The 215175-nt window shown below is 63.5% G+C and overlaps 16 protein-coding genes and 1 long non-coding RNA gene across 46 annotated transcripts; 7 read left to right on the top strand and 10 right to left on the bottom strand.

The window, feature by feature from the left end:
* Window positions 1–20761: 20761 nt before the first annotated feature.
* Window positions 20762–23749, bottom strand: HRAS (HRas proto-oncogene, GTPase). Of its 3 annotated transcripts, XM_072759219.1 has the most exons (6): window positions 23595–23749; window positions 22471–22631; window positions 22114–22292; window positions 21831–21990; window positions 21654–21735; window positions 20762–21194 (listed from the first exon to the last, which is right to left on the bottom strand). In XM_072759219.1, exons 2-5 carry the CDS (start codon window positions 22579–22581, stop codon window positions 21673–21675), a joined length of 513 nt encoding a protein of 170 aa, XP_072615320.1. In that variant the 5' UTR covers window positions 22582–22631; window positions 23595–23749; the 3' UTR covers window positions 20762–21194; window positions 21654–21672. The 3 variants fall into 3 exon arrangements, with proteins under 3 accessions (XP_072615320.1, XP_072615319.1, XP_025847287.1); XM_072759218.1 differs by lacking the exon at window positions 21654–21735 and having other exon boundaries at window positions 23595–23748; XM_025991502.2 differs by lacking the exons at window positions 21654–21735; window positions 23595–23749 and having other exon boundaries at window positions 22471–22634.
* Window positions 23750–24007: 258 nt separating this feature from the next.
* Window positions 24008–40693, top strand: LRRC56 (leucine rich repeat containing 56). 8 transcript variants are annotated; one of them, XM_025991509.2, is made up of 13 exons: window positions 24008–25086; window positions 27174–27412; window positions 27801–27988; window positions 29523–29610; window positions 30583–30643; window positions 36238–36334; window positions 36407–36607; window positions 37295–37478; window positions 37847–38023; window positions 38104–38168; window positions 38374–38519; window positions 38686–38819; window positions 39874–40693. In XM_025991509.2, exons 3-13 carry the CDS (start codon window positions 27812–27814, stop codon window positions 40209–40211), a joined length of 1668 nt encoding a protein of 555 aa, XP_025847294.2. In that variant the 5' UTR covers window positions 24008–25086; window positions 27174–27412; window positions 27801–27811; the 3' UTR covers window positions 40212–40693. The 8 variants fall into 8 exon arrangements, with proteins under 8 accessions (XP_025847294.2, XP_025847295.2, XP_025847292.2 ...); XM_025991510.2 differs by having other exon boundaries at window positions 27788–27988; XM_025991507.2 differs by having other exon boundaries at window positions 24008–25581.
* Window positions 40694–40708: 15 nt separating this feature from the next.
* LMNTD2 (lamin tail domain containing 2) lies at window positions 40709–46873 on the bottom strand. 2 transcript variants are annotated; one of them, XM_072759212.1, is made up of 16 exons: window positions 46184–46873; window positions 45630–45697; window positions 45051–45258; window positions 44820–44972; window positions 44322–44409; window positions 44032–44187; window positions 43703–43774; window positions 43506–43594; window positions 42942–43237; window positions 42435–42546; window positions 42131–42320; window positions 41941–42045; window positions 41651–41853; window positions 41334–41503; window positions 41183–41235; window positions 40709–40935 (listed from the first exon to the last, which is right to left on the bottom strand). In XM_072759212.1, the coding sequence occupies exons 3-16, from the start codon at window positions 45236–45238 to the stop codon at window positions 40804–40806; spliced, it is 2007 nt and encodes a 668-aa protein (XP_072615313.1). In that variant the 5' UTR covers window positions 45239–45258; window positions 45630–45697; window positions 46184–46873; the 3' UTR covers window positions 40709–40803. The 2 variants fall into 2 exon arrangements, with proteins under 2 accessions (XP_072615313.1, XP_072615312.1); XM_072759211.1 differs by having other exon boundaries at window positions 42131–42284; window positions 45051–46873.
* Window positions 46874–46952: 79 nt separating this feature from the next.
* Window positions 46953–49557, top strand: RASSF7 (Ras association domain family member 7). The gene is given in 7 exon segments (XM_072759217.1): window positions 46953–47078; window positions 47602–47727; window positions 47915–48624; window positions 48705–48833; window positions 48909–48948; window positions 48951–48990; window positions 49073–49557. Coding segments are annotated over 6 exon segments (1230 nt in total). The 5' UTR covers window positions 46953–47078; window positions 47602–47603; the 3' UTR covers window positions 49260–49557.
* Window positions 49558–56737: 7180 nt separating this feature from the next.
* On the top strand, window positions 56738–85259 carry PHRF1 (PHD and ring finger domains 1). 2 transcript variants are annotated; one of them, XM_025991519.2, is made up of 19 exons: window positions 56738–56843; window positions 57140–57248; window positions 59874–59992; window positions 60586–60672; window positions 65025–65248; window positions 67835–67918; window positions 69460–69578; window positions 72778–72875; window positions 72993–73168; window positions 73790–73916; window positions 76883–77010; window positions 78435–78616; window positions 79065–79181; window positions 79702–79856; window positions 80838–83432; window positions 83677–83834; window positions 83988–84248; window positions 84338–84466; window positions 84875–85259. In XM_025991519.2, exons 3-19 carry the CDS (start codon window positions 59896–59898, stop codon window positions 85016–85018), a joined length of 4881 nt encoding a protein of 1626 aa, XP_025847304.1. In that variant the 5' UTR covers window positions 56738–56843; window positions 57140–57248; window positions 59874–59895; the 3' UTR covers window positions 85019–85259. The 2 variants fall into 2 exon arrangements, with proteins under 2 accessions (XP_025847304.1, XP_025847303.1); XM_025991518.2 differs by having other exon boundaries at window positions 79062–79181.
* Window positions 85260–85744: 485 nt separating this feature from the next.
* Window positions 85745–88654, bottom strand: IRF7 (interferon regulatory factor 7). 3 transcript variants are annotated; one of them, XM_072759202.1, is made up of 9 exons: window positions 88214–88654; window positions 87976–88138; window positions 87694–87901; window positions 87359–87435; window positions 87052–87259; window positions 86804–86899; window positions 86225–86725; window positions 86021–86139; window positions 85745–85943 (listed from the first exon to the last, which is right to left on the bottom strand). In XM_072759202.1, exons 1-9 carry the CDS (start codon window positions 88231–88233, stop codon window positions 85788–85790), a joined length of 1548 nt encoding a protein of 515 aa, XP_072615303.1. In that variant the 5' UTR covers window positions 88234–88654; the 3' UTR covers window positions 85745–85787. The 3 variants fall into 3 exon arrangements, with proteins under 3 accessions (XP_072615303.1, XP_072615301.1, XP_072615302.1); XM_072759200.1 differs by having other exon boundaries at window positions 87359–87414; window positions 88214–88367; XM_072759201.1 differs by lacking the exon at window positions 86804–86899 and having other exon boundaries at window positions 88214–88367.
* A 634-nt stretch (window positions 88655–89288) lies between these two features.
* Window positions 89289–95913, bottom strand: CDHR5 (cadherin related family member 5). Of its 7 annotated transcripts, none has more exons than XM_072759194.1 (15): window positions 95812–95913; window positions 95548–95723; window positions 95198–95248; window positions 93945–94037; window positions 93731–93832; window positions 93517–93621; window positions 93268–93438; window positions 92826–92916; window positions 92596–92693; window positions 92318–92518; window positions 92130–92243; window positions 91969–92056; window positions 91547–91873; window positions 90878–91044; window positions 89289–90627 (listed from the first exon to the last, which is right to left on the bottom strand). In XM_072759194.1, the coding sequence occupies exons 1-15, from the start codon at window positions 95864–95866 to the stop codon at window positions 90208–90210; spliced, it is 2259 nt and encodes a 752-aa protein (XP_072615295.1). In that variant the 5' UTR covers window positions 95867–95913; the 3' UTR covers window positions 89289–90207. The 7 variants fall into 7 exon arrangements, with proteins under 7 accessions (XP_072615295.1, XP_072615293.1, XP_072615294.1 ...); XM_072759192.1 differs by having other exon boundaries at window positions 89290–90627; window positions 93511–93621; XM_072759193.1 differs by having other exon boundaries at window positions 89291–90627; window positions 90878–91041; window positions 93511–93621.
* Window positions 95914–97062: 1149 nt separating this feature from the next.
* Window positions 97063–98171, bottom strand: SCT (secretin). Its single transcript, XM_072757384.1, has 4 exons — window positions 97988–98171; window positions 97607–97708; window positions 97411–97503; window positions 97063–97286 (listed from the first exon to the last, which is right to left on the bottom strand). The coding sequence occupies exons 1-4, from the start codon at window positions 98071–98073 to the stop codon at window positions 97163–97165; spliced, it is 405 nt and encodes a 134-aa protein (XP_072613485.1). The 5' UTR covers window positions 98074–98171; the 3' UTR covers window positions 97063–97162.
* A 9786-nt stretch (window positions 98172–107957) lies between these two features.
* On the top strand, window positions 107958–111195 carry DRD4 (dopamine receptor D4). Its single transcript, XM_072759210.1, has 5 exons — window positions 107958–108233; window positions 109445–109557; window positions 109669–110066; window positions 110202–110528; window positions 110607–111195. Exons 1-5 carry the CDS (start codon window positions 107958–107960, stop codon window positions 110807–110809), a joined length of 1317 nt encoding a protein of 438 aa, XP_072615311.1. The 3' UTR covers window positions 110810–111195.
* Window positions 111196–112213: 1018 nt separating this feature from the next.
* On the bottom strand, window positions 112214–143518 carry DEAF1 (DEAF1 transcription factor). Of its 3 annotated transcripts, none has more exons than XM_025991520.2 (12): window positions 133118–133519; window positions 131002–131099; window positions 129384–129513; window positions 128807–128953; window positions 128332–128471; window positions 127792–127857; window positions 124843–124969; window positions 123800–123928; window positions 123402–123530; window positions 122972–123219; window positions 116977–117066; window positions 112214–113834 (listed from the first exon to the last, which is right to left on the bottom strand). In XM_025991520.2, exons 1-12 carry the CDS (start codon window positions 133404–133406, stop codon window positions 113730–113732), a joined length of 1698 nt encoding a protein of 565 aa, XP_025847305.2. In that variant the 5' UTR covers window positions 133407–133519; the 3' UTR covers window positions 112214–113729. The 3 variants fall into 3 exon arrangements, with proteins under 3 accessions (XP_025847305.2, XP_025847306.2, XP_072615300.1); XM_025991521.2 differs by having other exon boundaries at window positions 116977–117063; XM_072759199.1 differs by lacking the exons at window positions 129384–129513; window positions 131002–131099; window positions 133118–133519 and adding an exon at window positions 143514–143518.
* TMEM80 (transmembrane protein 80) lies at window positions 133829–139804 on the top strand. Of its 2 annotated transcripts, XM_072759209.1 has the most exons (6): window positions 134256–134287; window positions 134717–134816; window positions 136547–136566; window positions 137194–137287; window positions 137384–137476; window positions 139115–139804. In XM_072759209.1, exons 4-6 carry the CDS (start codon window positions 137215–137217, stop codon window positions 139318–139320), a joined length of 372 nt encoding a protein of 123 aa, XP_072615310.1. In that variant the 5' UTR covers window positions 134256–134287; window positions 134717–134816; window positions 136547–136566; window positions 137194–137214; the 3' UTR covers window positions 139321–139804. The 2 variants fall into 2 exon arrangements, with proteins under 2 accessions (XP_072615309.1, XP_072615310.1); XM_072759208.1 differs by lacking the exon at window positions 134717–134816 and having other exon boundaries at window positions 133829–134287.
* EPS8L2 (EPS8 signaling adaptor L2) lies at window positions 141297–165306 on the top strand. Of its 3 annotated transcripts, XR_012001747.1 has the most exons (22): window positions 141314–141447; window positions 143729–143846; window positions 143930–143985; window positions 144702–144766; window positions 151159–151320; window positions 151770–151919; window positions 151991–152070; window positions 152157–152299; window positions 152388–152458; window positions 152622–152748; window positions 152934–153022; window positions 153206–153280; window positions 153464–153612; window positions 153702–153822; window positions 153937–154055; window positions 155059–155164; window positions 155844–155957; window positions 156165–156237; window positions 156350–156530; window positions 157017–157149; window positions 164908–165066; window positions 165170–165306. XR_012001747.1 is itself a non-coding variant. In XM_025991523.2 (21 exons), the coding sequence occupies exons 2-21, from the start codon at window positions 143803–143805 to the stop codon at window positions 157315–157317; spliced, it is 2142 nt and encodes a 713-aa protein (XP_025847308.1). In that variant the 5' UTR covers window positions 141297–141447; window positions 143729–143802; the 3' UTR covers window positions 157318–158171. The 3 variants fall into 3 exon arrangements, 2 of the variants coding, with proteins under 2 accessions (XP_025847308.1, XP_025847310.1); XM_025991523.2 differs by lacking the exons at window positions 164908–165066; window positions 165170–165306 and adding an exon at window positions 157234–158171 and having other exon boundaries at window positions 141297–141447; XM_025991525.2 differs by lacking the exons at window positions 164908–165066; window positions 165170–165306 and adding an exon at window positions 157234–158171 and having other exon boundaries at window positions 141310–141447; window positions 144707–144766.
* Window positions 161522–163155, bottom strand: LOC140599065 (uncharacterized). The gene is made up of 4 exons (XR_012001749.1): window positions 163041–163155; window positions 161993–162160; window positions 161827–161909; window positions 161522–161714 (listed from the first exon to the last, which is right to left on the bottom strand). It is a non-coding gene; the product is annotated as an uncharacterized lncRNA (long non-coding RNA).
* A 675-nt stretch (window positions 165307–165981) lies between the features above and the next one.
* TALDO1 (transaldolase 1) lies at window positions 165982–173706 on the top strand. 2 transcript variants are annotated; one of them, XM_072759204.1, is made up of 9 exons: window positions 166460–166547; window positions 167926–168099; window positions 169291–169414; window positions 170650–170757; window positions 170902–171033; window positions 172657–172832; window positions 172934–173131; window positions 173236–173381; window positions 173518–173706. In XM_072759204.1, exons 3-9 carry the CDS (start codon window positions 169356–169358, stop codon window positions 173548–173550), a joined length of 852 nt encoding a protein of 283 aa, XP_072615305.1. In that variant the 5' UTR covers window positions 166460–166547; window positions 167926–168099; window positions 169291–169355; the 3' UTR covers window positions 173551–173706. The 2 variants fall into 2 exon arrangements, with proteins under 2 accessions (XP_072615304.1, XP_072615305.1); XM_072759203.1 differs by lacking the exons at window positions 166460–166547; window positions 167926–168099 and adding an exon at window positions 165982–166143.
* Window positions 173707–174531: 825 nt separating this feature from the next.
* On the bottom strand, window positions 174532–179000 carry GATD1 (glutamine amidotransferase class 1 domain containing 1). Of its 3 annotated transcripts, XR_012001748.1 has the most exons (9): window positions 178889–179000; window positions 177780–177856; window positions 177254–177359; window positions 176853–176960; window positions 176290–176384; window positions 175774–175867; window positions 175571–175682; window positions 175201–175476; window positions 174532–174768 (listed from the first exon to the last, which is right to left on the bottom strand). XR_012001748.1 is itself a non-coding variant. In XM_072759205.1 (8 exons), the coding sequence occupies exons 1-8, from the start codon at window positions 178950–178952 to the stop codon at window positions 175470–175472; spliced, it is 663 nt and encodes a 220-aa protein (XP_072615306.1). In that variant the 5' UTR covers window positions 178953–179000; the 3' UTR covers window positions 174532–175469. The 3 variants fall into 3 exon arrangements, 2 of the variants coding, with proteins under 2 accessions (XP_072615306.1, XP_072615307.1); XM_072759205.1 differs by having other exon boundaries at window positions 174532–175476; XM_072759206.1 differs by lacking the exons at window positions 174532–174768; window positions 175201–175476 and having other exon boundaries at window positions 175567–175682.
* A 4804-nt stretch (window positions 179001–183804) lies between these two features.
* CEND1 (cell cycle exit and neuronal differentiation 1) lies at window positions 183805–186194 on the bottom strand. 2 transcript variants are annotated; one of them, XM_025991531.2, is made up of 2 exons: window positions 186053–186194; window positions 183805–184791 (listed from the first exon to the last, which is right to left on the bottom strand). In XM_025991531.2, the coding sequence occupies exon 2, from the start codon at window positions 184696–184698 to the stop codon at window positions 184249–184251; it is 450 nt and encodes a 149-aa protein (XP_025847316.1). In that variant the 5' UTR covers window positions 184699–184791; window positions 186053–186194; the 3' UTR covers window positions 183805–184248. The 2 variants fall into 2 exon arrangements, with proteins under 2 accessions (XP_025847316.1, XP_072615308.1); XM_072759207.1 differs by lacking the exon at window positions 186053–186194 and adding an exon at window positions 185706–186048.
* A 321-nt stretch (window positions 186195–186515) lies between these two features.
* Window positions 186516–192039, bottom strand: SLC25A22 (solute carrier family 25 member 22). 2 transcript variants are annotated; one of them, XM_072759190.1, is made up of 10 exons: window positions 191890–192039; window positions 190761–190873; window positions 190537–190662; window positions 190278–190333; window positions 189531–189621; window positions 188920–189038; window positions 188644–188809; window positions 188394–188548; window positions 188226–188301; window positions 186516–188145 (listed from the first exon to the last, which is right to left on the bottom strand). In XM_072759190.1, exons 2-10 carry the CDS (start codon window positions 190778–190780, stop codon window positions 187992–187994), a joined length of 963 nt encoding a protein of 320 aa, XP_072615291.1. In that variant the 5' UTR covers window positions 190781–190873; window positions 191890–192039; the 3' UTR covers window positions 186516–187991. The 2 variants fall into 2 exon arrangements, with proteins under 2 accessions (XP_072615291.1, XP_072615290.1); XM_072759189.1 differs by lacking the exon at window positions 191890–192039 and adding an exon at window positions 191723–191809.
* Between the last annotated feature and the right edge of the window lie 23136 nt (window positions 192040–215175).

The following is a 215175-nucleotide window of genomic DNA, read 5'->3' as shown; positions in this document are numbered from 1 at the left end:
CACAAGCTGTGACGCAGCTGCGTGGAGGCCCCACAGACACAGGGTGGTGCTCCCAAGTGCCCCAAGCACAGGAGGACACCTGACAAACCGGCCACAAACTCGCAGGCTTTGACCATTGCACTCCCGGGGAAGCTGGGAGGACGGTCGCCCCCCGGCAGCAGCATGAAGGATTCCGTGGGCCCCGCTGGAGGAGGGACAGGACGGGCAGCCCACTCAGCACCCAGCAGCCTTCCCCACCCGCCCGTCCCCAGCAGCAGAGCCAGTGCCCTGCGTGACCGTCCCGGTGCGGGGTCACATCACCCTCCCGTGAAATGGTTGGACGGGGACTTCGTCACCGTCGCACCCTGGGGATGTGAGTGCCGAGGGCAGCTGAAGCAGCAGGCGGTCGGCCCGGCCGGCTGCGCTCCTGGGCATGGGTGGGTGGTCCTGGCGGCCCAGCAGCTGTGCAGGAGGACGGCGAGACTCTCCTTGGTGGGGGTGCCCACGCACGCACAACATGGTGTAGGACCCTTTCCTCACCCTGCGGGGCGCGACCTTGGGTAAGAGGGGTCAGGACACGAGGCCGTCCCCAGCCCTGGAAGCGCACGGTAGAGGCTGTGGGCACTGGGGCCGGGACCCCTGAGGGCTCCTCCGGCACCAGTACCCCGCCCCCCAGCTGCAGGACTCGCCAGCTCCGTCTTCTGCTCTCAGGCTGGCGGCCTCCTTGTGGACAGGAGCCGGGGGGCAGAGGCTGGGGTGCAACCCGTGTGCCCAACATCAGCAAGTCCCAGGACCCAGCCCCAGGAGCTCAGGACTGCGCGGGACATTGCCCCAAGCTCACCCGATCCTGGAAACAGCAGGAACCACAATGACACCATGTGTCCCACCACCTAACGGGCCATGGCCTGGGTGGGAAGGGGAGCTTTAGTGACCTGGCCGAGCTAGGGCCTCGTCCCGGGTGATGACTTGAGTCCGGGTGCTGGTGTGAGAGGAGTGCTGGACACCTGCAGCGGCAATGCCTGCTCGGCCGACCCTCCAGAAGCCACAGTACGTCACTCAAGGAGGCACACACTAGGGCCAACCCGTAGGCAACATCTACACACAACAGAAGGAAACGACCCGCAATCCAAGGCTCAGGCAGCACGCCCCTAAGGCCTGATGTTTCCATACGTCCGTGGAATACAGACGGACATACGTGGAACGCGGACGTGCAGACATGCTTTGTGATCGAGGCTTTTGTTCAGATCCACAGTGATTTTCAGACAATGAACACCCAGGACCGACTCCCACCTCAGAAAACGATGGGAGCCCCCGGGAGACCTGGCCAGTCCCACCAGCTGGGACCGCGGAGGTAGCTTCCAGCCTGATCCGCGTCTGTTACCCCCACGTGGACCTTCAGTCACACACGTCCGCGTTCCCGAGGACACAGAGCCACTCGCGGTATGTTGTGAACTGGGTAGAAACGGTCCCCGGTGCTCGTCCTTCCCCACATTGCTTTTTATCAGCACATTGATTAACCTCCAGCAAGACAGAGAGAATCAAAGAAAGACCTAATTTCCCAACATTAGGAAGGAGAGGATATGAATACAACCCAGGAGAACATGGAAAGGGTAAGAAGGGAAACACACAGACAGCGCTACGCACTGAAGTTCGACAACCCAGACGAGGTGGAACAACTCTCAAAACCACACTGTAGATGAACTAGAGAACTGGAGTAGTCCCTGCAGTGTGTGCGTGCGCGTGTCTCCGCATCAGTGAGGAATTAACCCAGTTCTCACACACTGACTGGTGTCCCAGCAGGTGAACCCCATTCCGGTCTAGAGAGCACCGCGGGTGAGGGACGCACTCCCACAAGACAGCCCCCAGTTCAGACACCAACCAGCTTGTCTCCTGTGCTTCCGACTGACCGGCTATGGAGCCGGGTCCTCAGGGTCATCTCTGGTTTCGTTCATTTGCTGGAGCAGCTCACAGACCTCGGGAGACCAACTGACCAAGTGGATTGCAGTTTTATTGACTGAATGAGAGGCCAGGTGGAGTGATACATGGGGTGAGGTCTGCAGGGGTCCCTGGTCGCTTCTGCCTCCTGGAGTTTGGGGCCCAGGGGCCTGGGCAGGTGGTTCACTGACCTGGAAGCCCTCTGACCCCTCCCCCCCCCGAGTTTTGATGGAGGCTCCAACCCTCCAATCACAGTTGGTTGGCCCTGGCCCCCAGCCCCCATCCTTAGGACCTTCCCAAAGTCCCCTCATGAACATACACCCAGCTGGGGTGCATAGGGGCTGGGTACATAAGATGGGACGCCCACCTTACCTCCACAGCTCTGGGGGATCTCCGCAACTGAGGACAAGAGATCAGCCATGGTCACAAGAGATGTGCCCTTTCCTCTTCGAAATTCCGAGGGTTTGGGGATGAAGATCAAAAACGTATTTATTATAAATCACAATATCACAGCCCTATAACAATTTTTAAGAATTGAATTTGTGGGCAGCCCAGGTGGCTCAGCGGTTTAGTGCCACCTTCAGCCCAGGGCCTGATCCTGGAGACCCAGGATCGAGTCCCACATCGGGCTCCCTGCATGGAGCCTGCTTCTCCCTCTGCCTGTGTCTCTGCCTCTCTCTCTCTCTCTCTCTCTCTGTGTGTGTCTCATGAATAAATAAAGAAAATCTTAAAAAAAAAAAAAAAGAATTGAATTTGTAGTTACCCCCAGTGAAAAATCTCCAGGCCTCCAGATGATTTCAATGACAAATATTGCCAGACATTTAAAGAAGAAAGAACACCAATCATATGCAGTCTTTTCCAGAAAAATAGAACAGAAGAGAATATGTCCCAAATTATGTTAAGGATGGCATTTCCCTGGTACCCTGACTTAAGAGTATAAAAGAAAGAAAAAAGAATAAAGGGAGGGAGGGAAGGAAGGAAAGAAATAAAGGGCAAACACGGTCAAATATCCCTATGAGCTGCATGAAAATCTTCAATAAAAATATAGTGGATTCAAATGCTGTAATATATAAAAACAATAATGCAGCACAACCAAGTGGCATTTATCCTGAAAATACAAAATCGGTTCATCAGCTGAGAATGTATTATTATAATCTGTCAGATTAATGATCTAAAGACAAAAGATCACACATCCTATCAGTTGATACAGAAAGCATTATTTTTTTTATACAGAAAGCATTTAACAAAACCCAATACCTATTCATGATTTAAAAAAAACTTCCAACAAAATAGGAAGAGAGGGGAACTTCCTCAACCAGTATGTGGCATCTACAGAAACATAGAGCAACTTACGTGACACGTAATGGTGAAGCACTAGATGCTCTCGCTGAAACCAGGAATAAGACAAAGAAATCTACTCTTATGAGTCTCATTCACCATCATACTAAGAGTCAAGGCACTCCAATGAAAAATTAATAAATGTACACAACGTGAGAAAGAAGGAAATGAAACTGTGTATTCACAGATGACACGGTTAGAAAATCCCAAAGAATCTATGAGAAAAACTTGGAGAACCAATACATAACTTTGGTGAGGTCTTGGGATGCAAGATCACAACAGAAAAACCACATTTAGACAGCAGAAATTAAAAATTAAAAATTTTGGGATCCCTGGGTGGCGCAGCGGTTTGGCGCCTTCCTTTGGCCCGGGGCGCAATCCTGGAGACCCGGGATCGAATCCCACATCTGACTCCCGGTGCACGGAGCCTGCTTCTCCCTCTGCCTGTGTCTCTGCCTCTCCCTCTCTCTCTGTGACTATCATAAATAGATAAATAAAAAATTTTTTAAAAAAATTAAAAATTTTAATTTTAATTTTAAAAGACAGCTATCTACAATAGCTCCAAAATAGATCAAATACTCAGGTAGATATCTACAGAAAACCTGCACTGGATCTATATGTTGAAAACTGCAAAATTTTGAAGACACGTTAAATGACTTAAATAAATGGGGAGACATACCATGTTCAGGGATTGAGAGATTTGACATAGTAAAGACATCAGTTCTCTTTAAATGATGTGTAGATTAACCACAGTCCCACTCGAAACCCAGCAAGACTTCCTGTAGATACAGGTAAGCTATTCTCAAACTTAGGCACAAAGATGGAAAATCTGGAACAGATTAAAGAATTTTGAAGAAGAGTGAAGGTGTGAGCATCACATTACCTTATTTTATTTTTTTTATTTTTTTAAAGATTTTATTCATGATAGACATAGCGAGAGAGAGAGAGAGAGAGAGAGAGAGAGAGAGAGAGACAGGCAGAGGGAGAAGCAGGCTCCATGCCAGGAGCCCGACGCGGGACTCGATCCCAGGACTCCAGGACCATGCCCGGGGCCAAGGGCAGGCACTGAACCGCTGAGCCACCCGGGGATCCCACATTACCTTATTTTAAAACTGACTCTGAAGTGGTAGCGATGGAGCCAGTGTGGCGTAGGTGAAGGAGAGACACCTAGACCCATTGGACAGAGCCCAGAGGCCAGAATAAACCAAGAGCAATAAGGGTAACTCCATTTTTTTTTTTTTTTACAAAGGGAGAAAGACCATTCACTAGAGAAAGGATAGTGTTTTCAACAAATAGTATTGGAGCAAATGGGTATTTTCTTGCAAAAACAAAAACAAAAACAAAAAAAACACCAAAGAATCTTGGTCTGAATTGCATAATTTCTGCAAAGATTAACTCAAAATGAATCATAGGTCTAAATATAAAACTTTTAAACAGGGACACCTGCATGGCTCAATGGTCGGGCATCTGCCTTTGGCCGGGGTCCCGGGATCGAATCCTGCGTCGGGCTCCCTGCATGGAGCCTGCTTCTCCCTCTGCCTGTGTCTCTGCCTCTCTCTCTGTCTCTCATGAATAAATAAATAAAATCTTGAAAAAAAGGAAATGGATGTATTCCAAGAAATATATAAACCACCAAAACTGAAACAGGAAGAAGTAAAAAAACCTGAATAGACCCATAACCAGCAAGGAAATTGAAGCAGTCAGTCATCAAAAATCTCCCAACAAACAAGAGCCCAGGGCGGGACGGCTTCCCAGGGCAATTCTACCAGACATTTTTTTTAATTTTTTTTTAATTTTTATTTATTTATGATAGTCAAAGAGAGAGAGAGAGAGGCAGAGACACAGGCAGAGGGAGAAGCAGGCTCCATGCACCGGGAGCCCGATGTGGGATTCGATCCCGGGTCTCCAGGATCGCGCCCTGGGCCAAAGGCAGGCCCCAAACCGCTGCGCCACCCAGGGATCCCTCTACCAGACATTTAAAGAAGAATTAATACCTATTCTTCAGAAGCTCTTTCAAGAAATACAAATGGAAGAAAAACTTCCAAACTTTCTATGAGGCCAGCAATAATATGATCCTCAAACCAAAGACTCCACCAAAAAGGAGAATTACAGACCAATATCCCTGATGAGCACGGATGCAAAAATACTCACCAAGATACGTATCCAACAATACGGTAAAAGGGTTACTCACCACGGCCAAATGGGATTTATTCCTGGGCTGTGAGGGCGGTTCAACATTTCAAATCGATTAGCATGAAACACCACATAAATAAAAGAAAGGACGAGAGCAAAATGATCCTCTCAATTGACACAGAAATTACATTTGACAAATATAGCATCCTTTCTTGATTAAATCTCTCCACAATGGAGGGATAGAAGGAACATTCCTCAACATCTTAAAAGCCATCTACGAAAAGCCCACAGAAAATATCCTTCTCAATGGGGAAACACTGGGAGCCTTTCCCCTAAGATCAGGACCACGACAGGGATGTCCACTCTCACCACTGCTAGTCAACATAATCCTAGAAGTCCTAGCCTCAGCAATCGGGCAACACAAAGAAATAAAAGGCATTCAATTGTCAAAAAAGAAATCAAACTCTCCCTCTTCGCAGATGACATGATGCTGTCATAGGAAACCCAAAAGACTCCACCCCAAGATTGCTAGACCTCACGCAGCCATTCGGCAGTGTGGCAGGAGGCACCATCAATGCCCAGAAGTCTGTGGCATCTCTATACACTAACAACGAGACTGAAAAAGAGGGATTAAGGCGTCAATCCCATTTACGGTTGCACCAAAAGCCATGAGACGCCTAGGAGTAAACCTAACCAGAGAGGCGAAGGATTAGTACTTTGAACACTATACAACATTCATGAAAGAAATGGAGGAAGACACAGAGAAATGGGAAAATGTTCCGTGATCATGGACTGGAAGAACAAATATTGTGAAAATGTCTACCCTCCCCAGGGCGCCCCTGAGTGCAATCCCTGCCAAGATGCCATCAACATTTTTCACCACGCTGGAACAAACAGTCCTAAGATTGGCGTGGAGCCAGAAGAGACCCTGCAACAACGGCAGGAGAAACAGGGGCAAAAATGAACTATTGGAGCTTCATCGTGACAAAAAGCTTCTGCAGCAAAGGAAACACTCAACAGAACCAAAAGGCAACCAAGAAAATGGGAGAAGATGTTTGCAAGTGTCTTACCACGCAGAGGGCTATCCAAGGTCTGTAAGGAACTTCTCAAACTCAACACCCAGAGAAGAAATAATCAAGTCAAGAAATGGGCAGAAGGCACGCACAGACATTTCACCGAAGAGGACATACAAATGGTCAACAGACCCAGGAAAAGATGCTCCTCCTCCCTCGGCCTCAACACGGGGCAGATCGACACAGGGTCAGCACATCACACCTCCAGGATGGGCTGACATGAACGGGACAGGAGGCAGCAGGTGTAGGAGAGGATGAGGAGGAAGGGGAGCCCTGCCCTGCGGGCAGGAACGTGGGCTGGCGGGCGCCCCGGAGAGCGCTGCGGAGGGTCCTCAAGGAGTGACAAACAGCTGCCCCCCGAGCGGCAATGGCACTGCTGGGCATTTACCCCAAAGACACGGATGCCTCCGGAGGGGCACCTGCCCCCCAGTGTCCATGGCAGCCGGGTCCACAGTAGCCACGCTGCGGGAGGAGCCTCGGTGCCCTTGGGCAGATGATGGATAAAGAGGATGGAGATGGATGATAAATTATAGATGGACGGATGGACGGAGAGATCGATCGGAATGTCACTCAGCTAACAAAGAGAAGGAAACCTTACCATTTGCAATGACGCGGACAGAACTAGAGGGATCGTGTTAAGTGAAATAAGTCAGTCGGGAAAGAGAATGACCGTGTGGTGTCACTCATATGTGGAACTGAAGCAAAAGAGAAGAACATCTGAGAACGGAGGGAAAAATAAATAACGTGGAAACAGAGATGGAGGAAAAAGAGACTCAATCATAGGAAACAAACTGAGGGTCGCTGGAGGGGAGGGGAGCCGGGGGACAGGTAACAAGGCACGTGATGTCACGAGCACTGGTGTTCTCTCCAACTGAATCCCTCAATTCCACCTCTGAAACTAATATTACACTCTACGTCAATTAATTGGATTTAAATTAAGTTAAATTTTTAAAAAAGATCACTGACCACATCAGAGCGCATTCCCTCCGGGCTCTGGATCCTGCTCCTTCAGCTGATGCCGGAACCACCCCCCATGGGTCTGGTTTGTTTAAGTAGGCGCCACGCCTCGTCCACGGCCCAGCCCAGGGCTAGAACTCATGATCCCGAGATCAGGACCGGGGGCGAGGTCAGGAGTCGGGTGCTTCACCCACAGAGCCAGCCGGGGCCGAGAACCACGCTGGTTCATCCTGCATCTCTGACATCGTTTGAAATAGGAAAGTGCTGCGTCCTGCTCTGTCCTGCTTCTCCAATACTGACGTGCTGTCCGGGGTCATTCATGGGGGCGGACGGATGTTAGTAGGTTAGGTTTTTTTTTATTTTTATTTCTAAGATCTGCCACCATGACTTTGATAGGAGTGACATTGAGACTGAGGGTGGCTTCAGGAACTGCGGACATTTTCACAAGCTGAGGCCCCCGCCCCACAAGCCCAGGACAGCCTCCCAGAGCCTGGAGGGTCTCAGCGCACGAGTCTCGCGCTCCCTCGGTTCAGTCTAACTACTTTGTCCTCTGTGATGCTCCCGAGAAGGGAGTCACATCCTTAATTTCCTTCCTGAGGCTCATTGTCGGGACACAGCGAGGCTACTGAGCTCTGTAGGGTCGTTCTGTGTCCCTGAACGCTCCTGAACTCACACCTTAGTTCTAACAGGTTTTGGTGGAGGCTCTCGGGTTTCCGGTTTCTAGTGCCGGTCTTCAGCAAATAGGGACAGTGTGACATCCCCCTCCCAGGTGTGGAACCTCTGCTGTTTCCTGTCTGTTGACTACATTAGGACTTCCAGCGCTGAGAGGGGACCTTCTTGGCTTGTTCCTGCTCAGGGGAGACGATTTCAGGTTTTCACCCTTGAGGATGACGTCAGCTGCCGGCCTTCCTAGCGGCCTTTATTCTGTTGATAGACATTTCCTCAAAACCTACTGTGCTTTTTATGTTGTATTCTGTCAAATGCTTTTCCTGCAACTCTTGAGGGGATCATGTGGTTTCTGTCCTTTCTCTGGTTAATGGGATGGATCGTGCTGACTGATGGCCAGAGGGGCCGCGGGGGGCAGGTGGGCAACATGGATGAACAATAGGAAAAGCTACAAGCGTCTGGTTCTAAATAAAGAAATCCCAGAAATTTAGGGATCCCTGGGTGGCGCAGCGGTTTGGCGCCTGCCTTTGGCCCAGGGCGCGATCCTGGAGACCCGGGATCGAATCCCACATCAGGCTCCCGGTGCATGGAGCCTGCTTCTCCCTCTGCCTGTGTCTCTGCCTCTCTCTCTCTGTGACTATCATAAAGAAAGAAAGAAAGAAAGAAAGAAAGAAAGAAAGAAAGAAAGAAAGAAAGAAAGAAAGAAAGAAAGAAAGAAAGAAAGAAAGAAAGAAAGAAATCCCAGAAATTTAGGAAGTACAGCCTGGCAATAGAGTCAGTACTGTTGGGACAACTTTGTACGGGGACAGATGGTGACGCTGCTTCTTGTGGGGAGAGCTGAGTGAGGCACAGAATTGTCAAGTCACTAGTTGTAGCCCTGAAACTACTGTCACGTTGTGTGTTGACTGTACTTCAATAAATATCAAGGAAAAGGGGTTTCTGGTAGGACTCCCGGTTGGTCCGTGAAAGGCATTTACACGGTCGTTACACACACGAAGGCACCTCTGCCGAGGGGATCAAGATGCTCACGTGTCTTCATGTTAATTTTTAGAAGATTTACTTGAGAGAGGGTGCAGTGAAGGGGGGGCGGAGGGAGAGGGGGAACCTGGAGTGGACTCCTCACCCACCGGAGTCCGAGCCCCACGTGAGGCTCCACGCCACAACCTCGAGATCCTGACTTGAGCCAAACTCAAGAGTCGACGTGGAACCGACGGAACCACCCAGGAGCCCCTCAAATGTTCCTAACTGCAACTCCATGCTGTGAACCCTGGGGGGCAGGGGGGCATCGTGACCCCCAGTCTGCCTTGAAGGGCGGGAGGCCTGCAGGGCCCGAGAATGGGAACTGAGGATGTGGGAGGGTGCCTGCATCCCCTTCCTGCCCGGCGTGGGGACAGGACCCTCGGCCTTCAGGGTGAAGGGCTAAGTGCTGATTGGACCCCGCCTGCCCACAGTGATGATGCGGGACCCCACTCTGGGCGGAACTGTGGTGCCCCCAGGTTCCACCGCTGCCTGGTGCCCACTCTGTGTCCACAGACCTTCGGAGGCACTCGTGCTCCGGATCTGGCTCGCAGTGACCCGACTCTCCTGCTCTCCCCAGTAGCCCAGTACTCCTCTCTCCTCAGTACCCCAACTCTCCCACTCTCCCCAGTACCAGTACCCCGGTACTCCCACTCTCCCCAGTACCCCAACCCTCCCACTCTCCCCAATACCCCAACCCTCCACTCTCCCCAGTACCCCAACCTGCCCACTCTCCCCAGTACCCCAACCCGCCCACTCTCCCCAGTACCCCAGTGCATAAAGAGGAGGCGCTCACACGGTGACAGGTCACAGGTGAGTGGCAGCTGATTCCTGCTCCCCGTGGGCCACTGTGGGGCCTGTGGGGCCGGGTGGGGGCACTGGCCTCCCGGGCTGGGGTCCACAACACCCCGACCCCCATGCGATGACTGTGAGCAGCTCCTGCAGCGCTTTCACAGCCCCACGGGGTGAGAGCGGCCCCCTGTTGCCCTTCCGTCTAGGAAGGAGGCTGGGGTTGGAGCTGGGCAGCTCCCCCAGGTCCTCCACTCCCCTGTAAGCCCTGTGCTGTGCAGAGACCCAAGTCATGACCTTTCCAGCCCATCCTAGATGCATGGACCCCGACAGGGCTGACACCCCCCCACCCTGCCCTGTGGTCAGGGGAGGACAGTCAGGGCCCGCTGGGTCCCCCTGGCCCGTGAGCAGGCTTGCTCTTCACGCACTGGAACGTGGAGTCCCTCGTGCTCCCCCAGGCCCCCCTCAGGCTATTCACACATCGCCGCCCACCGCCGGGTGGGGAGTTTGGTCGCACTCTTGCTGGCATCAGGTTTTAATTTTGATAAAGGCCAGTCCGTAGCTTTCTCCCCTTCCCTTGGTCGTGTGCTTGTGGAATCTAAGAGAAACCTTCCATCCCCGCCCCCCCGCCAAGCCCGCAGGGACACTCACTGGCTGGCCCACCCGCCACCATCTCTGCGCCGCCCCGGGCTGGGAGACGTCACCCCCGAGCATCAGGTGGGCAGTTCCCCGGAGCCCCTGGGTCCCCCGCCCGTGTGCTCCTGATATCAGGGTGGGAGCGCTCTGTGACCCCAGTGTGACGGCGTGTCCTGGGACAGTGGCTGGGAAGGTGGACTGTAGGTGGGCGAGGGACAGACAGGCAGCGAGGGCCTGTGTGTGATGCCTGTGCCCCTCGGGGCTATGGGGTTGTCTCCGGCTCTGGTCAGAGGGGCACCTGCCCACGGGGAGCACCCAGATGCATGTGTCCTTGGAAGGTTCTCACGCGCCGACATTCTTGGATGTGTTTGGATTGCAGCACGATGCAGGAGGACCCGGAGACCCTGCTGGCCTTATAAAGGGCCAATATCGTGGCCCAGTACCATCAGGTGAGGCCCAGAAGGGACCACAGACACTACACACCCACGACAGGGGGGACCATACCTGCAAGAGCAGGTGAGGTTCAAGAGGGGATCAGAGCAAAGGATGAGCCAGGTCAGCCCAGACAAGGACCGTAGTCACCAGGAACAAGTGAGACCCTGGGGATGGTCCCAGTGTCAGTAGCAACTAAGGGTCCATCCTGGATCCTAGTCATTGGTAGCTGAGAAGCCCAGTCACCAGGTTCAGGTGAGGCCCAGGTGGGGACCAGTCACCAGGTCCAGGTGAGCCCAGGTGGAGACCAGAGTCACCAGCTCCAGGTAAGGCTCAGGTGAGGACCACAGTCACCAGGTCAGGTCAGGCCCAGGTGGGGATCGTCACTGATAGACAGAAGCAGGTGAGGCTGTCAGGCTGCACCCACCGGGCAGACAGGCCCTTCCTCTGGTGCCCGGCCAATCTCAGAGGGTCGGCTCTCCCTCAGGATTCAGGGGAGGGAGGAGCCCTTCTGCTCCCTCCTGTCCCCATTTCCCTGCTCTGATCGGTCCCCACCATGGAGCCCCCTCTGTTGCAGGCGCACCAAGCAGGGTCTCCGCAGGACCTGTCACTGTGCAAGATCACTGACCACCAGGGCTTTCTGCAGTGAGTCCCCTGGACACCCCTCATCCATCTCAGGGGGGGTGACATTTGCAGGAACACCTCTCTGGAGGCTGACCCCCCCAGGTCAGGACCTCGTACCCTGGAGCCCTCTGAGGGCCATGTCTGCGCTGGGCTGCAGCTGAGACACCCCAGAGGATGACCCAGGGCGTGGGCAGGAAGGGAGCTGGGCCCGGGGGAGGCCCCCAGACACTCAGAGGAGGGGCCTCCACGCCTGCTTCGGGCAGGCCCAGGTGTCTGCCTCCTGCATCCGGGGAGGGGGGGGTGTCCAGTCCCTTCAGCAGGGGATCCCTCAGGTGAGGGGCTCTGGGGCCGGGGCGTGCTCTCCGTAGGGGGACAGCCTGGTCTGGGGGGAGTCCGCAGGGGTGCTCTCACCCACACCCGAAGGCTTCTGCGGGGCTGCAGGTAGATGCCAGGGACCAGGCCAGGGCAGGGAGGTGGGGGTCCACAGAGAGAGGGCCCGACCAGCTTGGGCAGGAGGAGGGAAGAGGAGGAGGGGGCTGCCCTGGGTGGGAACGAGGGAGGGGACAGCCCAGTGGTCTAGGTCGCAGGGGACGAGGCTGATGGGTCAACAGCCCCACGAGAACCTGGCGGAGGCTGGAGACCCCAGGTGGGGCCCCCTCAGCCCTGCTCACGGCCCAGTGGCTGCTGGGCTGGCTCAGGGGTGTTTGTGCTCAGGGGCTCCGACAGGACAGGAGGTGAAATGGGCCAGAGGCAGAGGTGACAGCAGAGAGGGGAGTCAGGGGACAGCAGGGGGATGGCCAGGGGGCAGCGGGAGGCTGGCTGGACACTGGGCAGTCAGGCCCTGGGGAGGCAGGGGGACCTCAGCGGGACGGTCACGGGGTACCCGGGGCCACGCTGACAGCTCTCGGGCTGGTCCATCGAGGAGGGGGGCAGGTCACTCCCTGGGGGCGCCGAGGGGTCCCCGCCCAGCCCACCCCCAGCAAACACCCTTCTCAGACCCCCCAGATGCCACCCCCGCCCGCCCTCAGGCCGCTGGCAGCCCCTGCCCTCCCTGGAGGAGCCCTGCCCTCCCCAGGCCCCTGGGTGCAGACGGGGGCGGGGGGGGGGGGGGTGGCTGTGGGGCCGGGGCCTCAGGGCTCTGCGTCTCTTGCCTTCCAGGGACAAGGAGCTGCCTGGCCCCAGCCCCCACGAGGCCAAGGTGAGAGCCCATCCTGGGCCCAGGGCAGGACGGGGGGGGGGGGGGGGGGGGCTGGGGCCAGCTGTCCGCACCCCGTCCCCCAGGACATCCCCGGGCGTCTCCCCAGTCCCCCGTCCCAGCATGGCACGGGCTGCTGGGAACGCACCCCAGACGCGGAGCCGCGGTCCGCGGGGGGCCCTGTGCCTTCCTGGCTCCTCCGGGTCCCGCGGGGGACTGGACGCGTCCCGAGCGCCCACCTCCCGCGCTGGAGCCTCACCTGCGGCCCCCGCTTGTCCTGTTCCAGAAACTCCGCCAGGAGACCCAGCGCGCCGACAAATGGATAAAAATGCTCAAGCAATGGGACCACTACCTCCCCAGCGAGAAGGTGGGGCGCTGGGTACCCCCAAGGGCTCTCCGTCCTGACGGGGCTGGGGGGCCGCCCTCAGTGTCCTCCTGCCCCATCCTCGGGGGAGCCCCCTGCCTGGGGAGAGTCCGCTGGGAACCCGAGCCTCCCCAGGCCCCGGGACGGCGGTGGGGGAGCGTCAGGTCAGGGCCACGGTCCCTGCTCCTCGTGGGGGACAGGGCCCAGCTCCAGGGAGACCCAGCCTCTCTGCAGACACCCTGGAGCCGAAGCCGGAACCTTCTAGATGCCTTGCGCTCCCTGGGCTCCAAGGGGCCGCCCTGGGCCCCTCTCAGGAGCACCGCCTTCCTCCCCACAGCTGCGGTGGTACAAGGTCTACAAGAGGGTCCCGCCCCAGGTGCGGCTGCGATTGCTGAATGTCGACCAGGTTAAGGCCAGGAATGCCTGGAAATACCAGGTGGGATCCGTCCACTCCCCGTGGACCCTCAGTCCCCTCCCTCCCCAGGGCTGACCCCCTGTCCCCTCCCCACCAGGGCTGACCCCCCATGTCTCCTCCCCACCCGGGTTGATCCTCCATGTCCCCTCCCTGTCCAGGGCTGACCCCCTGTCCCCTCCCCTCCAGGCTGAACCCCCATGTCCCCTCCCCACCCAGGCTGAACCCCCGTTCCATGTCCCCTCCCTGTCCAGGGCTGACCCTCAATCCCCTCCCCACCTGGGCTGACCCTCAGTCCCCTCCCTGCCCACGACAGCTGGGCACAGGCCCTCACGCAGGCCCCGCGGGCACAGTGGGCACTTCCGCCGTCCCCAGCCTCCCACGGGAAGGAAGGAGGTTCCTGCAGGACACACTCCCATGGTGGCCCCAGGGCTCCCTGCCCAGGATGGCAGCTGCTGACAGGTCGGGGTCTGTGTCCCTGACGCCGGCTCCTCCTCCCGGGGTCTCCCTGCAGGAAATAAAGGAGGTGGCCCTGGTCTCCTCCCAGGACATCATGCAGATTGACCTGGACATCAACCGGATGTTCCGCAGTCACACCATTTTCTGGGACTGCTACGGGGTCGGGTGAGGCTGCTGGGCCTGCGGGGTTCAGGGGCCCGGGAGAGGCCCGGGGGCTTCTGTGCAGGGGACACAGGGTCTCCGAGGCCAGGGGGAGCGACGGCAGCAAACAACACACTGTCATATGGTAGGGTGCTGAGGATGACCCCCGTGCCCCCACCCCCAGGGTCTTGGGGATGGGGAGGCCCCAGGACAGGGCCTCCAGGGGTCACCGTCTGAGCTAAACCCCAAGGGGGTGAGGGGCGGCCCCATGAAGAGCAGGGGGCCGGGGTGGGGGCGTGGGGGGCAGTAAGGGGACCTGGGGGCCAGGGTGCATGGCCGCGGCTGGACCAGGACACATGGACCCGACGAGGGTCTGACAGGTCAGGGTGCTTTACGTACTTCTGAATTCTGGGCATTTTATTCTAGACAATTTGCAGTTGGTGAGCACACATAGCATGACGACCCCCAGATGCCGCCCCAGTCCAGGCAGGCCCTGTGCTGAGCACACGGGGCCCCAGGGGCAGGGGCAGGGGTCACAGCAAACCCCAGACTGGGGTTGCCTTTATCTGTAGACATCTCCGTGTGCACCTTAGAGAAGGGGGTGCCCTGTGTCCACAGCCCCTCACGCCATCCCCCTACATCACCCCCCACATCATCCCCCACACCCCCAGACCCCCCACCCCTACACTATCGGTCCCACCCCCCACACACAAGGACGCAGTGCAGCTGCCCCCTGTGGGACATGCTCAGCCTCCCCGGCCACCTTGGGGTTCTCTGGACGGCCTGCTCCCGTCAGAAGCCAGGGTGTCCCATAGAGTCCCCAGGGGCTGCGGGGAGGTGGGGAAGGCAAGTAGCCCCCGACAGGGGGGTGCAGATGGGTGGAGCAGAGGGTGTAGCTCCCTCTGTGTGCAGCGGGCGGGGTGTGTGGGAGCCCGGGACCCCAGGGGTGACCTGCAGGGGTGCCAGGGGCGGAGCTGGAGAGCCGCCAGGCAAGGGTGGCTGGGCTTCCCAGGGGGCCGCTCGGACCGTCTCCCCACGAGAGCTCAGTGCTCCTCCCTGCAGGGAACCTGCTGCCCCCCGGGGCCCCCGCGGCCCTCAGAGTGCGGCCGGGTCAGGCTGACCTGTGACCCCTGGCCCAGGGGGAGCCGGCCCCCAGCAGCCCGGGCCCAGGGGCCACGGAGCCAGGGTGCAGATGCAGGCCGCCGTGCGGGGGGCACCGGGAGGCTCCTGGCAGCGCTGAGGGGGCCGCACCCCGTACCCCCCTGTGCTCAGATAGTGATTCCAGGGGTTTGCAGCCTGTTTCGCGGTCACACCTGCACGACGTTCCCTGCTCTCCTCACGGTGGCTCAGACATGGAGCCCCGAGATGCTCTGGGATGGGTGGGCCCGGGGTCCCCCCCACAGAGTCCAGCCCAGGGACACCTGGGAAGGCCTGGGGGTGCACTCAGGGCCACGGACGCCCCAGCTGCGTGGGCTCAGGGCAGGGGCCACGTGGGGCTGGTGGTGTTCCCGGGACACAGGGCCAGGCCAGGCCAGGGCAAGGGAGGAGAGGCGTCAGGGGCTGCGGGGACCGGGGCAGGGGAAGCGCTGGCTCCCAGGGGGTGTGCAGGGGGGCGCCGCTCCAGGGCTGGAGGGGGCACTGGCGGCGCTGGGGGAGCCCGGAGCTGCACACCCCACGGCGGGAGCTGCTCGGAGGCGTCGGACACCCCAGGGTGCACTTAACCCCTGGCACGCTACACGTGTGAGGTCGCCGCCTGTCCCCGTGTGCAGACCTGACCCCAGAGATTGGCCCCCACAGAGGGGCCCTGCGGGCCGCGGGGCCTGTGGGGCGGGTGTCGGCACCTCAGTGGCCTCGCTGGGCAGGGGCTGACTGAGCAGAGCCGCCCGCTGTCCCTCCTCCTAGGCAGTGAGCCCTGTTCCATGTGCTGGCGGCCTACTCGCCATGAGTATCCCTGCCCCCGCTCCCTGCCCCGCGGGTGGCCTTGTCTTGAGTGCTGGTGACCAGCGGGACTCACAGTTAGGGCCCCAGCTCCACGGCTGCGAGATGCTGGGGAGGGTCTCTCTCCTCCAGGATGGGCAGGGGGCGGGGTGCAGACCTCCCAGGGGAGGCAGGGCCTGCCTGCCGGAGGGCCAGGGCTGCCCGGGGCCCCCCGCGTGCACCTCGGCCGTCCTAGAGCTCGGGTCTGGACCCTGACAGATGGCACTACTGACGAGAACCCGGGCGGGGAAGGTTCCCACTCCCCTGAAGGGCACGAGGCCGAGGCGCCCAGGAGGCCGCCCCCTTCCACGGAGCATTACAGAAGGGTCCCCGAGGACCCCAGCTCACACACTCCCCAGCCCCGCTGGGTGTCCTGGCCCAGCTCCCCTCGTGGGACCTGCCAGGGGCCACAGTCAGGACCCCGACCTGCCCTCCGGGGGGTCTCCACAGCCTGGCACAGCTCACAGAGGCCCCTCCTGCTGGTCTGAGGACAGGGGCCCTGGCACGGAGGCCGCAGGGCTCGGTAGCAGGGCCCAGGGTGCTGGCGCCCAAGCTGGTCCGGGTGGCCCTCACCTGCCCCCTCCCTGCCCTCTAGGAGCCCCCTCCGGGAGCCCAGGCTCTGAGAGAGCCGGGGAAGCCTGATGCCCGCGGGGAAAGCTCAGAGGGGGCCTCGGGGCGCACGCCCTCCATGGGGCTCTGGCTCTTGCAGGAGGTGGGCTACTGCCGGGGCATGAGCGAGGTCGCAGCTGTCCTCCTCACGTTCCTGCTTGAGGAGGACGCCTTCTGGGCGCTGGCTCAGCTGATGATGGAGGACAGGCACGCCATGCACGGTAGGGGGCCGCCGGGCAGGAGGGGAGCTCAGGAGGGCCTCCCTGAAGGCTGCTGCACCAGGGGGCAGGCGGGGACCCCCCAGCCCGCCCCCCCTTGGGCAAGGGCCCCGCCTCCCCGGTGGCCTTGGGGTCCCGGAGCCACGGCCACCCGCCCCGCCATCTGCAGGCCGGGCTCGCACTCCCGCTGCTCCCCCAGCCTCCCGCCCGGCTGCCTGCTTGCCCCCCAGACCCCCCTGCCAGCCCACGGCCACATGGGGCCCAGGGGGCAGCATCTCCCCCTCCCGGGGGCCCCCAGCCTCACTCCCAAGCCCCACAGAAGGCCGTGCACACCCATCACCCTCCCCGTGGCCTGCACCTGCTGCCCCTCGGGGCTGGGGACCCACCTATCCCCACGGCGGCCCCTGCAGGAGAGAGGGTGCTGGGTCAGCCGGGCCTGGTCCTCAGCCCCCAGCCCACGCCTCGTGGGGCCTCTGTGAGGACAAGGGTTCCCGGGCCCCGCACCCCCGGCCTGGGAGGCAGCCCTGCCCTCTGGGAAGAGCAGGTCCAGTCAGGGCTCTGAGGACTGTGGGCACACAGGGGTCAGGGCGTGGCGGGAGGCCCCTGCTCCGACACCCGCCCCCTGCCTGGTACAGGAGGAAACCCTGATCGTGGGGGCCTGGGGTCTTCTCAGGTTTCTTCGTCCCGGGCTCCCCGAAGCTCCTCAGGTTCCAGGCTCATCACGAGCGCGTCCTCCAAAGAGCTCTCCCCGACCTGAGGAAGCACATGGCAAGCGGGAGCTCCTAAGGCTCCGTCCCCGGGGCCTGGGGCAGGAGGTGGAGGGCACGGCCCTCCGAGCTGCCCAGAGTTGGGGCCACGTTCCTCCCCCTGGGGCCCGGGGGCGCCCTCGGGGCTGGGCTGGGCCATGGGGAGCGCGTCCACCAGGCTCCAGGGGCCTCGGCGTGGGGCCTGAGCACCTCCTGCCCTCCCGCCAGGACGAGGAGCAGATGTCCACCAGCATCTATACCCCAAAGTGGTTCCTGCAGTGCTTCCTCGGCCGGGTGAGGCCCCCTCGAGACCCCCACTCCCGGACCTGCCCCTGGGGAGGGCCCAGCTCAGCCCCACCCTCCAGACAAGCCAGGCCCGACCCCGGGGCCCTGAGGCTGAGGCTTGCAGCCCAGCCCGTCCTGGAAAAGCCCAGAGGGTCCCTGGACGAGGTTCCGGGGGGTGAGCCGTCTCTGCTTCAGCTCCCCCGGGGGAGGCCGGGTCAGCCCGGGGTGTGGACAGGCCCTCGGCCCATCGGGCAGCCAGCCTGGGGTCCTCTCGAGGCGTGGTGTCGTCAAGTGCGGGCAGAGTCTGTGCCCCCAGGTGTACGGGAGGTGCTGGCCGGAATCGGAACCCAGAGCGGCCGGGAGCCCTGATCTCCCTGGGAGGAGGGCACGCACCGGGGGGCTGTGCGGCCTCGTCGGAGGCAGCCGGGGGGCAGATGGCAGGCCTAGCCTAGCCCCAGCCGAGCCCCCCAGGGGCCCTTCTCAGGCCGCTCCTCCCACCCCGCTGTCCCCTAGACCCCTTTCTCGCTCACCCTGAAGGGCCATGACCTACACCACCCTCAAGGTGCACAGGAGTAAGTGAGCCCCTGGGAGCCCAGGTGTGCTGGGGGCGGGGGGCAGGGGCAGTGACCCTGTGCTCTGAGCAGCACCCAGACCCGGGGCGGGGGGACGGCGGGGCAGGCGGGTGCAGCGGGACTCCCTGAGAGGAGCAGCGGGCAGGGGTCACCCCGGCCAGCGCACTGCCCACGGCGCTCCTGGGCACAGCGGGACGCCAGCCGCTGGCCTGGGGGCACCGGGGGCCCCAGGGCGGGGCCCTCTGGGTTTGACAATTCGCACACGGCCCAGAGCGCCTCCTGAAGCTGCCCCTGGAAGGGCTCCGGGAGTTCCTCCAGGACTCTCTGGCCCAGCCTTGGGCCCTGGAGGACGAGGCGGTGCTCAGACACCTTCGGGCCTCCATGACCCAGCTCCGGAGGATGTGGTGCGACCTGCCCCCCCCCAGGTGGGCTCAGGGCCCCGGCCCCTCCAGACTCGGCCTGCTGGGGCCGCCCACAGAGGACAGAGCCCCCGGGGTCCCCGTCCTCATCTCTGGGGCTCTCCTCTTCTGCTCCAGCCTCAGGGACCCCAGGCCAGGGCTGGGCGTGCGGGCACCCACTGCAGGGCCCGAGCACCAGTGTGGGGGGCTGAGCACAGGGTCAGGCCGGGGGGCCACGCGAGAGCCATGAGGACCCCTGGGGTCCCCAGCGGGGGACACACAGCCTGCTGGAGACGCTGACCCCGTTGGCCTCTTTCCAGCGGGACCTGAGGAGTTCCCCACGAGGCCCCTGGGCCTGGAACGAGTGTCCCCGGCGCCTGGGCCTCTCCTCCCTTCTCCGGCCTCTGAGCCACCGCCCAGGGTGGAGGAGCCGGCCTCCGCGGGCCCAGCCACCCAGCCTGAGCAGCCCGGACCCCCTCCTAGCCAGGCCATCGTCCAACTTCCCCCCCAGCGATGGAACTCCCTCCCCACCCTCCCAGTCCAACAAGATGGTGCAGGCAGGCAGCCCCCGGACATGGTGGCCTTCAAGACAAAAAACGGGGTCCCCTTCCCTTCGGCACCTGCCTGGGCCACTCCAGAGGCCCCACGACGGACCAGGCCCTGGAGCACCCCCGGGACTCCCATCACGGGGTCCCCCCAGCCCCCTAGGGATGACACTGTCGGGCCCAGGACACCCTTCCTGCCCCGCGGCCATGCTGGGCAGTGACGGGCGCAGCCAGGGCAGAGCCAGGGCGGCGCTAAGCCCGCTGCCCCGAGGCCCTGCACAGGCCCGGGACCCTCTGCCCTCCTTGTTCACGGGGCAGCTCGATGCTCGCGGGCCTCGGGGGCAGAGCGTGGCGGGGGCAGGGCAGAGGCTCTGGCCCACCGTCACCATGCCCTGCCTTGTCTTGCTGTCCCTCTCGGAGGGCGGCACCCCCCGCACAGGACACCAGCCCCTGACCCAGAGGGACCTGTGCTGGCCTGGCCCCGGGCTCTGTGGGGGCAGGGGCAACTCGAGCCCCCCCCAGGCCCAGCACTAATGGGATCCAGCGCCCCGGGGCCCTGGCCAGGCATGCGTTCTGGCCCCCCGCTGAGCGAGCCCTCTTACAGCCAGATGTGGCCTCCTGGGTCCTGGGTGTGCCCCACAGATCCAGGTCGCTGACCTAGGGGAGCCCTGGGGATCCCGGGACACCCCAGCACAGGGCAGCAGGGGAAGGCCCGTGGGCCCCACCCGCACCCACACCGGGCGGCAGGCTCCTCCACATGCTGGGGCTCCAGCAGTCAGTCACCCAGCCCCAGGGGGCCCGAGGCCGGGGTCCAGCTGCCCTGCGGGGACCTAGCACAGGAGCCCATGGGCCGCAGGTCCAGACCAGCCCTGCTCTCCCCAGAACCGCCTCTCAACGCCCCAACCTCAGGACACGCGCCCCCACCCGGAGTCCGCACAGGCTCCCAGGTGGGCGACTCCAGCACCCACACCCCTGTGGGATTCCCGCTTTCCTCTAAGGACAGGAAGGTCTCCCGGGGAAGGCGCGCACCCTCGGCTCTGAGCCCATTTGCGGTTGCAAGTTCAATAAAGTGTTGTTGTGTGAAAATGCACGGCCGGCTCGTTTCTGCATCTCCAGGAGCTCTGTGCACAGGGTGCGGAGACACCCCCAGAGAGGAGGGGGGGGACTGCCCGGCCCCGACCAGCCCCTGCAGGGGTGCTGCCAGGCACACACAGCTGACGTCCCCATGTGCCTTGCAGGGGCGGCCAGACGCCAGCCAGGGTCAAGACCATCAAATAATTTACTGCGACTCAGCCTGTGCCCCGCGGGCCAGGACGGGGCTAGGGGAGAGTGACAGCCGGGGGGACCCGTGGCCTCAGTTCACGACAGTCTGTGCAAAGCGCCCTGGGAGGTCCGTGCTCCCCCTGTCCAGGGGGCCTGGGCTGGCCGGGCCCCGGGGGCGCTTCCTTCCTTCCTCGCCCTCCTCCTTCCTCCGTCTGCGCCTCCTCCCAGCTTCCGGCACCTCCTCGCCCCGAGCCTGTGCGCCTGGGGCACAGAGGGCCAGCGGGGCTGCCAGCGTGGCCCTGAAGGAGACGTCAGGACAGCAGGCACTTGCAGCTCATGCAGCCTGGGCCTCCCTCGTCGGGCGGACTCAGCTTGCGCACCTTGTGCTGTCGAATCTCTCGCACCAGCGTATAGAAGGCATCCTCCACACCCTGGGAAGATGGGGCTGGGTGAGCGTGCGGCTCGGCCCGGGAGCCTGGCAGCGCAGGGGACCGAGGGACCCCAGCGTCAAACTCATGCATCATCCCAGCCCCTCCCCGGCCCCTCCCCACCCCGCCCCCACACAGGCAGCCCCAGGGCTCCCCCCATCAGGCGGCTTGGCCCTCAGGAGCTCCCCCACAGGGCAGCCCGGAGGTCTGGCTCCCAGCTCTAACATCCAGGGTCCCGCTCCTATCTGACATACCACCCTGGTCCCCCAAAGCCTATTAAGAGGGCAGGGCCCACACAGGCCCATGGGGCTTTCTGCGGGCAGGGGGTCAGGGCCCCAGGGTCACCACTCGGCCTGGCTCAGGGCAGCTCTCTCTGGGGACCTCTGCCTCTCCCTGGAGCTGTGTCAGCCCAAACCCTGGGCCCCGGCCTCCCTCGCTGCCCTGCCGTCCGGGGACACTTACAGCGCTAGGGGCCGCTGGGTCACGGGGGTCCCGGAGGGTCCCAGAGGGTCCCGGAGCTGGAGCCAGAGCCAGACCGGCTGCCCTGTGTTGGGGGAGAGGGGGCAATAAGCACTGCTCCCTGGCAGGGGCGGGGCGGGGCGGGTCCCCAGCTAGCTGCACGGTGGGGAGCCAGCTCACCTGGCGCGTCTTGGCTGACGTCTCGATGTAGGGGATGCCGTAGCTGCGGGCGAGGTCCTGCGCCTGCCGGGACTCCACGGTGCGAGCAGCCAGGTCACACTTGTTCCCCACCAGCACCATGGGCACGTCGTCGGAGTCCTTCACTCGCTTGATCTGCTCCCTACAAGGAGGAAGGTGGGAGCTGGTCGGTAGGCTGCAGGCACAGCTGCATCCGAGACCCTGACAAAGAAACGCGAGAAGAGGCAGAGGAACAGATGGCTCTGAGGGCCAGCCGGAGGCTCACCTGTACTGGTGGATGTCCTCAAAGGACTTGGTGTTGTTGATGGCAAACACACAGAGGAAGCCCTCCCCCGTGCGCATGTACTGGTCCCGCATGGCGCTGTACTCCTCCTGGCCTGCTGTGTCCAGGATGTCCAGCAGGCACGTCTCCCCGTCGATGACCACTTGCTTCCGATAGGAGTCCTGCGGCAGGCCAGTGCTTCAGGACACCCCGCCCCATGCCTCCGAGGACGGGGCCACCCAGCCACCAGCCCCTCCTAGGTCCCCAGGTGCCAACCCCAGGTCCCACGAGCAGGGGCCGCCCTCCTGCGGAGCCCACAGCAGACACACCCACGGCAGGCTCAGGGCTGGGCGCACTCACCTCGATGGTGGGGTCGTACTCATCCACGAAGTGGTTCTGGATGAGCTGGATGGTCAGGGCACTCTTGCCCACGCCTCCAGCACCCACCACCACCAGTTTATACTCCGTCATGGCTCCTCACGGGACACAGCACAGGGCACTGACGAGGTCTCCTGTCCCACCTGCTAAGGAAGCTGCTCTCAGCCCTGAGCCAGCCCCGAGGGGCAGACCGCCCCGGCCCCGACCTGGTCCCGGTCCCCAGGCCCCGCACAACCAGGGACGGGGGGCAGCCGCCCACCTGTGGCACCTCCAGCCGGGGGGTGGGAGGGCCCCCACCTCGCCGGCGCTCATGGCTGCGGGAGAGCAGGGAGCCGGCCCCCCAAAGGGAGAGCTGACAGCTGAGAGCATCTCCCAACCACGCACCCAAATTAGAAGTTGCTGGGTAGGCAGAAAGCGTGCACTGAAGGGACCCGGAGGCCCTGCAGGCTGAGATTACCGCCCCTCCCCGCAGGAACAGGTCCTGCCACAGCAGAGCGCAGCAGCGTGCCCGGGCAGGCCAGAGCCCCGCCGCGCCTCGCTGCACGGGACTAGCATCTGCGGAGCGCCCGCGGCCGCCAGCTGCTGCTCCGGGGGCGAGGCCCGGGCCCTCCTGTCCCGGGGGGAAGCCTCAGGCCCGCGGCCGCTCGAGCGTCGCAGGAGAGCAGCGGTGGGCTGCGGGGACGGCGGCCCCGGGAGCAGGCCGGCGGGGTAGGCGCGGGGACGGCGCTGGGCCGCGGCCTCCGGCCCGGCTCCCGGTCTGGGAGGTTTCGGGACGCGGTGCCCGGGGCTCCGGTCCGCACGCCAGGCTCGCCCAATGTGCATCGCGGAGGCCGCCCGCCGCCCGGGCCTCGGGGGCGCGCCTGGCGACCTGGGGGCCCCGCACGCGGCCCGCGGAGGGGAGGGCGCGGACGCCGCCGCCCGGGGCGCCCCTGCACCCCGCACCCGCCGTCCGCCGCAGCGCCCGCCCGCCCGCGGCTCACCTGCGCCCCCGCGCGCCCCGCCGCCGCCGCCGCCTCCACCTCCACCTCCACCGCCCCGCGCCGCAGCCCCGGCCGCCCCCGCCCCGCCGTCCGCCGCCCGCCGCCCGCCGTCCCCGCCGCACTCACCGCTCACTGGCGCGACTGCCCCCGGGGCCGGGGCCGGGGCCGGGGCGGGGGCGGGGAAGGGGGCCGGGGCCGGGGCGCGCGGCTCGCCCAGCGCATGGGCTCCGTCCGCGGAGGGTGCGGCTCGGGCTGCGGGCGGCGGGCGCGGGCGGGCGGACACTCGGGGGGAGGGCGCGCACGCTCCGCCCCGCGCCCGTCCGTCACGCAGGCGCGGCTCGCCATTGGCCGCGGGCGCCGGGCCCCGCCCTCGGCCCGCCCCGCCCCGCCCCGCCCCGCGCCGGTTGGCCTGCCCGCCCGCCCGTCACGGGCCGCGGCCGGGCGGGGCTTCCGGGAAGCGGCGCGGAGGGCGGTGCCCGGCCCCGGAGGCCCTCGTGGGCCGCGGCCTGGGGGGCTGGGCTGCGCCCGCGGGCGCTCGACGGGGGCGCGAGGGGCGCGGGCCGGGGCGGCGGCCTCCGAGGGGAGCTGCCCGACAGGACCGCGGGCGGCGGTGCACCGGGGCGGGGGCGCTGCGAGCCGGCGGGAGCCCGTGTCCCGCGGGGGGGCGGCTCCCTGCGCCGCGAGGCCCAGCGGAGGGGTCAGGCCGGGAGACGAGGCTCGGGGAGGGTCAGGGTCGGCTCGGCGGGCGGGCGGCCGGGACGGGAGGCGGGCGCCGGGGCAGGCCGGGCGGCGCCCCGAGCTCTGGGGCCCCATGGCCGGGGCTCGGTGCCCTACACCCCCGTTCCCATCAGGTGGCTCCGGAACGGGCGCCTGGCACCTCGGCTTCGTCGTGCGCGCGGCACCCGGGGCGCCCAGGCCACAAGGGGCAGCGCGGCGCGGAGAATCGTTTGATCCCGCCCCAGGGGTCTCGCTGGGCCGCAGCCGCAGCCCTCTCTCCCCAGCCTCCCCCTGCAGGCCGGCCCGCCCGGCCCCCCAGCCCGGAGGCTCCGGCCCTGCAGACGCTTGCGTGGGGCCCAGCTAACGACGGGCCCTCGGCAAACCAGCCCGAAAGCTGCCGGAGGGCAGCGTGCCGACGGCTCCCCCATCCCGAGCGCGAACACGCACACCCCGCATCCTTTCCAGACTTTCAAAAAAGACGTGGTTTCGACATTTTTTTTTTTTAATTTCAAAGTAGTGCATCAACACACCGTGCTTGTTTACAAAAAGGAAGAACGGTGCAGCCCGCAGGAGGCCCAGGCTCGCCCCGCTGTGGCGGCCCTGCCCGCCCTCCCGTCCTGCCCCCTCCGGTGCCGGCGCGCACTGTTCTCGTGGAGCCCCCCCCCCCACACTGCAGGCCGTGACCTTGGCGGGCCCCTCCGGAGGCTGCCCCGCCCGCACACATCGCCGACAGCACGTGCCGAGGCCTTGGCCGGTTGGCCGGCCCGTGCACTGCGCCGGTGGCTAGGACAGAGCCCAGCGCGCGCTGACGCGCACAGACGCGGAGTCAAGGAGCGGCAGTGAAAGCGAGTGGCGGCGTCCCCCGAGAGCGCGGACACCCCAAACCCCTCCCGGTGTCCAGGTCTGTATTTCCCTCGTCTTCGGGGGCGCTTTCCTTTTGTTTTGGCATCGCCACCCTTGGAGGACGGGGTCCCTCCCGCAGGGCCAGGGCCGGGAAAGGTGGGCGCTGGGCTCCGCCTGATAACCGCCTTCGCGGGCGCTGACACCCGGCCGGTCCGCGCTGGTCCCCCCGCCCGGTGGGGCCTCACCTCCGCCCCGGCTCCCTCCCAGCCCACGGGCGCCCACGACGTGGGGCCCTACCCTCCCGGCCCCGAACGCGCCGGCGGCCGCCCCGCCCCCGGCCTGCCCTAGCAGCCGTTGCTAAGGGGCGTGGCTCGACCGCGGAGCCTCGGAGAGTCCCGCGGCCTCATGAATATTTGAGCATTCAAATGATGCCCCGGGCCCGTTGCCATGGCGCCCAGGGCCGCAACCCCGCCACCGGAAGAACGACCCTGAGTCGGAAGGCGCGCCCCGCGGCGGAGGGCGCCCGGCCCGTGGCACCGAGACCGCCCCTTTGGTGAGAGCCCAGCACACCTTTGGGCCTGGGGCCTCAGGCCTCGCTGCACCTCCCCCGTGCCTGGGGGGAAACTGAGGCCAAGGGCTGCCCCAGGATGAAGCAGCAAAGCCAGTGGGGGCTCAGCGGTACCCCCAGATGTCCAATCTGGTCTCCAGGGGCTCAGCCCACGACCGGTAGCCGTGCTCCGAAGAGTTCCCAGGCCCCAGGGTAGGAGGGACCACAGCTCTGCCCCTGCAGGAGAGGGGGAGGTGGGGACCCAGACTCCCTTAATGGGGACCTAGGAAAGACTAGGCCCTGCCCACAGCACCCCTCCCTCTGCGGCGAAGGGGGGAGGCGTGGAGTGGACCCAGATTGCTGCTGAGCCAGGCCAAGGGCTGGCATTAGCCTGGGCCACAGAGGCAGAGAGGCCACCCAAGTGGCAGGCAGGGTGGCCGCAGGGCCCCATGCAGCACGGACAGGTCCAGCCAGTGCATGCACGTGAGGGGACAGTGCACATGCGAGCTGCAGCCAGCGACCCAGGCCCTGCTCCTTGGACCCGAGACCTTTGGGGCCAGACGGGACCGTCCGCTGGGCCCAGTCCAGGGTAGGACCGCTGGTCGGCTGCTGTGAGGTACAGAAGGAAAGGGCGGCGGGCTTGGCCCTTCATGCTGCCCACGGGCATCCTGGGGCTGCAGCCGGACTGGCCCCTGAACTCCCCACACCCCAAGGCTGGCAGGCCTGGGATGGGAGCGGGCAGCATAGTCCCAGGAGGCATGTGCTGAGGTCCCCAGCCAGGCTTGGGGCTTTTTGCCCGCTGGAGAAAGGCAGACGGCAGAGGAAGCTTCTGGAAAGAAATCCTGGCTGGAGACCCGATGAGTCTGTATGGTGGGGCTCACCTGTATGGCCTTCACCTCCTTGGATCCCCGGTGTATGGGTCACCTTCCAGATGAGGCCACTGAGGCACACAGAGCCTGTGCAGCACCCCTTCAGCGCCTCTGTCAAGGCCCAGCTGGCCACCCCCCAGCCCAGGCATGATGGAGAGGGTGCGGCTTGAGTGTCTGCAGGGCCCGAGAGATGAAAGCAGCACTGGCGTGTGCACGCGCTACATGATCCCTTCGGAGAATCGGGGGGAGCCTCTCTCCCGTGCATTGCGGGCGCAGGAAGAGAGCATCCTGCCTGCCTGGGCCCCGTGGCCTGGGGCTTGCTCAGCGGAACGCGTCGTAAAACACAGGACCCCAGAAGGAGTCAGACTTAGACGGAAAGTCAATTCAGGAAGGGCAGGAGGGGATACACGGCAGGGGTCAGTGAGGCCTTAACCCACACTGGGGGGCGTTCCCAGAACATTCCAGGCGGGCTTCTGGCTCTACCCCTGGACATGATTCTGGGATCCAGGGTCAGGCCAGGCATCTGCATCTTTAAGGAGCAGTACCAGGTGAGCCTGGTGCAGGTGTCCAGGGACACGGGCTCCCGTGGAACCTGGGGGTGAGGGGGCTTGGGAAGGACAGGGTGCCAGGCGGCCAGCCCATGAGAGTCCAGAGAGGCAGACCCGGGACCCCTTTTGCAGAGAGGATGGTCAGTCACCACCCGACTGTCTTCCTCATCAACCCGTCTAGGTGCCCCATCAGGATGATCCAAAGGACCTGAGGGCCGGTGCCTACACTGACAGCCCCAAGCACCTCCACACCTGCCCACTTCTGCCCTGTGACCTCCTCCCTGCCTGTCCCAAGTCCCCTGGGCACAGCAACCTGGCCAGGAGGCCACCCCAACTCCCTCCTGCAGGTGCTACCTGGAGACACATGCTGCCTCCGTGCCTGGATGTTTGACCCATGGTGGGAAGAGGCAGTGCCTCCAGGTGAGGGGGCTCAGTGGGCGGAGGGGTGGGGTGCTTGGGAGCCTGGTCCCAGGCCACCAGGTGTGGAGACACACACACAGGGCCTGAGCCAGTGGCTTGCTGCCGGCCGCGGCTGACGGAGCGAATGTGACCTGGGGCCAAGTGGCCCCCTCAGGCCCACAGCCTAGGCAGGACCTCCGAGAGGGGAGCCTGGGCCCAGCACCCCCACTGCAGACCTTGGAGGATGGGGTGCCCCCGAGCCCGCGGGCAGGCTGAGACTGAGAGGCCAAGAGCCCATCGGAGCCGGGCAGGAGGAGCCCCACAGGCTTGCCATGCGGGGTCCCCGCCAGGCTGCGGGTGCGAGCAAGAGCCAAGGCTTCGTAGCTCTGCCCTCAGCCTCTCCCAGCAGGTTGCATGTGAATGGATCAGGCCTGCGACAGAGCCCACGGGCCGTGGCCTGGCACAGCCGCTGTCCGAGTGCGGGAGCTGGGCTGGCAAGGACCGTACAACCCCCGGCCACAGAGCAAGGACCCGGGCAGCCGTAGGGACAGCCATGGCGAGCAGCTGGTACAGGAGTACCTGTCACCTGCCCGACTGGTGAGCGCTGGGGGGCCGGGGCTCAGGCTGCAGGGGTCTGCATGGGGCACCACCGTTCCAGGCCCGATGTCCAGCCAGCCCTCTGGCCTGGATGGACGCGCTCAGCCCTGCGGCGTCCTCAGGGCCGCCCCAGGCATCGGGGACAACGAGGCAGGGAAGCCAGCAGGCATCACCTAGTGCACCCGTGGGCCAGGCGTCAGCGGCCGCTCTGCGAACCTCTCCGGGAGCCAGGGAAGCCCCTAGTTGGAGCAGCTGCTGCTCTGGGGGGAGGCTGGGCGGCAGACCGTCCAGGTGTGGGGCGCACAGCTGCCAGGGCTCCCTGAAACCGTGGGCTAAGTAGAGCACCCTGCACCCAGGGCAGGCTGAGTAAGTGGGCTCCACCACGGGGTCCTGCTCGCTGACGGGGGCAGCTGGTGAGGCTTTCTCCCAAAGCCCCCGCTCCCACCCTGGGGCCACCAGGATACGCAGAGCCTCGTGACTCCCGGTTCCCACCCACAACCTCTTCGGGCAAGTTGGCGCCTCACGCGGTGGGGGCCACGCTAAGGGGCCCCCCAGGCACAGCCCCCCCCACATGCGGAGGGAAGCCTGGCTGCCCGGAGTCTCTGCCCCCCCGCCCCATGGCTCTCAGAAGCCTCCGCACGGCCTCATCAGTGAAGGTGGAAGCAACTCGGGCCCAGCCCCTGCCCCACAATGCAAGCTGGCTCCCGCGCGGGTGGCCCTCCGGTGGGCCTGCAGGCCCAGGGCTTCCCGCTGTCTTGGGCCAGCGCGGACCCCACCGGGACGCCTCCCGGCCGCTCCTCAGCAGCCCTGCCGCCGCCCCAGGGCACAGGTTCGCAGCTGCAGGCCACCTCTGTCCCACCTGCCCTGGGGTCCTGTGTCCCCCGCACATGTGAGGCCTGGGTTCAGACAGCCCAGGTGGGCTCATGGGAGGGCCAACATGCCCGGAACTTGGGGGATGCTCCCGTGTTGGGCCGTCCTGGGGCCACAGGGAGACCAGGCTGCAGTGACAACAGCCTGACTCTGAGAGGGCACCCGGGGCACTGGCCCACCTGTGCATGGAGTGGGCTGGGGACAGCATTCCCTGCGGGGGACAGCGGGACAGGGAGGGTCCAGCCTGGCCACGCGGGGAGGGCCAGGGGCAGGGCGCCGGGAGGGCAGTGAGCCCCGCCACACCCTGGCTGGACCTGGAGGTGGACCCAGCCTCGCCACCCAGCCAGTGGCTCCACACACCAGGAGCTGCGGTAGCCGCGGACATTCCCGGTGTTCACGTGCGTCTCTGTGTTTTGTTTCCTTTTCATTTTGTGTTCATTCACGGGGGGGGGGGGGGCAGGGCCCAACGGGGGGCACTGCAGGAGTAAGGAGCACTCACGTCCCCCCAACCCAGTGCTAAACCCACCGTTCCACCGTTGAGTTGTTTTGTTGTGGGACCTGTTGGAACAGCATCTGGGCAGCCCTACAGCTGGAGGCGGAGGCATCCCTGGGAGGGAGTGACCACTGTCCGGTTCCAGGGCTGAGTCCTCATCGATTTCTGCAGCGGGCCCTGGCCCAGGTAGATGACCTTGGACTGGTGAACATGCTGGAGATGTGTGTCAACACCCGTGAGAACAGCCTGGGGAACTTTGGTGAGAGCCCCTCCCTGTCCACACCCTGCCTCCGGCGAGTTCAGACTTCTGTGGGAGGACCCGTCCACTTGAATGCTGCCAGGGAGGCTCTGGTCTTTGGACCACTGCCCTCCATGGGCCTGCCCTGCACCCCACAGGCACGCCCTGCACCCCACGAGCCTGCCCTCCACCCCACAGGCATGCTCTGCACCCCACAGGCCCATCCTACACCCCACAGGCATGCCCTATACCCTACGAACCTGCCCTGCACCCCAAAGTCCCATCCTACACCCCACGAGCCTGCCTTGCACCGCACAGGCCCATCCTACACCCCACAGGCATGCCCTATACCCTACGAACCTGCCCTGTACCCCAAAGGCCCATCCTACACCCCACAAGACTGCCCTGCACCCCACAGGCCCATCCTACACCCCACAGGCACGCCCTACACCCCATGAGACTGCCTTGCATCCTGCAGGTCTGCCCTGCACCCAACAGGCCCACCCTACACCCTCTGCAGGCACGCCCTGGGCCCACAGACCCCCCTGCACCCCTCTTTCTGGGGATCAGGACTGTCCCACAGGGTCAGTGCCCTGTTCTTCACAGGAGTCTAGCTCAGAAGCCTTTGCCAGGGATTTGGGGTTGCACAGGGACAAGGGGCTCCTGTGCTCTGGTACCAGTGCCGCAAGCTGATGGGGGATGTGGTCTGCGGTGCCTGCGCAGGACCCGAGCTGTGGGGCCCCCCAGCCGGTGGGGATCCCCTCCTCCAAGCCAACTCCCAGAGCCCAGGGGCCTTTCGCCCGCCCCTCCAGGGTCTCGGTGGGCTGAGGCACACCCTTTGCACACCGCCCGGTGGGCCTGCTCCACTCCAGGCCTGCCGCCACCGCTGGGGCTCCGATAGCCACGGAGCGCAGAGGCAAGGGCCACCGATGCCCCGGGGGGGCGCAGGGAAGGGAGGGGAGTAAGGCCTTGCCACCCGCCTGTGGCCCACAGGGAAGCACCTGCCCAAGCTCAGCCAGCTGAAGCTGAACGGCAGCTGCCTGGGCTCCGTGAGGTGAGTGCCCCTCTCTGGCCTGGGGGCGGGGAGGGTCCCCACAAAGAGGCTCCCAGGTGACCTGCCCTCTCCGCCTCCCGGCCCTCATGCCCACCCTGCCAGCCTGACCCCGGGACATGTAGCTCGGGACATGTAGCTCGTGTGACCGACCCCCCTGTTGGGCGGAGGCACCTGCTGAGGGCGACACATGCCACCCAGGGCCCGCAGTCAGCGTCAGGCCGGTCATCCCAGGCTGTGCAGCCGACAGGGTCTCCAAAGACCCACTGTGGGGTGCCTGGAAGGTACCCCGACCTTCAGCAAAGGGTCCCCAACCAGCAAGGGGTCTGGGGGGGGCCCACACCGCCGAGCCTTCAGGGGTGGGCATCCCCGCGCGAGGGGGGGCGGGGCAGGAGCCGGGGCTTGCTGGGGCCCATCAGCCCCGCGGGTGAGTGCGGCCTCGCGTACAACCCAACAGCATTTTAATGATCAACTTGAAAGACAAAATTCGAAACTAAGGACCGATGAACGTCCTCCGTGTACCTCACTGGCTGGAAAGAACAAAGCGGAAGCACAGTGGGGCCGTTTTAGGTGTTTGGGCAAAGCAGGCCGCACGGAAACACGGCTGGTTTGGGGCGCCTGGCGGGAGCAGTCAGCGCAGCGTCTGCCTCTCAGTTTCAGCTCAGGTCATGATGTCAGGGTCCTGGGATCGAGTCCTGCGCCTGGCTCCGCGCTCAGCGCAGGATCCTCTCTCCGTCTGTCCCTCCTGCTTGTGCGCACGCTCTCCTGCTCTCGCTCGCTCTCTCCAATAAACATAAATCTAAAGAACAAAGCGGGCAAGCAAGCACTGCTGGTTCTATGTAGCCAGGGCCAGCCAGCATGAGGCAGGGGATTCCAGTCGGAGTTCTAGAAAGTTCTCCAGGTGTTGTAAATAGGCTCTAGGCACCCAGTCCCGTCCAGGTGAAGCCGTAAAGATCCTTATCAAGCAACTTCAAAACCGTCCTCTAGATCCTCCTCACAGATGCTGCTACCTATCAGATAAGCATCAAGGAGAATTTAACAGGACAGTTGAGGATCTGGAAATGGAAGCAAAGAAAACTGGAAGGCCACCTGTCCCTCGGTGTGTGGCCCCAAGACCCAGAGCGGGAAGCAGCGCTGCCGCCCCCCGAGGGTCTGGATGCGGGCATCCAAGGCACACCGGGCTCGCGCGGGGAGGCCGCGGCCTCACGACAGAAAATCACATTTATTCCTTCCCCGTTAAGGCACAAATTCACTCGGAGGAGAACCAAGTCCGTAAAGAGCATATGCCACGAGGATGAAGGTGATGAAGGCCCGTGGACAGTGTCATGGAAGCGGGAAATATGACACACAGTTTGTGACGACACAAAATAGTCAATTCCAAGAACGGTGACTCGATGGTAAATGGCAAGGACGCGCGTTCTACCCCTGGCCGGCAACAGCGAAAAACGCAGCGAGCCCTGCGGTTCTTTCTGTTCTCAAATCCCGAAGCTCGGCCGCGGGATGTTTGCAAACGTCCACGGGTTGAACGTGGACAACAGTTCGGAAGAGGGAGCTGCTTGGACATGACGGTCCCGCGGACTGAGCTCAGGACTAGCCTGTGATGCTCCGGATGTTAGGGCGCCTGTCTCGTGGTTTCTGGGCCCTCAGCCGGTCTCCCCAGCAGATGCCCCTCTAGGTCTCCCCAGCAGGTGCCCCTCTATCCTCATGTCCCCGCCCCCCCCCCCCCCCCCCCGCCCCGGCCCAACAGCTTCTGCAGCCCCAGGCCCTGGCACGGGGGGGGGGGGGGGGGGGGGGGGGGGGGGGGGGCGCAGGGGGTGGGCGGCCTGAGCTGCAGACACTTACTCTTGCCGGGTTGTGAGGTGGACCTCGAGACCCAGGCGGGCAGCGCTGGCTCCCCCCGCACTGTGGGCGGGAACCCCCTTTCCTCTCGCCCCGTGGGGCTTTGCGGGTGATTTCCACATTCCTGGGCTTGTAGACTGACCCGCCCAACCTTTGCCTTTGCGATCGCAGGGCATTGACGCCGAGTGTGTGTCTGTGTCCACGTATCCCCTTCTGAGGACACCAGTACCCACCCCACCATGAGCACCCACCTGAGCTCCCAATAGGGTCACGTGCTGGACGGCTGGCGGTTAGGACGGCTGCATGTGTGTTTGGTGGGGCTGCAGGTGACACGATTCACCTGTAACAGGGAAAGTGCCCTTCCTGTGAACCTGTAGGAACAAGTGGGTTCCCAGCACTCCTCCTGCGTCGGTGTGGGCAGGTGGTCGCGGGTGTACACTGTCCTACACCAGCCACCGGGAAGAGGATGGCATGGGGACACGCCTCCCCACCCACCCCACTGCTGCCCGGCCCTGGGCAGGACTCCAGCCCCCTGTGAAGCCAGGGATCCCTGACACCAGGAATTCCCACATGTTTATAGTGTCTTTATGATCACGAATGAGGTCCCGTTCCTGTTGTGTTTTCTGGGTGATTATCACAGATGCAGACAAGCAACCTGTGGACGGAGACATTCTGCAAATCAGCGAAACCTCACAGAGCCTTACACGCGGGTCTTGTATCTGCCAACATCGTGTCTTTATTTTGTCCCTAGAAATACCATCAAACTCACGTTGATTTGAGGAATCTGTTAACTCCATTGGGGTTTCAGTGAGTTAGGAGGCTTGCCTTTCACTTCCGGGCCCTGCTCCTTTTCCTTACCTTCTGGCGCCAAGGGTGGACGGCAGCTCGTGCTCGGCCTTTTATCCCCAGGGCTGCATGCGTGAGCTCCTCTGCATGGCGACAGGGCCAGAAAATGGTACCACCCCTTCGGGCCTTCAGTGCACAGGCTCTCAGGCCGCCGCCACCTCCCATGACCGCAGCAGCGCTACCCGGGTCACCGCGGCACCTGACACCCTTTGCTGGCAGTGCTCGCCCGGGTGCTCAGGGATGCCCCTCAGCGCCCCGGCGCCGTGCTCCTCGCGTTCTGGAATCCAGGCCCAACTCCTAGGCTGCCTCTCCCTCTGCTCGTTCTTTTCGGCTGCTCTAACCTTGAAAGTTTTCTTTCTTTTTTTTTTTAAGATTTTATTTATTTATTCATTTATTCATTTATAAGAGGCAGAGACACAGGCAGAGGGAGAAGCAGGCTCCCCGCAAGGAGCCCGATGTGGGACTCGATCCCAGGTCTCCAGGATCACGCCCTGGGCCCAAGGCAGATGCTCAACCACTGGGCCACCCAGGTGCCCCTCTCCTTGTTCTTTTTGCAGTTTGCTTCTGTCCTTTATCCAGCTCCTTGAGCTAAATGCTCAGCTTAACTGTTGTCATCCTTCCAGGCTTTTTTTGATAAATGTTTCGAAAGATGTAAATTTGTCTTCAGGTACAGCCCGGGGCAGGGTCCACAAATTTGGCACGCTTTGTTTTTTGTCATCACTTCTAAGTATTTTGTCATTTTCCTACTTAATCTGAGATGAGCCGGAACCTATTATTCCCAATCTTTATTCTTCTATAAAAACGGAGCGCCCCACTCTCAGCCGGGCTCGCAGCCGCCCAGCCTCCCCCGCCACCGGTTCCCGCCGCGTGCCTTGGGTGCGAACCACAGACTCTGAAAACAAAGGGAATGAAACCACGGTCACCAGCTCAGAAATGAAGACAGACGAGAGGAATACTGCAGGAAACCCAGTCAAGGAGAGATTGCACGGGAAGGCAGGAAGGACCTTGACGAGCACAGGCTGCTGTCCACGCGCATGACTGTGACTGCTGCAGGAGGAAACCGGGGTTGTAGAACAGAACAAATACTCAAGGATCAAAGGAAACTCATCAGACGTAAACAAAACCTTTCAACTACAGACGGAAAGAAGAAAATGGAAAGCGGGCTGCCAGCGGTCCCTAATACAGCTACCCGGGTCTTTACCCCGGAGAGGTGAAATTGGAGGTGGCCAAGGAAAGAGACCACGTCTTCTTCTTTTTTTTTTTTTTAAGATGTACTTATTTATGATAGACATAGAGAGAGAGAGAGAGAGAGAGAGAGGCAGAGATACAGGCAGAGGGAGAAGCAGGCTCCATGCAGGGAGCCCGACGTGGGACTCGATCCCGGGACTCCAGGATTGCGCCCTGGGCCAAAGGCAGGTGCTAAACCGCTGGGCCACCCAGGGATCCCCGAGACCACGTCTTCTTTTAAGAGGAAGAGGAAGGAAGTCTTCCTCGGGCTCCTCCACAGACACGTGCAAAGCAGAAGATGGGACCGTGGAAAGGAGGCCTGACCCCAGACTTCAAGGCCCAGCCAGCGTTTCTGAATGAGTTAGAGACCCGGAGCGGTTTGATTAGCACCCGCCCCCTTGAAGGGGTTGCTGGACACGATGTCAGCCAATTAAGAGATGATGGGAAAACCCACTCATGGCAACAGGCTGGGGGCACACGCGGAGTGTCCCGAACTGAACGGCAGAGGCCAAGCTGGCCAGGTGAGGGGCATGCGCGCTGGGCCAGCGTCTGAGGGTGTCATTGCATGTCTCGAGGAGGGGGCAGGGGACGAGCACGGGCACATGGGAGCGGGGCCGTGAGGAGGAACGCGGGGAGACCATGTGGCAGGGATGGGGGGAGACCACGGCCCGGGGCCTGGGAGCCACAGTCGGCTCCACCCCCAGCCACTGCCCCCCACCGGCTCCTCCCTGCGGCAGGAAGCCCCAGCCAGGGCCCCCAGGGACCTGCTCTTCCAAGCTGGGCTCCACACCCTCCTTCCCAGTCCGAATGCCCGAGAAGCTACTGCGAGGATAGTCAGAAATCTTGGGGTACCCGCAGCACTGGAGGGAAAAGGCAAAACACAGTCCCAGAGGAGCGTGGACCACCCAGGGAAGGGAGTCAAGCTTCCAAACGTCATCGTCCGAGATGAGAGAGATGAGACGCGGGAAACGTGGCTTCTTTGTATCTTGCAAACAATCGCAGCCCCAAGGAGAGATGCGAGAGCCCGAAGGCGCTGCGGGGCAGAAGCGTAAGGGCCAGGAACTGAGCATTGCGGGAAGGAGGAGGAGGCTCCAACACCTCAGGGACCAGCACACCAGCAGCAGAGCTCCGGACCTCAGCCTGGGGACGCAGGCGCAATGCAAAGCACACACCCTCGAGAACATCCCAGAAGCCGGCAGGAAGGAAAGGGACACAGAGGACCAGAGGAGCCTGCGGGGCGGGGCCGGGGGGGGGGTGGCAAGGACAAGGCCACGACAGGGGCCGGGCCGGGGTCTTGCAGGCACAGCTGGCTGCAGGGGGGCTGCAACAGGAGGAAGCCATCCAAGAAAGGCCAGAGGGAGGGGAGAGGGAGGGAGAAGCCCCCAGGGTGGACCCCACGGGCAAGGGCCGCAGGCAGCAGGTGCGGCCCCAAGTCATCCAGCACCAGGGCAGCACCACCCACCCCGCCCCGCCCTCCCCGCTGCGGCAAGGAGGGAAAGCAGGGGGGCAGCGGCTCTGAGGCCCCTAAGCCTGCAGGCGGCCTCCCACGGCCACGGGTCACCGGCACCCTGCAGGTGGACAAGGCCACGCGTGGGGGGTAGATGGGCGCAGAGGGTTGGGGCCTTCACGGACAGGCGTGGCCTCCAGCCCAGGATGGTGCTGACCAGCCGACCTGCCCTCTGCAGAGACCTGGGCACCTCCCTGGGCCGCCTGCAGGTGCTGTGGCTGGCTCGCTGTGGCCTGACCGACCTGGACGGCGTTGGCTCCTTCCTGGCCCTGAAGGTGGGTGTGGGGTGCCCTGGGCTGGGGAGACGGTGCCAGGCCCTGCCCTGGCTGAATCCCCTGCCGTCCCAGGAGCTCTACGTCTCCTACAACAACATCTCAGACCTGAGCCCGCTGTGCCTGCTCGAGGAGCTGGAGGTGCTGGACCTGGAAGGCAACAGCGTGGACGACCTGGGACAGGTGCGCTACCTGCAGCTATGCCCGCGGCTGGCCACACTCACTCTGGAAGGCAACCTGGTGTGCCTGCGGCCAGGGCCCAGCCCTTCCAGCAAGGTGCGTGTGCCGGGCACCCCAGCAGCACATGCGCAGGACGGGGAGGCACCCTGCGTCCCCCCCCCCATGGCCCCGGGGGCCTCTCTGCCCACCTACACCCTGTGACTTGTTCACCATCAGCTCATTCTCTCCTATCGCTGGAGAACTTCTGGGCCAGGACCAGACCCCACAGGGCCCCACAGGGCCCTGCACACACCCGCCATGCCCCCCAGCCCATACGGCACCCCCATGAAGTACATGCACGTGACACATGAAGCCATGCATGTCTGCGCAGAGAATCACACACCCACCCCCGTACAGGCCCAGTCCAACGGCCCCTCCGTCCCCCACACGCCCCCGTGTGCCCTATGTGGAAATGCACTCCTTCCTCCTGGGCCCTTGCACACCTGGAGCTCACACTTGCTACCCTCCTGGCCTCGGCTGGATGGTGCCAGCGCACAAAGCTGCCCAACCCCTGAACCCTGGCTGTGAGCCAGAGAGTGAGATCACACTGGGGGAGAGCACAGGGTCCCCACAGTCCCCCCTGGGAGCCAAGAGTGACCCAGGCCAGCCCTGGGAGGGTGGGGCAGCATCACCAACTCTTGCTCCCCGGCCTCGCCCCATGGAGGTCTGGGGAAAGCAGCCACAGGACAAAGCTGGCCTGAAGGCCCCCCCGACCCAGGCCTGCCCCACTCGTCCACCCTGCAGGTGCCCCGGAGCTACAACTATCGGGCAGAGGTGAGGAAGCTCATCCCCCAGCTGCAGGTCCTGGATGAGGTACCGGCCGCACACACCGGCCTGCCGGCCTCCCGGAAGCTGGGCCAGGACTGGCTCATGGTGAAGGAGGCCATCAAGGAGGCCGGTGTCTTCGATGGCCTGCTCCCTGGGCTGGGTATGCCAGCCATCCACCCGCCCTCTGGCAAGGGCCGCCCCCCCCCCAGGCTGGAGACCTTACCGACGGAGCCCCAGAAGACAGGGCACCCCCACCACCCCCAGGAAGAGAGCTCTGTACCCCAGCTCTCCCAGGCCTCACGAGATGGTCGGCCACATTTCCTGCCCCTTCCCGGCCTTACCCTTGGGCTCCCAGAGCCCGGGATAACCTCCCCGTGAGCGGCACCTGGGTGGCGTGGGCCTCCAGACACACAGATGTTGGGTGGCAGGGCTCCCTGTCTGTGGACAGTCTTGGCGGCGGGTGGGGTGGTTCTTGGGTGGGCCAGTTTGCGGGGGTTTCCGTGACCTCTGATTTTGACCCCCGGACAGATCATCCCCACGGAGCCAACATTCAGAGACTCAGCTCGGAGCTGTCCTTGCCCGACACCCAGCCTCGGGCCCCCAGGCCGTGGCCCCTCTCCCTACTGGTCCCTGGGGGTCCCCTGCCTGAAAGCCTGCTTCCCAGGGACCCAGCTCCAGAGGATGACAGCAGCAACCTCACCCATGGTAACTCACCGCCCTCGGCACAAAGCTGACCCTGCAGCCCCTCAATGCCAAACCAGACCCAGCCACACCCTTGTCCGTAGGTGCTGGCCGGGTCCTCTGCGGGAACCCCACCAAAGGCCTGCGGGAGCGCCGACACCAGTGCCAGGTATGCCCTGCCACCCGCAGGTGGGTCAGGACTGCAGTGCTACCCCAGGGGCCCAGCGTCCTGGCCTGGCAGTACCCTGCCTGCAGGCACTGCTGGCCACACGCCCCCTCTCTCCCACAGCCAGAGACGTCCTTCCATCTGCAGGGTACCCCCCACCCGGCCCCCTTGAAGACTGCGCCCCCAAACCAGCCCTCTGTCTCCCCAGGCCTGGGCAGCACCAGAGCCGCTGCCCCCACACAGGCTGGAGGACCCGGCTGCCAGTGCCTCTATCCCAGGGCCTGACCGGACAGACAGCAGCGGCGACCTCCTGGCCTTGGCTAGGCTTCTGGCCCACAGGGAGCTGCGCCTGCGGTGGGTGCATGTCCTGGCTGCTGGGAGGTCATGGCTGGGGCTGCCTTGGTACCTAGGTTGGCTGGAGGAGCTGGCCGTGGGGGCCTGAGGCGGGGGGATCGTCCCAGGGGCACACTCATTTGGGATTAGGTCTAAGGGCAGGGCGGCAGCCCTCTCTCCCCTCTAGCCCCCTCTCTGGTAGGTCCCTGGAGTCCCAGCAGGAAGGTGCCACGGCCCCCGGGGGCCCACGGAGGAGCCCTGAAGAGCAAGAGGACAAGTCTAGGCCCAAGACTCCCTCCGGCCCCCCATGCCTGGCCCCAGGTATTGAGAATGATCCCACACACGGCCCCAGACCAGCGTTCATCAGCTGGGCCCCGTCCTCAGCTGGACTCAGCGAGGGGCTGTAACAGGGAGGTCCTCTCCTGGGGGGGGGGGGGTGCTTACAGGTGAGGGGTTCCAATCCCTGAGCCCATGGGATCAAAGGCCACAGCAGCTGGACGGAGGGGTGTGAGCACGAGTCTGGACCGAAACAGAGGGCAGGCCCACTGGGCAGGGAGCAGGACACAGGCCCACAGAGGGGAGAGGGCACCAGACAGGCCAGGAGACGGAGGCAGGGAGGCAGCTACGCTTACTCCGCACAGAGGCCTTTGCCGGGCTCAGGACACCAGCTGCAGAGTGACCACGGCTGAGTGGAAGACCCCTCACCCAGCAGAGCCCAGGGAGGCTTCCTGGAGGAAGGGTCTGAATCTACTGGTAGAACCGAGTGGGCAAGCCTGGGAAGGGGCGCTGTAAGCAGGGGCGGCAGGTGCACAGGCTTAAAGGTGGGCTGAGTGGCCCTCCTGTGGCTGGGAAGTAAAAGGGCCAGGAGGGAACAGGGGCACAGCAGGCAAAGCCTCTGGCCTTCCCCGCGCTGGCCCGTGCAGGGAGGGGCTGGAGGGGGGCCCTGGGGGATGGGGGGAGAACAGGCAGGGCAGCAGGGTGGACCAGTGACAGACAGTGGGGACTCAGGAAACAAGGGGTACCAGAGCCTCCCACCCCTGGCCAGGACCAGGTGAGACGTCCGGTTTGCCCCGATGGGGGTGCCAGGGGCTCACTCTATGTAGAGGTTTAAGACCTGGCCCAGGGCCACCCTTGGTGATGGGACCCAGTGACCCAGAGCCAGAGCCCAGGCCAGAGGTGGGTCTGGCCCCAGCAGCAGCCTGAAGTCATGGGGCCACACTTCCCAGGGGAACCCAGGAATGCAAGAGAGGGCTGCTGCCTTGGGGTGGGGGCAGCGAAGGGCTGGGGGAGGGGCCACAGTGGGCACTGCCACCTTGCCTGTGGTGACCCCCACCCTCTGGGGCCCCTCGTCTGACAGGCTATCTTTGTTTTCCAGAGCCTTCCAGGACCTTGGGCTGTAACCTGATCCCCTGTCCCCCCAAGATGCCTTCTGATTCCAGCCACAGCTCCTGGGGGGCCACAGGCCTGCAGTTCCAGAGGCGCAGGCTCAGAGCTCTGTGCAGCTTAGGGCCTGGCCTGGGCCAGGGAGCTGGCCTGGGGCAGGGGCTGGCTGCACCGACGGCTCTGAGAGCCCTGGAGGTGAGCTCAGGCCCAAGCCCTCGAGCCCAGGGATGTCCAGGCCCAAAGGCAGCACCAGATCCAGCAGCCAGAGTCCCTGGCCTGCGGCGCATGCCGCACCTGAACCCTATCACCCCAGCCCAGGCCCCCCCCTAGTGTAGCCCCCACCCCCCCACTGCCAAGCTGCCTGGGACCCCGTGTGAACTCTGACTTCAGGGAGCCTGGGGCGTCTTGGGGAGTGTGTGGGGCTGGGTAATGGCTTGACACAGGAGAGACCCTTCTTGGTGGAGGGGAGTCGGGCACAAGAAAGAGGCCAGGCTGAGCGAGCCAGCTGCCCACTCCTCCCACGGGGCCTGGCTTCCCAGGAGAAAGGGACAGGGGCAGGCCTGGAAGACAGGCTGGGCCCATGCCCGGTGGGTGGGGGGTGGGGGGTGGGGGGGGTGGCGGGCCCCAGCAGCGCGCTGGCAGGCCCTCCGGAGACCGGGGTGCAGCCAGGCCTCCCATCCCCGGGCACCGGTGCGGATCCTCGCCCACGCGGGACGGGCGGCCAGCTCCCTTCCCTTGGGGCGAGGGACCCCAAAACCAAGTGAATCTTTTTTGACTCCGGTGTACATAAACGCGGTTTACTTCGTTGGTGACGTTGGTTCAATATATGATGCAGCTGACACGGCCTGCCTCCCACGACTCTCCCCCAGCGCCGCCCCTCGGTCCGGGCACCCAACCTCCGTGCCCCGCACCCCCGCACCCGCTACACCCGTACGTTAGGGCCCGCGATGACCGGCGGGCAGGGCAGGAAGCGGAAGCCGAATCTGCTTTCAGCCGTGCTCTGCACCGAGAGCGCCACCATCGGGCAGCTCCGGTCCACGGTCTTCCTGCACACCTGCGGGCGCCGGGGGGGCGTGGCGTGGGGGCGTGGTCAGGGGCGGTCATGTGGAGGGCGTGGTCAGGAAGGCGTGGGACCAGGAGGGGCGGGGCCAGGACAGGGGGCGGGGCCAGGAAGGGTGTATAGGGGGAGGCGCAGAGGGGGCGGGGCAGAGGAGGGCGTGGGGGTTCGGAGTGCAGGGGGGGCGTGGAGGGGCGCGGAGGGGGCGGGGCGCCGGGCACAGCCCGCGCACGCGCGCACTCACCAGGATCCTGGGCTCCTTCCTGGCCTGGCGGTCCTCGAGGCACAGCCCGGCCTCTGCGAGGGGCAGTGACCGATGGGGTCAGCCGGCCTCCCCCTCCCCCTCCCCCTCCCCCTCCCTGCCGGCAGCCAGCCCTCCGCGTCCGCGTCCTCACCAGGGATGGCGGGCAGGCGCTCCGGCGCGCGGGTCCCGGTGGCCTCGGGCGGGCGGAAGAGCTTGCTGGCGCTCTGCCGCGGGAAGGGGCCCCGCGTCCCGGTGGGGCGAGGGCGTCGTGACACGCGGAGCCCGGCCCCCGCGGGAAGGGCGGTCCTGGACGGAAGGGGCCTGGGGGGCAGGGCGGATGCCTGGAGGTGGTCTTCAGTTACGGGGTGGGGGGCGGCCCCAAGGGGACGGGGCTGGGGCTGGGGAGTGGTCCTTCGCAGGGACTCTGCGGAGGCCGTTTTTGCAGGGGGGAGGCTGGGAGGTGCTCACCGGGGCCTCGGCCGTCTGGCCCTGGCCCGGGGCTCCCGCGCCCTGCCGGCGCGCGAGTGCTGGGTCCCGGGCATCTGCTCCAAGGTGGCGGCGGCGGGCGCGGCCTCTGGGAGCGGGAAGCGGTCAATGGACAAGTCGGCGTTGTCCACGAAGATCCTTGAGCCGCGGGACACGCCGTGGGGGGCCTGATACTTGCTCAGGACCTGTGGGGTGGCCGGGAGGGGCACGAAGGTCACCCCCACGCCGCGGGGCTCGCCCCCACCCCGTCCCTGACTGAGATGCACACTCACCTCGCCCTTGGGGTTCAGGAGGAGAGTCACGCATCCTCGGTTGAAGTGGAATCCCAAGGACGAAGGCAACTGCTTCTTCATGCTGCGGGGCCCCTCGCCCCAAACCTGGTGCACGCGGCAGGGGGGTGGCGGGGTTAGGAGTGGGGGGGTCCCAGCGGCGCTCCGAGGGCTCGCAGGCAGCGGGGCGCACCGTGACATGGTGCTGAGGCGCCAGCAGCGTGCCCGGCGGGAAGCGGTACATGCACACAGGGAAGTCTTGCACCAGCTGCTGCAGCGTGAGGCCACTCAGGTCCATGGTCTCCTCCAGCGACTGGTTGAGGACACGTACAAACCTATCCTGGCGGCTAACAGCCATGATCTTCAGGCAAGAACCCGTCGGGCTGGGCAGGGAGCAGGGAGGGTAGGGGCACTGCAGGCAGGCTCGGGCACTCTCCCTCGGCCACCCCCGGTAGCAGACCCCCTCCTGCTGTGGCCTTGCTGGGTCACCCCCTCACCTCCAGTGGCGCCTGGGAGGCCCGTGCTCTGGACCTGCACAGGGCTCCCCCGTCAGGACAGTCTTGCCAGGCTGGTCCTGATGGGCTTTCCGGAGATCCGGGGAAAGGAGACCTGTTGGAAGGGGCACCTCCAAATGGAGCATCCACTGGGGACATGTCATGCGAGGCCAGACTGACCTGCAGCACGCAGGTGGACTGGGGAGAAGAACAGCTCCAGGGGTCCGATCCAGAGCAGGAGGGATGGCAGGACCCTGGAGGCTGAGGGAAGCAGGGGGATAACTCCAAGAACCGGGGGCAGGGGGTGGTACTCCCGTGAGGGTGCCTCCGCAGCAGCAAGCATCACCCGAGACCCCCCTGGCCCCAGGAGTGAGACCGGAGAGGCCCCAGCGGCCTTGCCCTGGGCTGCTGTGAAGGTCAAGCTGTTGGGGGATGCTGTGTAGGGCTTTGGGCTGAGATTATGGCCCTGCGGGGTGGGGGGAGGGGGGTCATGGGGGAGACCCACTCCACCTTCAGTCTGTGTCTGCATTTCCCTGCTGAAGATCCTCGAGTGGGCCTTGGTGGGCTCAGAAGATTTGCGGCCCGCCGAGCGAGGCAGGCGTCCTGTCACCTTCCGCACTTGGCATCGCGCAGCCAGCTGGCCACTGCTGGAGCCAGAGTCCATGCCCCCTGAGCTGCTAGTACCCACCAAAGGCAGGGTACTCCACTCGACACTCTTGAGACGCTGTTCCATGTGTCGTCTACGCAGCTCCGAGCCCCACTCACCCGACAATGAGGCCTCTGGGGGTGACAGGGGCCGTGGGTGCCTGTGGGCCACGGTTGGCTGATCTGCTCGCTGCCTGCTGGCTTCTAGCCCCCCCAAGGTGGATGGGGCAGCCAGGGGCCCGGCCTGGGGAAGAGCCTCCGGGAAGGACCGTGAGGGCTCGGGAGCCCTTTCCCTTCACCATGAACCTCACCCTGCAGGTGGGAGAGCTGCCCTGGAAGGTGTAGGGGACTTGTGCCAGGACACCTGGGGTAGACCTTGGGGTCCGCCCTCCCCGCGCCCCTGGAGGACTGCCTGACTGGCACAGTTACTTTTGGTCTGAGCTGCACTCAATGTTGGTGAAGAGGTTAGGATACCGCTGGGCAATGCTGTTCCAGTCCACATCCTCCAGCCGGAAACCCTGGCATGTGAAGCAACAGGCATGTGGCCTGGCATGGAAGCAACAGGCATGTGGCCCTCCCCTCCCAACGGGCTCCAGCTGTGAAAGCTCATGGGGAGCCTCGCTCACCTCCCCGGAGGAGGGGCCCTGGTCGCTCTCAGGGAGGTCGCTGAGTTCCAGCAGGGTTTCTGCGGTTACCACCTGCCAGAGGGGAGTGGAAGCCAGTGGGCAGGCACCGCGGGAAGGAGCCTCTCCCCTCTGACCTCACCGCTCCTGGCCACACTTGCCTCGTTCCTCCCCATGGCCCTGGGGGCGGGGCGGGGCTGGGGTGCGGGGGACAGGCTTCCCAGGCAGGCCAGGGCTAAAGCACCTGGAGGGGAGACCCTGGCTGTCCAGGGGACTTCCGAGGACTGGGGAGGGGACGCGGGAGGCAGGGCGGTGGGCTGAGGGGAGTTTACCTCCACACTGCCTGTGGAAGATCGCAGTATGCGACCCACCCAGGAGGAGCGGGCCAGCTGCAGGAGGCAGGACTTCTGGAAGGCCTGCAGCTCAGCCTCCAGCTGCTGTATGGTGGTCGCGGTCTGCAGCAGACGTTCCTCCAGCTGGGACTTCTCCTGCTCCGGGAGAGCACAGAGGTGTGCACAGTCTTCTCCAGGCACTGACCCCCACGGCCAACCCCTGCCTGGGCCCTGATCCTCACCCCAGCTTGGGTCCCCCGCCCAACTCCCTGATCCCACCTGCCTCTCACCAGCTGGGCCTGTTCCTTCTGCTTTTTCAATTCCAGAGTCAGCTTCTGAACCTTGTTCTGCAGGAACCTTTCCTGATTGCGTGCACCCCTGGGGGAAGGGGCGATCTCAGCAGCTCCCACCTTGAGGTCAGCAGCCAAGGAGGGGGGAAGGAGGGGCTCCCCTTCACTGACATTGGGGGCCCAAGGGCCTAGAGTTCCACTGGGCCAGGCCAAGTCCAGCTCTGGGAGGTCTGGCTTGTAGGTGGGGGTCTAGGTCCGGTGGCTGTAAATGTGTTCAGAGTTAGGGCCTGGGTACATTCAAAGCATATTCGCTTTTTCAGGGTTAGGGTGGGGGGTGAGGGTCCAGGTGAGGGTTAAAGCTAGAGGTACGGTCAGGATAAGAATTAAATTGGAGTGCTGGTCAGGCCCAGGGGTTGGGGATAGGGTCAGGTGAAAACCAGGAGCTTGGGCCAAGACCGAGGCTGGGTGGGGCTGTGGGCCCAGCACTCTGCTGCGCACCTCTCAGGTGGGATCCCAGCCACCTCCTGCAGGACATGGCAGTGCCGGGCATCCAGGCGGTTCTGGATGGCCCACCTCAGAACCTGGATCTCTAGTTCCCGTTGACCCCACAGCAGCTGCAGGGTGCGAGGGTCCAGGGACTCAGGGGCCAACCTGCAATGCCAGTGATCAGGCCCTGCCCTCTGGCTGACCAGACCCACGTGGCTGACCACCCCTCCCTCCCTCCCTTACTGCAGGTTGGTGGAGAAGACCACCCGTGAAGAGCTGGGCTTCGTGTCCTGTGGGCACTTGGGAGCCACTGGGTCTTGGGGTGTGCCAGCTGGAGGCTCCCGGGGGCCATTGACCAGTGCTTGGCCCACAAGGGATAAGGGGGCCTCTTTCTTGGCTTCTTCAGCCTCTTGGCAAGACTCAGGGGCCATTCCCGATGTTCCTGGGGGAGCTGAGAGGATGGTGTAGCTGTCGTCCTCGTGTCCCATGTGTGGATACACCTGTGGGGCTCTCCTTATGTGGCTGCGAGTGTGTGCCCACGTCTGACAGCCCCAGACAGCACCACTTCAAAGAGGCACATGTGTGCAGGTGTGCACATGCACCCCACGGGACACTGGACTGCTGGTCATGTGTACGCCCGTGTCTGTGTATTTCTGACCAGGACAAGGCAGCAGGTTACCCCCTCGCCCGACCGCAATGTGTCACCTGGGCGTTTGCACATTTCCTGTTGTCCTCCCCCTATCATCCTTGCCTTCTAGGACCTGAGGTCCTGGTCCTTTGCCTGTGATGCCCCCAGGCCCAGGCCTTACCCCCAACACTCACCTGAGGCCTAAAGTCCAAACAGACCTAGGGAAAGAAAGGCTCTATAGTGTTGCCATGGATACCAGCACCTAGAAGGGGAGGAGCTGTTTGTTACCAGGAGTTTCCAGGGAGACCCCAGAGCAGGGCCCTGCCACCTGGGCCCACCTCCTGACCCAGCCTGAAGGAGAAACTCTGAGAGGCGGGGTTGTTGCCCAGCTGGCCTTAGCAGGCCCGGGGGGCCCCAGAGTGACCAGCAGGGCCTGCCATAGTCACACACAGTGTGTCACCCCAACCAGCCTTCGGGAGGCTCCCACAGCCTGACTATGGCAGCGGCGGTCATCAGGGGCATTGCTGCCCCGTGTATGGGGGCTTGCCGGGCCCTCACCTGCTGCGAGCCCCCTCCTGAGTACTTCCCCGCAGCTTCTCGGCACTCAGAGGCGGATGCCCACCTACGTAACCCCCAAGCCAGGAGCCTCCCCCTCCCCAGTCCATCTCCACCACCTCGGGGAGCTCTGGGGACTCTCAGAACCACGACAACAGTTCCTTCTGCCCAGAACAGAAATGAGGCGCCAGACCTGACACAGACCGACGCCTTCCAGCCTCACCCCGCCCGGCGCTCATTCACCCCCGCTTTTCTGTAGGACTTCCTGTGCTGGGGAGCAGGCGGGCAGGAGGACAGACCCCCAGGGCCCAGCGAACGGGAGCGGAGCAGGCTCGGAAGGCCTGGTCCCGGACAGCACTGAGGTGTCCTGGGCTCGGCCTCCCCAGGGCACGGGGTGCGGGTGTGCCCGTCTCCAGGGGCTGCGGGCAGGAAGGGGGGGAGCTCAGGGTCTTTGTCTGGCCGGCCCGGCCCTTGAGGGCGGCCTTCTCCCCAGCAGGGCGGTCGGCAGGGCTGCAGCCGGAGAGGCCAGCGCGCGCCAGCCTCCCGCGGGGCTCACCGCTCCCCGACCCGATGGAGGCGGGGCGGTGGGACCCCGGCCCTGGGCCCCCGGCGGCCCCTCCGGGCGCAGAGGCTGCGGGGTCCACGCCGGAGCCCCTCCCTCGGCAAGAGACTCATCGGGCCGGAGGCTCCCGAGGGAGGCGGCCCGGGACACCTGTCCCACGCGCCTCCGCGGGCCGGGAACGCGCTTCCGCGTGCTTCGCGGTCCTGTGGCGTGCGTGGACCAGGCTCGGCCCGCCCCTCCGCCCCGCCGAGCTCCGCCCACACCTGGGCGCCGCCGGGGGCGGGGCGGGCGGGGAGCCAATGGGAGGGGCGGGGCGCAGGCAGGGGAGCCAATGGGCGCCGGCGCAGGGCGGGCGGGGCGGCGGCGGGAGCCAATGGGGCGGCGCGGGGCGGGGCGCTCGGGCTGCGGGCCAATGGAGTGGCGAGCCGGGGCTCGCCCGCGGCGCTGGAGGCGGCAGGTTGCGGCGGCGCCGGGCGCCGGGCGGCATCCCGTGGAGTGTGGGTCCCCGCGGCCGGCGGGCGCCCAGGTGAGCCGCGCGGGCCCCGGGTCCTCCCGCGTGCGGGACGCGGCCTCGGGAGGCAGCCCCGACGGGAGGGCGCGGGCTGGGCGGCCGTGGGGGCCGCGCCGCACCTGCAGCGGCCCGGGGGCGAGCGCGGCGGCTGGCGGGAGCGGGAAGGGGCCCCGGGGGCCGCCGCGTGAGCCGCGGGGGAGGGGGCGTTCCCATGGCAGCGGGGAGCCGCGTTCGCTGCGGGCGCCCTGCGGTGCCCGAGGACGGCGTCCCGCGGGAGGGGCCGTGCCCTCGGAGCCAGGTGAGCGGGGAGGCAGGAAGTCCTGGATCTGGTTAATGGTTCGCCTTGTTCCGGGAGTGGGGCGGGGCGAGAGCGGGCTGCGGAGCGGGGAGCCTCCAAGTGCTCCTGGAGGGGCAGTGGCTGGCGGCCGGGGGCTGGTCTCACTACGTCCACCCCGACAACGGGCACGGGAGAGCCGGCCGGACGAGCTGGGCGCAGGCGGGGCCTGACCCTGAAGCCTCTGTCCTCCCTGCGGGACAGGGATGCTCTTGGGGCTGGCAGCCATGGAGCTGAAGGTGTGGGTGGACGGCATACAGCGCGTGGTCTGTGGGGTCTCCGAGCACACCACCTGTCAGGAAGTGGTCATCGCACTAGCGCAAGCCATAGGTGAGTCCTTCCAGGCACGGTGGGCCGACAGGTGGGCCTGAGGTGGGCCTGGACCCGGCCCCTGCCCCCGGGAGGGTGGGTCTGGCTGCTGATCCCCCTGCCCTCCCCCAACTCCTCAAGCCAGGTGGATGGAGGGTGTGTGCGGTCGGGGGAGGGACGTAGGCTGACCCGAGTCCTCCTACCCCAGGCCAGACGGGCCGCTTTGTGCTTGTGCAGCGTCTCAGAGAAAAGGAGCGGCAGCTGCTGCCTCAGGAATGTCCCGTGGGTGCCCAGGCTACCTGTGGACAGTTTGCCAGTGATGTCCAGTTTGTCCTGAGGCGGACAGGGCCCAGCCTCGCTGGGAGGCCCTCCTCAGACAGCTGCCCCCCTCCCGAGCGCTGCTCAGTCCGTGCCAGCCTCCCCTCGAAGTCCCGGCCGGCGCTGGGCCATGAGCAGCGCAAGGCACTGACCCTCGGCCTCGGGTGCCCTGGGCTGACCAGCCCCCCGCTGCCGGAGCCTGTTGCCCCTGTAGCACCAATGCCAGGCTCCTGCGCGGACCTGCAGGGCCTGGAGCGCAGGGTGCGGAGGAACGCGGTGGAGCTGGGTCAGGAGGCCTTCTGGGAGCAGGAGCTGCGGCGGGAGCAGGCGCGGGAGCGTGAGGGGCAGGCACGCCTGCAAGCCCTGAGCGCCGCCACCGCCGAGCATGCCGCCCGGCTGCAGGCCCTGGATGCCCAGGCCCGTGCCCTGGAGGCTGAACTGCATCTGGCCTCGGAGGCCCCTGGGCCCCCCTCGCCCACAGCGTCGGCCACTGAACGCCTGCGCCAGGACCTGGCTGCCCAGGAGCGGCAGAGTGCGGAGGTGCAAGGCAGCCTGGCCCTGGTGAGCAGGGCCCTGGAAGCTGCCGAGCATGCCCTGCAGGTAAGCCCACAGGCCCCTGAGCCCCTGCCCACGTTGGGGTTGGGCTCAAGGTCAGTCCCCTGAGGATCCATGTGCCCCAGGCCCAAGCCCAGGAACTCGAGGAGCTGAACCGGGAGCTCCGTCAGTGTAACCTGCAGCAGTTCATCCAGCAGACGGGGGCTGCGCTGCCACCACCCCCGCAGCCAGACAGGGGCCCCCCCAGCACACAGGTCAGAGTGGTCCTGGAGGGAGGCCGGTGCGGGGGAGGCCCAGCGGAGCTCCAAGCTGACCTACTCTTTCCGTAGGACCTTCTGCCTCCGGCCAGAGAAGAGCCCCTCGCGAGAACCGCCCAGAATCCCACTCTAGTGTCCAGCCTGAGCCCAGAGAGTACGTCTGCCTTCCCCCCTTCGGGCGGGACAAGGTCTTCCTGGGGCCTCCCCAGGCCCCTCAGCCTATGTCCTTCCCACAGTTGCCCCAATGAGGGAGAACTCCTGGAGGTAGCGGCTCCTGCCTTGGAACGGACGTCCACTGCCAGCCCCGCCCCGGGCTCCCATGACACGAGTGAGGACAAGGCCAGCCTGGCCCAGACAAGGGAGTGGGCGGCCCCAGAGGACTCATTCCCCATGCAGTGGGGTGCCTTGGCACCCTGGGCCTGAGAGAGAATGCCCCCGAGCCTGGGGTTTCCGCTGTGGGGAGCAGGGGGAGGCTGAGGACGCCTGCCCTGGCCCTTGCCAAGCCCACCAAGCCCCCTGGAGAAGGGGGGACGTTCAGAATTCGTTACGCCTCAAGGGCCGTGGCTCTTTCCTGGGGGTGGGAGATGTGTAGACACTGCTCCACCCGTGGGTGTGTGCTCACGTCGGGGGGGGGGGACCCTTCACCATGCCCGTGCACACGCACAGGTGTGCTGCCTCCCCTCCTCCAACCTTAAAACCTCAATAAATTGCCCCAAATGGCTTGAGTGTGTCCTGAGGCTGCACTGGACAGAGTCTGTGGGGCCAACACTTGAGACCAGCCAGGGTCACAGGGAGTCCCCCAAACTATCTGGGGCTGGCCACAGCCAGGGCTCTTGAGAAGGAAGTCTCTCAGGGACCACTGGTCAGTGGGGTCCAAAGCTCGGTCTTGTAGGGCCTCAGACTTCAGCTGCTGCGCCTATCCATCCCCAGGGGCTCTCCTTGGCCACACAAGCCTGGGTTGGAGGTTGGACAGTGTGGGCCTTACAGCAGCCTCAGCCCGGCCTGGGCGTCTGTGTGGACCCTCTCCAGTCTGCTTCCCCGCCTCTGGCCTACTCCAGGAGCAGGAACTGCCACCCCATTGGGGTGGCTCCTGGATGTGAGGACTCAAGGACGTGCCAGACCTGCCTATCAGGTTTACTGAGGTTTACTGCAAGCTTGTGGGGGCGGGTCCCCAGACTCCTGGTTGGCCAGGACCAAGGAGCTTTGCCCAGAGGAGTTTTGTAGGTCCCTCTGCTTCCCAGGTGGGTGTGTAGGCCCTGCTGTGTTCCTGCAGCCTCGAAACTAGGGCAGAGAGATGTCCAAGTCATGGTGCTTATCCTGATCCCAGGTAACTGCGGGTGGGGTGGGCTGCGGGTCCCACCTGTGAGCACTGCAGCTAGTGATGGTTAGAACCCACGGGCTCGGAGCAACCACTGGAGAACAGATGGAGGCACCCTAGATGATGGCGATCTTTGTGCTGAACTTTGGGAGGGACCGAGCCCTCTGAAGTGGCTCCTGAACTGGGCCTGGTGTTCCCTACTTCTTTTGGGGCCAACTGTAGGGGACATGAAGTCCCGAGTAAGGAGCAAGGAAGCCACCCAGAGCACAGCTGGTGGGGGCAGAGGAGTAACTAGGAATGGATACTTCCCACCCCAGATGGGACGGGAGAGGGAGCCACTGGACAGGCCAGGCAGCAGGAGGGGGCTTCTGGCCCAGACTCCTCACTCCAAGGCCCTCAGCCCTGCTTGGCTCCTACCTCGGGTCCCACCTGAGCCCACCATCTACCTCACAGCAGCCCATGGCTGACGGGGCCAAATGCCAGGTCACATGGGCGTGTAGTCCGGACTGCAAATGCTGATTGTGTCGTGCCCTGGGTGGGCGAGCTGGGGCTACGGCAGTCACCACCAGTCCAAGGGGCCTGCTCTCCCCACTCACAACCCTCACCTGTGCTCAGGAGGGTTGGGTGTACCTCGGGGCACCTGCCCTGAGCCCCAGCACAGGGTCATCTCCCCAGCTGAGCGCATTGGCCAGCACAGGGCAAAGCCAGTGCTCGCTGGGGATGAGCCCGCGCCCTCCGGTGTCTTGGGCTTTCCCACCCCCAAAAGGAAGCAGTCCTGGCGCTGGCAGAGCTTGTGCACCCCTGGTCTCCTGTGTCTGTTTTCAGGGAACACCTGTTCCTTGTGAAGACCTCACCAGGGACCTGTCCCTGGGCTCCTGCTGGTTGAAGAAGCCTTGGAGAGGTCCTCAGTGGCTGCTGCGCTCCGAGGTGGGGAATGCAGAACCTTCCTCCTCTGTGGCTGTTGCAGGTGGCCCGAATCCCACATCCCCAAAAAGTTGCCAGAAGTGCTTCAAATCACTAAGCAAATGCTGGAGTTGCTGAAAAGTTTACTTTGGAGCTTTAAACTGCACTCTGAAAACAATCCGCAAGCTATGCAGGGTGCTGAGAGGCCCCGCTCCCCGCCCCCGGCCCCCAGGCACACACACACATCATTCTGGGGCAGGGCAGGACCAAGCCAGGTCAGGCCAGTTCCCCAGCAAGGTGAGACAGGACCCCGCTCGGCAGCCACTGTCACTCTGCAGGGCCAGGCCCGGTTGGGAATGGCACCCGAGCCCCTCCCGACCGCAGAGTTCCCGCACGGCCCCCCCCTGCAAAATACCCTGTGGGCTGGCTGAGAACACGGACTCACTGGGCCAAGGCCACCCACAAGCTCCCTGTCACCTGCGGAACCTGGCCCTGCCAGGCCTGCTGGGTGTGACCCCCAGTACACCCACAGTGACCTTCAGGACAGGGTCCCTCCACAGGTGAGTGAAGTCCATGCAAGGTCTCACCTAAGCCTGCCTCTCCCTCCAGCTGCTCTGACAAGTGCAGGCCCAGCTCCAGCCATCACCCCCCACCGTTTGGGAGGAGCCCAGCTCTGCAGGCCTCCTGGTCCCGGCTTGTCTGGACGCTCCTCTGGGCGGGCTCAGGGTGGCAGATCTTCAGAGTGGACAGAGAACCCCCGCAGACAGGCTGGCATCTCTGGCAGGTGACCCCACCTGTGGGAGGGGCATGTCACTGGGCACAAGTGGGTCCTTGTCACTCCGACTCCTTTAGCGGTCTTGCTGAAGTGGCAGTGACGCACCGAAAAGCCAAATCCATCACCAACTTCCTTAAGAAGGTTCCCCAAGGTGGCCCTCGAGGCTGATGGTAGGGGCTCCGGGCCTGGGGGCCCCGGGTCTGCCCAGGGCCGCCTCAGCTCGGCAGCAGTGCGAGGGCCATCCCGCAACTCTGCACGTCCCGTGGCCCCTGAGACACACAAGGAATGAAAGTTCCCTCCAAGGGCGCAGCTGGCGCAACGTGAGCCCCGGAGTGGAGGGCTGCGCAGCCCCACGAGGCTACCCCTTCCTCCCCACCCCTGCTGAGCGCAGCCGGGGGACCGGGCCTCGGGGGCGCCCTGGCCTCCGCCTGCCTGGGCGCTAGCCCTCCCACCTGGGCTGGCTGTCCCGGCCCGACAGAACAGGGTCCCAGGGGGGCCGAGGCGGTCGCGCTGCCCAGGGACAGATCAGCCGCTGTCACACGCACAGTGGGTCCGGAGCAGCGCAGTGTGCGGTGGGCAGTGGCTGCCCTGCGCCTGGAGGGACCCCGGGTGGACGGAGGAGCCAGCCCCCACCCCCGGCCCCTCCTTCCCCTCCAACTTGTGCGTCCGAGCCCCCGCCCGCCGGCCCGGGACCCCTCGCGCGTCACCTGCAGCCGCGGAGCGGGGCCGTCGCCGGCGCTCAGCCCAAATCCGGCGGCGGCCGCGGGCCCCCCGGCGCCCCCGCGCCCCCCGCCCGCTCCGCGCCCGGCGCCCGCCCGCCCCCCGCGCCCCGCCCATATGCAAATGTGCGGCTCTCGCAGCCAATGGCCGGCCGGGCAGGGCCCGCCCCGCTGCGCCCCAGCCAGTGGGCGCGAGGAGGGGGCGGGGCGCCACGCCCGCCGCCGCGCGGCCCCTCGCGGGCGCGGCCGGCGCGTTCCTTTCCGCACGTCGGCCTCGGGGCGGGGCCGCCACCTGCCGGGCGGGGCCTGCGGGCGCAGGGCTGCGGCCTTGCGGGCGGCTCCCCCGCGGCCCGGGCAGGTGGTACGGCCCGAAGCGCTCCCGCCCCCCCGCCCTCGCGGCCGGCCGGCAGCTCCCGGCGGCGCGGGGCTCGGGCGCACGTAGCCGGCCGCGCCCTCGGGACGCACGTGGAGCGCGGGGCTGCGGCGGCGGCTCCGGGGCCCTCAGGCGGGGCGCGTCGGCCTGGAGGGCGCCGAGTCCGCAGGGCCCGCGGCGCAGCGCCCCCGCGCTCCGGCCAGTCCTGTCTAGGCTTCGAAAAAGTGTGAGGCCGGAGGAAGGACTGCTTCAGACCTAGGGCCCTGCGCCCTGGGTGGGCCGGGGAGACTTGGCCCTGCCGCCCGCGCCTGCACGGCCCCTCCCGCCTCCGTGGCCGAGGGGACCCCCGGGGCGGAGTCCAACGGGCTGCAGAGATGCTTGCTCCCCTTTTGTTCCTGCCGCAGGAGTCCTCCTAAGCCCTCTGTGCCCCCGCCCAGGAAGCCGGAGCCCCCCACCCTCCCTCCCTCCGGGTGCTGCACGTGTCAGACCCCTGCCCTCCCTGGAGGGCCCAGGAAGCCGGAGCCCCCCACCCTCCCTCCCTCCGGGTGCTGCACGTGTCAGACCCCTGCCCTCCCTGGAGGACCCGACTCCCACTCCGGCCCCAGGCAGGTTCTTGGGAGGAGCCCTCCGCCCGCCCTTCACTGCCCCACCCTTCACTGCCCCAGGCCGCCGTGCTCCTCAGCCTCAGCCCTCTGGTCCCTGGGGGCCCTCCTGTACACCCCCCGGCCCTCTACACCATGTGTTCCTGGCTCTGCGTTCCTCCAGCCACGTCCCTGCGTCCCACATGTGCTGGAGCCCAGCAGCCGCCCCAAACCCAGGACAGACCCTCCTGCACCCCCCGCATCATCATGGCCACGTTATTTCTTCCTTTGAAAGCGCTGCTTGAGTGGCTAAGTGCTGAGGTTCCAGGGACGTGTGGGCCTTGCCCTGGACGTCAGCAGCCCAGAGCCCAGGGATAGAAATTCGAAGACAGGATGCCGTGGATGTAGTCACCTGTGGGTGGAGGAAGAGCACAGAGGCCCCAGGAGCTGGCTTGGTTGTACCAGGGGTCAGAAGTGGAGAGGTCAGCAAAGCTTGGATCATGTGTTTGGAAGGAACCCCTCGGAATCTGCAGGATCCCTGCGGAGGCAGGGTAGAGGTTTGGAGGAAAGAAGTGTGGGATTCAGGGTCACAGCAAAACCAGAAGTCAGGTGACTGTGAGTTCCTGTCTTGCCTTTCCTGTCTTGGACACCCTCCAGCTGGCCCCAAGTCCTGCTGCTTCCAAATGCACCCCTTACCACCCTCTGGGGTGGGTTGAATAGTGCCCCCTCGAAAAAATGTCTGTATCCTAATGCCTGGACCATGTGAATGCTACCTTACTTGGAAAAAGGGTCTCTGCAGCTATAATTAAGGGTTCTGAGGTAGATCCATCCAGGTTTCCCTGGGTGTGCCCTAAGTCCAATGACAAATGCACTTATATGAGATAAATGAGAGATACAGACACACAGGAAGTAAGGACACCTGAAGACAGGCAAAGTCTGGGGTGACGTGGCCACAAGCCAAGGAAGCCTGGAACACCAAAAGCCAGAAGCAAGAAAGGATTTCCTGCAGATTTCTAAGGGAGCACAGCTGCCTTGGGTTCTGGATTTGTGACTTCCGGGACTGCTGTATTAAGTTACCCAGCCGGTGGTCATTGGTTAGGGCAGGCCTGGGACACTAGTATGCCCCCCTTCCCAAGTCAGAGAACATGGCTGTACCTGTCTCCTCCCCTGGCTCTGGCCCTGTATTTGCGGGCAGGCCTGACGGCAGGGGAAAGCCCTGGCCGGGCTGGACAGAACCAAGGTAGCCCCCAGCCATGTGTCCCCCTCCTGTACAGGATGGAAGTGTGCATCCCTGCGTGTTCCTGCCTGTGCCCTGCAGGGGCAGGACAAGGCGTACTAGCACACACCGCACGCCCAGCCAGGGGTGCAGAGTGCGGGTCTGCGAGGCGCAGGGGCAGGGCTTGGAAGGAGCACATGAGAGGGGCAGGGGAGTGGCTAGTCAGTATGCAGAGGACATTGCAATACCGATGCGGGTACACAGCGAGGGTACCCACATGCCTGTGAGGGGGCATCGCTACTTGGAAGGTATAGGTACGTGCCTATGCTCTCAAGGGGTACCACCCATGTTCAATTTGGGCCCAGACCAATGGCTCTGGGAAATTCCCTGGGGGCACATCTCACATCTGAGCACAGGCTGACGTGGCTGGGTAGGCTGTACGCTGCCTGAGGATGCCTGCTGAGTTTCTCTACATGTCATCGTGGGTGACGTGTTTATTATGACAATTTTTCAGGAGCCCCCAGGAAGAACCGCAGGTGAAGGTAGGAAGGGCTGCCCCTCTCCAGGGGGACTCCAAGTTGGCTACAAGGTGATAGCCCAACTCCTTCACAGGAGGAGGTGCCCCAATAGCCATGTGGGAACCTCTGCGGGGTAGCGTCCTTCTGTCCAATGGTCTTCAGCAGGTAGGGCCAGTGCCCTCCAAGCTCCAGGTGGAGAGGAAGGGGGAGGTGCCTGGCACAGGGTAGTCGCAGTACCTGTGCTGGACCCCAATCCTCACCCAGCCAGCCCTCGACCTCCCTGTTTTACAGCCAAGGACGGGGAGGCACAGAGAGGTCCAGAAGCTCTGCTTGCTCATGGGTACACGACTGATACACTGGTTCAAGCACCTGACCTGGGGGACACCCAGGGCCACCCCTCTCCAGACCCCACCCCTGTGGCCCACGGAGAGGATTTGCTCCACGGTCTTCCGCATCTCTGACGCCATCCATTGTCCCTTTTGGCAGAGTCTGTTTCAGAGTCTGAACTAGCAGTTATTTCTCCGGTGGAGCAGAAAACGCAGCACTCCCTTGGCAGGCCCCACTCTTCCTTCCTGTCGCAGCAGAGCCACTTGCAAGAGTTGGGGCGCTGGCTACTCTCCCACCCCCCCACCCCGGGCTGCTGCGCAGGGTGTCAGGGACCCCGCCTCACTGCACCCAGGGCCCGGCTGCTGTCGTCCTCGCCTGGCTTCCGAATGCCCCTCTCCCGGGCTCCCCTGGGTCTACTCCGCATACCCCTCAGCAAATCCCCTTTCTTCAGAATCTTCCTGCACCTGAGCCCCAGCCCCGCCGCTCCCCGGGTCCGCCCTGCCCCGCCCCCCTGGCCTGGCCTCCTTCCCAGGTGGGGCTCCCACGAGCTCGCCGGGTGCACCCTCATCGCCGGAGTAACACTGGCCGGGCCTGCCCGAGGCTCCTCGAGCCCGGATCCTACCCCGCAGCGCCAGTCGGCTGCTCACAACCGCGCGCGGGGCGGTGCCGGGCGGTGCCCGTGCTTTCCCGCGTCTGGACCCGACGGGACGGGGGGCTGGGGTCCCCCCAGGCCGTGCCCTGCACCTGGAGGAAGCCGCGGCGGCCGAGTGGCGGGCCCCGCGGGGCTGGGTGCGTGGCGGACAGCGGGAGGACCGGGCCTCCGCGTGGAGGCGTGCCCGGGGGCGGGGTCTCAGGGGCGGTGGACGGCCGCTTCCATTCGGCCCGGGCGGGGGGGCGGGGCCCGGACTGTATCATTCCCGGCGGGGGAGGCCGACGCGGAGCAGTCTACAGGAGGGGGCCCAGACACCACGAGTTGCCCCGGACGCTGGTCTTCCCGGGCGGCGGGCGGCCTCGGGAGGTGCCTTCGAGGTCTGGAGGCCCCCGGCCGCGGCGAGGGCGCCCTCCGCCACTTCAGGCTCGTCTCCCTCCCCCCCGTCCCAGTGGTTCCCTCCTACGGGCGGGGCGGGGCGGGAGGGCCCCGGAAGCCGGGTCCGTGCACTTCCGGGTCGGGGAGCGCGCGGCGGCGGCGGCGGTGGCGGTGGTGGCCTAGTCGCGGCGGGCGCTCGGGCGGCGGCGGCCGGCTCCGGGGGGGTGCTGGAGGGGCGCCAGGCTCTCGGGTACGTGCGGGGCCCGCGGCGGTCTCGGGGTCCCGGCCGCGCCCCGGCCGCGAGGGCCGTCCCCGAGCGCCGCGCGCTTTGTCTGCGGCCTGCCCCGCGGGGCGAGGCCTGCGCTGCGCTGGCTCCGGGCGGGCGGCGGGCGGCGGGGAGGGCGGGCCCCGGGCGGCGGGGGGCGGGGCGGGCGGGCTCCGGGCGGGCGGGGGGCCCCTCGGGCCGCCGCCTGGGCGCCCCCGCCGCCCGCGCTGTCGCCCTCCCCGGGGTGGGCGGCGTGTGACCGTGTGCCCACTCGTTTTCAGCTCCTGGTCGTCCCTGCTCGCAGCGGCCTCGTCGCGGTCCCGGCGGCCGAGCGTTCGCGGGATGCTTTGCTGCTAGCTCCCGCTGTCCTCACAGCACGCCCGGGAGGAGGTACTGCCCTTCTGCCCTGCACGGGGCCCGTCGGAGTCCGGACTCCTGCTCCGCGCTGTTTGTAGCGGCGCTCGTGCCTCAGCTTGCGGCTTAGGAGGCTGTAGCACCTGCCGTTCTAGGGAGCAGGTGCTAACCCGTGCGCGAGCCTCCGCCCGGCCGGGGGTCCCGCCGAGCCCCTGGCTGCGGTTGAGGCCTCCCGGGACCGCCGGCGGTCTGCCTTGAAGTCGGAGGAAGTGCCTGGCACCTTCCAGTGCGTTCTCCGCGCCAGGCGGGTGGCTGGGGGCCTCTCCGCAGCCGCCCAGCCTGGACTCTAGCTGGCCGGGTCAGCCCCGCGCAGACCTTGACGGCCTGACTTCTTCACTCCTACTGCAGTTCACAGTTTCTAGGTTTCCTTCTGTGTGGGCAGACCGCCAGTACGGGATGGCCGGGTGTGACCTGCTGGACCTGGCCCAGGTGCCAGTTACCATCAGAAGTCCTTTATGCTTCCTTAGTAACGGTTGGAATTGTAGGTGCTTTGGGTCTTTGCGTTTGGAGGTTTAATTATTTCCTCTAAACCCCCCTGAATCTGGAGGTAGAGCGGGAGAGCCACAGAGCACTGCCAGCACTGGCCTGTGGTCTGGAACATGTCGGTGGAGGCGGGGATGGTGGATGTGGGCAGGCACTTATGAGCTGGGCTGCAGGTGGGGCCAGTAGGTCCTAGGCTGGGGTCCCGGTTAACACAGTTCTGACTGCAGACGTCCAGACAGGGAAAGGGCTGCTGGGGGGTCTCCAGTCGTGGCTCTTCCTCGGTGTTTGCACAGGTGCTTGCTCTGGGAAATACTTTCAGAGGCTACCTGGGATCTTGGCCAGTGGTTCCCTGTCATGTGGTGATGGAGGGACGGACAGCGATCAGCCTCCTAGTTGACACTCTGCTGCTGCCCTCACCAGCTGTGGTGGAGGAGCACCGGGCCCACGGGACCTAACCCCACAGGTGCAGGGACTCGGGGGCTGGTATTTCTGGCAAGCCCCTGTTATGCCAGACCTCACCGTGGCCTTGTTGACCTTTTCAGGCAGCCCTCTGAGGCAGGTCCTGCCACTGCCCGTCCCGGGTGGACCTAGGTCTTAGTGCACTAGGGGAGAAGCCAGGGGCTGTTTGTTCATAGTTTTGACCTTGTGCTTGTGTAACACATTATCAAGGTAAGGATCTGCACCCTAGAAACCACCCTCGGCTGTGCTCTGTTCTCTCTTGGGTGGCCTCGGGGTCACGTTTTCTGGTGTCTGAAGTGTCCCTGGTAGGTTTTCGTGTGTTAGTACTGTTAGTACAACCCTTGAGCAACACCGGGATTTAGGGCTGCTGATCATCATGCAGTGGAAAATCTGAGTAGATCTTTCGATGATGGTGTACTGTTGAGCGGAAGCCTCACTGATAACACAGACAGTTGATAAACGCGTGTTTTGCGTGGTTATGTAGCATATCCTAACAAAGTAAGCCAAAGGGGAAAATGCTACGAAGAAAATTGTAAGGAAGGAAAACACACACTTATAGTAACTGTATTCACCCAAAAAATTTGTACAGAGTGGATCTCAGTGGGTTTGTGCAGTTCAAACCTGTGTTTTTCAAGGGCCAACTGTATTCACCTCCGTTGTAGGGCAGGAAAGGTGCTCACACATCCGGGGCTGGTTAGGTATTGGAGCAGTTGTCCAAGTACCACTGTGTGGAGTCCAGTTGTGGGAATGGTGGTGACACCTGGAAGGGCTGTGGTGCTGTCCTGCCCTGTGGTCTGTACACCTCCAGCAGGATGCCTGGGTCCCCGCAGCGTTGCTGAGCCACCAAACAGGGTGCACACCCTTAGTTGAGTGGGACCGTGGCTCATTTTCTTAACCATTTTCTTAAGTAACTAAGTAGAAGAAAAGTGGAAGTTTTAAGGGGTTGGTAATTGTACAAAAGCACCTCGTAGTATGCTATTTCCAGGTACAAACGATATGAGGAAGTTGATAGTTTCCTCAGATTAACATGCCCTCACTATTTTAGGAAACATCATCCTAGAATCTGGGGCTTTGTAAGGGAAGTTAGGCACTTCAGAATCTGAATCTGGCTTTGGCCCCACCAGGAGGTGATTGGGAGCATTTGTACAGAGGTGGTGGTGACGGCCCTTGGGAGAGAAGCCTGCCTGTGGGATCCACGACGAGAGCCTTACCTGGCTGAACCCACCTTCCCTGGCCCTTGCCTTGCCTCTCTGCCTTCTGGTCTTTTGTGTGACCCCTTTCCTCTGACCTCAGACTTGGCCCCGCTACATTGAAAGCCCTGCTTTGCCGCAGCTCAGGATAAGCCATTTCATTCATCCTAGTGTAGGGATCCCTAAGGAGCGCTGAGGTGCTGTAGGTACCTGACCGAAGCTAAATCATGTTCGTTATAAGTTGGTATTTCACTTTGAACGTCACTCCATAGATGGGAATCAGTGTTTCTTTTTTCTCTGTAGGCACAGTTTTGTGGTTCGAATTGCTTTGTCTTCTGTCTCCTGGCTTGGCCTCCCTGTCCTAGAGAGGCACACGTCACCTGGTCGCGGTGTGTAGCGAGTGACTGTCGGGCTTTCAGGAGAGCGCTGCATCTGGGGACGGGAACTTTTTGATTCTGGTTTGTTTCAGAGGCGAACGCCAATGTCCAGTGATGGATGACGACAGCTTGGATGAGCTTGTGGACCGAAGCCCAGGGCCAGATGGACACCGTCGACTCAGCCCTCCTGCTGCCCTGGCCAGCAATGCTGGTGAGCCACCCTCCCACCCCTTCCACCGAGAGCTGGGGGAGCACAGGCTTGCGGCTGACACCTCTCAGAAGCAGCAGGGCCACCTCGTGTTTTCTCCAGGTTATTGGCTCTAGGAAAAGCAGAATTTCCTTTTTTTTTTTTTTTTTTAAGACTTTATTTATTCATGAGAGAGACAAAGAGAAAGGCAGAGACACAGGCAGAGGGAGAAGCAGGCTCCCTGCAGGGAGCCCGAGGTGGGACTCCATCCCGGGTCTCCAGGACCACACCCTGGACCTTGGTGGCGCCAAGCCACTGAGCCCCCCAGGCTGCCCCAGACTTCCCAAAACAGTCATCTACTGTGTTGACTTTCAACTTTTAATCTTTTTTAAAAAGTTATTCTTTGTTTCTAATTGTGTGAGTGGTAAGTGTATTTATCTTATTCATCTAAGTAGTAAGATGTAAACAGACAAAGGGAGGTGCTTTTCCTACACCTGTTCCCATGTGGACAGCCACTCGTAGTGCCTCTGGCAGGCACATCTGTGAACAGCCCTAGCTCTTTGCTGCCTTGGTTGTGACTTTTTCTCAGGGCCTGCGTTTTCACCTCTTTACTTTAGAAGAAAGCAGTGATGGCACCAGCGAGGGCTCTGAGGACGACACGGGCAGTGAGTGCAGCTACAGCACCGATGGAGAGGACCAGTCTGGTGAGAAGGCCGACATTTGGGCGGCCTCCTGATACTTTCTCTCGCTGTTGACAGGGACCCTGAGGTTTTACAAAACGTTGTTGGTGGAATTGATGCCTTGAGCACACTGGCCACCTGAGGGCTGTGAGGAACGGGGGAGCAAGCCTCCCCTGGCAGTCCCCTGCTGTGAGCCCTCACCTCCCACTGGGGCAGTGGCTTGCTGTCGATGTCATCCTTTGTTTCAGAGTTCTGTGTGACAGCACAACTTCATTAAAGTGGAGCCACATAACCAAGGTCTTCGCAGGGTGAGCACGGCAGACTGGATTTTCTGGTATAAGGAATAGACGGTTCTTGGTGACCTGTGCTCCCCGACCCCCCTAGGTCCAGGGAAGGTCTAGCGTGAGCACAGGTTTGCTGTGGCCCAAGGCCGCCTGGCCAGGACTCTTCACAGGCCATGTTGGTGGAGCCATTCCGGGCTTACTATCACTCCTCTGACAAGAGCCCCTGAGATAACCTGGCAAATGCAGGGAATGACTTTATTAAGGAATTCCCTGCACGTTTACACTGGTTGACACTCATGCCCTTGAATTTCTGCACAGGGAACATTGCCTTAAGGGACTTTGGTTGGGCTCACACCACCTCCTGGCCACCCTGGCTGGTGCATGGCCTACACGGTGCCCAGGCTGGGCCACCATATCTGAGGCCAGCTGTTCTCGCCTTCCTCGGAGAGAGGGCACCCTGGGCTCTGCTCATAGAATGCTGGATGTTGGGGGTTTGGCACACTGCTACTTTCTTTCTGGCATAGTCAGCAAGCCTGGAGAAGCATAGTTCTAAAGCAGATACCATGACCTGTGAATCTCAGGCTCTGTGGTTATCCTTGTTAGAATGTTACAGAAGGGTAGCTCCCTATGTGTGGGACTGCAGTAGCGTGAGCCAGTGTGAGTTTGCAACTTTGTGTGTATTGGTGACATACTTGTGAATCCTGTACACAAGGACATGAACTCTGTCCTGAGTTTGTTGGTCACAAATACGGTTCTTGTGCTAGTCCCTCCAGGATTGAGTTAGGACATTGGGCTTACCTGCGGCAGGTCTCGGGCATAGCATCGGCAGGGCTGAAGGCAGAAGATGTTGGTTCATCCCTTGAGCAAAGGTTTAAAGAGCTGCTGGATGCCAGAGAATCTGGGTGGGGCCCGGACAGAGTGCAGAAGCCAGCTCAGCGGGGGTTCCTGCTGGTCCTCAGCTCAGCTCTTAGCGGCAAAGACAGTGGCATGAAGCAGCAGTTACAAGGGTGATAAATGCCAAGGGTAGGTGTGCAGGGGCATCGCCCGAAGAGGGTTTCTGTGGACCTGGAGTGGTGAGAAGCTTCCAGAGAGACCCGTCTGAGCTGTGATGTGAAGGACGGGAGGAGGTGGCCGGGCAGTAGTGGACAGAGTGCTGCTGTGCAGGGCCATGTGGCACAGAGCTCATTGCCCAGAAGGGAGGGAGGGGTGGGTGCAGGGCCTGCAGGTGCTATGGGGAGGGAGGGCCCTGAGGCCCTGGTCTTGGCTGGCAGGCCAGTGCCCTTTGTTCCTCCAGCCCCAGCCTTGGGAATGAGAGATGTGATTGACTCCTTAGCAAGTGGGAAGTGTCATCAGACCTTGAGAAGGGCGTTTCCTGTATCCCAATGGGCTGGCCCTTCCCAGAGCGGCTCCTTATGCTTGTTGCTCTTCTTGCCCTAGTATTTATTTATTTACTTATTTATTTACTTACTTATTTATTTATTTATTTATTTATTTATTTATTTATTTAATTTTTTTTTTTTTTTTTTTTTTTTAATGATAGAGAGAGAGAGAGAGAGAGAGAGAGGCAGAGACACAGGCAGAGGGAGAAGCAGGCTCCATGCACTGGGAGCCTGATGTGGGATTCGATCCCGGGTCTCCAGGATCACACCCTGGGCCAAAGGCAGGCGCCAAACCACTGCGCCACCCAGGGATCCCTTGCCCTAGTATTTATATCCCTGAAAATCACTTGCTTGATTGCTTTGTGGAGTTTCCAACTCTTTTTTTTTTTTTCTCAAGATTTTATTTATTTGGGGTAGAGTGTGAGCTGGGGGGAGGCAGAAGGAGAGGGAGAAGCAGATTCTCCCCTGAGCAGGGAGCCTGACCCCAGGACCCCAGGACCATGATCTGAGCCAAGGGCAGGCGCTTAAAGTTTCCAGCTTTAAGTATTCTCTGCTTAAGGAGCGCCTGGGTGGCTCAGTTGGATGAGCGTCCAACTCTTGATTTCAGCTCAGGCCACGCATGGGGGTGGTGTGTGTGTGTGTCTGTGCTCAGCAGGGAGTCTGCTTAAGATTCTCTCCCCCTCTCTCTGCCCCTCCCCCTGCTTGCACACACATGCATTGCACGCACACGTTCTCTCTTTAAAATAAATAAATTTTTTAAAAAGATTTTATTTATTTGACAGAGCACAGTCAGGGAAAAGGAGAAGCATACTCCCCGCTGACCAGGGAGCCTGATGCAGGGCTCAACCCCAGGACCTTGAGATTATGACCTGAGCTGAACACAGATGCTTTACTGATTGGGCCATCTAGGTGCCCCTAAAATAAATAAATCTTAAAAAAAAAATACATATATAGCTGTATATATATACATATGTGTGTGCATATATAAAGTTCTTAAGGCTTACCACAAAAACTGAGAACTCAGGCCTCTGATCTGTAGCCTCACCAGCTCCCCAGGCCACACGTGCACGTGCTCCACAGGGAGCTGTGATGGCCATGGGACCGTGAGTCACCATGGCCTGCTGAGGGCGCAGCTCCGTGGCACCCCCATCTCTGGCTCCAGCCTGGGCCGTGTTCTTGGGGACCCTGCACTTGTCCTCACTGGGGTTTTCAAGCCCGCTGCCAGGCCAGGCCTGCATGCTCCCCTGCACCTTCCTCTGTGTGACCCCTTGTCGAGCTGGGGCCGTCCCCGGCAGCCCCTGAGAGGGGGTGGGTGGGGGTAGACGGCTCGGCCTCGTGCGCCTGCACAGATCTTTAGCACCCTCGTCATTGCTGGTCGCCATCCCTCAAAGGCTTCGGAGATGTTTCTCCATGTGCCCAGACGCTGTGCAGGGGCCACGGAGCCCTCAGATGGCCAATTCTGCCTTTCAGAATTCCGTGGGAAGAGTGATCATCTGGCCTCAATGTACTTGTGCTTACTTGACCCTTAGTGAAGCGGGGAAGCTGAGAGAAGCCCATTCTCTGTAGCTTCCCACCTGCCCTTTTCCAAAATGTTTGTGTACCAGTTTCATTAGTTGTTTTTATCTGGCTGCCCAGGACGGTGTGCTGACCGTCTCCGGGGTTCCGGGCTCAGCAGCCCCGGTGTGGTTGCTGGTCCTTTGCTCAGGTCTCAGCTGCTGACCTCAGGAGTGCCCGAGCCACGGTTCCCATCCAAGGCTCAGGGTCCTCCTCCAAGGTCGGCTGGTTGGCAGAGTTGAGGTCCTCGAGGGAGTAGGGCTGAAGTGCTGACCCCTTGCTGGCGGTCGGCTGGGGTCTCCGCTCGCGGAGGCCGGCCCCTTGGTCGGCAGCAGTTCACAGCTGTTCGCTTCTACACCTGCAGGAGCACGTTGCTCTGTGACCCGCCGGGGAGAACGGCTTCTGAAGGATTCACCTGATTAGGTTGAGCCGCCAGGGATTACTTCCCTCTGCCTCGCAGCGGCCGCCGCAGGGACTAGGTGATAACAGCCCATCGAGGCACTGGCTCTGTCCTCCCCTGAAGGGATTGGGTACGGTTGAGTCGTGGGTCATGTGAGGACCTTGCCTGCCACACCGCTGGTGCAGGTGAACTCGTGGGAGGGAAAACGAAATGCATATGTCGACTGCTGTGTTGAGCTGAAAGCATCTCCCTTTCTGCTGGTCAAGCCCCAGCCCCAGAGCCTCTCACAGATTGATCAGAACTGTTGTAGCCAGACTGCCTAGTTAGGACTCTGTGGTCCCTCCATCTCCTAGGAGAGAACAACACCTGTAAGGAAGGTGTCAGCTGGAGGCAGATAATTTGTTAACGCCATCTGCTTTGAGACGGTTCTGGGGTGTGTTGCCACCATTTAGAGGCTGCTGTGTCAAGCAGGGGCAGTTGTTGGGGGCGGACCCCTGGGAGCTGCTCTGGTGGTGAGGGTTCTGATTGTGCCCTCATCGAGATGGGGGCTTGCAGAGCTGGCATGGCCCCCTCGGCCAGTGCCCCGTCCTCAGCTTGGGAGCTGCTTCTGGTGAGGTGCCCAGGGATGGTCACACCTGGCAAGGCTGCAGGAAGGGGGTCTGTCTCTTGAGTGTGGATTTGGAAGTGTGCCTTCCTGAGAGCAGCTGTAGCCTGCTCCTGGTGCTCCAGCTCACAAAGTGGTGTTTCTTCTTTCTCAAGGGTCCGAAGATTCTGAAGAAGGAGGAAGAGGAGAAGAGGACATGGAGGCGTTAGTGGCTGTGGTGGACACTCAGGGGAAGCTGGAAGACAACAGTGCGCTTAATTCTGATGATGATGCCGAGAGCTGCCCGATTTGTCTCAATACTTTCCGGGACCAGGCTGTGGGGACACCCGAGAACTGTGCCCATTATTTCTGTCTGGACTGTATCGTGGAATGGTCCAAGGTGAGTGAGGCCACTTCTCTCTGGGGTGCTTCCTTCCTTCAGGATGACCTCTATCCATTGAAAGTGACCCTGCCGGCTGCCAGCCACTTGCTGGGTGGTGGTCTCTGTTCTGCAGTAAAATTGGGGCCAGAGGGTTGGGTCCTAGCTTGGTCATTGCTTTGGTTGGTGTGCTGTTGGCTCTGGGGATTACCAGTAAAGCTCACTGTGGGGTGATGTGCTCATGGAGTGTGGGATGAAGAGGCAGGAGAGAGGAAGGTTATTTCTGGGTCAGTGTCCCTTGAGGACCTGCCTGCAGAAATCATGAGTGACCTAGAGGCAGGCTGTGGCCAGCAGAGTCAGCCCAGTGTGCTGTGACCCCGTAGGGTGGGATCATCTCATAGATGCAGAGAAAGCGTGAGATGCAACTTTGGACTGAGTAATAATAACCAGCAGTGAAGGGAGCCAGCCTTAAAACAGATGAAGGGAACTTACCAAAAAATACACGGTATATTTCAAACTTTTTATTGTAAAAACTTTCAAAGAATTAGACTAGGACAGGAGGAGTGATGTGTGCCCCCACCTGCTGCTCGTCTCCGCCTTCAAGAACTGTTAAGTCTGCTCTCCGTGTTTTCTCTTCTCTCTCCGGCATGGTCGGTGTGTGCAGGTAACCCACCTCCATGCCCCACCTCCCCCAGCGACATTAGCAATAACCCCGTGGCCCCAACGCCAGCCCTGCTCCCTGTTCTTCCAGAGAGCTCAGAAGCATCTCTGTGGGAGTCTGTTTGAACCTCGGCCACGTTCCCGCCAGCGCCGTGGCCACACGGCTGCTGGCTACTGGCTCCCGGCTCCTGGTAGTGTTGAGGGTTTCCTTGCCCCTGGCACTACTTGTTTCTGTTCCACGGCAGTGGATCCATGGCACAGGTTACGTTAAGGTTTAGGGGCTTTTTGGCCAGCAAAGCCTTATACACTGAGGAACACGACATGGTGCTGGCTGTTTGTCTTCTATTCAATATGCTGGATTAATGGAAGCAAAAAAAGATAGAAATGTCACATAGAAAAAGGTGTTCTTTGCAAATAATGTTTGTCAACATAGATGTTTTACAAACAATTATAATATGAAATTTAGCAATATTGCTGGACACAAGATTAACAAAGATTAAGAGACTCAGAAGTGAGTCCTAAAAAGACACGTGCGACCTTGAAAGAGTTTTTCTAAAACAGTTGAGATCAATGAAGAAGGAGCACTTTCTGGAGAAGTCCCAGCTCCGAGATCCCTCATCTCATCCCCACCCTGATCAAGCGTCCAGAGCCTTGAAGTGCTGTGAAATTCATAGAGGAGGGAAAGAAAATACCAAGAGTTGCCCGTCCTTTTGAATAAGGGAGAAGTCACCCACTGGATACTAAGACATAAAAGTATGACTATGCCAGGCTCTGTCCAGATGTGGGGACCTGAAAAGCACGGTCACCCACGGCAGCCAGCAGGTGGTATCTCACGAGGAGAGCGGGTTTCTGTAAACGAGTCTGGGATGGGGAGGAGGGCCCCGTTCATGGCACACACAGAGGGCCCGGCCCCCTGGAGCCAAGATGGGAAGTTAGCGAGCCGTGCTCTAAAGCCTTCAGAAGAAAATGTGGGGCAGCTGTGGGGACAGACATCTAACCCGGGTCAGCAGCTGCCAGGAGGCTTTACACGAGGGCAGCGCACACAGGAGTCGGGAGTGGGTTCCACTGTGAGGTCTCACCACAGGTGCCAGAAGATCAGACCAGAGACCACGGGAGGATGGGAGCCCCTGTACCTCTCAGATCGGAGGGACTGTAACTCGTGAGCCCTGGGGCTCATGCACTGGTAGCCGTGAGCTGGCAAGGAGACACCAGTCTGCACCACTGTCCTTGGGTGTGCAGGCAACCTGTCTACCCACCCACGCTGGAAACAGCACATGAACCGGCCACCATCAGGCCGCCTGCTGGTCCCCAGCAGTGTGTGCAGCCAGAGCCCTGTCCTGAGGACGGGTGTCCGGGACCCCAGGGAAGCACACAGTCTGGAGGGAGGGGAGGGGGCTGAGGGTTTGGGTGGTGACTCCGTGGATGAAATTTGTCAGAGCTCATTGAAATACACATTTAAAAAGAATACGTATGATACACCCAATAAAGGTATTTTAAAACAAGGAACTTCCGTGCATCCAAACCATATTGATAAGCATCCGGAACGTGTATCTGATGCATAGTCACACTGTGTAAGGAAATACCAGAATTTACTAGGAAAGAGATGTCAAGCAGCCTTGTGCGTGGGAACACGGGTAAAGGCTTTGCCCACAGGCTGCAGAGGAGGGGCCCGATGGCCAGCAACCGGGTTGTCCCTGCTGGAGGCCGGCCTGGGACCCCCACTCTTCTGCTTGTTGAGCATTCAGCAGTGATGGGTAACGCGTGTGGGCTCACAGCTGGCTTTCCTTCCCTCGCCCCCGCAACTTAGCACAGGGCACATAGGTGTGCAGTGAAGATTCGATGATCAATGTTAAACAAGTTCGTGATTTCTGAGGGAATTCTTTGAGTATGGCTGGTATTAATGGTGAAAATCCTCTGGGATCCTGATACAATTTTTATTTCTTACAGAATGCCAATTCCTGTCCCGTCGATCGAACTATATTTAAATGTATTTGTATTCGAGCCCGGTTTGGTGGTAAAATCCTGAAGAAGGTGAGTGTGGCTGCTGTGGAAAAGCGCCTCTGCCCCCCATGCCTCCTGACATTGGTCCAGGTCTGATGGGAGAAGGTGCTTTCAGGAGTTGATTGGCTTTCCTTTTTTTATTTTTAAAGATTTTATTTATTCATTCATGAGAAACAGAGAGAGAGAGGCAGAGACACAGGCAGAGGGAGAAGCAGGCTCCATGCAGGGAGGCCGATGTGGGACTCAATCCTGGGTCTCCAGGATCACATCCTGGGCCGAATGCGGTGCTAAACCGCTGAGCCATCTGGGCTACCCTGATTGGCTTTCCTAAAGTGAGCAAATTTTGGTTAAGTGCGCTTTAGAAACCCATTAAAATGTTGTTTGCAGCATGAGGGTGAAGCGGGTCGATGGTTCTAGGTGGGAAGGCAGTTTCTCAGACTTCCTCCTCCCCCCTCCCGCGTGCCTTTTCCCCGGCTCACAGCCACGGGGGAGAGGGAAGGTGAGGTAGAGCCTGGGCTCCCCGGGGACCACACCCCCGACAGCGCTGGGCCCCGTCCTGTGTGAGAGGGCGGGGAAGGAGGAGCTCCCTTTGCTCTCCAGTGCGTGCGCTTGCTTATGTGCTTTGCAGAGCTCGAAGGGCCTGTATGAGTCCCCTGTTGTCAGGGAGGAGCATCACGGAGACTCGGACACGTGCCTTAGACGTGCCTCTTGTAGCCGTAGACCCGCTGTTTTATTTACAAAGGGCCCAAGGCCGTAGATGCATGGGGACTTTGGTGCTGGGCGTGCAGGTTTCTCGTGGGCTCAGTGCTGCGCTGGCTCAGGTTTGTGCGCAGGTGGCAGCTCTGGCTTTGCTGACTCTGGCCCCTAACCCAGACACACTGCTCTCCTTCCCTGGAACCTGGGCCTGTCCCCGCATCACATAGGCAGCCTTCATTTACCTGGAGCTTCTGCCAAAGGAGCATGTGGACGCTGAGCTCGTCCTGTGTGTGCCGAGAGGCATGGGGGTGCAGAGTCTGGGAGCACACGAGCTGGCCCAACTGGAGAGCATCGGAGAGTGACAGGCAGTGCAGCAGGTTAGGGAGGACCCTAAGGTCCCCCCCCCCCCCCAGGCTCTGGAAGAAGGGTGGGACGAGTGCTGACACCGGTGGAGGGAGCGTGGGACAGGCTGTGGCCACAGCAAGGGGGACAGAGGTGGCATCCCATGTGAAGGGAGCATGTCCACGGCCCTCACATGTGGGGCGGCTCAGACAAGAGAAGCCCAGAGTCCCGCGCCTCTGAGCCTGCGTGGGGAGGGTGTGCTCCATGCGTGCCTGTGACTGCCACTGTGCCGCTGCGCATCTGCCTGCCCTTGCTGGGGCCTAGGACGGTTCTCGAGAGGATAAAGGCCTGCTGCTTTTATTCTGCTTCTCTCTTGCCATTTGCGGTGCCCGTGTCCTGGCTGGTCCCCACCTGCCCGCTCTGGGGCCTTCCCCCGGGAGAAGCTGCTCCGTCCGCTATGTGTGAGCAGAATTGCTGACTCTGGGGATCAGGCTCCACTTGCTGTGTGACCAGCAGGGCTTTTCTGCTCTCAGATTCCAGTGGAGAATGCCAGAGCCGGAGAAGAGGAGGAGGAGGACCCAACCTTCTGTGAGGTGTGCGGTCGGAGTGACCGGGAGGACCGTCTGCTCCTCTGTGACGGCTGTGACGCTGGGTGAGCCTGGGCCCCTCACGGCAGCTCCAGGAGCAGAGGAGCTGCTTCTGCTGTCCCGATCCCTGACCAGCAGGACGTCACACAGGGCTGCTGCTCCGTGCGTCACACTGTGTGCTGTGGCCGCTGAGGCCAGGCCCTTGTGTCGGGAGCACCTGAGTCCCAGGCCGCTGGTTGGTAGCCGGCAGGGCTCACAGGCTCTTCGCACTGCTTATTCCCCCAGAGATTCTGAGACTGTTTAGCAGAGGTGCACATAAGGCTACAAGACGGAGAAGAGCCGAGGGGAACCTGAGAAATGGGGGCCGGGAGCCCAGACGTAGGTCACATGCAGGACCCCGCCTTCTATGAGGCCAAGTGACCCGTGTCCAGCAGACCCTAGCTCCTGGGAGCCTTTCCCCGGCCTCCTTGCGTCACGCTTCCTTTCTCAGGGGTTTTTCTGCTGTGAGCTCATGCTGAGAGGGTTGTGGCAGCCTCTTGAGACACGAGTGGTGGTAGGAGGAGCCCGTGGGGCTGTCAGGTCCGCAACTTCGTCTTATAGGTAGCCCTTCTGAGGGTTGGGCTGAGAAGCAGCAGGCGGCCAGCAGTCTCGAGCCCTGGTGGCCTAGAGCTGGCCCTAGAGGCCCCCCGGTTGCAGACTGGCCCAGGCTTTGACCCCTGACCAGGGCCTGCCTCCCCAGTGCCTCCTGCGTGGAGCTCAGTTGGCCACGTGCTCGCTCCCCAGATGATTGCCACAAGCTGTGCGTTTATCTTCCCCAGGCACCTCCACTCACACGGTCTGTCCAGGCTCCCTTCTCACAAGTGGCTGCCTGTGTGTGGGTGCTCCCGTTAGGGGGTCCCAGCGGGGGTCCCAGTCGTGTCTGATTGCCCCCTGCTCACTGGTTGCTGTGAGGACAGGAGAGGGCTGGCTGCCGTGGGTGTCCTATGAACCCTCGAGACCAGTCCCTGCTCTTGCCAGCCCTGTGCCTCGTTTACTGACTTGACTGCATGCGAGCAGGAAGCTGAGGAAGTACGGTCTCATGAGGCCCTGGGGCTAAGCAGGCAGCTCAGCACTCAGAGCTCAGCTCACGCAAAACCAGCCCACGGGCTGGTGGCCACGGTGGGCCTGGCACAGCTGGAGGCTGCAGGAGAGGCCATTCGAGGTAGGAGGGACTGCCTGTGGCCCTCGTTGCTGACCTCAGCTCTGCAGCCCGGGGCCCCAGCTGGATGCCAGATGTGGGTGCCTTCTGGTGGCCTCGAAGGCAGCGGGGAGCCCAGGTGAGGCTGTTGGAACTCCTGCTCACTAGGCCTCGTTGTTTTCCTGCAGCTTCTGAATCAAGCCCACGGTGCTCAGCTCCTTCGTCACAGTCAGTTCTTAATCCTACTAACTTGGCGGTGACACGTAGGGATATCTCACAACTCTGTTTACTATCCTAAACTGTGTTCATAAATGTAACGTGTCAGCATGTCTTACATGCTTGGGTTATTTAGCAGATAACTCAAGTACATAAAAATCCTAATGAATCTAGAACGTTCAGACGGATGAGCATAGTGATCTGTCTCCAAGCATCCTCACACTTAACGTTTGCCGCCTGCCAAATCCTCCTGTGAGATGCTCTCTGTCGTTACCAAGTCCGAAATGACTCAGTTGTTCTTTTAGAGATGGATGCACAAGGCCGTAGGTACACAAATGTGTAGCAGATCTTTTCACTTACAGGAAGCAAGGTTCACATTATCTCTGATGCTTAAAAAAATTTTGCAATTTAACGTAAAGGTGTCCAGTCACTAGGGAAACCGCTGAGGACGTCACGGTGCTGCATCACTGCGGCATCCTGGCGGGCAGGGTGGCAGTTCTGGGCGGCTGCAGTGGCGGGGCCCTCTGTCAGTGCGAGTCCATGCGGCCTGGCCGTGGAGTGGCTTAGCTGGGCCAGGCACCTATCATGCACCAGTGGCCTCCACTCAAGGTCCTGGAGCTTGGCATGAGGAGAAAACCAGGTGGACCATGTCGGAGCCTTGAAATGCTTTTTTTTTTTTTCTTTCTTGAAATGCTTTGTGAGAAGCAACGCTGTTACTGATCCTACCCCTGAAAAAGCACATGGGGGGGGGCTTCTGAGGCTGGTATCCACTGCAGGTGCTGCCCAGGACTTGATGCTGGCCTGGGCTTGCTGGCTTGCATTCCAGGAGGAACCCCTCAGCCCTCACTTCCATTCCTGTGGTTCTCGTGTGAGGTCCCAGCGGGAGGGTCACGGGGTGAGGGTTTCCACCTGTCCTGGCTCCCTGGATCCCCACGGTCCATCACGGTGAGCCGTTCCTGGTTCTCAATCTGGGCTCAGGTCGCCAGGGATTTGTCCGGGTCTTGGGCTAGAGAAGCTTGGGCCAGCTTGGAGAAGGCTGGCACGGGCAGCCCGCGTCAGCAGTGACTCTTCTAAACCGCTGTCCTTGAAGGCTGGATAGAAGGAACTGGATGACCGTGGTCAGGCCACACTTCCATTCACTCAGCAGACAAAGCCTTTCTTTCTGTATTAGCTTCTCAGACTGGATCGTGAAGTGTGAGGTGCCAGCATTTGAAACTCTTGGGGCTGCTGAATGACGCTGGGGGGGCGGGGGGCGAGCAAGGACAAGCCGAGGTCTCAACCAACCACAGACAAGCCTCCAGGTGCAGGACATCTGCCACGGTCAGCTGCAAGTCCCCCACGGGACAGAGCTGCCCTGGGTCACGTGGCCACCTAACTCAGTCCCTCCATGTAGGACGCCTCCCGTGGAGGCTTCGGGGACCGTGGGGCCCCCTTTGGAGGGCACAGCTGCCCAGCATCCCTGTGGGAAGGACGTGGGAACACTCGGAGCCTGATGTGTCCCGTGTGATGCACACGGAGCCCGCGCCATGTCCTCAGGGTCAGGTCTGGAGAGACGCTCTGGGCTGCCAGCAGTGCCTTTCTGCTGTGTGCTCGTGGCCTTTTCTCTGCCAGGAGATGGAGCACTGGGTGCCTCCCTCTCCTAAGGACCCCGCTCCATGGGTCAGGGCCCCACCCTCACGACCTCGTGTAACCTCAGCCCCCAGTGATCCCATCTCCAAATGCAGCCACTTCAGGTGTCCGGGCTTCCGTCTGGGCTTGGGGACACAAATCTGTCTGCAGCTGGGTGCATCACGCTCCTGCGACCCACCTGCACGGCCGTCGGCGGCCCTGGGTCATACAGTGACCCTCTGTGTGCCCTCTGGCTCCCATAGGTACCACATGGAGTGTTTGGACCCTCCTCTCCAGGAGGTGCCGGTGGATGAGTGGTTCTGTCCAGAATGTGCTGCGCCTGGAGCTGCTGTTGACGCCGGTAAGGCCCCACCTCCGTCCCAGGCAGGGAGCGCTCAGCAGAGTTCTCGTGGGAGACCCCGTAGGGCTGTGTGGGTGTGGTGGGCGCTTCTCAGTCTGGGACCTTTGTCCTTTACAGACGCAGGTCCTGTGAGCGAGGAAGAGGTGGCCCTACTCTTGGCTGACGTGGTGCCCACCACCAGCCGGCTTCGGCCGCACACAGGGAGGACCCGAGCTATTGCCAGGACGAGGCAGAGCGAGAGGGTCCGCGCTACCGTGAACCGGAATCGGATCTCCACCGCTAGGAGGATCCAGGTGGGTGCGCTGTGGCCGCCAGCCCGGCTGTAGAGCTGCCCAGGGGCTCTGGGGAGGGGGGCGGTCGGCAGGGGGCGGTGTGCGAGGGCAGCTGTGTGTGCAGTCGAACCCCACGTCCTGGCTGCTGTGAAGGGAACCAGGCCCAGCTTGCCCCACACCAGCCTGCCAGCCACCCATGGGCCTGCACCCCCCGTGCGCTGCTCCCCGTAGCAGCACGGGCTGCTGTCGGCACTGGGAGGGCGCTCGCCAGGGGAAGGCGCGGAGCACGGAGCACCCGGCTGGGGGACTCCCGGGGACCCCGTGGACCCCGTGTTCATCTCCCTGTGTGGCCCTGCTCCGCACCAGCACGGTGCCCTGGCCCTGCAGCTGGCTCCTCGCGGCCTGCCTGGCCCTCCTCCACGTTCCTGCCCTGAACGTGTTACTGGGGGGCCCTCCCAGGCCTTGAACCCTCAGGAAGCCTGCCGTGGTTTGTCTTTGAGAAGCGAGAAGGGGACACCCGCTAAGCCTGCTGCAGCCTGAGGGTATCTGGCCCCCATGGGTGGCCTGGTGGGGGCCAGTGCGGGGTCCCTCAAGGCTCTGGGGCGGCGCTGCCCCGCCAACGGCACCCTCCTTGCCACGCAGCATGTCCCGCGGTACCTCATGTCTTCTCTGCTGGACGAGACCATCGAGGCGGTCGCTGTGGGTCTGAGCACTGCCGTGTACCAGCGCCCCTTGACGCCCCGGGCCCCCAAGCGCAGGAGGAGAACAGGTAAGCCCAGGTGTGGCTCGGCCCCCAGGAGCTTCACCCCAGAGGCCCTGCAGGTTCTGCAGGCTGGTGTTTTCAGGGGTCAGAAGGGCCGCTCCGGTCTGGTCTGTGCACATGTGAACGTTGCTGCAGGCCTTGAGGTCTCTGCAGCCACAGCCCTGCAGGCGCGTCAGGGCGACTCGGCCACCCCGACCTTGGTTAGGGACTGTGAGACTTTGTGGCCAAACTGCCTTTTTCCCTCTACACGTAGCAGCACAGCGGGAGGACCCTGGTTATGGGCTTTTGTGCGCAGGTGCTGTCCAGGTGATGAATTGGCTGCTTTCTTGTCCTTTTCCTGGCTTAGTTCCTGTACGTCCCGTCCTTGCCTTGTGTCCGTGGGTGCCTCCTGGGAAGAGGCCTGGGGCGGCGTGGGTCCAGTTGCTCACACGGGTGCCCGCTCGAGCTCGGCGGCGGCCTAGAGCATGAGGCGGGAGCTCTGATCGTCATCTGGGGGTGCTCCTGCCTCGAGGGGCCCTGCCCCTCCCCTCGCTGACCCGGGGAGGTCACTGTGGCCTTGTGCTCGCCTCTTTGATTGGTGGGTGATGATCTGAGGTGTTACAGCGACAGCGGTACAGATCCAGGCTTGATGGCGATGACGCTTGCCCCGCCTGGCCTGCTCCCTGGCCCCGGCCCCCTGGCCCCCCAGCCACCACCCTTCTTCACACTGGATGTTAGCTTCGCCTGTTTTCAGCCTTCACGTGGCGAGACGTTCATAGGACCTTGGATGCGCGGGTTTGCCGCTCAGCGTGGTGGTTTTGGACTCTGTGGTTGTGTCTGTGATGGACGGACTTTGTGTATCGTTGAGGAATATCCGTGTTACGCGCACAGCACAATTTGCTGCTCCAGTTTCCCTCGAGGGTCGTTTGGGCTGTTACTGGGTGGCTGCGAATGTTTGGGGTGTGCCTGTACCGGGGTCTTGAGGGCAGGCGTCGGAGAAGACCACACTGTGGGCTCGGAGGCTCAAGGCACGCTTCAGGCTGCGTGGCTGTCTGCCCCGTGGCCTGAGAGCCGCGCGGCCCCCGGCGCTGGGGGTGGTCGGTGCTGGTCCCCGTGCCCTGCATCCCCTGCCACTGCTGCCGAGCCCCGGGTGCCGTCCGGCCCTGTCGCTGGTGGGGTGCCGGCACGGGCAGCCTGCGCCCGTGTCTCCGTCTGTGGGACCGTGCTGTGCGTGCTCTCTGCCGCTGGTTGGCCGTCCCACGTGGCGTGAAGGGCATAAGGGCCTTCCTTCCTATCTCTGTTCCCCTCGTCTTGTTTCAGAAGTGCCAGGTCTCTGTGCTGGCACGTGTCTGCTCACTGCACCTCCATCGCACAGAGACGGCCCCAGGCCATCCGCTTCAGGCGATGCCAGTGCTGTGGTTCGAGGCGGGACTGGAAGGTTTTCCTTTGGTCCGTAAGATGTACCCAGCAAGGACCGGCCGCGCCCGTTACCTGTGCTTTGGCAGCTGAGCATCCTTCTGTCCCGGTCACGCCTTCATCTTGCCTGGTGGGGTTTTTGGTTTGGGCTTTGGTTTGGTTTGAGGTTCTTTTGGTTTTTCTTTAAAAGAAAAAAAAAAAAGATTTTATTTATTTCTTCATGAGAGACACAGGCAGAGGGAGAAGCAGGCTCCATGCAGGGAGCCCGACGTGGGACTCAATCCCAGGACCCCGGGGTCACGCCCTGGGCTGAAGGCAGGCGCTGAACTGCTGAGCCCCCCAGGGATTCCCTTTTTTGGCTTTTCTAGTGAATTTTTAATTGTTTTTACAGACCCCTGTCAACCCTGGGAGGCCTGGGGGAAACGAGTAATGAACCTGCACCCAGCCGTCCTGCCCCGGCCCGGCCTCCCTACCGCCCCGCCCTGCCCCATATTGGTCCGAAGCCCGTCCTTGGCGCTCGCGTCCTTTCACCTGTCGGTGTGTTCCGATGTGTTTCTAAAGGAGGTGGTCCTTCTCCCTTCCCCCTAAGCCCAGTACCCCCGCGGCCCCCGACGAGGAGAACAGGAATTCCTGAGCGCCGTGAGATAACCTCTCAGCGTTGAAAGCTCTAAATGTGTCATAAATGTGATAGAATCTTTAGAAATAGTTTATTTGAATCCAGAGCCGAACGAGATCCCTGTTGCGTTGGCGGTGGGGCCTGGCGAGTGTCTCCGTGCGACTTGGCCGCACAGGGAACCAGGTCGCCATGGGCGCCCCTCCCAGCCCTGCAGCCTGCGAGGGGGTGCAGCACCTGCTGGTTTCCCTGCTTGTGAGCCGGCGCCCCGGGAACTCAGGCAGGGCAAGGGGTTTCCTCCTGTGCTGGCTGCCGCCCAGGCCTCGGGGGCTTGGGACTACATCTAGTTGAATCCTTGTGCAGAGCTCAGGGTCCGGGTGGGGTTAGGAACTTGAGGACTTTGCTACGCGCGTTGTGTTGATGGCGACCTGAGGGCCGATCACCAGGGCTCCGTGGAACCCCTCCTTCCGGGCTAAAGCGCCTGTGGTCGCCCAGGGGCTGTGGGAGCGTCCTGGGAGGAGGAGCCCCTTGAGCCAACTGTGTCTCTGAGCCCGGGGGTTTGTGCGGCAACTGGTTCCCCTCTGCTGGGGGCTCCTCTGTGGTTAGACCGAGAGGGCGCGGGCCTGGGGCCGGTGGTTTCATTTTACTCTGGGTTGTTGCGGTTTGTTTTTTAATTTTGTTACGTGACCACGTGAAACACTTACTAGTAACGGAGGTCGGGTCTGTAATCCGTGGCCTCTGGAGGCGCCCTGTGTCCTCTGCACTGCCTGCCCTCTCTCGCTCCTCCACGGGAAGCACAGAGCTTTAGGTGATGTTCTATTTCTCCATGTAAAACCCCGGGCCAGTACGCACAGCCGTCTATGCGCCAGGGCCCGGCGGGTGCAGCGCCTGAGTGAGGGGGACGTGCAGGGGCAGGGGCCTCCGGTTCCCGGCGAAGCACAGACTCCCAGGGTGCTCTTTGCAGGAAGACGGAAGAAAGCGTCAGGAAGAAGGAAAGCGCAGCCCAGGTCGTCCGTGAAGAGCAGGAGCTCCGGGGCGAGGTCTAAGAAACGCCAGGGCCGCGTGAAGAAGAGAAAAGGGAACAAGTCAAAGGTAGGCTCGGACGGCGTGTCGCTGCGGCTGTCGTTCCCGTGCGCGGCAGGTGCTGGGACTCAGAAACACCCACCTTTCTGTAAAAATGAACATTTCTGCAGCACAGATTAAAGCTGGGGCTAGCCAAGAGGTCGTCCAGGACCCTTTCCAGCAGCTGGGCGGCCCGGGGCTTGTGTACAACTCCTGGGACCCCAGGGTGGGCCCTGTGGGGCGCGGAGGGCAGGCCACCCAGGGGGTGTGGGGGCGGCGGGGCCGGGGCCACCAGCTTGTTGGGGAGGCCAGCGGATTGTTAGCTGGAGTGTGGAGCTGCTGGGAGCTGGGGGCGTCGAGAGGGGAACGCTGGCTGGGTGTGCGGCCGGGTTTTTGGCCAGACTGGTCTTGTCCTGGCCGAGGTGACTCGAGTGGGTCACCCGTGGGCTCCTCGTCCTCTAGTTCCTCACAAGCAGGCTTTGAGAGCGGGCCCCTCCGTGTGCGTGCAGCCCGCGCTGCGTGTCCCTGCTCTGAAGGATTTTCCTCCCTGCAACTACCGGGCTGGACGCTGACATCACCTTAGTACACGAAACCTAAGATGCTCCGTTGTGGCCATGGTTCAGGTGCTTGCTGCATCTGTACGTGGATTCACGCTCAGATCATTGCCGTTGGCTGATGAACGTACTGTACGCTTACGGAAACCTGTACTCAGGTTTTTTTTTTTTTTTTTTTTTTTTTTTTTTTTAAGGATTTCTATTTGAGAGAGCAAGTGAGAGCTCACAGGAGCAGGGGGAGGGACACAGGCACAGGGAGAAGCAGGGAACCCGACGTGGGGCTTGATCTCAGGACCCCCAAGATCATGACCTGGGCCGAAGCCAAGACGCAGGCACTAACCACGCAGGCACCCCTCCCTGTGTCTAAATGGAGCATGTGAACAGCTGCTCTGGTGGTTCATTCAGGCGGACTTCCTGGAGGGACAAGAAGCCAAAGCTGTGGCCACACATGGGTGTGGGTGGCACACTGGCCGCGTCCCGCTGTGTGGACCCTTCACGCCCGAGCCTGAGCCTGGGCTTGGCTGCGTGTCGCTGTCTCCCCTGCCGGGGTGTCCGGGGACTGTGGCCCCGAGTGCACACATATGGGAGTGCTGTCCCCTCAGCCCTGCCCCTCGGGTGGTTTTTAAAACACCTGTCAAATCAGTCATCCCTCAAATGGTTTGTTCACTGCTTGTGAATTTTTGTAGAAAACAGACCACCTGGTAACAGCAACGTGCGAAGTTCCTGCGGGTAGTGGTGTGCTGTGGGGGGGGATTTTGGGCTGTATAAGGACCCGTGGAGCGTCATCGTTGCTACAGGCCAAGCCCTGCGGCTCTGGTGTGGCATTTACTCAGCCGTGTTTCTAGAGCCTTCAGGTTCCGTCTTTCTTATCATTCCTTTCCTTTTATGACTTTGGTTCAGAATGAAGCTACAGCTCGCTCCCGCATCGCTCGGACACTGGGCCTCCGGGGTCCGGCCTGCGGAGGCTGCATCCCCTCTGTGCACAAGCCGGCAGAGCCCTCTCTGGGGCTGATGCGTGCAGACATTGGAGCGGCCTCTCTGTCGCTCTTTGGAGACCCCTATGAGCTGGACCCCTTTGACAGGTAACGGGGGCTGCCCTGCAGGGGGACTCCCCTCCTTCCTCTCCCCTTCCTTCCCTCCCTCTTTCCCTTCCTCTCCACTTCCCTCCCTCCTTTCTTCCACCCTTCCCTTCCTCCTTCCTTCCCTCCCTCCTTCCTTCTTCCCTCCCTCCTTCCTTCATGGGCAGTGAGCCTCAGGTTTTGCATTTGTAAAATGAGGGAAAGGACTCGACTCCTTTTCAGATTCCTTCAGGTGGGGTGAGGAGGGAACTCTCCGCACCTGCCAACATGGAGAAGCCCTGTTGTGCCCATCCGCCCGCCCTTGCCCTGTACCCACTCAGAGGCTTGGGTAGAAGCTGTGTTGGGCTGGGGCACAAGTGCTGCGCCAAGTAGAGCTGAGGAGGGGCCGGGGTCTCCCTGGGCCTCCACTGTGGGGTCACCGTTCCTGTGGGCTCTGTGCTTTCTCCAGCAGTGAGGACCAGTCTACAAACCCTGCTTCCCCTTTGAGCGCCAAGAGGAGGGTTCTGTCCCAGTCAGCACTGCGTTCTCACCGGCCCGTGGCCAGGCCTGTGGCCATGGGGCTCTCCAGGTATGTGCTGGCGGGGACCGTGGTCCTGGGGTGGAGCCAGCAGGGCTCCATATGGGCCTGGAACCCTGCGTGTTCACCGTGCCTGTTCTGGGGCGTGTGCTGAAGTCCAGGGCACCAGGATGCATGGCCAGCCAGAGCCTGCCTGGGCTGAGCTGGGGGCCAGTGGCCGTAGGTGCTTGAGGCCGCCTCCGCATGCCCACCTTGGCCACAGAGCTGCTGTCCGTGCTGCTGCCCCAGGCTGGACTGTTTTCTTCTGTTCACCCATCCAACAAAACCAATGGAACCGGTCAATAGGGTGCCTGTTGGTGGCAGTTGGGGCCAGAAGCATCGGATGACTTCATCTCCAAACACCCTGCTTTTCTTTTCTTTTTTAGAGCTGCTGGGTGGGTCTGATGCCCTCTGCGTGCAGGGCCCCCGGCAGGCTGCCTCTTCCGCGTGTGGCAGCTGGGGGGGGGAGGGTGCACCTGCCTGGCCTGAGGGTCCCGGGCATGGGGAGGCAGCCATGGGTCTGTACCCACAGGAGGAGTGTTCCTGCTGCGGCACCTGAGCCAGAAGTGGACGAGGCCCCGGTCCCTGACCTGGTGGGGAGCATCCTGTCGGGCCAGAGCCTCCTCATGATGAACAGCGCCGACATCATCATCCATCGGGACGGCTCCCTCAGCGCCAAGAGAGCAGGTGAGGTGGCCACTGCACGGAGCCAGCAGTGTCCACGGGGAGCCCTCTGTGCCTTGGCGCTCTGGGAACTGAGAGGGTCACGTGACCCTTTGGTTCTCCTTGTGTCTGAGCGAGTGGTGGATGAGAGCTAAGATGGGGAGCTAAGATGAATCCTCCGCTCAAAACGTACGTGAAGGGGCAGGATTTTCTCAGTTCTTTGTTAGTTCTCCGTCCTCTTCTGAACAGAGGTTGCAGGCTGATGGTTTAGGTGATGGTGAGGTTCCTGTGCCTGCCGGCAGACCCGACATGGAGGGCGGGCAGGCTGTGCCCCTATGGCCCCCCTTTGTGACAAGTGTCTGTAAGTGGCGGGGGTGTTTTGCACGGCCACAGGGCACGGCTGTGAGGCTAAGAGAAAGTAAAACCCCCCACAGTGTCCTGTGAGACTGCCTGCAGGTGAGACCTGAATGCTGCCCCCAGGTGCGCAGAGGTCTAGCTCAAGGAGCAAGTGGAAATGGGCATTTGTTTACTTTTTTTTTTTTTTTTTTTTGTAAGATTTTGTTCATTCATTCATGAGACACAGAGAAAGAGGCAGAGACGCAGAGGGAGAAGCAGGCCCCATGCAGGGAGCCCGATGCGGGACTTGATTCCAGGACCCTAGGGCCATGCCCTGGGCTGAGGGCAAACGCTCAACCACTGAGCCACCTGGGTGTCCCTATAGCTTTTCTTCTTAAGATTTTATTTATTTGAGAGAGAATGTATATATGAGCAGGGAGAGGGGGCAAGGGAGAGGGAGAGCAGAAGGACACTCACTGCTGAGCAGGGAGCCCAACAGGGAGCTTGAGGTCATGACCCGAGCTGAAGTAGACGCTCCCCACACACACAGCCACCCAGGCACCCCGGGAATAAGCAGAAGAAAGCCATTGTAATCTGGGCCGAACCACGGACTGTGTGTCATAAAGGAGCGGGTGGGGACTGATGGCCACTCACCCTTGTGTCTTTCAGCACCTGTTTCGTTCCCACGGAGTGTGGGCAAGAACACAGGCGGCTCATCGCAAGGGGGCAAGCACCCTGGGCCCAGGGCCTGCCTGCAGCCTAGAGCCCCATGCGCGGGAAGCGGGCTGCAGAGCACGGGGCTGAGCTGTCGCAGTGGGCCCGCACCTTCCCGTGTCCCTGCGCTCTCAACAGGGGCGACCGTGAAACTGGACTCGTCGGTAACCCCTCCGTCAAGTCAGGCTCAGAACCCGTCAGGCGTGCGCGGGCCTGGCCTAAAGCAGAGGGACCACCCCCGATGTGATGGCGACAGGCCCGCTCTGCCTGCCAGCGCCGCACCCTCCAAGATCTCTGGTAGCTGCTCTCACTTGCCGCCGGCTGGCGCGCTGCTGGGCCAGGCCCTGAAGCCAGCTCCCAGGAGGCCTGACATCTCTGAGCTACCCAGAATACCAAAGGTCAGAAGGGAGGACTGTGGCGGCAGACGGGCGGATGCGGCCCCCACCAGCGAGCAGCGCATTGAGATCCCCAGCTCCTGCATCAGCCGCCTCACGGGCAGGGAGGGCCCCGGCCAGCCCGGCCACGGTGCCCGAGCAGAGGGCGAGCCCAGCAGCAGGGGCCCACAAGAGCCCCGGCCACACTCAGGGGGCGGCTCCCAGTCCCCCGCCTCCCTGGGACCCTCGAAGGGGAAGGGCGTCAGCTCGACGTTCGAGAGCTTCAGGATCAATATTCCCGGGAACACTGCGCATTCCGGCAGACTCTCCAACCCTGGCTTTTGTAACACCTTCCGGCCTGTCGACAACAAGGTGCAGAGGAAAGAGAACCCCTCCCCCCTCTTCTCCATCAGGAAGACCAAACAGCTCAAGAGTGAGATCTATGACCCCTTTGACCCCACAGGCTCCGACTCCAGTTCTGCCGGCAGCAGCCCCGAGCGCCTGGGCTCTGGCCTGCTGCCCTCCGAGATCACTCGCACCATCTCCATCAACAGCCCAAAGGCCCCAACGTTGCAGACTGTGCGCTGTGTCACCTCCTACACAGTGGAGACGGTCTTCGGGGCCGAGCCTGAGCCCCCGAGGGGGCCTTCTTCCAGCGTGCTCGAGCTCCAGGGCGAGGGGGCTCCCGAGGAGGCCTCCGACCTGGAGCGAGAGGGGCTAGGCCAGGAGGCTGCTGAGGGCCGGGGCTCGGCCTTCCGGGCACAGAGGCCGTCCCCATCCGAGCCGTGGGAGGACAAGGACCAGCTACCCTGCAGTACTTTCTTTGGCTCCGAGGAGCGGACAGTGACCTGCGTGACTGTGGCAGAGCCAGAGGCCCCACCCAGCCCGGACGCGCCGCAGACAACCACCCACAGGATCGTGGAGCTCAGGTCCCCGTCCTGCTCCCGCTCTACGTCCAGCTCCCGAGGCAGGAAGAAAGCCAAGAGGAAGCGGGCCTCTGCCAGGGAGCACCGGAGGACCCGCTCGGGCTCCCGCTCGGGCTCCCGCTCTGGGGACAGGAGCTCACGGTCCGTGTCGCCACCGGTGGGGGAGGACCACCCCAAGAGGCAGCAGACCAAGTCCCGGGGCCGGAGGTCTTCTAGTGACCACTCTAGCAGCCACGAGCGAGCTAAGCGGAAGAAGGCGAAGGAGGAGGGCAGGAGGAGGAAGAGGGACTCCTGGGGTCACGGCCGGCGGAGGTCCAGGTCCCGCTCAGGCAGCCCGGGGAGCTCGTCCCATGAACGCAGGGAGAGCAGGAGGAGGAAGCGGAGGCGGTCGGGGTCCAGGTCTCGGGGGAGGGAGTGCTCACCCGCCAGCAGCCTGGACAGAGCCCGGAGACACCGGCACCCGAGGGAGAGGAGCCGGGAGCGGCCCCGCATCAGGTGGGGCTCCCACGAGAGGAGGAAGCGGAGGTCCAGGTCACCAAGGTCGCCGAGCACGGAGCACAGGTCCCGGGAGCACCAGCGGCCTCGTTCCCATGAGAAGCGGCCGAGGCCTCGCTCCCCGGAGAGAAAGTTGGCAGCCGCGCCCCAGGAGGAGCAGAAGCCTGACAGGGAGCAGCCAGCCAGGCCGCCAGCCTCAGTGGGAGCGGACGCCTCACCGGTGGGGGCTGAGACCCGCAAGATGGCTGTGGAGGTCCCAGCTGAGTGTCCACCCGAGGACCTTGATTACGGTGACTCTGTGGAGGCGGGGCACATCTTTGAGGATTTTTCAAGTGAAGTCTTCCTCATGCAGCTTGATGACATGAGCTCCCCGCCCTCCCCGGAGAGCACGGACTCCTCCCCAGAGCGAGACTTCCCACCCAACCCTGCCGTGCCGCCTGCCAGCCAGCAGCAGGACGCCAGCCTGGCCGTGGCTGTCATCCGACGGGAGGTGTCCCTGATCCACGGCGAAGATGCCGCACAGCCCCCGCCCCAGGCTCAGGGCCTCGACGAGAAGCCCCTGCTCCAGCAGGATGCAGCTGGGGCTGGCCCGATGCCCAGCGCCCTGGGGAGCCAGGCTGTGGGCGGGGTATCCGTGGGAAAGGAGGAAGGCCCTTCGCAGACCCCCTTGCTGCGGGCCAAAGCCCTGGTGAAGAGAGTCACCTGGAACCTCCAGGACGCGGAGAGCAGTGCCCCTGCCGAGGACCGAGGCCTGCGTGAGTAGGGGTCTCCGGCGGGCGCTTGGGGGGCCAGTGGACCGGGGTGTGTGTGAAGATGGCCCTGGGTGACCGCTGGGAGGTCTTCTCTCTGGGTGGCAGCATAGGCCGTGAGGCAGGGTGGTGGCTGCAGCCTGGCCTGTGGTCCTTGCTGCTGGGATGCTCCTCTGGAATTTTCAGCCAGGAAGCAGCTTCTGGCCCAGAGTGGCCACAGAGCACCCACCTCCTCTGTGTTGGCCCTCAGGGACGCCGCTTCACAGGCCTCAGAAGCCCCGGGAAGGGGTCTGGGAAGCAGAGGACATGGGCCCCTCGGTGGGCTTCCAGCAGACATCCTTCTCTGAGCCCCCTCCCCCCGGCTATGCGCTTCCAGAGTCTGGCTTCCCCGACGCTGAGCCCTCTCAGGTGGGTGCCTGGGCCGGAGGGACGTGGTCTGGCGCCCAGCCACACAAGCTGTGCCAGGCTGGGGCTGAGGGACTTCCCTCTCTGGCCAGGGCTGCTCCTGCTGTGGGGCCGGAAGTGGGAGCACCACCCTAAGCTGTCTGTGTTTTCGTCCAGGTTTATACGTCCAACCTGCCTCCCGCCCCAGCTCTGCCCGTGAGCCTCCCACCCTACGCACCGGCCAGCCAGCCCACGGTGCAGTTCATCCTGCAGGGGAGCCTGCCCCTGGCCAGCTGTGGGGTTGCACAGAGCCCGGCCCCTGTGCCCACCTCCCTGGCCACGGCCTCGGAGCCAGCCGGCCACTCCACTGGCGCCAGCAACTCCGAGGAGAAGACGGCCACTCCCAGGCCTGCCGCAGAGAAGGCCAAGAATGAGGAGGTGAGTACAGGCCCTCCCCGCTCGGTGCCAGGCCATGTGCAGCCCTGTGTGCAGGTGGGGCGGTCACACGCGTGTGTCCTTGCTCTCAGTACATGAAGAAGCTGCACATGCAGGAGCGGGCAGTGGAGGAAGTGAAGCTGGCTATCAAGCCCTTCTACCAGAAGAGGGAGGTGACGAAGGACGAGTACAAGGACATTCTCCGCAAGGCGGTACAGAAGGTGGGTGTGGGTGGACAGGGCGGGGGCCGGGGCAGCATGGTCACATCCTGGCTGCAGCCAGAGGCCACTTCCGTCTTCCTGTCCCAGTAGCTCATAGGTGCTTGGGAAAGGTAAGCACTGGAGTTTGGGAGGGGACGGGACAGCGCTTTGTAGCTTGTTCCTTGGGCAAAGTAACAGAAGGTACGTAATGCACCACGCTTGCAGGTGGGAAAGCAGGAGCCCGAGACACCGACGGTTCTCAGGCCCAGGGCGTCAGGGCCAAATCCGTGGCTCGCAGGCCACAGTCTCCGGCTGGGAGACGGACCCTCAGCCGCCGTGCGAGGCAGGCACAGCAGGGGATGTCGGGCTCTGTACCCTATGGTCCCTGTGGGGACGTGTGGATCATCTGTGTCTCTCCCCTCCCCCCAGATATGCCACAGCAAGAGCGGAGAGATCAACCCCGTGAAGGTGGGCAACCTGGTCAAGGCCTATGTGGACAAATACAGACACATGCGCAGGCACCGCAGGGCCGAGGCTGGCGAGGAGGCACCCGCCCAGGGCCCTGAGAGCTGAGGGCGGGGAGAGCAGGGGGCACTGGCCCCCCCTGTCCCCGAGCAATTCTGTTGAGAGTGGCAGAAGCAGAAAACTCTGAAGACACCCAGCCAGCACTCCTGCATTCAGGGTTCTGTGATCACACTTGCTCTGTGCACCAGGCCTGCTTACAGTTTAAAACTGGACTTTTTTATATGTATATTATAGATATACACTGTTTCCATTCTGTTCTAATTTATCAAAAATGGATTATCTTTAGAAACTTCTTGATTGACTCAGTACTTGAAAGGTGAAGCCTCTGGCGATCAGGAGGGGCCTGGGGGGTGGAAGGAGCCCCCGACTCCCCTCACGGGTGCCCGATGTCCTGCCCTGTGTAATAAGGGAAGGCCACTCCTGGCTTCGCTGTCGTGTGCTGTAAAGAACGCTCGTGTTTGCTGCCTCCCAGCAGGCAGCGCAGTGCTTGGATTGGAAGGCGGGGCCCTGCGCAGAGCTGGGTCGGCCGCTCGTGGTGCCCACCCCCCAGCACACCTGCCAGGAGCGTTTTGTGTTCTTTGAGTAGAGTTTGTTGGCTCTAAAGCGTGTGGCCTGTTTCTTCATGGTGAAGACAGAGGAGAGCGGGTTGCACAGGAGGCCTGAGTGGGAGTGCGTGCAAGCGTGGTGGCGTCCCTCCCCGGGCCCCAGGAAAGTAGGGTGAGCCTCAGTCTATGCTGCCCTCTGAGCGCCCGCCCCTGGTCAGGACACCACGCATCGGTTCAAGTCCTTTTTATTGGCTGGGAGAGCAGCCCGGCGCTCAGGCAGGCGGCTCTACCTCCATGAGGAAGTGTTCCAGGTCCTCGTAGAGGCTGTTGGAGCTGGACAGGCAGAGGCCGAGGCTGCTGCTGTCCAGGGAGGACACCCCTTCTCTCTGCACGTACTCCAGGTGCGCCCGGCACAGCCGCGGCTCCAGCTGCAGGGTCGGGGGGAGGGTGTCGGCAGGCCGGCCGGGCACTGCACGCGGCCTTCCCACAGGACCCCGTGCCTCACCTTCACCAGGACCAGGCTCTTCTCCTTGGGCCTTCCAGCCGACAGGTCCTGCCCAAAGCCCAGGTAGATGGTGTAGTATGGAGAGCCCCGACGCCGGCGAGCCCGGAACTCGGCCATCTCTGCAGAACAGGACCTGGTGAGCAGGGCCCCGTGGGATGGGAGGGGGCGGGGCAGCATCGGCCCTGGGACGGGCACGTCACTGACCTCGGAAGAACGTACTGAAGTCGAAGATGGGGGTGTCCTGGTTCCTCTGCAGCAGGCGGGGGGTTGTGGAGGGGCTGGCCGAGCCCAGGGGCCCTCCCACCTCCCAGTAGACCTTGCATTTGCCCAGGCGCCGGGCCCACAGCCCCGGCCCCCGTAACTCCAGCTGCAGGCCAGGGGCCACGTGCTGCAGCAGCTTCTCTGTGTAGTGAAGCTGCTTCTGGTCCGCGAGCTTAGCTGGGCTTGGGAAGGCCACGCAGTGGGGCTCAGTGGCCCTGGTGGCCAGGCTGGGGGGCCCGTACAGGAGCACAAAGCTTGGATGCCACACCACCTCCTGCAGCACCGTGCGGCCCTTGTACATGATGGTCACATCCAGGGCCCTGAGCTCTGCCTGCAGTCCTGGCTGTGAGCAGCCGGTCCTGGCCAGGACCTGCCCCCCTGCCACTGGGGCGCAAGGCTCCACCTCTTGGGGGGGCTGCCACGGCTCTGAGGCTGGGCCTGCATCTGGAAGGAAAGGAGGGCTTGACTGGCACCTGGCACCCCAAGCCCTCCGTCCTTCACACTCCCACCGGCTCCTCTCACCTGTCATCCAGGCCTGGTGCAGGACCTGGGGCTCAGGGCTTGGGGCTATCTCTGCTGCCTGTGGCTGGTATGGCTCCATGTCAGGGAGCTCTGGGCCTGAGCAGCACGACAATGGGCACAGCTGTGGCTCGCACCACCTCTATTGCACATCCTCCTCCCTCCACGAGGACTGTGCTGTCCTCCCTGCCCCCCCCCCACACACACACAGAGCCCTGCAAGGCAGAGCACCCCCATCCGGCCAGCCTCACCAGGAGCGCCTGGGGCGATTGCATCCACCACCCATGCAGCTTCCAGCAAATGGTCCTCCAGGCAGCTCTGCTGTAGGGCCTGGAGCAAGAGGTCCTCGGCATTGCCAGCTTGGCCCAAAGGGGCGCATGGGGCACAGGGCTCAGGGCTCAGCTTGTGCTCCAGCCTCTGGCCAGCATCTCCTCCCAGGCATGGCCTAGGGAGCCCACCCTGCAGGGAAGACAGGGCCAGCATAAGCAGCTCTCCAGCCCCAGGGGGGAGGGCAGCCCCCACCTGGGAGCATGAGCACTGGGGGCAGAACCGGCTTACCATCAGCGGTGGGGCGTCTTCACCCACCTTCTCCTCATGGTTAATCGCTGCAGTTGCTGAGGGAGAATGGAGTGAGACTGGAGTGGACACGGTGTGTCCCTGAGTAGGCCCTCAGAGCAGGGTGGCCCCACCACTAATCCACCCCAGCAGGCCCAGTCAGCTCTCCCTGCCGTCCCCAACCACCTGGCACCTGCCTCTCCCAGGTCTGTCTCAGAACCCCAAGCCTGCCCTAGGGATGTGCTCTGGTACAGAGTGAGGTCCCAGCGCCCTTGCCACACAGTGTCAGGCCTGAGCGCCCAGCTCCCCGACGGCGGCCCTCCTGTGGGGCTCCTCACCTCTGCACCCCGACTCGGAGCTCAGTGCGTACACTTTATGTGGGTCAGTGGGGTCCCCGGAGTTGTCTTGGAGCATCACGAAGCGCTGGGTGCTGCGCAGGGCACAGCGGAAGTTGGTTTTCCAACCGGCGCGGAGCGCGGCCTCGCAGGCCAGCTGGTCATGGCCCCCGCCACTGGGCGGCCACCTGCCTCGGGCCACCGCCCAGGCCTGGGGAGGGGTGGAAGGTGTGAGCCTGGGACCCGCCCGCCCGCAGCCCCCTTGCCCACCCGGCCGTGGCCCACCTTGAAGATGAGGGAGTCGGCCTCCCCCAGGTCCTTGCGCGCGAAGTGCTTCCAGGGCACGCGGAAGCGGGTGCGGCCGGCGTCCAGCCACCGCAGGCCCTCGTAGCGGCCGCTGCTCACCTCCCCCAGGAGCCAGTCTGCGAAGAGCGGGCGCGGGGTCCCCCTGCGGGCGGCGGCCGGAGGTCAGGGTGCGGGCGAGGCCGGTGGCCGCGCACCCCCGCGGCGGGCGGGCGCTCACCTGTCCGCGGGCACGGCCATGGCCCGGGCGGCGGGCTCGGCGGGCTGCTGCGGGCTCACGGCCACCGCGGCCCGGGTGTGCGGTTCCGGCCGCGGCGCTGCTGTGAGCACAGGTGCGGGCGATTGCAGGTGCGGGCGGCGCAGCCCGGGCGGGAGGGCGCTGGCGGGGCCCGCGGGGACCACAGCGGCACCGACGCCGGCGCGGGCGTGCCCGGGGGCGGGAAAGCGAAACCGCGCGCGCCCGGGAAAGCGAAACCTAAGCCGCGGGGAGGCCTCCGCGCTCGCGCCCCGGGGCCCCGGGGCCCCCGCGCTGCGACCCCTGCCCTCGGACTCGCCCCGGCTCCGCGGGCCCGTCGCCGCCCGGGCTGTTCCCGCGCTGCACGCGCCGGGCCTCCGAGCACCTGCGCGGCAGGGCTCCGGGCGGGGAGGTGCGTCTCGCCGGGAGGCGGGGGACCGGCGCCTTTATGAGGCCGGCGGGGGGCGGGCCGGGGGCGGGGGCGGAGGCGGAGGCGGAGGCGGGGGCGAGCCGGGGGCGGGCCGCGGCCGCAGGTGCAGCCGACGGCGTCTCGCGCTACGGCGGAAGGTTCCCACGTGTGCTGGCGGCAGCGCAGGCTCGGAGCACCCCGCCCCCACAGAGGCGGACGGGCCAGGGGGCCCCTGGCAACCAACCGGGGCCTCAGCTGAAGACCCCACACAGAACCAGGCTCTTCTTTTTTTCCAGGAAAGTGGGTGTTGAAGGAGGGCGTGGGGGAAGTGGCAGCCCTATAGTTCAGGTTCTCTTTTAGTGTTAAGTAGAGGGGGCCCAGAGTGGAGCCCACTGGCCGGTCCACAGACGGGAGTGCCCCGGACTCTGGGCGTGACCCCGGGGCTCGGGATCGAGTGCCGCATCGGGCTCCCCGCAAGGAGCCTGCTTCTCCTCCTGCCCATGTCTCTGCGTCTCTCTGGGTCTCTGATGAATAAATAAATAAAATCTTAAAAAAAAAAAAAAAACGGAGCTGAGATCAGAGTGGGATGCTTATCTAGGCGGCCTCTTGGGATGATTATTTTTTTAAAGATTTATTTATTTGAGAGACAGCTGCAGACTGGGGGGCTGGGGGCGGGGGCAGGCAGAGGGAGAGGGTCCCCAAGAAGACTTCCCGCTGAGTGCGGACCCCACCCCCACCCCGGCTGTATCCTGGGACCATGACATCACGACCTGAGCAGAAATCCAGTGTCCCCAGGGAACAGATGGAACCAGCCAGGCGCCCCCAGTCGGTGGCTTTTGGATTTTTTTTTTTTTTTTTTTAAGATTTTATTTATTTATTCATAGAGACACAGAGGCAGAGACACAGGCAGAGGGAGAAGCAGGCTCCATGCAGGGAGCCCGATGTGGGACTCGATCCCGGGTCTCCAGGGTCACGCCCTGGGCTGCAGGCGGCGCTAAACCGCTGCGCCACCGGGGCTGCCCGGCTTTTGGATTCTTAATGAGAATTATCCAGACAAGAACATTCACATGCCCCTTAGAATAAGACATTTGGAAGGGCATTGGGGACGCCTTTTCATCCCCACGGAGCGGAGGACCCACGAGGGTCAGGGAGGTCCCCCCCTGAGGGGGCCCCCAGAGGGGCTCTGTCTCCCCTGCGGCCGCTGCGCCCCGCAGGCCCGGGACCTCGCCCTCCAGAGTAGTGTTCCCGAGGGGGGGCCCTCGGTTCCCAGGCAAAGAAGGGGGGCCCCCGCCGCGCAGGGTGCGGCCGCGGTCACACCGGGAGAGGAACTTGGGCCGCCAGCTGGCTCCAGTCCGGGAAACCCCGCGGCGGCAGGTGGTTTACGGGAAGCGGGACGCGGAGCTGCAGGGGGCGGGGGCGGGGGCGGGGGCGGGGGAGGGGACGCATAGGCCACGCCCTCCCCTGCGGTGGCGGCTCTGGGCGCCCTGGCGCGGCCGAGCTTGGACATCGTGCCTTTATTGTGCGCGGGGGGCGCGGGGCTGGGGGGGCGCGGGGGGCGGGGGGCGCCGGGCTAGACGTAGGTGGAGCTCCCGCCGGGCTCCCCGTCCTCGTCGTCCCCGTCGCCGCTGTGCTCGCTGCCCGAGTCGGGGGCGCGGGCCGCGTCGGGGGCGGGCGCGTTGAGGACCACCACGTCGGCCTCGGCCCCGATGTCCTCCCCGAACCACACGGCCTTGTAGCCGCCCTCGTCGGGCCGCCGCTCCTTGGTCAGGATGGACCTCACGGCGGCGGGGCTGCCTCCATCCCGGGCCGCCTCGGGGGCGCCGGGGGCAGGGCCCGCGGCTGCGGAGCCAGAGGCCTCTTGGGGCGCGGGCTCGGGGGGCTCGGGGGGCCCCGCCCGCGTGGGGCCGGGGGAGGCGCGCGGAGCCGGCGCCCAGTTGGCCTCGTGGGGGTCCGAGAAGGCCTGGTTGTCGAAGGTGAGCGCCTGGTGGTCCTGGCGGGGAGACCGGACGGTCAGGGCATCACCCAGGCCCCAGCCGGGCTGCGGCTGGGACTGTCCCCGGAGCCGTCCTAGGGGTACAGGGCCGCGGGCTGGTCCTTCCTTTCCTTGCCGGGTTGGCCTCCGCACTCCGTGGGCTGGGACGTCCCCCCGTCCCCCCTCCTGCGCTACCACCCCTCCCCCCTTCCCGGCCCCCCCCCCCGCCGTGGGCCCTCGATGCTGCCCCCGCCTGCTCAGGCCTCACCAGGGCTTTTCCAGAGCAGCACTTGAGCCGCCGGCCGAACTGCTTGTGGCCCAGGATAACGAGGGCGATCAGAGCCAGGAGCAGCAGCGCGCCCAGCACCCCGCCCAGGGCGGCCATGTCCACCACGGAGAAGCGCCGGTCCTCAGCTTGGCTCTCGGTCGGTCCTGCTGGCAAGGCCACCGGCTACTGCGGGCACCCGGCACCCCCGCCGTCGCCCCGGGCTCCGCACCCCCTGACGTGACAGCTGAGGTTCCGGGGAAGGGCACTACTCACCCCCCGACCGAGGAGCTGGCTGCTCCCAGGGGCCGTCGGGGAGGCCGCGCTGCAGGAGGCAGGGCGGGCGGGCGGGTGTCAGTGCCCACCAGCTCCCAGTGGAAGCCAGGGGTCCGGCACCCTGGAAGGCCATGAAGGCAGCGCTGAGGCCAGTACACGGAAGGCCTGGAATCGCGGGGTCCCCCGGACCCCGAATCTGGCTCCCGCCCCATGCTCCGGACACCTTCCCCCCTGCCTAGTCGGGGGCGCCCAGGGCCTGTGTCTGCCCGACCCAGAGCAGGCTGCCTCGGGATTTCACGGTCAGCGTGGTCGTGCTGGGCCACCCAGGGTGGACTCTGCCCTACCGGGACCCCCAGGACCACCCCAAGGGCGACTAGGGCAAGCGGGAGGTGCTACCTGAGGGCTGGGGGGTCCTGCTGGGGTCAGGGGCCAGCGGCTGAGAGGTTCCTGGCTCCGGTGTTGGTGTTGAGCCCCCGCTGGGTGAGGCTGATGGGAGGGAGGTGCTGGTTCCCACACTGGGGGGCCCCCCGGGCGTAGATGAGGCCGGTGGCCTCAGAGTTGTGGTTGTGGGGGGATGTGGGCCAGCGCCCCCCCCAGGGCTGGTCGTAGAGGGTCCCTGGGAGGGCCCTGGGGGCCTGGGGGCTTCCGAGGTAGTGCTGCTCGAGAGGCTGGTGGTTCCTCCAGCCCCTGGGGGTGTGGGGGTTTCTGGGGGCCCTGAGGAACCTGGGGGGCCAGGGACAGGATCCGGGCTTGCCTTTGTCCAGCACGCCTGCCCCAGGGAGCCCCCACCCCCCGCCGGGTTGAGCAGCCAGGCTCACCTGTGGGGGCGGGTCCCTGCGGCTCCAGCACCTGTATCTCCAGCACCGAGCGGGCGGTGCCTGCGGTCACGGTGTTCATGGCCTCAACCTGGAGCAGAAGCAGGGCTGGTCCCTCGCAGGCCCCGCCGTCGCCCCCCCTTGGGGGTGCCCCCCACCCTTACCTCTGCGTAGGAGACCCCCTCTTGGGTCAGCTGGGCGGCGGTCCGCACGATCTCGCCATCCATCCGGAAGTTGGTGTTATTGGTGATGCGATACGTGATGGCGGAGTTGAGGTCCTGGACACTGCGCAGTGAGCCCTGGGCCCAGGCTGCCCCCTGACTCCCCCCCCCACAGAGGGGCTGGTGCCTACCGGAAAGTCGGGGTCCTGAGCCCAGACCCTCAGAGGCAGGGAGGGGCTGGCTGCGTTTCGGACCTCCACGCCCACTGCAGAGTTGCGCGCCACGGTGCCATAGTAGCGGCTCTGCAGGAACTGGGGCACGCTGCCGGTGGCACTTCGGGCCTCGATCGTGACCCAGGTCACGGAGTAGCGGGCGCCGTCTGACTGCTCACCCTGGGGGTGGGGGAGGCCTCAGCGACCAGCAGGTCCTCGAAGCCCCGGCCCCATGGAGGCCAGGCCAGGGCGCCCACCTTGACCAGCAGCGTGAAGGTCTTTGGGCTGGGGACGCTCCTGGTCATGGTGAGGTTGCCTGAGTCGGCGCCGATGGCAAATGTGCCATCGTCTTGTCCTGCGAAGATGGGGGGAGGTGAGGCCTCTCGCTCCGTCCAGGGGCCTGAGGTCTGGGGCCCCCACTGGCTCTGCCCACGCGCAAGTCCCCCTGGGTCCAGGATGCAGAGGCAGGGCTCCAGCACGCACTCACCTGTCACGATGCTATAGAGGACACGCTGGTTGATGCCCCGATCCCCGTCCACGGCGTAGATGGGCCCGGGATGCAGGACGAGGGGGGCTGGCTGCAGGAGCAGGGACAGGGGAGACATCTGGGGCCGCCGAGCGGGGCCCAGTGCAGACCCTGTTCCCCACACGGCTGCTGAGCACACCCCATAGGGGTGAATTTGCGCAAAGACCTTGGATTGATCTGAGCGACGGCGGCCCCAGGAGGGACAGGGAGCGGTCACACCGAGGCTGCGCTCGGTACACGCGCTCGGTACTGTGGGGGCCTGGAACCCGCATCCACCCTGCTGCTCCCGGCACCTTGGGGTGCCTCTCAGGGCGGGCGGCCCAATTCAGCGGGTCCCCGGGGGGTCTGGCCCGGCCGCAGGGCCCCGAGCCCACACTCCCCCCCGCCCCCCCACCCCCAGTACCAGTCTGTGGCCTGTGGGGACGGCCCCCTGGTACTCGGCGTTGATGCAGACGTAAAGGTCTGAATAGGCGCAGGGCAGGAACCAGGGGGGCCGGAGGTCGGCGGGCCGCACGTCCAGGACCAGGGTGGCTGTGGCCGTGTGGCTGGGCTGGGCGTTCTCCTCCTGTGTGTCCTGCGGGAGCGCAGCAAGGGTCAGGCCTGCGAGTGGGGGCTGGGGGCAGCGGGGGGCGTCCTGCCTGCTCACCCGCACCAGCAGCAGGAGGCTCATGCTCTGCCACTTGTAGAAGTCCAGGGGCCGGTCCAGCCGCAGGGCGGGCAGGTTGGTGCCCAGCAAGGAGAAGAAGCTACCGGCGCCCTGGGGAGGCGGGGGGGGGGGTGTGACTCAGCCTGAGACCCTGGGGGACACGGAGAGGGGCTGCCCGATGGGAGGGTTCGGAGTTGGCGTGGGGGTCGGGGACACTGACCGGGGTCACCTCCTGGAGGGTGTAGAACAAGACGTCATCCTTGTCGGGATCTTGAGCCTCCAGTTCCGTCTCAGGGATGACAGTGGTGTTCACTTTACTGTCCTGGGGATGGAGGGGAGTGGTGTCTACACCCTCGACCCCTGGTCCCCCAGGCCAAGGCCCAGGCCACTAGCCCTGCTCTCCGGCCCCTCGCCCCCCGCCCCCCGGCTCTCACCTCAGGCACGTCCTCCACCCTGAGTTCAAAGGGGAACTTGGGTGGGTTGTCGTTGACGTCCAGCACAAACACAATCACCCTCAGCTGGGTCACCTGCGGGGACACGGCCGGAGCACCCTGCATCACACACGGGCTGCCGCGAGCCCGGGGGCGGCAGGTGCTCGGCGAAGGCCTTGGCTACCGGCCGGGCTGGGGCGCCGCCAATCCCAGGTGAGAACCACGGCGAAATGAGCAAATCGCTTCAAAAATAATTCTCGAGGAGAAGGGAAGAGAGGAAGGGGAACCCATATGTTGAAAGAGGCTCGGGAGGGGCACCCGGCTGACTCAGTGGGAGGAGGGGGCGACTCTTGATCTCGGGGTGGGAGTTCAGGCCCACGTTGGGGGGAGAGATTGCTTCAATAAACACACTAGAGAGGAAGGGCCAGAGGAGCAGATGCTGGAGAGAAGTAGCCGGTGTCCTCGCTGGGTGGGCCTTGCTGGTGGCTCCGTGACTGTGGGGAGGGCGGGCATCAGGGGTCACGTGACACCCACGAGTCCCTTTGCAGATGACGACAAAATCGGAAGGACCGGGGACCGTGGGCAAGCCGGCAGGTGCGTGGGGGCCGGGCTTGCAGCTCAGGACAGAGTGGTCAGGGGCCCCTTGAGAAGGTGGTCCTGGAGTGAAGGCCGAGGGGCGACAGCAGGAGGCAGGTGCGCGTCTGGGGAGAGGGCTCAAGGGCAGCTGGAGCAGCCTGGGGCTCGGGCACCCGGCGCTGCCCGCTGCCCGGGGCGTTCGGCCTTGCCTGTGAGCGGGAGAGCAGCAGGGGCGCTGGAAGGGATGCACTGCTGGCTGGGCCCAATGGTCCTGCCGCCCTGAGACTGGACTGGCCGAGGCCGGGAGGGGAGCAAGCAGCCAGCTGGAAGTTTCTGGAAGGGAGATGCTGGTGGCCAAGGCCCTGGTTGGTCTGGAGTCCAGCTTCAGGCAGAGCCCACGGACTTGAGAGGTGCGGGGGAGAGAGGTATGGGGAGGGGGTGGGGGCGAGGGAACCGGCTGGGTGAGGTGCCTCTGTGCTAGGGGGTCTGCACCTTGGGGCAGTCTGGGCGGGAGGAAGTGGGGGCGCCAGCCCAGGAGCGACACTTGGAAACCGCACAGGGTGAGGTCCCCAGGGCGGGGCCCTGGACCAGTCAGAACAGAGTGCAGAGGTCCAAGCCCGAGAGCTGTGATGTCACAGGGTGGGGGCGGCGACCCAGGGGCAGGGGATGGGGGTACTCACCACGGTGTTGCCACTCTTGCACTCCAGGTGCGCCTCCAGCAGGGTGTTCTCCTGGGGGGCAGAGGGGGGCCGGGTGGTCACCAGGGTCCCCGGCGTCCACGCTAAGTCCAGGGGCAGCTCCAGCCCCTAATCGCCCTACGCCCCTTGGGGCCAGGGCGTCACCAAGCCTGGAGGCCCCAGAGGGGTCCGTGGATGATGGGGGTGCGGGGCGCCCAGTGAAGCGCAGATGGACCCCGAGCAGACGGACCCCGAGCCCGGGACAGCCCTGGTCTGAGGAGCGCGCCCGCCGCTCAGCTGCCCCGTGCGGGGCCCCCCCGGCCCCCCCCCCCCCCCCCCCCCCCCGTCTGCACCTCATAGTCAGGAGTCACGTTGAGAAACAGCTCAGTCCCCTGGATCCGAAAGGCGAAGGGGGTGGACGACGACCCGAGGGTCACCTGCTGGCCCGTGGGGACATCGACGTGAGCCAGGGGCCCGCTCTGAATCGTGTTTTCCTGGACCTCGAAGATGTTGTTGCTCACGGCGCAGACTGGAGAGCAGGAGGGGAAGGCTCAGTGCCCCCCGCCCCCCACCCCCGCCCCCCCACCACCTCCACTGCCCCTGCCACCCGCAGGTACCCTGGGCCCGCGCCGTGGCCACCAGCAGTGGCAGCAGCAGGGCCCAAGCCCCCATCTCTGTGGGCCGCACCGCCCGACCCTGTGCGCAGCTGGCTGCCGGGTGGCGGCTCAGCGGGCGACCTTTGCCCCGCCAGGCACCGCCCCACGATGTGATCCTTTACAGGCCTCGGCCTCCAGTAGGGGGGCTCCCGCGGGCCGCCTGCCCAGGCCTGGCCAGCTGCCCGGAGGGGCCGTCCCGTGGTTGCCCACCGGCCCTGGGCCACGTGCAGGGGCCATGGCCACGGGGGCTCCCGGCTCGGGGCGACATGGGCCTGCGCAGGGCCTGGGTCATGCTGGGTGGGCGCAGCCGGGGCAGGGGTTGGGGGCCCAGGCCTGGCTCCCGTGTCTGCTGTACCCACCCGTCCTCCCAGCCCCGGCCGCCCCTCCGCTGGGCTCTCCTTCCAGAATCATCTTGGAGCCAAGTCAGACCCTGGGTGTTCCCTCCAGGCCCACCTCCCCTCCCTGCACAGTCTGTATCCTGGGGTCGCCCCTGCCTGTGCTGGAAACACCCCACTTCCTCCAAGGGCAGGGATGGGGGCGGCAGCGCTTCTGGAGGCTGCTGGGAGCTTCGTGGGGAGCCCGAGTCTTCAGGGGTCCCTGGCAGGCTCCTGGGCCCTGGCCCCTGCTGCCCTACCCCAAGGGCCCCCAAGCCCGAGGCAGCAGGGGAGAGGCCCCCCCCCCCACGCAGGGACAGTGGGGGGTGTGGCCCTTCCGCTTCCTTGCCCTTGGCTCCTGGCCTCATCCCTGCCTGTGTCAGCACCGCCTCTGTGGCTCCCCTGGGGTGTCATCCCCCTCTGCACAGGTTCAGATCACACAGCCTGGAGCAGGAGCCAGGCTCGCGGCCTCCCCCTGGGGTGCACTCCTGGGCCCCTGGTGGCACCCGTGCCCGTCACCTCTTCCTACCCGGCCTGAGCCTCCTTTGCCCCCCAGGTCCCCCCACTGGCTGGCACTGTGACACGGGGCCTCCAGGGCAGGTGTCCTGTGCCCCCCCCCAGAGCCCTCGAATGTTTGCTGAGTAGCTGGCAGGGATGCGGATGGGTCTCTGGGGAGCTCAGGCGACAGGACAGGAGACAGAAGGGAGGTTAGGCGCCCCACGGGCTCCCAGGTGTAAAGGGCACTGGGTGTGGCCACAGTCCTGGAGCCTGTGGTCGCCTGGTCCTGCCAGCCCCGCCCTGGGGGACGGCGCAGAGGGAGCTCAGAAGGCCATGGTCTGAATTTCTCTTTATTGGTGACAATTACAACCCATCCCCTGCCCCCTCCCGTCCAGGCCCCAGTCGGCTCAGGGCGGCGGCCGTGGCAGGTCCCTTCTCCCTCAAGGCCTCCTCCGTGTCACCTGGGCAGCAGGGATGGCCGGCTCCGAAAACGAGGCCCCAGACCCGGTTCCGGGAGGTGGCTGGGGAGCCCAGGCCTGATCCAGGGGGTCCCTCAGGGGCACCCTGTGGACACAGCGGGTAAGGCGGGAGCGGGAAGCTGGCCTCCGGGTCACCAGCGCCCCTCACCTCCGCGCCCCCACCCCCACCCCCACCCCACCCCCGCCCCGGGCTCAGGGCCGGTGCTCACCAGGCGCGCAGGGCGGGCGAGTCGGGCCAGCGCAGGCACAGGTGGCCGTCGGGGGCCGTGGTCCAGCTCGTGCTGTTCTCTGCGTCCTGCTCGCTGCCCCCCGCCCCACCAGCGTTAGTCCTGGGGCTGCCCCCTCCAGGCGCCCCCAGACCCCGTCCCAGCCCCGCCCCCCCGCCCCGCCCCACCCCGCCCTCACCTGCGCTTCCCCACCAGCCCCTGGAGCAGCCGCTGCAGCCGGGCGCTCTCCCGCAGGCGGCTGAGCTCGCTGGTGAACGTGCCGTCCGAGTGCCGCGGGGCCCTGCGGAGGGGCGGAGGGACGGAGGGGCGAGGGACGAGGGGCGAGGGGAGGAGGGGCGAGGGGAGGAGGGGCAAGAGGTGCAGGGGCGAGGGGCGGAGGGGCGAGAGGTACAGGGGCGAGGGGCGGAGGGGCGAGGGGCGGAGGGGCGGGAGGTGCAGGGGCGAGAGGTGCAGGGGCGAGGGGAGGAGGGGCGAGAGGTGCAGGGGCGAGGGGCGGTCAGGGCCTTCGGGGCTGGGCGGGGGCGGGGCGAGGCGGGGCGGGTCCGGCCCCGGGGCTCACCTGCGGGGCGCAGGGAGCGCGGCGGGGCCCCAGGGCAGCAGCGCCAGCAGCAGCAGCAGCAGCAGCGGCGGGGCCGGGAGGGCCATGGTGGGCGGCGGTGGGCGCGGGGAGCGGAGGCGGCGGCGCCGGGAGCGAGCGCGGCCCCTTTATAGCGCCCGGGAGGGGGGAGCACCGCCCCGGCTGCCCGCCCGGCTCCCCCGCCCGGCTCCCCCGCCCGGCTCCCCCGCCGGCTCCGCGCAGCCCGGCCGCGCCGCATCGATCGCCGGGAAGGTCAGGGCCGCCCCCCCAGCTGTCGGCCCGGCTGGCCTCCCGCCCGCACCGCCGCGTCGGCGCCCCTCGGGGCTGGGGGCTGGGGGCTGGGGGCCCGCGGGGGTCGGGGAGGGCGCCCGGAGCCGAGGGGCCGCGCGGGCAGGAGCGCGTCCCACTGACTCTTTGTAAATGAATGTAAAGTTTGGGGCGCGCGGCGGGCTGGGTGGATAGGACGTGCGATTCCTGATCTCCGGGTTGGGTGTCGAGAGGACTTAAATGAATGAATAGATAAAAACTTAAATACAATCTTTTAAGAAGTAAATGTAAAGTTTAACACAAGAACTAGTTTATTTTAATTTTAATTTTTTTTTTAAGAATTACTAGTTTACAACTTCATTTACTAGTTCGCACTTTCTGGTCAAGGATTTCATCAGTACTGGTTTTTAAAAGCCTGACCTGACCCCGGATCGATCAAGCAGGAGTGACTCAGGGCGCAGGCTCAGGCCTCCAGCTGTGCCCGCGCCTCCCCTCCTGGCCCCCCTTCCTTCCCGCTCCCCTGCGGGGAACCCACTGAGCCACCGAGGCGCCCCTGGGTACTAGACTCTTATCACATACATGATTTGTAAATATTTTCTCCCATTCTGTGAGTTTTCTTTTCGCTCTCTTGATAGTGACCTTTGATGCACAAAAGATTTTTTTTTTAAAGATTTTATTTATTCATGGGAGACAGAGAGGCAGGGACATAGGCAGGGGGAGAAGCAGGTTCCCTGCAGGGAGCTCGATGTGGGACTCGATCGGGGACCTGGGTCACAGCGGCTCCACCACTGAGCCACCCAGGCGCCCCTGTGGTAAGTTTTTAAATCAGGAGCTGTGAGTCCTACAACTTTTTCTTTTTCGAGATTGTTTTATTTGTGGTTCCTTCCATACGAATTTAGGGTTGGCTTTAACATTTCTTAAAAAAAAAAAAAAAAAGAGGCCAACGGGGTTTTGAAAGGCCATCGTAACAATATGAAGTCTTCCAAGCCATGAACATCGTCAGCTTTAATTTTCCCCAGCAATGTTTCGTAGCTTTCAGTGTACATGTCTTTCACATTCTTGGTTAAATTTTTTTTTTTTTAAGATTTATTTATTTATTTGAGAGAGAGAGAGAGAGAGACACCACAAGTCGGAGGGGCAGAGGGAGAGGGAGAGAGAATCCCAAGCAGACTCTGAGCTGAGTATAAAGCCCAGCTTGGGGCAGCCCTGGTGGCGCAGTGGTTTAACACCGCCTACAGCCTGGGGTGTGATCCTGGAGACCCGGGATCGAGTCCCGCATCAGGCTTCCTGCGTGGAGTCTGTCTGTCTCTCTCTCTGAATAAATAAATAAATCTTAAAAAAAAAAAAAAAGCCCAGCTTGGGGGCTTCATCACATGACCCTGAGATCATGACCCGAGCTGAAAGCCAGAGCTGGACTTCCAATTGACTGTGCCACCCAGATGCCCCACTTAAATTTATTTCTAAGTATTTTAATTAATTACTTTTTTGGTGGGCAGCAAAGAAAATTTATTGAATGATAGTAAAGTTTGAGTGATACTACAGAGCTCCCGAAGACCGAGGGGACCCTAGAGGGTCATCTTCTGAGTATTTTATTCTTTTTTTTTTTTTTTTTTAATTTTTTTTATTTATTTATGGTAGTCACAGAGAGACAGAGAGAGAGGCAGAGACATAGGCAGAGGGAGAAACAGGCGCCATGCAGCGGGAGCCTGATGTGGGACTCCATCCCGGGTCTCCAGGATCGCGCCCTGGGCCAAAGGCAAGCGCCAAACCACTGCGCCACCCAGGGATCCCCTATTTTATTCTTTTTGATGCTGTTACAAATGAATTATTTTCTTAATTTCTTTTTTATTTTATTTATTTATTCATGAGAAACACAGAGACACAGAGAGAGAGGCAGAGACCCAGGCAGAGGGAGAAGCAGGCTCCATGCAGGGAGCCCGACATGGGACTCGATCCCGGGACTCCAGGATCACGCCCTGGGCCCAAGGTGGCGCTAAACCGTTGGGCCACTGGGCTGCCCTCTTAATTTCATTTCTGGATTGTTCATTACTACCGTAGAGAAATATAGTGATCTCATATCCTGCAACTTTGCTGAATGTATTTATTAGCTGTAGTAGGGTTTTGTTTTGTTGGATTTTCTATGCCTTAGACCATGTCATCTGCAAATAGAAATAGCTTACTTATCCCCTTCCAATTCTGGGTACCTTTTATTTCTTTTTCTTGCCTAATTATTCTAGCTAGAACTTCCAGCACATGATGAAGAGAAGCTGCAAAACTGGGTATTCTTGTCTTTGTCTTGATCTTAGGAAAAAAAAACTTTCAGTCTCCCAACTATTGAGTGTGGTGTTTGCTGTGGGTTTTTGATAGATGTCCTTTACCATGTTGCGGAAGTTTCTTTCTATTCATAGTTTATTGAGTCTTTTTTATTATAAAAGGGTATTGGATTTCATCAAATGCTTTTTCTGCACCTGTTGAGTTGATTAAATGGGTTTTCCCCTCTTTCTAGTAATGTGATGTGATTGAATTTTGTTTGTTGAATTACCCTTGTATTCCTGGAATAAATCCCCAGTTAGTCATAGTCATAGTGCATAATCCTTTAAAAAAAATGCTGCTGGATTTGGTTTGTTCATAGTTGGTTGAAGAGTTTCGTATATATATTTATAAGGGATATTGATCTGGAGTTTTCTTTCTTGTGATGTAATTGTTGAGCTCTGAGAGTTCTTTATATATGTTGTGTACAAGTCATTTGCTGAAAATGTAATTTGCTGATATTTTCTCCCATTTTATGAGGGGAAAACATTTTTAACTTTTAATTTTTTTAACTTATAGTTTTATTTTTTTTTAAAGATTTTATTTATTTGTTCATGAGACATACAGAGAGAGAGAGAGAGAGAGGCAGAGACACAGACAGAGGAAGGAGCAGACTCCATGCAGGGAGCCCGACGTGGGACTCGATCCGGAGACTCAAGGATCACGCCCTGAGCTGAAGGCAGACACTCAACTGCTGAGCCACACAGGTGTCCCAATTTTTAGCCTTTTAAAAAATTTGAGAGAGAGTGCATGCACATGTGCACATAAGGTGGGGGAGAGGCAGAGGGAGGAGAAGCAGACCCCTCACTGAGCAAGGAGCCCCACGTGGGGCTCCATCCCAGGCCCCTGGGACCACGCCCTGAGCCGAAGGCAGAGGCCTCCCCGACTGAGCCACCCAGGCGCCCTGACCCTATACATGTTTTGTCAGATTTCTATATATTTCATGTGTTATTACAGCTGTTGTAAATGGTGTTGTGTTTTACTTTTTACTTTTGGCTTCCAGTTATTCATGCTGGGCTTTATCGTCAACTTTGTATCCTGCTCTCCCACTAAGCTGACTCACTAGTTCGAGGAGCTTTCGTAGTTTCCTTGGGGTTTTACTTAGACAGTCATGTTGTCTGTGAACAGGGGCGGTTTCCTCCTCCCTGTCCAACCTGGGTGTCTATTGTTACGTGTTGCCTATTGCTCGCTCGCACTGGCTAGAGCTGGCTAGGGTGATAGGAGCACAGCGCTGAATGGGACGGAGAGAGCCCCGCCGCTTGTCCCAGAGTTCAGGTGGAAGGCGCTCAGCCTTGCATCTTGAAGCATCGTGCCCACTGCGGGGTTTCATCGTGCTTCCTCGGGTTGAGGAAGTTCCTCCTATTTCTAGATTGCTAAGCACTTTTATCACGAGTGCATGTTGAATGTTGTCAGGTGTTTTTTTCTGCATCAGTCAATAGGATCGTGCGGTATTTCTTCTTTGGATCTACTTTGCATTCATTTGAGACCATCCTTCTTTTCAAATTAAGCAAAGTAGTTAATCTATGAATTTTCCTGAGTATAGCTTTAGCTCCAACCCATGACATGACGGGGACACCTGGGTGGCTCAGTTGGTGAACACTCTGCCCTTGGCTCGGCTCAGGTCGTGATCTCAGGGTCCTGGGACTGAGTCCTGTATCAGACTCCCTGCTCCATGAGGAGCCTGCTTCTCCCTCTCCCTCTGCCCAGCACCACTGCTCCTTGCCAGCACACTCTCTCTGTCAAATAAATAAATACAAATCTTTTTTAAAAAATTGTGATATGATGTATTTTCATTTTCCAAAATATTTTCCAACTTCTCCTTTGACCCATAGATTATCTCTAAGGTTGCGTTAATTCCAAAATTTTTGGAGATTTCCCTGTTAACTTTCTGTTTGTTTCTCTTTTTTTAAAAAAGATTTTAGCTATTTATTCATCAGGGACAGAGAGAGAGAGAGTGAAAGAGAGGCAGAGACACAGGCAGAGGGAGAAGCAGGCTCCGTGCAGGGAGCCTGATGTGGGACTCGATTCCAGGACCCCGGGGTCACGCCCTGAACCTGAGGCAGATGCTCAGCCGCCAAGCCACCCGGGGACCCCTTTCTGTTTGTTTCTAATTTAATTCTTTTGTGATCGGAGAACATACTTTTTATGATTTCCATTCTTTTAAAAACTGTGTTAAACTTTCTTTTCTGATGCAGAATATGGTCTGTCTTGGTGAATGCTCCGTATCTATCTGAAAAGAATGGGTATTTCCCTGTCGTGGGATGGACGGTGCCACAAATGTCATGTATCTCCTTGGATGATGGTTGTTCAGAATCTTCTACAGCGGGACCCTGGGTGGCTCGGCGGTTGGGCGTCTGCTTTTGGCTCAGGGCATGATCCCGGGTCCGGGGATCGAGTCCCACATCAGGCTCCCTGTGAGGAGCCTGCTTCTCCCTCTGCCTGTGTCTCTGTGTCTCTCATGAATAAATAAATAAAATCTTGAAAAAAAAAAAAAGAATCTTCTACAGCTTTGCTGATATTGTCTTCTTGTTTTGTTGACTAAGGAGAGATTCTTAGACTATTGAATGACTCTTGCAAGTCAAATAAATAGTGTCTTGAGTGTTCCACACACCCCATAAAACCCTGCAGGAAATGGTTACAAAACAGCTCCAACACCGTCACCTGTGTCAGCACGAGGGTGACGGCTCCAGCTTCTGTCCTATTCTGGAGGGTCATGGACATCCTCATCAGTTCCAGGAGGACGGAGTGCTCCTCAAGGCTGCACATCCCAGCTTTTAACGGCCAGAGGCTCTGACTGGGATTCAGGGACCCTTGTGTCAGGCTGAGCTGCCCAGCTCTGCATCCTTTATTGAGCATCATCAAAGCCTTTGTCTTCAAACCTGGGATCACATTTTTGTGAAGTTTAGTTTACTACTTATGTCTACTCTTTATGATGCCTGGTTCTACGAATTTTAAAAAATACATCCTCGAGGATGCCTGGCTGGCTTAGTCAGGGGAGCATGAGATTCTTAGTCTCGGGTTCATGGGTTCAAGCCCCACAGTAGGTGTGGAGCTTATTTAAAAAAGTAGACTTAAAAACAAAATGATGGGGATCCCTGGGTGGCGCAGCGGTTTGGCGCCTGCCTTTGGCCCAGGGCGCGATCCTGGAGACCCGGGATCGAATCCCACGTTGGGCTCCCGGTGCATGGAGCCTGCTTCTCCCTCTGCCTGTGCATGGAGCCTGCTTCTCCCTCTGCCTGTGTCTCTGCCTCTCTCTCTATCTCTCTGTGACTATCATAAATAAATAAAAATTAAAAAAAATTAAAAAAAATTTAAAAACAAAATGATGTATTCAACTGTGTAGCCCCACCAGTGCCATCGCCCCTAATTCTCTCGCTTGCCTTTAACGGAGCCTGGACTCTGGGCCCATGGCCTATGAGCCGTCGGCAGAGCCACGCAGCCAGAAGTGAGCGGAGAGACACAGCCTACGACCCCGGAGCCTTCAACACTCGCTCTCTCGCTCTCGTTCTGTCGCTGTCGCTCTCCTGCTCTCTCGCTCTCTCCCTCTCTCTCCTTCGCTCTCTCACTGTCTCTCGCTGTCGCTAGTCACTCTTGCTCTCTCCCTCTCGCTCTCTCTCATTCCCTTTCCCTCTCGCTCTCTCTGTCCTTCTCGCTCTCTGTCTCTCTCTCTCTCTCTCTCTCTCTCTCTCTCGGTCTCGCTCTCCCTCGCTCTCGCTCACTCTCACTCTCTCCCTTTCTCGCTTTCTCTCTCGCTCTGTCGCTGTCGCTCTCTCTCCCTCTCGCTTTCTCTCTCTTACTCTGTCTCTGTCACTCTCGCTCTCGCTGAAATAATAAATACAATCTTTTTTGAAGGGTCCCTAAGGGAACATAAAGCCCTCGGGCCGGGCAGCCCCAATAGCACAGAGGTTTAGCGCCGCCTGCAGCCCAGGGCATAACCCTGGAGACCCAGGATCAAGTCCCACGTCGGGCTCCCTGCATGGAACCTGCTTCTCCCTCTGCCTGTGTCTCTGCCTCTCTCTGTGTGTGTCTCTCATGAATAAATAAATAAAATCTTAAAAAAAAAAAAAAAAGCCCTTGGGCCCCAAGGCCGAGGTCCTGGAGGACCCGCGCCCCTGAGGACCGCCGCCCAACCCGGCCCGAGACTGAGCTCAGGATCTAGGTGACAGGTCGCCGGCTTCCAGGCTGCTTCCAGGCTGCGTGGGTCCCACTCTGACCTGCGTGGGAGCAACCCTGAGGGAGCCGCCGCTGCTGCCCCCCCTGCAGCCGCCCCGTGGACGGGGCAGGCCCTGCCGCCCAGGAGCCCGTGGCGCCATCTGCCAGTGGAGTCCAGCCCGCAGCGGCCGCAGGGGAGACACCGGCCGCCTCGGGCAGATGATGCGACACCTGCTCAGGCCCGGCCTCTCAGGAACCCAAGGGTGGAATTCCCTGAACCCAAGGAGGAAGGGAAACCCACAGCTGAGACCAAAGTTTCCCCGAAAGCGGAGAACGGGGCGGAGATGTTGGCGCTCGGCGCTCCAGCGACATCATGTTCAGTTCCGGTTGCTGAAATAAGGGGGACAGAGGGAGGGAGGGGGGGTATCCAGATAAGAAAAGGAGAAATAAAGTGGTTTCTACTCATAAGGTAATCGTCTATGTAGAAACTCTGAAAAAAACTAAAAAAAGAAAAATCCTTGCATTAACGGGTTTTAGCAACAACAAAGGACATGAGGTCAACACCCCAAGACTGTATTTCTACACGTTAGCAGTGAACAACTGGAAATGACGTTTTTTTTCTTTTCTTTTTTTTTTTTTAAGAGTTTATTTATTTGACAGAGAGAGGAAGAGAGAGGGAGCATGACCAAGGGGTGCAACAGAGGCGGGGGGAGAAGCAGGCAGCCCGACGTGGGACTCGACCCCAGGACCCAGGAATCACACCCTGGGCTGAGGGCAGACACCCAACCGACCGGGCCGCCCAGGGATCCCGGAAATGACGTTTCTCCGAAGAACCATTTACTGCCTCTAGAAGCCCGAACTCCTCGGCTGCGAGGCCCCATAGGCTGGAGACGAAGGATGCGATGTGAGACCTCAGAGGGAGACACGTGCTCACAGATGGGGGACTTGGCGTCCCCGGGTGTCACTTTGCCCTAAACTCATTGCACAGATTCAGCGCGATCCGAGTCACATGCCCAGCAGGCGGGTCGTGCCCGAGTCGGGGGCTCCAGGCCAGGCTCACAGATAAGGCACGAGGGCGGCCGGCACAGTCCTGTGGGAACGAGGCTCGGGGCCCCAGAGCCTGAGTTCCCACTGGCCGTGAGGCCGCAGGAGTCACGGCTGCGGGTCACTCTGCAAGGACGGATGTTAGACGTGTGGCTCACGGAACACAGGCGAGGGTTAAAAAAAAGAGCCCCACACAAAGACGATCGAGTGACTTTTGGGGGCAGAAACTGAAAAGCAAGCCAACGGAGACACAGTCTTTTCAACAAACAGTGCTCAGGCAACTGGCCCGCTGGGCAGGGAACGGAAAGCGCCCAGACTCACAGCTTGGGGGGGGGGGGGGGGCGGCGGATCTGCTGTCAAGGAGGAAGTGACAAGGTCCCAGCTGGGAGAAGGCATTTTCACATCACATATGTGACTCCTTCCATTTTATTTTATTTTTTTTCATTTTTTTAAATTTTTATTTATTTATGATAGTCAGAGAGAGAGGCAGAGACACAGGCAGAGGGAGAAGCAGGCTCCATGCACCCGGAGCCCGACGTGGGATTCGATCCCGGGTCTCCAGGATCGCGCCCTGGGTCAAAGGCAGGCGCCAAACCGCTGCGCCACCCAGAGATCCTGTCTCCTTCCATTTTAGTAGGTGGAGGCGAGGCACCGTGAGTTCTGTTGCCATTTCCCCGATGACAGGGTGTTGAGCTGTCCCTCCCTGCTTACTGGCCCCTGGAGTCCTCCGTCTACTAATGTGCCTCTGCAGGACCTTTTCCTTTGTTAAAAACTGGACCGTCTTTTCTTGATGACTTGATGGAGCTCTTTTTCTTTTTTTTTTAGATTTTATTTATTTATTCATGAGAGACACACACAGAGAGAGGCAGAGATATAGGCAGAGATGCAGGCTTCATGCAGGGAGCCTGATGTGGGACTCGATCCTGGGACTCCAGAATCATGCCCTGGGCCAAAGGCAGATGCTCAACCGCTGAGCCACCCAGGCGTCCCTGATGGAGCTCTTTGTATATTGTGGACCTGCATCCTTTGTCAGAGGTCTACACTGCACACATCCCTTCCCGGTCCACACTGCCCGTTCATGCTTAGTGGTGGCCGACATCTGGGGACGGAGAGGAAACTGCAAGCGGGTCAGAGGCTAGGCTACAGTCACTGCTTGGCATGTAACCCGAGGTCAGGGTGCCAGCCCTGCCTCGGGTCTGTCCTGCGAGGGCACCATCCCCTCCCCTGTCCGGCACCTGTCTGCATCACAGGGAAGGAGGCGTTGGATGCACCTCGGAGCTAGATGCCCCTGGACATGCACCTGTCCTGTATCGGACCTGAGGGACTTTGCCCCTTGTGACCCTCATTATGGCATTTTGGGGTCAGAATCCTTGTTTTCTCTTTAAGATTTTATTTATTTATTTGAGAGGGAGCCTTGGGTGCAGAGGGCGAGCCCCCGAGGGTGCCTGCTTCCATATGCACCTGGGCGGCTCACCGGGGGGTGGCCGGTGTCCCCTGCTGTCTCTGAAGGCTCCTGGGTTCCTGGCAACAGCTCTGCGCTCCCCCCGCCCGAGGCCCCGCTGCCCCCCAGGGCCGAGCGCGGCGGGTGGGCCCCGACGGGGACAGGCTTCCGCCCCGGAGCCGCCGAGGCCATGAGGTCGCGCTGTCGCAACCGGCTGGAGCGCAGCGTGAGCCCGCGCGGCGGATGGCCACCCCGGCACCTGCCCCACCCGGCCACGCTGCGCCCCCGCGACCCTGGGTGCGCGGGGCGGGGCGGGGCTCCCAGAGCGGGCCCCGCGCGCCCTCCTCCGTCTCGCCCAAGGCCCTGCAGTGAGCCGCGGGCGCCGGGGGCCCTGCGGGGTCGGGGCGGCGGAGGGCAGCCCGCCTGGGGCGCACGGGCGAGGCGGGCGGACGCTCAGGCACGGGCGCCCGGGCGCGGGGAGGGCTCCCTCCGGAGGCGCCTCCTGGACCGCCCCTGAGAAGCGGACGCGCGGCGGGACCTCGTGGACCCCAAGCCCGGCCGGGCGCCGCGCCCCTCGCGCCCCCCGCGCCGCCCCTTCCACCTGCGCGGGGACCGCGAACGCCCGGACCGGCCGGGGCGGGGGGGGGGGGGGGGGGGCGGGGCGGGAGGGCGGAGCGGGGGGCGGGTCCAGGGCGCCGTCCCGGGGCTGCGCGCCCGCCGGGCCGCGGGGCGGGGGCCATGGGGAACCGCAGCGCCGCGGACGCCGACGGGCTGCTGGCGGGGCGCGGGCCGGGCGCGGGGACCCCGGGGACCCCGGGGACCCCGGGCGCGGCGGCGGCGCTGGCGGGGGGCGTGCTGCTCATCGGCGCCGTGCTGGCGGGGAACGCGCTCGTGTGCGCGAGCGTGGCGGCCGAGCGCGCCCTGCAGACGCCCACCAACTACTTCATCGTGAGCCTGGCGGCCGCCGACCTCCTGCTCGCCCTGCTCGTGCTGCCCCTGTTCGTCTACTCCGAGGTGAGCCCGCCCCGCGCCCGCCCCGCGCCCGCCCCGCGCCCCACCCGCGCCCCCTCTCCTCGCCCTGCTCGGCGGCTCCTACCAACGACACGTCCTCGTCCTCCAAGCCGCGCGCTCAGAAACGGGCGACACCGCCAGTCGGGCCGCCCCCCTGCACCGGCGGGGGTTCCATTCCCCGGGGAGCCAGATGGACGCGCAGACTCGGGTCGAGCCACCCCCCGCCCCGGCTGTCCCGGGGGCACAGGGACACACATCACCGCACAAAGCACAGCCAAGCGTGAGCAGGAGCGCGCAGGCGGCCGGGCCCCCGGGAAGCCCACGCGACACGCGCTGTGCCCACAGCAGGAGGGGCACACGGCCCCAGGAGCCGGGGGCAGGGAGCAGGGCGCCCCCCGCGCCTCACAGTGGACCCCAAAAGACGGGGTGGCGTCCCACCCCCGCCGGGAGCCGGGCCGAAGCCCTGGTGGGACCCCCGCCGCCGGCCCTGCTGCGCTGCTGCCCACTGGGCGGAGGAGCTGCTCAGGGCCGGGAGCGCGCTGGCCGGGCGCTGCGGGAGGGGCTCAGCGCCGCCGGGTCACTAGCAGGACAAGGACACGCAGGGCCTGCGCCTGCCCCTCCCCCGAGCCCCGCCGGACGTCACAGCGACGGCCCTTAAGCTCCTAATCGTCCCAAATCAGCGGCAGGGGATTTAGAGGGGGCGGTTGTCTGCTCGTTGCCCTTGGTGGGGGCGCTGGGCACGTGCGGGGCTCTGCACCCCTTCACTCATTTATCCTCAGGGCGGTTTTGTGGGTGCTATGGACACCCTCATTTTACAGATGAGGGCACAAAAGTGAGGACCCGTCGAGTCCGAGCGCAGGGACAGGGCTTAACCAGACAGGCCGACTCTCGCCACCCCGCGGGGGGACGCGGCGGGGCTCATGTCCTGGGGCAGGAGGACCGCAGTCTGCGGGAGGGGGGCCCGCCTCCAGCACAGCATCACACTGGGGTCCTCCACCGCCTGCACCCCTGCTCCGGGGGCCCTCCCAGGGCGACGGAGGGGCTCTGCCCAGCGCGGTGGCAAGGCGGCCAGGCGGAATCCCGGACCTATTCCCGCCCCCCGGGAAGCTGGGCGTCAGAGCGCGGCCCGGGTGGCGGCGAGCGCTCTTGGGCTGGGGGGCGGCCGGCTGGTCTCGTGCGTGTCGTGCCCCCACCCCGGGCCCCTTGCGGCGCAGGTCCAGGGCGGCGTGTGGCTGTTCAGCCCCGGCCTCTGCGACGCGCTCATGGCGATGGACGTGATGCTGTGCACCGCCTCCATCTTCAACCTGTGCGCCATCAGCGTGGACAGGTGAGCCGCCCCACGTCGGCCCCGCCCCTCGCCAGGCCCCGCCCCCGCCCCGCCCCTCGCCAGGCCCTGCCCCGCGGCCCGCGGCCCGCAGCCCTCACGGCGCCCCCGCAGGTTCGTGGCTGTGGCGGTGCCGCTGAGCTACAACCGGCAGGGCGGGGGCGGCCGCCAGCTGCTGCTCATCGGCGCCACGTGGCTGCTGTCGGCGGCGGTGGCCGCGCCCGTGCTGTGCGGCCTCAACGACGCGCGCGGCCGCGACCCCGCCGTGTGCCGCCTGGAGGACCGCGACTACGTGGTCTACTCGTCCGTGTGCTCCTTCTTCCTGCCCTGCCCGCTCATGCTGCTGCTCTACTGGGCCACGTTCCGGGGCCTGCGGCGCTGGGAGGCCGCGCGTCGGGCCAAGCTGCACGGCCGGACACCGCGCAGACCGAGCGGCCCCGGCCCGCCGCCCCCCGACGGCAGCCCCGACGGCACCCCCAGCCCCCCGCCCCCCGACAGCAGCCCCGACGGCACCCCCGGCCCGCCGCCCCCCGACGGCACCCCCAGCCCCCCGCCCCCCGACAGCAGCCCCGACGGCACCCCCGGCCCGCCGCCCCCCGACGGCACCCCCAGCCCCCCGCCCCCCGACGGCAGCCCCGACCCGCCGCCCCCCGACGGCACCCCCAGCCCCCCGCCCCCCGACAGCAGCCCCGACGGCACCCCCAGCCCCCCGCCCCCCGACAGCAGCCCCGACGGCACCCCCAGCCCCCCGCCCCCCGACAGCAGCCCCGACGGCACCCCCGGCCCGCCGCCCCCCGACGGCATCCCCCATGACACCCCCAACGCCGCCCCCCGCCCCCCGCCCCCCGCCCCCGACGCCGCCGCGCCCCCTGCCGCCAACCCCGCGGAGCCCCCGCGGCAGCCACGCAAGCGGAGACGCGCCAAGATCACGGGCCGGGAGCGTAAGGCCATGAGGGTCCTGCCCGTGGTGGTCGGTGGGTGCCTGCCCGGGTGGGGGCGGCGGGGGGGCGGGCGGGGTGGCCGCGGGACCCGCTCACCGCCCCGCCCCCCAGGCGCCTTCCTGCTGTGCTGGACGCCCTTCTTTGTGGTGCACATCACCCGCGCGCTGTGCCCCGCCTGCCCCGTGCCCCCGCGGCTGGTCAGCGCCGTCACCTGGCTGGGCTACGTCAACAGCGCCCTCAACCCGCTCATCTACACGGTGTTCAACGCCGAGTTCCGCGCCGTCTTCCGCAAGACCCTTCGCCTCTGCTGCTGAGCGGACCACCCCCCCCCCCCCCCCCCCCCGCGCCCTTCGCAGGGCCTGGCCAGGCCTGGCCTGGGGGGCAGGGCCGCGGAGCCGAGGGGGCCGCTCGGTGCGGCTGATTGAACCAGGTCCTTCCTCAACACCTGCTGGAAGGCTGGGCCTGGGGCGGCCTGGGGGCTCTGCGGGGAACCCAGACCCCCCTTGGGCCCCTCGTCCTCCTGCGGAAGCCCAGGGAACAGACCCCGGGAGGCTGGTTCCTGCCCCAGGGTGAGGTGGGGGGCTGCCCCAGGCCCTTAGGCTCTCCCACGTTGACGCTTCCAGAAGCATGCTGGCTGTCCCTGGGAAGGCCAGGACTCAGCTGGAGGGGCTGCCCACAGGCTGGCTCGTGGTGACAGCCGGGACACACCGCGGCCTCCCCCCACCGGTGCTCCTCCTGCAGTGGGGCGGGGACGCCTGTCCGGGGCAGCGCAGGGCAGTGTCCTGGTGCTGCCCCTTCCCTGGGAGGACAGGCCTCGCCCTGCTCAGCGCAGCTCCCGCCAGCTTTCCTCTGGCCATGTGGAAGGAGCGAGGACATGGGGCCGCGGCACTTGGTGGGCCCATGGAGGCAGCCTTCCCCTGGGGGGAGGGGGCACCAGGCTGCCCCTGGGCAGGAGGGGGCGGCGGCAGCCCCTCAGCCTCTGGCTGTCTGTGCTTCCAGGCGGTTCTCTCCCAAACATGAGCAATTATAGGCCGAGGGGTCCTAGCTCACAACAGTGGCACTGCCTCCCCACCCCTGGCGGTGCTCAGGGCTCCGGGGGCACCCAGGGACCCTGGCTCTGGTGGCAGCTGCAGCTCCTGGGACCTCGGTGCTCACCAAGTGTGAAGACAGTGGCTGCAGACGCCCTGGGTCCCCCGCAGGGACAGGCAGGAGCCCCAGACAGCTGCCCAGAGCTGGGCCGCTGCTCCCTCCACAGGCACCTGGGGGCCACTGTGGGGAGTCAGAGGTGTGCCATCACCCCTGCCCGGCGGCTGTGCCCACCTCCCAACCGCGGCTGGCCCGCCTTGTCGTCACCTATACGCAGGGGGCAGGACTGACCGAGCCAGTGAGCGGCACGTGCCCAGGTTCTGAGCTGGAGACCCCATCCCATCCCCGCTGGCCTCGGAGGGGACTAGGTGCACAGCATGGGGGTGGTCTGTGCAGAGCCACGAAGGCCTGGATGACTGGGAGAGGCGTCCAGCCACCCAGCTCGCTCAGCCGCCCCCGCAGAGGCCAAGGGTCACCCCAGCCTGCAGCTCCCTGGAGCTTGGGCCCGAAGACCCAGCGCCCTGCAAGGCCTGGCCTGTGCTGACCCGTCCCCCGCGCCGCGGCCGCGGGAGGTGCCGTCAGAAGCCACGGGCGGCCAGGGCACCACAGGCCTGGAAAGCACACACTTTGGAAAACTGTCCCCAGAACGTGCAGTCCTGAGGGCTCCACCCTTTTATTTCAAGTAGCTCCATGCTCTGCGTGGAGGCCGAGGCAGGGCTTGCGCTCACGACCCTGAGATGATGCCCTGGCTGAGCCGAGCTCTGGCCCCCCGCCCCCTGCGAGGGCCCCCAGAGCCAGGAGGAGGAGCGCCAGCGCCCCAAGGGCGGGGATGGCCTGGCTGTCCGTGTTTGGAGCATTTCCAGATGTGCGGGTCCCCCGCGGTCCTCTCCCTGCCGCCCCGACGCTCAGCGCACTGGGGCCTGTGGACCCGCCAAGAGCTGCGAGGTGCCCCCCTCCGGCTCGTTCCCCCCATGGGAATGGACCCCCGGGTGTGCACTGAGGAGGGCACCCTGCGGGGAACAGTGCACGTCCCATCGCACAGACTTCTCGGCCTTCAGCTCCGGGAGGCGGCGGCGGGCACAGGGCTCGGGTACGTGTTACACTTAGGAAAGGAAAACCCGAGAAGCCGCGTGGTCCACAGAGTGAGGGGTGGGCCCAGGCCCTGTGGGCACTCACACCCCCTTCCTACCACGCCCCGGGCCCCCTCAGCCCCCGCCGTGGCCGCATCCCAGAGCCAAGGCTCCAGAGTTTTGCAGACTTGGAACTTTCTCGAAGTAGGAGTCCAGGGAGGGTGTCGGGCTGGGGGTGACCTCCGAGCACACGGCTCACAGAAACTTGAGGCCAGCATGGACCTGGGCGACATCGCAGAGGGTCCTGGCGGCTGCCGGCTTGCCCACCCACAGACGTGCGTCTCTCCACGGGGGTCTTGGCCTTCTTTGTTCCGAGCCTCGGGAGAGCTGGGGAAACAGGGAGACGGCGGGCCAGGCGTTCCACAGCCACGAGGGCATTTCCAGAAACCCACAGAAGCTTCCGGAACGTGGGGGACTGGTCCTCGGGTGCCAGTGCTGGTCAGCAGGGAGGCAGGTCCTGTTCCCAGGGCCCAAATGTGCTGGCCCCCGAGCGCCCTGGGTTCCAACCTGGTGCCGTCGCTTCAGGCACGGGACAGGAACGGCCCACACGCCTGGGGCGGGGCCCACGCCGAGCTCCCACCTCGGCCGCAGGGAGGACGCTCTGGCGGGCCCATGCCTGGGGGCTGCGACCTCCAAACCGCAGGGTCAGGAGAACCCGACCTGAGGCCCGCCCACCTGCTGGGCACCTGGGAAGCTGGCGCCGGAGTCACGGCAGCTTTATTGACAGACACGTTATGTACACGTGTGTCACAGCACACGACACACCGGGGTGAGACCAGATGCTCACGATCCAGGCGATAAAAAAGAGCACCGTGAGAAGGCGCCGAGGGCTGGGGCCTGCGTCCACCAGCCGCTGCCCCAGCCTCCCTCAGGCTTCCGGGCGGTGGGAGCTCATTGCCGACGGCGCAGTCACTGAAAGTCTGTTAACAACTTGACCAGCAAGTGTTTTCTTCTCCTTAACGTCCCCCGAGGTCCCAGACGTGCAGCAGCCCCATGGCACCGTGGAGGGACCCGCAGCTCACACGGTGACCTTCTCCATCACGCTGTCCGTGACGTGGACCTCATCCGCCTGGACGGTGACGGCCGCCGACTGGCCGCACATGTGCTGGTGGTCCTTCCAGTCCTGAAAGGAAGAGCACACGGCGCGTTAGTGGGGTCCCTGGCGGCGGGGAGCAGGGACGGGGGCCTGCGTCTCTGGCCCAGACACGCCCCAGAGGCGATCGTACGCGCGAGGACACGTGCAGCCGCGCTGGTGCCCACAGAGCTGGACGCAGCCGTGGTCCACAGCCGGGTCCAGGCCGCGGCTCGCGGGAGGGTCAGGACGCGGCGGAGCGATGGGCGACGTCAGCTCCCGGCAAGGAGCTGCCTGGAGGCCTGAGGGGGCAGATGCTGCGATTGGAGCCAGGCCCAGGCTGTGGAGCCACCTCAGCCCGACCGGGGCTCGGCGGGCAAATGAGGGCATGCTAGTCAAATCAGGCGTGACCCTGGACAGGAGGCTGGCATGTGGTGAGGGAACGACAGGGCACGAACACAAACCCTGGGGCACAGAGGCACCCGGACGCCCACAGGGTGGCTCCCTGGACGGCGGACGGCGGCTGATTCTCTGTGCCGCCCTGTTTTCCCGATTTCCTAGAAGTGTCCCCGCTTTACAATAAAATAGCGACATCTGGGCAGCCCGGGTGGCCCAGTGGTTCAGCGTCACCTTCAGCCCAGGGCGTGATCCTGGGGACCCGGGATTGAGTCCCACGTCAGGCTCCCTGCATGGAGCCTGCTTCTCCCTCTACCTCTCTCTCTCTTATGAATAAATAAAATCTTAAAAAAAAATAGCAACATCTGAATCATTGTATCAGGAAAACAAAACTTTAACTTGAAGTTACCTAAAAATACACCCTGTAAGTCTCCACCGCTTGTGAACTGCCGCAGGCGGGCTTCGGGGCCACGGCTCTCACACACGGCATTGCCCGAAGTGGGGCACGGCAAACTCAACAGTGGGAACCAGAGACATTTTAAGAGAAAACAGGAGGCGGTTCTGAGCCCCAACACCCACAGCGTGATCTCCATTAAAAACTGCCCTGGGGGGCTCAGTGGCGAGCACCTGCCTTCAGCCCAGGGCGTGACCTGGGGTCCCGGGATCAAGTCCCGCATCGGGCTCCCCACAGGGAGCCTGCTTCTCCCTCTGCCTGCGTCTCTCCTCTCTCTATGTCTCTCGTGAATAAGTGAGTAAAATCTAAACCCCATCCTGCCCTGCAGACGACACAACTGAGGAAGCAGACAAGTCACAGGCAGGGAGGAAATGTCCGCGAGGGATCCCATGAAGGACCCGTGTCCTCCAGGACACGGGAGCCTCCGTGCCCATGGGAGAAACGACCCAACTCACACGTGGGCAAGGTGTTTGAACAGACATTTCTCTAAAACAGATGCACAACTGGCCTCCGGGCATGGTGAGGGCGCACCTGCCACGGGATCGAGGCACAACGGCCCCTAACGCGGCCAGGACGCTCGCTACCACGGGGCACCAGTGGGGCGCGCCCACCCGTGCAGGGCCACGGCCAGGCGCAGGCGATGACAAAGCAGCTGGGAACTTTCTCAGCGAAGCCGAGCACAGACACAGACGCAGCAAGGCCGCGCCGCGGGCCGGCACGCAGGACGGCATGCAGGACCACGAGCCCTCCCGGGAGGCGCCACACCATCAGGACCTCAATGTGCCCCGCCCAGCGGCTCATGAGTGAGGAAGCCAGAGGAGCGAAGCGGTGACACACATGCCATGGGACGGATGAGCCGAGACTGCACAGCACGGGTCCTGCCACCGGCGCACCCACGGAAGGCAATCTAGAGTGGGGTCACGGTTCCTGGCGGCTGGGGAGGGCCCAGGGTGCTTCAGGGGAGACGAGCGGATCGAAGACGGAACCGCGGTATTTGCACAACTGCGGTGGACGTTTTGAAACATCAGCGAATGGTGCCCTGAGATGGGCGAGGGCTGCTGCGTGGCCGTTACACCTCCGCGAAGACGACCGCCGTGCAGGACATGGTTATGCTGTGGGGCGGGGGCCAACCCACGGCTGTCACGCCCGTGCCCCCTTCCCAGGGGCACAGAGCACTGCAGGTGGCCCTCAGGGCGACACCGCGAGCTCAGGCTCCCGTCTCCTCCAACCCCGTCTAGTGCTCACTTTGGGTCCAACGTGAGAATTACGGTTTTTAAAATTATTTTTATATCAGTTTATGTAAATACGCCCAGAGCACGTCTTCATGGACACAGTTTGCAGCATCCACGCCAGAAGGGAGTTCTGACAGCCACACGGAGCCGCGGGTGGAACCCACCCGGGTCACAACAGAACCAACCCGCGGACCCTCCTGTGCGCTCACACTCAGGGAAGGTGCCGGGAACCAGCCTGGGCCCACCTCCCTCCTGCCCACACCGCGTGGGTTCCCGCGCTGCCCTGAGCACAGGCCGCTGCCCCAAGGTGCCCCTTCCTCGGTGCAAAATCCTGACACATTGTTAGGGGAGAGCAGACTTGGAGTCCTAGGTCCTAAACCTCTGGACGGACAGACAGCCGGACAGGCCAGCCAGCGACAGACGGGCCAGGGGCTTACGGGTGCAGCTGGGAGGCAGGTCTGGCCCCATGACGCACCGCGGGCCACCAAGGTGTTGGGTGCAGGATGCTGTCAGGCACCGTCCGGGGTGGCACCAGGTTGTTGGGGCCCCAGGAGACGTGCCAATGCCCCATCCTCCCCGCGGGGTGGCCCCAGGCACCCGCACTCGCTGGATTCGCCGGGTGCCCATCACGCCCCCTCCCGTGCCCAGCACCTGCCACACCCGCGACATTTGGCTGGGAAGCGAGGGCCTGGTGGGGACAGCGCCGTCAGTGGGCACAGGTGCGCCTGGGAAAGGCGGCGGGAGGTCGACGGGCCTGCCAAGCGCCCCCAGCACAGTGCACTACGGCTCCTCGTGGCTGCTCGCAGCTCCCCGTGCCTCGAATGCCCCTGACCTACAACCCCCACCGGAAATGCTGGCGAGCCGTGGAAACAGAGCCGCCTTCTGGGCCCCAGGCCCAAGCGCCTGGGGCTGGGAGGCGTGGGCAGGGGCAGCCTCGGGGCAGGACGCCCCCCCCCCCCCGGGGCCTGGCCACAGTACCCGCCACGGGGGCTTCTCTGGGGCTTGCAGGGAGTCCCCAGACACCGGGCACGCAGGATGCAGCGGACAGGCCGCTGCGGGGGCAGGCGGGGGGCCTCCTGTGACAGCGAGGGGCACAGGGGCGAGGACCCACCTTGCGCTGGCAGAAAGTCGAGCAGTAGTTGACTTTGTGGCAGCCGGTGCACTCGCTCAGGGCCTCCCGGCCACAGTTGACACAGGACTGCTGGAAGAAGGACACAGGCTGGTCAGTGTCACGGGGCCGCTCCCGGTCAGACGGCCGGCACCTGCAACGCCCGCCCCGCTCCCCCTGCACCGGGGTCTCCTCCAGGCTCTGGGCGCCCAGTCCCCGGTACCGCTGCCCGCGCCTGGGCAGACGGAGCACATTTCTGGATGCCTGGCACCAGCCGCCACGTGCGCCCCAGCACGGCCAGTCTCTACGGTTCCCGGAAACATTCGCTTTGCCAGCTCTCCAAATAACCTAGGATCCACGCGGTAGGTCACCCGCCCACACCTGAGGGCAGTGGCGTGGCCAAAGCGGTGCCGCGGGGCTGCGGGCTCCCCCGCCCACCCTCGGCCCTATGCTTCTCCGCTCGTGAAACCACCCCCGCCGTGCACTTGCTCCCTTCCAGACATGAGCGTCACCTGGAATCCAGGGTGTCATGGAGCTCGCACCCGCCTCCGCCTCGTAGGACACAATACCGGGAGGAAAGAAGGGAAGGGCCGCCCGTAACCTCGTACGAAAATGCCCCGGGGGAGCAGGGCGTCCCCGGACTGCACCGCACCTGAGTGAGGCCCTCGCAGAGGGGAGGCTCCGCAGGAAGGTGCCCACGCACACTGCACACCCACGGCGTGCCCAGCGGGGTTGGGGGAGGCGGAGAGCTTCCGAATGGAACCAACACGTCGGGATGAAGCCAGAGCGGGGCTGCGCCTCCAGCACGCGTGCCTTCAGCTCCGCGGCCTGCCCCGCACACCGTGGGGGAATTATCATTTAGCCAAAAACAATGCAGTGATTGGCACTGGACTGAGCCATGGCGACATGGACCCGGCCCTTCAGCTACAGAGACGGACAGATGAAGACAGAAACACGGGGCAGTCTGCACACGCGAGGTGTTGTCGAGGGGCCCAGAAGCTACGACGCCCCTGCGGCCCCGGGACTTGGTTCCCCAGACCATCCTCCAGTGGAGGGACCGGGGCTCCTGGGTCTGCAGGGTCGTCCAGTGCCAGGAAGCGCCTGGAGGGGCCAGGCCGGAGCCCCCACCCAGAGCCCCCACCTGGCAAAGGCACAAACACATGAGCAAAATAAGGCACGCAGGCCTCAGGTCTAACGCAGAGGATAAAACACAGGCAAAGGAGCCCAGGCCAACACGGACAAACATGGGAAAACAGCCTCTGATGCAGAATTCCAAAAATCCACCGAGATCCTGCACCCACTGCATGGTGCCCCAGGAGGGGACGGGATGGGACCCAGGTGCACCCCAGGAGGTACGGGCACAGTGGCTCCATGTGCAAAGGGGAAAGTCACCTTTGGAGGAGAAACGCACAGCCGGGACGCACCCCCCAAATGCCTATGCTCAGCCTCTGGGGCCGGGCCCACTGGGGTCATGTCAGGTCACGAGGAGGGGCCCCGAGGGGACAGTGCCCTGGAGAAAACACACCAGAGAGCCCCTTGTGCCCCGATGAGGGTGGGGGGGTCTGAGCCGGGAAGAGGCCCCTCCAGGACCCGCCCTGTGCCCCCACAGGCACCCTGCCTCCACCCCGGCCCCGCTGACCGTCCAGGCGCAGGTGCTACACGGAGCCCTTACCCACGAGCACGACCAGCGCGCGGCTAGGCCGGGAGCAGCGGGCCCGCCCCAGGGCCGTGCCAGGGGCCTAGCACCCCCAGGCCTCCAGCCAGCCTCTGCTGGACGCTGTGCCCTTGACGGGAGGCATCTGCTCTTCTGCCCTGTTTAATCTCTGCTGAGCTAATCACGCACGAATGCAAGTGACTCGTGATGAAAAATGCGAAATCCTGAATTGCCTCTGCTGGGCGGAATTTGATTTTTCTTGTAATTCCAAATAAACTGTCAAAGCAGGGAGTCTGGCCCACGGAGCTGAGGCAGGTTGAGCCACCGCCTCCTGACCCCTACGGCCTTCCCAGGTCGTGTGTCCCCCGACCCCCCAACGCTCCTGGGGCTCCACCAGGGTCTTCCAGTCCAACAGGCGGCAGCGTTGGCCTTTCCCACCCGGCTGGCGCTCGCCCACGGTCATCACCCCGTGGGACCACCTGCGATGGCGGCAGCCCGGGCGAGACCTGTGTCCACACAGGTTTGACCTGACGTCAAACACCCCATGGCAAGTCCTCAGCACAAAGCCCCTTGGCGCTCTCCCTGCGGCAGAGCCTGGACGGTCATGGCCCTGCCCGCCCCACCGCGGCTCGAGTGGGGGCCTTCCCGCCCTCCTGCACCCCTCCAGGCCGCACAACGTCCCCCAGAACGTGCTCCCACGGGGTCTCGTGCAGGCGGGGGCCCCTCGTGTCACTGGAGCCCAGCGTCCAGGTGTGGCTGCCCCTGTGAGCAGAACTGGGGTCTGTGCGTGAGGTCTGCAGGCTATCTGCAGGCCAGAGCCCCGCGGCGTCCCCCTCACCCCCCAGCCCTGGATCACGCGCTGGTTCGCCGTGACCTTCTGCAGGAACGCAGCCCCTCTGCGGCTGTGGACAAAGCACAGACTTGCCTGGCTCCAAGTCCGCAGGCACAGGATGTGGGCGGGGGATTGGTGTGGGGAGGGGAGGCGTGGGGGACAGGGAGGCCCAGGAGCGGCCCTCCCATTAGAACACTTCATGTTCTGCCGCCCCATGTGATGGGAAGGATGAAGGGATTTTGTGTCGAGTTTTTTTCTTTAAAAAAATATGCAAAATTATAAATAAAACCCAAAGCCCCGCCTTGCAGAGTGGCGACCTCACCAATCCAGCCCCGGGCAAGACACTGGCCCCGTGTCATCAACGTCTCGCGATGGGAATTCAGCTTCTGGACCCTCTGAGTGAGACCTGGGAGCCTGGGACCTCATGCTTGTGGGAGGCAAAACACGCAGCAGCCCCGCACCAAGCTCCCGCCAAGCTCTGCACCCCCTGAAGGTTGCTGCGACCCCCGGCACGGGGTAAAGGACCTCCACTGTGTCTTCCTGTCTTTCACGCCCGTCCCGTTTGTCACTGGAGAATTCTTACAAGGAGAGAAAATGTGGCTACGTCATGTACAAATTTTACTCTGAAAAAAAAATCCACAAAAATCACCAATGAAAAATCAAAAACTAGAAGAATGCTCTCCCTACACATGTCCTCACCAGAGTGAAGCTGCGACTCCGGCGTGAGGAGTGCTGTCAGGAGCTGCGTCCTGGGCCGGGCAGCGGGGGTGGGGTGGGGGGGGGAGCGCAAGGAGCACAGGGTGTCCCCAACACTGGTCTCCGTTGGTCAAGCCCAGGTGGGATGCCGACCAGGCCACCGGCCGGGACGCCACAGCCCAGCGATCGTCCTGATAAGAGCACGAATGGCTGTTTCCAATCAATGCTTCTGTGCAGTTTGAATCAGCAAGACACTGATTCCTTCCGTTTCATCCCCTAGACACCGTCCAGCCAGCTGTGCAGGCGTTGCTCCTCCCCAGAAGGACGCTGCTGGACAGTTGGATGACCAGCCGTGGGGACGGCTGCTGCGCTGTGCGAGGCCCGGGCTCCAGGACACAGGGGAGGACCATGCTGTCTTCACAGCTCACATGCCCTCCTCACCCTCTAAAATGATCCCCAGGCCCCTTGTGCCTGGGGAGAGGCACCTGTGTTCGGCCCCTCAAGCAGGACCTGCTGCCTTGGTAGGGGATCCAATGAACAACCGTAACTTCTACTTCTTACAATCATATTCCCTTTATAAAACTGCTTTTTTAAAAATTAAAGACAGTCCACACCCAGAGAGGCCTCTGAAATCAAGAGGCAGACGTTTCCCTGAGTGAATCCCCAGGCACCCCTGAAACACTTTTTCTGAGGAAACGCAAATAACCAATTTAAACGTGGGCAGAGGTGTAGAGACAGCACCACATAGACACGCGGGTGGTCACGCCCCACGACAGCAGGTCCCCGAGGGGGTGCACAAGCACTGGCCGGGGCCTCACCACCCTCAGCGCCCCGGTCAGCACACGGCAACATGAGCAGCTGCAGCAGCAGAGAAACGGGGCTGTGCGAGGAGCTGTCCACGGTGAGGAACCAAGACCCCACGGCAACCCGGCTCTGTGTTTCCCTAGCCCGTTGCCTCCACGGGTCTGCTGGGGCCTTGTGGACGGGAGGGTCTCCCGGGGAGCTAAGCCCTGGACGCAGTGACCTGCCTGTAAGAGCGCCCCCCACGTGAGCCATCTGTCCCAGAGTGCGCCCCCACGTCCCCCTCCGCGCTCCAGCGCCCCACGCGTGCCCACGTCCCCCTCCGTGCTCCAGCGCTCCACGCGCCCCCACCTGCCCCTCTGCAACCAGAGGTCTGCTCCACCGCCCACGTGCTCCTTCCCAAGGAAGTCACTTGGCCAGTTTCCCCCCACGCGTCTGCCTCACCACCCACCCAGGCGCTTCCCCATGTGGCCGTGGGTCCGCGGGGCGGCCTCCTGGCTCCAGGGAGCTGCCAGCGCACCTGCCACACCACCACCGTCCCCCTCCACGGGTGTAACCGCACCGCGGGAAAGCAAACGCTTTGCCCTGACCGCCAGACACGGACGGGGTCCCGCGGCAGCCAGAGACCGAGGCAGGGCCGCACGACGGGGTGGGGTCCTCAAGGCGCTGGGGCGGCCTGCGTGGGCCCAAGGGCCTCAGGCGCAGCCCACGCACAGCGGCCTGTGCCCCAGAGACGCCGGGGAGGTCCGCACCTGCAGCTCTGCACCTGCCGCCGGGCCGGACCGCACTAGCGGCACCACGGGGTCTCTGACCGGGCCGGGATTCGGTTGGAGACCAACGACACTAAGAAGCCTAGAAAAGTCTCAAAGGTTTGAGAACCTCGCAGTCGTTGTCTTTGGGTAAAAAGATCAAGGTTTTTCTCTGCTTTTCTCTTTTCTATAAAATTCATTGTCGATTATTAGTTTAGAATTATAATTTTTTAAAAAATGTTTTACATTTATTTCCTTCAGGAAGAGAGTAGCACTTTGCTTGTTTGGAAAAGCAAAATTAGGAGATCATTAAAAAAATTCAGAACCAGGACGCCTCGGGGGTCTCAGTGGTTGAGCGGCTGCCTAAGCTCAGGTCAGGATCCTGGGAGCCTGCTTCTCTCTCTCTCTCTCTCTCTCTGTGTCTCTCATGAATAAATACATAGAATATTAAAAATAATATTAATAAAAAGTTAAGAACTTGAAAAACTTTCCTTTCCTCTGATCTACAAAAAGAATAAACGAACAGAAATTTTCACATATAGATTTGATGGAAAAATCAATCTGAGTTTTGTTTAGAAACCAAGTCCACCTGGACTGTAAGGGGGAAAAGCTTCTGTTAAGAACACAGCACGGGGGGCGCCGGGGGCTCAGTCAGTGAAGCATCTGCCGTCAGCTCAGGTCATGACCCCAGAGTCCTGGGATCGAGTCCCACGTAGACTCCCTGCTCAGGGCAGTCTGTCCCCCACCCCCCGGGCTCTCAGTCTAATACATAAACTCTTAAACAACAAACCCGCGTGGCCGGCGCACCCCAGCCTCCACCTCCACCCTTGCGCATCGCAGCTGGCTTGCAGACCATCTCCGGGGCCACGCTGAGCTACGCCAGGTTGGGGTCAGGCCCCTGCGGAGCGAAGACACCATCAGCGACCTGAAGGACACACGAAAAGCCAGCGGGGCTGAGCCCCTCTCTGTGCTGCAGCAACAAGCTGCCATGGGAAAGTGCCGTGTCCCGATGCTCCATGAACCCAGACGCCACACTCAGGATCCTACTTCTGAAGAATGTGCTGGAAGCTGAAAGGAAAATGCCCATGCCGGCACCCCTGGGGCCGGGAAGACGCACATGTCCCACCAGACAGCCCGAAGGTGCCTCTCCAAACTCAACAGAACCCGAGGCACGTCTTCACCGGCTGCCAGAAGTCTGAAAGGACACTCACGTCCGAGACAGGTGAGTGTCCAGCAACACGTGTGCACAGGCCGACCGGCTCCTACCTCCTTGCGCTCTGTATCTGCCTGGACTCGGGCCTGGGCCACGGCGGCTTCCCGGTACGAGCTGGCCTGCTTGGCCTGTTCAAACAGCGTCTTAAGTTGCTGCGCCGTACTCAGCAGGGAGTTGACCATCTCCTCCAGGTACAGCCAGCTCCGCTGCTCGGACATTTCCAGCCCGTTCACCACGGCGGGGGACACGGCTTTGGTGGGAGTGGAGGGGGGGACCGCCAAGGCTGGCAGGGAGGTCAGCACTGCAATGGGGGGAAAGCAAGATAAAACAAGAAATCAACACACTTTCTCCAATGGAACTTCTCCTTAAATGTTGAAAAGCATGGAGGCGCCGTCGTGACCGCACGACACCCCCAAGACGTCCTGGAGGATGGGGAGACGGTCCTAGGGTCACAGCACCGTGAGCGTGAACTCTCGGACCAACCTATTTTGGGATGAGACGTTGGCAACGCGGCTTCTGGAAATGGCGCGATCTGACAGCTGTCCTGGTAGCCAGGGTAGTGGGGCTCCGGATGGCCGACCCTGCACGGGGGCTGCACACCTGCCTCTTGCACTGTCGGGGACCAGAGGAACAAGACAGCCAGGTGACCCGACATCTCGGGTGTCTGCAGCTGCACCACCCACGGGGAGTCTGCCAAGAAGCTGGGGGGCATACAGGTCACCGTAGAGTCCCCACGGTCAGTCCCCTCCCCCACATCTCCACCTTCTGGCCGTGGCTCCTGGGGCTCGTGTGCACGACTGGCGGAGGGCAGCAGTGGGCAGACACCCACCGACCCGCACCCCGGGCCTGCCCAGCCGCGGGCGGTGCCGAGGACAACCCACCCGTGGCTCCCGCGAAGACGTCGCCCTGGGCTGGGCTCTCGGAGATGACGGCGGTAGCCTCCACGGTGGATGCCCGGTCAAAGGTCAGCGCGCCCGAGGTAGTGATCTGTCCTGAGGGGGTCACGGTGACTGGAAAAGCAGAAGCACTTTTTACCACTGGGCTCGCCCAGGGCACATGCCCCAGGCACCTCTGCAAGGGCGGGCAGAGGCCCGTGTTGCCTTGCAGGGGACTCGGGAGAGGGGGGGCGGCATGGACGGCGGGCTCTCGGTGACCCCGCACGGCTGACCCGGCAACGGAGGCAGGAACTGCCTCAGCAGAAAACATAACCCCCAGCACTTCTGCTGCTGCGTTACCTCGGGGACCTCCCCCCCACTCCACTGCACCTGCAGGTGCTCCCGGCCCCCCCCCAGTCCATCTACAGGTGCTCCCAGGACCGCCCCCCCACTCCACCTCACCTGCAGGTGCTCCCCAGGGCCTGCCCCCACTCCAACCCACCAGCAGATGCTCCTGGCCCCCCAACCCGACCCCGCCTACAAGTGCTCCCATCCCTCCAACCCAACCCCACCTACAAGTGTTCCCATCCCCCCGACTCTGCCCCACCTGCAGGTGCTTCCAGGTCACCCTGAGTTCACACCCTCTGCGGGCACCTAGCACAGGTGTTCACTGCTGGCACGTTGCCCGCAAGACTGCCCTGCCCCATCTGTAAATCCCTGTGGCCCATTCTGCGGTTCAGCCAGGCTTTCTGTCTGTCCTCCCGTGTGCGAGACAACACTGTGGGCCACACACGGGCAGGCACATGCCTAGGGCTGTGAAGACCAAGACCCTAGAACCTTCACTGAGAGGGTGGTCCCACGACGCCCCTATCAAGCAGGCGCTGCTCTGGTTTGTGTCACGAAGAAATACATGCAGGGCACACGCGAAGGAGTCTATGGAGATGAGGGAGCCCCCCGAGGGGCACCCAGAGGGTGTCCGCTGCTCTGAACAGTGAGCCCCAGGGGTCGGAGGGTCAGAGGGGCCGTGGCTGCACCTTGCTCAAACTCACAGGCAGTGGCAGCCGTGGCGGGAAGCAGCGTGATGTTCTTGGGGGGTTCCTTCTTCACAGGGGTTGTGGGCAGCTCGTTCTCCTTCTTGCGCCTTTTGTAGGGGACAAAGAGCCTGACCGGACCACTCTGCGGGGAGAGGCACAGTGAGCAGGGAGGACGAGCTGCCCCACGCCATCTCCCGCCTGCAGCAGCGGCAGCACAGGGCTCATTGAGGAGGGAAGCTGCAAAGACCAGCCTCTCAGGCCCTAAATTCCTTAAAATGACAGAAAGAACATTTTTTAAAATATACGAACAACGCTGTTTGAAAGCAAGAAAAAGCCTCATCAACATATGGAATGTTTAGGAACCACTAGAAGACAAAACAAAGAGGGACTGCTCCAGGAGAAAGGAGAGCCCCCTGCCTGAAACGAGATAACATTCCGGCAGGAAGGAGGGGGCACTGTGGTCCCAGGTCCCTAAGTTCAGGGGAAACCTCAGCCCACCAGCAAGCACAGACCGGCCGGTGATCGTGGGGGGGTTCGCAGGGGGGGCAGGGGGTGCTGGGAACGACGGCTGGAGCATCTCGCTGGGCGTCACTACACTGGGGGCGTGAGACCCATGGGAACCACGGGGACCTCACTGCTGTGGGCCCTTCCACACAATTTTTCACTCAGGTCTTCTATTTTTCAATTCTAGAATTTACACTTAGTTATTTTTTGTAATTCCTATCCTGTTGTGGATATTCTCCAACTGTGGAGACGCTCCTGCTGGGCTCCGAGCAAGGGAGGCGGGACCCCCCTGGCTGGATCCGCAGTGGGGGGGGGGGGGTCGTGGGGGCCCTGATCCGAGGGGTCCCGGGTTGGCTCCCTCTGCCGTGGGAAACTCGGCACCACGCCTGCTGCCAGCGGGCCTCGCCCGGGATGTCCAGTCTCAGAGCCAGGAGAAAACTTGTTTCCGGGGTCGAAGGCCCCGCCCCGTCGGTGGGGCCCTGCGGCGGCCGCCTGAGCAGACACCTTCCGTGGTTCTTCAGACGGGTTCCCTCAGTTCTGTGAACGCAGACGGGGCCGGGAGGCCTTGGGCCCAGCGACGTCTGGGCCGTATCGGCCGCTGCTTTTCTTCTGCGTGCCTCGCGCTTTCTGTTTCTTTGCGTCTGACGTGTTCTAGCAACACGGAGATGCACGTCCACCAGCGTTGCTGCAGAGCCGGGGCAGCCCCCGTGACTGTCAGCGCGGTGGCTCTGGGCAGGGCCTCCCCAGCGTGGACCTCCCCCCGGAAGCCGGGGGGATGCTCGGAGGCTGCACGCCCTGCCGCTCGTGGTGGAGCCTGGCCTCGAGAGGCGGGCGCAGGAAGGCAGTGCGCTCTTGCTCACCCGCGACAGCTCGGCCGGGGCTGGTGGGGGGATGCTGCTGCCCCGCTGAGCTTCAGGGAGGCTGGAGCGCAGGTGCACGGGCTCCTTACTGCCGCCCTCGCGGGGAAGAACCGAGGCGTTAGAGTCACCAAGTTCTAGTTCACGGACTGTGCCTGTGGTTTCACGTCTGGGAAATCCGAGGCCATGAAGTTTTCCCATTTTCTTCCAAAACCGGTAGTTTTCTGTTTCGGATAAATCTAAATCTGTGGCCCATTTTACAGTCGTCTGTGTATACAGCGGGTGTCTAGGCCCTGGGCCATCTGGTTGTGTCAGTAGCTGGTGTGCGAGTGCATGCAGGCCTCTTGCTCCATGGACACATCTTCACGATGACAGCAGCGGACAGGGCTTAACCGGCGTGCGCTGGGACTCCTCCAATTTGTCATTTTCTCAAAGTTACTTTGGCTGTCCTATTTCCTTTACCTTTTCATATAAATTTTAAAATTAGCTTGTTTAAAGCTCCGAAGAACCCCATGGGAAGAACCGGCGGCTCCGCGCTGCCCGCCACCCCGCAGGCTTCTCCGACCCCCCCCACGGCACCTTCCAGGGTTTTCATACTCGGAGTCGGTACACGTTCTGTTAGATTGACACGTATTTCAGCGTTTTGGAGTAGTTGCAAATCACTCTACCAAGTATCCTCACCCTCTGCACGGAATGAGTTCCTTCTTACGGCACGTCTCTCCCTACGAGATCCCCGAGAATCTCACGACCAGCTTCTCCAGGTGAACTTTAAAGTCATTTAATTTTCATAGAAATATCCCATCGTCGATGCCATTAGATTCACGTTTAGTCCTTACACGAACTAGACAATTTTAGAATGTTTCACTTTTCCACCCAAGAATATGACGTCTCTCCAATTGAATGTTCTTTCGTATCTTCTAATGATTAACCAGAGGAGTATTCAAAATAAAATCAGGAAACCTCATTAAGCAGCTTTTAAAATTTGAATACATTTTAAAACAGAATTCAATGCTAAGAAAGGCTGAAACGAGACTGGGATATTCATACGTTACAGACCAGTATCACGGTTTTGAAAACAACACAGCAGCACATGTGAAAATCCATGAAAAATAGTTATTCTTTTCAAGACTAACTCCTTGAGAAAGATCTAGGATAAAGAAGTATTTCAAAGAACATTAAAGGCCTTATAAATAACTTCAACGTGGTATTTTTAAGAAGTAACATTTAAAAACATAGATTATGAAAAAGCACGTTATGAAAAAGCACGTATATGCTTCTCACAACCATAAAAAGAAAGCGTGTGTCTGGTCTTGGGGTTACGATGGTGACGTTGCAGGGGCTTTCTGTGTTCAGACAAGCCCCGTCCGCGTGCTCCGGCCGCCCCGTGGGGCCAGCCTCGCACACCCCCGAGGGCCCCAGAGGAACGTCGGAAAGCCAGAATTTGAGTGAGAATCTGAGCTATGCTGTGGGGCACCAGGGACACGGGGACGCGTGCGCAGCAGTGGGAGCAGGACGGGGCGGGGCAGGGGGCTGAGGGTCGAAGTGCCTGCAAGCAGACAGCTGCTCAGCGAGCCTGACGACCGGTCACCTCCTGGCGACTCACCAAGGTCATGTCGTCACAGCACGCGGCACAGGTGCAAGAGGCAGCATGAGGGTTTAGGATCCCGTCCTGAAAGTCAAGGAGTCCCGCGGTAGGTGGGGAGTCGGCCTCCCGTGTGAGCCATCCACACTAGGGGACAACTAGCTCTGCCACCCGTGAGGTGAGACCCTGTCCCTCCTAGACACTCCGTCCCCACACCTCTGTTCGGCACGAGGCCGTTACTGGGGGCACGGAGAGATTCTACGGGCATGACCTCTCGAGTAACCCCCAAAGCACTAAGCTGGAAACAGCAGTTAGAAGCCCTCTCCTCCTGGGGTGTGTAAACCGAGGCAGAGGGAAGTCAGGCTCTCGGAGGGCACAGGCGCCTTAACTGGAGCTCCCGTGTTGCCTCGTGCACTCCTGGACCACCGCCGTCGGGCGGAGGCGGGTGCCCGGCCCGGGGCCCCAGGGTCTGGGGGCAGAGGACCCATGGCCCACGCCTGGGGAGATACTCCTGCGGCGACGGGAGCCCTGTGCTGAGACATGGGAGGGCGGCCCGCACACCTGAATGAGGCACTGCAGCGGCCTGCCTGCGTAGCGGATGCTCCTCTTCCAGTCTTTGCTGCTGGCTCGTCCCGCCATGGCTTCGAACTCTGTGGGGCTGTACCAGTTCTCGCCCTGCTTGATGCACCGGCCCCGGCCTCCTGAAACGACACGCGGGACCAGCACAGTGGACGTGGGCTGCCCCTCGCACCCGGCTCCCCGCGGACGCCCACCGATGCCAGGGCCCGGCCTGGGCCCACATGCACTCCCCATCCCGTGGACAGCGTCTGGACAGGCTCTGTCCCCGCGCGGCGTCCCCGGCACCGCAGCCCCAAGTAGCCGGCACCGCAGCCCCAAGCAGCCGTGTCACTCGGACCTGGGGACGACTGTCCCCTCCCCGACTGGGCTGGGAACTCGGGCTGTGCCGGTGCCCCGCCTCTCCCCTGCTCCCGACCTCCGCAGGTCAGCACTGCGCCCACAGCCGGCCCCGCCTCACCTGAGCCCAGCCTGCTCTTGAACAGGGTCCCGCTGATGTTGCGGCAGCGCACGGGCAGCTCGCTGTCATACACTGATGGGTCCCAGTTATACTTGGTCCCGCCTCTGTCCTGGCCGGGAGCCGCAGGACTCGCAGGGCACTGAGGGCCTTGGGCAGAGGCAGTGTGGTGAGACTCGGGGCGCCAGGCACGCCCCCGGCCCCCGGGAGGGAACCACCACCCCTCGGACTCTCAGCAGTTCTCCGCGGCCGCCCCCTCCAGCTCTGAGCAGCTCTTTGTCAGCCCGGAAAATCCCACTCTCTCTACTCCACGTTTACACTCCAAATACCCACATAAGTAAGTCAGGGGGCCGGGGGGGGGGGATGCTCAGTGGGTGAAGCCCCTGCCTGAGGCTCAGGTCACGATCCCGGGGTCCTAGGCTCGACCCACGTCGGGCTCCCTGCTCTGTGGGGACTCTGCTCTCTCCCCGTGCCTCTGCCTCCGCCCCAAATAAAATCTTTAAAAGAAATAACTGAGGGAGTCAGCTGCCCACCCCTGTGGCTGACAGGTGCCCGGCAAGCCCGGGGCAGGAGGGCGCACCTGGGGTGAGAGGAGCGGCCGGCCCCTTCAGCCCCGACGTCTCCACGATGCTCCCATCTGTGTGCACCACAATCAGCGTGGCCTTCTCGGTGTTTAGGCTGTCCCCGATCTGCAGCGCCGTCCTGCCAGACTGGAGGAAGGGGCATTCCCTGAGCCGAGTCACAGTGGCGCAGAGCCTGCTGCTGGGTGCAGCGGGATGCGGTCCTCGCTAAGTAAGCACCTCGGCAAGGTGACCCCCCGGCCCCCTGGCCTCTCCTAAACACAGAGCTGAGAACAGGACACACGAGGCTACGCCGGGGTGGCCCTGAGCAAACGCTCTCGACCACGGGCCACGGGCAAGGAACAAAGCCGTCCCCCGGGCACCCTGGAACCAGGAAGTACGCTCACGTCTACTGGGGCAGCTCCTGCCAGGTCACAGGCCTTGAGGGAGGGCGCGGAGAAGTCACAGCTGGGGTCTGGGGCAGGGCTCCCTTCTGGCGCCTGTGCCCCGTGCACAGCTCTGCCCGGGCCACCAGGCACCAGGGCCTCCCACGCCACGGGGCCCCCCAGCCCTGCTGCCACGGGGACAGCACCCATCTCCTCCGCGCCGGCCTGGCCTGGCCCTTCAAGCTGCCCTGCTCCCCGGGTGAGCCACACCCCTCTGGGCCCTGCTGGAGCGGAGACCACCCGCCGTCCCCAGGCACACGCCTCACGGGCCTCTGGCAAACACTTGAGGCTTTGCCCAGACAGCCCTGGGGTAGGCAACACTCCGAGCCATCGGTTCAAACCCAGCATTCTGGGGTGCTCTGATGCTTTCGTGCTGAGAACAGAGCCAATGAGGGCAAACTAAAAAGACCTTTCTTACACCTGAAAATCCAATCAGGGGAAGTGAGCACGTGTTCATCGTGGAGTCGAGGGACCCCCGGGCCCCGAGCATATGCGCACCGGTGCACACGCACCCAGGGCCTGGGCCCCTACACCTGGAGGGTCAACGCCCCAGTAAGGACGTCAACACTGCTTGTGTCTGAATCGCCGAAGACACGCAACCCTCTACCAGGAAAAGAGAATGCTGTGTGTTCCTTTATGAGTCACAAAACACTATCCTTGTTAAGGCCTAGGAGAATACACAGATCCGTAAGACCCAGCTCCTCGTCTGGCTCAGACTAAGTCTGCGGGTCTCCCGACCGCACCCAGGAGGCACCGTCGCTCCCTTCTAGACCCTTCTAGATCAGAGGACAAACCAGAATCTGCAAGAAAGTATCACCTGGCTATCAGCTCGTATGCGTTCCGACGCCCTAGGAAATAAAGCAAGTCTCTTAAATCTGTAGTCTGCTGTCGTAAGAGGGTGAGTTTCTTGTTCGTTCCCATGCCAACGACAGTAACTTTGCTTCCAGGGATACAGCATCCCAGGTGTGCGATCAAGGCCATAAACAGACCCTAACTAGTGGTCCTGGCAAGGCTGCAGGGGGGTCCCCCGTGTGCGGTCATCTGGCAGGGACAGGAGACACGAGCACGGCCTGAGGGCAGAGCAGCAGCCGCAGCCCTCCCAGCGCCAGGGAACCCAGGGCGGGCCTCTGGGCGAGCCCGGGCTCGGGAAGACCTCTGGGGTCGGGGGAAGAGTGTCGGCAGGGCGGCTTACCAGAACGTGTCCCGAGAGGGAGGCGGCGTTCGCCACGGACGTGGTGAAGACGTTGTCTGCGGAGGCACCCACGTTGGCCACGGTCACAGTGGTCACCTCTGCAACACAGGAGCCTGACTCGGCGCACGCTCAGAGCCAGAGGCCTGCCCTGAGCCCCAGAACAGCATCTCTCAATCAGGTGCCTGCACTGCCAACAAGGGACTCTCACTCAGCACTTCCCACCCACAGCCTAGGTGACCTGGGTCCTCACCCCCACCCCCGCCAGGCCCCATCAAGACAGCAGCAGGCCTGGCCAGACCGCCCCCGGGCTTCTCGCACCCTTTTAGGAGGAAACCATACAGCAAGGCTGCACACCCTGTGATCACCCTGCGAGCAGACACCCGCGGTGCCAGCGACACACAGTCCCCCCTTTACTGGCTGCCCCTCCAGGTCGGCACAGGGCAAGGCAGGTCCCCATCCTCCCTCACCGCCCCCCTCCTGCTTTCCTTCCGGGCCCGGTCCGGGCTGGGCTGTGGGCCCCCTGGACCACCCAGCACTCTAGCACAGCCAGTGCCTAGACAGCCTCGGGCACGTGGGGGGTGCTCAGCACCTACCAGCCTGTCCCAAGAGGCCAGCACCCACCAAACTGCACTGAGACACCTGCGGCCCGTCTGCATCCTCCACCAGACAACGCGCCGTGTCCCCAGCCGAGGAGAGTCCTGTCTGAGCACACTCCACTGGGCCCAGCAGCTGCGTGCCTGGAGGCGGCGGCCTCAGACGGGCAGCAGGTCCCCAAGTTACTTCCCCCGGGAAACTACCTGACCTCGGAACGTCCCACAGGAAAGCTGTACTGCTTTCACACATGCAAAAACACAGCGATGCAATTTCCAGGAAAAACATTTCTCTGAGGCCATGAGGAATAGTAACCCATTCCTTTTCTGCATCCAAAACAACATGCAAAAAAACACAAAAACCTGAAGAAACACTTCATGGTCCGTAAAATCCCAACATTAAACCAGTTTAGCTACGAGAACCAAAGGCTCCAGCAGCCACAAAGCCTTATTCCCCGTCCTGCGAGGACGCCAAGCAGCCCACCACAGACGGGCGGCTCAGGGGCCAGCAGGACCTGGCCGGGCACCCAGGACACCAGGACCCAGGAGGCTGCTGTCCGTCCCAGACCTGGAGGCTCCGTGGGGGAGAGTGACAACACGACACTCCACCAGGGCGCCTACACACTCCCGAGTCTTGGAGGGCTGCCGGGGAGCTCCCAGTTGGGGATGGGCACAACCCTGGGAAAGTCTCTACAGCTGTGGGTTGGCAGTGTGGGGAGGCACTACTTCTAAAGGGGGCGCTCTGAGGCTCCCTGGGTCACGACACTTGGCAATGTTCTTTGTGACGAGACACAAAACCACAGGCTTTTCCCTGGGAAAGCAACTGGCCAGGAACACCTTAGTGTGGAGGGAAGATCCATAAACGAAACGGGGCTGGGGAGGCAGGGACAGACCAGCAGGGCAATCTGAGGAGACAACCCACGTGCTGGCCTCTGCTACCAAAGGCCACAGGGCCTCCCAAGCTGGGTGAGCACTGTCCTGCTCCCCAGCTCTCAGGTCACCCCTGAACTGGCCTTTAGCATTCCAGGTGACCAGGCACAGCCACCAGCAGGCCCCTCCAGGCCAGCATCCACATTTGATCCCCACTCCACTAATCCCCCAGCCCCCAGTATCACCAGTGCCAGGGAGACGCAGAGAAAATGGAGCAAGGGACAGGTGCTGAGAAGGTTCTGGAAGGAGCACAGAGTGCTTCACAAGAGGGAGTGAGGCTGGCACAAGGTAAGGAGGTCGGGGAAGAAGTGTGCAGGCTGGTCAGGGCCAGGCTGGTGACACCATACAGGCGTGCAGGAACGTCAGGGCAACGAAGTAGGTGTGAGGCATGCGGGGGGCATGTGCTGGGGGAGCAGAGGCAGGTTGGTCGCTGGAGCGCGGGCAGGGCAGGTGTGTGGGAGGCAGAGCGTGCAGGACAGGTGCGCACGGGGGCACGGGCCAGATGCGCACGGATGCACCGGCCAGGTGGGCAGGTGTGCACGGGTGCACGGGCCAGGTGGGCAGGTGCGCGGGAACCGCGGGCGGGCGGCACTTGCCTGCGAAGGCTGCGGCCGCGGCGGCCTCGTCGGGGCCGGGCAGGGCCTCGGCGCCCATGTCCATGTGCCCGGGCTCGGCGGCCATCACCGCCACGGCCGTCACCCGCCGCGTCTCGCGCTCTGCCTCGGAGTCTCCGTCCTCCTCCGAGTCCTCGTCCCTGCTGAGCACCGGCTCCTCCGCCTCGCCTCCCGCCGCGGCCGCGGCCGCCGCCGCCACAGCGGCCGCGGCCGCCACCGCCGCCGCCTCGGCCAGGCCCAGCTGCTTGGCGGCCGAGTCCGAGTCCTCCATCCGGACTCCGCCGAGCCCGCCCGAAGGCGCCGGCCGGGGCCGCCCGAAGGCCAGGACCGAGCCCGAAGCGCGCAGCGCGAGCAGGGCCGCCCGAGCCGCGCCGAGCCGCGCCGAGCCGCGCCGAGCCGCGCCGAGCCGAGCCGAGCCGAGCCGGGCCGCGCCGAGCCGAGCCGAGCCGAGCCGAGCCGAGCCGAGCCGAGCCGAGCCGAGCCGAGCCGAGCCGAGCCGAGCCGAGGCCGCCCGAAGCTGCCAGCCAAGCCGAGACGACCCGAGGCCGCCCGAACAAGGGCCGAACCGGCACGAAGCGGCCCAGTCGAGACGCGCCGAGGCGGAAGAGTCCGGAACCGAGGAGGGCCGAGGCGGCCCGAAGCGCGGAGCCGAGTCGGTCCGAGGTGGCCCGAGGCAGCACGAGGCCTTCCGACCGGCCCCGCGCTACCCGGCCTCAGCGCCTCGGAGGCCTGCGCGCCCCGTTTCCCCGCAGCGCGGCCGCCGTCTGCGGGGCGGGATCTCGCCGGCCTCCGACGCAGCGCGGCCGGGCCCGGAGACCCTCTCGCTCAGGCTCCGCCCGCCCCGCCGCGAGCGGGAGCCGAGTCCGTCCGAGCGGAGCCGAGCGGAGCCGAGCGGAGCCGAGCGGCCCCGAGCCCGGGACCCCGAGCCTCGGCTCTCCACCTCCTCTTCTACGGAGGCGCCCGAGCGCTGCCGGACGTGCTGAACGGGCCTCGGCCGCGGATCGGAATCGACTCCCGAAGCGCGGCGGCCCCTTCGCGAGCAGAGGCGAAAATGGCCGAAGGGACGCGAAGAGCGTGGAGCCGAGAGGCTGTCGGGATCGCGGCGGACCCGGCGGGCGGGGCCGGGCGGCAAGATGGCCGCCGCGCGGCGAGGTGAGGGCAGGGCCCGGCGGGGGGCTCCGGGGCGGGCGCGGTCCCGCCTCCTCCCGCGGGGACGGACAGGCGGCGGCTCGCGGTCGGGGTCTGGGCGCCCCGCGTCCTCCCGCGGCCCTGCCCCTCGGCGCTGACGCCCGGCTGTGCCGGCCCTGGGGCCCCACCTGCCCCGCTGACCCGGGGGGGACCCCGCGCCCTCCGCTGACCCCGGGGGTGCCCCGTGCCCTCCGCTGACCCCGGGGGTGGCCCCCCATCCCCCCTTCCCCCCGCTGACCCTAGTGGGTGCCCCGTGCCCCTTGACTGGCCCTGGGGGGGTGCCTGTCCCCCTCCGCTGACCCTGGGGGAGGCCCCCATTTCCTCCCCCGACTGACCCTAGTGGGTGCCCCGTGCCCCTCCGCTGACCCCAGGGGGTGCCCCCATCTCCCACAGCCAGCCCTGGCGGGCTGCGTGCGTGCTGCCCTGGACCCCAGCCAGGGGCTCTGAGCGTCCCCCTGGAGCCCGGCCGGCTGTGGCAGCTGCACTGCAGAGGGTGAGGGGCCGGGAGCCCGGGCGGGGGCAGGAGCTTGTCAGTCGAGCTGCTTGTTTGCAGGACTGTGTGCAGGACGCTGGGCAACGTGGGCCTGGGAGAGCTGGCACCGCCCGTGCCCCTCCCGCTGGGCAGCAGAGGCCTCACCAGCTGCAGGCATTGCTCCTGCTGGTGGGGTCACCAGGGTCCCGGCGTCACTGTGTCCGGCACAGGACCAAGCACTCAGCAAACCCGACAGCTCTGGTGTGCACGCGGGTGTAACGGGGAGGCAGGGCAGCAGCGGGCGGCAGCTGTGTGGCTCTCGGCCCCAAATTCCCTCGTCTGGTTCAGAGCCAGGAAGCGCAGCCGGCAGCAGGGCGCTGGGCTCTGGCTCGCGGCCCCCCTCTGCAGAAGGCCCCTGGCAGCGTGCGGTGTCTTCACTTGCTGGAAGGAGAACTCCCCCCAGAACGGAACGGGCCCGTGACGCTGGCATAGCACCTCGGGGCGCACCTGTTCTTCCCAGACACCTGTTCAGGGCCGTATTGTTATTCCTGCAACTCGCTGACGAAAACCGCTCTGTCCCGAGGCCACAGCCACGCTTAGAAGCAGGTCCGAGCTCGGGAAGGAGCCACCCAGACTGCAGCCACCTTCAGCGTTAGTCATTTACGTCCTGTATCACCTAAGGCTTTACGCTACGTTTCCGCTCTGAGCCCCCGCGGTCTGATCTGTGACCGCAGTTGGCTGGCACGTAGGTTTGCGGTGTTTGAAGCCAACCTTCCAGAGAAGAATCAAAAGAGGGAAACCCCACTTGATGTGAAATCCACCCAAGTAACGGCCAGTGTCCAGGCGGCCGAGTTCAGCAGGCCTGGAAAGGCATGGGTGGGTTCTGAGAGCCGGTGCCGGGAACCTGGCGGCGCCCACCTAGCCTCCCGCTCCCTGCCCGGCATGCCGCCCCTGACGCTGGGCTCTGAGTCTGTTCCCGTCCGCGTGCTCACCCGTTTGGGACCCCTGCCAAGCGACACTCCACGGGACGCCTGCATCTGCCCTCACGTCCCCACAAAAACCCACCGCGGCTGAGAGCTCCCCCCGATGGAGCGCGGCCGGCCGTTCGTGCCCCGTCCTGCTTGCTCAAGCCTCCTCCAGGGCCTGTGGCCCAAGTCTGAGTTCTTAGTGGCGTTTCCACCTGTCCCAGTTGTGCCATGAGCGCGCCTCTTGAGACGGGGACCTGCCCCGGGACACGTTTGATTGGAGGATTCGTCAAAGCAAACTCACAATGTGTGATCGCAAAGACTGTTGCAGGGAGAGGGGGTGTCCTTGTGCGATGAGGGGAGAGATGAGGGGAAGCCGGACGCCGCGCGAGGCAGTCCCAGAGGCGCGCCGTTGGAAGAGATGGGGCCGCCACTTCAGGAAGTTCCTGTGTGGGTTTGGGGCCACATGTAAAAGTCCCGAGGAGAGCAACCGACCGCCGTCAGTTACAAAGGAAAAGCCGTGGCTCTGCGTCAGGAAAGGCCCCCTGTGATCCCATGGGGGGCAGGGGGCAGGAAGCAGCAGGCGGGGGCTGTCACCTGCCCGCTCCTCCTGGGGGACGGATGCCGAGCTGCTGGAGGGGACCTGGCCGCCGGCCCGGGGAGAGGGGGCTCTGTCTGCCCGTATGGGGTACAGGGACGAGCCAGGTCCCCCGTCACGCTGGGAATGGCCCGGGGCAGCCCAGCTTAGACCCGGGGCCTCACCGACTCCTGTGCTTTCTCTTGCAGGGAGAGCGTCGTCCACGGTGGTATCCTTCTGCGGTGTCCCCGTGTCCCCAAGGCCGCCCCAGGACGGTCCCCTGCACACCTGAAGACAGCTCCCGAGTTCCTGCTTTCTGCTCCCTTGAGCGCCCGCCCCCGCCTTTTCTATGAGTTCTGAGTAGAAATTCCATTTTGAAGCAGGAGGAACGTTCACTAACAGGTGCGCTGGCTCCGCGCCTCCCCCGCAGCCCTGCGCCTCAAGTGGGGGTCTGGGGGGGTCTGCGTGCCCCCCGCCAGCCGCCCGGAGCAAGAGAGCCCGGACCCCTCACCCTGGACTCCCAGACCCCCTGTACTGCACGTGGACCTAAGGGGTACGGCTCTCAGGGAAGGTTGGTAGATGTTTAACTGCATGAAAAAAGAATATTTTCTTTGAAGAAAATGAAAAAAAGTTTTTCCTGTCCCCGGGGCCCGGGGAAGCCTGGTGCTCCAAGGCTGTCCCGCCCGCGGTCGCCAGGGACAGGCCGGCCCTCCTGCTCCAGGCTAGGACATTTCCCGGGGTGCCAGGAGTCTGGGTGGAAGGCCCGCAGGCAGGGCGCCCCTGAGCACCGGGCGGGTGGCTGCACGGGCAGGGCCCCCGCTGGGTCCCCCCGCGAGTCCTTAACCGCTGCCGCCAGCTCTCGTCCGTGTCTCTGCAAATGCTCCTCTGCCTGAGTGGGGCGTATGATGCCCTGTATTTCTTGGCCACGCTGCTCCTGATCATATATAAAAGTGAGTCCTTGTCGCGGAGGCCCGGGGAGGTGTGCTCGCTGTGGCCCGCAACAGCCCCGTAACTGGGTCCCTGCCCTGTTGCCCACTGTTCTGCAGGTCAGGTTTTCACTTATCCTTATCCTCACCTGGTGCTTGACCTGAGTCTGCTGCTCCTGACAGGGATTCTGGAAGTGGCTCGGTTATATCTTGGTGAGTGGACGCAAGACCACGTAGTATGGGGGCTGCAGACTTCCCAGCCCCCACGCTGGCGGCCTCGAAACAGGCCCCCCTTACAATGGGGTTCTTGGAGTCACTGGTGTCCTCCGCTTGGCCACTTACGGGCTTCGCCGTACGATGTCCTTGAGGATTCGTGTATTCAGAAGCCTCGTTCAAAAGGCAGAACCGCAGCGGCACCAGGGGGAGGGGGGAGCTTACGTGTGGAAGCCTGTCCCCCCGAAGCCACGGGGGAGCAGAGAACGCTGAGGCCAGAACGCAGCCTGGCCAGCTGACCGGGGCCCCGAGTCCCCTCCCCTCCTTCCTTCCCCTGCCCTTGGCCTCAGCAGCCTGGAGGAGAAGCACCTGCAGTTTCCGTCTCGGCCCCAACGGGGCGGCAGGGCCTCCTCCGTCCAGCCCCGGGGCCCATGGGCTGCTCCCCACTGCGTTCTCCGACCACGTGGGCCCCGCCCGGGTGCAGACCTCTGGCCCTCTCTGCCTCCCGCGCCGCCACAGGCCACCCTCCGGCGCTCCGCAGCGGGCGCCCACCGTGTGTAGGAGCACCCACGCGGGAAGAGCTCGTGGTGCCCGACAGCTAGCTCCCCAGCCCTGCACCCCGCCGGGGCACAGCAGCACATCCCGCCCACCTGCACCAGCGACGCCGACGCCCACCAGCGAAGACGCAGGCGCGCGCCCTTGTCACCCCCGCAGCACTGCGGGGGCCTGCGGGCATCGTTGGCGCAGACGAGCCCACGCCCCTGGGGCGGCAGGTGGCGCGGGGCACCAGCTCCCCTCCAGCAGCTGGGGCTCAGCGTTTCCCGTGACTGACCCATTCGTAGAATCCCCAGTTGTGTTTTATGGGTGTGCCCAACGCACTCCAGAATTGCCCTTAGCCCAGAGAAAAATATTTTTGGAAATTTTCTTTTACAGATCTTATTTATTTTGAGAGAGAGAGCAGGAGTGGGAGGAGCAGCAGAGGGAGGAGAGGCAGGCTTCCCACTGAGCAGGGCGCCCCATGTGGGGCTCCATCCCAGGACCCTGAGATCATGCCCTGAGCGAAGGCTGCCCAGGTGCTTTGTTTTTGGAAACTTTAAAAGAAACTTCCTCCACCCACTTGGAATTAGAGAAAGGTGTCAGAAAGCAACTGGGTCCATTTTTAGAAAACCAAGTCCCCTCTCCCGCGCCCACAGCGGACCCAGAGGCAGAGATGGAACATCATGGCTGCAGCTGGCAGTTGCCCTCACGAGGAGAACGCAGCCCCTTGTGGCACTTTGCTTTTTTTTTTTTTTTAATTTTTTATTTATTTATTTATTCATAGAGAGAGAGAGGCAGAGACACAGGCAGAGGGAGAAGCAGGCTCCAGGTCAAGAGCCTGACGTGGGACTCGATCCAGGGTCTCCAGGATCATGCCCTGGGCTGCAGGCGGCGCTAAACCGCTGCGCCACGGGGGCTGCCCATGGCACTTTGCTTTCTGACCGCTCACGCGTGACGTGGTGGCCACAACAGCACCTCTTCCAGGAGGCCCTCAGGCCTGCATCTGGAGGCCGTGCCAGTGATGAGCTGCCGCCCTCCCGGGCACACGCAGGGCTCGGTGGGCGTCCCGGCGCCCACTTGCATGTCTGTTCTGCTCTCCAGGCACCAAGGGCAACTTGACGGAGGCGGAGGTGCCACTGGCCATCAGCCTGGTCCTTACCGCGGGGGGCGCCCTGCTGTCCGCCCACTTCCTTCTCTGGCAGACCCTGGTGCTACGGGCCGACTCCATCCTTGGCGCCACACGCCTGGCGCTGCACGGCCTGGAGGCCGCCCTGCAGCTGGTGGCTGTCGCCGCCTTCGTCAGCTAGGCCGCCGGTGCTCGGCCCCCGGGACGGCTCTGGACGGAGCCCCCGGTTGCTCGGCCATGTGCGCTGGCTCCCTTGGGTGGCCGGGCTGCTGGCCGCGGCCGGGCAGGCTCCGGTGGTGCACGGTGTCGTCGGTGCCATGCGTCTTGCACAACTGCTGGCATCCGCGCTTTCCACGCTGGAGTGCGGGGAGCCAGGGCCCCATGGCTCATGACAGGCCAAGTCCCACGGGACATCCTCTCGGCTTTGCAGCAGAAAGACAAGAACTGCGAGCTGTGTGTGTGCTGGGGGGCCCCCGGTCCCCAGGGCTTCCGCAGGAGGCACTCTGGAGCCCGCCACTGCCCGGCCGCGGGCTGCCCTGTCCTATGGGGCTTGGGGCTCCCAGCGGCTTCCGTCCGTGTGTCTGTCGCGCGTTGTGTTCAGAGTTGCGTATCCAGGTGTTTTCTCTGCCCCATGTTGTCGAAATAAATGTTTCTACCCCCCTGGATTTCTCCCAGCTAAGGACACCTGCCTTCTCGGGGTTCTTTCTGGATCCTCAGGAGCACACCCCACACAGGCATCCCCCAGGAACCACGGGCACAGTGCTTCCCCCCAGAAGGCAGCACGGCCGGGCCCGGGGTGCGCCCAGACCCCTGCAGGGACAGGCCTCAGCCAGGGGTGGGAGCACGCCCTCCACCGGTGTGTCCTCCAGGAGCCCTGTCCCCTGCCCGCGTAGACACCCTCCTGCTTACCTGCTCTTGTGTGCCTGTGCAGCGGGGCTTCGCACCCATGCCCTCCGTGGACCTGGGAAGGCCGGACGGTGCGCTTGCCCTCCGCCAGCTCCCCTGCAGGCCCTGGCCCCCGATACCTGGGGCCCTGAGGGTTCATGACCTCCTGCCGAGGATGCAGGCCAGGCTCTGACACTCGCGTCGCTTTGGCTACACAGAGGTGTCAGTCTCCCGTCCAGGGAGGACGCCACGGCTCTTGGCGGCTACCACCAGCCTGGGACCCCAGACGGGTCAGCGCCCCTGTTCTGACGACGGTCACTTCAGTTTCAGAAGTCTGTAGTGCCCACCTCAGCTGCTCCCTGCGTGCCTTCCCACCTTTTGCCCGCCCAGGCTTGGGCTCCGGGAAGGACGAGGGCAGGCCTGGCCTTCCCCTGTGGGTGCTCAGCAGCATCAGGCACAGAACCAGGAAGCCGGGGCTCGTGAGGGCTGGGGAGCAGGGCTGGGCCCCAGAGGAAGGCTCACCTGTGGTGCTTCGGCAGGTGGGCAGGTGGGGAGAGCTGCCCTGCGGTGCTGGTGACCTACCAGGGCAGAATGTGCCTCCAACCCCCCAGGGGGATCCCCAGGAAGTGCTCCGCCCTGGCCAGCTGCCCTTGGGACCCCGCCCCCTGGTGCACCCCAGGAACGCAAGCTAGAGCCTGTGTGGGTCCTCGCTTGCCACCTGGGGGTGCCCTGCACTGCCTGGACTGGGCCTCCACCCCTTCACCTCATTCCGCCCAGCTGGCTGAGGCAGGGGAGTCAGGCCAGGAGGAAGGACACCTGCCCCCACGCGGCGGGCACAGGTGAGGCCTGGGCCTCAGGGGGGGCCACAGTCCGGAGCCCCCCTCCCTTGTCCTCTCCCCCCATGGCGCCTGGGCCTCCGATGCGCGTGCAGTGGAGCTGGGGCTGCACCAAGACCAGGGTCTCCCGTCTGGGGCAGTCGGGGCGCCGGGCGCAGGGTCTTGGACACGTGCCCATGCTGCAGCCTGACCCCCAGGCCCCGGCCCCAGGGGCCAGCTGAGGAGGGGCTTCTGCGCCGGGAGGGTCCCAGCCTCGCCCTGCTCGCTCGCCCCATATGGCAGCACAGGCGAGGGGCTCCCGGTCCGTGTCCCCAGACAGGCGGCTGTTGGGGACCGTCAGCAGGGAGCCCCGGGGCGGGGCCGGGCCAGGACGCCGCCCCCCCCCCCCCCCCCCCCCCCCCCCCCCGCCAGCTCCCGGTCTCTAACCTGCCGCTCAGGTTCCTCCTCGCGCCCCGCCCCTGCCCAGCCCGGCCCAGCCGCGCGTCCTTCCCGCTGCTGAGCCCCTGGGCGCCCAGGCGAGGAGCCGACAGACAGGCGGACGGTCGCGCTGACAAGGGGCCCACGGGCGGCGCGGGGCACAGGAGCAGGTGAGCGTCCCAGGGCCCCACCCAGTGCACCCCCACCTGCCGACCTGTAGTCTGGCTCGGCCTCAGTTTCCCGGCTTGGCCGCGAGACTGAGGGCTCTGGCCGGAGTCCATGGGCCCGGCCGTCCGAGGCACCGGGGTGCGACAGGGCCGCCCCGAACCCGCGGCCAGGAGCTGGGTGGGAGCCTGGCGTGCCCTGCCTCTCCTGGGGCGGCCCCAGGTGCACCTGAGGCCCCAGCCGCCTCCCGGCCCTGGGGCTCCATGGAGAGAACCCCTTCCTCCAGGACAGGGGTGGGAAGGGGGTTTCCCATGTCCCCCAAGGGCTCCAGCCCCCTTCCCCGGGACAGGCTGGGGCCTCCTTTGTGGCCAACACTTGAGGGGAGCCAGTGGCTCCCCGCGGGTAGGAGCAGGAGGGCACTTCCTGGATGTCTCAGCCCACCGGGAATCCGGGCCAGAAGCATCAGGCTGGGGTCAGGCTCGGGGTCGAGGGGTGTGGGCATTTCAGGGCAGAGGAGGCTGCGAGCTGGGCTGCGGGGCCTGAGCTGAAGCTCCTCCGGGTCCCTTCTCCCTTGGGGAGGCCTGGGGGGCCTGCGCATGGAGGTGTACCTGGCGGCAGGGCAGGAGGGCAGGCAGGCCCGCAGGTGCCCCCAGTCCGAGTGGGGCCGGCCCCAGCAGGAGCTGTCCTGGCGCCCCTCGTCCCCACCTCTACACTGCTCCTCCCAGTCCCCTCCCCCGCCCCAGCCTCTGTGGCCCAGGCCCCCCTCCTGCCTAGGACCGGGCCTCCGTGGCCTGCTCTCCACCCGGCCCAGTCTGCGGGGTCCTCTGCCTGCCTCCCCAGCGTGCCTGGAGCCCACCCCTGCCCCACCCAGGCTTCCCCACTTGTCCCTCCTTACCTACCAGGTTTGGGCACCGCCAGGGCCCGGGGTGTTCCCCCATTCCAGGGCTCCACCCGGCTGCCTCTGGGCCTTCAGCTGACTCCTCCCCAAGGTCACTTGGCTGTGAGCTGGAATTTGAACTTGGAGCTGGTTCCTCCACCCTCCCTGCCCTGCTGGGGCCTCCTCTGCTGCCCAACCAGGCACCCTGCTCGGCCCTCCCTTTGCACCCGGAAAATGGCCACAGTGAAACCAAAGGGCAGCCTGGGCCCCAGGCTGCTTCCACCCCTGGGCCCGCAGGCTCCCCTGCCCCGGTCAGCTGACGGGAGCCAGGCGCCCATGGCGGCCCCTCCCCCGGCTGCGCCCCGATCCAGATGCCAGCACCTGGCCTCATCTGTCCAGCCGGTCCTGCAGAGAGCGGCCCCGAGGACGGGGCGGGGGGTCGTAACCAGTGCGTGTCTGCGTGTGCCCCGAGGCCTGGGGTTTGCCCAGGTGCGTGTGCCAGACACACGTGCCCCATGCCCTTGGCTCAGCCCGCCAGGAGTCCCAGTGAGCAAACACTCGGCTCACTCACTGAGGTCATGGGCATTCCGGACATTCTCCACGGCTACGTGGTCTGAGGAATCTGACCAAGCCCCTATTCCCACCCACCCCGAGAGAGTCGGGCCCCTCGGTGACACATGGGAGGAGTGGCCCGAGGCTCCCAGGCCCCTCACGCCTCCTTGAAACCCTCTCCGTCAAACCAGAAAGTCCTGGGGTGCTCCCTGCCCTCAGAGCCCAGCCCCCCTGGCCTGTGACCACCCACCCTGGCAGGCCCCACGTAGGGAGGCCCCCACTGAAGGACAGTCCTGCCAGGGGTCCCAGGGGGCACGTGTTCATCTGGCTCGGGGGCACCAGGCTCCGCTCACCCCCCTGAGGTGTGCTCCCTCCGGACTTTGTTCTGGGCTCTGGGTCTCCAAGACCATACCTGCCCCCCGCTGCCTGCCCCCTGACCCCATCCCGGGTCCAATCTCGTCCTGGGCTACCTTCCTCTCGTATTGGCTCCCACCTGCCTCAGGACCCTTGAACACGTGTGGCCTCTCCCTGGTCCCCTTTCTGAGCCCCCAGGACACTGTCCTTGCAGGCCCACCCCAGGCAGCCTGGGAGAGGGGCTCCTCCACTGGCACAGTCTGGGGTTCCCTGTGGAAGCCCGAGGGCCTGGGGTGAGATGGGGGACGTGGGCCGGGAGGTCCTTCTGTGTCCGCTCCCTGAGGACACCGTGCCCAAGCCCCGTGGCAGTCTGGCCAGGATGGCAGCGCTGCAGCCTCTAGGTCTGGGCTGGGAGGAAGCCGAGACGAGGTCCTGCCCTGGGAACAGGGAAGCCACCGACCAGGCCCCGGGGAGGCATCAGCTCGGCTGCCCTGTCCACTCAGGTGGGGGCCGGGCTCTAGGCCCTGGACTCAGGCCACGAGGCTCCCCTTCGTCACCGGCCACCACCAAGGACACCATGAGCCAGCTGGGGTCTGTGAGCTGCTGCCCTGGTGCTGCCAAGTGAGTCCCCACCCCCACGCTCTGGGCAGTCCCCAGGGAGGGGTGCGGTGTGGGCCTCGCCCTCACCAGCCCCTCCCCTGCAGCGGCAGCCTGGGCCGGTCTGACGGTGTGGCCAAGATGAGTGCCAAGGACCTGTTCGGTGAGTGAGGCTCGAGGATGGGTGCCGGGGTCTGGCCGCCTCCCCTCCCCCAGGCTGTGCCAGGCCCCCCGGGGACGCAGGCCAGCCCTCGGTGCCCAGAAGGGCCCCAGACCCTCACAGAGAAGCAGCTGCTCGGTCCCTGCCTCCCTCCCTCCCCGTAAGGAGAGAGGCCTTTACTAATAATTCAGGGACCATCAATATTGATTCGGCTGCCCCGCTCACTGCAACCGGATAGCCCGAGGGGCAGGGCCCAGGCTGGGCTGAGTCCAGGCGCTGCTGGGGGGCCCGGCCCGCCCCCCCCCCAGACGCACGTTTGTGCCTTTGGACTCGGCGCCCCTTCCGGGAGGGGCCCGAGGGGCCGGGAGACGTCAGCTGGCAGCACTTGCCGTGGGGGGAAGCCCTGGATGGACCCTTCCCGGGCAGCTGGGGAGGGGGCCTCCGCGGGAGGAGTTGCTCAGCATCCTGCAACCCCTCGGGCGCAGACCCCCGCACTGCTCCGAGCTGGGGGTCCTTCCTCGGGGCCTCCTGGCAGCGGAGGAAGGCTTGCCGTCGGCCCACAAAAGGCCCTCGCTCGCATTCCACACCCTCGAGTCCTTTCTGGCGGCAGCACCCCTCTGCTCGCCCTCCCTGTGGCCCAACCGGGGGTCCAGTGCCACCTGGACTCGGGGCTGCGGGTCCTGCCCCCTGGTGTGACTGACTGGTGACTCCCTGCTCAGAACAGAGGAAGAAGTACTCCAACTCCAACATCATCATGCACGAGACCTCCCAGTACCACGTCCAGGTAAGGCCAGCTCCCAAGGAGCACCCCTCGGGTCCCCGGGCAGATGGAGAAACTGAGGCATGGGGAGACATGACCCCCACAGCAGGCTGCCAGAGCCAGGGCCTGCCCCACACCCATCTGACCCTGAGAAGCCCACAGTCCGGGGGCCATAGGAGGCAAGGACAAGGCTCGGGTGCTGTCTGGCAGCACTTGATGGGAACCCTGCCCGCGGGAAGCTGTCATCCTGGCCCCAAACAAGGATCTGGCTTCGGAGGGAGAAGGTGGGACCCAGACACGCCTCCTGCAGGGAAAGCCTCGGGTGGCCAGTGTGGATGGACTCGGGGAGCGGCTGTACCGCCCAGCCACCCTCGGCCAGCGGCCAGCTCAGGAGCTCTTCACCCTGGGTCAGCCTCCACTCACACTCAGATCTCAGGAAGCATGTTTTTAAATGACCTTTCTGGTTCTTGACCACTGTTCCAGCCTACAGGACAACAGGGCTAGGAAGGGCCGAGGACGAAGGCAGGGAGGCCCTGGACCAGGAAGGGGGAGCGCTGGGTCAGGAATGGGAGGCCATGGGTCAGGAAGGGGGAGCCCTGGGTCAGGAAGGAGGAGCCCTGGGGTCAGGAATCGAGGCCCTGGGTCAGGAAGGAGGAGCCCTGGGTCAGGAAGGGGGAGCCCTGGGTCAGGAAGGGGAGGCCCTGGGTCAGGAAGGGGGAGCCCTGGGTCAGGAAGGGGAGGCCCTGGGTCAGGAAGGGGGAGCCCTGGGTCAGGAAGGGGAGGCCCTGGGTCAGGAATGGGAGGCCCTGGGTCAGGAAGGGGGAACCCTGGGTCAGGAAAGGGGAGCCCTGGGTCAGGAAGGGGGTGCCTGGACCAGGAAGGGGGAGCCCTGGGTCAGGAAGGAGGAGCCCTGGGTCAGGAAGGGGGGCCCTGGACCAGGAAGGTCCAGGATCAGGAAGATGAGGACTTCCCTTCCAACGGAACCGGCCACACCCGCAGAGCAGACAAGTCAGTGCTTTGTGCGCCTCAGGTTCCTGGTCTCCACAACAGGTCCACGGAGACACTGGGGGTCCCTGGGCTCCTGAATCGGGCTGTGCTGGGTGGGCACCCCGGTGCCAGGCTGCTGCCTCAGGGTCCGGGGCAGGGCACCAGTGGGGATGGGTCGGCTGGGTCCCCTTGCTTCTCAGGCAGCTCTGCCCCCCGTCTCAGGGCTGGGGGACCTTCGGCCTTCTGGACGTGGGTCCAGGAGAGCCTGTGGGAAGACCCCGGCCCGGGGCCCTCGCCGCTGCTCCACGGGCGTGCCTGCCCCTCCGGATGCGGGAGGCGCCCCGGCAGTGGGGGGCTGCTGAGAGTTGGGGCTGGTTTGTTTGCTAAGTGAGTGTCCAGCAGAGGGGAGGGTGTGCAGCTCTGCTCCAGGCTGGTGTCGCCGCCACCGTGGTCAGGATGCCACGGGGACGCGGGGGTCCTAGTGACACGGGGCGTCCCTGCCGCGCCGTCTGCAGCTCTGCTCTGTCCTGTAGCTCGGAGCGGGTGGTTTTGGGGCCTCCCCCTCTCCCGCCCGCGTAATTGAATCCGCATAGTTCACAACACCTCTGTTCTGCTCCGTGACCTTATTCCAAGAAAACACACTTGTGGGACAGGCCCTCCGACAGCGTGGGCTGCAGGGCACATGGCCTCGAGCGGCGCCTGGGGACCCCTGCGGGGCCCTGCTTCCTGACCCCTGCGGACACTTGCAGCTCGCTGAGGCAGGAGGCCGGCTGGCCAGCTGCATGATCACAGAAACAGCCCCCCCCCCCCCCCCCCCCCCCCCCCCCCCCCCCCCCCGGCTTCCTGGCTTGGACGCATAGCTGTGTTTGGAGAAGTGTTCAACCGCACTGGGGTCCAACCGCATCCACTTTCTGAGCTGCGGTTAGGGTTGTTTTGTTGGAGTTTTGTGCGGGGCTGGGAGTGGTCATTGCGGGACCCACGGCTCTGAAGATCTTTTCCTGTGTCTTCTAGAAACTCTGAGTTGAGGCTTTTACATTTAGGTCTATGATGCACGTGAGATCAGTTTGTGCGGGGGACTCGCGTGGGGTTCATGGTCCGTGGTCGCAGCGTGCAGTGACATTGAGAAGACTTTCCTTCTCCAGTTGATTGCCCTGGTGCCTTTGTCAAGAGGTGGGGAGAGGAACGTGGGTGGGTCTGTCCCTGCTCTGTCCTGCGACCTTCCCCTTCCTGTGGCTTTATTACGGGACTTGAAACCAGGCAGGGTAAATGGCTCCTCCTCAGATGTTCTCCACCATGCGGAGCTCCTTAGACTTGCATTTACATTTCAACACCCCTCTGGCCCCCTGAAGAGCCTGCTAGGATTTTTTAAAAAACATTTTATTTATTCATGAGAGACACACAGAGAGAGAGAGAGAGAGAGAGAGAGAGAGGCAGAGGTAGACGCAGGTTCTGTACAGGGAGCCAGATGAGGGACTCGATCCCGGGACCCCAGGATCACGCCCTGAGCCAAAGGCGGACGCTCAACGGCTGAGCCCCCCCAGGCTCCCATCCTATTAGGATTTTGACCGGCACTGAGGCGAGCCAAGAGACCCCCGCGTGAACGGGCATCTTCCCCACCCGCGGACGCGGTGGTTTCCCCCTGGCGGGCAGGCCGCGGGCATCTCTTGGGCAGGTGACCGGGACGTTGCTGTCCATGGCACTGGCCTCCCCCTGGGGCCTTTCCGACGCCCCGAGCAGTGGGCTGGAGGGTGACGGGGCGTCCCGAGACACTGGTTTGCCGGGTGCTTTGCCTGAAGTTCCCCTGAATCTCCCACGTGGGCTACGGGCTGTCCAAGTTGGGCGCATCACCCTCATTTGGAGCCACCGGACCTCAGGGCCACGTGGGCCCGGCCGGCGCCCGGGACCGCGGGGTCAGGGGGTGCAGAGCGGCATGCCCAGGAGGAGGCACCTGCGGCGCCCCAGGCTGCGAGCTTTGCCCTGCCCCGGGGATACGGTGCACTCACGGGAGGCTCCTTCCGTCCTCCATGACAGTGTTGGTGTGAGAGGCGTTACGTCTGTCGGTGCCTCCTCGCACCTCGGGGATGACCGCCCCGGCCGGCCGTCCACTCAGTCTTCTCGCGCGGGGCCCGCCCTGCGCTGGGGAACGCCGCTCGTTCGGGGACCTTCCCCGCGTGTCGGTGGGCCAGCTTGCTAGGGCCCTGCCCCCCATTTGCGCTGCTGTCCTGAGAGGCGCCGGTCTATCATTTTCTTTCTTGTAAAGCCTCGACAGATTTGGGAGGCGAAGTTGCAGCGGCCTCATCACACCCCGGGACAGGGTTCCCTACTCCTTGGTTTTCAGAAAGAATTTGTGAAAGACCCTGTTTATTCCTTCCTTAAATACTTGCGAGGACTCACCTGGGAAGCCGTGTGAATGTGGGGTTTTCTCTGCGGACGGTTTTTGACTGTGAATTCACTTTTATGCGTAGTGGCCCCTCTATTTGTCTGGTTATTGATGATTTGTGTTTTCTTTTTTTTTCTTGCTCAATCTTGCTGCGGATTATCAGTTTCATTAACTTTTTCAGAACCAACTTCGGGCTTCCTTGACTTTTCTCTATTGTTTATCTGGTTAGTACTTTGCTGGCTTCTGCTCTCACCTTCCTTCCTTCCACTTACTCTGGGTCTTTTTTTTTTTAATTTTTAAAAATTTTTATTTATTTATGATAGTCACGGAGAGAGAGAGAGGCAGAGACACAGGCAGAGGAAGAAGCAGGCTCCATGCACCGGGAGCCCGACGTGGGATTCGATCCCGGGTCTCCAGGATCACGCCCTGGGCCAAAGGCAGGCGCCAAACCGCTGCACCACCCAGGGATCCCTACTCTGGGTCTTATTTGCCTTTTTCTAGTTTCTTACGGGAAATGTGTAGATCACTGACAGGAAACATTACTTCTTTCCTTGAGGAGTCAGAGTTCGCGTTATAAACTCCTTTAGTGAAATCCTGCACATTTGATGTGCACTCCTTTAATGTTTTGGGTTCGTTTTTGTTTTGTTGGTTTGTTTTAAGATTTTATTTACTTATTTGGTTTTTTTTTTTTTTTTTTAAATTTTTATTTATTTATGATAGTCACAGAGAGAGAGAGAGGCAGAGACATAGGCAGAGGGAGAAGCAGGCTCCATGCACCGGGAGCCTGATGTGGGATTCGATCCCGGGTCTCCAGGATCGCGCCCTGGGCCAAAGACAAGCGCCAAACCGCTGCGCCACCCAGGGATCCCTTATTTACTTATTTGAGAGAGAGAGCAATGGAGAGAGCATGAGCAGGGGGCGCAGGGGAGGAGAAGGAGAAGCAGGCTCTCCGCTGACCGGGGAGCCCCATGCAACTTGATCCCAGGACCCAGGATCGCGACCCAAGCTGAGGGCAGACGCCCCCCGCCCCCGGGCGCCATGCACACACCTTTGTAGTCATCCAGTTCAGGACATTTTCTGATTTCCCCGCGACTCCTTTGACCCAGTCTTTGTTCAGGTAACCATGTACAGCCACAAACTCTGGCCCTGCCGTGGCTGCTTGCCGCGCCCTCTGTCCTCCCCAGGTCGCGACGACGAAGATGTGCATGTTTTTGTTTTCATTTGTCTCTGAGTATTTTCTTTCTTTCTTTCTTTCTTTCTTTCTTTCTTTCTTTCTTTCTTTCTTTCTTTCTTTCTTTCCTTTCCTGAGTATCTTCTCATTTCCCTCCCGACCTCTGACGGTTGGCTGTTGACATGGAACTGTGGTTGCTCACTTTCCCATTATTCGCAGGGCCGTGAGTTATCTTCCTGTTCCAGGTTTCTCATCTAATCCCGCTGTGGCCCAGAGCGCCCCTGGCGGGCTCTCCACCCCAGGGAGGGACCCCTGGCTTGCCGCCGGCTTGGTGGCAGCGGCGTGGTGGTGGTCGCCGTGTGCCCCGTGCCCCATGGTGCGTCTCTGTGCGGAGGCCGGGCCGACCCCTCCTGCCCCAGTCTGTCCCCGAGCGGTGGGGGCGCCTGAACTGTGGGGGGAGCGCGCGTGTCCCGGCTGCCCCCGGGCGCCCACCCCCCGCAGCGAGCCTGCAGGCGTGACCCGCGGGCACTAGTCCCGGCCAGGGCACAGGGGAGAGAACCCGGCGTGACTCCCTCAGCGCCAGGGGAATCGGCTTCACCCCGCAATCCCGTCGTCAAAGGGGCCGCCGCCGGCCTTCTGTGTTAGACTTAGTTACGCTCAGTCTCCGGGCCGCTCTCCAGCCAGATCTTTGCCGACGTTCTCCTGCAGTGCCCACCTTGAACACATTCACGGATCTCCTTCGTGTACTTGCCACTTGTCACTGGTGTACCCACAGCCACGCGGAACAAAACAGAGCCGCGAACGAGGAGCCACCGTTGCACAAGGCAGTCTCTGTGTCAAGGAAACTGGCCTCCACCGTATCTGCTGCGTGTCTGTCTCACTCTTTTTTTCTTTTTACTTCGTACACGGTATTTTTTTTTTCCAAGCAGAAATGTTTACTTTTCATTAGGTCAGATTTTTTTTGGCCTTTTCTTGCGAGGGTCTGGATTTTCTCCGTCGCCCAGGGAGGTCTCCCGGGGAGGAAGGCTGTCCTGAGGTCAGAAGTGGCCCAGCGTCTTCTCCTAGCGCTGCTACAGCTGCGGCTTGTCCGCCTTGAGCGTGAGACCAGGTTCATCCCATTGTCTCAGCCTGTGGACCGACTTCGGCCAAGGTCGATGGGACACAGGGACGAGCCAGGAGAGAGGAGGAGCCTGAGCCAGTCCTGGGGACAGAGGAAGGAGGGGGGTTCTGGAAGGAGGGCTGGGCTGGCCACAGGCCCCGAGGGCCACCCCACACGAGCAGCGCACGTGGCGCTCCGGACACTCACCCATCCCGCATCTTCGCCGAGGGCCTGCCGTGCGCCAGGCACCATCCCGGGCACGAGGGAGGCAGCAGCGAACCCAGCAGCCAGGAGATTAAACAGAGAAGCGTCATGTCAGATCATGATCCTTGAGACCAAGGCAGGCCAGGGGGTGAGAGGGCTGCTGCAGCCGGGCAGGGAGAGCAGGTCCAAGCGGAGCCCCGTGGGAGGAGAGAGCCGGCACGAGTGGGTTCGCACACCGGGTTCTTGCCGCGCAGAGGCCCCATGGCGAGCCGGCGCCGGGTCTCGGGGGGACCAGGGATGCCGGCGCCCCTGGAGTCCAGCACAGGACAGGAGGTGGGGTGACGGATGGTTTGGGACGGGCAGCCAGAGGTTTCACCAGGGCATGCCCATGGCCCCCACGGCACCCGTCAAGGCAGAGCACAGGGCTTCCCCCGGGATGGGGCTGTGTCTCTTCAGACCCCTGTGGTAGGGGCCGTCCCCCCTCCCCGGCTCCTGAGGTCGGCCACGGCCCCTCAGGCCCCCAGGATCCTGGGCGCCAGGAGGGCTCCTCAGAGTGCTCACCTGCCCGCCCCCAGCACCTGGCCACGTTCATCATGGACAAGAGTGAGGCCATCGTGTCCGTGGATGACGCCATCCGGAAACTGGTGCAGCTGAGCTCCAAGGAGAAAGTGTGGACGCAGGAGATGCTGCTGCAGGTCAACGATCAGTCGCTGCGGCTGCTGGACATAGAGTCCCAGGTGTGCCTGGGCAGCAGGGCAGTGAGGGCAGCTGGGGACAGTGACCCCGATGCCGGCTGGGCCTCCGTGCGGGGGCGGGACAGGCGGAGGAGGGCAGAGGGCAGGCAGGGCAGGGAGCACTGCCCAGGCTGAGGAGCCAGCGGAGCCACGTCACAACACACACCGGTCCACCCCGGGCAAGGGCCTGTCTGCTCCGAGGCAGGGCCACGTCCGGGGCTGCGCAGCCACAGCTGCAGCCACGCCCGACGGGGTCTAGGTCTGCGTCTGCCACCGGGCCGCAGCCCTGTGTGCATCTGTGTCCACCACACAACCCAGGGCGGGCTGGCAAGTTGCGCCCTCTGCCGCGGTGCGGTGTCCGTGGCTCAAGCCCAGGTGGCCCCGTGGCTGCGAGCCTGGTCAGTACCCCTGTGTGCCGCGGCTCCGCCCACATCGAGCCCCCTGTCCCCCAGGAGGAGCTGGAGAACTTCCCGCTGCCCACCGTGCGGCACAGCCAGACGGTGCTGAACCAGCTGCGCTACCCCTCGGTGCTGCTGCTCGTGTGCCAGGACTCGGAGCAGAGCAAACCTGACATCCACTTCTTCTACTGCGACGAGGTGGAGGTGAGGAGGGGCCCGGGCCTGGCTGGGGGGCGCGGGCCTGGGCCAGCCTGAGCCCCAGTGTCCCCTCCCAGGCGGACCTGGTGCACGAGGACATCGAGAGCGCGCTGGCCGACTGCCGTCAAGGGAAGAAGATGCGGCCGCAGACCCTGAAGTAGGCATGGGGGGTGGAGGGGCAGCTGCGGCCTGGGGGGCGAGGGGCGGGGCCAGGCTGAGCCGGCCTCCCCCTGCCCGGTCCAGGGGCCACCAGGAGAAGATCCGGCAGCGGCAGTCGGTCCTGCCCCCCACCAAGGACCCGGCCCCCATCCCCTTCCAGCGCTACGGCAGTGACTCCCCAACCAGCAAGAACCGGGTGGGCCCGCCGATGCCGCTCAGTGAGCCAGGTGTGCTGGTGGATGGTGGACGGGGGCTGGGGCAGCATGGGGGCGGCGGGGCGGCTCCCACTAGCACCATCTCTGCCTCTGCCGTCAGGCTTCCGCCGTCGGGAGTCGCAGGACGAGGAGCCGCGCGCCCTGCTGGCCCAGAAGATAGAAAAGGAAACGGTGGGTTTTGGGGTGGGGGGGTAGGGGACCGCCCCACCGCCGGGCCCCACGGGGGAGCCCTTCCAGCCCCCAGCCACACCCAGGGACAAGAGACAGTGGGCCGGGCTGTCCCTGCAGCGCTGGGGGGGGCCTGAGGCTGACCCCCGCCTCCCTCTGACCCCAGCAAATCCTCAACTGTGCCCTGGACGACATCGAGTGGTTCGTGGCTCGGCTGCAGAAGGCGGCAGAGGCTTTCAAGCAGCTGAACCAGCGCAAGAAGGGGAAGAAGAAGGGGAAGAAGGGGCCAGCAGGTGCGGAGGGGGGTGCTCCACGGGACGGGCGGGGACGGGGGGGGGGGGGGGGGGAGGGAGGACAGGCAGGGGGATGGGAGGCGGGGAGGGGGCTGCTGAGCTGCAGGAGGTCCAGTCTGAGGAGGTGGGCTGCTGAGGGTGAGGCCCGCGGTGACAGCCGGCCAGCTCATGGCCCCCCATTCCAGAGGGGGTCCTCACACTGAGGGCAAGGCCCCCCTCCGAGGCCCAGTTTGTCGACTGTTTTCAGAAGATCAAGCTGGCTCTCAACCTTCTCGTGAGTGCACAGGCCCCTCCCAGTCCCTCTGCCCCGACCCTGGGGGTTCCGGGGTCCCTGCCCCAATCCCAGCACCATCCCCACCCCGTCTGTCCCTCTGCACCAACACTGGGGGTCGGGGTCCCTCCTTCCCCCCATCCCCAGATCCCCAGCACCATCCCCACCCTGTGTGCCCCCCCCCAGGCCAAGCTGCAGAAGCACATCCAGAACCCCAGTGCTGCAGAACTCGTGCACTTCCTCTTCGGACCTCTGGACCTGGTGCCTGGGGGGCCCCGGGGAGGCTCGCCCCGGGTGGAGATTGGGGAGGCCAAGGCCCACCCTGGGCAGGCAGCTGGGGCCTAGAGGCCAGGTGGCCAGCGAGGCCATCCTGTGGTGCTGCCAGGAGGCTGCTGGGCCTGGGGTCTGGTGGGCAGGGCCTCCTCTGAACCCCGCTGTCCCCAGATCGTCAGCACCTGTGGGGGCCCAGACATCGCCCGCTCCGTCACCAGCCCCCTGCTTTCCCGCGACGCCGTGGGCTTCCTGCGAGGCCACCTGGTCCCCAAGGAGACGACGCTGTGGGAGTCTCTCGGGGAGACATGGACTCGTCCTCGGTGCGGGAGCAGGACGCGGCAGGGAGGGCCAGGATGGGGGTCCCCTGCCGGGCGGTGCGCATGCTCACCCCAGGGCCCCCCATCTCCAGCTCTGAGTGGCCGCGGGAGCCCCTGGTGCCCCTGTACGTGCCCAAGTTCCACAGTGGCTGGGAGCCGCCCCTGGACGTGCTGCAGGACGCTCCCTGGGAAGTGGAGGCCCCGGAGAACGAGGTCAGTGCCCCCACCGCCCCGGCCCTCCTCCCTGCCCCCCCCATGTCCCTGCCCTCACCGCCCCTCTTGAGCCCACCCTCCCCCGCCAAGCCCCGTGGTCCTTTCTCCCCACAGCCGATCCCAGCGAACCGGCTATCTTTTCGAAGCTCCCCCAAACACAACCTGGTATCCGAGCCCACATGTCCACCTCCGGGAGACATCCCCCCCGCAGTCAGCTCCCCGCAGGCTCACAGGTAAGTTCCCCCAGAAACACGGATCCTCGGATACAAGTGTGCTGCCACCAGGTGGCGGCCAGCGCCTCATTCACGGCGCTCAAAAAAACATTTTTCCAAACAAGAACCGGGTTTTCGTTCTGACTTTATAACATAAAACTGAAGAGAAAATGCCAAAAGCCACCTATAAATCAGGACCCGAATATATCGTCTCCTTCTATGTCTTCTCCTGTGTGTTGTTCAGTCACGGTTACAAGTTTCCTAAACCTCCCCAATCCCTGTCCCGGCCCCGATCGCCCAGGATTCAGTTTCAGGAGGGGAGGGGGCTGAAATCTGCGTCTTCAACAGGTGCCCCCATCGCGGCGCCCCCACCGCCAGCCTCATTCCCCGGGCTCCTGGCCTAGGGCCGTGCTTGAAGAAACAGTTTCGTCCCTTGACCTTGAGCCCCCGGCCGGTCCGTCCCGGCCAGTCCTGGCTCGGGCCACTTAGGCCTCAGCTGCCTCCCCTGGGTGGGGTCCTCAAGGCCTGTGGCTGCCCGAGGAGCTACCCTGATGACGGGGGGCCGGACCGGCCGGGAGAGGACAGCCCAGCCTGGGTGCAGCACAGGCCTGCCCTGCGCTGGCCGGGCCCCCACGCCATGCCCCTGAAGCTCATGGGCAGCCCCCGTGGGGGTTGAGAAGCCCCGGGTGCCACCTGTGGCCTCTCCTCCTCCCTTGAGGGGATGGCGGTGACCCTGTCATTTCCCGGGAGCACGCCTGGCGCTGGGTCCCGGGGGCTGGGCCTGGCCTCCCCTGAGACAGCCCGGGCCGGGCAGGCCTGGCCATGCCCACAGGCCCCCCGGGCCCCCCACCGCCCGCATGGCCCCCACCTCCGTGTAGGGGCCCCAGCCGCTCTGGGGCTGTCACAGTTTCCATTCCCGGCTGACGCAGAGCCTCTCCTCCGCGCCCTGAGCGCTGGAGGAGGAGCTCGCACCTGGGAAGCCGCTCCCCACCGGCCCGGGGCCTCAGCCTCCTGTTCCATGCAGGGGCTACGCACCCGCGCCAGCCATGGCCAAGTACGTCAGGATCCTCTATGACTTCACGGCCCGCAATGCCAACGAGCTGTCGGTGCTCAAGGACGAGGTCCTGGAGGTGAGCAGGGCCAGGGGTTGGAGGCGGCTGTTGAGGGGCGCAGGGCAGGCGGGGCCAGGGGGTGGCAGGGGCCAGGAGCCCGACGCTGGCTCGCCTGTCCAGTCCCTGTCCCGGGCCCCCGACCCTGGGCTCCAGTCTGGGGCCACAGCCCCCCCCCACAGCACCCTGGGGTGCAGGGGCCTCCCAGTCTCAGGGACCTCAGAGGGGGCGCAGGGCCCCTGGGCTGGGCTGAGCTGGGCTCACGCTGCAGGAGGGGCCTTCTCTGTGCCCAGCAGGGGACCCTCCAGCTCTCAGCCAGGGCTCATCGTTCACAGGCACCCAGGGGCCCCCTTGAGACACCGTCTGTTCGGTGTCAGCCCTGAATCCAGGCCATCCACCTGAGGACAGAAAGTGGGGCGGCCTGGGGTGTGGTCTATATGCAAAGGCCAGAGGGCCCTGCTCAGGCTGCTGCTGAGGCCAGGTGGGGGAGTTGGGGGGCCGGTAGCCCCTACGGGTGGGAGGCACTGGCAGGGCAGGGGCTCCTGGGGGGACTTGGGACTGCCCCACGGGGCTGGGGGAGGCGCCGCCTCGGAGGAAATGCCTGCAACCGTCTGTGGCCCCTGTAAAGGGGGCCCCCACCCCCGTGCTGGCGCCCATAGCAGGGTGCCGTGAGCGGGGGTGACGGCGGGGCGGCCCGCAGGTGCTGGAGGATGACCACCAGTGGTGGAAGCTTCGCAATCGCAGCGGCCAGGCGGGCTACGTGCCCTGCAACATCCTGGACGAGACTCGGCTGGAGGACGCCCCCCTGGAGCAGGTGAGCTGAGGATCGAGCGCTCTGCAGGGGGGGGGGGGGGGGGGGAGACGGGAAAGGGGGAGGGGCGGGTGCAGAGCCTCGAGCCCCAGAAGGCTCCCTGGGGGCGGGGTGGGGCAGCGGGCCTGCCCGGGGAGGGGAGCGGAGGGAGGAGGAGCCGAAGCCGACGGCGCCTCCACCCGCTCCCCTCTCCCCACCCCCGCCCCGCAGGCCGGTCTGAAATACTGGGGTCCCTCCAGCCCCACCCACAAGCTGCCCCGGAGCTTCGCGGGGGACAAAGACGGTGAGGGGCGCTGCGGCCGGGGACGCGGGCACCGGGGCTGAGCCCGGGGGGAGGCGGCGGGCGGAGGGCCGGGGCGGCTGGGGCGGGGCTGAGCGCGGGGCGCCGCCCGCAGAGCTGATCCACCACATGGACGAGGTCAACGACGAGCTCATCAGGAGGATCAGCCACATCAGGACGCAGCCGCAGCGGAACTTCCGCGTGGAGCGCAGCCAGCCCGTGGGCCTGCCGCTCACCTACGAGTCCGGGCCCGCGGAGGTCCGCGCCTGGCTGGAGGCCAAGGCCTTCAGCGCCCGGTGAGCGCGGGGGGTGTGTGTGTGTGTGTGTGTGTGTGTGTGCACCGGGCAGCGGGCGGGGCGGGAGCGCACCTGGCAGCGGCGGGGCGGACGGGGCAGGGGCCGAGTGGACCGGACAGGGGCGGGGCGCACCGGGCAAGGGGGCGGGGCGCACCGGGAAGGGGCGGGGCGCGCCGGGCAGGGGATGGGACAGGGTTGGGGGGGCGGAGCGTATCGGGCAGGGGTGGGGCGCGCCGGGCAGGAGGCGGGGCGGGGGCAGCGGGCGGGGCGGGAGCGCACCTGGCAGGGGGCGGGGGACACCTGGCAGGGACGGGGCTACGGGGCAGGGGCGGAGCGGACCGGACAGGGGCGGGGCTACTGGCAGGGGCGGGGCAGGAGCGCGCTGGGCAGGGGATGGGACAGGGGTGGGGGGCGGAGCGTACCGGGCAGGGGGGCGGGGCAGGGACACCGGGGCCCCGCCCTCACTCCCGCCGGCCCCGCACCCAGGATCGTGGAGAACCTGGGCATCCTGACGGGCCCGCAGCTCTTCTCGCTCAACAAGGAAGAGCTGAAGAAGGTGTGTGGAGAGGAGGGCATCCGCGTGTACAGCCAGCTCACCGTGCAGAAGGCGGTCCTGGAGGTGAGCCGGCCGCGCCGCCCCCTGCGCCCCCCGCCCCCTCCTCCCTGGCCCCCAGCCCCCTGGACTGAGGCGCCCTCCCCGCAGGAGCAGCAAGGTGGGTCGGAGCTGGAGGAGCTCATGAGCAAGTTTCATTCCAAGAACCAGAGGAGGGTGGAGGACGACATTTAGACGCGGCCCCGGGTCCAGCACACTTGCGGCGGGGGAGACGCACCTGCGGAGGTGCCCGCTCCCAGGGCACGGAGTATTATTTTTGTATGTGTGTATGTTCTGGACCATGGACACAGGTGGCGGTGGTGGGCTGGGGGCGGCCTCTGGCCTCATGGCGCATGGCGAGTCCTAGGGCTCAGCAGGGCCTCAGGCCCACCTGCGCCAAACTAGCCACCTGGAGATGCAGGCCCCTCATGCACCTGCCCCTGAAACCAGAGCTGTTGCTTGTCCAGCCCGCCCAGCCCCTTCCTGGCTTTCATGACACCTCGCCCTGGGGCCACAGAACTCCCAGGAGGTGGGTAGGACTTATCTTCTAGGTTCCTCATCCACCTGGGGGTTCCTCCCGGTCCTGGTGACCCTGGCCCCAAACCTCACCCTCATGGCTGCTACTTCTACGCGCACCTGCACGTCCCCACCTCGGGCCAGGCAGCAGGCTCAGCCCCCCTGGACTCTGAGCTGGGCCTTGTCCCCGATACTGCCCATAGCACCCCCCAGCGCACTACTCCTCAAGGGTGGCCTGGGGGGGCTCCAGGCTCCACCGGGTGGGATGCATGCTCTACTCCCACCACCCTCGCAAGAAGCCAGGATGGACTGGACATACCCTCACTCAAGTATGGCCTTAGACAGTCCCCACCCCCACCCCCAAGGCAGAGCCCGAAGGAGGCATTCCCCCAACAGGTCTAAGGCCGGGCTGGCCCTATGTACTGTGTGGGTGGTGGGTGAGTGTTGGAGCCCCGGCCTCTGCAGGTGACACAGAAATGATAGCTGACCAAGGTTCAAAGGCTGTGTCATTAAACCAATTAAGTATCCTAGCAGCCACGCGTCTGTCTCCTGGAGCTGGGGATGGGCTGGCCGTAGACATTCCAAGTGAAGCCACGTACCCCCGACTCCAGTGGGGGTGCCCACGTGTACCCCAGTGGATATTCCCAGGGGGTGAGGGGCCAGGGTGGGGCGCCCTGCGCACTCTGTGTGCTGTGGTTTTCCCAGGCCAGATGACCAGAAGGCCCAAGGCCTGTAACTCCAGACTGGAGGGGGACCTCAGGGCACCCCCAGAGGGGCAGAGGCCGTGAGTCTGAGAGGCCAGGCTGAGGCCTAGCCCCACCCTGAGGGAGGTGCCTGGGAGAAGGGTGTTAACTGACTCGGGACGGGGTGGGTGGTCAGCTATGGGGCGTCCGTGCGGGAGTGGAGGGGTCTCCCAGCATGGTGGGCTGCACTCTGCACCCCCAGGTCCCCCGACCCGCCAGTGCCCGCCCTGCCCCCAGCTCCGCGGGCCCCACCCTCGGTGGAGGCCTCTGGCACCCTTTGCTGGCGGCTCCGCTCTGTGGTGCCCGGAGGCCCCGGGGCCAGACCGGGCCTGTTGATCTATGTCCCACGCTCCCCCAGCAGCCCATGGACCAACCCTGGCTGAGGCTCTGTGGGGGGCTCATTCCTGGGGTCTCCGTGTGACGGGCAGGGGCAACCAAGGGGCGCTCAGTGCAAGGCTGTGCCTTGGGGGTTGGGGGTGGACAGCACCGTCTGTCAGCTGGTGGCCCCTGAGCCCGGCCCAGCCCCAGGCCTCAGAGCCCCAACCACGTGGGGGCAGTCCATCCAGCAGGGCTCGGTCAGGGGGAGCTGGGCGTGTCGTGCCCTCTGGCCACCTCCCAGCTTTGACCACCATGGCCTCCTCTCCCCAGGAGAGGAAGGTCCTCCCCACGCCCCAGGCCGGGAGACCAAGGTTGGCCCTGCCTTCGCCAGGATGGCCTGGGCTTTGGGGTCACTACCTTCCGGCTGAGTCGCTTACCTCTCGGGAGCCCCAGGACCTACACCTGTTTCCTTGCGCTCCTCTCACTCCCCCTGCCCACTGTCCACAGACCACCGCCTGCCCCATCGCGCTCTGTCCCCTCTGCTTCCTGGACAGCTTGTGGGGGGGCCTCATCTCCACGACCCCAGGCCCCGGCTCCCTAGCCCCCTGCAGCCCTGCGCCTGAGAGGCTCCAGGACCACCAGCCTGCGGGGCCTCTGGGCTCCTGGGAGGGCTTCCCCACCACTTCTGGGATGCAAGTGAGTCACGCAACCGCAGGGTAGGTGTGAGGAGTCACCTTGCTCTCTGTCCTCAGGGCATCGCAGTGTGAAGAACAAGGCACGGAGGGGCCGGGCCACCTGCCCGGAACAGGGGAGGACCTGGCCTCGAGTGCAGTTTGGCCTGATTTGTGTCCCTAACTAGTCACCTGCATGCACAGCTCCGTGCGGCCAGCCCAGGGGCGGTGGGGATGCAGAGGGTCTCAGGGTGCGCGGAGCCGGGAGCCTGGGGGGGCTGAGCCACCCACCCAGTGTCTGAGCCCAGCTGTGCTGCCAGCAAACATCCCCACAAACAGGGCCCGACTGTCCTGGGGACAGGCCCGCCTTTGTGGCCTTGTCCCGGCCCGTGGGGTCCTCCGCCCTCTCCCACTCGGGCAGCCAGGCGGCAGAGGGGCTGCTCTAAGAAGAGGCTTTTCTTTGTCCTTTCTGTTGGGCTTTTGCGAAATGCTTGATTTGCCCTGAGGTTAGGGCGAGGAAGGCACGCGGGGAGGCATCCCTCACACCTGTGTCCAGCCGCCAGAAACAGACTAGAGACCAGAGGGTCACCTGGAGCCGTTGGTGGTTGGCGGGGGTGACCCCGGTGCAGACAGGGCCCACGGGACAGGCGGCACTGAGAGAGAGGCTCCGTGTCGGGAGAGGGTCCTCCGACCTCGCCGCGGACGGGCCTGAATCCTGGGAGCCTGAGACCGTTCCCGCAAGGGGAGAAGGAGCAAGTTTCTGGAACAGAATGTGGGGAGCACCTTTGTGATAAAGTTGAAAAAGAATTTTCTGTGCAGAACTTCAAAATGAGCTGATGAGTGTGGCTTATCGACGTTCGGGACGTCGCAGGCCAGCGGCCCGGGGAGCTGGAGCCCAAGGCATGGGCAGCAGCCGGCAGCAGGCCTGGGGGCCGCCCTCCCGTGGGCGCCCCAGAATCCTCCGGGGGCCCTGAGCTCCAGCGAGCTTCCTAACAAGACCCAAGCGTGGTGGAGGTTGAACGGTGTCCACCCACCCCCAGATCCATACAAGATGGGGTCACGAGGCTGGCCTCCATGCGACATGACTGGTGTCCTTGTAGTCGGGGCCCCGGACACACGCGGGACAGTGTTGTGGGAAGGTTGAGGCAGACACGGTGTGATGGGTCACCTGCCAGACAGGAAGCGTCGGAGATGGCCGGCCACCCGCAGCGGCTGGGGCGCCAGGACCCGGGAACCAGCCCAGCCTGCCCCCGGTCTCCCCCTCCCTGCAGCAGCGGCGCCTCCTGACGGCCCCGGGAGTGATCCCAAGTGGTCACTGGCCGTCGTTGCGAGACCGGACTGGTGCCAACCTGGAATGACCTGTTCTGAAGGCCGCTCAGGGCCTTCGTGAGCACGGTCCCCACCCCCCCGACCATGCATTACTTCCCGGCCAGCTGATGTAGTTTGGGGACGTTGGTGAGCTTCGTGGGGTCCAGAGTCCACGGCCCGGAGTCCCCGAGGCGTCTGCGGTGCAACACGGAGGTTTTACTAAAGCAGGAGGAGCTGCTCCCTGCCGGCCTGGGGTCGTGGGGGCAAGGGACTGTACACCTCGGGGTGGGGGCAGTGGGGACGAGGGCCGCTCGCAAGGGCGTTGACGTGTGAGGAAGAACCAAAATCCCAGAGGGACGGTGCCGCGGTGCCTCCCCAGTACCTGTCAGGGGCCGCAGGTTCCGGGGCCGGTTACCGTCATCCGCGGCTCTCTCCACCTGTGGCCCGTCACAGCCACAGTCCCAGGCACACCCGCGGGGCATAAAGACCCGCCTCTGCTCGCAGATCCCCCTCCAGAGCAAGTGTGGCGGCTGGGAGCTCACTCCCCTTCCACGTAGGACGGCCGCAGGGCTGTGATGTCCTACCCTGGGCCTGGGCCACGCTCGGGGCGGTCGCTGCTGTGAAAGGGTCTCAGCACGCAGGCCCCGTGGGCCTCCCCGCACACCCGTCCCATGGGCCCTCAGCTCCCTTCCTTGGACCCCAGGGCCCCCCCAACTCCCAGCGGGGCCGCCCTGCCCGGAGCTTTAAATTGTGATGTGATTCCCCGGACTCGCTTCTTCTTATTGGAACTTGACCTACAGGAACAGAGCAATGTTGTTGCTTGAAGCCGCTCTGCCCAGGGGGGTTTCTGGAGCAGCCACGGGAGACCCGAAGGGTGGCTCTCCTTGGTTGCTACGGCTGACGTGAGGTGTTGGGGTCCAGGGGCCGATGGCCAAGAAAGAGTTCTTCAGATGGCTGACGGCCAAGAAAGAGTTCTTCAGACGTCTTCAGTTTTACTGAAGGCGGGAGACAAGCCCCGTGGGCAGGAGGAGCCGCCCTGGGGCCCAGGGGCCTGGTTAGACGCGTGGGAGTTGGGAGGGGGCCAGGGACAGTGTTCATCTCTAGGGAACTTGGAGGCGAGCTTCCCAGGACCCCGAAGGGTCACTTACCGTCCAGTAAACCCTGAGAGTCGTGGGCCCCTCGGAGGCAGAGCAGTGCCCCGTGTCTGGAGGCTCCAGGCCGACAGCGTATGCTGGGGGGTCACACAGATGAAGGATTTTCGTAGGTCAGGGAAGACCTGGGGCGCGGGGGGGCTCCGTGGGTTGAGCATCTCACCCCTGATTTCGGCTCAGGTCATGATCTCAGGGTCGTGAGCTCAAGCCCCATGTCAGGATCAGAGTCAGAGGGTCCCGGAACTCAGGTTCAGGTGAGCTGAGGTTGCCTTGTCCTTGGCCGAGTATTCACAGGGACGCCGCTGAGTCCCTGGAGGCAGGTGGCAGGGACCTGTCAACGGGCCGTCGTCAGCTATGAGCAAGTTTATGTGTCTTGTCTCTATTTCCTTTGCCTCCGTTCTCCCCGTGGTGGCCGGGGACAGTGGCTGTGTGAACCCGCCTCAGCAGGTCACCCCCACCCCAAGGCCTCCAGCCTTACCTGCTCCGTCCACAAGCCCCTCCTCCCCCGGCTCAGCTCCTGTCCCCACCGCAGTGTCCTTGCTGGCCTGTCACACCACCCAGGCCTAACCCGATCCTGGCTAAACCCACCCTCCCTGCTCCCACACCTGCCCGGGGGCTCTGGAGGTCAGGGAGCCTCATGTCGCCCCGGCCTCCTCCCCATGGTCCCTCGGCCTCTCGGCCGCTGCAGAAGTGAAGGGGTCATGAGCCTCCCCGTGTGTGCCAGCGGTCTGCCTGCCTGCCCCACCTGTGCCCAGGTGTGCTGCCCGGCAGCCTTGAGGTCCTGCCTAGTGGCCAAGGCCGCCCCTGCACCCGGGCCCTGGGCCCCAGGCCTTGTCCCCCCAAGGACCAGGCTGGCTAGGCCCTCCTCCTGTCCTGCCACCAGCCACAAAGGCGCTGCCCGCTCTCTGCCCCGCCTGCCGGCTCCCTTCACTGCAGCCCCCGGGCCTGTGCACGGACGCCTCCTTGTCTCCCTTCACCCTCCATGGCAGCCAGGCCCCAACAGGAGGCCACACCCAAGGCCCTGGGCTTCCTCCTCCCACCCCGGGGTGTCTGGCTGTCCTCCTCCAGGCAGCTCCTCCCCCGCCGACCCAGCGGACCCGACATCCTATCCTCCCACACCCGGTGCCTATCCAGGACAACCCCACACCTGCGCCCCGGCCTCTAGATCCCCTGCTGCTCAGCTCTGGGCTCCCCACCCACAGCAGACCCACCAGCGCCCCACGGTCACTGTCCCTGCGCTTCCCAGGGGGTCTCTGCACCCCCTCCAGCTTCCACCCGTGCTCCTCAGTGTGACACCACACAAGGCCCAGAGAGACCCTTTAAAACCTAAGCCCTCTCGCCCCCCGGTCCCCGTGCTGCAAGCCCTGCCGGCTCGGCTGGAGCCCCTGTGGAGGGCTGCACGATGTGCAGTGGCCTGCGTGGCCTCTCCGGACTCCAGGCCGCTGGGATGCCCGCCCCCAGTCTGCACAGGCTGAGATCTCTGTCCCACATGCTTGTGTGTCCCAACCCCGGGGCAGGATCGGCCCTGTCCTTCTCAGCACTGGGAGGAGCTTGGCTCTTGGGGAAGGAAGGGCCTTGGGGAAGCTCTGCAAGAGGTGCCGTGTCACATGCACAGAGCTCTGTCCTGCAACCGCGTGGGCAGCCAGCCCAGCGCTCCTGGTATTTGGCCGTTTATCTCGTTTCCTGCCACTGTGTGGCTGCCTTCAAACGTGCAGCCTGGGGCCCATGGGTGGTACTGCAGGTCCAGCCGGGCCACGGGATGTCATGGTCTGGCAGGCGACAGGCCCGGAAGCCCTCCTATGAATGCCAGGCTCTATGGACCCTGTCCTCTGCTGCCTCCAAGGCCTATGGGGCGGCTGGAGCTCCCCAGGGCAGCCGCTTGCTTACCAACCCAGCCTGACCTGTCCCCAGGGCTCACTGCCCCAGGTGCGCTGGTGGAGGTGCCACCAGGTTCCTGCAGCCTGTGCAAGGGGTCCCGGGGTGGGGCGGTCCTTGCCTTCCACTGCCTGGGCCTCCTGGGTCAGCTCTCGGGAGTGTCCTGGGAAGGAGCTGAGGCACAGGTGCTGGCCCCCGGCCCCCACCCCCCAGCCCACCTGGACGGGGTCAGAGATGCCAGCAGGCCTCCAGATCCTGTCCCCAGACCCCAAAGCTCCTCTCCTCATCCTCTCCTGTAACCCTGAGGCTTTGGTTCAACCCTTCACCTCCTCCCCTTGAACTTACATTGCGAACTCTGGCCCTTCAGAGCTACTGTCCGGGCTTGTGTTGGAGCATCCGTGTGGCAACACAGTAACCTACGGGTGACTTGCTGACTCAGTGCCACTGTCTCTGCATCTGCAAAAAAGGGTCCATGAGGTTCCTGCCTCCAGGGAACTGCCTGCTGTGTGTGGACGCGCACACGCATCCTCTGTCCTCACCCCGTAGAATTGAAAACATGCTGAGCCCTTGCTGGCCTTGGTCAAGGGAGGGCGAGTGTCAGCACAAGGTCAGCAGGTCAGGGTCTCTGCAGGCAAACAAGCCAGTCCTTCCCTGGAGCCTCCCATTCCCTGCCCCTGCCTGGCCACACGTGGGGCACACGTGGGGGGAAAAGCAGAGAGGGAGTGAGCAGCGACCACCCTCTGGGTGCCTGGGCAGCCCATGCACTCCCATCTCCTGGGTCTGGCCCTGCTGTTAAGAAAATGAAAAGGCGGGGCCCCTGGGTGGCTCAGCGGTTGAACGTCTGCCTTGGGCTCAGGGTGTGACCCTGGGGTTCTGGGATCAAGTCCTGCGTCAGGCTGCCTGTGAGGAGCCTGCTTCTCCCTCTGCTTGTGTCTCTGCCTCTGTCTCTCCGCGCCTCTCATGAGTAAATAAAATCTTAAAAAAAGAAAGAAAAGAAAATGAAAAGGTAAGCCACAGACGTAGAGAAAATACCCACAATACATACACGTTGGACAAAAAAACATGGTCCAGAACATATAAAGAACTAGACACCAGTTAAACGGACATTGCCCGTAAAACCCAGCAGTTTGGCTTCCTGGGGCGGATTTTGCACGCAGTGCCCTTGGGACACCTCCTGAACTCAGTGTTCCTTATTTGGGACAGATTCCTGGAGTCGACGACAAGGAAGGGATCCATCCTGTGGCCCTTGATCAGTTCAGAAGATGAGACCGCAGGGCGCCCATCTCCAGATGGCTCCTTCCGAGGCGATTGGCGTGTTTGTCCCAGTGCAGGATGGAGGCCAAGGCCAGGGCGAGGCCAGGGGTGAGGGCAGGGGTGTGTCCCGGGCCGGCAGTCCCATGAGGACCGGGGTGCAGGGACTCGGGCCCACCCAGCCTGCAGTCCTTGCCCTGCACACACCCTGCAGGCAGCCTGCGTCCCCCGGACTCATGTTCTGCGAGCTGTGCACCGGCAGCTCCTGCGGGACTCGCTGGGTCATGGCCCAGGTTCGGCCTGAGGATCTGCTCGCCCGGGATCTGTGTTAAGGCCTCCGTGGGCCCGCCTCCGGCCTCCCTGCAGGCCCCTCTGCCTTATCGAGTGGGAGGTGATGGGGCGCCCCGTCGGGGATCCAAGTCAGGGTGGGTGGCTGGGGAGCATCACTGCAGGGTCCCATCACTCTGGCAAGGGGGTGCAGGGCTTCGGGCGGCCACACTGCTGGGGGGTACACAGCTCTGGGGGGTACACTGCCCTGGGGCCCACACTGCTCTGAGGGGTACAGCATTCTGGGGGTTACAGCGCCCTGGGGGTTGCACTGCTCTGGGGGCCGCACGGCTCGGGGGATACAGTGCCCTGGGCGGGTACAGCGCCCTGGGGGTTGCACTGCTCTGGGGGCCACACGGCTCTGGGGGTACAGCGCCCTGGGCGGCCCGCACTGCTCGGGGGGTACAGCGCCCCGGGGGTACAGCACCCTGGGGAGGTCCGCACTGCTCGGGGGGTACAGCGCCCTGGGGGGGTACAGCGCCCTGCGGGCCGCGCAGCTCAGGGCGGGGGCGCATCGCCCCGGGGCCCGCACGGCAGGTGCCGAGACGCCGCCGCGGTCTGAGAACCCTCGGCTCCCGGGCGAGCGCGGCTCCGCGGCAGCCGTCCTCTGATTGGTCCGGTCGCGGCGGGGGCGTGGCCTCGGGCGGGGGCGTGGCCCGGGGGCGGAAGCGCCGCGGCCCCGCCTTCCCGCGCCGCTCCCGGATTGGCTGGCGCGGCGGCGGCGCGGGGCATTGTGGGCCGCGGCTCTCGGCCTCCGCTTCGCCATGTCGGGGTCGCCGGTGAAGCGGCAGAGGATGGAGAGCGCGCTGGACCAGCTCAAGCAGGTTACCACCGTGGTGGCCGACACGGGCGACTTCCACGGTGAGGCGCGCGGCGGCGGGCCGGGCTGCGGGCGGGCCCGGTGGGGGCGGGGCCGGGGCGCGGGGAGGGCGGGGGCTCCCGGGGGCGCGGCGGGGGCGCGGCGGGGGCGCGGCGGGGGCGCGGGGGCTGCAGGGGCCTCAGGCCGCGCGCCCGCCCCGTCCCGCGGAGTGTGGCCTGCGCAGGCCCGCGCGGGGCGGCCGGAGGCAGGGGCTGCGCGCGCCCTGGGTGCCGGGGCGGGGGGGTGCGGCGGGAAGCGGAGTGGCTGCGGCCGCCGCCCGCCCCGGTCGGCCCCGCGCTGAACAAACCGGATTTTCAGGGCCGGCGTGAGAGCGAGGCGGCGGCGGGGCAAGCCGCGGGGCCCACTTCCTCCCTTTTCTGCCCGCTCACGGCGGCTTGGGAAACAGGCGATTCCTCCTTGGCGGCGCCCGCAGGACGGCGGAGCGTCCAGCCCGCGGAGGGCGGGGCCGGCGCGGAGGGGCCTGGCTCGGCTGGACCCGCGGAGCCCACGGAGTCCCCGGAGCCCACGGAGCCCGGCCCCGCCGCCCCGCCCTGCGCCCTGCATACCCGGACCGCCGAGTGGGCAGCGCCCGCCTCCGTGCCTTTCCCTCTTCCTGACGCTTAGAATCATTTAACATCTTTGCTTGGTTGACGGAGCCTTGGTCTGGATGCTTTCCTGCGGTTTCTCCCCAGGAAGGGGACTTGGAGGCCGGCTTGCTCCCCCCCCTCCTCCATTTTTAGAAATCTCTAAGCCTAGGTACTGGTGTTTTTTATTTTTATTATTATTTTTTTGAGATTTTATTTATTTATTCATGAGAGACACAGAGAGAGAGAGAGAGAGGCAGAGACACTAGCAGAGGGAGAAGCAGGCTCCACGCAGGGAGCCTGACGTGGGACTGGATCCCAGGTCTCCAGGATCACACCCCGGGCTGCAGGCGGCGCTAAACTACTGCACCACCAGGGCTGCCCAGTTAATGAAGTTTGAGTGTTAATCTGCCTCCTGTTGACTTCCTGAGTTGATTTTCCATCAACCCGGTGGTCCTCGTACAGGCCCACTAATGGCATCTGCAGTGCTTGTCGCAAAGACCGACACTTGTATCTGTCCAGGGTCAGATCTTCGGAGACAAGGCCATTAACAAGCATTAACAAGCTTCCAGGGAAGTTTGATGTGCCCCAGTTATAATGGAATATGGAAATGCCCTTGGAAACGGAGTCTCAGCCTATTTCTCAGTATCCATATAGGTGACGGAGTATTACGGATTTCTTGCAGACTAGTAAGTGATAGATCTTAGATTTTTTTTCCCCCAAGACTCAGAGAGGCAGAGAGGCAGGCAGAGGGAGAAGCAGGCTTCCTGCAGGGGGCCCAATGTGGGACTCGATCCCGGGACCCCGGGGTCACGCCCTGGGCCAAAGGCAGATGCTCCACCGCTGAGCCCCCCAGGGATCCCCCGCGTTTTTATTTTTTAATGAATATTAGCACTTTGTAAAAAAACGTTAGCATACACCCATAAACATTGCATAGTTGTTAACTTGAGCGTTTGGTTTTGTGGTCATTTTATGAACTGAAAGCTCTTACCTTTGGCGAGTCATAGGTCACGTGGACAGTATCAGCAAAGCCATGGACACTCTCCCCAGAGCAATGCCACCCCCCACTTCACATTCAATTTAAAGGTTCCTGGATCCTGAAGCCCATCTGTTGACCCCAGTTGAGTATTAGTTTTGTTAAGTTTATCAAAAGTCAACCTTATCAAGGTCTGATTTTTATTTATTTTTATTTTTTTAAAGATTTTATTTATTTATTCATGAGAGAGAGAGCACGCGCACACAGCAGAGACACAGGCAGAGAAGCAGGCTCCATGCAGGAAGCCTGATGTGGGACTCGATTGGAGTCTCCAGGATCACACCCCAGGCCTGAAGGCGGTGCTAAACCACTGAGCCATCCAGGGATCCCCCCCCAAGGTCTGATTTTTATGTAACAAAAGGCGCCATTCAGAGCCTTCCTCCATGAGTTTTGACGTGCCTGCATAAACACTGCTCCAGAGCATTTTCTTTTCTTTCCTTCCTTTCTTTCTTTGCTTGCTTGCTGTCTTTCTTGTAGGCTCCACGCCCAGTGTGAGGCCTGAACTCCTGACCCTGAGATCAAGACCTGAGCTAAAGGGCTCCTAGGTGACTCAGTGGGTTAAGTGGTGGAGTTTTGATTTTGGCTCAGATCATGATCTCAGAGCCCTGGGATGAACCTCACATCAGGCAACTCGCTCAGCAGGGAGTCGGCTTGAGATTCTCTCTCCCTCTGCTCTTCCCCCATCTAAAATAAATGAACAAATAAATAAATAAATCCTTTTTAATAAAAAGGACTTAAAAGAGAGAATGAGGAATGGGGAGGGGTGCAGGGAAACTTCAGACTCTTCTCCTGCTGTCCCCCAGTGGTGACGTTGTACGTGGCCGTGTGATGTTGGAACCGGGAACGTGGCCGTAGCAGGACACTGTTCACGGGCTGCGGGCATGGCTCTGTTCTCCATTTTGAAACCTGAGTGGGGGTGGGGCGTGGCACTTCCTGCAGTGGTGTTACAACATGTATAGACTTGGAGCCACCAGGACAGCGAGGACAGAGGTGTCCCTCGTGCTCCCGAGAGCTACCCCCCTTCCCTGTTCTTGGCGGCCGCCTGTCTGTTCTCCGTCACTGTAGTTTTGTCATCAAAAGATACTTTGCAAATATGAATTTGCCAAATGGATTTACTGAGCCAGCTCCTGGTCTGGAGAAGTGGTGAGGGTGAGTGGCCATGGGCAGGCTCTGCTGTGACGGCCTCTGGTCGGCGAGCCTGCGAGTGGAGCTCCCCTGGTTTCCTGTCCTCGCCGGCCTGGTCACTAGGAGAGAGCTGCCAAGATGGGAGGAGGCCGCGTGCCCGCCTCACCCCATGGTGGGAACGTCCGCTCCCACGGGGCGCGTCTGGCCTCTGGCCGGCATCTGGGTGGCGGTTGTGTTGTGCAAACAGACTTTGGGACGGGGAGATATGTGTGAAGTGTGGCTGCTGCTGGCTGGAAAGTGTGCTTGGCTCTGTCATGGGTGTAGGGCCCACAGGGGACTCGCCAAGGATTTCTGGGCAGAAGCAACGCTCCACTTACTCCTGCTTTCCAAAATTGTTTCCCCAGCCATCGACGAGTACAAGCCACAGGATGCCACCACCAACCCGTCCCTGATCCTGGCTGCAGCGCAGATGCCTGCCTACCAGGAGCTGGTGGAGGAGGCCATCGCCTACGGCAGGAGGCTGGGCGGGTGAGCTGGGGCGGGCCGGTGGGCCAGCCTGGCCCCTGGGCGTTATCTCCCTCTCCCTCGCTGCGCATCAGTTCTCGAGGAAGGGGAGCTGGGGGCGTCCTGTTGAGTTTTTTTTTTTTTTAAAGGTTTTATTTATTTAATTGAGAGAGAGACAGAGACAGAAGCAGAGACACAGGCAGAGGGAGAAGCAGGCTCCATGCAGGGAGCCTGACGTGGGACTCAATCCCGGGTCTCCAGGATCACGCCCTGGGCTGTCGGTGGCGCTAAACCGCTGAGCCACCCGGGCTGCCCAAGTTTTATCCAAGTGTTATTTGCATGTAGTCAACCTGCACCCTCGCAAATGTCCAGTTCAGTGAATGTGGTTTGCAGGCACGTGTACCCCTGTAAGCGCCCCCCAGCTAAGATATCGCCCAGGGGCCAGCAACCACCGACCTGCTCGCGGTCATCTCATTATCTCCTAACAGCTTTGCTGCAGTGAGATTCGCCAAGTGCGCTGTTCAGTTTGTTCTGGTAAATTTTTTCAGCAGTGCAGCCACGACCACAATCGAGTCTAGAATGTTCCTGGCCATTCACAGTCTGGCCCTGCTCCTGCCCCAGACAGCCACAGACCGGCCCTCCCTGCCCTCTGTGCCTTTTCCTGATGACTTTACGTCTCCACGGGGCTGTGCGCCTGCCGGGACCTGCCCCGCGCTGCACACAGCCCAAGCGGCCGGTTCCCTTTACCTCTTCTAGACCCTTGATCTTGCGCCCCACGGCATCAGCAAGGCCTTGGTGCTTTTGGCATCAGGTGACAGGGTGGTGGCCCTTAGTGACGCCTGCCCATGACGTGCAGGCTGGAGCCCGCCCCTGTGCATCGGGCTAGCGAGGGCCCCGGATGGGGGACCATTGTGGAATACCTCGGGGCGCTTCACCCGCCTCCTCAGGGCCCAGGCAGCTTCAAGGGATTGAAAGGACGTTTGTCGAGTGCCATGCATGGAGGGATTCAGCTTGGAATGATGAAAGGTTCCGGAGACGGATGGTGGGATGGCTGCACGCTGTCAGCATCCCTGAATGCCCTGAGCTGCACTCCTGGGCGCGGTTAAGATGCTGAATTTTAGGCTCTGTGTGTTCTACCGTGTGGACAAAAGATGAAGGGAAAGGAATTTGCCGCTAAGGAATGAGAGAATTTGTTCCACGGAATCCTGTGCGCTTAAACCGAAAAGCTTTTGACCTAGTTTTTTTCCCTTGAATTTCAGGTCGCAAGAGGAACAGATTAAAAATGCTATCGATAAGCTTTTTGTGTTGTTTGGAGCAGAAATATTAAAGAAGATTCCAGGCCGTGTGTCCACAGAAGTGGACGCCAGGTAAGAACGTGGGGGCGGAAGTGGCAGGTGGAGCGCCGGTCTCCTCCCCGAGAAACGGGCCGGTGCTGCTGTTTGCGCGTGAACCCGGGGAGGAGTGTGAGTGTGAGGTGAGCTCGTGCTGGGCGCGGCCCCTTGTTCGCACAGGCTGTCGTTCGACAAGGACGCCATGGTGGCCCGAGCGCGGCGGCTCATCGAGCTCTACAAGGAAGCTGGGATCAGCAAGGACCGCATCCTCATAAAGCTCTCGTCTACCTGGGAGGGCATTCAGGCTGGGAAGTAAGTACCCCTGTGGGGACCGCCTGTCGGGGTTCCCGTCCCGGGGCTGGGGCTGCGCGGCTGCGGCACATTCCCTCCTCGGCGCAGAGGCCCGCGTCGGGCCGGCTCACCACCATGGGGAGCACAGAGCCAGCTCTCATTGGCCACCGTGGGGAGCACAGGGACGGGCGGTCGTCCGTGTTCTTGGCCGGCCCGGCCACCTGACGGCTGTCAGTGAGCCTCTCTGCCCCCGCCGTGCATCCACTCGGCCCACCTCACCCTCGCCCTGGCTCGGGCCCCCTCCCTCGGCACAGTGAGGAGATTTGCACACGTGCTGCTGTGTGTCCAGGTGGCGTCCCTGTTGACGCTGACGTGCCGCTGCATCCGCACCCCGTTTTGTGTGTCCACTCACGTTTCAGTGGACACGTGTCTGTTCCCGTCCCTGGGTCGGCCCGGAGAGCGCTGCGGTGAACATCAGACACGTGGGCGCGTCCATGGGAGCGGGGCTGCTGTGCCCGTCCCTCCTGCTCGGCCGCCCGAGGAGCTGCTCCGGTGTCCCCGGCTGTGTCATCTACAGCCGTACACACTCTTCCCAATACTTGGGTACTTATTTTTGTCAGCAGCGATGGGGAAAACTTTTTGAGACTCGTAGACCTTGTTACTGACACCGAGGTAGCGCATCGGGCTGGCCGGCGCCCTTCCCTGCCCTGGAGCCCTGCAGCAGCTCGTCACTCCAGCACGGTGTCCTCAGTCCCCGAGTGGAGAAATCAGGGTGGCAGAGGCCTGCTGAAAAGACACTGCCCCGCCACGGAAACTTGCAGGGGGTGGCAAATGCCAGGGTTGCGGGCACTGCTGCCAGCAGTCCCTCAGGCTGCCACACTGAGGGCCAGTTCAGCGCGGGGGGGACCTGTCTGAGCTGCTCCTGGGCTGCGGCCACCGGCTCGTGAGGCTGCACGCACTCGGCAGCAGGGTCAGCAGGTGCGCAGCTTTGCTGAGGAAGCGTCCCACGTTGGCTGCCAGGTGGTGAGGGGCGGGAAGGATGGCTGGGGACATGTCCTTGCCTGGTGGTGGCGCCGAGCGGCCTGGTGGTGACGGAGCTGGCGGCTGCCCGGAGACCAGAGCTCTGCGTGGACAGCCGCGTGGCCCGTGTTGCTGCTAACCTGTCCCATGGCTTTTGCGGCTTTGTGGGGTGGCATCCCAGTCTCAGCCTGGGGGACTCCTAGGCTGCTGGCCCACGTCCGTGTTCTGCCTCCCACTCACAAGGAAGCCCCTCCCGGAGCGTTGCCCCAGCCACTTCCCGTCCAGTCAGCCCTGTGCAGTTGCCGGGGCCCGGGCACACGGGCCCTGGGAGGGCTGGCACTGGCAGGGTGCCCCCCGTCCCCATTCCCCGCAGCAGGGCTTCTGGAATGGCACGGTGTGGCCATGGCTGCAGGTCCCCGTGAACCTGTCCGGGGGTAGCGGGGTGGTCAGAAGGGACTCCGCGGTCTCCGGTCACTGTCGCCGGGCCGAGTGTAGCGCCCGTGCTGCGGGCGGCGGCTCGGTTCTGGCTGTACGGCCAGCAGGCCCGGACTGAACAGGGCCTGTCCACGCTCGCGGAACGCCGTGCAGCCCGCAGCCTCGCTCACACCTGCGCTGTGTCCTCAGGGAGCTGGAGGAGCGACACGGCATCCACTGCAACATGACGCTGCTCTTCTCCTTCGCCCAGGCTGTGGCCTGCGCCGAGGCGGGAGTCACACTCATCTCCCCCTTCGTGGGTCGCATCCTCGACTGGCACGTGGCCAACACGGACAAGAAGTCCTACGAGCCTCTGGAGGACCCCGGTGAGTACCCCGGCGCAGCGGGGGGACGGCAGCCCCAAGGGCGACCCCGCGGCCACCGACCCAGAGGCCGGGCAGGAACCCTGAACACCGTGTCGCCCCAGGAGTGAAGAGCGTCACCAAGATCTACAACTACTACAAGAAGTTTGACTACAAGACCATTGTCATGGGTGCCTCCTTCCGCAACACAGGCGAGATCAAAGCACTGGCGGGCTGCGACTTCCTCACCATCTCGCCCAAGCTGCTGGGGGAGCTGCTCAAGGACCACAGCCAGCTGACCCCCGTGCTGTCGGCCAAGGCGGGTAAGCCCTCCGCTCCCCGGGGGTGGCCACTTCACCCCCATCTCCCAGGGCGCCCCGCGGGGTGGGGGGTGGGGCGAGGGAGGCTCAGGCGCCCGGTCCCCCAGCCCAGGCCAGCACCCTGGAGAAGATTCACCTGGATGAAAAGGCCTTCCGCTGGCTGCACAACGAGGACCAGATGGCTGTGGAGAAGTTGTCGGACGGCATCCGCAAGTTTGCTGCTGACGCCGTGAAGCTTGAGCGCATGCTGATGGTGAGCGCCCAGGCTGCAGGGCCTGAGGGTTCCGGGGGTGGCCCCTGGGCGCATGGCGGGGCTGCTGGCCCCCGTCTGCTGTGGCCCCGGTAGGGGCGGGTGCGCGGTTCCCGCATCTGTCACCCTTGCATTCTAGGACCGCATGTTCAGCGCAGAGAATGGGAAATAGCGCCGTGGCCGAGCGGGACCGTGGACCTGTGTGGAATTGGGGCTGCGCGCACGCGCCTTGTGAGGATTCTGCATTTTCTACCAATCGGGGCAGGGATGGATCAGATTCTATGTGAAATTTTGCTAACTGATTAAAGCAGTCACTTTTCTTGTGCTACGTTCCCGTCTGGCTCTGGCTGGGGTGACCCAGGCTGTGACCGCGCCTCCCCTGGGCCATCAGCCTCTGCTGGGCAGCAGCCTGGACGTTGCAGGTGCCTGCCCAGTGGCTCCAGGCCTCGCGCCCCTGTGTGGGGATGGCCTGGGGTGCCCTGGCTGTGCTGGGAAGGCTTGGGGGCCGTGACGGTGGTCTGCCCCTAGCACCCCGCCCCCCCCCCAGGCTACCCAGGGCCAGCCTGTTCTAGAACAGAGCAGACCAGTGCTGGGGACCGTCTGTCTGGCCTCCAGGTGTGGAGGATGCCAGGCGGGCCTCCCCAAGTCCCACTGCAGGGCAGCCAGGGCCCCCAGCCTGGGCTGGGATTGGCTCTGGGGTCAGAGCACCATCTCGCCGAGGGCAGGAGCATCTCAGTAGCGGGGTGGGCTCCAGGGAGAGAACCCACCGTGGGCGCAGTCAGCCCCCCAGCAGGCCCAGCCTGTGCTGAGCACCACCCCAGCGTGTGCAGGGGGCGGCCGGGCATCCAGGAGAACCGGGTGGGGCTTTGTGCCCCTGGCTGCTCCTGGCCCACAGTTCACAGGCAGGTGGGGGACCAGCTGGTCAGCAGGCTGCACCCTAGGACCTGGAAGTCCGTCCCACCCATACGTACAAGCTGGTGACTTAAACGGACCCCGCAGACACCCAAATTGAGTTTATTTGGCAGGCCTAAGCATCTGCCTTCAGCTCAGGTCATGACCCCCAGAGTCCTGGGATTGAGCCCCTCATCGGGCTCCCTGCTCGGGGGGAGCTTGCTTCTCCCTCTCCCTCACCCCCTGTTCACGTTCTCTCAAAATCTTTAAAAAGTTTTATTTTCTAAAGTAATCTCTACACCCCATGTGGGACACAAACCCACCACCCCAACATGGAGCTGCACGGGCGCCCTGACGCCCAGCTTTAACAGGCTCCCGTCACCAAGAGGAGGCTTCCTGTCCCCCTCCCCGCCTGACATCCACTCTGGATTTCCTGGATATTGTGGGTGGACGGAGGTCTGGCTTCTTCATGGGCCAGCCAGCTTCAGCAGGGCGGATCCTGTCAAACACATCCCTTGACGTCCAGTCCACGCTGGCCCCACGTGTCGCTGTCACACTTTGAAACGACACGCCCACAACACGCCCAGCAAGGATGAAAACCAGGGCAGCTCTTTCAGGGGGCAGCAGGCTGGGCTGGAGCCCCAGCTGAGTCCACAGGACGCCCCCTCATCTTGGGCAAGCAACGAGCGCTGTGCCAGCACCAGCGCCAGCCTGGGGCACAGCTGTCCCCCAGCACCCACAGGAACGGGGGCAGCAGGGGGCACTGTCCTCACCGCACCAGACAGGATCCTGGGGCCGCTCAGTCCGGCTGACGGGGCAGGTGTGGGTGAGGGACCCACCACCCAGCGTGCAGGAAGACCAGGGGGCCACGACCCCACAACACGACCCCCACGGCTGGCTCACTGGGACCGGCTCCCCGTGCTAAGCTCACCTGGACTCTCAAGACCCCCTGACGGCCCCTCGCCGAGGAAAGGATGTGTCCCGGGGCTGGGAGGCCAACCCGTCCCCCAGCGTCGACAGCCCTCAGGGCAGACACGTGGGGGCCTCCAACAGTCCCACGGGGCAGGCCGGGGGCCCTGAGGGTCATTCTCAGGGCCACTGTGGAGGCGGCCCCCTGAGGCTGAGGAACACAGAGGCTGGCGGGCATCTGGGGGCGGCGTCGGCGTCACTGGCAGGCAGCCGGCTCAGCGGGAAGCCATGTCACTTCCTGCAGGATGGCCGGTTCGGCGAAGGGCTGGTCAGGAGGCAGGAGCCCGCCCAGGGCCCCCCAGGCCCCTCCAGGGCCCCCATCCTGCCCTCACCGGCTGCCACAGAGGAAGAGCAGGTTCTGCACGGCGGGGACGGTGGAGCCGGCGTTCTGGCCGGTGACCAGGTGGCGGTCCAGCACCACATGCACGGCGTCGGGCTCACTGGCTGCAGGAGGCGCCGGGGCGCAGGCCTCAGGCGGGGCCGCGGCCGGGCAGCACACCCCGACGACCCCCCAGCTCCAGGCCACCCGGCTCACCACTGAAGCAGGCGCCCGCGTCCTTCACGAAGTCCTCCACAACCAGGGGCAAGCGGGCAAAGCCGGGCGCCCTGACAAGCTCGTACACGGAGGGCTGCGGGGCGAGGGGTCCCGCCCCAGGTCAGGGCTCACGGCCTCCCCGGGGGGTGGGGGTGCCGAGGTGACCCGTGCCAGGGCCCGGGGCCCGTGAACGAGCTGGGCAGGTGGTCTCAGGCTGAGCCCCCCACCCCCGCTATCCTGTCCCCTCCCGCGCCCCCCGCCAGGCCGCCCCACCAGCCCCACGGGGTCGCTGTCCTACGACCCTCCCTACGCCCGGGGCCCTGCACCCGGAGGGCAGCACCGCTTCCTCGACCCAGAAAAGCAGTGTCTCGACCTGTCGCCAGCCGCACCCCAAGGTTGCCCCCACTCCTCCCTGTGCTTCCCTCCCCACATCCAGAGCCAGGCCCGCCCTGGGGGGCAGCGGCTGGGCACGTGACCTCACCCCCTCCCGAGGGCACGTGGGCGGGTCACACTCACCCCCGTGACGCTGTAGCCCTGGAAGACCCAGGATCGGTCCTCGTTGGTGGCGCAGCAGAGGGCGGCAACGCCGTGGCCCACAGCACAGATGGGCTCTGAGAGCAGGGGCGGGGTGAGGCTCGGTTCCTCCCCAGTCCGCTTCTGCTCCCACCCACTGGCTCCCAGCCCACTGCCCTCGGGGAGGGGGGGGGGGCGGGTGAACAATCCCTCTCTGTCCAGGCCTGCTGGAAATGGGGGACACTGCTGCCCTGACAAAGGATGCTGTGTGGAGCTCCCAGTCGCAGCCCACTGTCCCTAGCGAGCATCCTGTCCCCGTCCCAACACCAGGCCCGGGCGGCCCGCCACATCTCCACAGGGCAGCCTTTCTCCCAAGCCCTGCAGACCTCAACCCTGAACCCCACAAGGAGTGAGGCCGGCACGCCCCCCCCACCAGCCCCCTGGAGGCCAAGCGAGGGCACAAGGGGTGGTACTGCGCACACAGGCACTGGTGTGTGCCCTGCGGAGCCGCGGTTCTCAGGAACCTGCAAGGCCCGCCTCGCAGCCCCGTCCCACAGGTCACATACTGCTCTCTGAGCGGAAGTGCTGGAGGATGCGGGCCAGGGACCCGCTGCTGGCCAGGTCGGCCAGGGCCCCAGGGCAGCTGGGAATCAGGAGGGCGTGGTACCGGGCACCTGCGGGGAGAGGACAGGGAGCGAGGTCACTGGCTGGGACTAGCCCGATGCCACCATCTGTCACTTCTCTCCACATGGGCTAAGACCCGGGACCCACAAGCGGTCCTGGACTCTTGGTGTCTCCCTGGGCCAGCAGCTGCTCTCCCGGAGAACTATGGGTCCTGGATTCGGGGCTGGACGTGGGCCTGGACAGGCCCGGCACTTCCAGGCAAGCCCTGAGTGCATCAGGGGCAGAGGGAGCACTCGGGGGCCACACCCCAGAGCCCAAGGCCTCCGCACCCTGGGGCCCTCACCATCAATGGACTCCAGCTTGGCAGGGCTGGCATACGCCTTGAGGCGGAAGTCCTGCACCCAGCGGGCATTACTCTCGTTCACGTCCACGAAGTCCATGGTCTTCCCCTGCAGGAGCACCCAGAGGCCGCGCGGGTTGGTGGTGGGCACCCCACTGCGGTGCTGACGGGGCCCCAAAATGGTGACCAGGGCTCATGGACGAAGGCAGCCAGCCGCCCAGCCCCCTCACCCCGGTCTGCTACCCCCTGCTGCTCCCCGATCTCCCACCTCCAAGGAGCAGCAGGTGTCTCACTGGGGATGACAAGGGAAGCATGAAAAGTGACAAGTGTGCTGCTACGACCCCCAAGTCCCACGCCAGAGAACAGGTGAGAGCTCCCTGGGGAAGGTCTGTGCCACCCTCGCTCGTGTGTGCAGCCACATGGTGCCACCGGGGTCCTAACCCTCAGCCCTGACACCTCCCGGGGAATGACGATAGTCTTCCCAGCCTCGCCCCCAAAAGGCAGGGACTCCTCGGTCAACCCTACTCACCCCAGGGGTGGCCACCTGCAGGTTGAAAGCAGCGCTGGCCAGCGTGAAGCAGTGCAGGAAGGATGGGGCAGACACACCTGTGAGATGAACACAGCTGGGGCCACTGGGCCTGCCGCAGGAGGGCAGGAGAGCACAGCAGGCACAGCAGCCCCCCCCCCCCCCCCCCCCCCCCCCCCCCCGGCAGCCGCCAGCCTGCCCTGACACCCCGGGTGTCCTGGGGCCCGACCTCGCCCCCGCCCCCCCAGCCCAGGAGAGCTCTCTCCCCAGCCCGGCCACCAACACTCCCCAGGAGACCAAACCAAATGCAAGGTCCGCCCCCAGCATTCAGCCAGGGACGGGCCCCAGGTGGGGCTGTGCTGCGACGGCAGCACGGCCGCATCCCGAGCCCCACGCATCCCGAGCCCCACGGACACGTGCCCTCTGCTCACGGGCTCCGGGCCCTGCCCGCACCCCAGGGCGGCTCGCAGCCATCTTCCGCCCACTTCAGGCCCAGGGGCTTCCTAGCCGCATCCCCCCACCCTGGGCCCCGCCGCTCACCCCACCCGCACCTGTTCTTGGGCATCACTCCCAGGGCACCGAGTCACCCCCGGCTCTGCGTGGGTCTGCGGTCAGGTCCTTGCTCACGGCCTCGCCCCCTCCGCCCGGGGTGCCCCGCGGCCCCCAGGCTCCCCCAGCCTCCCGGTGCGCACAGCGCTTGGGGCCCCGGGGCTCGGCACAGGGACCCCGCCAGGCGGGCGGACAGCGCCCCCCCTGCCCCCCGTCCCCGCCCACTCCCTCCCCCGTCCCCGCCTGCCCCCGTCCCCTCCCCTTCCCTCCCCGCCGCCTGCCCCCCGACCCCTCCCCCCGCGCCCCCTCCCCTCCTCCGGCCCCCCGGCCCCTCCCCCGCCTCCTGCCCCCCCGTCCGCGCCCCCCCCTCCCCGCCCCCCTCCCCCCATCCCTCTCCTCCGCCTGCGGGGTGCGCGCGGCCGGCACAGGCGGGCACGGGGGGTCCAGGCTCGCGGCGCACCTGCCCCAAGGCCCGGGTCCCGCCGGCTCCTCGGAACCCCGGGCGGCTGGAGGCGCACGGAGCCCCCGGGGCCCGCGTCCCCCCGCGGGAGCCCGGGCCTCACCCTCGGCGGCGCCGCTGGCCACCAGGAGGCAGGCGGGCCGGCTCGGCAGCCGATCGGACGCCATAGCTCCGCCCGCCCGGCGCCGTCTGCGCGTGCCCGGGGCGGCCCCGGGTGGTCATGTGCCACGCGCCAGGGGGCGGGGCCTCAGCGGCCTCGGGCGCATGCGCCGCCCCGCCTCCTGCCCGCCTCCGCCCCCCGCCCGGCTCAGGGCGGGCTTCCAGGCCGCGGCTTGGCGGGCCCCGCTGGGTGGGCGTCCGGGGCGCCCCGGGGTGCGGGCGGGGCGGGGCTCGGCCCTCGGCGGGAGCGCGAATCAGGGGCAGGACCGCTGCCCGCGCGCGAGGGTCCCCGCGTCGTGGTCGTGAGCGCCTCCCTGCAGGTGGTGACCCGCTCGGCCCGGGGCAGCGCGCCTGCGGGGGCGGGGGGGCCCGGGGGGGCCTGGGGCGTGGGCTCGCGAAGGCGACGGACTGCAGGGGAGCCGCTGACCACGGGGGGGAGGGCGCGAGCCCCACGGACGGGGAGCACAGCGGGGAGCCAGGACTGCACTGGCTGTGCCACTGCCCGGGGCAGGCGGGAGAGTGGGGGCGGGAGTGTGGGGCCAAGCCGGGTCCTGGGGGCAGGTGGGAGTGGGGGGCCAGGCCGGGGCCTGGCGGCAGGTGGGAGTGGGGGCGGGAGTGTGGGGCCAGGCCAGGGCCCCGGGACAGGTGGGCGTGCAGGGGCAGGAGTGTGGGGCCAGGCCGGGGCCAGGGCAGGCGGGAGAGTGGGGCCAGGGGGTGGCTGCGGTGTCTGCACAGGGAGGGGGAGGACTGGATGGGTTCAGTGTGGTCAGGGTGGTTGTGGAGAGGCAGGGCATCTGGGTCACTGAGGCTCAGCTGAGTCCCTGGAGGAATGGGGGTATCACTTCCTGAGGGGATTCCAGGTGCTGAGTCTGGTCAGGAAACCAGGGTGCTGTTGGGAGGCGCCACATTTGGAGCAGTGTCTCCACTGATGGAGCAGTCGGGTGGGTAGGCATGTGGGTCCCCGCTGACGGGTGGGTGCCAAGTCTTGGGCTAGAGGGACGGGAGGCCAGGAGGGGCCTTGGGTGCCAGCTGATGGTAGAGGGACCACCCTGCCCGTGGCCCCCACAGGGCACCTTCCAGGACCCCAGGCTTCCAGGGTGGGGGAGCAGGCTATAGGTTCTCTCGGTGTCCTGCCAGCCTCTGCTCTGACTAGGGAGCCTTTGGCATGGGGCACAAGTGCCCAAAGGGTGGAGGCGAGGCCGAGGTGCCGGTCCCGGGCACCCTGCCCCCAATGCTCTGTCCTCTGCCTGCCCTCAACCCCGCAGGGCCCTCCTGTCTTGAGCGAAGCAGAAGCTAGCGGCTCCTGGCACTGGCAGGGCCTCAGGGGGCAGGAGCTGTGTGTGTGTGTGGGAAAGACTGGATTAGACCACGGGCCCAAGGTCAGAGCCCAGCTAGGCCGAGGTACACGAGAGCATGCTGGGCGTAGGGAGGCCCCCAGGTGCCCATGCATGGGGCCCGGGGGCTGGAGGTGCCCGGCCGGTCCTCTGTCACTAAGAGGACAGAAGAGGGAGCGGGCCTGTGACGCAGCGCAGCATGCATGCACAAGGGCACACCTGTGCTCACAGGCGGTGTGCACCCCACTGTACCCTTGGGTCCTTGCGGGGTGCCCTGCCGGGGGGACCTGTCCGCCCAAGCAGGGGCAGTAGACCCCTGGGCCAGGTCCCCTGTGTGCACCTAAGCCTGAGGACAGCTGTTGCCCGAGTGCACGAGCCAGTCCAGGCAGCGTGTTTGGGTGTGTCAGCAGCTCCCAGCACTGGCAAATGTGTAAGGGTCTGGGTCTTTGGGGGTTGGAGTGGGCAGCGTGCCTGGGGACAGGTGTGGTGACGTGGGGCTTTGCAACCAGAAGCCTTACTCTGGGTGTGGCGCAGTCCTGCCTGCATGGGTCCCTGTGGACAGCAGGGACTTGCACAGCACGGTGCCAGAGGCCACCAGAGGTCATGGTGACTGGGGTTAGGCAGGGGTCCCCCCGGGTGACCTTGGGGGTGTTGCCCTCTGTATCTACCTGGTCACACTGGCTCATCTTCCCGCTTCCTGAGTGGGTTCCCATTCTAGAGGATCAGCCCCGAGACCCTGAGGCCCCCTGGCCCCTGGCAGGTGTCGAGGGGGACGCCCAGCCCTGGGTGGCATGGGCTGCTGCAGGGGAGCAACTGGCAGTCAGCGCTTCCCCCTGGGGCCTCAGGGGTCAGACGGCTCTGCAGCCAGTGGCCCGAGTCTGGATGACTAACTCCTGGGGAGGGTCCAGGCCTCCTGGGGGAAGGGGTCACGGCTGAGGTCCTGAGCTGTGGGGCTCATGGGCATGGCGTCCTGGGGCATCGTCGACCAACTGCCGGGCACCTCATCACCCAGGTGGGCCAGGTAAGGTCGGGCCGGGCACAGGGCTCTGCGGGGGGCGGGAGTGGTGCCTGTGAACCTGCGGTCACAGGGACCCCGAAACACATGCTGTGGTCGGAAGGTTCTGTGGTTTCATTCCTGTCTCTGGAAATGGCCCCAGACGGAGCAGGGATGGGTGAGGGGGGGCCATGCCAGGAACCTTTCCCGGCACCTGGTGGTTGAGCATCTGCCTTCAGCTCAGGGTGTGACCCTGGGGTCCCAGGATCGAGTCCCACATCGGCCCCCCGCAGGGAGCCTGCTTCTCCTTCTGCCTGGGTCTCTGTCTCTCTCTGTGTTTGTCTCCTACGAATAAATAAATAAAATCTTAAAAAAATAAACAAAAGAAAGAGCACATTTACTAAACGTGAGCAGATGCCAAGGAGGTCAGCCTGGAACAGGAGAGTGTGGTTCCTTCCACCAGAGATCGCAAGGCGTAAACGGAAAAGGGAGCAGCAGTGACGTGTGATTAACTGGGCCCTTAGGACCTCCGGCTCAGGAGACGAGCCACCGGCCCGCCAGAGTGAAGGTACCTGCGCTGTGACAAGACGTGGTGTGCAAAACACGGAGAGGGCCTCTGAGTCCGGGGGAGGCGGCCTTCCCTCGGCAGGAACAGATGCACCAACGGGAAAAATCACCCGAGGCAAGACCCACGCGGCTGAGAACTTTGTGAAAAGCAGCACGTTAGATGGGAGCAAACAGAAGCAACAGGAAGAGGCCTTTGCCTCCCCTGCGCGGGCGGGTGTGGTGTGTTGCCCTGCCCGTGTCCCTCGCGTCCCTCGCGTCCGGCCCGCAGCTGGTGCATTTGTGCAGATGGGGCCGCAGGGCGGTGGGGACACGTGTGCACCCGCCTTCACAGCGGTGTCCCCCGCAGCGGGAAGGGGTCTGCGGGCCAAGTGGACACGGGATCCATCGGTGGCGCAACCTCACAACGTGGCTCAGCCCAGGAAGGGTGTTCTGACCCCCGCCGCAGTGTGGACGGGCCTGGAGGACGTGGGCCAGACCCGGACGCCGCAGGATTGCCCTACACAAGTTCCTAGCTCTCTGGACCTCGCGCAGCAACACATGTGCCTAATGCCCGAGCTGTGTGCTCGATTGGGCCGGGCTGGGGAGGGTTCTGCGGATTTGACCATGACAGAGATCTGCACGCGGTGCACGCATCCCACCCCAGACACCGGGCCCACGTGGCATCATGATGGTATCTCGAGTTGCAAACGCTTGGAAACAAGCTCGGCCCCAGGGGGGACCGACGAGGGCGGCGGGTGGCGGCAGGACTTCTAGGCAGAGACGGTGGAGCTCTGCGCCCTGCACACGTTCTCTAGAACATCAGGGGGACCTGCTCGGGTTTAGGGCACAAGCCACAGAATGGGGAGATGGGGGAGAGGGAGTGGACAGCCAAGGGCGGCAGGTGACCCAACGAGCCCGAGGGGTGGCCCTGGTGCAGCAGGGCAGGTGGGCTGGACGCTGGACTTCAGGGCCACTGCCCTGCTCCGCAGCCCCCTGCCCCCTGGGCCCGGCTCTGGCAGGTGGCTGTGGGCGGGGTCCGGAGGGCATCCCTGGGCCGGGACGTCAGGGCCGCTCGGCATGTTTTCGCTCTAAGTGGTTCTCTGGACCTGCCTGGGCCTGCTGTGTGGGGACACAGCCGGGGAGTGCCACTCAAGGAGGTGGGTACCGGGAAGAGAAGGGAAGGGCATGCCTCCGACACGGCAGCCCCATGGGGCCTTGCCCCCCGCCCAGCGCCTCCCGCTTGCCCACAGCTGAAGTCCTCAGCTGGGGTAGGCTCGGGCAGCTGTGGGCCGCGGAGGAGGAAATCTGGCCTCCCCAGTCTGGTCTGGGCCCCACAGATGGGGCGTTCACGGCAGGGATGGAGAGACACCCGCAGGCCAGAGACCCGAGCCCGGGAGCGAGGTGCCCCGTGCGCCCAAGTCCAGCCCTGCGGGGTGGCCCAGGCCTGGGGCTGGGAGTCCACCTAGGGTCAGGGCCCAGGCTCCCTGTTCCTCCCTGGAAGCCTGGTGGGGCGGTGGGGGCCCGGCCCTGCGTGGGCCCTGCTCTCCCAGCCCCGAGCAGGCGAGGACACCAGCCCGGCCGTTACACAACACAGTTTATTTCAGACTCGGCCTGTGCTCAGGCCCGGGGTCCCAGCGGCCGGCTGGCCAGGCTCCCCCTGTGCCCGCTGCCACCACGCCGAGGGCTGCACAGCGCAGTGTCCCTGCAGGCCCAGCGGGCCGGTGCCCATGGGTGCCGGGCCCCCTCCAAGCAGCTCTACTCTACAGGTTATTGCATGTATACGCTAGTGAGACTCAAAGGGCGCAGTGGGGGGGAGGCTGGGCAGCCCTCTGCTGCCCCGGGGGCACAAGCTGGGCCCTGCTGGGGCGCAGGTGATGGGCGAGGGGCATGGAAGCTCGGCTGCTGCGTGGCCTTGGCTCAGTCGCCCGGCGCCGGGCCTACCCACGTGGACCCCCGGCCCAGCTACAAACAAAGAGCAGAAATGGGGAGAGTGAAACAGCCATACCCTTTAATGTCCCCACACGGGCTGGGCCTGTGCCCTGGGGACCCGTCCGCACCCCGCTGCCAGGGAGTGCACAGGACCACCGGGGCCTCTCTCGGGCCGGCTGGCACTCGGAAGCGTGTCCAGTGGGGACACGGCTGCAGCTGGCGGGCAGGCAGGCCACACCGGAGGGCCGCTGCCCCCACCGCCCCCGGACCACGGCCCCAGCCGGGACATCTGCCCGGGTCGGGGAGGGGAAGTGCTGGGGGCCGCGAGGGGGCTTGCTTTCCATTGCGGGGGGCCGGTCCGTGTCGGTGCCTGCGCGTGTGTGGGGGCTGCGCGTATATGTGTTACACAGGTAGGGACGTCTAGTAGCTGCGTGAGCTGGGCATGCACTACGCTCCTGAGGTCTGTACAGAGTGGCTCTGCCCCCACCTGGGCACCGGCCATCATTTTTTCCGGGCCAGGAAGGCCACACCTAGGATTAGGGCCATGGCTGCCACGGCCACACCCCCCGCCACCAGCAGGGGCGTCAAGTTCTCAAAGGGGCAAGGGCCTCTGCCCCCGGGGCCCCCGCTGGGGGCTTCCTCCTCCTCAGCCCCGTCCCCGGGGCCCTTGGGCTCGGGGGTGGCTTCGGGGCTGCTGGGGGCTGCCGGGGCCGGCTTCAGGTTGCTGTGGTTATTGAGGAGGGTGGGGTCGGCCTTGGCCGGGGTCTTCTTGGCGGTTGGTGGGGTGGGGGCCGCCGCAGGCTCTTGCTTCTCTGCTTGGGCCTCCTTCTTCCCGGGCTTAGCGGAGGGGGCTTTCCCGTCTGCAGCTGGCGGGGCTCTGGGCTCAGCAGCAGCCTGGGGGGCCTTGGTGTCGGGCTTGGGGCTGCTGGTCGGCTTCCCCCGGGACTCCATGGTGGGAGGAGCTGCAGGCTGCGTGGGGTGTGCGTGGACAGGTAGCTGGAACACAGCGGCTCAGGACAGCTCACCCCTGGGCATTATCTAGTCCTGGAGAGAGACACAGTCAGGCCAGGGCAAGAGACTCAGCCCTCCTGGTGGCCCCTACCATCTTGTCCCCACAGAGGCCCCGCCAAGGTCTCTGGACAGCCCCAGGAGACCCCACTCAGGGTGCTCTTCTTGCAGGGCCTGTTCTCCGTCTGTCCCCGACTGACCGCTCCCCGAGAAGCCCCTCCAACCGCACAGGAAGAGCCTGCTTGCCCCAAGCAGACTGGGGGACGGGATGAGACCAGTCATCTGCAAAATGGTCCTGCTCCTACGTGTGCAATTTCCATCTGGCCGGGGGAAGGGGGGCTGAGGGGGGAGGGTATGTGGTCCTGAGGAGGCATGTGGTCAGCGGAGGGCGTGGCAGCGTGCGGTGCCAGGGCAGGAACCCAGGCTGGGCTCGCTGGTGCCAGGGGTTGGGAACGGGCCCTCGGCTGCCGGAACTGGGATACAGCACACCTGAGGTGTCGCCCGCGGCTGGAGAGGCCAGGCGGGCAGGCAGGGACAGGCCCTGCCCCTCCCCAGCTCCAGGGACCCACCCCAAGACCCGCCTTGCCTGCTGCCGTTCAAGGGCAGGGAGTCCTTCCTGAGCCTGTGGGGTGGCCCCTGGTGTGAGCCTGGGTGGATCAGGCCATGTCCGTCAGCCCCAGCACCCTCAAACCTGGTCCCGGGCAGAGGATGGGGGCTCCAGGCTATGGGAAAGGCTGGGCCCAGATCCTGTGTTCCATTGGGGGGTGCTGGGAGCACTGGGGGTACCGGCTGGGTCTGAGCCATCTCTCCCGGAAGATCTGGACGCCCCCTGTCTGCCCCTCCTCTGGGAGGATTAGAAGCCCCCTCACTGGGGGCAGGGAGCCCACCTGGGAAGCCGAGGCCCAGGTTTTCCACCCAGGTCAGGCAACCTGACCACACCTGAAGGTCACCTGTAGGTCGCCGCGTGATGAGGGTGTCCCAGCGAGCAGCCCAGGTGCTGCCCCGCTTCCCGCGAGCCCCGGCGGCCCCTCGACCCCTGCCGCTCGGGATGGGCGCCCAGCTGCGGGGTGCCGAGTTCGCCAAGGGCGGGTGGTCTGCGCCCCCCGCAGCCCCCCGTTATTTTTGGTTCGCGCTGACGTCAGCCAGTGCCCCCTCCCCCTCCCAGGAGCCGCCGGGCCGGAGAGAGCGGGGCCCGCCAGGCGCCCCCCATGACCTTCAAGGCGGGAGCCGCCCACTCGCCCCGCGAGGCCGCCCCGTCTCAGCCCGCGCCCCGGGCCCCGGAGCCCCGCGGCCTTACGCTGCTGCTCCGGGCGCTCGGTCCTCGGCGCGGCGCGATCTCCGGGACCAGGGCGGCGGCGGCGGCGGCAGCGGCAGCGGCGGCTGCGGCTGCGGCTGGGGCTGCGGGGACTGGGAGTTTCCCACAATGCACTGCTCTGGGCGCCGCAGCCCGAGGGGGCGGGGCCGCATCGCCCTAGGCCCCGCCCCCTCGGCCTCCAGGGCGCCCCCGGCTGGCGGGAACGCCGGGCCCGGCCCAGCTCCGCTGTGGGGCACCAGGGCGGTTGCGGTGGGGGGGGAGAAGGGGGCCGCCGTCCCGCACCTCCGATCCCGCCGCCGAGGGGGTCAGGGGGCCCAGGCCCTCCCCCAGGCCGGGGCGGGTCCGCGGGTGGGTGGACGGAGGTCGGCGAGCAGGGAGCCGGTTCGGAGGAGCACCCCCACCCCACCCCACCCCACTCCTGCCCCCAGTGGATCTCAGAGAGAAGCCATGTACTTAGAATATTTATTTATCTTCTCACAAGACAAGACACAAAAAGTTACAACTTCTTAAAACTCTTCAAAAGAAAAAATATAATTCTGTAAGCAGCAGCAGCAGCTTCCAAGGTACAGATGTGGTGGGAGAGGACGCTCCCAGGAACAACCGTGAACTGCAGGGCCCGGGCCGGAGCCCCAGGTAGTGTCACCGGAAGGGGCCTCCGAGGACGAGGACGGAGCCCAGGTGGGGTACACAGCACCAGCACATCAGGATCAATCACCAATACAATCACGTGGCCTGGGGCGGGGGGGGGGGGGGGGGGGGAGGGAGGAAGGCGGGGGTGGGGGGGGTGGGGCAGGGGGCAGGGGGCAGGGGGCAGGCCTGCTTGGGCTCACAACATCCACAAAAGAGGGCGGTCCCGGGAGGGCAGAGTTGATGGAGTGTGGTCAGAGCCCTTCTGCAGAGGCCCAGAGAGTACGGTGGGCCCTGGCAGGGCTGAGGGGGCAGGTACCCCCAGGCTCCATACTGGTCCTCATACCTGCCCTCCCCACTGGCCAATCCTGGACCCAGGGTCGGGGGGTCTCAGGAGAGGGGTCTGCCGAGGTGCAGCGAGAACAAGGCTGGAAAAATAAGTTCCTGGATGGGGTCAGAGGGGAGCCTAGGGCACACATAGCACAAACACACACACATTGCCCGCTGTGTGGGTAAGGCCAGCAGCGCCCCCCCACCGCCCACAGCCCCATCTCTGAAGGGCCAGGCCAGTTGAGGGCTGCTGGACACAACCTGCTCCCCAGACATTTGCACATGCACACAGACCTCACACGCTACGGGTCCCTAGCCTGCGGCGGGGGTAGAGGCCCACCAGGAGGGATGCTGGATCCCACGGAGGGGGGGGATTGCCTGGAGGGGTCAGACCTCAGTGTGACCCCCCGCTCGGACTCCTGGCTCAATAATGGGGGGCTGGAGACCCCAATCCTCCCGCAAGGCTGGCCAAGGTGAGAGGGGCAGCGGCAGGGAGAGGCTGGACGGATGGACACAGGGATGGACAGAGCACTTGTGCTCGGCAATAAATAGGTTTGTGCAGGGCCCCCTTTGTGGACTAGGGGCCAAGCCTCGGGGACGAGAGCTGGTAGACTGGAGTGTAGGGTCCGCTGGCTCAGCCCAGGCCTGGGGGCCCCAGCCCAGAGGCCAGCTCTGTCCCTGGGGCTGTTCAGGCCGGGGCGGAGCCGTGGCGGGGCTGGCTCCAGGAATGTAAAGGTTTCTGCGTTTTCTACATAAATAAGACATTGCTCCCAGTTGTGGCACAGGCAGGGCCCCTCAGGGGCCCGGGTGCACCACCCATGTGGACCCTGCTCCCTTCCTCCGCTTCCCCCCACCCGCGTGGGAAGGCTGGGGAGAGACTTCCTCTGCTTAGTCCTGGGCGGCCGCCGGGCTCCGGCCCCCACTCTGGTCCCGCTGGGCTGGAGGGCGTGGGTGGCCGCCGGGCTCAGAGCTGGGGCCCGGGCAATAGCCCCAGCAGGCTCTCGGCGATGCCCAGGAAGTAGACCACTTGAGCGATGCCGAACAGTGGCGCGATGACCAGGGCGCGGCAGTAGGCGCCCTTCAGGAAAGCCGCGGGGCCCTCGTGCCTCAGGATCTTCCTGTGGGGAGACGGTGGTCAGGACCGCTGGCCCCAACCGGCCCCAGCCCTGGCCTGGCCCCCGCCCCCGGGCCTCCCCACCTGGCGCAGTCCAGGAACCCCGTGTACGTGTCCTCGTTGACACCGCGCTGCAGCGACTGGAGCCTTGTCTTCACCACTGCAGGGGGGTGTGCGGGTCAGCGCGCGGTCCACCTCCACCCCGCGCCTGAGCCTCCACCTCCAGCCCCCAACGCGGTGCCAGGCACTGACCGTCACAGGGGTTGACGGCCACGGCGGCCGCGCTCCCAGCCACACAGCCAGCCAAGAAGGACACGTAGAAGGGAGACTTCTCCCCGGATGCGGGACGGCCCAGCTGGTTCAGGTTGGCAAAGAGGGGGAAGTAGACGATGGAGAAGGGAACGTCCCTGGGTGGGGAAGAGAGGGCCGCTGGTCACCTAGCTGTGCCCTAGAGGTGGGCAGTGGGCAGGCCTCCCCCCCCAGACCGTCGCCGGCCTGCCACCTGAGCAGCGTGGCCCCCAGGCCCTTGTAGAGGCCGGCGATGCCCTGGCTCCGAAGCAGGTCCCGGGTTAGCTGGGTAGCTGTGGGCCGGGGAGCGGCCGGGGCCTCCATGGCGGGCTGGGCGCCCCCTTGGGCGGATAGCTGGGCCTGAATCTTCTTCTGGGCAGCTGGGGAGAGAAGGCAGGGTCTACTGGCTCTTTGTCTGCACCTCCACCTCCCCACCTCCCGCCCCCGCAGGGATGGGGCTCCAGCTGAGACCCCGCCCTCCCCCCCTCACCAATGCGGCCTGCGTCCTGAAGCTGGATCTTCAGCATCTCCATGGGGGTGGTCACGATCACCTGGCAGGTGCCGGCCCCACAGCCGGCCAGCATCTCCTTAAACAGGGTCAGCTTCTGCCTGCGGGGAAGGGGTGGGGGCCGAGCTGCAGAAGCGGAAGCCCTGCCGCTCAGGGGGCTGTCGGCTGCCTGGGCGTGAAGTGGAGTGGGGTGGCAGGGGCAGATGCGGCCCTGGAGGGGTACAGGACCCGCCAGCCTCAGACTTCCCCTCCGGCCCTCCAGCAGTGGGCACCGAGCCCAGAGGACAGATGGCCCCGCTGATGGGGCCTGGGAAAGGTGGAAGGGCCATTCTCAGACAAAGAGCAGCGGAGAGACCAGGGGCCTCATGTCCCCAAAGGGCCAGCCTTGCGGCCCGGGCCTTGGGTGACAGGGAAAGCAGGTCAGGCCCCCCACATCCCACCCTCCAGGGGCTGGTGCACGTGGCTGGGGCCTAAGCACCACTGACTCAGCATCCCTTAGTCCGCGTGCAGGAGGCAGGGGGGATGGGTTGGCAGGCAGAGCACTCTGTGGCCACGGACGTCTCCCCCTCACAACCTTGGCCCGCACCCCTCACCCATCCTTGGAGAGCTGGTATCGGAAGAAGTCATTGGCTGCCAGCTTGATGGCCTTCTCTGGGGTGACAAGGGTCAGGTTCACAGCAGCTCCTGCGGGCACAGGGGACGCAGGCAGGTCGGTGGCCAGGGCGGGGGAGGCTCTGAGCCAGCACCAGCCTCCCAGCTGGCGAAGCCTCACCCCAGTCACTCCTTGGCTCCCCGTCCTGCCCTCTCACCCACATTGGTGCCAGGCGGGCAGGACCAGGCAGAGACAGGGGCAGTGCCTCTGCCTGGCACTCCATTCACCCTGCCTGTGTGATCTTACCGCTCTGGCCTCCCCGAGGACCACCTCCTGGGGGGGACAGAGGTCAGCGGGTGCTCCCACTGGGTGGGGGCTGTGGGTGTGCGCAGGAGCCCTGGGGGAGGACGCAGTCCTGGGTGAGCCAGAGCCCGGGAGGCAGTGGCGGGCCTTCGTTCAGGGTCTGGGCAGAGCCAGGCCTGGGGATTGTCTCCTAAGCAGCTTTGTGTGAGGCCTCCTCCTGCGGGGCTCCCAGCATGGGCCGAGGCCCACCTGCCCTGAGGGTGGGGGGGTGCCCTGGGAGGGCGCTAGGAGCTTCCCCTCCCCACGGAGCCCAGGCCCCTTGGTCTCGTCCACACTTGCACAGGCCCGAGTGGGCCACCCTGCCTGGCTCTGCAACCCCCCCCCGCCCCCCCGCCTCCCGGGCGCACCGCACCGGCCTCAGAGGCTGCCCCGACCCGGGCCTCACCGCGGTACATGCCGAAGTAGCCCTCCGAGCGGATGGTCTTGATGAGGCAGTCGGACCTGCGGCCGGGGAGGGGGAGGAGGAGGAGGAGGAGGAGGAGGAGGGAGGAGGAGGGGGGGAAGAGGAGGGGGAGGAGGAGGGGAGGAGGGCGGAGGAGGAGGGTGAGCCGAGCGGGGCGCGGGCGCGCACCCTGACCCCGGGGAGCCCCCGGGGCCTCCCCCCCGCCGGCCTCCCCGCCCCGCCCGCCCCGCCGCGGGCTCACATGCTGCTGTACAGGCGCTGGCCGTTCTGCTGGTTCTGCAGCCGCGTCTTGGCCAGGTCGATGGGGAACACGCAGGTGACGCCGATGAGCCCCGCGATGCCGCCATTGAGGAGCTTGGCCGGCAGGCTGAGGGAGGCAGGGTCAGCGCGGGCGGGGGCACGGGGGGCGCGGGGGGGTGCAGGGGCGCGGGGGGGCGGGGCGGGGCGGGCGCGCGGCCCCCTCACCTGATCTGCTGCTCGGCCATGGGAGTGGGCGCTCCCGGTGGCCCGGGCGGCGCGGGCGAGGCGGCGGCGCGGGGCGGTCCTGGGGCCCGGAGCTCGGGGCCGCCGCTGCCGTCCTGGGGGGGCCGAGCGCGTCAGCGGGCAGGGCGGGCGCCCCGAGCCCCCGCGCCCCCGCGCCCCCGCACGGCCACCTGGTCCCCCGCAGGCCCGCCGCGCCGCCTCCGCCGCACACTCACACTCACACTCACGCTCGCACACACTCATGCGCACACGGGCCGCGCGCAGGAGCGCTCTCTGCCTTAAAGGGCCAGGCGCCTCCGGGGACTCGGGCGCCACCGGCATCTGGCGGCGGCCCCCACCCCGGCAGCCGCGCCCGGCGCCCGCCCTCTTCAGGACGGACGCTGCGGGGGCCAGAGCCCCCCCCCCGCCCCCGGCTCCGCGCAGCCCAGGGGAGCCCCAGCCGCCGGGCCCCAGGCAGTCCCCCCGGGGAGAGGCGCACGCGCCCCGCGCCCCGCCCCGCGCCCGCCTCCAATGCAGCGCGCCCAGGAATCTCAGCGCCCCCGGCCCAGGTCCCCTGTGAGCTCGGGGTGCCTGGGCCCGGGGCAGGGGCCGCCCACCGAGCTCCCTGCGCCTGATCCCTCCACCCCGGGGAGCCCCCGCCCTAGGGACAGGGCAGCGGAACGGAGCTGGCCTCGGGGACCCGCCGGGGGCCTCCCGGGGCCCTGGAGCCTCCCCACCCCCCCACGCCCCGGCTGCCTCCCGGCACCCCCCGGCTGGCTCCCCCCGGCCTCCCCACCCCCCGGCTGGCTCCCCCCCGGCCTCCCCACACCCCGGCTGGCTCCCCCCGGCCTCCCCACCCCCCGGCTGGCTCCCCCCCGGCCTCCCCACACCCCCAGCTGACTCCCGGCCCCCCAACCCCCCACCCCGGCTGCCTCGCCCCGGCCCCCTCAGACACCAGCTGTCACCGGCTCGCCCAGGGCACGGCCACGCGGGGTCACAAGGCTGGCTGCCGCCCGTGGTCCCCCCGAGGGCTGCTGACCGTCTCCCCGGCCTCCCGGGCCCGCTGTGCCCCGAGCGCCCCGTGCCCCCTGCCCCTGGGCCCCAGCGGCCGCGCGGCCCCCGCCCCACTCACCCCGAGTGCACCGGGGCCGGGCTGGTCGGGACTGCGGCCGCCGGGGCTCGCCGAGGAGGAGGCCGGGGCGAGGGAGGCGCCGGAGGCCGGGATTGGCCGCCGGGCGGGGCGGGGCCGGCCTTGGGGGGGGGCCACTTTCTCTTTCACTTTGGGCGCGTTGGCGACTGTGTGGCCGGAGCCCGAGCGGGAGGGGGTGTGACAGCTTCCGAGGCCTGGTCAGCCCCTGGGCAGTGGGCGGGGCTCACGCTGACCCCGCCGGGCCCACCGCCACCCCAGCTGACCCCAGGGCCCCCCCTTAACCCCCCAACCCCAGCCCCAGCCCACCCCGACCCCAGCTGCCCCCGGAGCCCCCCCACAGCCTGGGCCTACCACGACCCCAGCTGCCCCCACCCCCCTCCGGGGACCCTAGGCCCCCCCACCCCCACCCAGCCCCAGCCCACTGGAACTCTAGCTGCAGCTGCTGGCTGGTTCTGTCTAGGGCTCTGGGACCCCAGGGATGGGGCGCTCTGTGTGCCCAGGTGCCCTGGGTGGACAGGGGTCTGTGCCCACCTCTGTGAGACCCTCATGTCTGTTGGATGAAGACACATTTCGTGGAAACCTCCCCCTGGGGCAGAGGAAGACACTCCCTCGACAAAAGAGGTTAGGGAAGGGGTGGCAAGGTCCCCAGAAGCTGCTGGCTGCCACCCACACGACTGCTTACCTGGCAGGTCCAGAGGGCATGGGAACTGGCACTCCCAGAGCCCTCTGCCCTGCCGAGGGGCCCCCCGACACACACACCCATGCCCCTAGCCCCCAGATAAGAGTCTGATCTCTGAACTTCCACCTGACTTTTGCCTCCTCACCTCCCCCCACCACACACACCCCACCGCCTCCAGGTATAGACTGACTATAGCCAGCTGTCTGCTGCCCCAGGGCATCAGGGGCAGGGGCTATACTCTGAGGCCTACCCCTGCCCTCCGGGGAGCCAAGTGAGCCCTGCCTCCCATCTAGGGTATGGGACACGGGGGTGGGGGGGGTGGGGGGGGTGGGGGCGGAAGTCAGAAAGACTAAGGTGAGCAGGAGAGGGGTCCAGAGGGATCCTTACCAGGGCTCCCTGCCTGGGCTGGTGCCAGCTGTTTCTTTCCAAGACTGACTCCGTGTCACAGCTGAGCTGGTAACACCCGTACTCAGCACACCTCAACAGTCTGGTAGGAATGTTCTGCTTGGGTTTACAGCCCCGATACCAAGCGTCAGGGTGCCCCCTAAGTGAGGTAGACTCGCTGCTGCCAACAGGGCAGATCCTCTGAGCTCTCTTACCTCCTGCCTCGGAGCCCCGCGGTGGACTTTGAGCAACCTAGATATGCTCGGAGGCGCTCTTAGCCCGGTTGCTCAGCACTGGCAGCACGTTAGAACCACTTGGGGGGCTTTGAAAAGTCCCAATGCCCAGATTATGCCTCCAGAGCAGCTAAACCAGAATCTTTGGGGCTAGGGCCTACAGATCCGTATTTTATCTCCCCCAGATCATTGTCATGTGTCCAAGCTTGGGAAATGGCGTTCCAGGGGCCGGGAACCTGGTTTCTGCCAAATATCAAAGGGGCCGGCACCATGCATGGAGCCATCTGGTTGGATCTCTCCTAGCTTCCCTTTTCCCCCTGCCAAAGCTGAAATCAAATTGTTTCTAAACCAGATTATCAAATTACATTAATTTGTATCATTATATCCCAGCTTTTAATTTAAATCCTGCAGCTTGGCATCTACTCTGTTATAGGGAACGAAAGAAAGGGAGCCTTACCTAAGTTTGGGCCATAGCATTAAACGGAGGGGGTGGGAGGAGGTTTCCTCTAAAGCCTGGATTCCCTTGGGATCCACGGGGAACTGAATTCAGGTGCCATAGATCTAACCACAGCAACTTGCCCAAATGGCAAGTTGGGCAAAGTTGGGCGTGGGTCGCCTGGGAAGATGAAGTTAAGTCCTATTCCAGGAGTCGGGGCATTTCTTTGTAGTCTTTACCTGAAGCAAGCAGGGGATTGGCGGGGGGGCGGGGGGGGGGGACTGACTGTGTGAAGACTGGTTTCTGTCTTTCCAGCCCTAGAGAACAACTGGACTATATGCCCTTTCCAGGCAGCGCACGGGCTCCAAGCAGCCCAACAGGAAGGCCCATCTGTGTTTTAGTTTAGACCAGCAGTTCCATCTTCTGGCTCTTCCCTACCCGTATCATGCCCACCTTCAAACTCCGGTCCTGCCACCAAGACAGCGAACTGGGTGTCAGTGGATTCGAGGGCTGTCAGGGGCCCAAGCAGACTCAGGAATGCCCCCGTGGCTGTGAGGTCTAGCCAAGATCCCGGCCTGGGATGGGACTCGGTACCTGTGTCCTGAAGCAGCCGGCACAGCTGGTACTGGGCGATGCCAGGCACACCGCGGAGACGGCCAGAAGGGCTCACAGCAGAGGCCACCTCCTGGTTGTGTGTGTGAAGAACACGAAAACGGAAGCCAGAGATGCCGAAATCCTAGAGGGGAAGAAGGACGGGAGGGAAACCTGGTTTGCCCGGCTCCCGGCTCCCTTTCCTTTCCCACCCAAAGACAGGAAGCTGGGGCTCACCCTACTGGTGCCCCCGATCACATGGGTCCTGCTGGGGTCGGGCAAACTGGAGAGGAGACAGTACGATCAAGGTCATGAAGAACTACTGAAGGATGAAACTGGAGTCAATGAGGCAAGACAGGAAGGCGGGCTTGAAGTCCTTCTAGACATGAGAGCCTGCAGGGCCCAAAGCTCAAGAAATAGTTGCCGCAGCGAAGCTGGGGAAGCAGCTAGAGGTCCCCTTGGGAACTCGGCGGGTCAGCTCCCCGGTGCCCGCTGAGCCAAGTCCAGGACCCTCAGCCTGGCCGGGGCCTTCCTGCAGCTGGTGCAAAGCCCCACTCCTGGCAGGCAGCTCTTCACACGTGTGGGCCACCCACCGTTTCCAAAACGTGCTGCCCCACTTTCGGCAAAGCTGCTCCTTCTGCCGGGCCTGGCCTGGCCTCGCTTCGGCGGCCGGGATCCTATCTTCGGGCCGCCGCTGCCCCGTATCTTTGTGCTGCTTCCCCAGAAGTGCCGATCCTGACTTTCCCGGGGCCTTAGGCAGGCTGTGACAGCGCTCCCTCCCTTGCCTTCCAGTTACCTCATGTACAGAACAGCATTTTAAGAAAGGCACTTGGGGGACGCCTGGGTGGCTCAGTGGTTGAGCCTTTGGCCCAGGGCATGATTCCGGGATCCAGGATCGAGTCCCACATCGGCTCCTTGCAGGGAGCCTGCTTCTCCCTCTGCCTATGTGTCTGCCTCTCTCTCTCTGTGTCTCTCATGAGTAAATAAATAAAATCTTAAAAAAAAAAAATAAGAAAGACACTTGGGAGGAAAGAGGATGCTTTGCCTGTTTTCATGCTCCCAGGGGCACTTGGCCCCAGCTCCTAGTGCGGAGCCAGTTAAGTCTGTGGCCCGCGGCCTCACCCTGCCAAAGCAGGAACCTCGTGGCTCTCATTCCCAAGCCCCGCTGAGGCCAGCTCACCTTTCCACGCTCAGAACACTGTGGAGCGTGATGGGTTGGTCGAGCACAGGCAGCACGTCAGTGTCCCCTGTAATCACACGTAGGCTGTACCTGTAGATCGCACAAAAGAAGGGAAGCAATATCTGGGTTCCTGCTAATCTCCCCTCGGTCCCTTTCATAGTCTCCTCGGGCTACAGCTCTGATACTCTTACTGCTCCAGCACCCATCCAACCCTCCCAAAGGGGGCATGGTGAGGTCGGTGGGGGGGACCGGAAGAGGTCCTTAGACCTGGCTTGGGGGTAGGAAGGAAGAGGATCCAGAGACGCTCAGGAGAACATCTAATCCTTCATCCGTCAGGCAGAGGCCAGTGCAATGGGGAGGGTGCGTGTCCCAGAGAGTCTCCCGGTAGAGTCAGGAGCTCCCACCCAGGGTCCCGACTGTATAGTGATATTATGTATGTGGCCGTCATGTTTGTTCTCCCCACGGCCCCCTGGTATCTCCATTTCACGGACCAAGAAACAGTTTCTTCAAAGAGATAAAGTTAATTCCCTCGCTTAGCAGGTGCTTGAGCTGGGGTTTGAACCCCGTCCTGTCAAATTCCAGCCCACACCCTTCCAGCGTTCCTCCTCTCGTCCTCAGGCCCTGCCACGAACTGGGCTGGACTAGAGTCATGAAATTTGGATGCGTGTGTTTCTTCTAGAAAATGGGAGATCATCGCCCCTAACCAGTGAGGACTCCAGAGGTAACTGATGTTAACATGCGCGTGGGAACGGGACACGGGGTTCTCTGGGGACACGTCCTCACCCACACAGGGTCTGGGAGTCTGGCTTGGCCTCAGGCCAAGTGGCCGCGAAGTGGCTGCTGGGAGAAAGTGGTTACGTGGCAAGAAGAGGAAAAGCAGCAAAACCAGATCACGTTTGTTGTGTTGGTGTCTGTACCCGGGCAAAAGAATAAAAAAGGAAAATGGCAAAAAAAAAAAAAAAAAAAAAGTTTGGCTGAAGCATGTGGGTACGTTTGCTTTCACTTCAATTTCAGGGAGTCGTGCACAGCTTTGCAGGGTACACTAGGTGGTAAGACTATTGGGGTACATTGCATCGGGTTCTGACTTCCTGGCCTCGAGTGACAGGAACCCGCTCAGGGGCCTGGTCTCGAGGGGTGGAAGTCCAACCTCTCGGCAAATTCCAGGTATTTGTTCAGTGAGTCTCAGGAGTAGATGTCTCCCAGAGGGCTCTGAGGGTTGATTAGCGTGAGGCCTCTGACCTTTCTCCCCTAAAAAAGACCAAAAAACTGAAAACAAACAAAAAAAATAAATAAAACAAACCAACCCCCCCCCCCCACCATAATGGAGTTGGACACAACGGGTCCTACACATCTACCTCGAGTTCAGCCAGGAATCAAGTCAAGATGCCCAGTTCGCACACTTAACTGAGGCCTCTCGTCGGGATCTCAGGTCCTCCGGGAGGATCTCGAACACGCAGCTCTCCCACTGCCCCCGGGGACAGCAGGAGCGAGGACCCGGCTCAGGGCTCCCAGCGGGACACGTCCCCAGGGCCCACAGCGCCTCGGCCCTCCAGCCTCGTCAGGGCAGCGGCGCCCACCCTCCAGGCGTCGGCCTCGTCACGGCAGGCCTGGCCTTACGCACGGCCCCCCAGCGCCCTGTCCTCGCCTCCGTGGTCGGGAAGGCAGGCACAGCCCGAGCACCGCCGCCCCAGAGCTCCGAGCCTCAGCCCCCGTAACCCCGAGCAATCCTTTGTGCCCCGGCTGCGGTACCACTGCCCTCTCCCTGACCCGATTTCTCTATCCTTCCCCCGCCGTCGCTTACGTGGGGGGACAGCAGGGGCCCTTCCCCTTCCACATGCTGCGGGACATTCCACGGCCTAGGTGGGCTAGCGGGGAAGGGGCCCACCCTCAGCTCAACCTTCCAGTACAGGCAGGAACTGAAGGCGGAGCCGCCATAGAAACAGGTGGGGACCAGAGAGGCTTCTGGAAGCACAGGGTGACAAGGCCGTCAGTCCGGGGGTCTCTGTCAGGACGTGCCAGGCCCCCCAGACCAGTAGCCACACTACGGACGGAGAAGGTTTCTTGGACCATCCCTCCTACCCAGGGCTTAATTTTTGGTCTGAGGCTCCGTAGAAGTGACCTTCCTGTAGCTGTTCTTTGGGGAAACGCTAGAGAAGGAGGAAGGGAAGACCGTGGCTCCGAATGGTTTGGGATCCCGGTGACAAACCCCAACGGGCCCGCTGGCAGGTGGAGCGTAGTCCTCGGCGTGTCTTGCCAGCCGCCGTCTACGCCTTGGGAGCCGAGGTCCGTGCCGGGGAGGGCGGCATCTCTGTGCGGCTCTGGGTACCTGCACCTGGTGAGCCCGTCGGTTCTTTCCTTCCCCCCTTCAGCCTCACTGATGAGCTAACCAAGGGCCCAGGCCTCCGAGTGCAACTGGCCGTCTGGGCGGTTGCCTTCTGCGCGGCTGGAGCTCGCTGGGCCCGACGCTCTTGCTTGGGTGGTGGTCGGAGGGAGGCTGACAACACATCCCGTGGCCTTATTGGACCTAAAACTAATTCGCCGTCCCCCTTCTTGGCAGAGGAGACAGGAGTTAGGAAGTTGAAATGGCTAAGCCAGCTTCCAGGGGCTCCCCGTACCAGAGGGGGGTCCCGAAGCCCAGCTAATGACGCAGCGAGTAGGCTCCAGTTGTCCCTATTTCTGAGGCGACCTCCTTGAGGACTGTCCCGTGTTTTCCTTCCATACTCGTGGGGGCCCGAGTCTGTCCCTCCTACAGAAGTAACAGGAAGGTGTTCTCATCGGGGTAGAAGTTCCAGTGCTTCGGGGCAAAGGCCTGTGCGTCCAAATATCCTTCTTCCCTAAGACCCGGTGCCCACGTGCTGCTGTTTCGCCGGGGGAAAGCGGGGCGCATTGACTTTCCACCTGGATCACGCGGAACCTTGGCGGGTGTGGGGAGTACAGAGGCGATTCAGAGCCACCACCTGGAGACCCACAGGAGGCAGAGGTCAAAAACCTCGTAAGTCCCCATGTGAGAAGGTCGAGCCCCTTCGTCTCCCGCCCCTACCCCCGCCCCCAGGAGGGACAGGCACCAGGAACTCCCTCATGTGGGACTTGCTGGCCTTTGCTCTGCCCTGGCCTTGAGGGTCTCTGCTGGTTCTAGAAAATTCAGAAATTCCCCCCAAGAATACCACCCTGTACCAGGGAGGCCTGAGGCCGCGGGACTGACTCCTGTTTTCGGGATGAGCTGAGCAGGTGGCTTGCAGGAGTGGGTCGGGAGCCGGGCATCCTCCCCCTGTAGCCCGTGGATAGACCCGGAGGGACTGGTGCCCAGGCCCCGGCCTTGCCTCGCTCAGCATCAGCCTACGGTCTTTCCCAACGAGCAGAGCATCCAACCTCACGTCACGGGGCACCTGCCTGAAGCTATCAACTCTCCAGGTGATGCAGACCATTAAGTGTGAGAGTTTGGACAAGAACTCAGGCCTTTTGAGTTCTAGGGCAGTGCTCTCACCACCAGCCTGGCTGCCTCCTGAGGACGTTTCACTCTGGACGTTTTCTAGAAGTTTCTAGAAGTTATTCTAGAAGTTGTTACCCAAAGGAATAGGGAGGAAGCCAACCAAGAATCTGGCGCCTCGGGTCCTTCCCTCGATGAGAACAGGTGTCCGGGGGCATGAGCCTTTAGACCCGGGAGTTACTCGCAGCGGTTGCCCTGTCCAGTCGGGATATTGCGGCAGGACATCCTCGGTGACGTTCATGTCACTGTGACTCTGCTGTTGACAAACAGAGCGTGAGGACAGCCAGACCGGGAAGACCCACAGGCCTCAGCCTACTGCTAGCACGAGTGTGGGCCTCACAGAGGAGGACGGGGAAGCGTGCCCCATGATGAACAGAGCCCCCGTCTTCCTGTCGTAGGTTACATGCGTGGGGGATTCACGGACGAGTGTGGCCTCCCCTCCCGTGCACTCGGGCCAGGGCCGTATATGCACATACACCCATCCAGAGCACAGCCCCGAACACAGTAAGCCGAGAGTTCACGTGTGTTGTCCTAGAAGCTGTTTCCCTGCTCCCTGCCCTGAACTCTTAAGTCTGGTCACTAAGGAACATTCTAGGGGGACTAGACCCGGTGTCGGGTCCCAGCACAGCCCAACACTTGGCTTACCGTTGGTCATCAGAGCAAGGCAGAGCTTATTTGCACGGATTCCAAGCTTAATGAAGCCCCAGAGATGGAAGGAGACTAAAGGGTCCACTTGCCCTGCCCTATATGGACCTCTCTCAACCTCTAGTAAGTATTCAGAACATTTCAAGGGGAAATCTCACGGCCCACGAGGCAGTTCAGTCCATGTTTAACAACTTCAAGTGTGGACCCCCGGGTGGCTCAGCAGTTGAGCGCCCGCCTTCAGCTCAGGGTGTGACCCCGGGGTCCCGGGATTAAGTCCCGTGTCGGGCTCCCTGCATGGAGCCTGCTTCTCCCTCTGCCTGTGTCTCTGCCCCTCCCTGTGTCTCTCATGAATAGATAAATAAAACATTTTAAAAAAATAAAACACTTTCTTCTGAGAAAGGCCCACTTTGAGAAAAAGGGGAAACTGAACAGATAAGCGCTGCATGTACACCCTGTGCCCCGTAAAGCAGGAATTGCTCTAAGAAAAAGGGATTTTGGGATCCCTGGGTGGCGCAGCGGTTTAGCGCCTGCCTTTGGCCCAGGGCGCTATCTTGGAGACCCGGGATCGAATCCCACGTAGGGCTCCTGGTGCATGGAGCCTGCTTCTCCCTCTGCCTGTGTCTCTGCCTCTCTCTCTCTCTCTCTGTGTGACTATCATAAATAAATAAAAATTAAAAAAAAAAGAAAAAGGGATTTTGAAAGAAGGGAGGGAGGAAGGGAGAGGGAGAGACAGAGAAGGAGAGACAGGCACGGATAGAAAATCAAAAGCCTGAGTACATTTTCCTGCTGGACTAGAGGTTAGGAAACTCCTGCCCAAGGGGCCAAATCCAGCTGCCTCTTTTGGTTCGTTTTGCTTTTAACTTTTAAAGATTTATTTACTTATTTGAGAGAGAGAGAGAGGGAGAGAGAGAGATGCACACGCAGAAGGGGAGGAGAAGCAGACTCCTGGCCGAGCAGGGAGCCCGATGCGGGGCTCAATCCCAGGACCCCGAGATCACGACCCAAGCCAAGGGCAGACACTCACCGGCTGAGCCCCGCAGGTGCCCCAGCTGCCTCTTCCTGTAAATGAAGCACGGCCGCGCATGTCTGCAGATGTGTGTCCTTGGCTGCGTGTACGCTTCCATGGGAGGGTGGAGGAGCGGTGACACAGACCCAGGCTCACGAGGCCCAATGCTTCCCTAGGTGGTGGCCCCGTGTGGAAGACGCTTGCCGTCCCTTACTCCAGAACATGGGCCCTTCTTTCCCCGTTTCTCCTAGGTTGGCCACTCCAGACATTCGGAGCTCGGTCCTCGCATCCTTCCCGTGTCACCTCCTTACAAACACCGCCAGCGCTCCCGGGCCACGGCCGTGGCCTCTCCCCGCCGGGAGCCATGCGCGCCGTACACCTGCCTCTTGATCCGCACAGAGGACTTCCAGGACGGCGGAGGCTAGGCCTCATCGCCAGACGTTCGTTCGGGGCGTGGGGGTGAGAGTCTTCAGTTCTAGCAAGCTCTGAGACTCTCGACTATTCAAAGCACCTTGCCTCTGAGGGAAGGCAAAGCGATGGGGAGGACGGAGGAAACACCTTCCTAAAGCCTTGAAGAGTCAACCACCCGAAATGAGACGGTGGGAAGCCCCAAGGTAAGAAAACCTGAGGCCAACAGCTGCCTCTAATTCCTTATAGGACAGTCCTCAGGTTCCCAGACACAGAGACTCCTTTTTTTCTAAAAGTCTAGATTTACACCCCTTCAGCCAGAAGGCCACAGTTTGAATTCTTATTCCAGGTTACGAGCCCCCGTGCCCTCATGTCTGCCAAACCTTGTTGCTCCTCTCATGGGTTCGTGGCCCGACCTGTTCCAGCCCCGGCCGGTCTGCCGTGCTATCTCCAGGGCGGCCTGTATTCCCACCAGCGCCGCTGCAGGCTCCCGGATCAGGATCTCCCCAGGTCGGCCTTCACTGTCGTGAGCCTGGGGCCTGGCACGGGGTGGGGGGGCAGGGGCCGAGGCCGAGCCCCGAGAGCAGGGTGCCGACTGAGCACTTTTGCTATGCGAGGTGGAGCAGTGACCAGACGAAGCCACAGGACAAAATAGTGCCATCCTCAGCCGTCTTATGGAGGACTTCACCCGCCAGAACTGGGAACATGCAGGCTGGTTGGAAAGAATCAAACCAACATAAGCTCTCATGTCTACACTAACCCTTTGCTCTACAAGCAAACGCTCTGTTCTGGCCCAAACCCCTTCCGCTAAAAGTAGGAGAGTCCTTTCCATGGGGCCCGCAGAAGGTAGGTCATGCTGTCGTTCCCGACAGCCCTCACTTTAGGATGCTCCAACTGATGATATTTTTTTTCTACTTTGCAATGGTGCAAAAGTGATATGCATTCAGTAGAGACTACTTGGAATTTTGAATTTTTTTCCTGGGCCAGACCCTGGGCACCAGCAGCAAGCGGCAGCCCCCAGTCAGCCCCATGATCACAAAGGTCAACAGGCATCTCACGACCATCCTGTACCCAGACGACAACCCTCCTGTATTTCACTTGCAGTACAGGATCTGAGAAGTTACAGATGTTCGACTCTTGATGGTAAGACAGACTGCGTAGAGGACTGTGCCCAGGCGAAGGCCAACGTGAGCAGGCTGAGCACAATTCGGGGAGGTCAGGCTGGACTGCGATGCTCAGCGGCTGCGGTGTATGGGAGGCGTTCTCAGCCTGCAGCGGGCTCCTCAGCACGTAGCCCCTCGCGAGTCGAGGAAGACGTGCACTTGGAGAGCACAGAGCGGAAGGCAAGGGCCAACAGGGAGTCCAGGCTCCTCCTCCCGAAGGGTGGACCCCTCCGCCCCCCTGCCGGTCCTGGGGCGCTGGTGGGAAGGACTGCAGCTGTGGACAAGCGCTCTTTTCCAGGGGCACGAAGTTACTACCAGGGAGGGGCCTGCTTCCCTCCAGGCTGGGCCCCCGCAGAGTGAAGGCCTTCTCCCGCGTCACCTTCATAACAAAATCAAAGATGCCACGTGGTCCCAGGACTTCAGCAGTAGCTCCAGTTCAGGCTGCTCAAGGGCCACCCTTGGTTCTCGTCCTGGAAGTCCTCGACGTTACCGGCGCTCCGGGATTCTCCCCCATCCCCGGCTCTCAGCCGGAGACCCCTGGGGCCAGGAAAGCAGCGACTGAACGGGGCCGGGCAGGGAACCTGGAGACCAGTGTGGCCAACAAGCCGCCGAGGACAGAGGCTGCTCGCCGCGGTCAGAGTGAGAGCTTCTCAGACGGGCATGTGGAACGACAGCCAGATGCCAAGGCAAGTACCTCAAAGAAGTGTATTTTCTTGGCAAAACATATTTTCTAATAAGGAAGTGACTCTGTGACAAGGCCAGGAGGACGCTGGCAGGTAGACCTCTGCCAAGACAGGTCTTTTCTTTTCAAGATTTTATTTATTTATTCATGAGAGACACAGAGAGAGGCAGAGACACAGGCAGAAGGAGAAGCAGGCTCCATGCAGGGAGCCCGAGGTGGGACTCGATCCCAGGACCCTGGGGTCACCCCCTGAGCCCAAGGTGGACGCTCCACCACTGAGCCCCCAGGCGTCCCAACATGTGTCTTTTCTATTGGGAAAGTCTACTGTGAGAGTCATTGGCCCACAAAGGCAATAATGTCCCTAAGTTGCCTGCTATTGGGGCCTACCAACCCTTTCCTCAATCCTCTTGTGTGCACCCTTGGTTTCGGCATCCCCCAGCTTCCAACTGTCTACCTATTACATCACACTGTTATGGAAGAGGGCCTTCTGGGGGCGCCTGGGGGGCTCAGTCGGTTAAGCGTCTGCCCTCGGCTCAGGCCCTGACCCCAGGGTCCTGGGATGGAGCCCCGAGTCAGGCTCCCTGCTCGGTGGGGAGTCCACTTCTCCCTCTGCCTCTGCCTCTCCCCGCAGCTTGCGTGCTCTTGCTCTCTCTCACGCCCTGTCTCTCTCTCCCCCAATTAATAAAATCTTTTTAAAAGTCGGGAGGGGGGGCTCCTATAACAGCTAGAAGCTGTGTCTCAGAACCAGCTTAGCAGATGCCAACAGCCTCAAACAGTAGAAGCGGAGAAGGAGGAGCGAACATGGGAAACGAGCCGGGAATAGGCTGGTCTCCTGGTTGTTTGCAGTGCACAGGGGTAAACTCTTTATAGCAGGAGCTTTTTTATGTCACTTTGCCGTGTACCCCACAAACTCTTCTAGCCCTGACTTGCCCTCCAGCCTTCCTTCCCTTTGCCACGTACCAACCTCTCCTGGCGTCCCAGTCCCCTGACCTAATTCAGACGCTTCCTTCTTATTATGGTAAGTATGATAAGGATTGCAGAGACTCCTTTATGTGCATGGGAAGCAAGGTGCTGGGAAAATACACCCCTGAACACAAGCTGCAAAACTGAAATCTCAGGTAGCAGCAGCCTTTGAAGAGCCCAGGTTATATCTTATAGCTCCTACTCACCGACTGTAGCCTGTTGCAAGAAATACCTTCCCGTCTGGGCATGGGTTTCTCCACATGAAGGTAAGAAGATACCTCAATTCAAGGTGATAAAACTGAAGCTTAATGAGGATGAGTCACTTCTGAGGTCCCACAGTAAAGCCAGGATTTAAACCTTAGACCTCCCACTCTAGCCCAGAACTGAAATCCAGTCCTGCATGGACAGCAGCTGGGGCTGCATGTCACAATGCCCAGGAGATCTCAATTTCTGGAACTGGATTAACTTCATCCCACAACCTTGTCCTCCCGTATTGTTCATGACTCAAAGCCCCTGGCCAGGAGCCGATAAATACTCTGGAAGTGGTTGCCTTGGTCTTGCATTTCTCAGAGGATCACTTTTCAAATACAGTGTCCAGAACACAAAATCCAGACACAGGAACAAACAGCATGAGACAAGACCAGTACAGACAACAGAAAGACCCACTGGGCTCCGGCTACTAAGAGTAGACTGCAAAATAATTGCTTTTCTGTTCAAGGGGATAAAAACCCAAGTCTGAAAATTGGCAGATTAGAAATTATTAAGATAACATATTTGAAAGAAAACAATCAAATAGAGGTTAAAATGCAATGACCAAAAAGTGAAAAGCCTCAATGGGACAGTTTGTCATCATATTAGATAGAGGTAAGGAGAAAATTCATGACCCAGAAGAGGAAGCTAAAGAAACTTTCCAGAGTGTGATATGAAGACACAAAAGAAAGTTAAGAGAAGATATGAGAAGGTCTAAAATATACATATACATATTCATTTGGAGTCCCGAAGGAAGAGAAAAATGGAGCAGAAATAATCTGAGTAAGATGTTTTATCAGTGCCAAATAATCAGACACCAAAGCATGGATTCAAGAAGCCCAACAAATGCAAATTAGAATAAAGAAATCTACATATACATACAGATATATATATATACATATATATATATTTAGGATAAAATATGTATAATCTACAAAAAGACAAACATCTCAAAAGCAGCCAAGAAAAAAGTTACCCTTAAAGGAATAATAGACCAGAAGCTGGCTTCCGCCAACAGTGGCAACCTGAAACGATGAAATGTTATTTTCTTTTTTTTTTTAATTTTTATTTATTTATGATAGTCACACAGGGAGAGAGAGAGGGGCAGAGACAGAAGCAGGCTCCATGCACCAGGAGCCCAACGTGGGATTCGATCCCGGGTCTCCAGGATCGCGCCCTGGGCCAAAGGCAGGCGCGAAACCGCTGCGCCACCTAGGGATCCCTGTTATTTTCAATATACAGAGAGCTCCCAACCTAGAACCCCGTAGCCATCCAGGCACTGATATGTCATTAGGCAGTGCCACTTCCTCCCCCAGGGACTGGATTTGTGCGGAGGATACTACTAATCCACACAAGTAGGTTTGCCCTTAAAAACTAAGGCCCCCTGAGTGAAGGAGACCAGACGCAGTACGCATCGTGCCGTCCTACTTATAGAACAAGCAGAAGTAATCCAAGGTGATAAAGATCAGGACAGTGGTTGCCTGGGGAGGGAGTTGGGAAACTGAGCACACTGGAGTGTGGGGACCTTTCTGGGTCTAGATGACATGATCTAGAGCTTGAAGAGGTGGTGGCTATGTGGCTATAACCATTTGTCACAGTTTGAACTGCACACTTAGGAATTTTACTGTATTTAGGAAATGGGTTTTTAAAATGCAGCTGTAGCTAACTTAAAACTCTGTTGGGATAATAAATAGCAAAGCGAAGTTTGTTTCCAATGCTGGCCCATGGAGTGGAAAGTCCAACATGGGGGCCAGTGCCAAGGACATAGGACACCATATTTACATAATTATTTACAGTATGAAAAAAACGAAGAGCCAATTCTCAAAAAAAAAAAAAAAAAAGGCAATATAGAGAATGTTTAAGTCTGGATGAAATGGATTAATTTAGCTTAAAAATGTAATTTATTAATCCTAATTCCAGGTGAGAAATATTGAAACAGTTTACGCAGAAGTTATCAAAGAACTAATTCCCTAAAAAAGTACCTGGCCCAGACAGTCTCAGCAGGAATTCTACATTTATTTATTTATTTATATTTTTATTTTTAAAAATATTTTATTTATTTATTTATGAGAGACAGAGAGAGAGAGAGAGAGGCAGAGACACAGGCAGAGGGAGAAACAGGCTCCATGTAGGGAGCCCGACGTGGAACTCGATTCCGGGTCTCTAGGGTCATGCCCCGGGCTGAAGGTGGCACTAAACCGCTGAGCCACCGGGGCTGCCCTCTAGATTTATTTATTTATCTATTTATTTATTTATTATTTTTTCCTCTACATATATTTAAAGGAGTATATTATTCTAGTGCTACTCAAGCTATTCTAGAAAAAGGAAAAATATCCATGTTTCATAATTAAACAATAACAGATTTCAGAAAGTTTATAGGAAGAACTATGGACAACTCTCCCCAATGATTAGATCGTCAGTACCTAAAAGCTGGATACTACTTGGCGAACATAACCCAACAGCATCGTGACATAACCTTGGACCAAACAGGATCATTCTAAGAATGGCAGGATGGTTCAATCCTAGGATTTATTTTTTTATTTTTATTTTTTATTTTTTTCAATCCTAGGATTTAAATTAACTTTTCATTAATAGATTCTAGAGGGATAAAAATCACTTGATCTAAAGACATTAAAAAAAAATCTGACAAGGGTAGCCCTGGTGGCACAGTGGTTTAGCGCTGCCTGCAGCCTGGAGTGTGATCCTGGAGACCTGGGATCGAGTCCCACGTCGGGCTCCCTGCACGGAGCCTGCTTCTCCCTCTGCCTGTGTCTATGCATCTCTCTCTCTCTCTCTCTCTCTCTCTCTCTCTCTCTGTGTTTCTTATGAATGAATAAATAAAAATCTTTAAAAAAAATCTGACAAAATTAGAAGCCATTCTTGACTTGGGCAATTGGATGAATAGATACCACTTTAACGTTAGATACCTCTCAGCCAGAAAGCCAGCCTCCTGCTTAGTTGGGGAAACTCTGAAACGTTGAACTCCTGGACAAAAGAAAAGGCCACCCATTGTGGCTGGTAACTATCTAACACAGTACCAGAGGTCTCAGCTGAGAACATTAGGCGGGGAAAGAAACTAGGGTTAGAACAGGGAATTTGGAGATCTGCTATCTACAGATTATCCCTGTCTGCCCGAAAGACACGAGAGGATTAGGAGATGTTCTACGAGAGAATTTAGTAGAATAGAGGCCCAACTCGTGTTTCGTTATATACAATTTTATCGGAACACAGTCACATCTGTGTGGCACATATATGCCAGCCAGACTTTGGTAGTAAACACCAGACCAGCATGTCACTTACGTAACGAGGGCACCCAGCAACTGCCCGGCAGCCCCAGCCCTGTGCAGGGTTTAATCCCAACTGCTAGGAAGTAAGAATGACTCCCAGCCTTCAGCTGGGCCAACTAAGGACATAATTTATTATGTCCCTGAATTGAACAGGGTCCCCCAACATATCCAGAATAGGTATGAATGGTCAAAGCTGTTTGGGGGGACACAGAACCCTCCAAAACTATGGTATTATCAATGACAGCTAATGCTGAGCGCCGCCTTCAACTAGGCCCTGGTCTGGGGGACGTAATCCTCAAATCGACTCTGTTAGCCTCACTTTACAGGTGAGAAAACAGGCCCAAAAGATGGAGGTGACTCACACGAGTAGGTGGGGAAGGGGGGCTTTAACGGGAAGTCTGCTAAGCCCGGGCCCCAACTGCCCCCCTAATCATCCCTCCCGAAGGCCTCTCCCTGGAAAGCTGTAGACACTTTCAAAGCTTGGTGTTCACCTCCGGGGATCCAGAAGCCCCCTGAGTCCATTGGTGCCCCTACCCCACCGGGGGCTCAGGAACCCCAGCTGAAGCCCCCCTCCCACTCCACAGCCTGTGGCTCCCCCGCTCACACTACCCCCCGTTTACCTTTGTCTCTGTTCCCACTCATCTCTCCGCCAGTCTAAAGTCCCAGTTGTGCCTGAGAAACTATCCTTGAGCATCAGGGCTCCAAGATGGCTCCATGTGGCACCTGCCTCCTCTCGTGAGGCTTGCTCCCAGCTCCGCCGTAAGTACAAGGTGGTTTCAAGGGCGATCTCAAGATCCACCTTTTCCCTTCCAGGGTCACCCCATGGCGTTCCCGAGGACCTACACTGGCCTTTCTTTGCATCTTTACAGATGCAAAGAAGTAAGTAAAGGAGTAAGACTGCGACGCCCGCCCATGGAAGAACCATACGTCGGAGCCGTGGTGCTCAAACTTCGAGGCACTGGCACGTCCTGGGGAGCTGCTGACGCACAGGAGGCTCCTGGAAGCAGGCTGGGGCCTGAGCCCGGGCCCGGGGATCGGGCAGCACCCAAGAACCGCTGCAGCAACCGCGCCTCAAGTAAAGAGCGGATGAGCTACTAACTGTCCCCATTTCTGGAGAGGCCGCGATGGAGGACAAGTTGAGGGGGCTGACCTAGGCAGGAGGGGCGGCTTGACAAGGCAGCAGGGCCGTGCTGGCCCGAGGGACTACCCCCAGTCGTCCTCCCCGGCTTCGGTTCCTCCCTGTTAGAGGGGGGAAGTCGTGAGGCCTCCCTGGCCGAGGCTGGTGTGAAGGCCAAGTGGGGGCAGATGCCGAAGAGGCGGGCGGCTGGAGCTCCGCGGGTCAGCGGGTGCGTCTCGCCTCCCGCGCACCTGCTGTTCACCGTCCCTGACTGTGGACAAGTAAGGCCCAGGGCGGCCCACGTGCTGAAAGGTCCCTGCCTGGTGACTCCCCAACCTGGAGTGGGGGCGTGTGACGCCCGGAGGCCTGGGCTCCACCCAGGATCCCAGCGCGAGAGGCCGTAACTGAGTCGGGGCCGTGTCCGCAGACAAGCACGATGGGTGACACGGACTCCAGGTGACAGCGAGCAGGAACCGTGGGGGGCACCTTCCTGCAGGGGTCAGGACTTTGTATCCCCCAGCCCGGCCTGGCACTCCTCCTGTACCTCCTGCCCTGCTCAGGAAGCCCTTCCTCCCACTCACCTGGTTGGCGGGCCTCTGCTTCCCCTTCCCCCCTAGTGTGTGTCACTGCCACCAAGGCATCTTCGTCCTGGACGCCCCAGGGGAGCATGGGGGCCACACCCTAGATCCTCCATGACTTTGCCCAAGGGCAGAAAGCACACAAGCCAGGCAGCGTGCCTCAGGGCCCCTGCTGCACCTGGGCCTGGCCTGGCCTGCCCCCAGGGCCTGCTGGGCTATCACCTCCTGTCCCTGCTCAAGTGTCTCCTGCTCCCACAGGCCCACGAGGGCAGCCTGCCTCGCCCACGGCCTGCTTTCCCCGGGGCACACTGTGGTGCCTCCTGCCCCGGCTACCTCCCATTTCACGGCGCTCTCCCGTCCATGCGCACCACACGCGTCCTTATTCATCATCCGCACCGTCTATTTCGAGTCCACACGCAATTCCGCGAAGGCAAAGGCCTTCAGCTGTTTGTTTACTGGTGTTTCTCCAATGCGAAGGCCCACACCTGGCTCTTGGGGAGGCTCCGGAGCGGTTGTGTAGGAATGAGTGGATGGTCGGACGGACGGATGGTCGGCTGGACGGACAAACACCATAAGGCAGCTGCCCCAGGTCAGAGCCCGCCTGCACTTGGGCCTCCCAGGTTCTGCCCTTGTTCCCGGGCTCTGGGGTGCGGGTGTGGGTGGGGGTCTTGGTTCCTGTCTGCTCAGTGTTCCTGGCCACTTACTAGTAACTGGGACCCGCGTGAGGGAATCGGCTGTCGGGGGACAGCAGGCGGGTGCTGGCCCGGGGGAGGGCTGCCCGGAGGAAGGCTCATGTCCCACCGCCTGGACGTCGTGGGGCCCCTGCCGCAGCCCCTGCCCCCTGCCCGCAGCCCCTGCCCCCTGCCCCTGCCTGCAGCCCCAGCCCCTGCCCCCTGCCCCAGCCCGCAGCCCCGCCCTCCTGCGCCGCCGTAACGTGGGTCTGCCATGAGGGGGCGCTACACCCTCACTTTCCTTCCGGGCTCGGCGGGCGGGGCGGGCAGCACGACCCACTCCCGCCGAGGCCCTGCGCCCGCTCTCCCGGGCCCGCCGCTCGCACCCGGGACCCCGGGTCGGCCAATGTCACGCGACCACACAGCGTCAGTGGCAGGAGGAGAATCCGGACGTGGGGAGCACCGAGGGCCGCCCGCCCGCCCCGCCTCCCCTCCGCTCCCCCCTCCCCCCCCGCCCCCGCTCCCTGCGGCACCCGCGAGCCCCACGTCCGGCTGCGGCTGGGCCTCCCTCGCGGGGTCCCCGGGTCCCCTCCAGGCGCGCAGGGCGGGAAAGGCGGAGCTGCGCCCCAGGGCCGGACCCCACTGCGCGGCCCGCTTCGGGGCGCCTCCGGCCGGGCAGGCACAGCGCTGGGCGCGGCGGGCGGAGGACCCCGCCGGGAGTCTGCAGGCGGGGCTCGCTCCCCGGCGCCCGGCCTCCAGCAGGTCCAGCAGCCGCGCGTCCTCGGCCTCCCGGTGTCGGTGGGAAACGGAGGCCGGACCGGCCTTGGGGCGCTCGGACCGGCCTGACTCGGCGTGAGCCCGGCCTGCGCGTGCCCCTCCCAGCCCCCTGCGCCACCCACCGCGCGGCGCCCTCCCCCGTGGGCTGGCCCGTGTGCAGGTGGCAGGAGGTCCCGGGGTCAGACGGAGGGGAGGGGAGGGGAGGAGGGGGAGGGCGGGAGGAGGGGGAAGAGGGGGAGGAGGGAGGCGGGTCCCCCCTCCTGGGGCAGCGCCTGAAGCCAGTCACCTCCTGGCGCCCACACGGTTCCCTCGTGGGTCCTGCCCCCCCCAGCACCCCTCTTCCCCCTCCCCCCTCCTCCTGCCCCCCCAACACCCCTCCCCATCCCTCCGGCTCCTGGGGCAGCAGGGCGTGTCCAGGGTCCTGAGCAGCCCCCCCCCCCCCCCCCCCCCCCCCCGTGCTCCGTGCTCACAGGGGCCAGGGGAAGACCTTGAGGAGAGGACTCTGCCTCCACCTCCCCATCGCGTGGGGCACACAGTGGGCGTCAAGTAGTGGCCAGTGCCCAGCGATCCTGCAAAGGCCTGTGGGGGGGAGATTAGCATCCTTCGTTCATTCAGCTCCTGCCACGGCCACATGCTGGACACGCCCCGGGGCCCAGGGGGTGCAGCACGGCAACCCCAGGGACAGGGTGGGGAGCAGGAGGGGCACCACCCACACGGGGTGGCTGGCACAGAGCGGCAGGGACAGGGACGGAGGAGCAATACACCCAGTCTGCGGGGAAGGAAGCAGGCCCAGGCATCCGGGGCGGCTGTGCAAAGGCCCTGAGGTAGGAGCACGCCCTGCAGTATTTAAGGCAGGGACCTCGTAGGGCTTGGTGGCCCCTGAGAAGGACCTTGGCTTTGATCCAAGTTTGATGGGAAGACAGCACAGGCGTCCTGGGGCTGCCAAGTGGGTCACCCGCATTGTAGGGGGCAGGGTCCTGCTCTGCCCTCGCTTGCTCGCTCCCACTGTGACTTGGGATGCACTTGCTCCCTGGAAGCCCAAGGTCCCCACAGGGCTTGGACCGCCGCGTCCTCCGGGGGCCTGTCACACCGGAAGCTTTTCCCCCAAACCAGTGCCCAGGTGCCCAGAACCACTGTCTGGGGGTGGCAGGCGGGCCGGGGGAACCCTCCCACCCCACCTGACATTTGTGCCCTCGGGCGCCCACGGGTGACGACGACGCAGCTTTTATCACTGCTCCCCCCCCCACTGAGGCTTGTGGGTTGTGGGGGGGATGGCACTAGGGTGATCAGATGTGCTGGGGGCACTGCAGTGGGGTAATGGGGCATGCTGGGGGATGGCACTGGGGTGACTGGATGTGCCGGGGGACTGCACTGGGGTGACTGGGCCAGCGCCGTGTGGCCTGGGCAGGCACCGAGCTCACCTGCTGCCTGGGACCCGGGAATTGCACCCGCTCTGTCCCACATGGGGTGGTGGGCTGTAGTCTGCTGTGTCCCCATGTGTCCCCTGTGTATCCTGCTGTGTACCGTGTGTCCCCTTGTGTTCCTGTGTCCCCCCCGTGTCCCCTGTGTGTCCCTTGTGTGTCCCCCTGCGTATCCCACTGCGTGTCCCTCATATGTCCCCTATGTATCCTGCTGTGTTGCATGTGTCCCCTGTGTATCCTGCTGTGTCCCGTGTGTCCCCTTGTGTCCCCGTGTCCCCCGTGTCCCACATGTGTCCCCTGTGTCCCCTGCATGTTCGCCTGTGTATCCCACTGTGTGTCCCCGTGTGTCCCCTGCGTATCCTACCATGTGTCCTCTGTGTGTTCCTGAGTGTCCCCAGTGTGTCCCCTGTGTCCCCGAGTGTCCTCGAGTGTCCCCCATGTGTCCCCCATATGTTCCTTGTGTGTCCCCTTGACTGTCCCCCTGTGTGTCCCCTGTGTCCACCTGTGTGTCCCGAGTGTCCCCCTGTGTGTCCCGTGTATCCTCCTATGTGTCCCCCTGAGTGTCCCCTTGTGTTCCTGTGTGTCCCCTGAGTGTCCCCCCGTGTCCCCGAGCGTCCTCGAGTGTCCCCCATGTGTCCCCCATATGTTCCTTGTGTGTCCCCTTGACTGTCCCCGTGTGTCCCCTGTGTGTCCCCTGTGTCCACCTGTGTGTCCCCGAGTGTCCCCCTGTGTCCCCATGAGTGTCCCCAAGTGTCCCCCTGAGTGTCCCAAGTGTCCCCTGTGTGTCCCCCTGTGTGTCTTCAGTGTGTCCCCGAGGGGCCCGTTCCTCGGGGACAGGAGGACCGGGACATCGCAGAGCCTCCTCCCGCGCGTCCCTGGCACCCCCGCCCCTTGCAGGTGCTGGGCCCCGACACGCGTGCCTCATCAGGAAGCGGGCCGGAGCCTCTGGGGAGCACAGGTGCCTGCCCACGCGGCCCCTACACTGTGGCCCGTGCCCGCAGCGTCGCACCGGGGACACAGGCCTGGCCGTGAGGGCCCTGCAGTCACAGGGGCCCACGGACACTGTCCGGGCACTGTCCCCCCTACGGAGCCTGGCGGCCAGCATGGGCCTGGGGGCGCCTCCTGGGGCCTGGGCTCGAGCCGTGCTCCCTGCTGCCCCCTCCGCTGCTCCCCCCCCCCCCCATAAGCACATACAATCCTCAGAAAACCAGAAAAGACCACAGAGCCTGGCGCTCGTGGGTGTTCAGGCCACCCGCTGCGCTCCCGCCACCCCACCGCACCCCCGGCGCTCCCTCTGCTGTTGACCCAAGTAAGGTAGGAAGGTTTGGGTTTGGGTTGTTTTTCTTTTTTTTATGCCGCGAACCCAGCCGTGACCCAGGCGGGGCTGTCCACGCTGGCCCTAATCCCGTGCCGCTTCCCTTCCTATGAAAATGCGACGGACCCGCCCCTGAACTCTGGTCGGCTGGGAGAGCCCACAGAGGCTGAGGGCTTCGAGCCAGGACCCCCCCCCCCAGAAACCCAAAAAACCCAAAAAACAAAAAACCCCGGATTCCTTCCCGGTGAGGGAGGTTTTTCGCAGGGACACGGCCCCCCTTTGGCCCAGGGGCCGCTGCTCTGTCCTTGAGAAAGCTCCTGAGATAAAAATAGTGGGAGGCGGCCCTTCTGGGGCTGGGGGAGGCGGCCTGGCTGCTGGACACCTGCCTGGGGCCTGGGGGCTGAGAGGTGACCTCTCCCCGAGACGGGGGATGGATGGCAGGTCGGAACTCTGCCGTTGTGGGGCCAGAGAACCCCAAGGAGACCCCCCGGGAGCCGAGCCGAGGAGGGGTCGGGGTCAGCTCGGTGACCCAGGCGGGAGAGGCCTCACGGGGAAAGCTAAGAGGACGCCCGGAGCCCCCCAAGGCCGGTGGGCGGGGCACTTCGGTGTCTGGGGCCAATTGGCCAGCGGAGCTGCCTCCCAGAGGCCCGGGCACAGAAGTGGACCTCTGCCTGCTCGGCCCCCGCCCCCGGGACCCGGATTGATTCGGGTTTTTTCTTATGAGCTAATTTGTATACTTATTCAGTCTTAAAAGGAAATATTTAAAAGGTTGTCTAGACTGATATAAATATTTTCCTACTCTGGTTTTTAAATTCGTTTTTAATTTATTTTTATTTTTTAATAATTTATTTAAATTCCATTTGCCAGCACACAGCGTAGCACCCAGCGGGACCCCGAGTTGGGCTCCATGCTTCTCCCTAAGCGACAGCTTGGCCGCCCGAGGCCGACCAGCCCTCTGGAGGGCCCCCCATGAGCCATCAGGCCAGCGCAGGATGGGAGGCCCCAAGGTGCTGGGGCCCACCTCGCCCGCTCCGCCGAGTCCTGGAGGCCAGCAGTCCCCTCGTGGGCCCCCACGCACAAGCGTCCCGAGCCTCCGCTGGTCCCACCGCCCGTACCGCCACTCATCCAGCAGGGACGCCCAAGCGACCAGCCCGCTGCTGTCCCGGGGAGGTGGCCGGGTCGGGCCGAGGCTGCAGCAGGAGGCAGGCCCCAGGGTGGCCGGGAAGGGGAGCGCCGTGAACTGAGGTGGGTGGTGGGGGACAAGTGTGCGGCCCAGCCTGAGTGGGAAGGCCCTCGGGGCCTCTTGGCAGGTACGGAGTGCGGGGGCCGGGAACAGCCCACGAGCCAGTTCAGCCCAGGCCGAGCAGCCCAGAGGGTGGCGTAGGCCCAGGCCCCGTGCGGGCCACACTCCATCACCCCCAGCTCACCCACACTGCACCCCGCACCCAGCCTGGCCTGACCCCAGCGGCCCCAAGAAACTCATCTACTCTGAAAATATTTTTAGACAATTTTTTCCATTTCTCTACTTAGTGATTTATAAAAACATTCTTTCCCGCGTTAGTCCCTGACCCTCATCACGAGCCTAAGTGATACACGGGGCAGGACTTCCTAGTCCTATTTTCCGTAGGGGGAAACTGAGGCATGGGAAGGCTAAGCCCCTCGGACAGGCCGCATAGCCACGCAGTCCGGGGGCAGGGACGGAACCCTTGTCCCTTGCGTCCTGGGCACGGGCTCCGTGTACCACTTCTAGGCCCAGGGGAGCAGCTGGGGGGCCAAGCTCTCTGGCACGGCTGTCCCTGTTGGAATTCGAATTTAAAAGGATTCAGATTAAATACTATGTGAAAATCTAATTCCTCAGCCACCCGGGCCACCCCCAAGTCCTTGATGTGGCCAGGGCTGCCGTCTGAGCAGCACAGACGGGAGACGGTTCCCTTCTGCAGAAGCCCCTTTGGGTGCTGCCGTGGGCACCCCCGCCCCCCACCCTCCCACTGCCACA

Source organism: Vulpes vulpes, chromosome 5, assembly GCF_048418805.1.
Source record: "Vulpes vulpes isolate BD-2025 chromosome 5, VulVul3, whole genome shotgun sequence".
NCBI classification, from domain to species: Eukaryota; Metazoa; Chordata; class Mammalia; order Carnivora; family Canidae; genus Vulpes; species Vulpes vulpes.
The sequence above is the reverse complement of the archived record's forward strand: the minus strand, read 5'-3'. Positions and strand labels throughout refer to the sequence as shown.

Excerpts from the sequence above, each read along its gene's own strand:
- DRD4 (XM_072759210.1), top strand. The coding sequence starts at position 107,958 with ATGGGGAACCGCAGCGCCGCGGACGCCGACGGGCTGCTGGCGGGGCGC. Across the intron at positions 109,558-109,668 it reads TGCGCCATCAGCGTGGACAG|GTTCGTGGCTGTGGCGGTGC; the intron begins GTGAGCCGCCCC and ends GCGCCCCCGCAG. Across the intron at positions 110,529-110,606 it reads GGTCCTGCCCGTGGTGGTCG|GCGCCTTCCTGCTGTGCTGG; the intron begins GTGGGTGCCTGC and ends CCCGCCCCCCAG.
- DEAF1 (XM_025991520.2), bottom strand. The coding sequence starts at position 133,406 with ATGGAGGACTCGGACTCGGCCGCCAAGCAGCTGGGCCTGGCCGAGGCG. Across the intron at positions 128,954-129,383 it reads GGCCGCTCCTCTCACCCCAG|GCCCTCAGTGCCCTGCGAGT; the intron begins GTGCGCCCTCCT and ends CCTCTGCCCAAG. Across the intron at positions 127,858-128,331 it reads CGCTGCAGTGCCTCATTCAG|GACGGGATCCTAAACCCTCA; the intron begins GTGTGCGGGCCG and ends CTTGACTTTCAG.
- TALDO1 (XM_072759203.1), top strand. The coding sequence starts at position 166,047 with ATGTCGGGGTCGCCGGTGAAGCGGCAGAGGATGGAGAGCGCGCTGGAC. Across the intron at positions 169,415-170,649 it reads TACGGCAGGAGGCTGGGCGG|GTCGCAAGAGGAACAGATTA; the intron begins GTGAGCTGGGGC and ends CTTGAATTTCAG. Across the intron at positions 172,833-172,933 it reads CGAGCCTCTGGAGGACCCCG|GAGTGAAGAGCGTCACCAAG; the intron begins GTGAGTACCCCG and ends GTGTCGCCCCAG.
- LMNTD2 (XM_072759211.1), bottom strand. The coding sequence starts at position 45,295 with ATGGGACACGAGGACGACAGCTACACCATCCTCTCAGCTCCCCCAGGA. Across the intron at positions 44,973-45,050 it reads GTCTTCTCCACCAACCTGCA|GTTGGCCCCTGAGTCCCTGG; the intron begins GTAAGGGAGGGA and ends CTGGCATTGCAG. Across the intron at positions 43,595-43,702 it reads AGGGCCCCTCCTCCGGGGAG|GGTTTCCGGCTGGAGGATGT; the intron begins GTGAGCGAGGCT and ends TTCACATGCCAG.
- SCT (XM_072757384.1), bottom strand. The coding sequence starts at position 98,073 with ATGGCCCTCCCGGCCCCGCCGCTGCTGCTGCTGCTGCTGCTGGCGCTG. Across the intron at positions 97,504-97,606 it reads GGGCTGGTGGGGAAGCGCAG|CGAGCAGGACGCAGAGAACA; the intron begins GTGAGGGCGGGG and ends GGCGGGGGGCAG. Across the intron at positions 97,287-97,410 it reads TCGCCCGCCCTGCGCGCCTG|GGTGCCCCTGAGGGACCCCC; the intron begins GTGAGCACCGGC and ends CTGTGTCCACAG.
- TMEM80 (XM_072759208.1), top strand. Across the intron at positions 136,567-137,193 it reads GGAGAGCGTCGTCCACGGTG|CTCTCGTCCGTGTCTCTGCA; the intron begins GTATCCTTCTGC and ends CGCTGCCGCCAG. Across the intron at positions 137,477-139,114 it reads AGTGGCTCGGTTATATCTTG|GCACCAAGGGCAACTTGACG; the intron begins GTGAGTGGACGC and ends TCTGCTCTCCAG.
- PHRF1 (XM_025991518.2), top strand. The coding sequence starts at position 59,896 with ATGGATGACGACAGCTTGGATGAGCTTGTGGACCGAAGCCCAGGGCCA. Across the intron at positions 60,673-65,024 it reads CGATGGAGAGGACCAGTCTG|GGTCCGAAGATTCTGAAGAA; the intron begins GTGAGAAGGCCG and ends TTCTTTCTCAAG. Across the intron at positions 79,182-79,701 it reads GTGGCCATGGGGCTCTCCAG|GAGGAGTGTTCCTGCTGCGG; the intron begins GTATGTGCTGGC and ends CTGTACCCACAG.
- IRF7 (XM_072759202.1), bottom strand. The coding sequence starts at position 88,233 with ATGGCCGTGCCCGCGGACAG. Across the intron at positions 87,902-87,975 it reads CCGACTCCCTCATCTTCAAG|GCCTGGGCGGTGGCCCGAGG; the intron begins GTGGGCCACGGC and ends ACCCCTCCCCAG. Across the intron at positions 86,900-87,051 it reads AATCGCCCCAGGCGCTCCTG|GCCCAGAGCTCCCTGACATG; the intron begins GTGAGGCTGGCC and ends CGTGCTGCTCAG.
- CDHR5 (XM_072759192.1), bottom strand. The coding sequence starts at position 95,866 with ATGGGGGCTTGGGCCCTGCTGCTGCCACTGCTGGTGGCCACGGCGCGG. Across the intron at positions 93,622-93,730 it reads CCCTCCAGGAGGTGACCCCG|GGCGCCGGTAGCTTCTTCTC; the intron begins GTCAGTGTCCCC and ends CCGCCTCCCCAG. Across the intron at positions 92,917-93,267 it reads TCCCCACAGGCCACAGACTG|CCAGCCCCCCTCGTCCTGCA; the intron begins GTACTGGGGGTG and ends CTGCTCCTGCAG.
- HRAS (XM_072759218.1), bottom strand. The coding sequence starts at position 22,581 with ATGACGGAGTATAAACTGGTGGTGGTGGGTGCTGGAGGCGTGGGCAAG. Across the intron at positions 21,991-22,113 it reads GAGGACATCCACCAGTACAG|GGAGCAGATCAAGCGAGTGA; the intron begins GTGAGCCTCCGG and ends TCCTCCTTGTAG. Across the intron at positions 21,195-21,830 it reads CGTCAGCCAAGACGCGCCAG|GGTGTGGAGGATGCCTTCTA; the intron begins GTGAGCTGGCTC and ends CCATCTTCCCAG.
- GATD1 (XM_072759205.1), bottom strand. The coding sequence starts at position 178,952 with ATGGCGTCCGATCGGCTGCCGAGCCGGCCCGCCTGCCTCCTGGTGGCC. Across the intron at positions 177,857-178,888 it reads GGCCAGCGGCGCCGCCGAGG|GTGTGTCTGCCCCATCCTTC; the intron begins GTGAGGCCCGGG and ends TTCATCTCACAG. Across the intron at positions 175,683-175,773 it reads CGCGGGCGCCTGCTTCAGTG|CCAGTGAGCCCGACGCCGTG; the intron begins GTGAGCCGGGTG and ends CGCCTCCTGCAG.
- EPS8L2 (XM_025991523.2), top strand. The coding sequence starts at position 143,803 with ATGAGCCAGCTGGGGTCTGTGAGCTGCTGCCCTGGTGCTGCCAA. Across the intron at positions 143,847-143,929 it reads TGCTGCCCTGGTGCTGCCAA|CGGCAGCCTGGGCCGGTCTG; the intron begins GTGAGTCCCCAC and ends CCTCCCCTGCAG. Across the intron at positions 156,531-157,016 it reads GCCAAGGCCTTCAGCGCCCG|GATCGTGGAGAACCTGGGCA; the intron begins GTGAGCGCGGGG and ends CCCCGCACCCAG.
- LRRC56 (XM_072759213.1), top strand. The coding sequence starts at position 29,044 with ATGGAGTGGGCTGGGGACAGCATTCCCTGCGGGGGACAGCGGGACAGG. Across the intron at positions 29,257-29,522 it reads CGGACATTCCCGGTGTTCAC|CGGGCCCTGGCCCAGGTAGA; the intron begins GTGCGTCTCTGT and ends CGATTTCTGCAG. Across the intron at positions 38,169-38,373 it reads AGCGCCGACACCAGTGCCAG|GCCTGGGCAGCACCAGAGCC; the intron begins GTATGCCCTGCC and ends CTGTCTCCCCAG.
- CEND1 (XM_025991531.2), bottom strand. The coding sequence starts at position 184,698 with ATGGAGTCCCGGGGGAAGCCGACCAGCAGCCCCAAGCCCGACACCAAG.
- SLC25A22 (XM_072759190.1), bottom strand. The coding sequence starts at position 190,780 with ATGGCCGAGCAGCAGATCAG. Across the intron at positions 189,622-190,277 it reads CTACTTCGGCATGTACCGCG|GAGCTGCTGTGAACCTGACC; the intron begins GTGAGGCCCGGG and ends CTGTGCCCGCAG. Across the intron at positions 188,302-188,393 it reads GGCCGTCAACCCCTGTGACG|TGGTGAAGACAAGGCTCCAG; the intron begins GTCAGTGCCTGG and ends ACCCCCCTGCAG.